Genomic DNA, 260,733 nt, shown 5'->3' on the forward strand with positions numbered 1-260,733 from the left:
GTCTTTGGGTCTAAAATGAGTCTCTTGCAGACAGCATATCGATGGGTCTTGTTTTTTAATCCAATCTGATAGCCTGTGTCTTTTGATTGGGGCATTTAGCCCATTTACATTCAGGGTAACTATTGAAAGATAGGAATTCAGTGCCATTGTACTGCCTGTAAAGTGACTGTTACTGTATATTGTTTGTGTTCCTTTCTGGTCTATGTTGCTTTTAGGCTCTCTCTTTGCTTAGAGGACCCCTTTCAATATTTGTTGTAGGGCTGGTTTCGTGTTTGCAAATTCCTTTAGTTTTTGTTTGTCCTGGAAGCTTTTTATCTCTCCTTCAATTTTCAATGACAGCCTAGCTGGATATAGTATTCTTGGCTGCATATTTTTCTCATTTAGTGCTCTGAATATGTCCTGCCAGTCCTTTCTGGCCTGCCAGGTCTCTGTGGATAAGTCTGTTGCCAATCTAATGTTTCTACCATTGTAGGTTACATATCTCTTCTCCCGAGCTGCTTTCAGGATTTTCTCTTTGTCTCTGAGACTCGTAAGTTTTACTATTAGATGTCGGGGTGTTGACCTATTTTTATTGATTTTGAGAGGGGTTCTCTGTGCTTCCTGGATTTTGATGCCTGTTTCCTTCCCCAAATTAGGGAAGTTCTCTGCTATAATTTGCTCCATTATACCTTCTGCCCCTCTCTCTCTTTCTTCTTCTTCTGGGATCCCAATTATTCTAATGTTGTTTCGTCTTATGGTATCGTTTATCTCTCGAATTCTGCCCTCGTGATCCAGTAGTTGTTTATCTCTCTTTTTCTCAGCTTCTTTATTTTCCATCATTTGGTCTTCTCACTGATTCTTTCTTCTGCCTCATTTATCCTAGCAGTTAGCGCCCCCATATTTGATTGCACCTCATTGATAGCCTTTTTGATTTCTACTTGGTTAGATTTTAGTTCTTTTACTTCTCCAGAAAGGGTTTCTCTAATAACTTCCATGTTTTTTTCAAGCCCAGCTAGTATCTTTAAAGTGATGATTCTGAACTCTAGATCTGACATCGTACTAATGTCCGTATTGAGTAGGTCCCTGGCAGTCGGTACTACCTCTTGTTCTTTTTGTTGAGGTGATTTTTTCCGTCTTGTCATTTTGTGCAGAGCAGAATAGATTAATGAGAGAACAAAATGCTAGCAGGGTAACAACGTCCCCAGAAAATATACTCTAAACAAATCAGAAAAGACCTGAAGCAGTGGGAAAAGAAAGGGAAAGAGAGAAAAAAGAAAAGGAAATAAAAAAAGAAAAAAGAAAAAGATAAAGATAAAAGCAAACAAAAGCAGAACAAAACAAAACAAAACAAAAACAGAATGTGATCAAATATGATCAGGCTGGATTATAGATCAGTGCCACACACTAGATTTTGGGTGTATTTTGGTCTGTTAAAAGAAAGTCCCTCCCAAAATTTTAAAGAAAGAAAAACTTGTATATGTACAAAAATAAGGGTTGATATGATGAAGGGATGGAATATGACTGTAAAGATGGAAATTATAAAAAATTTTTTTAAAAAAGGATTTGATAAGTTGTTTGAAAAAAAAAAGAAGAGGATTAAAAAAAAAAAAAAAAAAGAGAGAATGTGATCAGGCAGGGGAGTAGAAAAAAACCATACACTAGAGATTTAGATTATATTTTGATCTGTTAGAAGAAACTATCTCAAGATTTTAAAGAGAGAACAACTTATCTATATATGCCAAAAATATGGGTAACTACTATGAAGGGATAGAATATGACTTTAAAAATGAAAAATAAAAATGTTTTTTTTTTTTAAAAAAGGGATTGATAAGATGTTGGTTGAAAAAGGGAAAAAGAAAAACTCAAAAAAAAGAAAAAAGGAAAAAAGAAAAAAAGTTAAAAAAAAAATAATAATAATTAACTTTGAAAGACTAAAGAATCATGGTAAAAAAGCCATGAATTCTATGTGCAGTATTCCCCTAGCGCTGGAGTTCTGCCGTTCTCATTGATCGATAAACTTGGTCTTGGCTGGCTGTTCTCGCTGATCTTCTGGGGGAGGGGCCTGTTGCCTTGGTTCCCAAATGTCTTTGCCGGAGGCAAAATTGCCCCGCCCTTGCCGGTCCGGGCTAAGTAATCTGCTCGGGTTTGCTCTCCGGAGCTTTTGTTCCCTGCAAGCTTTCCGTACAGCTTTGGAGGCGGAGAGTGAAAATGGCGGCCTCCCAGTCTCCGCCCCGGCGGAGCCGAGAACTCGGGGTCCCGCTCCTCAGCGAGCCCCCAGAGAAAAGCGGTCAGTCACTCCCGTCTCCCCGGTCTCCGGCCACACTCCGCGCTCCCTCGGCCTGTGACCGCGCCTTTCTATCTGGCACCCGACCCCGGGTGGAGTCTCCGAACCCAGCAGATCCCCGCGGTGCGCTCCCACACCTCTCCTCCCGGGGGAAGAAGGTGAGTCTCCCCGGATCTGCCGCTTGTTGGGTCCCTGCTGGAGGAGCAGTGGCCTGACTGTGCCGCGGATCACGGTCTATGGCAACCCCGAGCTGAGAGCCCGCGCCTGGGCTCCGTCTCTGCAGCCGGCTTCCCTGCTCCGATACCTGGGAGCTCTGCCGCACTCAGGCACCCCCGGTCTTCCTGTGACCCCGAGGGTCCTGAGACCACACTGTCCCGCGAGGGTTCCACCCCCCACTTCGCCACCAGAGTGACGTCCCTCGGCAGAGCAGACTTCTAAAAGTTCCGATTTTGTGCTCTGCTGCTCTATCACTTGCCAGAAGCGGCCGACGGAGGCCCCTCCCCCGCCGTCTATCCTCCCGAATATCGCCTCGGATTCACTTCTCCGCACGTCCTACCTTCCAGAAAGTGGTCGCTTTTCTGTTCAGAGAGTTGTTGCTATTCTTTTCTTCGATCTCCTGTTGCGTTTGTAGGTGTTCAGAATGGTTTGATCCCTATCCAGCTGGATTCCTGAGAGGAGACGAAATCCAGGTCTCCTACTCCTCCGCCATCTTGCTCCGCCCCTATATATATTTTTTTATTGAACTATTTTATTGAGGATGACATTCAACATTATATTAGTTTCAGGTGTACAACGTAGTGATTTGACATTGACATACATTACAAAATGATCATGACAAGTCTAGTTACCATCTGTCATCACCCAAAGTTATTAAAGTATAACTGACTGTATTCCCTGTGCTGTTCTTTATATCCCCATGACTTATAACTGGAAGTTTGTACTTCTTAATCCTCTTCACCTGTTTTGCCCATGCCCCCACACTTCTGCTGTCTGGCAATAGTTCTTTCTTTTTATGAGTCTGCTTCTATTTTATTTTCTTTGTTCGTTTGTTTTGTTATTTAGATTCCACATGTAAGTGAGATCACACTATATTTGTCTCTTTGTCCTACTTAATTCATTTGGCATAATACTCTCTGGTCTATCCATGTCGTCACAAATGGCAAGATTTCATTCTTATGACTGAGTAATATTCCACTGTATGTATGTATATATCTATATATCTATATCTGTATCTATCTACACCCCCACACACACACACCCCGCATTTTCATCCATTCATCTGTCAATGGGCACTTTAGTTGCTTCCATAATTTGGTTATGGTAAATAATGCTGCAGTAAACATGGGTGTATATAGCTTTTGAAATTAGTATTTTTGTTTTCTTTAGGTAAATACCTAGCAGTGGAGTTATTGAATCATATGATAGCTCTGTTTTTAATTTTTTGAGGAAGCTTCATATAGTTCTTCCTGGTGGCTGCACCAGTTTATATTCCCACAAGCAGTGCATGAGGGTTCCCTTTACCTATATTTTTACTGACACTTGTTATTTCTGGCTTTTTGATAATAGCTGTTCTGGCAAATGTGAGATGATATCTCATTGTGGTTTAGATTTGCATTTCCTTGATGATTAGGGATGTTGAGCATCTTTTCATGTGTCTGTTGGCCATCTGTATGTCTTCTTTGGAGAAATATCTGTTCAGGTGCTCTGTGCATTTTTAAATCAGATTGGGGGTTTTTTGGTGTTGAGTTGTGTGAGTTCTTCATATATTTTGGATGTTAATCCCTTATCAGGTATGTCATTTGTAAATATCTTCTCCCATTCATCATGTTGCCTTTTTGTTTTGTTGATAGTTTCCTTTGCTGTGCAAAAGCTTTTTAGTTTGATATAGTCCCAATAGTTTATTTTTTCTTATGTTTCCGTTGCCTGAGGAGATATAACCAGAAAAATATTGTGGAGTCTGATGTCCACAAAATTACTGCATATGTTTTCTTTTAGTAGTTTTATGGTTTCAGGTCTTACATTTAGGCCTTTAACCCATTTTGAGTTAACCTTTGTATATGGTGTAAGAAAGTGGTCTAGTTATGTTCTTTTACATGTAGCTGACCAGTTTTCTCAACACCAGTTATTGAAGAGACTTTTTTCCCCATTGTATACTCTTGTCTCCTTTGTTGTAGATTGCCCATGTAAGCATGGGTTTATAACTTGCCCTCTATTCTGCTCATCTATGTGTCTGTATTTGTATGTGTGCGCATATGTGTGCCTGCACACCAGTACTGTACTGTATTGACTACTATAGCTTTGTAGTATAGTTTGAAATCAGGGAGCATGATACCTCCAGTTTTGCTCTTTCTCGAGAACACTTTGGCTGTTTGGGGTCTTTTGTGGTTCCATACAAATTTTAAGATCCTTTGTAATATTTCTGTGAAAAATGCCATTAATATTTTTGATAGAGATTATATTGAATCTATAGATTGTTTAGAGTATGCACATTTTAACAATATTAATTCTTCCAATCCATGAGCAGGGTATATCTTTCTATTTGTATGTGTCATCTTCAATTTCTTTCAGCATGTCTTATAGTTTTCACAGAGCAGGTCTTTCACCTCCTTGGTTAAATTTACTCTTAGATATTCTTTATGATGCAGTTGTAAATGGGATTATTTCCTTAATTTCTCTTTCTGCTAGTTCATTATTAGTGTATAGAAATACAACAGAGAGAGGAGTTAAGATGGCGGAGGAGTAGGGGACCTTAAGTTTGTCTTGTCCCTCCAATACAACTAGATAGTTATCAAATATTTCTGAACACCCAAGAAATCAATTAGAGATCTGAGAAAACAAATGCAGCAAGTTTGCAAGTAGAAAAGCGACCACCATTTGGAAGGTAGGAGGTATGGAGACTTGAATCCAGTGTGATATAGCTTAGGATACGTCAGCAGAGAAGGAGCCTGCTTAAGGAGGCTACTACAAAGTATTATAAACAGCAGAGTGCAAAATAAGTCTACTATACTGGGGCATGTGCCTGGCTTAAAGGTGTTTAGGTAATGAGTGAGGTGGAATCCCAGGTATGACAGCGTGGTCTCAGGATCCCTGGGGTCACAAGAAGAATAGGTGATGCCTGAGTTTGACAGAGTTCCCAGGCATAGGAGTGTGGAAGCTAGCTGAGAACAGCGTGTCTAGGTGCTGGCTTTCTGCTCTGTATTGCCATAAACTGCAAACTGCTGTGTGGTCGTAGGGCCGTTTTCTGGGAGGGGTCCAGCAAAGGGCAGGAGTGTGGAGAGGCTCCCCTCCCTCCCCCGGGGGGAACAATGCAGGTCCATTCTATGGGAGTCCCTAAAATTTGGAGTTTTGAAACTCAGTGGCATGCCTGAGATAAAAACACTGGATCACAGGCTGGGTAAGCAGAGTTCTGATGGCATCAGGGGAGGCAGAGTGACTGATTGCTTTTCTGCGAGGGCTTACTGAAGAGTGGGGGGGGGGCATGAATTTTCAGCTCTGGGGCTAGAGAGACAGCACAGCTGTATTCATCCTTCCCTTCAGTGCTGAAAGCCTTCAGGGAGCAAAACAGCACCACCTAGTAGAGTCTGGAGCTGCTTACAACAAGCCCGGCCTCCCTGTGCCCTGGAAAAGCATTTCCAGTAGGGCAAGTCCACCTGACAATCAGTGCAACAGACCCCTCCCCCAGAAAACCAGCACAAACAACTCGCCATCACCAATTTTACTGATCATAGAGGGCTGCAAACCTTCAGATCTTGGCATTCTTTGTATTTTTATTCTTTAGTCTTTCAGTATTATTTTTTCAGTTATCTTATTTTCTCAATTCTTTTTTATTCTTTTTAATTTTAATTTTTATATATGTTACATATTTTTAATTTTTTGTTTCCTTTCACTGTAATATATATATACATATTTATTCATATGTAATATATAATATATAATATATATAATATACATATATATTTCTTATTTTGGGATCTAGTTTCTTTTAACAAGCAGACCAGAACACACCCAGGAGCTACGTTTTTTTGTTATTGTTGTTGTTTTCTTTTTCTTTCTTCTTTTCTTTTCTGGGAAAAAATTAGATGGAGAAACTTACCCCAAAAGAAAGAACAGGAGATAGTACTCACTGGCAGGGACTTAATCAATATGAATATAAGTAAGATGTCTACACTAGAATTAATTAATTAATTTATTTATTTATTTTTAAAGATTTTACTTATTTGACACAGAGCACAAGCAGGGGGAGCAGGAGAGGACCCTGGGATTATGACCTGAGCCGAAGGCAGATGCTTAACTGACTGAGCCACCCAAGCGCCCCTCTGAACTAGAATTTAAAACAATGATTATAAAGATACTAGCTGGGCTTGAAAAAAGCATACGTGACACTAGAGAATCCCTTACTGTAGAGATAAAAGAACTAAAATCTGGTCAAGCCAAAATGAAAAATGCTATTACATAGAGGCAATCCCAAGTGGAGGCCATAAAAATGAGAGTGAATGGAACAGTGGAGCTAATCAGTGATATAGAACATAAAATGATGGAAAACAAGGAAGTTGAGAAGAAGAGGGAAAGAAGGGTGCCTGGGTGGCTCAGTCGTTAAGCATCTGCCTTGGGCTCAGGTCATGATCCCAGGGCACTGGGATCGAGCCCCACATCGGGCTCTCTGCTCAGCGGGAAGCCTGCTTCTCCCTCTCCCACTCCCCTTGTTTGTGTTCCCTCTCTCGCTGGGTCTCTCTCTGTCAAATAAATAAATAAAATCTTAAAAAAAAAAAAAAGAGGGAAAGAAAACTATTAGATCACGAAGGTAGACTTAGGGAACTAAGCGATTCCATAAAGCAAAATAATATCCATATTATAGGAGTCCCAGAAGATGAAGAGTGGAAAAAAAGAGTGGAAAGTTTATTTGAACAAATTATAGCTGAGAACTTCCCTAATCTGGGGAAGGAAACAGGCATTCAAGTCCAGGAGGCACAGAGAACCCCCCTCAAAATCAATAAAAATAGGTCAACACTTCAACATATAATAGTGAAGCTTGCAAATTTCAGAGACAAAGAGAAAATCCTGAAATCAGCTTGGGACAAGAGGTCCTTAACCTAAAGGGTAGACATATAAGGTTGGCAGCAGACTTATCCACAGGGACCTGGCAGGCCAGAAAGGATTGGCATGATATATTCAATGTGTAAATGGGGAAGATATGTAGCCAAAGGTACATCATCCAGCAAGGCTGTCATTCAGAATAGAGAGATAGAGATTTTCCAGGAAAGACAGAAACTAAAGGAATTTGTGAACACTAAACCAGCTCTGCAGGAAATATTAAAGGGTATCCTCTGAGTGAAGAGAGAGCCCAAAAGTAACAGACTAGAGAGGAAGAGAAATAATCTACAGAAACAGTGAATTTACAGGTGGTACTACAATTTACAATGGCACTAAATTCATATCTTTCAATAATTACTCTGAATGTAAATGGACTAAATGTATCAATCAAAAGACATCAGGTATCAGAATAGATTAAAAAACAAGACCCATTGATATGCTATTTACAAGAGACTCATTTTAGACCCAGAGACACTTCCAGATTGAAAGTGAGGGGGTGGAGAACCATTTATCATGCTAATGGATGTCTAAAGAAAAGGAGTAGAAATCCTTATATCAGACAAACTAGATTTTAAACCAAAGACTATAATAAGAGATGAAGAAGGACACTATATCATAAGAATGGGGTCTATCCAACAAGAAGATCTAACAATTTAAATATTTATGCTCCTAACTTGGAAGCAGCCAAATATACAAATCAATTAATAACAAACTTAAAGAAACTCATTGATGATAATACAATAATAGTAGGGGAATTTAACACCCCATTCACAGCAATGAACAGATCATCTAAGCAGATCAACAGGGAAAAAGGGGCTTTGAATGACACACTGGACCAGATGGATTTCGCCAATATATTCAGAACATTTCATCCTAAAGCAGCTTTCTTCTCAAGTGCATATGGAACATTCTCCAGAATTGAGCACATACTGGGTCACAAATCAGGTCTCAACTGGTACAAAAAGATTGAGATCATACGATGCATATTTTCAGACCACAATGCTATGAAACTTGAAGCCAACCACAAGAAAAAATTTGGAAGGACCCCAAATATTTGGAGGTTAAAGAACATCCTACTAAGGAATGAATGGGTCAACCAGGAAATTGAAGAAGAATTAAAAAAATACATGGAAACAAATGAAAATGAAAACACGACAGTTCAAAATCTTTGGGATGCACCAAAGGCAGTCCTAAGCGGGAAGTATATAGCAGTACAGGCTTTCCTCAAGAAGCAAGAAAAGTCTCAAATATATAACCTAACCTTACACCTGAGGGAGCTGGAAAAAGAACAGCAAATAAAGCCTAAATCCAGCAGGAGGAAGGAAATAATAGAGATTAGAACAGAAATCAATGATATAGATATAAAAAAACCAGTAGAACAGATCAACGAAACTAGGAGCTGGTTCTTTGAAAGATTTAATAAGATTGATAAACTAATAGCCAGACTTATCAAAAATAATAATAAATAAAATCATAAATGAAAGAGGAGAGATCACAACCAACACCAAAGGAATACAAACAATTAGAAGAGAGTATTATGAGTATTATGAGCAATTATATGCCAACATTAGGCAATCTGGAAGAAATGGATGCATTCCTAGAAACATAAACTACCAGCGGCACCTGGGTGGCTCAGTTGTTAGGCGTCTGCCTTCGGCTCAGGTCATGGTCCCAGGGTCCTGGGGTCGAGCCCCGCATCAGGCTCCCTGCTCGGCGGGAAGCCGGCTTCTCCCTCTCCCACTCCCCCTGCTTATTCTCCCTCTTTCACTGTGTCTCTGTCAAATAAATAAATAAAATCTTAAAAAAAAAAAAAAAAGAAAGAAACATGAACTACCAAAATGGAAACAGGAAGAAATAGAAAACCTGAACAGGCCCATAACCAGCAAAGAAATTGAAGCAGTAATAAAAAATCTCCCAACAAACAGGAGTCCAGGGCTGGATTGCTTCCTAAAGTTATTCTACCAAATATTTAAAGAAGTAATGCCTATTTTCTGAAACTGCTCCAAAAAATAGAAATGGAAGGAAAACTTCAAACTCATTTTATGTTGCCAGCTTTACCTTGATCCCCAAACCAGACAAAGACCCCACTAAAAAGGAGAATTACAGACCAATATCCTTGATGTACATGGATGCAAAAATTCTCACCAAGATACTAGCTAATAGGATCCAACAGTACATTTAAAGGATTATTTACGGTGATGGAGTAGGATTTATTCCTGGGCTGCAGTGGTGGTTCAACACCCAGAAATCATTCAGTGTGTTACTCCATGTTAATAAAAGAAAGGATAAGGACCTTACGATCCTCTCAGTAGATGCAGAAAAAGCATTTGACAAAATACAGCATTCTTTACTGATAAAAACCATCCACCATGTAGTGATAGTGGGAATATACCTCAGTATCATAAAAGCCATGACAGAAGACCCACAGTGAATATCATCTGCAATGGGGAAAAATTGAGAGCTTTCCCCCTAAGGTCAGGAACATGACAGGAATGTCCACTCTCACCACTGTTGTTCACCATAGTACTGGAAGTTCTACCTCAGCAATCAGAAAACAAAAGGGAATAAAAGGTATCCGAATCAGCAAAGAAGTCAAACTTTCACTCTTCACAGATACTCATTGTAGAAAACCCAAAAGATTCCACCCCAAAATTGCTAGAACTCATACAGGAATTTAGCAAAGTCACAGGGTATAAAATCAATGCACAGAAATCAGTTGCATTTCTATACACTAACAATGAGACAGAAGAAAGAGAAATCAAGAAATCAATCCCATTTACAATTGCACCAAAAATCATGAGATACCTAGGAATAAACCTAATCAAAGAGGTAAAGGATCTGTACTCTGAAAACTATAGAACGCTTATGAAAGAAATTGAGAAAGATACAAAGAAATGGAAAAACATTCCATGCTAATGGATTGGAAGAACAAATATTGTTAAAATGCCTATGCTATCCAAAAGCAGTCTGCACATTCAATGCAATCCCTATCAAAACACCATCAGCATTTTTCACAGAGCTGGAACAAACAATCCTAAAATGTGTATAGAACCAGAAGAGACCCCAAATAGCCAGAGGAATGTTGAAAAAGACTACCAAAGCTGGTGGCATCACAATTCCAGATTTCAAGCTGTGTTACAAAGCTGTAGTCATAAAAACAGCATGGTACTGGTACCAAAACAGGCACATAGATCAATGGAACAGATTAGAAAACCTGGAAATGGACCCACAACTTTGAGAAAGCAAGAAAGACTATCCAATGGGAAAAAAACAGTCTCTTCAACAAATGGTGTTGGGAAAATTGGACAACTACAGGCAGAAGAATGAAACTGGACCACTGTCTTACAGCATACACAAAAATAAACTCAAAATGGATGAAAGACCTAAATGTGAGACAGGAATCCCATCAAAATTCTCTAGGAGAACACAGGCAGTAACCTCTCTGACCTTGGCCACAGCAACTTCTTTCTAGACACATCTCCAAAGGCAAGAGAAACAAAAGTAAAAATGAACTATTGGGGCTTCATCAAGATAAAAAGCTTTTGCACAGCAAAGGAAACAGTTGACAAAACTAAAAGGCAACTTATGGGATAGGAGAAGATATTTGCAAATGTCTTAGAAAAAGGGCTGGTATTCAGAATCTATAAAGAACGTATCAATCTCAACACCCAAAAAAACAGAAAATCCAGTGAAGAAATGGGCAGAAAACATGAACAGACATTTCTCCAAAGAACACATACAAATGGCTAACAGACACATGAAAAATGCTCAACATCACTCAGCATCAGGGAAATACAGATCAAAACCCCAATGAGATACCACGTCACACCAGTCAGAATGGCTAAAATTAACAACTCAGGAAACAAATGTTGGTGAAGATGTGAAGAAAGGGGAACCCTCTTACACTGTTGGTGGGAATGCAAACTGGTGCAGCCACTCTGGAAAACAGTATGGAGGTTCCTCAAAAAGTTAAAAATAGAGCTACCCTAGGACCCAGCAATTGCACCACTAGGTATTTATTCAGAGTTTACAAACAGTGATTCAGCAGGGCACATGCATCCCAATGTTTATAGCAGTAATGTCCACAATAGGCAAACTATGGAAAGAACCCAGATATCCATTGAGAGATGAATGGAGAAAGAAGTGGTGTATATATATACACAATGGAATGTTACTCAGTCATCAAAAAGAATGAAATCTTGCCATTTGCAATGACATGGATGGAACTAGAGGATAGTATGCTAAGCAGAGTAAGTCAGTCAGAGAAAGACTGACTGAAAAGCAGATGATTTCACTCATATGTGACTTTTAAGAAACAAAACAGATGAACATAGGGGAACGGAAGGATAAATAAAATAAGACAAAATCAGAGATGGAGACAAACCATAAGAAACTCTTAACTATAGGAAACAAACTGAGGGTTGCTGGAAGGGAGGTGGGTGTGGGGTTGGGGTAACTGGGTGATGGGCATTAAGGAGGGCACTTGGTATAATGAGCACTGGGTGTTATATGCAACTGATGAATCACTAAATTCTGTCTCTGAATGTAATAATACACTATATGTTAATTTAAATTTAAATAAAAATTTTTTAAAAAGCTTACAAAGAAAAGCAAATATAGATTTATAGAGTTCTATATGTTAACCTGCTTATTTATCATTCCTTATTTTCTTTATTTTTATGGCATTCAGAGTATCAATTACCATGTTCTTACTCTTACCATGTACACTTATTTTATGTGAGTCATAAAACTACTCACACCCACATCCTTTGTGTTCTTATTGTCAAATATATTACAGTTCTATGTTATAGATCCAACAACACAGTTACATACATATTTATCCCATAGCTTTTCAAATCAGTTAAGGTGAGAAAGGAGAACAAATTTCCGTTTTGTAATTAAACATTTTAAATTTTAATTTTAATTAAAATTTGCTGAGATATCTGTTGTTAATCTTATTGAGATTCTCTTGCATATCATCATTTTTCTATTGCTTTTTAAAAATTTTTCTCTTCATCTTTGAGCACTCTTAGCAACATGTGACGTGTGCGTGGAACTCTCGAGTTTGTTGAGCTTTTTGGATTTTCATCACATTTGGTAAATTTCAGCCCTTTTTTCCTTGAGTATTTTTTCTACTACTACTCTTTTCTCTCCTTCTAGTAGTAACATTATGACTCTGTTGAAGTGTGTAATGGTGTCACCTTTCTCTAAGGTTCTGTTCATTTTTCTTTCTTTCTTTTTTTTTTAAGATTATTTATTTATTTATTTGACAGAGACCCAACGAGAGAGGGAACACAAGCAGGAGGAGTGGGAGAGGGAGAAGTGGGCCTCCCGCTGATCAGAGAGCCCAATGCAGGGCTCGATCGCAGAACCCTGGGATCATGACCTGAGCCAAAGGCAGACACTCAATGACTGAGCCACCCAGGCGCCCCTCTGTTCATTTTTTTTTTTTTCTTTTTTTCTCTTCAGAATGTATGATCTTTATCAATCTGTCTTCAAATTCACTGATTCTTCTGCCAGGAATATTGAAATGTGGTATTGATTTCTTTTTTCATTCTAGTTATTGTACTTTTCAACTCCAGAATTTCAGTTTGGGTTTTTTAGAAAAATCATTCCTTATATTCTCTATTTGATAAGTTGTTCCTTTACTTCTTTAAGCATAGTTTCTTTAGTTATTTGAACATATAAAGTTTTTTTTTTTTTTAAAGATTTTATTTATTTATTTGACAGAGAGAGCCACAAGCAGGGGGAGGGGAGAGGGAGAAGCAGGCTTCCCGCGGAGCAGGGAGCCCGATGTGGGGCTCGATCCCAGGACCCTGAGATCATGACCTGAGCCGAAGGCAGACGCTTAACGACTGAGCCACCCAGGTGCCCCACATATAAAGTTTTTATTTTAATTCCAGTTTGAATGTATTTTTAATGGATGATTTGAAATTTTTGTTAAGTCTAATGTCTAGGCCTTCTTGCAGGCAGTTTTTGTTGCCTGCACTTTCCCTGTGTGTATAATATGTGTGTGTGTGTATACATACATACATATAGGTCACATTTTTCTGGCTTTTTTGCATGTCTTGGTTTTGGGGTTTGTTTGTTTGTTTGTTTGCTTTTTTGATTCTTATTTTTATTACATGACAAGTCATCTCCCCAGCACTTTTTTTCTCTCAACTTTTACACCTAATACAATAGAAACCAACATCATTCAAGCAGTTAATTATAGTTTATCTTGTATTCTTTGCTTCTGTTTCATATGTAACAAAAGGAACAGGAGTATTTTTTCTATAATCATGACATCAATAAACAATAGCTTACTCATGAACATAAAATGTTCTTCATTCCCAACATGCAGAATAAGCAGAAAAACTTGCTTTGCTTCTTCCTGATACTATTTAACTCTTGAGAGACCTACGAGGAAAAAGATAAAGACAGACTATGAAGAACACACACAGAATCTCTGCAAAATGCTCCTTATAACCATCTTCTTTGTACATTTGAACACCAAAAAGAAATTTTGAAAGACACGATTTTCACATCAAGAAGCACAGCCTGCAGTGATTTGATTGGAGATGGGCCCTCATCCAGCAACTGCTCCTCCTGAAGTTGAATAGCACCTAAGTTATAAGAGACCCCAATGGTATAGGGCTCAAGGACCACTAAATGGCAATAGTATCAGTGTAAGATGGACTGCAGATAGTATGAAGGCTCCAGGCACTCCTGCCATGGGCATTCTGGTTTATGACCCAGGATGTTGGAAGCTCTTAAATCAGTCAGTTCATACCTCAAGATGATAGGGGCTTAACATTTTCAGGCCTCTTTTCCTCCAGCTATTTTTTTGTTGTGGTAAAATATGCATGCCATAAAATTTACTATTTTAACCATTTTTAATTGTACAACTCAGTAGTGTTAAGTATATTTATGTTGTGTTAAATGTCATCACTACCCATCTCTAGAACTTCTTCATAATCCCTTTATAAGACACTGTACCCATTTAACAATAACTCCCATTCCCACTCCCAGCCCCTGGTAATGACTGTTCTACATTCTATCTCTATGAATGTGATTACTCTATGTACCTCATGTACGTGCACTCATAAAATATTTGTCATATTTTGACTGGCTTATTTCACTTGGCATTATTGTCTCCCAGATTCATCTATGATACAGCATGTATCAGAATTTCATTCCTTTTTAAGGCTGAATAACCATTTTTCTTGTGCTGCTTACTGCTGTTTCATGTATAACAAAAAGCACCATGTCCATTTTATTTTGTCTATCCATTTGTCCATTCATCTATTGAAGGACACTTGGGTTGTTTCCACCTTTTGTCTATTGTGAATAAAGTTGGTATGAACATGGTGTACAAATAAATATATGTTCAAGTCCCTGCTTTCAGTTCTTTTGGATATATACCCAGAAGTGGAATTGCTGGACCATGTGGTGATCCTATATGTAACTCTTTGAGGAACCACCATTCTGTTTTCCACTGTGGCTGCACCATTTTCCATTCTTAACATCAATGCACAAGGTTTCCAATTTCTCCACATCCTCACCAACACTTGTTTTTTTTTGTTTTTTTTTTTTAGTAGTCACCTTAATGCGTGTGAAGTGAGAGGGATTTGATTTTTGTGTTTCCCTAATGATCAGTGATGTTGAGCATCTGTTCATGTGCTTATTAGCCATTTGTGTATCTTTTTTGGAGAAGTGTCTATTCAAGTCTTTTGGCCATTTTTGAATTGGGCTGTTTGTTTTGTTGTTGTTGTCTCATGAATTTTGTTGCTATCTGGGCATTTTAGGTAATATATGGTAACAACTCTGGAATCTGATTCCCCTCCCCCTCTCTGTGGATTATTGTTTGCTTGTTTTTTTGTTTAGTGACCTGGGTGGAGGATTTCGGTAAAGTCTATTTCCCTTGCAGTGTGAAGCCTGTAATGGCCCACCTCAGAGTTTATAGTCTTGACTATGTACATCTTTATTTGGGATGACTAGCAGGGCTATCTTTGACTGTTTCTGTCCCTGATTTTTCTCTTATCTGTCCATTGGGTATTACATCCAGCTGTTAGGCTCTACTAATTGCTGGATGATTAGTCTGTTACTTTGACAATGTTCTGGTGCATAAATTGCCTCACAGTCTTGTCCAGTTGACTCCAGGCAGGTATATTAGTTGAGACTAGTTATTGGGAATGGTTGGTAGCCTCTGATCTTGCTGGCTTCTCCAGGAATGAGACCTGTACTCTACCTTCAAGCTTGGAACAGGACGATCAGGGCCTGTCCTGCCAGGGGTAGAGCCTCTGGGTAGGGGCTGGGTTGGGGAAAGAAGCCCCCAAACTCTTGGATGCACTAACAAGATATTTAGCCTCTTCAACTTGGGGAGGGGGAGAAATGCTGAAGGACTGCTCTTCCTGGTGATGGAGAACTAAGGGGAGAGGGCACCCCATTTTCTTTGTCACCAGTCTGGAGTAGAGCTTCTGTGAAGCTGAATTGCAGTGGGGGAGAGAAGGAGCAGGTCTAATGTGCAAAGGACTCACACTTTTCTCACTGAGATTTAGTAGATTTTTCTTCAGTACATGTTTCTTCATTTGCTATATGCTCTTAGAACAATTTCAGAGACTTGAAAAATATTTTTAATATTTTATTCTCCAATTATTGTTGTTTCACTGGGCAACTGATCCACGGGGCTGCTCACATCAGCATTCTGGAAGTGGACTTTATGAACTTGCATCCTTCAACTTCTTCTTCTTCTTCTTTTTTTTTTTTTTTATTATGTTCAGTTAGCCACCAAGCCAGTCCTGCAAGAAATATTAATGAACTTGCATCCTTAAAATTCAGCATGCAGGGGTGCCTGCCCGGCTCAGTCGATAGAGCATGTGACTCTTGATCTCAAGGTCATATGTTCAAGCCCCACATTGGGTGTGGAGCCTACTTAAAATAAAAATTTTAAAAAAATTAAAAAAATTCAGCATGCATGTACCAGGAAATTCTCTTAAATAGACACAGTGTGATTAGCACATTCAGGAAATTCAACATGGATTCTGTACTAATAGCTGATAACTATTCTACAGTGTTTACTGGGAGGCGGCTTTCTTAGACTCAGATGTACTTTCCTACTTATAGGGCAACGTGGTCCACATTTGCCTCAGACACACTCAGAGGGACACAGGAAAGGAGTCCTAGTCAGTGTCATGCCCTTTCCTGCTGGAGGTTGGCAGCAGAGGCAGACCATGTCTCAGGGGCCTGGATGTAGAGCTGCAGCGGGCATTGCTACAGCAGCCGTGCCTTATGAGCCCTGTTAAAGTCACAGAGGCAGCACTCCCAAGCCCCGCCAGACATACTTGTTCCCAGAGATATTGCACTCAGGGGAGTCCAAGTGATAGGATCTCTACCAGGTGTTCACCAGGCTTCTAGTCAGGTGCCATTTGTCCATAAGAAGTCATTTCTAGGTGCTTTCCTCTGGCCACATAGCTATCAGCTTCCTAGAGCCAGAAAGTGAACCTTGAATCACAGTCTCCTGCAGAAAGAGAAGGGGTTTGGGAAGTGTTTTATTTAAAACAGACCAAATTCAGATTTTGCCAGTTGTGCCAATACTGTCCTTTATAGCAACCTTTTTTTTCCATTTAGCATCTTGTGTGTTGAGTCACCATGCCTTTTTAGTTTTCTTTTACCTGCAACAGTCCTTTAGCCTTTGTCTTTAGGACCTTGCCTTTTTGAAAGAGTGGAAGCCAGCAAATTCATAGCCTGTTTCAAGTTTCCTTATGATTAGATTCAAGTGATGCATTTTGGCAGGAATACCACAGAGGTGATGTTGTATCCTTCTCAGTGCATCTTCTCAGGAGGCATGGGAATGTTGGTTTGTCCCATTGCTGATGATTTTGACTTTGACCACTTGGTTAAGGTGATGTCAATCAGGTTCTACAGAGTACTGTAAAGATAAGTTTTTCTCTTCAAAATTAATGAGAGACTGGTAGAGGTGATTAATAGAGAGTATGTGGCAATACTATATTCCTCAACAAACTTTTATCTACTTGTTTTAGTATCCATTGATGATTCTTGCCTAAATTGGTTTTTATTGTGCTGTTGACAAATAGTAATACTCTAACTCGCCATTCTTCCTACTCTGTCATTACTTATTAGCCCAATTTTATTTTTGTTTAAGAACTTACTGTAATATCTATAGCTCTGTTCCTTCATGAAGCAGGCTGAATTCTTGTGTTTATTATACTAAATTACTAAGAATTAAAATGTCCAATTAGGTTTAGGTACTTGACTTTTAAAAAAATAATTTCCCTACAAAAGTAACTACTTTTTTTATTTGAGCATAGTTGACACAGAATGTTACATTTGTTTCAGGTATACAACTTGGTGATTTGACAAGTTTATACATTATGCTATGTACATCATAAGTATAGCTACCATCTGTCCCAGTTACATTGCTACTATAATATCATCAACTACTTAATGGGAGAACATATTTGCAAATGATATATCTGATAAGGGTTAATATCCAAAGTATATAAAGAGCGGGGTTCAGGAAAAGATTGCAGAGGAGTAGGGGACCCTGTTCCAACCAGTCCCTGGAATTGAGCTGGATATCTACCAGACTATTCTGAACACTCATGAAATCAGCCTGAGATGTAGGAAGATAGATCTGGATTTCTACAAAGACAATATCACAGGCGGTTGGTTTCAAGTCATGAAGTGGGAGCTGTGATTCCATGGGCACAAATCTGAAAATAAACAGAAGGGGGAGGGAGCTGCCATAAGTGCTGGCGCCGGGAAGGTGAAATAACACAGGAGCGCAAAAGTCTCCTGTGCTGGGGACTGGGCACAGACTCGCAGTGTGGTAGTGACGGGGAAAGGACTTTAGGGCAGCCCCCTGGACTGAAACCAGAGCGGCGGGGCCCCACGTGCGAACTGGGGGCAGCTGGCAGTTTTAGCACAAAGGGCAGAGATGTGCCCCAACCTGGAGGCGAGGACTGGGAGCGCTGCTGAGGGGCGCACAACCCAGGACGCTGCAGTTTATAGCAGCACAGACAGAAACGGAGATAGTGTGGCCTGGAGAGCTCATTGAAGAACAGACTGTGATCTCTCTGCTCTGAGGCAGAGGGTTGGACAGTCTCTTCTCCGACTCTCTGAAGAGACACAGAAAGCTGCCAGAGAACAAAAGCCCCCCAAAGACCGGTTTTCACTGAGCCCATCCCCCCCACAGGGGGCAGGACAACTCTGCCCAAAAAGGGTTGCCTGAGTAACAGTGTGGCAGGCCCCTCCCCCAGAAGGCAGGCTGGAAGAACAAGAAGCCGCCAACCCTAAGGTCCCTATAAAACAGGTGCATCTTGCTTGGGTTGTGGTCAATAATTTAGACTCGTACATTCCCTCAACCACCCCTCAACAGAATGACTAGGAGGAGGAACCCCCAAAATTGGAAAGACTCAGAGACCATGACTTCTACCAGATTTACAAATGGATACAGATAGAACCAAGGTGTCAGAAATGAAATTCAGGGTAGCAATTGTGAAGACAACAGCTAGAATGGAGAAATCAATTAATGGCAACATAGAGTCTCTAAGGGCAGAAATGAAAGCTGAATTGGCAGAACTTAAAAATGCTATCAGTGAGATCCCATCTAATCTAGATAATCTAACAGGTAAGGTAAGTGAGGCAGAAGAACAAATTAGTGACCTAGAAGACCAATTAATACACAAAAAGGGAAAAGAGGAGGCCAGGGAAAAACAACTCAAAATCCATGAAAATAGAATCAGAGAAATAAGTGACACCATGCAATGTTCCAATGTCAGAATTATTGGGATCCCTGAGGGGGGGTGGCGAGAGAGGACTAGAAGATATATTTGAGCAAATTATAGCTGAGAACTTCCCTAATCTGGGGAATGAAACAAACATTCGTGTCCTAAAGGCAGAGAGGACGCCTCCCAACATCAAGGAAGACAGACCAATGCCCCAGCATGTAATAGTAAAACTCGCAAAACTTAGAATCAAGTAAACCATTTTAAGGGCAGTTAGGGGGAAGAAATTCCTTACGTACAGAGAGAGGAACATCAGAATAATGTCAGACCTATCCACAGAGACCTGGCAAGTCAGAAAGGGCTGGCAAGACATGTTCAGGGTACTAAACAAGAAGAACATGCAGCCAAGAAACTTTATCCGGCAAGGCTGTCATTTAGAATGGATGCAGAGATGCAGAGCTTCCAAGACCGGCAGAAACTGAAAGAATATGTGACCCCTAAGCTGGCCCTGCAAGAAATATTAAGGGGGCTCTATAAAAGGAGAAAGACCCCAGGAGTGATATAGAACAGAAATTTACAGAGACAGTCTATAGAAACAAGGTCTTCACAGGCAACATGATGACTGCCTTCACAGGCAATATGATAAAATCATATCTTTCAATAATCACTCTCAACGTGAATGCCATAAATGCTCTCGTGAAATGGCACAGGGTTGCAGATTGGATAAAAAGACAGGACCCATCCATATGCTGTCTACAAGAGACTCATTTTGAACCTAAAGATACATCCAGACTGAAAGTGAAGGGATGGAGATCCATCTTCCATGCCAATGGACCTCAAGAGAAAGCTGGGGTAGCAATTCTTACATCAGATAAATTAGATTTTAAAGACTTTTTTTTTTTTTAAATTTGACAGAGACCCAGCAAGAGAGGGAACACGAGGGGTAGTGGGAGAGGGCGAAGCAGGCTTCCCGCCAAGCAGGGAGCCCAATGCGGGTCCCGATCCCAGGACCCCGGGATCATGACCCGTGCCGAGAGCAGACGCCCAACGACTGAGCCACCCAGGCACCCCAAGATTTTAAGCTAAAGACTGTAGTTAGAGACACAGAAGGACACTATATCATTCTTTTTTTTTTTTTTTTTGAAGGGGGAAGCTTGTTTATTGTGACACTATATCATTCTTAAAGGGTCTATCCAACAAGAAGATCTAACAATTGTAAATATCTATGCCCCCAACATGGGAGCAGCCATCTACATAAGCCAACTGTTAACCAAAATAAAGAGTCATATTGATAATAATACATTAATTGTAGGAGACCTCAATACTCTACTCTCAGCAACGGACAGATCATCTAAGCAGAAAATCAACAAAGAAACAAGAGCTTTGAATGACACACTGGACCAGATGGACCTCATAGATATATACAGAACATTCCACCCTAAAACAACAGAATACTCATTCTTCTTGAGTGCACATGGAACTTTCTCCAGAATAGACCACATACTGGGTCACAAATCAGGTCTCAACTGATACCAAAAGACTGAAATTATTCCCAGCATATTCTCAGACCACAATGCTTTAAAACAGGAACTCAATCACAAGAAAAAATTTGGAAGAAATTCAAACACTTGGAAGCTAACGACCACTCAGCTCAAGAATGTTTGGGTCAACCGAGAAATCAAAGAAGAACTTAAACAATTCATGGAAACCAATGAGAACGAAAACACATCGGTCCAAAACCTATGGGATACTGCAAAGGCGGTCCAAAAGGGGAAATACATAGCCATCCAAGCCTCACTCAAATAAATAGAAAAATCCCAAATTCACCAACTAACTTTACACCTTAAAGAACTAGAGTAAAATCAACAAACGATTCCTAAGCCACGCATTAGAAGAGAAATAATTAAGATTAGAGCAGAGATCAACGAATTAGAAACCAGAAACACAGTAGGTCAGATCAATGAAGAAACTAGAAGCTGTTCCTTTGAAAGAATAAGATCGATAAAGCACTGACCAGACTTATCCAAAAGAAAAGAGAAAGGACCCAAATTAATAAAATTATGAATGAAAGGGGAGAGATCATAACTAACACCAAGGAAATAGAAACAATTATTAGAGATTGTTATCAACAGCTGTATGCCAATAAATTAAGCAACCTGGAAGAAATAGATGCCGTCCTGGAAACCTATAAACTGCTAAGACTGAAACAGGAAGAAATTGACAACCTGAATAGACCAGTAACCAGTAACGAGATGGAAGCAGTGATCTAAAACCTCCCGTAAAACAAGAGTCCAGGGCCTGATGGATTCCCTGGGGAATTCTACCAAACATTCAGAGAAGAAATACCTATTCTCCTGAAGCTGTTTCAAAAAATAGAAAGAGAAGGAAAGCTTCCAGACTCATTCTATGAGGCCAGAATTATCTTAATCCCCAAACCAGGCAAAGACCCCATCAAAAAGGAGAATTTCAGACCGATATCCCTGATGAATATGGATTCCAGAATTCTCAACGAAATCCTAGCTAATAGGATCCAACAATACATTAAAAGGATCATCCACTTCCATGTGGGATTTATCCCCGGGATGCAAGGGTGGTTCAACATTCTCAAATCAATCAGTGTGATAGAACACATTAATAAGAGGAGAGGGAAGAACCATATGGTCTGCTCAATTGATGCAGAAAAAGCATTTGACAGAAACTCCTTTTCTGATTAAAACTCTTCAGAGTATAGAGATGAGGGAATTTTCCTCTATTTCATAAAATCCTTCTATGAAAAACCCACAGCGAATATCATCCTCAATGGGGAAAAGATAAGAGACTTTCTCTTAAGATCAGGAACACGTCAACGATGCCCACTTTCGCCACTATTATTCAACGTAGTACTAGATGTCCTAGCAACAGCAATCAGATAACAAAAATAAATAAGAGGTATCCGAATTGGCAAAGAAGAATTCAAACTCTCTTTCTTCGCAGATGACATGATACTTTATGTGGAAAACCCAAAAGACTCCACCCCCAAGTTAGTAGAACTCATACAGCAATTCAGTAATGTGGCAGGATACAAAATCAATGCACAGACATCAGTTGCTTTTTTTCTTTTTTTTTTTTTTTAAGATTTTTATTTATTTGAGAGAGCGAGAATGAGAGAGAGAGAGAGCATATGAGAGGGAGGAGAGTCAGAGGGAGAAGCAGACTCCCTGCTGAGCAGGAAGCCCCATGCGGGACTCAATCGCGGGACTCCAGGATCATGACCTGAGCCGAAGGCAGTCGCTTAACCAACTGAGCCACCCAGGCGCCCCCATCAGTTGCTTTCTTATACACTAACAATGCAACTGTAGAAGGAGAAATTAGAGAAACGATTCCATTTACAATAGCACCAAAAACCATAAGATACCTTGGAATAAACCTAACCAAAGAGGTAAAGGATCTATACTCTAGGAACTACAGAACACTTATGAAAGAAATTCAAGACCAAAAATTAAAAACATTGTATGCTCATGGATCAGAAGAATAAACATTGTTAAAATGTCTATGCTGCCCAGAGCAATCTATACTTTCAATGCCATCCTGAATCAAAATTCCAATGACATTTTTCAAAGTGCTGGAACAAACAATCCTAAAATTTGTATGGAATCAGAAAAGAACCCAAATTGCCAAGGAAATGTTGAAAAAGAAAAAGCTGGGGGCATCATGTTGCCCGATTTCAAGCTGTATTACAAAGCAGTGATCACCAAGACAGCAAGGTACTGGCACAAAAACAGATAGACCAATGGAACAGAATAGAGAACCCAGATATGGACCCTCAACTCTATGGCCAAATAATCTTTGACAAAGCAGGAAAGAATATGCAATGGAAAAAAGACAGTCTCTTCAATAAATGGTGCTGGGAAAATTGGACAGCTATATACAGAAGAATGAAACTCGACCATTCTCTTACCCCATACACAAAGATAAACTCAAAATGGATGAAAGACCTCAATGTGAGACAGGAATCCATCAGAATCCTAGAGGAGAACATAGGCAGTAACCTTTTCGACATTGGTCACACAACTTCTTTCAAGATACATCTCCAAAGGCAAGGGAAACAAAAGCAAACATGAACTTTTTGGACTTAATCAAGATAAAAAGCTTCTGCAGAACAAAGAACCAGTCAACAAAATAGGCAACCCACAGAATGGGAGAAGATATATGCAAATGACACTACAGGCAAAGCGCTGATTTCCAAGATATATAAAGAACTTCTCAAACTCAACACCCAAAAAACAAATAATCCAGTCAAAAAATGGGCAGAAGACAGAAACAGACACTTCTCCAAAGAAGACATACAAATGGCTAACAGACACATGAAAAAATGTTCATCATTAACCATCAGGGAAATTCAAATCAAAACCACATTGAGATAGCACCTTACACCAGTTAGAATGGCAAAAATCAACAAGGCTAGAAACAAGAAATGTTGGAGAGGTTGTGGAGAAAGGGGAACCCTCTTACACTGTTGGTGGGAATGCAAGTTGGTACAGCCACTTTAGAAAACAGTGTGGAGGTGCCTCAAAAAATTAAAAACAGAACTACCCTTTGACCCAGCAATTGCCCAACAGATGTAGTGAAAAGAAGGGCCATATGCACCCCAATGTTCATAGCAGCAATGTCCACAATAGCCAAACTGTGGAAAGAGCCGAGATGCCCTTCAACAGATGAATGGATAAAGAAGATGTGGTCCATATATACAATGGAATATTATTCAGCCATCGGAAAGGATGAATACCCAGCTTTTACATCAACATGGGGGTGCCTGGGTGGCTCAGTTGTTGATCGTCTGCCTTCGGCTCAGGTCATGATCCCAGGGTCCTGGGATCAAGCCCTGCATCGGGCTCTGCTCAGCGGGAAGCCTGCTTCTCCTTCTGTCACTCCCCCTGCTTGTGTTCCCTCTCTTGCTGTGTCTCTCTCTGTCAAATGACTACATAAAATCTTTAAAAAAAAAAAAAACTTTACATCAATATGGATGGGACTTGAGGAGATTATACTACGTGAAATAAGTCAAGCAGAGAAAGTCAATTATCATATGGTTTCACTTATTTGTGGAACATAAGGAATAGCATGGAGGTCATTGGGAGAGGGAACGGAAAAATGAAGTGGGGGAAATCGGAGGGCGAGACGAACCATGAGAGACTATGGACTCCGAGAAACAGACTGACGGTTTTGGAGCGGAGGGGGGCTGGGGGATGGGTTGGCCCGGTGGTGGGTATTAAGGAGGACTGCATGGGGCACTGGGTGTTATACAAAAACAATGAATTGTGGATCACTACATCAAAAACTAATGATGTATGGTGACTAACGTAACATAATAAAATAAAATTTAAAAAGAAGTATATAAAGAACTTACACAACTCAGCCCCCAAAATACCAAACAATATGGTTGAAAAATGGGTAGAGGACCTACATAGACATTTTTCAAAAGAAGACATAGTGGTGGCCAGCAGACACATGGAAAGATGCTCGACATCACTCATCATCAAGGAAATACAAATCAAAACTACAATAAGATATCACCTCACACCTGTTAGAATGGCTAAAATCTAGAATTTGGTACCTAAATCTGAAGTGAAGAAACCTGTCAGACTAGCATTTTGACATATCTGAATTAGTACAACTATGTGTCTGAAAGGTTGGGAGACTATCTTGCTGAAGGTTCCTGTCATACAGGCAGGAAGAGGGACCCATCTGATGGGGAGGCCTGGGCACCTGCTTATGTTTCTGTCTGGCTATGCATGGGGATATATGAGGGTAACCTAAGAGAATATAGGAGACTGTGTAAAATGTCAAATCCCTGAGTGAGTGAAAAAGTCTGCTGCCCAAATGGTTGAAAAAAGAGCCATATCATAAAGGTTCTAATTTATGAAAATTGTGTAACCTGCTTAAGCACCAAGTCATTGAACCCTGTGCTCATAAATTATCACATAAATGGGTTGCAGTAAATGCATGAGAGAACTGGACTTCAACGTAAAAGTTCATGCCAAAGAATATTTGTGTCTCTGGGTGGCATGATGAGCCAAAAATAGTTTTTTATAAAGGTTTCACTTGTTGTTTGGGTCAGCTTGATTCATTGCAAAAAATATCTGTATTTGCCACTTTTAGTGGTTTCTCATGCTGCTATTTATAGACTAAACGATTCTTTAAAGGGTGAATAAACCGTATGGCGTTCATTATTCTTCTCAATTTTATTTTCATTTAAAAACTCCTTTTTAAGTATATAGTTTGTAAACCTCTTGGTTTGTACTTTTCTCACATTTTTATCTCACTCTTTCATAGGTACCTCCTATTTAACAGACATTGTGTGGTGGGCAGGCACAATTGCAAGTAAGTACCCAGTGTGGTGAAAAGCTTGGTGTGCTTTCTTTCTTAAGATCAGTCATTCTTCTGGCAGGACTGGAGGAGGTGGAATGAGTGTGGCTCCGTTCTTTGGGATGAGGACCAGGGTGGGAGGCATTGGTGGGGGAGATAGAGGTTCCTACTGCCTGCAGTTAGCTCTGAATAGAGTCCAGCTCAGACTGTCCTGGGCCCAAAGAAATTAAAACAGCTCCTGCTTACTCATCTGTAGTCATGCTGTTGACATTTGGTGAAATTTCATGTTTTGTTGAACATAATTGGTTTTACAAAGGAGAGTTTCTTCACTTAGCCTTCAGTACAGGATCATGTGCTATTGTATAAAAGAGGTCATATGCAGAGGTTATGTGCTATCATGTAAAAATAAATAATAAAATTGGAGTTCAGAACCCTAAATATATAAAGAAAAATTGTATTAAATAATCCAGAAATATCATGAGGTTTACTTGTCACACATTGTCTTCGAGGTGAGACGTTGTCTAGCGGATGTTGTTTCCTTTCACTGAGGAGCTCATCGTTAAGCTCTGTCTTGGTCTAGCTCTGGGTGCAGTCCCATGCAGGCAGTAGTTTCTCCAGCTGGTGTATGAGCAGCATGTCACTGTGGCCCAGTAGTCTATACTGGAGTAGATTCCAGCCCATTGGGACAACAGGAAATTCTACGTGATCAGTCTTAAAAGGAGGATGTGTGAAGGAGAGAGTGGAAATATACTTTGTTGCACCCACTGTCAGTCACTGCCATTTAGTTTGGGAATTTCCACAGAGGGCTGAAACTACTCCTGACCCCTTGGGTTGTGATGCTCTGGGGCCTGCTGTCCTCTGCCTTCAGGACCCTTAATTATGCAAGCAATGCCCCATATTTACTTCCTCACCAGTAATGAAAAAAATTGCCCTTTCAGAGCAGAGCCTTGCCAAATTAAACTCTGTGATCATTGCTAAAAGAGAGCTGTAATTGCAAGTGGTATCCTTGTGATTCTCTTGACAGTGGCTGTTGGCCAGATTGGAAACTTCCTGGCTTACACTGCGGTCCCCACAGTCCTGGTGACTCCACTGGGTGCCCTTGGAGTGCCATTTGGGTGAGAACTGGGATTCTGTGTTTTGGTTTTTAATGTGTAGTTTAGATTTTTGAAAAAACTACATTTTAAATGTTTCTGTTCAAATAATAATAGCAAAATTATAACTGAAGGTAGGTCTTCAGTATTCTATTCTATGGTTTAATTTTATCCTTCAAATTATTTCTTTGAATTATTAATCCTTCTCTTAGAAATTTGCTTTAGTATATTTCAGACCCTAACTTATGCATGGACGTTAGTGAATGTGATTCTGTCTTTCTCCTGGTCTTTGCCCTGGAAGACTTCCTAGAAACTAGAGTCTTCCTGGTGCCTTGGCAAGTAATTCTGAGAAATCATTAAGCAAAACTAGTCAATTGGTGTTTTATTTGTGTGTCTAGCATCCCCTACCAGACACTGAACAATTCTCCCACTCCACCCTGGGAAATTTTGGAGGTGGGACAAATGACACATGGGCACCAATGGATATAAAATAGAATTTATAACTCATAATAGTTAGCAGCAGATGAATCTCCATGTGTAGGAGAAGGGCTTTTGTGTGGTCGGGAGGGATAGGAGGAAGGTGGGGCTTTGGGTTTTATTGTAGTTAGAAAGTGAGTTGGTGGAGGTACCCACACTCAGCAGGGTCTTGCGTGGTTTGAAATTTCTCCCATTGCCAAGGGCCTGAGGACGCTAGGGTCTGAGGGTATTAGCAGGCTTTCTTATCAGGGGCAAAGGGCAAAGTAGGATTGGGACTTGAATGCTGTCAGCCACCATGCATTACAAGTGGAGTCTTTGTATTACATTTGGCTTACCTACAAAAATGATTTTATGAGACGTTTATTGAATAGCTCAACACATGAACATATTTATCCTCCCATGAACATATTTATATTCTGTTTTACTTTGAAGAAATTAAGAAACATATAATAGAAGAGAAATAAAATCCAAGTTTCTAACTCATTTATATAGTGGTATTCTGCTATATTTTAGACAGATTCCCAGATCCTTTCAGAGAAGTGTGTCTATGATGGATATATTTAAATTGTACTTTAAAGTCAGTTAGGCTAGGGGCACCTGGGTGGCTCAGTCGGTTAAGCGGCTGCCTTTGGCTCAGGTCATGATCCCAGGGTCCCAGACTCCTTGCTCAGCGGGAAGTCTGCTTTTCCCTCTGCCTACTCTACCTGCTCTGCCTGCCACTCCCCCTGCTTGTGCTCTCTCTCTCTCTCTGACAAATAAATAAATAAAATCTTTAAAAAAAATAAAGTCAATTTGGCTTTAAGATCCTGTAGCCTAAAAAGCACAGATGTTTTCTACAGGCTAACGTTTGAAAATGTGTTTGTAGAATGTTGTTCTTATCCAAACAAAAGACTAATATCACATGTAGCTTGATGTTGCTTTGTGTTTGGATGGTTCTGAAGAGCTTGGATTGCATGAGGAGTACTCACTTCAGGGAATCACTCCTGTAGCTTCCCAAAGCCCAGCCTCACTCTTTGATCTGTTCTCCTGAAAAAACATCAGGCAAATAAATAATCTGACCCTGGGGTCTTTGCACATTGCACATTTAATATGCATATATTAAAATATTTTGCCTAGTTAAGTTCCAAAGAACTATTCTCACGGCTTTGACAATTAAGTCACCTCACCAGAAATGTTCACTGCTGCAAGTCTTCAGGAGACAGACTAGAAATAGAGAAGAGAAATACAATAGACTAAAAATAGATTAGGAAGCCCCAAAATAGGTCCACTTTTCTCTGTAATGATTCAGTGTATGATAAAGTAATCATCACAACATAGTACTTTTAAAAGAAGTTTAAAAACACTTTTTATTTGGAAGTAATTTCCAAATTACAGAAAAGTTACAAGATTAAGAATAATCAAAACGGGATGGGTTAAATGGGTGATGGAGATTAAGGAGTGCACATGTTGTGATGAGCACTGGCTGTAGTATGTAAGTGTTGAAAACTATATTGTACACCTGAAACTAATATTATACTATATATTAACTAGCTGGAGTTTAAATGAAAACTTAAAAAAAAAAAGAATAATCACAACAACACCCATATACCCCTCACCTATGCACACCTACTGTTAATATTTTATCCCACTTCCTCCATTATTTGCTTTCTCTGTATTAAGGTTTCTCAACCTCAACACTGTTGACATTTGAGGCCAGATCATTCTTTTTTGTGAGGGCTGATATTTGCATTGTGGGGTGTTAGCATCCCTGGACTCCACCAGCCAGATGCCAGGAGTACCCCCCCAAAAAATGTGTCCAGACATTACAAATGTCCTGGGAGGGGGCAAATCACCCCCAGTTGAGAACCATAAATGTGGTGTTTCCTTTGGTCTTTTTGTTCCTTTGTTTTTTATCCTTTGAGACTACATCTGTCATGACTCTTCACCCTTAAATATATTACTTTGTGTTTCCTAACACTACAAATACTTTTAATAACCACAGTACAATGAACAATTTCAATAAATTTAACATTGTAGTACATGTATCTAATATGCCTTCTGTATTCCAGTTTTGTTAATTGATCCATTATACGCCTATTTTATGCCATTATCCTTTATACCTTTATTTATACCACTTATGCCATTATTTTTCCTTTGTACCATCATTTTTCCTTCTAGTACAAGATCCAGTTTAGTATTGGGAGCTGCATTTAATTGTCATGTCTCTAGTCTAAAGAGATTTTTTTTTCTTTAAATAAATAGTGTTGGGAAAACTGGTACGTAATTTGTAGGATCGTCAAGTTAAATCATAGCACCGTCAAAATATGATCTAAGTGAATTAAGTATTATATACAGGATGGCCATCAAATGTGGAAATAGAGGCAAATACAACATTGAATGGTTTATTGATACTATTCCAGTGCGTGACTGAAGTGATATTTTGAAGTATGTTGTCCTGCTCAGTAATGGAGGGTTCAGTGTTCTGTGTAAAACTATGGAAAGCCCAATAAGTTAATGTGCCCAGTTATCTGTTGTGTATAGCTGTAGACAGTTTCTGTCTCTGATTTTCACTGAATAAGCCTGCATCTCTAACATAACCCAGGGTATGTACTATGGAGGTTTAATCTGTAAGAGGAGGAAAAAAAAGTTTAGCTATGTTTCCATGGTTTGTGGCCTATGTATAAGAAAAATATTTTTATTTTTACAACTTGAAACAATGAATGTCTTTTAGATCTTAAAAGGATAAGAAATTTCTGAAGTTTGAAGTAATAACAATGAAAAGTTTAACTTACTACAGTAAAAAAATAATTTGTGAAAAAGATTAAATCAAATATGACAGTAATTAAAGCTATGACATAAAGAATTTCTTAAATTAGTCAGAATAATATGAAAATCCCAGTAGATAAAATGACAAAAGTGTTCCCTCTCTGGCTGTCTTTCTCTCTGTCAAATAAATAAAATCTTTAAAAAAAAAAAGAAGAATAGGTAGTAATTCTTCTTGAAATGTTTGGTAGAATTCCCCTGGGAAGCCATCTGGCCCTGGGCTTTTGTTTGTTGGGAGATTTTTTTTTTTTTAAAGATTTTATTTATTTGACAGAGGAAGACACAGTGAGAGAGGGAACACAAGCAGGGGTAGTGGGAGAGGGAGAAGCAGGCTTCCCGCCGAGCAGGGAGCCCGATGCGGGGCTCGATCCCAGGACCCCAGGATCATGACCTGAGCCGAAGGCAGACGCTTAACGGCTGAGCCACCCAGGCGCCCCTGTTTGTGGGAGATTTTTGATGACTGCTTCAATTTCCTTAGTGGTTATAGATCTATTCAGGTTTTCTATTTCTTCCTGGTTCAGTTTTGGTAGTTGATACATCTCTAGGAATGCATCCATTTCTTCCAGATTATCTAATTTGCTGGCATATATTTGCTCATAATATGTTCTTATAATTGTTTGCATTTCTTTGGTGTTGGTTGTGAACTCTCCGCTTTCATTCATGATTTTATTTATTTGGTTCATTTCTCTTTTCTTTTTGATAAGTCTGGCCATGGGCTTATCAATCTTGTTAATTCTTTCAAAGAACCAGCTCCTAGTTTCGTCGATCTGTTCTACTGATCTTTTGGTTTCTATTTCATTGATTTCTGCTCTGATCTTTATTATTTCTCTTCTCCTGCTGGGTTTAGGCTTTATTTGCTGTTCTTTCTCCAGCTCCTTTAAGTGTAGGGTTAGGTTGTGTATTTGAGACCTTTCTTGTTTCTTGAGAAAGGCTTGTATTGCTGTATACTTTCCTCTTAGAACTGCCTTTGCTGCATCCAAAGATTTTGAACAGTTGTGTTTTCATTTTCACTGGTTTCCATGAATTTTTTTAATTCTTCTTTAATTTCCTGGTTGACCCATTCATTCTTTAGTAGGATGCTCTTTAGCCTCCATGTATTTGAGTTCTTTCTGACTTTCACCATTCTGGTCTGAAAATATGCAGAGAATGATCCCAATCTTTTGGTACTGGTTGAGACCTGTTTTGTGACCTAGGATGTGATCTATTCTGGAGAATGTTCCATGGGCACTAGAGAAGAATGTGTATTTTGTTGCTTTAGGATGGAATGTTCTGAATATATGTGTGAAGTCCATTTGGTCCAGTGTGTCATTTAAAGTCTTTATTTCCTTGTTGATCTTTTGCTTAGATGATTTGTCTTCAGTGAGGGGGGTGTTAAAGTCCCCCACTATTGCTGTATTGTTGTCAATGTGTTTCTTTGCTTTTGTTATTAATTGGCTTATATAATTGGCTGCTCCCATGTTAGGGGCATAGATATTTACAATTGTTAGATCTTGTTGGATAGACCCTTTAAGTAGGATATAGTGTCCTTCCTCTCTCTTATTACAGTCTTTGGTTTAAAATCTAATTTGTCTTATATAAGGATTGCCACCCAGCTTTCTTTTGGTGTCCATTAGCATGGTAAATGGTTTTCCACCCCCTCACTTTCAATATGGAGGTGTCTTTGGGTCTAAAATGAGTCTCTGGCAGACAGCATATCGATGGGTCTTGTTTTTTTATCCAATCTGATAGCCTGTGTCTTTTGATTGGGGCATTTAGCCCATTTACATTCAGGGTAACTATTGAAAGATAGGAATTTAGTGCCATTGTATTGCCTGTAAGGTGACTGTTACTGTATATTGTCTGTGTTCCTTTCTGGTCTATGTTGCTTTTAGGCTCTCTCTTTGCTTAAAGGACCCCTTTCAATATTTCTTGTAGGGGTGGTTTCGTGTTTGCAGATTCCTTTAGTTTTTGTTGGTCCTGGAAGCTTTTTATCTCTCCTTCTATTTTCAATGACAGCCTAGCTGGATATAGTATTTTTGGCTGCATATTTTTCTCATTTAGTGCTCTGAATATATCATGCCAGTCTTTTCTCACCTGCCACGTCTCTGTGGATAGGTCTGTTGCCAATCTAATGTTTCTACCATTGTAGGTTACAGATCTCGTCTCCCGAGCTGCTTTCAGGATTTTCTCTTTGTCTCTGAGATTCGTAAGTTTTACTATTAGATGTCGGGGTGTTGACCTATTTTTATTGATTTTGAGAGGGGTTCTCTGTGCCTCCTGAATTTTGATGCCTGTTTCCTTCCCCAAATTAGGGAAGTTCTCTGCTATAATTTGCTCCAGTATACCTTCTGCCTCTCTCTCTCTTTCTTCTTCTTCTGGAATCTCAATTATTCTAATGTTTCATCTTATGGTATCTCTTATCTCTCGAATTCTGCCCTCGTGATCCAGTAGTTGTTTATCTCTCTTTTTCTCCACTTCTCTATTTTCCATCATTTGGTCTTCTATATCACTAATTCTCTCTTCTGCCTCATTTATCCTAGCAGTTAGAGCCTCCATTTTTTATTGTACCTCATTAATAGCCTTTTTGATTTCAACTGGGTTAGATTTTAGTTCTTTTATTTCTCCAGAAAAGATTTCTCTAATATCGTCCCTGCTTTCTTCAAGCCCAGCTAGTATCTTTAAAATCGTCATTCTGAACCCTAGTTCTGTCATCTTACTAATGTCCGTATTGATTAGGTCCCTGGCAGTCGGTAGTGCCTCTTGTTCTTTTTTTTTGAGGTGATTTTTTTCCGTCTTGTCATTTTGTCCAGAGGTGAATAGATGAATGAGAGAACAGAATGCTTAACAGGGTAACAACGACCCCAGAAAAATATACACTAAACAAATCAGAAGAGACCTGAAACCAGGGGAAAAGGAAGGGAAAGAAAGAAAAAAGAAAAAGAAATAGATAAAAAACAAACAAAAAAAAACAGAATGTGATCAAATATGATCAGGCTGGTGCATAGATCAGTGCCACACACTAGATTTTGGGCATATTTTGGTCTGTTAGAAGAAAGTGCCTCCCAAAATTTTAAAGAAAAGTTTATATATGTACAAAAATAAGAGTAAATGAAGGGATGGACTGTGACTGTAAAGATGAAAATTATGAAAGATTTTATAAAGGGAATTGATAAGAAGTTGGTTGAAAAAAGAAAGAAGAAGATTTTTAAAAAAGGTGGGGGGAGAGAATGTGATCAGGCAGGAAACTAGAACAAAGCCATACACTAGAGATTTAGGGTATATTTTGGTCTGTTAGAAGAATTTGTATCCCAAAATTTAAAAAAGAGAACAACATATATATATATGTTATATATATATATATATATATATAACATATATATATATATCAAAAATAAGGTTAACTACTATGAAGGGATAGAATATGACTCTAAAAATGAAAAAAAAAAAGATTTTTTAAAAAGGGATTGATAAGATGTTGATTGAAAATGGGAAAAAGAAAAATTCAAAAAGAATAAAAGAAAATTAAAAAAATTAACTCTGAAAGACTAAAGGATCATGGGAAAACAGCCATGGATTCTATATGCAGTATTCCCCTAGTGCTGGAGTTCTGCCGTTCTCATTGATCGGTAAACTTGGTCTTGGCTGGCTGTTCTTGCTGATCTTCTGGGGGAGGGGCCTGTTGCCATGGTTCCCAAATGTCTTTGCTGAGGCTGAATTGCCCCACCCTTGCCCGGGCTGGGCTAAGTAATGTGCTCGGGTTTGCTCTCGGGAACTTTTGTTCCCTGCATGCTTTCCGTACAGCTTTGGAGGACGAGAGTGAAAATGGTGGCTTCCCAATCTCTGCCCTGGAGGAGCCGAGAACTCAGGGCCCCACTCCTCAGTGAGCCCCCAGGGAAAAGCAGTGAATGACTGCTGTCTCCCCCGTCTCCGGCCACATTCCGTGCTCACCCGGCCTGTGACCGAACATTTCTACCTCTGGCACGTGACCCCATGTGGAGTCTCCAAACCCAGCAGATCCCTGCGGTGCGCTCCCGCGCCGCTCCTTCCGTGGGAGGAAGGTAAGTCTTCTCGAATCTGCCACTTGTTGGGTCCCTGCTGGAGGAGCAGTGGCCCACCTGTGCTGCGGATCATGGTTTATGGCAACCCCGAGCTGAGGGCCCATGCCTGGGCTCCGTGTCCGCAGCCGGCTTCCCCGCTCCAATACCTGAGAGCTCTGCCGCACTCAGGCACCCCCGGTCTTTCTGTGACCCCAAGGGTTCTGAGACCACACTGTCCCAGCGAGGATTCCACCCCCTGCTTAGCCACTGGAGCAACGTCCCTCAATGGAACAGACTTCTAAAAGTTCCGATTTTGTGCTCCGCGGCTCTATCACTTGCCAGAAGCGGCTGACGGAGGCCCCCTCCCCCGCCATCTATCCTCCCGAATATCGCCTCGTATTCACTTCTCCACGCGTCCTACCTTTCAGAAAGTGGTCACTTTTCTGTTCAGAGAGTTGTTGCTATTCTTTTCTTCGATCTCCTGTTGAGTTTGTAGGTGTTCAGAATGGTTTGATCCCTATCTAGTTGAATTCCTGGGAGCAGACGAAATTTAGGTCTTCTACTCCTCTGCCATCTTGCTCCTCCCCAAACTCAATTCATCTTTAAGGACATACATAGTCTCAAAGCAAAGTGATGTTAAAAGCTATTCTAAGCAAGTAGAAACCAAAAGGGAGCAGGGATAGCTGTACTTAGACAAAATAGAATTTATGTGAAATATGGTAATAAAGGACAAAGGACAAAATAGACTTTAAGTGAAATATGCTAATAAAGGACAAAGACATAATGATAAGTCCATCAAGAAGATATAACAATCATAAGCATCAGAGCACCTAAATATATTAAGCAGATACTAACAGATATGGGGAAAAGACCGCAATACAGTAATGGTAGGGGTCTTCAATGTCGAACTTTCAGTAATGGATAGATCATTCAGGCAGAAAATGAAAAAGGAAACATGAGACTTGAAACATACTTTAGAGTAAATGGACCTAAGAGACATACACAGAACATTCTATCCAACAATAGCAGAATACGCATTCTTCTTGAGTGCACATGGAACATTCCCCAGGATAGATAAAATTATAGGTCACTGAAGAAGTCTTAGCAAATTTAAGAAGGTTGAGATCATACCAAGTATCTGACCATAATGGTATTGAATTCGAAATCAGTAACTGGAAAGAAGCAGGAAAATTTACAAATATGTGCATATGAAACAACATCTAAACAATCAAGGGTCAAAGAAGAAATCTAAAGGGAAACGATCTTGAAACAAATGAAAATGGAAATTCAACATATTAAAACTTATGGGATGCTGCAAAAGCAATTCTAAAAGGGAAGTTTATAGCGATAAATGCCTGTTTTAAGAAAAAAATAACTAAACCTAACTTTATACCTCAAGGAATGAAGAAGAAGAACAAACTAAATCCAGTCTAGACAAAAGGTAGGAAATGAGAAAGATCAGAAATAGAGACCAGAAAAACAATAGAAAAGATTAATGTAACTAGGAGCAGCTTTTTAAAAAGATAAGATGGACATGGCTTTAGTGAGATTGAGAAAAAGGAAAGAAGTCTCAAAACTAGGAATGAAAGAGGAGACATTACAACTCATTCCACAGAAATACAAAGGATCATAAAGCACTACTATGAAGAATTACATGGCAATAAATTGAACAGCCTAGAAGAAATGGATAAATTCCTAGAAATATACAACCTACCAAAGACTGAATCATGAAGAAATAGAAAATCAGGGCACCTGGGTGGCTCAGTCGTTAAGCGTCTGCCTTCAGCTCGGGTCATGATCCCAGGATCCTGGGATCAAGCCCCGTATCGGGCTCTCTGCTCAGCGGGAAGCCTGATTCTCCCTCTCCCACTTCCCCTGCTTGTGTTCCCTCTCTCGCTGTCTCTCTCTCTGTCAAATAAATAAATAAAAAATCTTAAAAAAAAAAAAAAAGAAAATCAGAATAAAACCAATAGTAAGGAGATGGAATCAATAATAAAAAAATCTCCCAATAAAGAGAAGCTCAGGACCAGATAGATGGCTTCATGGGTGAATTCTACCAAATGTTTAAAGAAGAATTAATGCCAATCCTTTTCAGACACTTCTAAAAAATTGAAAAGGAGAAAACACTCCAAAGCTCATTTTATGAACCAGCATTACCCTGATACCAAAGCCAGGTAAAGACACTACAAGAAAAGAAAACTAACTACCAATATCCCTGATGAATCTATCCTCAATTCATCAACAAAAATTCTCAACAAAATATTAGCAAGCCAAATTTAATAGTATATTAAAAGGATCATACATCATCATCAGGTTGGATTTATCTGTGGGATGCAAGCATGGTTCAATATAGGAATACTAATACATGTCATATACCACATTAATACAATGAAAGATCAAAATTAAATGGTCATCTCAGTAGATGCAAAAAATCTTGATCAAAGTCAACATCCTCTCATGATAAAATGCTCTTAACACACTGGGTATAGAGATCACATACCTCAACATAATAAGGGCCATAGATGACAAGCTCACAGCTAACATAATCAGCAGTGAGTGTTTGAAAACTTTTCTCCTAAGATCAGGAAAAGACAAGTGTGTCCACTCTCACCACTCCTATTAAACATAGTAGTAGAAGTCCTAGTCAGTGGACTTAAGCAAGAAAAAGAAAGAAAAGGCATCCGAATCAGAAAATAAGAATTAAAATTGTCTTTGTACACAACATGATCTTATATATAGAAAATCCTAAAGACTCCACCAAAACACTGTTAGAACAGATTTTTAAAAATCAGTAAAATTTCAGGATATAGAAATCAGTTGTGTTTCTCTACATTAACAATGAAATACCTGAGAAACAAAACAATTCTGTTCACAGTAACATCAATAAAATGCTGAGGAATCAATTTAATCAAGTAGGTGATCTGTACACTGAAAGCTACAAGAATTTTTTTTAAGATTATTTACTTATTTGTCAGAGAGAGAGAGAGCACAAGCAGGGGGAGCGGCAGGCAGAGGGAGAAGCAGGCTCCCCGTTGAACAAGGAGCCCAAAATGGGGCTCAATCCCAGGACCCTGGGATCACGACTTGAGCTGAAGGCAGGTGCTTAACCGACTGAGCCACCCAGGCATCCCAAGAATTTTTTTAAATTAAAATTGACCTGCAATGTTATATTAGTTTCAAGTATACAACATAAATGATTCAACATTTCTATAAATTACACAGTGCTTATCACAATAAATGTAGTTACCATCTGTCACCATACAGTTATTACAGCCTTATTGACCGTATTTTCTATGCTCTACTTTTCAACCCCATGGTTTATTTTATAACTGGAAGTTTATACTTCCTAATCCCCTTCACCTATTTCACCCATCTCCCCATACCTCTGCCCCTCTGGCAACCACCAGATTGTTCTCTGTATTTATGAGCCTTCAGGGTTTTGTGTGCTTGTTCATTTTGTGATTTAGATTCCACATATAAATGACATCATACAGTATTTGTCTTTCTTTGACTTTTTCACTCGGCATAGTACTCTCAGGTCCATCCATGTTGTCACAAATGGCAAGATTTTGTTCTTCTTATGACTGGGTAATATTCTATTGTGTGTGTGTGTGTGTGTGTGTGCGCGTGCACGGGTGCATGTGTACACACACACACCTACCATTCCTTCTTTATCCATTCATCTATCCATAAGGACTTAGTTTCCTGCTGTATCTTGACTGTTAAAAATAATTCTGCAGAAAACATTGAAGTTCACGTATCTTTTTGAATTAGTGTTTTCATTTTATTTGGGTGAGTGCCCAGCAGTGGAATTATTGGATCATATGATAGTTCTACTTCTGATTTTTTGAGGAACCTCCATACTGTTTTACGTAGTGGCTGCACCAATTTACAGATCACCAACAGTGCATGAGGGTTCCCCTTTCTCCTTACCAACATTTAGTATTTCTTGTCTTTTTAAAAAATTTAAAATCAATTAAATAACGTATAGTGTATTATTAGTTTCAGAGGTAGAGTTCAGTGATTCATCAGTTGCATATAACACCCAGTGCTCATTACGACCAGTGCCCTCCTTAATCCCCATCACCCAGTTACCCCATCCCTCTACCTGCCTCCCCTCCAGCAATTCTCAGTTTGTTTCCTATAGTTAAGAGTCTCTTATGGTACCTCTCTGATTTTCTCTTATTTTATTTTTCCTTTCCTTCCTCTATGTTCACCTGTTCTGTTTCTTATATTCCACATATGAGTGAAATCATCTGATATTTGTCTTTCTCTGACTTATTTCGCTTAGCATACCTTCTAGTTCCAACCACGTTATTGCAAATGGCAAGATTTCAGTGTATATATATAGATACACCACATCTTCTTTATCCAATCATCTATTGATGGACATCTGGGCTCTTCCCATATTTTGGCAATTGTGGACATTGTTGCTATAAACATTGGGGTGCATGTGCCCCGTCGAATCACTATGTTTGTATCCTTTGGATAAATATCTAGTAGTGCAATTGCTGGGTGGTAGGGTAGCTCTATTTTTAACTTTTTGAGAAACCTCCATACTGTTTTCCAGAATGGCTGCACCAGTTTGCATTCCCACCAACAGTGTAAGAGGGTTCCCCTTTCTCTACATCCTCTCCAACATTTGTTGTTTCCTGCCTTGTTAATTTTTGCCATTCTAACTGGTGTAAGGTGGTATCTCATTGTGGTTTTGATTTGAATTTCCCTGATGGCTAATGATGATGAACATTTTTTCATGTGTCTGTTAGCCATTTGTATGTCTTCTTTGGAGAAGTGTCTGTTCATGTTTTCTGCCCATTTTTGACTGGATTATTTGATTTTTGGGTGTTGAGTTTGAGAAGTTGTCCATTTCATAGGTTCCATTTTAGTTTTGTTGACTGAAGTTTCCTTTGCCGTGCAAAAGCTTTTTATCTTGATGGAGTCCCAATAGTTCATTTTTGCCCTTGCTTCCCTTGCCTTTGAAGATGTACCTAGCAAAACGATGCTGCTCTCTTCTAGGATTTTGATGGATGCTTGTCTCACATTTATTCTTTCATCCATTTTGAGTTTATTTTTGTGTATGCTGTAAGACAGTGGTCCAGTTTCATTCTCCTGTCTGTGGTTGTCTAATTTTCCCAGCACCATTTGTTGAAGAGACTGTCTTTTCTCCATTGGGTATTCTTTCTTGCTTTGTTGAAGATTAGTTGACCATAGAGTTGAGGGTCCATTTCTGGGTTTTCTATTCTGTTCCTTTGATCTGTGTGTCTGTTTTTGTGCCAGTACCATACTATTTTTATGATTATAGCTTTGTAATACAGCTTGAAGTCTGGATTTGTGATGCCTCCAGCTTTGATTTTCTTTTTCAACATTCTTGCCTCTCTTCTTTCACCCATGGCGGCCGCTTACACTTTGGCATAGCCTGCCCGTCATCCCAGGCTCACCTCTTGCTCTGAGAGCCTCCCAGTCCTGGTTTCCACCTGTTTGCAGCTATGTGTAACCCCTCAAATTAACACCCAATTGTGTATTCTAATATCTTTTGTTGTTTTGGTGATGTTGATTATTTCTCCAAGTACATTGCCAAGGTTTCCTTGAGGACCAGGCTGTCTAGAGATAAAGACACAAAGTGGTATAAGGGAAAAGATGGAGCTTGGCTTTTTGGTTTGTCATCACCATGATTTCACCTCTTCTTAGCTTTGTGGCTTTGGATTCAGTGCTTATCCTTTCTGAGGCTGTCTCTTTATCTATAAAATGAGGATTAAGAAGGAAATCCCGTATATCTAATGTGCCCTCCTGATGGATATTTGTGTTCCCTGAGTGCCTTTGGCATAGACAACAACAAAGTGACAGTTACTAGTCCCATGATTACTAAAAGCCTAGGTTTTCCAATTCAGATTGTATACTGATGTTACATAGGGAAATAAGAAACATATTAAGAACCTTAAGATTATAGAAGTTTTAAAAGGAATACTTTTTTTTTTTTTTTTGCATTGTAAAAGTAATGTGACCACATTTTAAAAGTTTGGGGTATTGGGGTGCCTCGGTGGCTCAGTCAGTTAAGTGTCCAACTCTTGGTTTTGGCTCAGGTCATGATCTCAGCATTGTGAGATCAAGCCCTGAGTTGGGCTCTGTACTGGGTGTAGAGCCTGCTTAAGATTCTCTCTCTCTCTCTCCCTCCCTCCCTCCCTCCCTCTCCCTCACCCTCTGTCCCTCCCCCTCATCCCTCTCTCTCCAAAAAAAGTTTGGGGGTATTATAGAAGAGAAAAATAATCAATGACCCATACTCCTACCATAATGCAATTACTATTAGCATTTTGGTTTTTCCCTCTTTGTGCATTTTCTCAATTTATTTTAACTTAAGTGTTTTCATCATGAATTACTTGTAATTATTTTAAGTTTTCATATCTACTTTCCCACTTAACATAGTTCGATTGTTTGCTTTTATTTATTTATTTTTAAAAAGATTTTATTTAAGAGAGAGAGAGCGAGAGCAGGGGGAGGAGCAGAGGGACAGAGAATCTCAACAAGACTCTGCACCGAATGGGGAGCCTGAAGCGGGGCTTGATCTCATGACCCTGAGATCATGACCTGAGTCAAAACCAAGAGTTGGACGCTCAACTGACTGAGCCACCCAGGCACCCCAGTTGTTTGCTTTTAAAAATAAGGAAGCAGTATTTTTATTTAATCATAAAACTTCATTTTTATGAATGATAAACTTATTTTTCTATTCTGGTGTATTTCATATCTATTGAAATAATATATAGCAGTATGAGTTAAGAGTCATTAACTATATACTGACTGCATGGAATTGGTATGAAAATCCTTTGTGTTTAAGTAACAATTTCAATAAATTCCTAATCTCTTCTCCTGTTAAAAACTAAATTAAAAACAAATATGGCTATCAAGAAAATACGACTTTTCCAAAACAAGTACAATTAGTAGAAACAGGTCAAATATATGGTTTAAATTCTAATGATTTCTCTCTCTTTTTTTTTTTAAACAAAGGTCCATTTTAGCTTCTTATCTTCTGAAGGAAAAGCTCAACATCTTGGGCAAGTTGGGGTGTCTGCTAAGCTGTGCAGGTTCTGTTGTGCTGATTATCCACTCCCCAAAATCTGAGAGTGTGACCACGCAAGCTGAGCTGGAAGAGAAGCTGACTAACCCAGGTAACTCCTTTCTAGCAAAGCTGCAAGACAGCTTGCCTGTCAGTATGATCCTTCCAGGTATAGGGTGGAGTTGGCTTACCCATGGTCTGTTCTCCTAGACCCTGTGTTTGACTTTGCCTATGAGTGGCCATCGCTGTGCCCTGCTGGCTATAGCATCCCTCACTCCTGCTGCCCCAGGTGTGGGAAGAGGCCTCGTGGTCCTTGCTTTCCAGACATTGCATTCCCCATCCCTGGGGTTCCAGACCTCTTCTGCTGTCTCCTGGACCTTAGGGACCTGGTGCATGGGTGCCTTCATCATCTGGCCCCCTCCACAACAGTCTCATCCGTTCCAGCCTCCCTTCCACACCCACCCAACCCCTGCTTACTGTGGCCTTCCTGTTCCCTGCCTCCCATGACCAGCCCCCCACATGTCTCCTCCCACAGCCTCTCACCTCTCCCCACCTCCCAGTATTCGTACCCCACCTCCTTCCCGCATTCCTGCTGTTACTGCTTCTTGGTGTTAGTCCTGCTGGGGTCTGGTCTGGGCCGTCCTCGCCTCAGGACCACTGTGTGTCCAAGCCTCTGCACTTCCGTCTGATGTGAAGCCAAGAGCTGAGATCCAGTTTGATTTATCTTTGGATCTCCCACAGAAATCTCTCTATATTTTTTCTACGTATTTTTGACATACTATATATTTTTTGACAAATGCTATAAAAAAAACAGTCTACATAATTATACCAGCCTAAAGTATAGATTCTTCTAAATTACTCCCAGTAGACCATCTTAATGTTGCTTACCAACAATTTTAGACAGGTACCAGCACAAAACTGCATCCACACGAATATCCCAAATACAGACATCTCTGGGCCACAAAAAAAATCTGACCATTCTTTTATAGCTCTCAATTGGCCATGACTGACATTGCAGCAGAAATATCTGTAAAATTTGAAAAGGGATTTATAATGAAATTAGCCAAGACTATTTCTCTGTAATTTTTTATCCCTAAATACTTAGTATTATTCTATTTACTTCATCCTGTAAAAGCCAAAATATTTCCAAAACTGTGAGAAATGAGGGTACAAACACATGAAAAAAAAAATCAGAAAACTGGATATGAATGTCCTGAAGGATTTACTTTATGTAATTTTCAGAACAATGTATCTTCCTTTTTTTTTTTTTTTGAGTGGGGGCTGCAAAGGGAGAAGGAGAAAGAGAGAATCTCAAGCAGATTCCCTACTGAGCATGGAGCCCTACTTGGGGCTCGATCTCACAACCCTGAGATCATGACCTGAGCTGAAATCGAGAGTCAGACGCTTAACCGACTGAGCCACCCAAGTGCCCCAACGCCTCTTATTTTTTGATAAATCTGGATGTTACCAGTATATTCAGGTCCTAACTTTTACAAAAAAATGTCTAATTTGAATTCTACCATAACAATTTGGCATGACGATATAATGCTAGCAAAAAGATTTTTGCTTTTAACATGAAAAACTTTGTTTTAATCTGGAATATAAATTGATATTATTCTATCCACTTAATGTATTAAGTTAAAGAGGTTTCTAGTTTTTAAAAATGTTTTTCTAAATGTAAAAAACCAGAATGAATTTTTTGTCAAATAATTGCCTCAGAAGAAATTTTATGGTCATCTTCCTGAATCCTCCCCCAGAACAGGGCTCCATAGTTCCTTTTTCTTACCTTTGGGGAACAGGGGATTCCCACAGCCTGCCTGGTGCATGGCCATGCCGTTCCTAGCCCCATCAGGCCCAGCTCCTAGCACCTCCTTTACAATCTCAGATTGAATTGGAAATTACAACTTCCTTGTACATGTAATTTCAAAGCAAATTTTCAATATGATGCCCTAACTGTAATATGAAGGACAAATAGCAGGTTGGTCCTTTATGATAAAATAGAATGCTCAGGTACGACTGTAGAAGACACTAAAGCCAGCGACCCCACTGCATGTGGAGTTGCTGAGACCCTGGCAGCTGCAAACACAAGGGGTGTCATGCTATTAACTGAAACACTCAGGGGATATTGCCATCAGCAGTGGGATCCTCTGAAATGGAGAATAACTCTTGATGAAGTTCTGAAAAATGCAGTGCTTCTTAAATATGTGCAAAAATTACTTTGTTTTATATATAAACTGGGTACTAAGCTGTGGTAATTATAAACATATTTTTCCCTTAGAAGCCCAAGGAGACATTCAGAAGTTGTGAGGAGAATGGGATGATTTTAATTGTGTGAAACTCTCTCCACATCCTAGGGCCCATGGCCTTTGCCTACTGTATGCAGCCCTTGATCCCCGCAACAGCCACGAATACCCCTACAGCGTTCTCACATGTTCCTTAAGAAACCTCCCACTCTGGCCACACACGCAAGAGCGCTGTCTGCCTAGGTTTTGTTAAATTGACTCTAAAAAAAGAAAATAATCTGTTTTCCAGTGTTTGTGGGCTATTTGTGCATCGTGCTCCTTATGCTGCTGCTGCTCATCTTTTGGATTGCACCGGCCCATGGGCCCACCAACATCATGGTCTACATCAGTATCTGCTCCTTGCTAGGGAGTTTCACCGTGCCTTCCACCAAGGGCATCGGGCTAGCAGCCCAAGACATCTTCCACAACAACCCATCCAGTCAGCGGGCCCTCTGCCTGTGCCTGGTGCTCCTGGCTGTGCTCGGTTGCAGCATCATCGTCCAGTTCAGGTACATCAACAAAGCGCTTGAGTGCTTCGACTCCTCTGTGTTCGGGGCCATCTACTACGTCGTGTTCACCACCCTTGTCCTGCTAGCCTCGGCCATCCTCTTTCGGGAATGGAGCAACGTGGGCCTGGTGGACTTCTTGGGTATGGCCTGTGGGTTCACCACCGTCTCTGTTGGGATTGTCCTTATACAGGTGTTCAAAGAGTTCAATTTCAACCTTGGGGAGATGAACAAATCTAATATGAAAACAGACTAGGATGCAACAGGGGGTTGGGTGGCTCAAGGAATGGGAAATGGATGTGGTTTCTGGCCCTAATTTGATGTGAAGTAGAAGAGACCCTAATCAATGGTATTAAAGTTGCTTGCATATTAATGGGTGGTCTGGTGGACAGTGGGGAGCATCACTCAGCACCAGGGTGAGGGCCCAGCCCTTTGCAGTCTGAAGTTGCTAAATCGTTGTCTGGGCATCATCTCTCTCTGATGAGAGGAATCTCATGTTCATTGCCATTAACCTGGAAGCTTTCATGAATACTCTTTCCTTTTAAAATATTTTAACATTATTTAATAGAAAATAAAGCTGGGCTCTTTCTGATTAGTCTTTGCAGGGGAGCAGATATTCTTACTTAGAAGATTACTTTGGAAATGGGAGAAATTGTTGACTTGAAGTCTGACTATACAGTAAATGTGTCTGCACTTGTGTTATTTTGCATTAAGCATGTATAACATTCAGGTACCTCATCCAAATAAGAAGTATATACATTTAATTGTTTTTAATCCTCTAATGAGCTGACTCTCCCACCCCCTACTCCAAGACATTTTAATTGAAAATAGAGAATAGGTGGACATGATGCAGAGTTCCATTTATAGGATGACTTTCAGTAGCTCAAATCAATTTCAGTGCCTTTATCACTTGAACTCTTCACTTAATTTGATGATTACTATGTGTATGTTCTCTTAGATTAGAATAACTCTTTGATTATACTTTAATATTTCACTATTCAAAATATAAATGTGTAAAGCATTTAGAAATAACAGTATATTCATTTGTTGGAAGAAAGTCAAGGCAAAAGACACATAAGAGCAAATTGACCCTTTTAGCATGCAGTTATTATCCAATTAAAGACAATTGACTTAAGTAGCATAAGGTATTTTATTTGCATTCAGTCCATGTACCTGGGACCCAGGATCAAATATATCCATGTTCTCTTTCAGTGAGCATTGTGGCCATTCAGAAGAAATAAATTATTTAATTTGATAATAACGCTGTTAGATGAGAGAGTAAATGTTTAATAGCACATATATCAAGTTCCCTATAATACAGGAACAGGTTAAAGGACACAGTCAAGCTCAGGCTAGTTTCTGCAAGTTGGAACACATATAGTAAGTTTTCAAAAGAATTTCTAGCAAAAGTGAAAACAATTAACATATCCATCTCCTTATTGTTTGAGATGGCAGAGCACCCTTACAATTCCTCACCCAACCTCTCATTAAGCTTTTGAAATGCAAAATAGCCACTAATTATGCCAGTAATTGGATCAAAGAGATCATTCGTCTGTTTATATAGTAACTTTCTATGTATATTAAATGGGAGCAAAGCACAAAGTGATACAATTATTTCATTAAGGTATCATGTACTTCATGTGCAGTGTTTTATCTAAATAGGGAACTGTGTCAAGTTGGAAGATGGGATTGGGTAAGGTAGATTTGGTGAACTAGAATATCAAATTTAATAATACCCAATTGAAGTTACTCACTAAGGGAAAAAAATATTTTTTTCAGGCAAAAAGAACATTTCTAAAGACCAAAGAAATTGTTCCCTAGAGTGTTGAACAAAGAAGCTAAATAAAATGAGGATAGTTTAACATAGAGTGAAGAACACCTGTATGATTTAAAAGTACATCTGATGATTGTGGGTTGTCAGGGATTAGTGAACTAAGAGCAGCAACAAAATTGTTTTAAAATTTTTTAAATCTTAATAATCACTGATAGTTAATAAATATTCAAAAAGTCCCTCACTCTTTTTATCAGCTCTTGAAAGTTTTGTGTTTTTTTTAAATCTGGTCTTTTTAGGACTGCAAGCCTTAATTTATTGAACTGAACTTTCGAAAATATCATGTAGTTGTATCAGTATACTTTTAGGCATAAAAATAGTTTCCTAGATGAGGAGTTTGAAATATTAAAAGAATACATGTGGTAACACAAGTATACTGAGAAAGTTCATGTGTCTTATGGAAATTATCTTGTTTATTTTGTTATAACTTACAGGTGAAGCTTCGTTTAAATTCATTTATTAGTGTTCCTCATTATATTTTAATTCACAATTATACCATGGATATTCAGAGGTGATATTTTCTGGATGATTACCCCTATGATTTTTTAGAGTAAAACAAAATCTGAAAGTAGTGATAGCTGGTCTCCTCTTCAGGGTGACTTGGTCTGGAACAGTTAGAATCTCCCAGGTTTAGCAGATTATTTTGGTAGGATGCACAGCTTTCCTTCCAGTAAATGAAGTTCTTACGATTTTGTTTCAAGTGTGTGACTCTAGCCTCAAAATAATTGACATGACCAGCAGTCTAATAACCTAATTTTCATGTTTGACATAGAGCATATAACTTGATTTAATAGTATTATTATTATTATTTTACAAATTCATGTTTTCATAATTTGTTTGGAATTGCAAAGGAAAAAGCCTCGAAGTGAGAGTTTTAGGGGAGGGCCTAGAATGGGAATGGGTCTCATTGGTCTCTCCAAAAGTAAATACATATGAAACATTTTCATTATTATACTATTCCTTGGGTTTTATCTCTGATGAATTAAGAAAAAAATACCTACTGTCTGTTTTCAAACCTCCTCTAAAATCTTATGTTTCTGATCACAATTTGCAAATTTACTCTGGATAGATACTTAAATAAGCCATTTGTCTCCTCTACTACTTGGTCAATGCTTCATTTTCTCATCTGAATCTTTACATTTAAAAAGATTGCTTTCTTGTTTTGCTCCTTGGGGCCTAGCACTGAGACCACCCTGGGCATTTTGCTGTTCTGGAGGACCATTCCATGTCTGTAGAGAAGGTTTTGGAGAGGAAGGACAGTCTGCTCCTTGCCACACCTGGAGCAAGAACTGCCCACAACTGGTTCTTCAGTCAAATGTCACTATGGTATTTTCACATTAGAATGTTAGTGAAATATACTTTGCTGCTCTTGGTTCAGCAATAAGAAATATTCTTTCAATTACTACTTTTCAAGCCAATTTGTTATACTCAGTTTTATTTCCAGAAGTTCATTCCAGCTGTAGTAGGTTAGTTTTTGTTCTTTTTCTTTGGGTTTCATGTCTGATAGAAGAGAACACTATTAACGTGTGCAGTCACCCCTCATATTCCTTCTTCCTTGACAGCTCCTCTCTTTGTAAATACTGTGCTTACTTCTAGAAGCTAGTTCCTAGACATTTGTAAAGCACTGAGATGCAGTGTCTCCCAGGTGTGGACAAGCACTTTGGTCCACAGAGACCAAGGTGTTGATGAGCTGCCTAGTTCTTGTTGGGAGATGATACCTCTCTTTTCCAAGCTGCTCAACTAATCTAGAAGAGCAGAGAAAGTGTTCCGATTGTCTACAGAGCCATGCCCATTGTCTTTTCTGATGCCTACTTCATCCTGATTTAGGCCTCTTGTACCCAGTAGGAAACCAGAAAGAGAAAAATGCTTTAGTTTAGATCTGTTCACAACTGTCTGATTGGTTCCAGTGGTCTGAAGGAGTTGTCCTTCTCACTGTGTTTGACACCAAGGAAGTAGTTCACCCATCAAGCAGGATTAGATGGAATCTTAGTGTTCCGCCTTCTCAGGGACCAAAAATGTAACATTAACAACTTAGCATCGACCTTCTTCCCAAGGACATGTCCGTGTTAGTTTTTCATATGTTTTACTCATATTCATAGCTAGAGGTCTGTTAACTTGAGTTGGAAAGAGAAAAGATCAAGTTGCACACCAGTCACACCATAAAACAGTTTATCATATAAAATACCTCAATTTTCTGTATTCCTCACTTCCACCTCATAGTTGTACTGGTGATGAATTTTAAGGCTCTGTCCTTTAGCTTTTAGGTGATTTTTCACATCTGGCCAGATTCTTATACCTCCGTCATATACTTGAAAAGATTAAGAATTATAGGAATGAGAACGAGAATTTGGCCCAGTATCACTACTTGTTTATTTTCATACACAATTCTCACATGCTATTAAATGCAACAAGAGAATTATATTTTAAGAAAATGTAACTTTATGTTACATCAAAAAATGTTGTCTAGTAAAAAGTTGATAATAGAACAATGATCATGTAAATAAATCTATTTCAAATGTACCCAATATGATAAAAAGCATAGTCTAGGGCCTAGAGCATGAGCCAGGGAGAAGGATTTATTTGTTCTTTTCTCTATTTTTCCTTGAATTGTGCAACTATAGGTGAGTCACTTAACCTTTCAGTGCCTCAGTTTCTCTACCTCTAAAGGGGTGAGATGGTTCTCCAAATCACCTGTTTTAGAGCGCTCACACTTTTAGCGTGTGCTGATAGCCTCAGACAAGAGTGTTCTGTGCAGGATTGCTCTGGAGTGATGCAGTAGAAGCTCAGCTTGCACTGGGCATCCTGTCTGCTCAGGACTGTGCTACTGACATGCAGCTTCAAGCACTGAGTAAGCAAAGGAAGTGCTGGGTGTAAAGTTTGCACGATTCCATGAAGCTTTAATTTTCCTTTTTTTGTTTTAAAAGGAAGGGTTTTATATATTCTATTATAAAATATGGAAATTAAACAGGGACTTTAAAAAGCTGCACTGAAAGATCACATTCTGATGGTGTGATGAGATTTTCTGAATTCTGCAGAAGATTCGATGACCTGTGAACCAGACTGATTCTGTTGTGTTAGATTTGTAATGAATGATGCTGAACTTCTTGCTTCCAAGCAGCTCAACCCTGACCATGACCTACCTGACACCAGGTAAATGTCAGGAGCTCCCAAACCACTAGTGCCAAAAGGTCACGTTGAAAAGTTCAGACTGTTCTTTTATTTGTCAGAATATAATAATTTGACCCCCACCCCCATGTCAGTGTTTTTGCACTTTGGAATAATTTAAGGGTACTGTTTTTCAGTAGCATTCCTGAGTGTGTTTGCCTTTTTAAATGATAAATGTTTCTTTCTTGTAAAATGGAATATAATCATGAAGGAGATGATGACTAGATAAAAAAATGTAACATGTTGATTGATTAAGTTTTTTCCTGTAAATGTATCAGGGGAGCTTCCAATTAGCATACATACACACATTTGTAATGGCTAAAACTTGCTTATATTTTGCTTTATAGAAGTAGTCATAGCATGTTGTAATTGCCTTATGTAAATATAAAAGGCTATTTATTAAGTTTTCCAATAATATTTATTAATCTGTATGTGTTTTAAAATAAAATAACTTATTTCTAGCTGAACACTCGTTGCTTTTTTTTTACCCACCACTTGAAATGTTCATGTAGTCTCAGGTTCCAGCTCATCCTAATGAATTCCTCAATTAAATGTTTCCCATTTTCTTTGTAGAAAGAAATAGCCCAGGTCCCCATCATGATATAGAAAATGTCTACCTGTGTATATCTTAGGGAGCAAATCCATGATATGTGAAGGCATTTATCATCTAGTGATTACTTTTCTGATACAATGAAATGAGGGTTATTAAAGAAAACGAGCTATATTTTAACAGGTTAATACCTTTTACATGTTTGGGGGGCTGTAGAACATAACATTTTATTATATTTTAAGCACATGGAAAATTACAAAATCATAACACATTTTAAATCTACAAGGGTCATCGGAAATCTTGTCATTAATCTTTATTAGTGTCCTATAAGTCACTTTATTAAATGAAGAAATACTGGACGCCTGGGTGGCTCAATCCATTAAGTGTCCAGCTCTTGATTTTGGCTCAGGTCATGATCTCAGGGTCATGAGATGGAGTCTCATGTCAGCTCCATGCTGGGCGTGGAGACTGCTTAATTCTCTCTTCTGCTCCTTTTGCCCTACCCACCTCGCCCCCGTCCCCCGCTCTCTCTCAAAATAAAAAAAAGAAAAAAAATATTTTATTTGAGCAAAAATATGTATTTTATTTAAAAATAAAAGGAATCCATTTTATAGACAGGCAACCATAGTTTGAATTCTCCTCCATCTTCTGTTCCTTTATCTCAGTTATTTTATATGGATTTGTTGTGTTACTTCATTGGCATCCCTCCTATCCTGCTTGCCATGGTGCAATTCCAATCCCAACTTGCAAATTTCCTCAGCAGAAATTAGTCCTTTCCAAATTAAATCCAAAAGGATTTAATTACTCACATTTTAAAAAACAGATTTTATTTTTAAGTAATCTCTATACCCAATATGGGGCTCCACCTTACAACCCCAAGAACAAGAGTTGCGTGCACCACCAGCTGAGCCAGCCAGGCACCCCTAATTACTTACATTTTGATCAAAGTATAACTATACAGAAATTGGGAACAAACATTTTTGAAAACCACCAAATGTTTCTATGGATACCCCTTTCCACACAGGTTTTTGGGGTTGTGAAGTTGTATAAGTGCCAAATTCTACAAAAACTTGCCCTGGTTGGTTACTAGCAAAGAACTGTTAGTTCTAGCTTAGTCTAGCCAAGCACAGTAGTAGCTAGTAGCTCTGCACCTAGTTCTGAGGGTTATATAAAATCAGGCATGCTCCCTGCCCTCCAAAGAGCTTATGCTCTAGTTTCTCTGTTGCTAAGTCATGTCCCTGCCTGATGACCCTGGGGCATGACATTTTTGGCATCTTTGTTGTAATGGTAATCACACTGGTACACCATATTTCCAACCTCACATGGTAGTTTCATAAAGGTTTTTTGTGTTGGAGAGCTGAGGCACAGTCAAGAAACAAAAAGATTCTTCTATCTGTATTAGCAGTTCAGAAGAGAAGGAAAGGACTAATTCCTGCTGAGGAAATTTGCAAGTTGGGATTGGAATTGCACCATGGCAAGCAGGATAGGAGGGATGCCAATGAAGTAACACAACAAATCCATATAAAATAACTGAGATAAAGGAACAGAAGATGGAGGAGAATTCAAACTATGGTTGCCTGTCTATAAAACGGATTCCTTTTATTTTTAATGATGATGTTTGGGGGATGTCAGTGTCCTTCTTACTCTAATTTGGTGTGCTTATTCACTGTGTTGGTTTTCTATTGCTTTCCCAACAAATTACCACCAACTTTTTGGCTTAAAACAACACAAATTTATTATCTTACAGTTCCAGAGGTCAGAAATCCAACACAAATTTAACTGGGCTAAAATCAGGGTGTGGGCAGGATTATATTCCTCCTGGAGGCTCTAGGTGAGAATCTGTTCTCTGCCTTTTTCAGTAGAGGCCTTGCACATTCTTTGGTTCATTCTCCTTTCTCCATCTTCAAAGCCAGCAATGTTGCATCTCTCTGACCCTTCTTCCGTTGTCCTATCTCATTCTCTGACTCTGACACTTCTGCTTCTTCTTACAAAGACCCTTGTGATTATTTTGGACCCACTTAGACATGAAGGACTATCTCCCCATCTCAAGACCCTTAATTTAATGACACCTGCAAAGTTCCTTTTGCCTGTAAGGTAACATAGTCACATGTTCTGAAGTTTAGGTCTGTGGACATCTTTGGGGGTGGGGCATTATTCTGCCTACCATATCCACTCACCATCTTATCAAATGAGGCAATTATTAAAAGCCATCTCCTGGCTTTTAATGAACATCCTGGTGTTCTACCTAAATTTGCTTCAAGTTATTACTGTCTTTTTCAGAGCACTCTCCTCTCCTTCTGACAAATGTTTTGGAAAATGCCCTACTACATTTGTAAGTCATCTGTGGTCTTGAGTAAACTTAATAATATTAATTGGAAAATATTTATATAATACTAACCTTTTAAAATGCTAGAGATACCAGAGGGGAAGTGGGTGGGGAGGGGGGGGATGGGTTAAATAGGTGATAGGGATTAAGGAGGGCCCATGGTGTGATCAGCACACAGTGATGTATAGAAGTGTTGAATCACTATATTGTACACCTGAAACTAATATTACACTGTATGTTAACTAACTGGAATTTGAATAAAAACTTTAAAAAAATAAATAAAATGCTGGAGAATGCCACTATTCACTTTGGAAGGACAAAAGGCAAATTTAGTGATAGGGAGCTGAGCTAAAGAAAAAATAATCATCTGTTTTGCTGTTCTCATGCTTCTGGCTGGCCTCTGTGGTAACAAAACAAAAACATAGACGAGCAACTAGAGAACAATTTATACATGAGAAACTATTTGATTTACTAATACATGATTTTTAAAAATACTGTTTATTGAAGTCTTGCTTATACTTCTATAACAAAGATTTTCACAGCTTTATTGAAGTATAATCAACATACTCTAAACTGCACATATATAAAATACACATTTGGTAGGTTTTGATGTATGTCGTATGATGTTATAGGATGAAAGCATCCCCATGAGTAAAACAGTGAACATATCCATCACCTCAAAGTTTCTTTATGCCCCATGGTAATCCCTCTGCCCTTATTGTCCCCTCTACTCCCAGCCAACCATCTACTTTCTGCTGCTATATATTACCTTCCATTTCCTAGAATTTTATATAAACATAATTATTATATACTTTTGGTCTGGCTTCTTTCACTTACCAAAATTATTTTGAGAATTAGCCATGTTATAGCAAGTATCAATAGTTCATTCCCTTTTATTGTTCAGTGATATTCTATTATATGGATATACCACAGTTTGCTTTTATCCACAGTTGCTTTGTTATTGGACATTTGAGTTGTTTCCGTTTTTTTGGACATTACAAATAAAGCTGCTATTGAATGTTCATTTATAAGTCTTTTAAGGGATATATGCTTTCCATTTCTCTTGGGTAAATATCTAGGAGTAGAAAAGCTGGGTCATATGGTTGATATATGTTTAACTTTTTAAGGAACTGCCAAACTGTTTTCCAAGGAAGTTGCACTGTTTTATAATCCCACCAGCAGTATATGAAAAGGAAATGGATTTTTAAAAATTTAAAAATATTTATGATCAATACGTTAACACATTATATAAGTTGTGCAACATCATGTGCTGGAGAAGTGGTCTGGACATTTAAGGAGCCTGCATAATGTTAGCAGGTATATTATACACACTTATAAAAACAATGCACTGTGTAATGTGGCTTTTAAGTGTCAGGTGGGAAGTCCAAATAAATGTGAGAGGAGTCTGTGAGCTACAACAAAGAGAGAAAGCTGATTAGATGAGGCAGGGCTTTGCTGGGATGATTAGAATACTAGCAGAAAAGACCTGCAAGCAAATTCCTTAGGTTAACATAATTTCTAAGCATTTTTTTTAAGATTCTATCTATTTGAGAGAGAGAGAGAGAGACAGGCAGAGGGAGAGGGAGAAGCAGGCTCCCTGACGAGCAGAAAGCCTGACATGGGGCTCGATCCCAGAACCCTGAGATCATGACCTGAGCCACAGGCAAATGTTTAGCCGACTCAGCCACCCAGGCACCCCATTTCTAAGCATTCTTTTTTTTTTTAAAGATTTTATTTTTTTGACAGAGAGAGATACAGAGAGAGAGGGAACACAAGCAGGGGGAGTAGGAGAGGGAGAAGAAGGCTTTCCGCGGAGCAGGGAGCCCAATGCGGCGCTCCATCCCAGGACCCTGGGATCATGACCTGAGCCAAAGGCAAATGCTTAATGACTGAGCCACCCAGGCACCCCAGCATTCTTGTTCATACAAACTAACCACTACTTTCATTATAATCATCTGCCTCCTACAGGTATCTGGTGGCATTTGTTAGTTATTGCTACATACCATCTCTATCAAAACTGGTGACTTAGAACAGCAATCATTTAGTCTTTTTCATATGTCTGTGGATCAACAGTGCACGTTTGTGGACCTCAACCAATCAAATCGGTCTGTTGTTGGCTCAATCTCTGGTGTCTGGACATAGTATGGTTCATCTGGGTAGCTTTCCAAGTGGTCTGTTCCATGTGGTCTCCTTCTCCAGCAAACTAGTCCAGGTTTCTTAGCATAATTTAGTCTGGGAACCACCATGTTTTCTTGGCCAAAAACAGTCCCAAGGCCAAGGCAGAATTGGGATGGAGTGGAGCTGCAAAGTCACTCTGCAAAATGTGTGGGCACGTGGATGGGTAGAGAATTGGAGCCATTTTTCATCAATCTACTATATCAGAGACCAACATGCCAACCATCTTTCAATATTTAATGTAAATTCCTTATTTGATTATGTAATCTAGAACTTGGCTGAGACCAAAGAATTAAGCAAAAAAAGTCCTCTGAGCCAGTTCTAAATGCAAGGTTGGCTAGTTACCAAGCCCACAGAAGATTAAAAGCTTTTAAATTAGTAGCTGCAATAAATAAATAAGTAGCTGCATAGTCACCTAAAATGAAACCAGAGGTTGGTAGCTAATCCAATTAGTTTGAAAAAAGCAAATTATATTTGGTATTTTCTGGTTCAACAAGCATTCACCTAAAAAATATTCCCACCCAACATGATTTACATTTCCAATACTAGTGTTTTTGTATCTATTCAGAAACTGAACAACATACCCAAAGGACCTTGGCACCTGTAACCAAGATATTATTAACAGGCCTCACCTGATCTGGCTTGTTCCTCGCCCCTACACATCCTCCTCTCCTCCCTCCCACCCACCTCCCACTTCCTAGAAATGAGCCCTCTTTGTCCATTTTATTATTTTTTTTAAGATTTATTTATTTTTAGAGAGAGCAAGTCAGCTGCAGGAGTGGTCTCTAGAGGGAGAGGGAGAGAATTCTCAAGCAGACTCCCAGCTGAGTGCGAAGGACCCCAGAACCCTGAGATCATGACTTGAGCTGAAATCAAGAGTCTGAAGCCTAACTGACTGAGCCTCCCAGGCACCCTGGTTTTCTCTAAAATGGGCAGTAAAAGGGGTGCCTGGGTGGCTCAGTTGGTTGAGCCTCCAACTCTTGATTTCCGCTCAGGTCATGATCTCAGGATCCTGAAACTAAGCCCCAAGACGGGCTCCTGGTTTAGTGGCAATAGGCTTGAGATTTTCTTTCCCTACCCCTCTTCCCGCCGGGCATGCTCGGGCGCTGTCTCTAAAATAAACAAATCTTTAGAGAAAATCATGATGGTGGGTGCTAGAGAAGTTCTCCATTGGAGAAGCCAAGCCGGGATAGCCTAACAGTAGGTTTCCCACGTATCTCATGAAAAATACGTCTCTGCTCCAAGTGTCTCCAGACGCGCTTTCACCAAACCACTAACTCGCCCAAAAAACGCATCTTCCCAGGTTTCGGTTTAAAAAGGGCTCTACACTGAGCCCCGCCCCTCCGTGTTCCCGACCCACCCCCAGCCTCCAGGCCCAGCTCTAGCCCACCGCTTGCACTCTCGGAGCACTTGTTCCCTAGGGGAGCGCTAGCGACACGGCTTAAAATGCAGCTTCACACGCTAACCGCACGTGGGAATTAGCATTTTAAGAAAGCGGCACACGGTACTTTGATTTTGATCACCCGGTCGGTGAACCTATTTTGTAAAATATCGCCTCCAGTTCTCCTTTGTCCCGCCCTCCACCCTCCTGTTCTTGCTCTCGGCTATCCAGGGCCAGTTAAAGAAACCGGAAATCCACAGGAACGCGCGCCGGGAGCGGGCCTTCGCTGCGCTGCACCGCGCGTGCGCGCGCCGTCTCTTGCGTCACTCGGCCGCGCCCAGCCTTTCGGCGACGGCCCTTGGTCCCGGCCGCGGCGGGGGTCGCAGGTCGTCCGGGGCAGGTTCTCCTCGGCGCTCCCCCATGGAGGAGGCGGCGCTCACGGCTGCAGACCCGGATGCTCTCACCTCCTTCTGTACGGCGACGAAGGCGCTGGCCGCGCGAGCTCAAGAGGCGGCGGCCCGTGCGGCCTGTGTGGGCGTGTAAGCGGAGGTGACCAGGGCCAGATAGTGGAGGGGAAGCCGCATGGCCGGCCTCCAACTGGGGTGAGGTCGCCACTCTTTCTTTTTCTTTTTCTTTTTCTTTCTTTCTTTCTTTTTCTTTCAGGCAAGCGCGAAGGGGCTAATTGTGGGCTACTCTGCTGGTCTTGGGTTCTTGGGTTGGTAGGGGCCCTTCAGGGGACACGTGTGTTCAGAAATGGAAGGGCTTTTCCTCATATTCTGCATCGAGGAATCCCACCGTGAATTGGATTGGTATTAAATGCCGTAGAAGCCTGGCTTGTCTGTGTCGGGCGCGTGTTCATTAAGCTCATTCAGATAGTTTCGTTTTGTTGTGGTGAGTTTTAGAAGATTGTTTCAACTACCGCGGAGATACTGACAATTGAACAAGCCTTAGGAGTCGGCCGTAACGTTTTGAACATGACTGTTTCAATTTCCTAACTTTTATAAAGTCCCTTAATCCTGTCTTCCTCTCCCTACAACTGTACAAAACTCTCAGTACGTTTAGTTTTGTATTTGTGTCTCTTCAGTTTCTTCACGAGGTTTTCCAGTTTAATACAGGACTATGTTTTAGTTCTGTTTCTAGAAGTTATATACCATGTGCCTAGTTAGTACTTTTTTATGAGAGAATAGAGGTCTTTGTTTCATTGCAGTAAGCTGTTGAAGCACTATGTTGTCCTTGGTTGAGTAGGTTTCATGTTGGTAAGTAAAACGGGTATGGAGGCCAGTAACCAAATTTTTGAAAGTATTTAGTAACTATGCAGTCCTTTTGCCTACTTCTGTATTTTCTTCTTTCCAGGCTGGAGCTACTCTGCCAGGGTTTAAAACTTTAAATGAGAGTAAAGAGTATTTACAAGGAAATGAAAGTGAGTAAGTCATCTCTAACTGCTTCCAGACTTTTTTTCATAAGAGAGACCATATTAAACTTACATGTAAGTTAAAATTTTAATTTATAACTAATGTTGCTAAATTAGGGTTGGAGATTTAGGTTCTGTAGTATTTATAAGTACTGCTTTTAAAAATAATTAGCTAAATAAGAGATTGGAAAAAATTAAAGGAGAAGTAAAGATTAAGAAATTAAAGATTAAGAGCTCTAAAGTTTTCATTCAGTGTGGGCAGCCCATAAAGAAATAGAGTCCAATGGACACTTAGGTTCCTTTTCAGGCTGTGTAACTTTCTCTTTGGTCCTCTGCATGCGGTTTAACCCCTTGGAGGTTTGGTTTCTTTGGTTGTAAGGTGGGGAGAATGATACCTTCTTCCCATTGGGTGTATTAGAAATAATGTGTATCAGTTACCTGGAACAGTGCTTCACAGGTGTGCAGTAAGTGGTAGCTGTTACTATTAGAAATAATAAAAAAGTTACATTTGTTTTTATGATATTTCTTTTATGTAAAAATACCCTGCAGTGGTATCCTCCCTACCCTTGTTCAGTGTCAGCCACAGTGGCCTTTCTTTTGCTAGAAAACTGCATACCAGTTCATACCTCTCTGCTTTTGCATTTTTTTCTCTGCTTTTTTCTTTTTCCTCTCTTTCAAGCCTTTGCTCAATACCTGCTCCACTAGGCCTCTTAACCAACCTAGTTAAAATAGAAGTCCCCTAACCCAACTCCCCAGTGCCCTTAACCATAGCATTTACCACCTTCCAATATAATGTTCTTATTTTTATTGTCTTGCCCTACCTCCAAACAAGGTAAACTCCATGAAGGCGGTGATTTGGTTTGTTTTATTCACTGCTGTATCCCCATTACTAGAGCATAGTATGTATTCATGTAGATGTTTGTTGGTTGAGTAAATGAGATAAGCACCTGTCCCCAGTGAAGGGGATATAAGTCGTATACATAAGTAACTGTAATACGGTCTAGAAAAGTGTCCAAAGAGAAGTGTAGGTTAAAGGCCAGGGAATTCAGAAAGATTGATTACTCTGGCTTATGGAATTCAAGCAGGGCTTCATTTTGGAGGTGCCTTTTGAATTGGCTCCTTAAAGATGAAAGGGATAATGTAAACAAAGATATGGAGGAAAAGGAGTAAGAAAGAATGCAGGAGTGTGTTGACTTCGGGTGGAACACAGGGTATGTGAAAGTATTGGGAAATAAGATTTAAAAGTTAGGTTTGGAGCAAATAGTGAAAGGTCTTAAGAAGATTACAAATTTGAGCTTCTTTAAACAATGGGTAGCAGGAGAATGAGATGGCACAAATGTGTTTTATAGAGCAATGTGACAGCATCGTATATTGAAGCTGGATTAGGATTGGGAGAGACATGGAGGTGCAAGGCTGTATTTCACAAAGGTAGACTCCATCTGGCACTCTTGGCCCTTGTATCCAGTTTGGGTAATGAGGATGGAGAAGCCACAGTCAGAATACAAGGAGGAGCAGATTGGGGAAGAAGATGATGACCTACACTGAGAGCCTGGTTGGAGCTGCCACTTGCTTGTGTTCCACCTCTGAGACTAAATGGAGACTCCAATGGGAAAGGCAAAAGGCTGAGAATAAGGAGACCTGGATTCTAGCCCTGTCCTGCTACCTACCAGCTGCTGGAGAAGTTGCTTAACATCTTTGTGCCTGTTTTCTCATCATGGGGCCCTCACCACGTATCTTTCAAGTTTTTGTGAAAATGAAATGTCAAAAATGCTGTGACAAGTTTAAAGCTGTAAATGTACTTTTGTTGGTATATTCTTTAAAATTATCTAACTTTGGTAATTGTGTAGCCTACTGTTAATCATTTTGCAAAGCTAATCTTAATTTCAGTATATCTTATAGTTGTTAGAATACTAGTCTAATTTTTCCTGTTCCTTAAATTATGTGTTCTCTGTGTTTTAGAAGAAAATGGGCCAATTTCAGAATTTTATTTTAAGATGTATTTATTTCATTTTCAACGTAACTTGTATTTAATGAAAGTTAACATAAATATTCATAAATATTAGTAAAATAAGCTGTGAGAATTAAAATTTAGAATAAGCTAGAAATTCTAAGAGCCTTTAAAAGTGTGTTTAAAATTAAAATGGGTCATTTTCAGAATTTTTAGTTCACTCAGCTGTGGAATCCTTGAGGACAGGGACTTGTGATCATCTTTATAACTCCAAAGTTTGGCACATTAGAGCTGCCCCGTATATGTTTATTGAACAGATGACCACATATAAGTAATAACAACAGCCTGGAGGGGAGGAGTGTGGGATGGGTCCTTCCACCTGTGTCCCCCTGAGAGGTAAGATGGGCAGGTTACCACCTGGAGCTTGTCCTTTAGGAAAATAGTTGAAGTGAAACTTAGCAAGTTTTCTTGTTTAGCTGGCCTTAAACCTGGCCCTACTTCATAGTTAATCCTTAAGAATAAAAGATAATCTGTTTCAGGCTCTCCCTGCTGTGATAGACCTTGATAGTTACAGAGTGGGAGCAGATCTGAGAATAGTGAAACAAACTCATTCCTTTTAGGACATTCACACTGATGTCCTATTTTCAAACAAATGAGAAAATTAATTTACTTAGTTTAGTGGTGAAGACTGCTTTATAACTTGAGGGTTTGCAAATTCTGTGTTGTTTGTCTCCCTTCCCCCCATCTGCCCACCACCACACTGGTGTAGTTCCATGAGTGAACAAATAACCTTAATTATATAAAGGCTTATAAATCAGATTTACCACTATAAATGAGTGCCTTTTGTGGGAAAACCAGCACAAAGAACCAAAGTCATTGTCTTTAAGTACCTTAAAGAGTTTATCTTCAAAGATAGGACAGTAATTGAGAGTTTAATTTTATAAGGCTGACTAAAAATAAGTGCAAAGGAAAGAAATGCCTTTGGGCTATTGAAGAAGTCTTTGTAGCACAGCTTGGAGTGTGACCTGGTCTTGAGTGAAGAGCAGGCTTTAAGTATTGGGTAGGAGGACGGGAGGGCTGTGGTCTATCTGGGCAGTGATGACACTTGTCTGAAGGGAGCCATGGTCCTGTGTTGGGAAATGAAGGGAGCAGGAGGGTTGCAGCTTTCCAAAACCATATGCATAATATTGACCAATCTGTCAAAAAAGGCTTTCTGTCTACTTTTGTGTGTTCAAAATTTTCTATAATAAATAGATAAAAAGAAGAAAATAAATTTTAAATAGCATCATGAAATTCTATGTAAAATAAATATGGAGAAGATTCATATATAGGCATAATAAAGTTAAGAACAATGAACTTTCAGTGACTTTAGGATAAAATGAATAAGATTCTATTATAATGTATTGTTTAATCACCTCTTCTTCACTTTGTTCATAGGGCTAGGATTCCCTCCCCTTGGCACGTGACGCTGGGTACATGAGAGTGATGGTGGTTTATTAATCACACTCAGCCCAGGCAGAAGGACACAGTACACTGCACAGGGCCACAAAGGGTGGGGGTGGGGGGCTGCAGAGTGAAGAAGGAGTTGCTGTGGAATGTAGGCTTTGAGTAACAAGTGGTTGAGGTGCGCCCCTTGATTCCTGCAGCAGAATGTGATTGGCTTGCTTTAATAATTCTATAGTCTGGCAGGGCAGTGAAGCCTACTACTCAGGGATAAGCAGGAATTGTGCCAGGTCTCCATGATAAGGATTATTTGACCTTTTTTTAAAGTAATCTCTACACCCAGAGTGGGGCTCGAACTCACAACCCCAAGAGCAAGTCATAGGCTCTACTGACTGAGCTAGCCAGGGTACCCCAGGGAAGGTTATTTGGCTTTGGAACCTTATCCCAGGAGCAGAGTGGGGAGGGGAACTTATGGTTAGGCCATTGAAAGCCCTCCCCGTTTTATCAGATTTCAAAGCAGCACATAATATTGGGTCTTTATTTTTTTAAAGGGAGTGATTTATTTATTTTTAAGTAGGTTCCACACCTAACGTGGGGCTTGAACTCCCAACCCTAAGATCAAGAGTGGCACGCTCTGCTGACTGGGCCCTCCAGGAGCTTGGGTCTTAATTTTAGACCTTATGCCACATGTACGTAATTTGCATTTAGTGAAAGTTACTATTAAGTGTTAATAAGTAAATATTACTAAATTAATAGTTACACATTTGGTATTTGAAAGTCAGGTTTCTGTTAAGTATAGTCTAAATTTGTCTTTGTGAGGCTATCATTATACTGGGATTGGAATTGTAGATAAACCTGACTTGTTTCTGGATATCATTTTTACAGCTAATAAAGTTATATTTTTTTGATAAGAGAATATTCAGACTAAACTTTAGCTTGTTTTCTTCAGACCTTCAAAAGGGGAGTTACAGACCAGGGAACTTTAAGTAGTCACTTCCTCAGTATAATTTGCATGATAATTAAGAACATTGCTTGATGGTGATAATGGTTAAAGGAGTTGATTTTACATTAAGGGGTGCTTTCAAGAATCTTAGGTGACCCATGGTCATTGGAATACAGAGTGGGCTGAAGTGTTTGGTAGCTGGGTTTCTTTACTCCCATTTTCCCAGACTTTATTACTATTACCTTTGCATTTTCACTTGTATATAGTGCTATCACTTCCTAGCATACTTTAACAACTTCTTACAGTTTTCAAGTTTTATAGGCTGTAAAACAGCTGTTATATTTTAGGATGCTGATCTAAATGATGCAACTTTATTTTTAGGGCCAGTTATAATTATTCCATTCATCTGTATTAACCCAGAAAACATATATTAAAATAAATTTTTGAGACTGCCAGATAGCTAGGTGCACAGGATTAAAAAGGTGACTCATGTAGGAGCCTAGGGGCTGGCAGTCTAGTGAGGGAGACTGGGTCATAAACACTGTTAAACCAGTCATTTAGAGTGAACACTGTAAACACACTTGTTGTCATAATCTTTTTATAGTCTATAGAAGTAATTCTTGCTGCTAACCATTTTGTTCCCAAATTCTCTGCCTCCCCCTTTCCCTGCATGTTTATTTCTCTGTACATACTGATTGTCATAGTCCAGAATTATTCCAAAGGTAAGCTGAAGTTGAGGCTTGAGGTTACCAATGTTTGGCACATAAAGAGACCATGGTTTATTTTATTTTAAATGTAAAAATCAGTAGTAACTTTATAGATGTTTAGCCTCTTTTGTTAGTGTATATGTTAAGGTTGTGATTCATCCAAGGTCGTGCACCCAGCTAGAGGCAGGACTGAGTCTCCAAATTCCCCACCTGGGACTTTCCTGAATGCATATTCTTGCCTTAGGATTGGCATTAAGAAGATTGGAGTTACTTTTCCAAATACCTGTTAAGAGAGATCAATTATAGGAAAGTGTCAAGTAGACAGTTAATCTCATCCATATTGTATGTGACTGATACAAAAACTCAAGAGCACCTCCCTGACTTGAGTGTCTTACTTTCTTTCCATGTTTCAGTATTATCTTGTTCTAGATTGTGAGGTGACTTTGCTTTTGGGATTGTTAGTGGTTTCTTTCTTTCTTTCCTCCCTCCCCCCTCCCTTCCTGTAGGCTCCACACCAACACAGGGCCTGAACTCATGACCCTAAGATCAGACCTGAGTCAAGACCAGGAGTTGGCCACCCAATGGACTGAGCCACCCAGGTGCCCCTTGTTAGTGGGTTCTGTCCTGACATCCCTGCAGTTCTTGGGCACTGCAGCATGTGTTTTAAAAACCTTAATATGGAAATGTCCAAACATACATAGTACATACAGTAGAAAGAATAATACAGTCAACCCTTGGGTGTGCCTACCACCCATCTTTACTAGTGATCCCCATTTCTGCAAACAAGTTTTGGTATTTCAAAAATCTGATGGGAATTTTACATTTACCCATAATAAGCCTGTTCAGGTATGTAAATTAGCTATCCCAGTGGCATGTAGCAATAAGCATTTATGATTGTGTTCACAGGTCTTTAGGTCAGCAGGGATGACTGTGTTTTGCTCTGCATGTGATGGAAGGGTGCCAAGGGGCAAGCAAAAATATAAAGATCCTCTTTAGATGTAGACTCAGAACTGGCCTTTTGGCACTCCTGTCACACCTACCTCCTGTTGGCCAAAGTAAGCCATGGGGCCATGCCCCAAATCAGTGGGGTGGCAAGGACTGTTCTTATGAAGTGTTCCAGGAACCATAACCGGACTCAACGGGCAAATCTAAACACTGGCCTCCTTGTCAATGTCATCTCGGTGTGAATACTTTTTCCATTATTACAGAACATTATCACCCATTATTTAACTGTCTTTTGTCTCCCCACTGAAGACTAAAATTTAGCTATCACTATTTTATCCATAGAGCTTAGCATAATGTTTAGTGCACACAGCATTTGTTTGGTAAATACTGTTTGAGTAAATGGATAAAGTAATTGAGGGGCTAGGTGAATAGGAAGTTGCTTTTGCTAAAGGCCAGAATCTAATAACCTGAAGAATAGAAAAACTTGGCTAGTCAGCACGGGTTAATGTGTGAGGATCCTACTGAATTGCAGATTAGTTCTGGAACTCAGTAGTTAAATTGTGGTACTGAAAATACCAGAAAGTTGGGCTGGCAGTTAGTTAAAACCAATCATAAACTTTGTTGCAGAGAAACCTCTGCTTTCTACACTTTGCAGTAGAGTTCATGAGTTGGCCATTTGAAAAAAAAAGTGCAGTCTTTGGTAAGCCTCTGCCTCCCTGTCTGGTCTTGTCGCTTGAGCCTTCTAGGTCAGTAGTCCTCTTGTTCTCTGAAAAGTGCACCGGTATCACACTTGTACCTTGGCAAACATCTGTCTGCTAGAATCATCATCCTCTGCTAACAAAATGATATGAGAGCTGTCTTCTCTCTGCACACCCCCAAATAGGCTAAATAAGAAATAAATTACCATCTGCTTATATCTACATAGATTTCTTTTTTTTAAATGAGTGAAACAGAATTTTTTATTTATTTTTATTATGTTTAGTTAGCCACTGTATAGTACATCATTAGTTTTTTATATAGTGTTCAGTGATTCATAAGTTGCGTATAACACCCAGTGCTCATCACGACCCATGCCCTTCTTAATACCTCTCACCCTGTTACCAGCCCCCACACGCCCTTCCCCTCTGAAACCCTCCGTTTGTTTCCCAGGGTCCATAGTCTCTCATGGTTTGTCTCCCTCTCTGATTTCTCCCCCTTTAGTTTTCCCTCCCTTCCCCTATGGTCCTCCATGCCATTCCTTATGTTCCACATATGAGTGAAACCATATGATAATTATCTTTCTCTGCTTGACTTATTTCACTTAGCATAATCCCCTCCAGTTCCATCCATGTCGATGCAAATGGTGGGTATTCATCCTTTCTGATGGCTGAATAATATTCCATTGTATATATGTACCACATCTTTTTTATCCATCTGTTGAAGGGCATCTTGGCTCCTTCCACAGTTTGGCTATTGTGGACATTGCTGCTATGAATATTGGGGTGCATGTGCCCCTTCTTTTCCCTACATCTGTATCTTTGGGGTAAAAACCTAGTAGTGCAATTGCTGGGTTGTAGGGTAGCTCTATTTTTAACATTTTGAGGAACCTCCATACTGTTTTCCAGAGTGGCTGTACCAACTTGCATTCCCACCAATAGTGTAAGAGGGTTCCCTTTCTCTACATCCTTGCCAACATTTTTTGTTTCCTGCCTTGTTAATTTTTGCCATTCTAACTGGTGTAAGGTGCTATCTCAATGTGGTTTTGATTTGAATTTCCCCAATGGCTAATGATGTTGGGCATTTTTTCATATGTCTGTTAGCCATTTGTATGTCTTCTTTGGAGAAGTGTCTGTTCATGTCTTCTGCTCATTTTTTGACTGGATTATTTGTTTCTTGAGTGTTGAGTTTGAGAAATTCTTTATCGATCTTGGATATCAACCCTTTATCTGTAATGTTGTTTGCAAATATCTTCTCCCATTCTTTGGGTTGCCTCTTAGTTTTGTTGACTGTTTCCTTTGCTGTGCAGAAGCTTTTTATCTTGATGAAGTCCCAAAAGTTCATTTTTGCTTTTGTTTCCCTTTGGAGACGTGTCTTGAAAGAAGTTCCTGTGGCCGATGTCAAAGAGGTTACTGCCTATGTTCTCCTCTAGGATTTTGATGGATACCTGTCTCACAATGAGGTCTTTCATCCATTTTGAGTTTATCTTTGTGTATGGTGTAAGAGAATGGTTCAGTTTCATTCTTCTGTATGTAGCTGTCCAGTTTTCCCAGCACCACTTATTGAAGAGACTGTCTTTTTTTCCATTGGATATTTTTTCCTGATTTTTCAAAGATTAGTTGACCATAGAGTTGAGGGTCCATTTCTGGGCTCTCTATTCTGTTCCATTGGTCTGTGTGTCTGTTTTTGTAGCAATACCATGCTGTCTTGGTGATCACAACTTTGTAATATAGCTTGAAGTCAGGCAGCGTGATGCCCCCAGCTTTGTTTTTCTTCTTCAACATTCCCTTGGCGATTCGAGGTCTTTTCTGATTCCATACAAATTTTAGGATTGTTTGTTCCAGCTTCTTGAAAAATGCCAATGGTATTTTAATAGGGATGGCATTGAAAGTGTAGATTGCTCTGGGTAGCATAGACATTTTAACAATGTTTATTCTTCCAATCTGTGAGCATGGAATGTTTTTCCATCTTTTTGTGTCTTCTTCAGTTTCTTTCGTGAGTGTTCTGTAGTTCCTAGAGTATAGATCTTTTACCTTTTGGTTAGGTTTATTCCTAGGTATCTTATGGTTTTTGGTGCTGTTGTAAATGGAATCGATTCCTTAATTTCTCTTTCTACAGTTACATTGTTAGTGTATAAGAAAGCGGCTGATTTCTGTGCATTGATTTTGTATTCTGCCACATTACTGAATTGCTGTATAAGTTCTACTAATTTGGGGGTGGAGTCTTTTGGGTTTTCCACATAAAGTATCATGTCATCTGGGAAGAGAGAGAGTTTGACTTCTTCTTTGCCAATTTGGATGCCTTTTATTTCTTTTTGTTGTCTGGTTGCTGATGCTAGGACTTCTAGTGCTATATTGAACAATAGTGGTGAAAGTGGGCATCCCTGTCATGTCCCTCACCTTAAGGGAAAAGCCTTCAGCTTTTCCCCATTGAGAATGATAGTTGCTGTGGGTTTTTCATAGATGGTTTTTATGATATTGAGAAATGTTCCCTCTATCCCTACACTCTGAAGAGATTTAATCAGGAAAGGATGTTGTATTTTGTCAAATGCTTTTTCTGCATCAATTGAGAGGATTGAATGGTTCTTTTCTTTTATTAATGTGCTCTATCACATTGATTGATTTGCAAATGTTGAACCACCCTTGCATCTCCCAGGAATAAATCCCACTGGGTGTGGTGAATGATCCTTTTAATGTACTGTTGGATCGATCCTATTGGCTAGGATCTTGTTGAGTATTTTGGCATCCATGTTCATCAGGGATATTGGTCTGTAATTCTCCTTTTTGATGGGGTCTTTGCCTGGCTTTGGGATCAGGGTAATGCTGGCTGATAGAAGGAGTTTGTCTACATAGATTTCTAAGAAGAAAGTTTATGCATGAGAAAACTCCAAGTTTCTCTGTATAGATTATTCAAAAAGGACACGTGAAATTAGTAAATGTATTAAACTAGATTTGTATATTTTCATGCCTGATTTTCATTCTGTAGAATTTTTTTTCTTAACAGCAAAGTTTTGTTGCTAGGGACTGTCAACTAAGACTCGGAACATTTAAAATATGAAGCTAGAGTTTACAAAACCAATTTAAATTTTAAATTTAGTATTGGCATATAAAAGTAGTTTTATTTTTATTCTTTCAGTTTTATTCAATTATTCTTGACATACAACTTTTTTTTAAAAGATTTTTTTATTAGTTTATTAGAGAGAGAGTGAGACAGCATGAGAGGGGGGAGGGTCAGAGGGAGAAGCAGACACCCTGCTGAGCAGGGAGCCTGATGCAGGACTTGATCCCTGGACTCCGGGATCATGACCTGAGCGGAAGGCAGTCGCTTAACTAACTGAGCCACCCAGATGCCCTTGACATATAACATTGTATTAGCTTAAGGAAAGCAACATAATGATTACATATTTATATATTTTAAAATGATCACCACAATAATTTCAGTTAACATCACACATTACAAATTTATTTTCTTGTGATGAGAACTTTTAAGATTTCTCTAAGCCACTTTCAAATATATAATACAGTACTGTTAACTATAGTCACCATGCTGTACATTACATCCCCAAACTTATTTTTAACTATATCTTTTGGCCACCTTCACCTATTTCTGTCACCTCTCTACCCCGTCACCCATTTTTGTCACCCCTCTACCCCTGCCTCTGATAGCCACCAGTCTGTTTTCTGATTCTGTGAATTTGGTTTTTAAGTATGGCTTTATATCATGATCCCATCTTTTCCCATAACTATAAGAAATATAATTTTATGGGGCGCCTGGGTGGCTCAGTCGTTAAGCGTCTGCCTTTGGCTCAGGTCATGATCCCAGGGTCCTGGGATTGAGTCCCACATCAGGCTCCCTGCTCTGCGGGAAGCCTGCTTCTCCCTCTCCCACTCCCCCTGCTTGTGTTCCTGCTCTCGCTATGTGTCTCTCTGTCAAATAAATAAATAAAATCTTAAAAAAAATATATATATATATATAATTTTACATCAGTGGTAAATTATAAATAGTAAATATATTATCAGTGGTAGTAATGAAAATATTCCTTTATAAGAAGAGAAGTAGAGTGAAATTTTGAATTGCATATGGACTATCATGATCATTCTGTTAAAAAATCTCATTTTGTTTTGTTTTGCATTGTTTAGATTTGAAGATTGCATAATCCTGCCTCCAGCACCAGTGGTTTCTCTGTTTTGTGATCAATGTGACTCACAAGAACTTCTTCAGTAACAAACGAAATGATCCAGGGGCGTGGAAAATATGACTTTTACATTGGTCTGGGATTGGCTATGAGCTCCAGCATTTTCATTGGCGGGAGTTTCATTTTGAAAAAAAAAGGCCTTCTGCGACTTGCCAGGAAAGGCTCCATGAGAGCAGGTAGGCTGTGCCCTATGTGACTGTAAAATGACATATGTGTGCGCTTGTGTACTTGGGTTCTTTGATGGTAGACAACCATATCTTTATTCCTAGTTAGTATATTCGATACTTAGAATTATGCAAGCCTTGTAAATGTTTATAGAGAATCAAACATCAGTTTTGTAATGAGAAAAATTAAAAGTGAGACAATGTCAAAATAAGCTATTAACTCCTGCAATTATTATCAAAGTGGAAATAGGGACCAAGGCCCAATTAGCATCCAGCCTTATCTTTAAATTTTGATATGTCTGCAGTGAAGGAAATAGGGTTTATGAATAGAATCAGAATGTTACTGAAGGCTAGGATTTTTTGTCGAGAATAATAGTTTTACTTTTACCTTAAGACATTTTTCCTGATGATCTCGAATTGGCAGGAAGGAAAGAGAAGGCTTACTGTGGTTAAAGAGTATTCTGTTTAGTGATTTTCTGAAGGGTGGTATAGATTATTTCCCCAGAAACTGCTGACAAGTCACGAGACCTTGGGGGATACTCAATATGATTAAACCCCACTCTGACTTCATTTGGTGCATTCATGACAGCATTATTTTGCATTCTGGTCATGTTCCATCATTCAGCCTCTGCTTTAGTTCTAGACCTGGTTCTGACCTCATAGGAAGACCTGCTTTGGCAGTAAAACAATAAATCACTTTCTCCCGCTTTCCTGTGCCATCTTTATGGCCAGAGCTAGTAGCCTCTGTTAGAGGTTAGTGGGCAGAGGAGAAAGTATTAGCATATGCTGCTTGAACAAGTATATTCCTCATTCTTGTCTTAAGGCAGGTACTCTCATTGTCCATGATAGATATGCTTGTCAAAGGGTTAATTTGCATTGGCTTTTTCTTTTGGACAATGGCTTAAGTACCAATTAATTCCTGATTTTATTAATTTTGGGGGGGAGGAAAGTCAAGTAGGAAGATGAGCATCTTGGCAGCTCGACTGATGAATGCTCAGTCTTTTTATGTATGGTCAATATAAAACCCCTTTCTCCAAGGTTACTGCCTCATAACTGGGACTAACCCACACCTATATGGCTTATCCACATTCAGACTAATTTATTTGAAGTTGGGTTACTTCTTACTGGTTCATTTTCTTTACTATTATTGAAGCTGAGTTCACAAAACAAAAGAATGAAGTATAGACCGAATATAAGGATTGATTTAATTCCTTCAGTATAGTGTACTGAACAGTATAGTGCAAACCTAAAAATTTTAACATTATCATGATGCTCATTCCTTTTTCTAAGATAATCATAAAAAGATTATTTTAGAAATTCCCTTATACAGTCATGATGGAACCTTTATTTAAAGTAATAATCAACAAATGAGATATTTCAAAATCTATCATTGCTAATAGTTGTCATAAATTTATAAGAGTCTGATAATCTTCCAAAAAAGTGAAATATTTTTTCATTCACAGGTCAAGGTGGCCATGCATATCTTAAAGAATGGTTGTGGTGGGCTGGATTGCTATCAAGTATGTATATAGAATATTTCAAGGAAATATTATATTGTATATTAAAGTATTTGCATATACTAATACAGCCTCATATTACTAGCACATTTTGTTACTTATTTAATTTTTTTTTTTTTTTTTTTGAGATTTATCTGTTCTAGAGAGAGAGAAAATGAGGGAGAGAGAGGGGCAGAGAATCCTGAAGCAAACTCCCCACTGAGCATGGAGCCTGATGCTGGGCTCAATCCCAGCACCCCAAGATCACACAACCTGCGCCAAAGTCAAGAGTTTGCTTAACCGACTGAGCCACCAAGGTGCCCCTAGCACTTTTTAAAATTTTAAATAAATCCTTTTTTAGTGAACAGTACTCAAAATATAAAATTTAAGCCAGTAAAAGTCATGTAGCAGTTTAATAGTTTATTTAATTTGAATGAGAAGACTTTCTTTTACCTGTCTGATTAAAATATGTCTGATATATGTGTTTTTTAAAATTCTCAGTTTAAGAAGGTAACTTTGAGGGGTGCCTACGTGGCTCAGTCAGCTAAGCATCTGCCTTCGGCTCAGGTCATGATCCTGGGGTCCTGGGATGGAGCCCCACGTCGGGCTCCCTGCTCAGTGGGGAGCCTGCTTCTCCCTCTGCCTCTCTCTCTCTCTCTCTCTGTCTCTCATGAATAAATAAATAAAATCTTTAAAAAAAAAAAAAAAGGTAACTTTGAAAGTAAAATATCCTGTTTTTAATTCCTCCCCCTTCATTGATTTTCATTCCAAATTGGAATTTTGGAATTTAGAATTTTGAGCCTGGGTGGCTCAGTTGGTTAAGCGTCTGCCTTTGGCTGGGGTTGTGATCCTGGGTTCCTGGGATCATGTGGACCCCACCCCCCCCCCCCTCCCCCCCCAGCATAGGACTCCCTGCTCAGTGGGGAGCCTGCTTCTCCCTCTCCCTCTGCCAACTCCCCCTACTTGTGCCCTTTCTCAAATAAAATCTTTTTTTTTTAAAGGAAAGGTATGCATTTGATAAGAGTCTATGCTTATTTTGATGATTACCTTTAAAAAGGTACATAGAAAAATGATTCTTAAGACACCAAACCTTCGAAGTATTCAGGATTAAATTATGTAAATGTTCTCTATAAGCTTAAGAGTGGTTGAAATAACGAAGAGACTGATTTGACTATTCATTCAACAAATATTTATTGATCATTTCTGGTATGCCAAGTGTTATTCTGGGTGCTGGAGATAAAACTATTCAAACAAACAGAAAAATCTTTATCCAGATGAGACTTAACATTCTAGATGGAAGCAAATAATAAACTAGATAAATACATTAAAATGTGTATGTTAGTGATAAATACCAACATTTGCTAGGAATAAAGTAGGGAAAGGATGTAACATGAAGGATAGTTAGGTTTACATTTTAGATGGGAGGCTAAGACAGTTCCCTTATATTTTAGAAGAGGGGACCAGAGCAGATCTTACTATTTGATTAAAAGATGTAAAGTGAGGGAGTTAGCCATATGGATATTTGGGGGAGGAACATTTTAAGCAGGAGGAAACAGTAAATGTGAAGACCATGAGGCAGACCATGCCTAGCCTGTTGAAATGTGACAGGCAACCTGCAAGATAGCCCACAAGGATTCTCATCCCCTGGTATTCACACCTTCTTATAATCCCCTCTCACATTGAATTAATGTTGGCCTGGTATGTATGATCTTAGAATGTAAAAGAAGTGATGATGGGTCACCTGGGTGGCTCAGTCAGTCGGTTTAGCAGCTGCCTTCAGCTCCATTCCTGATCCCAGAGTCCTGGGATCGGGGCTCCCTTCTCAACGGGGAGCCTGCTTCTTCCTCTCCCTGCTGCTCCCCCTGCTTGTGCTTGCTCCCCCCACCCTCATGTCAAATAAATAAATAAAATCTTTTAAAAAAACAAAGTGATGATGTGTGACTTTAAGGCCAAGTCACCAAAGGCATTGTGGCTTTACCTTGATTGCTTGGATGCCTACTCTGAGGGAAACCAGCTGTGGTGGTGTTAGGACATGCCCACAGCCTGAAGAAGGTTCCCAGGCCATAGCCAGTACCAACTTGTAAGTCATGTGACTAAGCCACCTTGGTTGTGTTCTTCAGTTCCAGTCCAACCTTCAGATGACTGCAGCCCCAACTTCTATCTTTGACTGTAGACCTCTTAAAAAACTCTGAGTGAGAAGAACTTAATGATCTCTTTTTTCTGAAGTCTTGACCAACAGAAACTATGAGAAACCATGAAGTCTTGACCAACAGAAAAAAGGCTTTTGTTTTAAGGTGCTAAATTTTGGAGTGCTTTATTTTAAATACTGCACTGGATTATTAAAGCCTGAAGGTTACGTTAAAGAGGAAAGAATAGCAAGGGAGTGAATGTGGGCGACGTAGCAGGGAGTGAATGTGGGCGAAGTAGCAGTAAGAATGTGGGGGAGTCTGCTTCAGGATTCTCTGCCCCCCCCCCGACTTTCTCTTTATTTATTTGACAGAGACAGCGAGAGAGGGAACACAAGTAGGGAGAGTGGGAGAGGGAGAGGCAGGCTTCCCGCAGAGCAGGGAGCCCGATGTGGGGCTCAATATCAGGACCTTGGGATCATGACCTGAGCTGAAGGCAGATGCTTAATGACTGAGCCACCCAGGCGCCCCAGATTAGCAAACTTTTAAATCTGACAGTATCAAGTGGGACAAAGGGAGCTCTCATACTCTGCTAAGTGAAATTTGGTATAACCATTTTGGAAAATACAGTAACCATAAGTGATCTTTCTATGAGATCACATCCCTCCCCTGCATAAGATTCCCTAGTGGCTTTTCAATTCAGATGAAATCTGTATCATGATTCACAGAGGTTGTGTAGCATGTGGCCCTGGCTACTTCTGACTCCAGGGCTGCTCTTCCCCTCGCTCATTCTGCTGGAACCATCCTTGTCTTCCTTGCTGTTCAGACATGCCAGACCTTGCGTGTCTTGTCAAAGGCTTGTACTTGCTGTTCTCCCTGATTGGGATATTCTTCCCCCAGATAGCTACAAGTAAATACTTCACTTCATACCAGACTGCTCAGTTTTCCATCGGAGTGCCCTTGCCTGGCACCATGAGCCTGCCTTCAGCAGCACTCTATTCCTTTCTACACTGCATGGTTAAACACTTGACGTGTGTATTTTGCCTATTTTCCCTCACTAAAATGTAAGTTTTTAGGAGAACGGTATTTTTTTTGTTTTTTTATTTTTTTAAAAGATTTTAATTTATTTGAGAGAGCATGAGAGAGAGAGTGAGGGGGGAGAGGCAGAGGGAGAGGGAGAAGCAGACTCTCGCTGAGCAGGGAGCCTGGATGCAGGACTCCATCCCAGGATACTGGGATCATGACCTGAGCACAAGGCAGACTTCTAACGGCTGAGCCACCCAGGTGCCCAGGAGAACAGTATTTTTGTTTTGCTTACTGCTGTATTTCCTGATCCTAGAATAGCATCTGGCACATTGTAGGTACCTAAGGATGTCTTTTGAATATAAGAGTTGGGTTTAAAAAGAAAAAACTAGTGAAAAAGACTTGGAAGAAGTGCTTTCATACAGTTTTAGCTGCTTCTAATTGATTTGTGTTTGTTGTGATAGGATTTATTAAAATTTTTTTTAAAGAATTTTTATTTTTTTGACAGAGAGATAGCGAGAGCAGGAACACAAGCGTGCGGGGAGTGGGAGAGGGAGAAGCAGACTCCCCACTGAGCAGGGAGCCCGATGTGGGCCTTGATCCCAGGACCCTAGGATCATGACCTGAGCCGAAGGCAGACGCTTAATGACTGAGCCACCCAGGTGCCCCTTTATTAAAATTTTTTAAAAAATATACATAAGCATAAATTGGACCTCTTCAATTAAAATTACAGATTTGTATTCTTTCTTTTTTTTTTTTTTTTCTAAAAAAATTTACAGATTTGTATTATTTCTAATTGGCTTGGATTCTGTTCTAATGTTGGTAATTTACAGGAGAACCCTTATGAGTAGATGGGAGAAAATAAAGAAATTACTAAATACAATTGAAGTAGCATATAAAAAATATATGTATACATTTGACCCTTCAACAACATGGGACTTATGGGCACTGACCCCCTGTGCAGTTGAAAATCTGCATATAACTCTTGACTCCCCAAAAACTTTACTATTAGCATACTATTGACCAGAAGCCTTAACCAATAACATAGTTGATTAACACATACTTTGTATGTCTTATGTATTATATACTGTATTCCAAACAATAAACTAGAGAAAAGAAAATCATACAAAATACATTTACAGTGCTGTTAAAAATCCACACATGAGTGGATGCTTCAGGTTTAAACTCCTGTTAAGTTCAAGGGTCAAGGGGTGCCTGGGTGGCTCAGTCATTAAGCGTCTGCCTTTGGCTCAGGTCACGATCCTAGGGTCCTGGGATCGAGCCCTGCGTTGGGCTCCCTGCTCCGCGGGAAGCCTGCTTCTCCCTTTCTCACTCCCCCTGCTTGTGTTTCCTCTCTCGCTGTTTCTCTCTCTGTCAAATAAATAAATAGAATATTTAAAAAAATAAGTTCAAGGGTCAACTGTACATGAGAATAAAATGTGCATTTCCATTTTGAGTAATTTGTTCTGAGAGTTTTCTTTTGTTGTCTATCTCCAAGTGGGAGCAGGTGAGGTGGCCAACTTTGCTGCATATGCCTTTGCACCAGCCACCCTAGTGACTCCATTAGGAGCTCTCAGCGTCCTAGTAAGGTAAGGATGCTATGCTTCGTGTGTAGGAACAGTAGTTAGTAGATTAGTCCATAAAGCATTCAGTGCCATCTAATTACACATGCTCAGCATAATTTACATTTAAACAATCTTGAGAACTTTTTTTTTTTTAAGCTGCTTAGTAATTTGCTTTTAAAGGGTTATCTTTTGTGCATAGGCGTGCTGTCAATTTGCAGGAGAAAATGCTTCTATGCTTTGTCTTGCTTGTATTCAGAGCCAGCAATAGTTCTACTTTTATTACAATTTTTTAAAATTTCAAGTTGGACTTGTCACAACACTTATCATTTGAGACATGTACACTTTGGTAGATGATGGTTGGTGATAAATCAGTTTCTATACCTACAGAAAATCAATGATTGGCACAAGGTTATGTGCCTCTGAAGACTGGTCTGGGGTACCCTTTTGGAAGGAGCAGTCCAAGACTTGTCCTTTTTCTGTTATTTTAATGATTAGCCCAAACAGCTAAGCCCATATTGAAGTTTGGGCTTTGGTTACTGTTCTCAAAGTTGATTGATTGATAGGTTTTTTTTAATCTTTATTTCCCCCCAAGATAGTGTGTGTGTGTTTAAATTGGTATTATATGTAAGTTACATAATTTTTCAAGATACTATATAATCTGTAGTATATAAAGATATATTGTGGTACATGTCTTTCACCCTTAATTTTCTGTATGCTATGTCATATTTATAGGTTTACATTATAAATTTTTTAGATTTGGTTAAAACTGGCTATAAAGTATTAAAACTTGATAATTTAATAGGCAAATTATATAGAATTACATGAACACATAGGAAGGATGCATCAACTGGTACGGATAAATTAAAGTTGAGCAAATTTTAAGCATTGGTTTGGACATGGATTCTTAGGTTATAAATTTGTACCGCAGCTCCATTTATTGTAAACTTCATACTGATTTTCTACGGTAGAAATATGGTAACTATAGTGGTGTATGAAGAAACCATTGTTTTGCTGGAAAGTTTAATTTTATGCTTGAGTGTGCCTTTTCTTTACCTTGTCTGAAAGCCAAAGTATCTTTACAAGTTCACAGTGTTAATAGTTTTTTAATAATTTAAATTCTTTGTTGTGTTGATATTTAAAAATGAGAAAAGTGGTTGATTATTTTAATGTTCTCCACCCCTTCCCCATTTTAGTGCCATTCTTTCTTCATACTTCCTAAATGAAAGACTTAATCTTCATGGGAAAATTGGATGTTTGCTAAGTATTCTAGGATCTACAGTTATGGTCATTCATGCTCCAAAAGAAGAGGAAATTGAGACTTTAAATGAAATGTCCCACAAGCTGGGAGATCCAGGTAAGAAACAAGAAAAGCTTTATCAGTCTTACTATTTCACTTTTTAATTTAGTTTTTATTTTAACCAAAATTTTATGTGCATGTAAAGAGGCGCATTGTTCTACATGGCTTATTATGAAAAATAATGGTCATTTTCCTCTCCCACCAGCCCCAAACGCCTTGTTTATTTTGTTCTTTAATTCTGTGTCTCTAAATAACATGCTTATACTGCTGCTATTCTCTTTGGCTTTAGGCATCATATATTATATTTGCAACCTACTGTGTCTATCTGGTTTTGTTTAAATGATTTAATTACATTATAATCACTATATAACTTTTATTCCCAGCTTAGACATATTGATACAACTACTTTTCCTTCCTTGTTTGATTTATGTTTTTTCTTAACTGATAGTGATCATGTTTGATCACTTTTCTGTGACTTTATCAATCCATCCTGAAACTCTTCTCCAGTGGTCTTAATTCTACCCTCAGTAATTTCAAACATATTAGGTATTCTGCAGTTTCATCTCTTCTGGAAATTTTCCCAGAGTCTTATGTGGCTTTAGTCCAGACTGGTATCTTGAGCTGCCAGCACATTTGTCATTGTGGACTTTCCTTCATCAGCATCCTGAAGGATCCCCTTCACTTTCTCTTTTTTCTTGGCTCTGAATCCTGGGTTTGCTCCTTCATTTTGGTTGGAGCCACTATTGTAGGAGACAAGAAAGGCATAGAAGAGATGAGACTTTTTAAGACCTTGTATATATAAAAATGTCTTTAATCCATGTGACCTCATTGTCTTCTCACTTCCAACACAGTTGATTCTTTATCTTTTATATGTGACCTATATTTTGTCTTTAGCAACCTTTAAGATGTCCTCTTTGCCCTCATCATCTGAAATTTACCACTAAGGAACCTAGATGTGGGCTAATTTTTATCCATTTTGCTAGGTACTTGATGGATTTTTTTAAATTTGGAAATGTGTATCTTATTCTAGGAAATCAAATTGGTTCTTTGATATTCTTGGTTTTCTCTTTCTGAAATTCTTCTTACTCTTCTGTTGATTGGACCTCTTGAAATATACAATGACTTTTCTTATATATATATTTTCCCCCGTTTTTACCGCTTTTTCCTTTTAGTTCTGCCTTTTGGGAGATTTCCTCAGTTTTGTTTTCACAGCCCTTCTTTTGAGTTTTTATTTCTGCTATTACATTTTTAATTTCCAAGAGCTTGCTTTTGCTTTTTGGTTGTGTGTTTGTGTGTCAAAAAAAAAGTGAAATTCATCCTCAACATTTTGCAGATGTACAGTACACTATTGTCAACCACATGTGTTGTGTTGTGCAGCAAGTCTCCAGAGTCTTGGTTATTTAAAAGTCTTTCTGCAAACTTCAATATCAGGATTATTTGTGGACTCTGTTTTTTCTTTTTAGTCATTTAGTCTTGTCTTTCAGCAGTTTCGATCAAATGCTGGACATAGAATATTAAAAAGTGTAAAGGCTCAGGGCGCCTGGGTGGGTCAGTCGTTAAGCGTCTGCCTTCGGCTCAGGTCATGATCCCAGGGTCCTGGGATGGAGCCCCTCATCGGGGTCCCTGCCCTGCGGGAAAGCTGCTCCTCCCTCTCCCACTCCCCCTGCTTATATTCTCTCTCTTGCTGTGTCTCTCTCTGTCAAATGGGTGGATAAACTCTTTAAAAAAAAAAAAAGTGTAAAGGCTCTAGGTGATGTTTTATTCTTTCAGAAAGAATCTAAATTTCTTCCGTTGGGCAGATACGAGTACAGCAGATCACCTTTAACTTGAAGTGTTGCTTCACTCTTTGTTGAGGCTGGTTTCTTTCCATTTTGCCTGTGTTCTTAATCATAGCCCTTCTTTCTCTCAACTGATAGCCTGGGATGTTTACCTGGACCCTCCACCTGGGTGAACTTTGAATGGCAGTGTCTGTGTCAGCATTCCAAGACTGCAGGTGTCTTCACTCAGGTCCCTGGCATTTTCACCAGGCTGTCTACTTGGTTTCTCAGACCTAGGCATGTACAGCTTCTGTGCCCACAAATACCTTAAGGGGAATTGCACACAGAAATTTGCACTTAACTTCTCTTCAATTCCTTCCTTTCTGGAATCTTGGCCCCTAATTCCCAGCTGCTTAGGCAGCCCAAAATTCCAAGTTTTTATTTTTACCTAGTCTACTGAAATTTCCGCAAGCTCCAGGTCACCACTTTCTGCTGGTCTTTATGCCCATCCTTATTCCCTGCTCTAGAACTGGTAGTCATCACAAGGGAGAAAGCAGAGCTGAGTGTTGACCTTTTCTCCAGATTTTCACCTTTCAAGGTCCAGCTCCTTTGCTCTGGTATGTCATCATTGTCTCTCTGAAGATTTATTAATAGTATTTTTATTGTTTTGGTTTTTTTTATTATGTTACGTTAATCACCATACATTACGTCATTAGTTTTTGACGTAGTGTTCCATGATTCATTGTTTGCGTATAACACCCAGTGCTCCATGCAGAACGTGCCCTCTTTAATACCCATCAGAGGCTAACCCATCCTCCCACACCCCTCCCCTCTAGAACCCTCAGGTTGTTTTCCAGAGTCCATCATCCCTCGTGGTTCATCTCCCCCTCCGATTTCCCCCCTTCATTCTTCCCCTCCTGCTATCTTCTTTTTTTTTTTTAACATATAATGTATTATTTGTTTCAGAGATACAGATCTGTGATTCAACAGTCTTCCACAATTCACAGCGCTCACTATAGCACATACCCTCCCCAATGTCTATCACCCAGCCACCCCATCCCTCCCACCCCCCACCACTCCAGCAACCCTCAGTTTGTTTCCTGAGATTAAGAATTCCTCAGATCAGTGAGGTCATATGATACATGTCTTTCTCTGATTGACTTAATTTCGCTCAGCATAACACCCTCCAGTGCCATCCACGTCGTTGCAAATGGCAAGATCTCATTCCTTTTGATGGCTGCATAATATTCCATTGTATATATGTATCACATCTTTATCTGTTCATCTGTCGATGGACATCTTGGCTCTTTCCACAGTTTGGCTATTGTGGACATTGCTGCTATAAACATCAGGGTGCACGTACCCCTTCGGATCCTTACATTTTATCTTTGGGGTAAATACCCAGTAGTGCAATTGCTGGGTCGTATGGTAGCTCCATTTTCAACTTTTCGAAGAACCACCATACTGTTTTCCAGAGTGGTTGCACCAGCTTGCATTCCCACCAACAGTGTAGGAGGGTTCCCCTTTCTCCGCATCCCCACCAACATCTGTCGTTTCCTGACTTGTTAATTTTAGCCATTCTGACTGGTGTGAGGTGATATCTCATTGAGGTTTTGATTTGGATTTCCCTGATGCCGAGCGATGTTGAGCACTTTTTCATGTGTCTTTTGGCCATTTGGATGTCTTCTTTGGAAAAATGTCTATTCATGTCTTCTGCCCATTTCTTGATTGGATCTTTTGTTCTTTGGGTGTTGAGTTTTAAGAAGTTCTTTATAGATTATGGATACTAGCCTGTTACCTGATATGTCATTTGCAAATATCTTCCCCCATTCTGTCGGTTGTCTTTTGGTTTTGTTGACTGTTTCTTTTGCTGTGCAAAAGATTTTTATCTTGATGAGGTCCCAATAGTTCATTTTTGCCCTTGCTTCCCTTGCCTTTGGCGATGTTTCTAGGAAGAAGTTGCTGCGGCTGAGGTCGAAGAGGTCGCTGCCTGTGTTCTCCTTTAGGATTTGGATGGACTCCTGTCTCCCATTTAGGTCTTTCAACCATTTTGAGTCTATTTTTGTGTGTGGTGTAAGGAAACGGTCCAGATTCATTCTTCTGCATGTGGCTGTCCAATGTTCCCAACACCATTTGTTGAAGAGACTTGTCTTTTTTCCATTGGACATTCTTTCCTGCTTTGTCGAAGATTAGTTGACCAGAGTTGAGGGTCCATTTCTGGGCTCTCTATTCTGTTCCATTGATCTATGTGTCTGTTTTTGTGCCAGTACCATACTGTCTTGATGATGACAGCTTTGTAATAGAGCTTGAAGTCTGGAATTGTGATGCCGCCAGCTTTACTTTTCTTTTTTTTTTTAACATTCCTCCGGCTATTCGAGGTCTTTTCTGGTTCCATACAAATTTTAGGATTATTTGTTCCATTTCTTTGAAAAAAGTTGATGGTATTTTGATAGGGATTGCATTGAATGTGTAGATTGCTCTAGGTAGCATTGACATCTTCACAATATTTGTTCTTCCAATCCATGAGCATGGAACGTTTTTCCATTTCTTTGTGTCTTCCTCAATTTCTTTCATGAGTATTTCATAGTTTTCTGAGTACAGATTCTTTGCCTCTTTGGTTAGATTTATTCCTAGGTATCTTATGGTTTTGGGTGCAATTGTAAATGGGATCGACTCCTTAATTCCTCTTTCTTCTGTCTTGTTGGTGTATAGGAATGCCACTGATTTCTGTGCATTGATTTTATATCCCGCCACTTTACTGAATTCCTGTATGAGTTCTAGTGGTTTTGGGGTGGAGTCTTTTGGGTTTTCTACATAAAGTATCATATCATCGGCAAAGAGTGAGAGTTTGGCTGCTTCTTTGCCAGTTCGGATGCCTTTGATTTCTTTTTGTTGTCTGATTGCTGTGGCTAGGTCGTCTAATACTATGTTGAATAGCAGTGGTGATAGTGGACATCCCTGCAGTTTTCCTGACCTTAGGGGGAAGCTCTCAGTTTTACCCCATTGAGAATAATGTTCGCTGTGGGTTTTTCATAGATGGCTTTTATGATATTGAGGTATGTACCCTCTATCCCTATACTCTGAAGAGTTTTGATCAAGAAAGGATGCTGTACTTTGTCAAATGCTTTTTCTGCATCTATTGAGAGGATCATATGGTTCTTGTCCTTTCTTTTATTAATGTATTGTATCACATTGATTGATTGGCGGATATTGAACCAACCTTGCAGCCCAGGGATAAATCCCACTTGGTCGTGGTGAATAATCCTTTTAATGTACTGTTGGATCCTACTGGCTAGTATTTTGGTGAGAATTTTTGCATCCATGTTCATCAAGGATATTGGTCTGTAATTCTCCTTTCTTATGGGGTCTTTGTCTGGTTTGGGGACCAAGGTAATGGTAGCCACATAAAAGGGAAAAGTTTGGAAGTTTTCCTTCCCTTTCTATTTTTTGGAACAGTTTCAGAAGAATAGGTATTAATTCTTATTAAAATGTTTGGTAGAATTCCCCTGGGAAGCCATCTGGCCCTGGGGTTTTGTTTGTTGGGAGATTTTTGATGACTGCTTCAATTTCCTTAGTGTTTATAGGTCTGTTCAGTTTTTCTGTTTCTTCCTGGTTCAGTTTTGGTAGTTCATACATCTCTAGGAATGCATCCATTTCTTCCAGATTATCTGATTTGCTGGCATAGAGTTGCTCATAATATGTTCTTATAATTGTTTGTATTTCTTGGTGTTGGTTGTGATCTCTCCTCTTTCATTCATGATTTTGTTGATTTGGGTCGTTTTTCTTTTTGATAAGTCTGGCCAGGGGTTTATCAATCTTGTTAATTCTTTCAGGGAACCAGCTCCTAGTTTTGTGGATCTGTTCTTTTGGTTTCTATTTCATTGATTTCTGCTCTGATCTTTATTATTTGTCTTCTCCTGCTGGGTTTAGGCTTCATTTGCTGTTCTTTCTCCAGCTCCTTTAGGTGTAGGGTTAGGTTGTGTATTTGAGACCTTTCTTGTTTCTTGAGAAAAGCTTGTATTGCTATATACTTTCCTCTTAGGACTGCCTTTGCTGCATCCCAAAAATTTTGAACAGTTGTGTTTTCATTTTCATTTGTTTCCATGAATTTTTTAAATTCTTCTTTAATTTTCTGGTTGACCCATTCATTCTTTAGTAGGATGCTCTTTAGCCTCCATGTATTTGAGTTCTTTCTGACTTTCCTCTTGTGATTGAGTTCCAGTTTCAAAGCATTGTGGTCTGAAAATAGGCAGGGAATGATCCCAATCTTTTGGTACCGGTTGAAACCTGATTTGTGACCTAGGATGTGATCTATTCTGGAGAATGTTCCATGGGCACTAGAGAAGAATGTGTACTCTGCTGCTTTGGGATGAAATGTTTTGAATATATCTGTGAAGTCCATTTGGTCCTTTGTGTCATTTAAAGTCTACTTCCTTGTTGATCTTTTCCTTAGATGATCTGTCCATTTCAGTGAGGGGGGTATTAAGGTCCCCCACTATTATTGTACTGTTGTCAGTGTGTTTCTTTGCTTTTGTTCTTAATTGCTTTATATAGTTGGCCACTCGCATGTTAGGGGCATGGATATTTACAATTGTTAGATCTTCTTGTTGGATAGACCCTTTAAGTAGGATATAGTGTCCTTGCTCATCTCTCATTACACTCTTTGGTTTAAAATCTAATTTTGTCTGATATAAGGATTGCCACTCCAGCTTTCTTTTGGTGTCCATTAGCATGGTAAATGATTTTCCACCCCTTCACTTTTAATCTGGGGGTGTCTTTGGGTCTAAAATGAGTCTCTTGCAGACAGCATATCGATGGGTCTTGTTTTTTTATCCATTCTGATAGCCTGTGCCTTTTGATTGGGGCGTTTAGCCCATTTACATTCAGGGTAATTATTGAAAGATATGAATTTAGTGCCATTGTATTGCCTGTAAGGTGACTGTTACTGTATATTGTCTCTGTTCCTTTCTGGTCTATGTTGCTTTTAGGCTCTCTCTTTGCTTAGAGGACCCCTTTCAATATTTCTTGTAGGGCTGGTTTAGTGTTTGCAAATTCCTTTAGTTTTTGTTTGCCCTGGAAGCTTTTTATCTCTCCTTCTATTTTCAATGACAGCCTAGCTGGATATAGTATTCTTGGGTGCACATTTTTCTCATTTAGTGCTCTGAATATATCATGCCGGTCCTTTCTGGCCTGCCAGGTGTCTGTGGATAGGTCTGTTGCCAGTCTAATGTTTCTGCTATTGAGGGTTACATATCTCTTCTCCCGAGCTGCTTTCAGGATTTTCTCTTTGTCTCTGAGACTCATAAGTTTTTCCATTAGATGTCGGGGTGTTGACCTATTTTTATTGATTTTGAGAGGGGTTCTCTGTGCTTCCTGGATTTTGAAACCTGTTTCCTTCCCCAAATTAGGGAAGTTCTCTGCTATAATTTGCTCCAGTATACCTTCTGCCCCTCTCTCTCTTCTTCTGGGATCCCAATTACTTAGTTGTTCAGTCTTATGGTATTGCTTATCTCTTGAATTCTGCCCTCGTGATCCAGTAGTTGTTTATCTCTGTTTTTCTCAGCTTCTGTATTTTTCATCATTTTGTCTTGTATATCACTAATTTTCTTTTCTGCCTCATTTATCCTAGCAGTTAGAGCCTCCATTTTTGATTGCACCACATTTATAGCCTCTTTGATTTCGACTTGGTTAGATTTTAGTTGTTTTATTTCCCCAGAAAGGGTTTTTCTAATGTTTTCCATGCTTTTTTCAAGCCCAGCTAGTATCTTTAAAATCATCATTCTGAACTCTAGTTCCGACATCTTACTAATGTCCGTATTGATTATGTCCCTGGCAGTTTGTACTGCCTCTTGTTCTTTTTTTTGAGGTGATTTTTTCCGTCTTGTCATTTTGTCTAGAGGAGAATAGATGAACGAGAGAACAAAATGCTAACAGGGTAACAATGTCCCCAGAAAATATACACTAAACATATCAGAAAAGACCAGAAACCGGGGGAAAAGAAAGAAAAAAGAAAAAGATAAAAACAAACAAAAACAGAACAAAACAAAAAAAACAGAATATGATCAAATATGATCATGCTGCTGTATAGATCAGTGCCACACACTAGATTTTGGGCGTATTTTGGTCTGTTAGAAGAAAGTGCCTCCGAAGATTTCAAAGAAAGAAATTCTTATATATGTATAAAAATAAAGGTGAATATGATGAGGAGATTGTAAAGATGAAAATTATAAAAGGTGTTATTTTTTTTTTTTTTTTTTTTAAGATTTTACTTATTTGACAGAGAGAGACACAGCGAGAGAGGGAACACAAGCAGAGGGAGGGGGAGAGGGAGAAGCCGGCTTCCCGCCGAGCAGGGAGCCTGATGCGGGGCTCAATCCCAGGACCCTGGGATCATGACCTGAGCCGACGGCAGACACTTAACGACTGAGCCACCCAGGCGCCCCTATAAAAGGTTTTATAAAAAATTGATAAGTTGGTTGAAAAAGAAAGAGGATTTAAAAAAAGGGAGAGAATGTGATCAGGCAGGACACTAGAACAAAGTCATACACTAGAGATTTAGGGTATGTTTTGATCTGTTAGAAGGAACTGTATCTCAAAATTTTAAAGAGATTTTTTATATATATATATATATATATATATATATATGCCAAAAATAAGGTTCACTACTATGAAGGGATAGAATTTGACTTTAAAAATGAAAAGTAAAAAATATTTACTAAAAAAGGGATTGATAAGTTGTTGGTTGAAAGAGGGAAAAAGAAAAATTCAAAAAAAAAAAAAGTTAAAAAAAAATAACTTTGAAAGACTAAGGAATCATGGTAAAAAAGCCATGAATTCTATGTGCAGTATTCCTCTAGCTCTGGAATTCTGCCGTTCTCATTGATGGGTAAACTTGGTCTTGGCTGGTTGTTCTTGCTGATCTTCTGGGGGAGGGGCCTGTTGCCATGGTTCCCAAATGTCTTTGCCGGAGGCGGAATTGCCCCGCCCTTCTCGGGTTCAGGGTAAGTAATCTGCTCGGGTTTGCTCTCGGGAGTTTTTGTTCCCTGAAAGCTTTCCGTACAGCTTTGGAGGCCGAGAGTGAAAATGGCGGCCTCCCAATCTCTGCCCCGGAGGAGCCGAGAACTCGGGGCACCGCTCCTCAGTGCACCCCCAGAGAAAAGCAGTCAATCACTCCCGTCTCTCTGGTTTCTGGCTGCACTCCGTGCTCACCTGCCCTGTGACCGAGGGTTTCTATCTCTGGCACCCAACCCGGTGTGGAGTCTTCAAACCGAGCAGATCCCTGTGGTGCACTCCCGGGCTGCACCTCCCGGGGGGAGGAAGGGGAGTCTCCCCGGATCTGCCACTTGTTGGGTCCCTGTTGGAGGAGCAGTGGCCCGAATGTGCCACGGATCATGGTTTATGGCAACTCCGTGCTGAGAAGCCCGCACCTTGGCTCTGTCTCTGCAGCTGGCTTCCCCGCTCTGATACCTTGAAGCTCTGCCACACTCAGGCATCCCCCGTCTTTCTGTGACCCCGAGGGTCCTGAGACCACAGTGTCCCAGCGAGGTTCCAGCCCCCGCTTAGCCACTGGAGCAACATCCCTCAGCGGAGCCGACTTCTAAAAGTTCCGATTTTGTGCTCCGCGGCTCTGTCACTTGCCAGAAGCGGCAGTCAGAGGCCCCCTCCCCCGCCATCTGTCCTCCCGAATATCGCCTCGGATTCACTTCTCTGCACGTCCTTCCAGAAAGCGGTCACTTTTCTGTTCAGAGAGTTGGTGCTAGTCCTTTCTTTGATCTCCTGTTAAGTTCGTAGGTGTTCGGAATGGTTTGATCCCTATCCAGCTGAATTCCTGGGACCAGACGAAATCCAGGTCTCCTACTCCTCTGCCATCTTGCTCCACCCCCAGTATTTTTATTGTTTTTGTGGGATGGTGATTTATCTGTTCTGAAGTTTTCCTCTGTCTACATTGAGAGCAAACAAAGGGTTTGTGTTTTTCTGTTTGTTTTGGTTCCTCTCCTGGTGATCCTTGGTTGCCTTCTGAAATCAGGCTTGTCTGATCCCCAGCAATGTCTCCTGCCTGAGTGCTGGGAGTTGAGTGGGAAAGGAGGAGTAAATGTCATAGACCTAGACCTTACCCCAAACTCCTATGTTACTGTGGCACCTACACACTCCACTGGCCAGAGTCCTCCAGTTTGCTGTGGCAGGAATTAACAGGGTTTCTGCGATCTTAATGCTTCTTTACAAGACATTCAGCCAGGTCTCCAGTTTTTGTCTCTCCTTTACCCCACCACTTCCAGAAGTACATTGTATCTTTGGAGTGTTCTGTGCTGCAAAGTGAGTTACTTTCCCATCTTTCATCATTGTTGATGTGGGATTCAGCTTTCTTGGATGTGTTGTAACAGTTACGAGTTTATTTTCTGCTTTCTGGCTTCCATAGTATTGTTGCTATCATCTCCTTTACCTGTTCTTGTTTTTGTATGTTTGCTTCTTTAAGAGTCCTATTACTAGGGCACCTGGGTGGCTCAGTCATTAAGCGTCTGCCTTCGGCTCAGGTCATGGTCCCAGGGTCCTGGGATCGAGCTCCACGTCTGGCTCCCTGCTCCGAGGGAAGCCTGCTTCTCCCTCTCCCACTCCCCGCTTGTGTTCCCTCTCTCGCTGTGTGTCTTTGTCAAATAAATAAATACAATCTTAAAAAAAAAAGTCCTATTACTATTTATTTTATTGGCAGAGTTTAAGGAGGGAACAGAATAAATTCATGTGACTTTTGTGGCTCAGTTTCCTCATCTTAAAATGCAGATGATAGTCTCTATATTATAGGGCGGATGTGAGGATTAAATGAGTTAATCACTGCAAATTGCTGAGAAAAGTGCCTGGGCCACGGTGCTACATAGTTTTTAGCTATTATTATTACTATGCTGGGTTCAGTTCTCTATATTTGGCAGAACCCTGACAGTATTTTTGATTCTCTTATTGATTTGCTATTTACTCCAGTGGTTGTCTCTAAATATTTTTAAAATGTACTCCTTTTAGGACAAACTTGATTTGTAATTGCCGTGTTTTTTTTTAAGCATCTATAAATTGTTGAATGTTCAAGGTCATCTCATGATTTCTCTCCACTAGTTCTTGATTGTTTGCATTCTTGGAGTTAGAGCATTCCAGTGGGTGGGAAGTAGCAAGATACTCTAGAGTAGGTGGCTGGAAATCAGGCTAATCTCCGTTTTCTATTATCTAATTACCATGAGGCCTAAGACACTATGTTAAAAATGTTAGTGATGTAACAGTTTATGAATATGAAGCATAGTGTAATCTCCCAGTATATACATCTAACTAAATTTTTATGAGTGTACCTTTGCTGGGGCAGCAAAAAAAGCTAGTATGTATTTTAAGGTCACACCTTTTCTCCTTCCTCTCAAGTTAATATTTGTTTTGGATTCTCGGGGTTTTTTTAGTACTTACTTACTCATTTGACTAAATACAACTTTTCTTTGCCTCCTCCAGGTTTTGTGGTCTTTGCAACACTTGTGGTCATTGTGTCATTGATACTAATCTTCGTGGTGGGACCTCGCCATGGACAGACAAACATTCTTGTGTACATAACAATCTGCTCTGTAATTGGAGCGTTTTCAGTCTCCTGTGTTAAGGGCCTGGGCATTGCTATCAAAGAGCTGTTTGCTGGAAAGCCTGTGCTGCGACATCCCCTGGCCTGGATTCTGCTGCTGAGCCTTATAGTCTGTGTGAGCACACAGATTAATTACCTGAACAGGGCCCTGGATATATTCAACACTTCCATTGTGACTCCAATATATTATGTATTCTTTACAACATCAGTTTTAACTTGTTCAGCTATTCTTTTTAAGGAGTGGCAAGATATGCCTGTTGATGATGTCATTGGTACTTTGAGTGGCTTCTTTACAATCATTGTGGGAATATTCTTGTTGCATGCCTTTAAAGACGTCAGCTTTAGTCTAGCAAGTCTCCCTGTGTCTTTTCGAAAAGACGAAAAAGCAATGAATGGCAATCTCTCTAACATGTATGAAGTTCTTAATAATAATGAAGAAAGCTTAACCTGTGGAATTGAACAACACAGTGGTGAAAATATCTCCCGAAGAAATGGAAATCTCACAGCTTTTTAAGAAAAATGTAATTAAAAGGTTAATCTATAATTGTGTTATAAAGTGAACTTGAATATCAGAATGTGTCTGAAAAAGCATTGTTCTCAAAAAAAATGTTCTCTGGAGACAATCTTTTTTAAAGTTTCACTGATTTGGACCAAGAAATTACTTCTTTTCTTATATTTACATGATGGTAGCTCACTAAAATGACCTCAGTACCTGGCCAATTTCTATTAACATTGTATTATAGAGGTATTTTAAATTTTTCCTTCACTGAAATCTAAATGCACTGAGTTTTAAGTCTATGAAAATCTTTATTTTTTCATTGGTGATGAAAATCTGAAATGTACATTTGTCATCCCCACTCCATCAATCCCTGACCATTTGAAGGCTTTTTGATTTAAAAAGGAACAAAATTTTCCTAATACATTATCCTGTGATTTACCTTACCTATAAAAATGACTCCTGTTTGATGAATTTTAATTTTGAGATGTTAGTTTAAGAGAATCCTGTTATTAAATGAAGAAAAACTCAATTAACAAAAAAGGGTAGGAAGCTGCCCGATGGGAGATGTTTCTCACACTGTGACTTATCACCACACATTTGATGGTCTTCGTATTCCTTGATGGCACCTTGCTAAACCAGCTCATCTGCGTCTGTCAGGCTGTAACCTGACTGGTTTCATTCTTCACTTACTCTAATCCCTTGATACCCGGAATCTTGATTTACCATTTTACATCAACTCTTGTACTTTTCAGTATATTTTCATAATGAGTTATATTGTCATTTAGATCTTCTAACAACTCTGGGAAATAAAGTCCAAAGACTAATTTCTTAAATTTAGCTCATGTTATAATAAAAAGACAAATTGGAACAGTTCTTTTCTAAGTCTGAATGTTTAGAACAAACACGGTGTTTGTAAAATATGGTTTCTTTGTACCCAGTATCTATCTATCTATCATCTTATTTTGCTTTAGAGTTTGTTCAGATCATGGTGTATTTTGGTCTAAAAATGTCCATGAAAAGATGTTTATGGAAAATTTCAAATGTATGCAAAAAAGGTAGACTAGTATAATGAACTCCATCCAGCTTCAGAACCAATCATCATAGCAATTAATTGGGCTTTAAAAAGTAGACCATTTCCACCTGGGCAGTAGGAAGTACATGGGCTTGTTCCCACTGTGCTGCTCCTGCCCAAGGTCACACAGCTTGACCCCTACTGTGTAACCAGTCACCACTGGTGCCTCACTGTCCTTGCCTGGGGGGTTGCCGGAGCCTCACTGGTGACGGCACCAATGTCCCACCACACAGCTCTCTCTTGGCTTTATCAGGGCAAAGTTTCATGACATAAATTCCCTTTCCCCAGCATTGTTTTTTTAATCCTCTAAGGAGGCTTTGTAGACTTTTTTTTTTTCTAATTGCCTCCCCCATGTAATCTTAATGTCACAGATGATACACTGTTTATGTATCTGCACACCTAATAGAGTAAGAACCAGTTTTCACTCCCATGGGTGTGATACAGCACTCAGAATGCATAGATTAATAAATTCTTAATTCAACATCTTATAGCACTTGAAATTGTACATAAATGTTGTTTACATGTTATTTGGTTTATAATGGAGACTTATAGAACTTAGTAATATGAATTACTTAAACTTAGCCATTAATCATTAATTCCTCATAGTCTATACTCCAGTATAGGGTGAGCAGATGATACTACCCTCAGTCTGTGGCAGAATGCTGGCCCCAGGGTTATTCACATTACCAAAAGCAATATTTTTAGGTAACTAACTTTTGGTAAACAACAGTTCTATTTCATATTAAGTCAAGGTTAAAGAGTACAACGGAATAGTTCACAGACTTTATTTTCAGTAGCATGTATGATGCTGCTGGATTTTAGTGTTGTTTCCAAAGCCATACGGCAATTACTCCATATCATGATCTTGTCCCTTTTTGGAAAGCTGCAGGTGGCCTAGACTCAGATCTCCTGGGCCAGGTCTGTGCAGATAAGTAAAGTACCTTGCCCAAACCGGGGCATAGGTCACAACACTGAATAAACACAAATAAGTTTTATTAGTTTTATTCTGTAACCTTTAAATCATACCTTACAAATTAGATTCTGTCACAACTGGATTTTGTAGAAGCAGAGGAATCAAGTTCACTATTTTCTGAAACGTTGACACAAAAAAGGGAAGGGAACAATGACTTAGAAAAGGTTACTCATAAAAGACCATCAGAAAAATCCCTAAACAAAAGCTAAATAATCATTAATTCTAATTGGTAGTGCATTTTATTACAATGAGCTGGTTATTAAGTTTCTTAAGTCCATAAATCTTTCCCCACATATTACTGATCCTTTGCTAAGGAATAAATGGATGAACTCAGCAGCACTTTGACATAGCTAGCTGTTGGAACATTCCATAGAAAAATGGAAAATAATTCTGTAAGAACATGATGGCAACAATAAGCAGCCAATATTCTCAGACTTTCTAATTACCAAAAGCATATACAATTTTAGTCTAGAAAAATAAGTCAATTTTATAAAATTAAGCTTTTAAATTGAAAAGTACCCCCTTTAACACGCACAGAGATACTGAAAAACAGTCCCTAAAAATCTCGCTAAATAGTTTATGGAAAGAAAAACATGCCCTTATAGTTATTAAATGCAGTCAGTACTGGGACTCTTCAAAAATATGATACACATGTCCTCAGCTGCTGGCCAGGGACTGGTGGATAGGAGGCTGAAAGCAGCGAACATGCTCCACGGGGGTGCTTTCTCCATCGCCAGACTTCAAGTACTTGTCCAAGATAGTAATTATCTCATCATTTAGAATCTGGAACTTGCGAATTCTCTCCACCATCTTCTTCAATGGCTGCAACAGTTAAAATTAGGATGTCTTACTATTAAAACATGTACATTTATTCATGTTTCAAAATGGCAGGATTTTCACATTTTCTCATAAAAATTACAGCAAACTACTAGCACACATATCTCTTTAATGTACCTATTGGAACAATGAATACATTTTGCATTTAAACACATCTCTCTATTGGTCTCATGCTACTGACTATAGGTTTACCTGTTATAGACCTACTATTCATTCAACACACAGGTATTAAGAAGCTGCTGTGTATTAAAAACTGTGAATGTAAAGATGAAAATAATATGGTCAGTGGGGAAAGACCAGTAATCCAAGTCTTAGATTCCAGTTCTTGTGGACAGCATACTTTGATAGACTGTGCTGGTACAACAGAACTGGATAAAGAACACACGCATGTGCACACACACATACACAGGAAGACACTTTAAAAAGCATTGCAGGTTTTGTCTATGCAGGAGGTAAAGCAGAAGCCAGGACTTCCTAAGGGACAGATGCCACCAGCAGCAGTGGGAAGAGATGTCCTGGGCTACAAACAAGCGGGACTAGATGTAGAAACTCCCAATAAAGCCAGGACCCTCTAAGGTGACCCCAATTTGGTAACAGTTCGTGGAGATGAGAAGCAAAAATCTTGGGAGAAAAGCAATCCATGGGGCGCCTGGGTGGTGAAGTTGGTGGAGCGTCTGACTCTTGGTTTCAGCTCAAGTCGTGATCTCAGGGTGATGAGATCGAGCCCCACATCAGGCTCCACACTTAGCGTGGAATCTCCCTGAGTTTCCCTCTCCCTCAAATAAATAAATCTTTAAAAAAGAAAAGAAAAGCAATCTAAATTAAGTTCAATTGGACAAGAGGTGGCAAATAAACCCAACACACAAAATATTTCAGAGTTTTAGATAACCTTTGAGGCTTCAGACACTAGAATTACAAGTTATACTCCTATCATTCAAAACTAAAAACAGTAGATTAGAGTTAAAGTATTCCGGGAACAGCCCAGAGAGACAAGAAAATGAAGACATGGGAGGTGGAGTGGCCCCTTGAAGACATCCATGCCCCAATCCCCAGAACCTATGAACATGTTACCTTCCATGGCAAAAGAGACTTTGAAAATGTAGTTAAGATTATAGATTTCAAAATAGGGAAAGTACCCTGGATTTTCCAGGTGAACCCAATCTAATCATATGCGAAAAGAACTTTCTCCAGGTGGAGGCAGGAGGTATGGCAGAAAGGAAAGTTAAAACACTGGATGCATGGGAGGGACTTGAGATGTGGGCTAATGGCCAGCAAGGAAATGGGGACCTTAGTCCTCCAACTGCAAGGGACTGTGTCCAGCAGATTCATCTCTAGAGGCTCCAGAAAGGAACATAGCCCTACAGATACACTAATTTTGGCCTTGAGATGATAGAGGACCCAACTGAGTCATGCTGAACCCAGATTTCTGACCGACAGAACTGAGAGAATGGGTATCGTTTTAAACCACTAAATGTCTGGCAATCTGTTGTGGATTAGGAAACTAATTAGAAAACTAACAGGATAAGGGATAAGGGAACCAGAAGAATGTCTAACAAGTATGTAATTGTAGTCCTAAAAGAGGAGAATAGAGAGAATGGAAGAAAAGACTAAAATATTTGAAAAGATAATGGCTGAGTATTTTCTAGAATTCAATTATAAAGAATCCATAAAATGACAAAGGGAAAAAGATCTTAAAGGTGCCAAAACAAGCAAACAAACCAACAAATCAAACAAAACAAACCACACACACTTTGGCCACAAAAAAAGAAGCCAGAAGACTGGAATAGTATGCCAATAATCTGAAAATGCAGATCCTATAAAGCTGTATAATATGAAGCAGATCTAAGTACCCTAAAAAGAGAAAGAACATGGAACAATTAGTACTTTAACTGCCTGACTGCTTTACTTATCAAGTATATTTAGATTCATTTTGGAAATGAAAAGAAAGCTTCAGCTGGTGTCAGTCACCTTATGTACTGGGATGAAAAGCATTCCCCAAAAAAGGACTTTTAGTAAGTACAAAGTATGATTATTTTGTGAAGCTTCCACATACCACATTTTTGATAATCTCATCTTTGCCATCATGTTTCTGGACTTTAAGTAGATGGTAGCAGAAATCCAGGACTGCGAAGCGCCGCTGTTGCCCAAGAAGTACAATGATCATACAGCCAGCCCAGTGGAGCCCGTCGCCAAAGCACTGCCTAAAAACAAGAAGCAGCAAGTACAATGGGCAATCAACAAAAATTATAAAGTCTTTTATAAGTCTGTGTCCAGACATCAATGACCAAGGAATCCACTTGAAACAAGCCAGGAAGGGAATGCTGAGCAGCAGATGATGTGTCCTTCTTTTTGGTAAACATCTCTTTTGGGTTCCTCTGGCACACTGCTTCTTAACCTTTTTTTTAGATCATGGACTCTTCAAGAAGGATGACTTTGGGAAGCTGTGGACACCCCACCCCCCCCCGAAAAACGCATACCGAACTTGCCTAAGTTTCCATGGGTTCAGAGAACACCTAGAAACTTCACCCTGAGTCACCGCCTGAGCATGAAGTAAGAACCTCCACTTAAATGGCTTTAAAGCAGCTCAGCAAACCTCTAGTCAACTTCCAGAGGAATGCAGTCTTCTCTGTTAGCCTGCTCCCACTTCCCCGTCCACTGAGCACATACTTACTCGACTGTAAACTCGTGTGTTCCCACAGGAATACAGTAGACAAATTGCATGGCACTCCACAGTCTGTGAAACTCAACACACTCATCCACATGCATGACTCCATTGCTGGGCAGAGGCCCACGCCAGATAGGGTCATCCAGAAAGGTCCGGATCCGAGTCAGGATAACTTCAAACATAGACAGGCCACAGCAGAGACGCTCCTTTGTCAGCAAGTCCCCCTCTCTTGCTATTGCAATTTGCTGCAGAAAGGATAGAACATTATGAGCCAGGGCAGGAGGGCAGTGGACTGCTGAAACCAAACTACCCAGATTTGTTTCTGACTTACTGGAAAACTATCTTGATTTGCAGAAGAGGATTTTTAGAAATAAGCATTAACAACGTAAGTATGTCAGCTATTACATACAGGTCTTCATAGATTAAAAATATATTCCAGTCAAGGAGAACTGTCTAGTACAGCTATTCTTAACTGGGAGTGATTTTGCCTCCAGAGGACACATGGCAATGTGTGGAGACATTTTTGGTTGTCAATGCTTGGTGTTAGGTGAGTGGCATCTAGTTGGTAGAGGCCAGGGGATACTGTGTTTTTTCAAAAATTTTTCTCAATTTTTTTTTTTAAGATTTTATTTATTTGACAGAGAGAGACACAGCGAGAGAGGGAACACAAGCAGGGGGAGTGGGAGAGGGAGAAGCAGGCTCCCCGCAGAGCAGGGTACCCGACGCGGGGTTTGATCCCAGGACCCTGGGATCATGACCTGAGCTGAAGGCAGCCGCTTAACGACTAAGCCACCCAGGCACCCCAATTTTTTCTTAAATTTTAATTCCAGTATAGTTAACATACAATGTTATATTAGTTTCAGGTGTACAATACAGTGATCCAAAAATTCCATATATTACTCAGTGCTCATCAAGAACAGTGTACTCTTAATACCTTTTTTTGAAATACTTTTTCACCTATTTCACCCATCACTCCATCCACCTCCCCTCTAGTAACCATCCATTTGTTCTCTGTAGTTAGAGTCTGTTTTTTGATTTATTTTTTTTTGTTCCTTTGTTCATTTGTTTTGTTTCTTAAATTCCACATGAGTGAAATCATATGGTATTTGTCTTTCTCTGACTGGCTTATTTTGCTTAGCATTATACTCTTTAGCTCCATCCATATTGTTGCAAATGGCAAGATTTCATTTTTTATGACTGAATAATATTCCATTATGTGTGTGTGTGTATGTGTGTGTGTGCATGTGTACACACACACATATATACACATTTTCTTTATCCATTCATCAGTGGACATGTGGGCTGTTTCCATAATCTACCTTTTATAAATAATGTTGCAATAAACACAGGGGTGCATATAACCTTTCAAATTAGTGTTTTGTATTCTTTGGGTAAATATCCGGTAGTACGATTACTGTAGCATATGATAATTCTATTTTTAACTTATTGAGGACCCTCCATACTGTTTTCCAGAGTGGATCCACCGGTATGCATCCCCACCAACAGTGCACAAGTGTTCCTTTCCCTCAATATCCTCAGGGACACTTGTTTCTTGTGTTTGGGCTTTTATTCTGGCAGGTGTGAGGTGATATCTGACTGTAGTTTTGATTTGCATTTCCCTGATGATGAATGATGTTGAACATTTTTCATGTGTCTATAGGCTATCTGGAGAAATGTCTGTTCATGTCTTCTGCCCATTTTTAATTGGATTGTTTTTTGGTGTTGAGTTGTGTAAGTTATATATGTTGGATACTAACCCTTTATCAGCTGTCACTTGCAAATATCTCCTCCAATTCAACAGGCTGTCTTTTGGTTTTGTTGGTTGTATCCTCTGTTATATGGAAGCTTTTACTTTGATTAAGTCCCAACAGATAATTTTGTTTTGTTTTCCTTGCTTCAAGAGACATATCTAGAAATATGTTGTTATGGCCAACATCAGAGAAATTACTGTGTTCTCTTCTAGGATTTTTATGGATTGAGGTCTCATGCTGAGCTCTCTACATTTGCATGTAGTTGTCAAGTTTTCCCAACACCATCTGTTGAAGAGACTTTTTCCCATTTCATATTCTTTCCTCCTTTGTCAAAGATTAATTAACCATATAATTGTGGGATTGCTTCTGGTCTTTCTATTCTGTTCCACTGACCACTATTTTTGTGCCAATACCATACTGTTTTGATTAGTACAGCTCTGCAGCATAACGTTAGTAATCTAGAACTGTGACACCTCCAACTTGGTTTTGCTTTCTCAACATTGCTTTGGCTACTCGGGGTTTTTTGTGGTTCCATACAAATTTTAGGACTGTCTGTTCTAGTTCTGTGAAAAATGCTCTTGGTACTCCGACAGGGATTGCATTAAATCTGTAGATTGCTTTGGGTAATATGGATATTTAACAATATTTATTCTCCTAATCCATGAGCATGAAATATCTATCCATTTGGTTGTATCATCTTCAATTTCTTTTAGCAATATTTTATAGTTTTCAGAGTACAGGTCTTTCACCTCCTCGGTTTACTACTAGACATCTTACTATTTTTTTTTTTTTTTTTTTTTTAAAGATTTTATTTATTTATTTAAGACAGAGAGAATGAGAGAGAGAGAGAGAGAGAGAGCACATGAGAGGGGGGAGGGTCAGAGGGTGAAGCAGGCTCCCTGCCGAGCAGGGAGCCCAATGCGGGACTCGATCCAGGGACTCCAGGATCATGACCTGAGCCGAAGGCAGTCGCTTAACCAACTGAGCCACCCAGGCGCCCTAGACATCTTACTATTTTTGGTACAACTGTAAATGGGATTGTTGTCTAAATTTCTCTTTCTGCCGCTTCATTAGTGTACAGAATGCAATGGATTTCTGTACATTGATTTTGTATCCTGGGACTATATTGAATTCATTTATCAGTTCTAGTAGTTTTTTGGTGGGGTCTTTAGGGTTTTGCATATATAGTTATCATGTTGTATATATAGTTATCATGTCATCTGCAAATAGTGAAAGTTTTACTTCTTCCTTACCAATCTGGATGCCCTTTATTTCTTTTTGCTGTCTGAGTGCTGTGGCTAGGACTGCCAGTAATTATGTTAATAAAAGTGATGAGTGGACATCCTGTCTTATTCCTGACCTTAGGGGAAAAGCTCTGTTTTTTTACCAATGAGTATGATGTTCACTGTGGGTTTTTCATATAATGTATTATGTTAAGGTATGTTCCCTCTAAACCTACCTTGTTGGTTTAGGTTTACAATATCCATATCATGAATGGATATTGTACTTTATCAAATCCTTTTCTGCATCTATTGAAAGAATCATGTTTTTTTCCTTTTTTTTTGAGAGGGAGAGAGGGGGGCAGGGAGGGGCAGAGGGAGAAGGAGAGAGAATCTTAAGCTGGGCATGGAGCCTGACACGGGGCTTGATCTCACAACCCTAAGATCATGACCTGATCCGAAATCAAGAGTTGGATGCTTAACGGACTAAGCCACCCAAGGTGCTCCAATGATCATATGGTTTTTATCCTTTCTCTTATCAATGTATCACAGTGATTATCTCTGGAGAGTGAACCACCCTTGCATCCCAAGAATGAATCCCACTTGATTGTGAATGACTTCTAATGTATTTGTTGGATTTGGTTTGCTAGTATTTTGTTGAGGACTTTTGCATCTATGTTCATCAGAGGTATTGGTCTGTAGTTCCCTTTTTTTGTGGTGTCTTTAGTTTTGGTATCAGGTTGATGCTAGCCTCATAGGATAAATTTGGAAGTTTTCTTTCTTTTTCTATTTCTTGAAATAGTTTCAGAAGAATAGATATTAACTCTTCTTTAAATGTTTCTTAAAATTTACCTGTGAAGCTGTCTGTTCCTGGACTTCCGTTTGTTGGGTTTTTTGATTACTGATTCAATTTCATTGCTGGTAATCGGTCTGTTCAAATTTTCTATTTCTTCCTGCTTCAGGTTTGGAAAGTCAAATGTTTCTAGGAATTTATCTATTTGGTTGTCCACTTTGTTGGCATATAATTTTTCATAATATTCTCTTATAATTGTTTGTATTTCTGTGGTGTTGGTTGTGATTTCTCCTCTCTCTTTTTTTTAATCTTTTTTTTATTTGACAGAGAGAGACACAGCGAGAGAGGGAACACAAGCAGGGGGGAGTGGGAGAGGAAGAAGTAGGCTTCCCACCGAGCAGGGAGCCCGATGCGGGACTCGATTCCAGGACCCTGTGATCATGACCCGAGCCGAAGGCAGACGCTTAACGACTGAGCCACCCAGGCGCCCCTCTCCTCTCTCATTTCTGCTTTTGAGTCTTCCCTCTCTTCTTTTTTAAAATGAGTCAGGCTAAAGGTTTATCAATTTTGTTGATTTTTTCCAAGAACCAGCTCCTGGTTTCACTGATCTATTCCATTATATATTTTTTAGGTTCTATCTCATTTATTTCTCCTCTCATATTCATTATTTCCTTCCTTCTGCTGGTTTTTGGGTTTTGTTAGCTGTTCTTCCTAGCTCCTTTAGATGTAAGGTTAGGTTGTTTGAGACTGTTTTTGCTTCTTGAGGTAAGCCTACATTGCTACAAACGTCCCTCTTATAACCACTTTTGTTGCGTCCCAAAGACTTTGAACAATTGTGTTTTCATTTTCATTTGTTACCATGTAATTTTTTATTTCCTTCTTGATTTCTTGGTTGACCCATTTATTGTTTAGTAGCATGTTATTTGTGGTCTTTCCAGATTTTCTCTTGTGGTTGACTTCTAGTTTCATAGTGTTGTGGTCAGAAAAGATGTATGGCATAACTTCCATATTATATAATTTGTTGAGACTTGTTTCATGGGCTAATATGTGATCTATTCTGGAGAATGTTCTGTGTGCACTTGAAAAGAAAGTGTATCCTGCTGTTTTAGGATGGATGTTCTGAATATATGTTGAATACATCTGATCTAGTGCGTTATTCAAAGCCACTGTTTCCTTGCTGATTTTCTGTTTGGATGATGTCCACTGATGTAAGTGGGGTGTTAAAGTTCCCTACTATTATTGTATTACTGCCACCTACTTTATGTTTGTTATTAACTGTTTTATGTATTTAGGTGCTTTTATGTTGGATCCATAATTATTTACAATTGTTTTATCTTCCTGTTGGATTGTTCTCTTTACGATTATACAGTGTCCTTCTTGTTATAGTCTTTGTTTTAAAGTCTGTTTTGTCCAATATAAGTAATGCTACCCTGGCTTACCTTCACATCCATTTGCATGATAAATGTTTCACCATCCCCTCACTTTCAATCTGCATGTGTCTTTAGGTCTGAAATGAGTCTCTTGTAGGTAGCATATAGATGGGTCTTGTTTTTATCTATTCTGTCACCCTATGTCTTTTGATGGGAGCATTTATACATTTACATTCAAAATAATTATTGATAGATATTTATTTATTGCCAATTTGTTACTTGTTTTGTGGTTGTTTTTGTAGTTTATCTCTGTACCTTTCTTCTCTTGCTCTCTTCCCTCAGAGTTTGCTGGCTTTCTTTCGTGATATACTTTGATTCATTTCTCTTTATTTTTTGCCTGTTACTGGTTTTTGATTTGTGGTTACCATCAGGCTTGTATTTAACATCTTCTGCATATAGCAGTCTATATTAAGTTGATGGTCGCTTAAGTCTGAACGCATTCTTTACTCCTCTCCCCCAACATTTTAGGTATATGGTGTCATACTTGACATCCTTTTATTTTGTAAGTTCCTTGACTTTTACAGATATGTTTATTTTTACTGCTTTTGTGCTTCCTATTTTTCTTAGTCTTACTTAAGGTTTTTCCTTTCCACTCAGAGTTCTCTTTAACATTTCTTGTAGGGCTGGTTTAGTGGTCATGAATTCCTTAAACTTGTGTTTGTGTGAGAAACTTTTTACCTCTCCTTCTATTCCGAATGATAGCCTTACTGGATAGGGTATTCTTGGCTGATTTTTTCCTTCCAGCATGTTGAATCTATAGATGCCACTCCTTTCTGGTCTGCATAGTTTCTGCTGAAGAATCTGATAGCTTAATTTGGTTTCCCTTGTACATAACAATTTTCTCTTTCTGCTTTTAAAATTCTCTATCACTACTTTTTGCCATTTAAATTACTATGTGTCTTGGTGTGGACCTCCTTGGGTTGATTTTGTTGGTGGCTCTCTGTGCCTCCTGGATCTGGACTTCTGTTTCCTTCCCCAGATTTGGGAAGTTTTCATCTATTATTTCCTCAAATAAATTTTCTGCCCCTTTTCTCTCCCTTCTTCTTTGGGATCCCTATAGTACAAATGTTGTTATACTTGATCATGTTGCTGAGTTCCCTACACCTATTCTCATTTTGCATAATTTTATTTTTCTCACCTGCTCAGCTTGACTACTTTCTATTACTCTGTCCTCCAGGTCACTGATTCGTTCTTCCGCTTCTTCTAGCCTACTATTTATTCCAGCTAGTGTATTTTTAATTTTATTTATTGTGCTCTTCATCTCTGATTGATTCTTTTTGTTGTTGTTGTTAAGGGCCTCACTGATGTCTTCTACTCTTTTTTTAAATCCAACGAGTATCTTTATAAGGTTACTCTAAATTTTCTATCAGGCATATTACTGATCTCCATTTGCTTAGGTCTCTTGTGGATTTTTTTTTTACTGTTCTTTCATTTGGGACATATTCCTCTCTCTCCTCATTTTGTTTAACTCTCTGTGTCTGTTTCTATGTGCTGGGAAATTCAGCTATGTCTCCTGCTCTTGAAAGTAGTGGCCTTATGAAGACCCTGCCATGCAGTGTCCCCTATTCACCAGAACCTGGCACTTCAGGAGTGTCTCCTATATGTGCTGTGCATGTCCTGCTGTTGTGGCTGAGCTGCTTTTTCCTTCAGTCTAGTTGTCTTCAGTGGCTCTCTTTGCCTGTTGTGGGGAGTGCTTGGTCCCTGTGGTGTTAGTGGGCCAGTCTCGTGCCACCTACAGCTTGAGTTGAGTCAGACTAGGCATTTGTCAGAGATGCAGTAGCACCAAACTAAAGTGTGCTTTCCCTGTGTTGTCCCCTGAGCTTTTGTTGGTGGGCAGGGCTTGCAGGCAGACCAGTTGTCTGCCCCCAGCCCACTGCTGGGCCCTCTGACTGGTGTGTGTGGTTATCTGTCCCTCTCTCTACAGTAAGAGTCACTTGGAAGTGGTGCTGGCCCCTGTCAAGGTGCTTGCACACTGCCAGGGTATGGCACTGCCCTAGATGAGCTCCGGCCAAGACTGTACTGGGGGGCAGAGCTGCAATGGTGAGGAGCGGGAGACCATGGTACGGTGGTGTTAGCAAGGTTCGGGAAGCACCTGTCCTCAGCAGGAGGGAGGCAGACCTGTCTGGAGGGTGAGATCTGCAGCAGCACAGCACAGGGGGGGTGGGGCAGCAGTGACAGCCAGTCAGGTAGTGAGTGTCAGCATGGTGCTGGTTACCGCAGGTGGCCACGTGTTTATGCTGGGGGTCAGGGGATGGAAATGGTACCTGTTCCTTTGTTCCTGGCGAAGTCTCTCAGGGATCTCCCTGTTTTGCCAGGACACCCTCTGAGGTGAGTAAACTACTGCCCCTTTTTTTGCCCCGGGTGTTTTTCCAACTGCTGCTTCTATGCTGTATCTCCACGAGGCTGCTGTACCAGAGACACTGCTAAACATCCTACAATTCACAGGACAATCTCCACAAGAAAAAATTATCCGGTCCAAACTGGGGACAGCGCTGCAACTGAGAAACCCTGATCTAGCTTAAGTTGATATAAAATCATGCAACTGTACCCTGACGCCTTGCCTCCTGTATGAGACTCCCACTTTCTTCTGTTATTAAAAAACTATGAAAAAAGTCTTCTTCATGAAGAGATAGACAAGAAAAACAAGTAACATTTACTGTGTATGTCTTATGTGCTAGGTAATGTCCTAAGCCCTTTGCACATGTTAACTCATTCAGACTTCCCAACCACCCTGTGACAAGGTCCTATTATGAACCCCACTGGAGACACTGAGGCTTGAGAAGGCCCATCCGACTTCATGATGCCTTCAGGGTGGGTTACCCAGAGCCTGTATTCTGAAGCCCCGGCCCCAGGCCTGATGTGGATACCAAGCTTGCAAGAGTGACAGCCGTCACATATGCATTACCTGAGGGGTCCCCAGTCTTTCAATCAGAGGGACAAGATGCAGCGGGGCGTACTTTGATTCTAGTCTTTTCATTTTGGCATCAAGTCTCTCGCCCTCTGCAGTGGAAAAAATATTTTAATTTCTGATCCTCTGCATGAAAAACGATTACTGAAGTTTAATTTTGTCAAAGAAACAAATGAAAGATTTCTTAGAGATTCTCTCTGAACATTACAGAACTGGCTTATTTGATATATTAATTCAAAATGACAGAATTGATTTTCTGTTCAATATTCATTTTTTAAAACACAAAATTCCAAATGTAATCAAAATCAGAGAATAGTACAAAACGCTCTGTACCCATCTGCTGCATGAGTATCAACTCATGATACTCTTGTTTCATAGACACTCAACATCTATGAACAATAGCATAGGAGCTATTTTGAAGCACATCCAATACGTATCATTTCAGCCTTTAATACTTCAATTATTCAATATTTATCTAACCATGTTACATTACCAATTACCTCCAGTTATGACTGAACAGGCACCAAACTCAAACAAAACTGGCACTAAGTTCTCTGGTCACAAGGACCAAGTGTCACCACTGCAAAGGGCAGTCTGGACTCCCTGGTAAGAGACACATAGACTCACCTTTCACGTGGACTCTCGGCAAGATGTTCTGAAATGGGGCTGCATGCAACAGGTCACACACTTCTTCTAAAGACTAGAGCAAAAGAAGAAGATTGCCTTAGGACATTTACCTCACCACAGAGACAGAGAAGTCGTGCTGAAAACAAGATGTATCTTTGCCATTTAGTGTAAAACAAATACTCTAAGCAGCACTGTGCAGTAGAACTCTCTGGGATGATGGAAATGTTCTCTGTGCTACACACTGACATAGTTACCAGCCACATACGGCTCGTACACCTGAATAACCAAATTTAAATTGTATTCACTTTCAATTAATTTAAATACAGAAATGAGTAAAAACCAGTATTGAATATTGAAAACAATGGCCTTTGTTTTCCAGGATTTTCCAGTTTGGCAGCCCGAATCTGCTAATTGCTACCAGCCTCTTAAGAAGTTTGTAACTTAGTTATAACACAGTTTATAACAAGACACTGCTACACAGACAGGAGGAAGGGTAATTCCTCTCTGAACAGCGCTAGATGCAGAAGGAAAGGCAGCGTCGCTCATACACAAACGAAGTTCTGAGCAGTCACTCTGAACCTGCTTTTGGATCACAACACCTCTAAAGAGGTAATAAAAACCCTACAGAAGACCCATTCTCCAGAATATTGCAGTGTAGAGGGAAAGTTTACCTCTGATACCACAGGGGTTGCAGAACTCCTAAAAACTTACCACAAACCCAAAGGTGGTCAAGAACAAGGCATTTTTCCAGACTCTGAGGGCTCTTAAACTATAGAGAAGGGCCCTGAAGATCAGTGTGTTCACCGTGGGGCAGGCAGAAGATGCCAATGAGCTCTCATGCCTCTGACTCTACACCCATCTTGAAATCTTATAATCCCCCAGTAATAAAACAAATTTCTAAACAAAAAAACTGTTTTCAGAAAGTCAAGACGTATATCAACTGATGATATTTTCCCTTCTGAGAATCTCCCCAGATAATGGCAAAGCGAAGACCAAGAAGAGGAAGAGAAGACTTTCTGTCCTTATCAAGTGAGGGTCCTACTGTCACGTAACACAAATCTAGTGCAGTAGCCAGTCAGCTGCCACCTGTTCCCACAGGACACTCCAGAGGGAGACTGACCCCTCCACACACCGTCTTCCATTGCTGAGGCCAGCAGCAAAGCATGAGCTCCTCATGCAGAATATATATAGTAGAAGCCACCTCTGGGCCAGGGTACCCAACACCTGTTACCCTGGGCCTTCTACTCTAGGTGAAGATGATGTTGGGGGAGGAGAGAGGAACAAACTAAAAGAAGGGACAGGGTCAGATGATGATTGTGTGCTATGCAAACACATAAAAGAGGGTGATGTCAATGGAATACTATGCAGCTACAAAAAGGATAAGAAACGTCCCCACTTCTGATGTAGAATGATCTCCAGCATATATTTACTGTTGAGTGAAAAAAGCAACATGGAGAGGAGTGAATGGCCGGCCTGCACCAACAGAGTGTAGGGGGGCAGCTGGAAGGTGACTGACTGCAAGAAAGTGGTCAGGCCGATGGATGGCGGATGGGAGACTTGGTTAAGGGATGACAGCTGCCAAGTAGGAATGCTGGGGGCAGAGCCACACACGCGAGCTCCGCAGGCAGTAAGGAGCCTGCAGGCCAGCAAAACCATCCAAGAGGGGTGGCTCATCTGGCTGTGCTGCTTCCAGGTGCTACTGCCAATGGCCTCAAATTTTTGCCCCCAAACCAAGCCAGAAAAACTGAGAACAGCTATAAAAACCAGCATTTAAAACAAACAAGCAATTGACACTATTCTAAAATAAAGAGTTTATTAAACACAAACAACCATAAACTAAAACAAAACAAACGAACAAACAAACAAAAAAAACCGCAACTACAGTATCAAACTTTCCAGGCTAGAATTTTTTGGGTTTTAAAAAATTTTTTATTTAAATCCAATTTAATTAGGGGCGCCTGGGTGGCTCAGTCGGTTAAGCATCTGCCTTCGGCTCAGGTCATGATCCCAGGGTCCTGGGACTGAGCCCCACATCAGGCTCCCTGCTCAGCTGGGAGTCTGCTTCTGTCTCTCTCCCCCTCTGCCCCTCCCCACCACTTGTTCTCTGTCAGATACATAAAATCTTAAAAATAAATAAATAAATAAATAAATCCAATTTAGTTAACATACAGTGTACTATTAGTTTCAGGGGTAGAGTTTAGTGATTCATCAGTTGCATATAACACCCAGTGCTCATTACATCACATGCCCTCCTTAATGCCCATCACCCAGTTACCCCATCCCCCCACCCACTTCCCCTCCAGCAACCTGTTTGTTTCCTAGAGTTAAGAGTCCCTTATGGTTTGCCTCCCTCTGTTTTTGCCTTATTTTATTTTTCCTTCCCTTCCCTTACGTTCATGTTTTGTTTCTTAAATTCCACATATGAGTGAAATCATCTGATATTTGTCTTTCTCTGACTTATTTCACTCAGCATAATACCCTCTAGTTCCATCTATGTCTGTTGCAAATGGCAAGATTTCATTCTTTTTTTTTTTTAAAAGATTTTATTTATTTATTTGACAGAGAGAGACACAGCGAGAGAGGGAACACAAGCAGGGGGAGTAGGAGAGGGAGAAGCAGGCTTCCTGCCGAGCAGAGAGCCCGACGTGGGGCTCTATCCCAGGACCCTGGGATCATGACCTGAGCCGAAGGCAGACGCTCAACGATTGAGCCACCCAGGCACCCCAGATTTCATTCTTTTTGATGGCTGAGTAATATTCCTGTGTGTGTGTGTGATCTTTTTTATACCAGGCTAGGTTTTTAGGGAGCAGAATTTGAAAAGCAAAATGAAACAAACTTCTTCAGAAAGTTAAATGTATCTACGCAATGCACAGATTCAGAATAAGTAAGGGCAACATTTTTGGCTACTGAATCCAATCCTGGTGCCCGCGGGGGCCACTACTGACTGCATGGCAGCATGGTCAGGCCCTTGGGGGTCCCACCCACATGCTTGCTGCCCTGGCAGCTGGGTCACAGTTACCCCACTTTTCTAATGTGACAATCTGATTTACCCTGAGTATCTCCATTTATAATAGTGGGAACCCACACAAATACCAAAACATATTACCACCTTCCTCAGAGAGTCCAAAATAAGCACCAAGAAGAGATCAGTGTCTGGAGTCTTCAAAACTATCCTTAGGTTTGGTGGGATTTGGGCATAATCATCTGAGACGGGAGTGAGAACAGCCATGTCGTCTTCGACCTTGGAGAGTTTCACATTGATGGACCTATAGGAAATAGCACCTCCTACTTCCAAAAGGACAAAAGCAACACCACAAAATTCCAGTCTGGGGCCTGATCTGGCAGCAGACCAGCCCAACACAGAAATTCTGGCTTCTCACCACTTGCACAAGGTGCACAGACAAGGGAATCCAGAGAAGGGAGAAGTGAAGGGGTGATAGTGAGCAGAGGGCGTGAGGAGGGGTGGTGACAGGCATTCCTACAGGGCAGGGCCGCTGTGTCTGTAAGAGAGCCAGGCATGTGCTCACTATGCCTCAGGCACAGGCCCCAGAATCTGCTGCACTCGACTAAGATGTAGATGATGCTCTTTTCATTCACTGTTGCAGAAATATTCATACATTCATAAGTCAAAGTTTGCTTTCAAATCAACTGACAACTCTTTATAACATTTTTCCTAGGTGCCCGGTACTGTGCTTGCCACTCAAAGGAGCTAAGCACAACAGTATATACCTAAGACACAAGCCTAGTCTTAGAAGGGAGAAGACGAGGGGGATCTGTGTCAACTGGGTGCTAGAGACCCCGCTCTCACCAGGCCCCGGAGGCCTAGAGGATCACTCCACTGTTGAGCCACCAATTCCTACTGGATTGTGGTGAGGTCTTTAAGAGTGCTGAACAACTCTCACAAGGGATTTACTTGTCTTGAGAGATATGCAACAGGCATAATTGAAGGAACTAGGCAGCAAGGATCACATTGGTTTCAGATCTCTCTTTTTCTAAGTTCCTTTTTTTTTTTTTTAAAGATTATTTATTTATTTGACAGAAAGCACATAAGTAGGCAGAGCTGCAGGTACAGGGACAGGGAGAAGCAGGCCCTCCGCTGAGCAAGGAGCCCAACGTGGGGCTCGATCCCAGGACCCTGGGATCATGACCTGAGCTGAAGGCAGACGCTTAACCACTGAGCCACCCAGGCGCCCCTTTTTCTAAGTTTCTAATACAGCATCACACTCCATCCAAAAGCCAGTAAGTGTCCAATTGCTGACCTGAAAATGGGTGTAGACTGTTCCTTTGAGCTGATGAGAGAGGAGTTCTGCTCTCCCAGCATCAAACCCCTATGGTTCTATAATTCTTTTATGTCCATACAAGGGTCTTTGACTTCTATTTCGTAGGTGAAGAAAAGCTTTTGATAGTTTATCTTACTTCCTAAAAGCACAGCTAAACCAGAGGAAAAACCAGCCTTCTAATGATTCCCTGCCACTAAGTAAGTCAATTCCATAAGGCAGTCCTCCCTCAGTAAAACTTGGGGCTCCCTGCCATAACCCAAAGCCAGGGACTAAAAGGCACGTTCAGACTTAGACACATGTGGACAAGAAGAATTGCACTTTATGTTGTGTGTTCAGGAAAAGTCAATACATGAAGGAAATCTTCCTATACTAAATATTTAAAATTCATGATAAGAGATTACGATTTAAAGTAATTCTTCCTGGGGCGCCTGGGTGGCTCAGTTGGTTGTGTCTGCCTTCAGTTCACATCATGATCCCGGAGTCCTGGGATCAAGCCCTGCGTTGGGCTCCCTGCTCAGCAGGGAATCTGCTTCTCCCTCCCCCTCTGCCCCTCCACCCTGCTCATGCTCTCTCTATTGCTCTCCCTCTAAAATAAATAAATAAAATCTTAAAAAAAATAATAAAGTAATTCTTCCTAACTTATCTGGTTGTTAAAAATTCACAAATAGGGGTACCTGGGTGGCTCAGTCAGTTAAGCGTCTGCCTTCGGCTCAGGTCATGATCCCAGGGTCCTGGGATCGAGCCCCGCATTGGGCTCCCTGCTCAGCAGAGAGCCTGCTTCTCCCTCTCTCTTTTTGCCCCTCCCCCGGTCGCACGTGCTCTCTCTAAACTATATAAACCTTTTTTAAAAAATTTCACAGATATTGCAGTAGAAGATTCAGTTCTCCCTAACGTTCCTAGAGCAAGGCTGCCCTGGATGTCAGCTGCTTGCCGGCCCCACGGCTAGCCTGCCTGCTCTTTGCAGGACTGCCCAGCGCAGCCTGTGATTCTGGTGGGTCCTCCACCTCACGCCGTCACTCCTGCTGTGGAGAGGGTAGCACATGAGGGGCTGCTCACTCAGAGTCCATGCTGACTTGCAGATGGCCTAGGGTTCCCTGACTTTGTCACTACGTGGAAAGGGTCTACCCAGGAACGTAGCAACAAAGGGGAAATCCAAAAGATGCAGGTCCGACGGGAGGCCATGAGCTCCCAGAGTATCCACATCCAACCGTGGACTACCTGACAAAGTATTTTTTTTTTACTTATTTTTATTTTTTTTACTTTTGTAATTGGATGTAAGGTGGCCAATCCAGTGGCTCGGCCCCTAGAAGCGTGGCAGTCTGAATCCCATGCCCTGAAGTGCATATGGGCACCATGGTCCCGGTCATGGCAAAACATGACCCTGCCCCTGCCAAGGTCCCAGGGCCCTGAAGAAAGGAGACTGCTTTAAGAAGCAACATAGCAAAAGATCTCTTCAAATAGGTCTAGAGACATAACCAATTAACACTGAAATGCCTGTTTGCTTTTTCAATACATTTGACAAGCTGATACTTTCAGAGCAGAGCAAAGATATATGAGGATGCTACATACCCTTGAAGAAGAATACAATAAGGGAACATGTCCTGTCAGGTAGCAAGACTTAAGTTAGAGCTATAATGAATAAGAATGTGTTGTTATGCCGTGGACAGACATATGACCAATGGGTCATGGCAGAAAGCCTGGATACTGACCAGTGCATCCACAGAAAGGAGGGGTCCTTCAGCCACTGGAGGAGGGATGGACAACCGATCAACCCCATAGAGGAAAAAAAGAAACGTCATCCACTCCTACATCACACACAAAAAAACAATTCCAGAAGGATTATGAACTTAAATATAGAAAGCAAAACTTAAAACCTTCAAATGAAAATATAAGAGAATATCTTCATGACCCCTAGGTAGGAAGGAACTTCTTTAAAAAGATACAAAAAGTGCTAACTATACCAAAAAAGAGACTACAGTCAAATTAAGAGTATCAGTTTATAAAAAAAATCACCACTATCAGAGTGAAAAGACAAACCACAAACAGGGAGAAGTATTTGCAATGTGCGTAACACACAAAGGTTATACAAAGAGCTTCTATAAACAAGCTGTAGAAGAATGGGTAAAAGACACAATGGTGGATTTAACAGAATAGGAAGAGCAAGCAACAAACAAAGATGCCCGCCTCCTTAGTCACAGAGAGAAAACCAGAAGAAGGCCACAAGAGATTCTGTTATAGTCACTAGGTTTTCCAATTCAGAATGCTCAGTTGTCATGAGGGGACTGAGAGAAGGCTAAATGACACCACAAGAAGGCTATCAGTGGAGAGAACCGGTGTCCCCTGGGGCAATTGCTCAGTAGTGGTAAGCTTTCAGCATTTGCTTTATTATGCTGTCTACTAGAGTAGTCATGGGACATATGTAGCTTTTTAAACATAAAATAATTAAAATTCTACAAAACTTAAAAATTGGTTCTTCAGTCACACTTTTTTGTTTTTTGCCCTGCAACCTTTTTATCTGAGGGAGCTGAGATCTTGGACACCACTGTGTCTTCAACAAGACCCTGCCCCAGCGTGCTCCAACACACTTCAAGTACTCAACAGCCTCAGGAACAGAACTTTCCATCATGCAAACAGCTCTCCTGAGCAGCCGTGCTTTATACCTTACATATATGTCACATATGTTTGTGCAGATACTGCATAATAAAATGCTCCACGGTGCTCACACAGTAGAACATTCTTAAATGATGAATTACATTGCATTTTTGTTTTTCAGTTACAGGAAACAAATACAAATTAAAGTCTAAATAGTCACACCCAAAAAAAGAATGGTGCTTTACCCCCATTAAATAACCCTAATAAATCAGGCCTCTAAAAAATGCCTTTTTCTGTAGGGAATGACTCTGCATGGCCTGGGGCTTGGCTGGGCTGAGCACTCACCAGGCTTTGCTCGATGAGTAGGCAGAAGAGGACAGCATTGCCCACTTCCCGCAGGTTCTGGAAGCACACGGTCTTCAGCTCTGCGTACTCAACAATGTCCTTCAGCTGGTGGTGGAAGAACTCTAGGATGCCTGTGGTAGCAGAGAGTGAGCAGGGGGATTGGGGAGGCTGGAGGCACAGCCTGGGGTCTACGGCTGGGCGCACTCGTGCTGGCCATGGAACATCCTCGGACACTGCCACTGGGCCTGCTACGGAGATGGCCACATGTCCCCTGACCCCAACACCTTTCTTGTTTGTCCATCCCCTGGGTCTTGGGCCTTGGCTCCAAAACCTCTTTCTCCACCAACCCTGTATCTTCTGAGGAGGCACCACATTACCAGAATAAAGGAGAAAGACCACACTGTCACCTCCAGCAGAAACAGAAAAGGTTTGGATAAAATTCAGTATCCCTTCACAGGCATAGAAGGGAACATACTTAATTTGATAAAGGACATCTATAAAACACCTGCAGCTAATGTCATACTCAGTGGTAAAACCTGCATACTTTCTCCCTGAGCTCCAGAGCAAGACAACACATTTCCATCACTGTCCTAGAGATCCTGCACATTGCAATAGGGCACAAAAAGACCAGGCATAAAAACTAGAAAGAAAGTTAAAATTCCCTAATTTGATCTATACATTCAAATGCTGACCCAGTCAAAAATCCACAAGCTGACTCCAGAATTTATGTGGTCATGAAGACCCAGAAGAGCCAAAACAACTCTAAGAAGAACAAAGTTAGAGACTTAACAGGTTTCAAACTCCTCAGCCCAGCAGGTCAGGTCCCAGCTGGACCTGGCAGGTGAGCTCCCTGTCCCTCCCTGGCTGGTTATCTTCAAGGTCCCTGTGCTGTCCAGGAGTCAAGGCCTCACAGGGTTCAGAGGCCCATCACCCATCGGTGACTAAAGGGTGCTGCCTCCCCCTGCCAGCTTCCTCACTCAAATGTGGTGATTCCAACATACCTTCCCACACACCTGCTCCCAGCTGGAAGGCTGGCTGGTTGGTTCTACTGGAAACAATCAGACTTTGATTGGATTCCCGGCCTCCTCCCACCTGGGGAAAGCAGATCCTATCCTTATCAGTAAATTCTGACTTGCTTTCCCAGGCTGCGGTCTGAACACCTGCAGCCCCGGGAGGCGCTGCACTCACCAGGAGAGCCATACTCATGCCGGGGCAGGCGGCAGATCTTGGGCATCACCTCCATCAACGTCTTCACGTACTGCAGGATTGTGCCTTGCAGCTGCAGGAGAGAGAGGCTGCATCAGCCACTGGCCGCCACTGTCCCAGAGGTTGTGAGTGCTGCATGGGGCTTCTAAAAAGGAGTCTGTTAGTAAAACACATGGCAATGAGCAGGACTGAAAATCACTTTGGCTGGGAAAGGAAATCCTATCCACAGAACGAAAACAACCCCCGCCAGGGTGACTTAAATGCATGTTCTAAAACACAATTCCTCTCTCAGGTGGCAAACGGTCTGAGATGTGACAACGGGAGGGTGAGGAGCTCAAGTTGCATCCAACTTTGGTGAGCACAGTGGCCCTGGGGAAGCAAACATCCTCACGGGGTGGTTTCTGTATTCCTCTGATGGACTCGGTGCAGCTCCAACACCAGACTCTGTCACCTCATGCACCTAACACCTTCCAAGTTACGTGTTTTGGGGCAGAGGCTTTAGCTGAAGGTCCTAACAGAGACCGAGTGGGTCATGTAGTCATGGCTGTGTCAAAAGACCCAACTTTTATATATTCTAATTGATTTCTGATCCAAAAAGAATTTTGTCAACTTCTTAGAATTCTGTCAGCTTTTGCTTTACATTGTTAATAATCATATCATCTCCTTGATGGATTGCCACTTTAACTATGTGGCCACAAATTCAGCTTTAAGGATGGAAAAGACCTAAAGAATCTTAAAGAAATAGGCTCAATCACAGAAAGACAATTAAAATAGGGGCACCTGGGTGGCTCAGTCTGTTAAGCGTTTGCCTTTGGCTCAGGTCATGATCCCGGAGTTCTGGAATTGAGCCCCACATCGGGCTCCCTGCTCAGCGAGGAGTGTGCTTCTCCCTTTGCCTCTGTCCCTCCCCCCGCTCATGCTCTCTTTCTCAAATAAACAAACAAAACCTTTTTTAAAAATGACTAAAATAATGGGAAAAGATTAAAGATTAAGATTTTATGAAGTTCTTTCTCAGTTAACAGAAATAACACATAGAAAACTAAATCTAGGGCGCCTGGGTGGCTCAGTTGGTTAAGCAACTGCCTTCGGCTCAGGTCACGATCCTGGAGTTCCAGGATCGAGTCCTGCATCGGGCTCCTTGCTCGGTGGGGAGCCTGCTTCTCCCTCTGACCCTCCCCCATCTCATGTGCTGTCTCTCTCTCATTCTCTCTCAAATAAATAAAATCTTAAAAAAAGAGAAAGAAAGAAAGAAAAAGAAAGAAAACTAAATCTAGGGATGCCTGGGTGGCTCAGTCAGTTAAGCATCTGCCTTCAGCTCAGGTCATGATCCCAGGGTCCTGGGATCGAGTCCCACATTGGGCTCCCTGCTCAGCGGGAAGCCTGCTTCTCCCTCTGCCTGCCGCTCCCCCTGCTTGTGTGCTCGCTCACTCTCTCTGGTATTTATTTTTTAAATAAAATCTTTTTTTTTTTTTTAAGATTTTATTTTTTGACGGAGAGAGAGGGAACACAGCAGGGGGAGTGGGAAAGGGAGAAGCAGGCTTCCTGCCGAGCAGGGAGCCCGATGTGGGGCTCGATCCTAGGACCCTGCGATCATGACCTGAGCTGAAGGCAGATGCTTAACAACTGAGCCACCCAGGCGCCCCTTATATAAAATCTTAAAAAAAAGAAAAGAAAACTTAATCTATGATAGCCTACAAACATCATTTTCTCACTTACTCTTTCCAAAAAGACTTAAATAAAAGACTTCTGCACATAACTTCTGACCTCAATCTGAAGTTACAGAGATGAGTGTCTGAATCCTTTATTCACAGTTTAACCCCTGGTACCCAGGAAAGGCACACACCATCAGCCCTATAAGGGGGTGGGGAAGACTACTTTTGCATATAAAGGCCACATTTTCTTAAAAGGAAATCTGTATTTTGGCACTTAACTTTTTCTGTGAATTAGTTAAAATAACATGGACCTGGCTTTTCCACCCCAGTGAATTCAAGGCTGCGTGTGATACTGTGATTTATAACAAAAAATACATATTTTTAGTATTTAGTCTTGTACCTGTTCCTGACACAGAGCCCCTGAAACCCTTCAAATTATCCTAAGAGAGCCTTCAAGGTGTCTCTGGTTATGTTAATGAGGTGACTTTTGGAAAGCACCCACCAATGGCAGCTGGTTGCCAGGAGAACCAACCCCATGGTAAGATTTGGGACTTTTAGACCCACCCCCAAGACTCCTGGGGACGGGGAAGGGGCTAGAGGTTCATTCAGTCACCAAAGGCCAATGATTTAATCAGTCCTGCTGATGTAGTGAAACCCCCATAAAAACCTAATAGGGTGGGGTTTGGGGAGCCTACAAGTTGGGGAACTGGAACAGTTCCACAGGTCCCCGTGAGGGAACCCAAACCGCATGAGGACAGAAGCTCCTTTCTTCGGGACCTCTAGCTATGTATCTCTTCATCTGGCTGTTGATTTGTATCCTTTGTAATAAACTGGTAATCTAGTGAGTAAGCTGGTTTCCTGAGTTTTGTGAGCTGTCCTAGCAGATAACTGAACCCAAGGAGGGGGCTGTAGAAACCTCTGATTTATAGCCAGTGGGTCAAAGGCACAGGTGACAAATTCACTTGAGACTGAGTGGGAGTGGGCGCGGGGCAGTCTTGTGGGTGAAAGCCCTTAAACTGTGGGATCTGATGCTACCTACCTCCAGGTAAACAGTGCTAGAATTGAGCTGAACTGAAGGACACCCAGCTGGTACCCAAGAAGTGCTCAGTGGAGTGTCTGAATCCTTTATGCCCCTCCCCACATTACAATTGGGTGCAGAACCCTTCACCATGTAAAGGAAGTCCATGGAGGGAAACCTACCAGGCTCTTCACGACCTTCAGCAGCTCCTCCATGACCACTGCAATGCCCTGGTAGCCGAGCAGCCGGCAGATGACCTGGAAGTGAGGAGGCCCCACGAAGTTCCGGTAGCTGCCATAAATGCTAGAGTACGCCAAGTTCAAAGCCTGGGGGATAAAGAATTTAAGTGCTTCATGAAATCTCCAGAGTTGTCAACGTGCTTACTGTGCACACAAGATGAAGAATTGCTGCACCAAAGATGCATTCAATATACAGTGCCCTTAAGGTGGAGAACACCAGAGAATTTGTGAGACTTGCCCTTACTGGTATTTATGTCTTCAACATGAAGACATGACAAGCAAGCTTATTAAAACAGAAAAAAGAAACAAATTTCAAAGATTTATCAAACTGCCAGTTCCACAGAAGCCATCTGAGGTCCTGGAATGAGAAACAAGCACATCCTCACTGCTGCATCCTCGAAGCTGCTCCCAGTCTCCAGGGGGAGACATCTGAGGACAGAGAGCAACAGAGCAGGGAAACTGTCTTCTCAGGGACATGAAGGGAGCTGGAGACAGCGGCCCCCAGAGGGGGAGTAGGTGACAAAGGTAATCAGGGTGGTTTCCTGCAGGAGGGGACCTCCAAGCTTGTCTAAGGACATGGCGCCCACTAGGCAGGAGGACCCCCTAATAAGCATTCAGTACTGTGTGTTTCCGTGTCAGCACTTCTTCAGCGGCATCCCACAAATTCGGATATATTTGCATTTCATTTAGTTAGGTGTCTTTTAAAAAAATTTCCCTTCAGACTTCCTCTTGACCCATGGATCATATAGAAATGTATTAATTTCAAGTCTTTGGAGATTTTCTTGTCATCTTTTTATTACTGATTTCTAGTTTGAGTCCACTATGGTCAGAGAACTCTTTTAATTTTCTTGAGGTTTGTTTTATGGCCCAGAATATGGTCTATCTGGGGGGGAACGCTCCATGGGCACTTGAAAACAATGTATGTTCTGATGTTGTTGGGTGGAGTGTTCTACACGTCAACAATATCCTTTTGGTTGACGCCGTTTAGTTCTTTATTGTTGCTGATTTTCTGTCTACTGACTTTATTGATGACTAAGAAGAATGTTGAATTCCCCAACTATAATTGTGGACTTGTTCATTTCTTTCACTTATGTCAGTATTTGCTTCAAGTATTTTGAAGTTCTGTTGTTTGGTACACAAACATTTAGGATTGCCATATTTTCTTGGTTGCTTGATCCTATTATATAATGTCTCTCTTGGTCTCTGATTAATAGTCTTTGCTTCAAAATCTACTTTATCTTATTTTTTAAAAATGTTTACTTTTTTTTTAGATTTCTTTTTTTTTTAAGATTTATTTATTTGTCAGAGAGAGAGAGAGCATAAGCAGGGGGAGCGGCACGCAGAGGGAGAAGCAGGCTTCCCGCTGAGCAGAGAGCCTGATTCGGGACTCGATCCCAGGACCCTGGGATCATGACCTGAGCCGAAGGTAGATGTTTAACCAACTGAGCCACCCAGGTGTCCTTACTTTATCTTATATTAATGTATAGTCACTCCTTTCTTCTGATTAATGTTTGCATAATATATCTTTATCTATCCTTTTACTTTCAACGTACCAATATCATTAATTTGAAGTACGCTTCTTGTTCAATCATGCTTTTTAAATCCACTCTGCCAAACCTCAGTATTTTCACTGTATTTAGACCACTTACATTTAGTACATTTACATTTAGTAATTATACATAATCTAATTATTGATATCTAAGTACGGTCTGTTTCATGCTTCCTGACTTCTTCTGGGTCACTTCAACATTTTCTAGAATTTCACTGTGATTGACCTATAGTAGTTTCAAGAGTATCTCTTCACACAGATGTGTTAGTGGTTGTTCTAGGTCTTATATTATACGTTATATGAGTTATCACAATCCACTGTTATCAACATTTTACCACTTCGATTGAAGTGTATCAACCTCACCTCCATTTAGGTTCCCCGAATCCTCCCCTTGCCCCCTTTATCATTGTCTTAAATATTTCCTCTATATACACCAAAAACCACATCAGAAAGGTGATTCAGAAGAATCAGCACAGCAGCTCTTGAGTATCTTCAGAAGGCCTGCTTGCAATTCCTGGGAATTCAGCCCTTGGAATGTTACCAACTGATAAAGGTTGTTTTCTACTACTGGGACATTTAACCATGCTATACAACTTGTCTAGGTAGGATGTACAAGTAGTGATTTATGGGGGCTCCTTTCCTTCTGGGGGTTCTGGAGTTTTAGTAACTGTGAATAGTCAAGACAGGAGGCATGTGCCTATGTACCCAGCCCTAGTGAAAGCCTTGGACATGAGCAATTGAGTGGGCTTCTGTTCTCTGGGCAGAAAAACTGCACGTCCCATGCAATCCCCATGAGGGACATCTTTGGTAGCCTGTGCCTGGTTCGATCACCACCTGATGCGTCTTTTTCCCTTACTGGTCCTGCTTTGTATCCTTCAGCAATAAGGAACTATAGCTGTGAGTACAACTGACTGAGTCTGTGAGTCCTTCTGGACAAGCAAAATGTGTGGGTGGTCCTAGAACCCAAAAACAGAAAGTCTGGGACTAAAAAATTACCAAACACAACACTGACCGGCTTGGAAGCCCTGCCAAGTGCCCATCCTGTGCCCAAGCCTACAACCCCTGCCTACAACCACAATCCCACTCGAAAGGGGCATATTTGGATCATCAGCTTAGATACACCTTCCTCTTCCTAACTCCTCCTTAAATCACCACAATGTGCATTTAAATGCTAGGATTCAGTGTGAGTTTTTTGCTTGATAATAAATTCTAATGTTTCAAAAGGAAACCATGAAAAACATCAGTGATATCTAATGGCCTCAGGAGCTTGGAGAATGCCGGAGGAGGACCCTCGGCTCACCCCCATCCCATCTCCAAGATATTATCCACCTCCAAGTCAATCGCTTCAGAGAGCGATCTGAAGACTGGAAGAACAAACTCCACGATGAAACATAGAGAAGAAGCTACATCTGAAATATTAGGAAGGTCAGAAAGGCAGAGGGAGGCTGACCACAAGAAGAGGGAGCTGCATGTCCAAAGAGGGCAGAGAAACAGGCACCAGGGAACTCACATGGGGAGGACTAATCCCCATAACTTTGGGCTTTAAAAACCAGAGGAGCTGCATCAAAATCAATAAAAGCAGGCCAAGTCATAATTAAATTTGCAAAATATAGTGATAAAGAAAAAAATCCTAAATGCAGCAAGACAAAGGAAGTCCCTAACTTACAAGGAAGACCCATAAGGTTAGCAGCAGACTCTTTGTAGAAACGTGGCAAGCCAGAAGGGACTGGCATGATAAATTCAATGTGATGAGTGTGAAAAATCTGCAGCCAAGAATACTCTATCCAGGAAGGCCAGCATTCACAATAGAAGGAGATAAAAGAGTTTCCCAGAAAACAAAAACTGAAGGAGTTCGTGACCACCAATCTAGCCCTGCAAGAAATATTAATTAATGAGACTCTTTGAGTGGGAAGGAGGGACAAAAAGCAACAAAGACTAGAAAGGAATGGAAAAAATCTCCAAAAACAATGACAAAACAAGTAAAAACTAGGTACTAAATACATATCTATCAATAATTACTCTGAATATAAATGGACTAAATGTTCCAATCGAAAGACATATGCTATTATAATGGATTAAAAAAACAAGACCCATCTCTATGCTGCCTATAAGATACTCATTTTATTTACTTATTTTTAAATATTTTCTTTCTTTTTCTTTCTTTCTTTTTTTTACAAGAGACTCATTTTAGACCTAAAGATACCTGCAGATTGAAATGAGGGGATGGAGAAATATTTATCATGCAAATGGACATATGGAACCATAAAAGACCCCAAATAGCCAAAGCAATCTTAAAAAAGAAAAGCAAAGCTGGAGGCATCACAATTCCGGACTTCAAGTTACAGTACAAAGCTTTATAATCTAGACATTATGGTACTGGCACAAAATAGAAATGTAGATCAATGGAACAGAATAGAAAATCCAGAAATGGACTGACGACTACATGGTCAACTAATCTTCGACAAAGCAGTAAAGAATATTCAATGGAAAAAAGACAGTCTCTTCAACAAATGGTGTTGGGAAAACTGGACGGCCACACGCAGAAGAATGAAACTGGACCACTGTCTTACAGCATACACAAAAGTAAACTCAAAATGGATGAAAGACCTCAATGTGAGACAGGAATTCATCAAAATCCTAGAGAACACAGGCAGAAACCTCTTTGACCTCAGTTGTAGCAAATTCTTACTAGATATGTCTCCTGAGGCAAGGGAAACAAAAGCAAAAATAAACTATTGGGACTTCATCAAGACAAAAAGCTTCTGCATAGCAAAGGAAACAATGAACAAAACTAAAAGGCACCTTTGGAATTGGAGAAGATATGTGCAAATAACACATCTGATAAAGGCTTAATATCCAAAATATATAAAGAACTTATAATACTCAACACCCAAAAAACAAATAATCCAGTTAAAAAATGGGCAGAAGACATGAACAGACAGTTTTCCAAAGAAGACATATAGATGGCTACAGACACATAAAAAGATGCTCAACGCTGTGAATTGTGCAAGACTGTTGAATCACAGATCTGTACCTCTGAAACAAATAATGCAATATATGTTAAGAAAAAAAAAAGGAAGAAGAAGATAGCAGGAAGGGAAGAATGAAGGGGGAGAAATTGGAGGGGGAGACGAACCATGAGAGACAATGGACTCTGAAAAACAAACTGAGGGTTCTAGAGGGGAGGTGGGTGGGGAGATGGGTTAGCCTGGTGATGGGTATTAAAGAGGGCACGTACGGCATGGAGCACTGGGTGTTATGCACAAGCAATGAATCATGGAACACTACATCAAAGACTAATGATGTAATGTATGGTCATTAACATAACAATTAAAAATTTTTAAAAAAAGAGAAAAAAGATGCTCAAAATTACTCATCATCAGGGAAATACAAATCAAAACTTCAATAAGATACCACCTCACACCAGTCAGAATGGCTAAAATCAACAACAAAGGAAACAAATGTTGGAGAGGAAGTGGAGAAAGGGGAACCCTCTTATACTGATGGTGGGAGTGCAAACTGGTGCAGGCACTCTGGAAACCAGTATGGAGGTTCCTCAAAAAGTTAAAAATCGAACTACCCTAGGACCTAGCAATTACATTACTAGATATTTATCCAAAGGATACAAACATAGTGATTTGATGGGGCACATGCACCCTGATGTTTATAGCAGCAATGTCCACAATAGCCAAACTAGGGAAAGGGCCCAAATGTCCATGATGAATGGATAAAGAAGATGTGGTGTGTGTGTATATACATATATATATACACACATACACACAATGGAATATCACTCAGCCATAAAAAAGAATGAAATCTTACCATTTGCAACAACTTGGATGGAGCTTAGAGAGTATTATGCTAAGCGAAAATATCAGTCAGAGAAAGACAAACACCATTTGGTTTCACTCATGTGTGGAATTTAAGAAATAAAACAGATGCGTGGAACTCTCGTTCATTTCCAGCTAAAATTTCACCTGCAGAACGAACGTGTATAATTAGATCCCATGATAATAGAGCCTGAGAAGTCCCAGGCTCTGTCCTCAACAGGCCTGAGACACAGGAAAGATGGTGGTGTAAATCATTCTGAGTCTGCTGGACTGAAAACCAGGGGATCCCTTGGTGTATTACTCAGTCCAAGAATAGGAGAAGAAAAGATGAGATGAACAGTTCAGGCAAAGACACAGAAATAAAAGGGGTGACTTCTTCCTTTAAAAAAAAAAAAAAAGAAAGAAAAGAGATGCACATAGGGGGCAAAAAATAGAGGCAAACCAGAAAACAGACTCTTAACTATAGAGAACAAACTGAGGGTTACTGGACGGGAAGTGGTGGGGGGGTGGGGGGGGTGGGATGGGTTAAATAGGTGATGGGGATTAAGCAGGGCCCCTGTTGTGATGAGCACACAGTGATGTATGAAGTGTTGAATCACTAAATTGTACACATGAAACTAATATTACACTGTATGTTAACTAACTAGAATTTAAATAAAAAGAGAAAGAATGAAATCTTGCCATTTGTAACAACATGGCTTAATCCCGGGACCCTGAGATAATGACCTGAACCTAAGTCAAACGCTTTACCGACTGAGCTACCCAGGTGCCCCTATTTAATCTAATTCTTTTAAAAATTATCCACCTTGGAGTGCCTGGGTGGTTCAGTCAGTTAAGCGTCCGACTCTTGATTTTGGATCAGGTCATGATCTCAGGGTGGTGAGCCTGAGCCCCACACTGGGCTTTGTGCTCAGCACAGAGTCTGCTTGAGATTCTCTCTCTCCCTCTGCCCCTCCCCCCACCCCCTCAAAAAGAAATTGTCCACCTCATGCCTTTTTGTAGGGTTGGAGGAGGTGGGCAGCCTGCACCCATATACCAGCCAGAATCACAGTGTATGCCCATTTTCCAAGGGCATGGTCCTAGCACGGTCAAGTTCAAGTTGCCATCTGTAGTGAGAGGAATGAAGGTGAACAAGACGACAGAAATGAAAGGTTCACACTCTAAAGAACAGAGGATTAGGGAAGTATGGGTTAGGAACATTAAAAGGTGTCCTCGTGTAGGCCATGTGGGGGTGGCAGCCCCCTGGCTCCTGATCTGTGTCCTGGCCTCGACTGCCCTGAGATTAAAAGGCAAGCTGGTATTATTAGGCAAGCTGGTCTACACTTGTGGCCAGCTTCACTCAACCAGCAGCTCACAGAACATGAGAACAGGTTTCTCTCGTGGTCCACAGAGTGTGGGTGTCACCTGGATGTGGGGATGAGGCAGAGTCTGTTAACTGCCTGGGCCTCATGTCCCACCATAAGCATCACCTGTCTGAGCTGAGGAGCTTCCCAGTGGCAGCACTGAGCCAGGTGCTTTCATCTCCCACTTCCCTTCTCTGAAGCAAGTGCCACTGGGGGTTCTCCTCTGCAGGTGAGAAATCTCTGGCCAAGTGGGAGGACGGAAGAGGGCAGGTGCCTGAGGCCACCTGCCTGTGCCTCAACAGCTTCAGCCTCCTCTCTATCCTCTGTGCCTCACTGGTCATACTCCCAAACCTGCGGGGGTGCCCTGTCCTTGCCCAGATCAGGCAATTCTGGCTCTTGGTGCCCGTCTGCACCCCAGTGCCCAGCCAACACCTTCAGGCCTCTCTGGAGCAAGGCCTACACTCACATCCTGCTGCACCAAGAACCTTCCTCCCTGACCGAGACCAGGCACAGCCCAGGTCACAGCGCATGCAAAGGAAACACTTGCTGAGTGACCCCTGAGACTATGACTGCAACTCATTATCTGTAGAAAAAAAAACATTACTTAATATTTTTAAAAATGGTAGTCTCAGAACACAGCAGACAGAATAATGATGCCTGGTCTTCTTCACTCCTGGTCATCATCACGAGGCTTAAAATACAGCAGCAAAAATCCTGACCCTAACCAATGGGGGGGGCAACGTGATCCTCCAACCCACCCCCCACCCCCTCTCAACTCCCACAACCCTTGCCTCCGCTGAGTGAACTGTGAAGCCAGCCTGGCTGCTGCCAGAACACTCAGCACGGCAGCATCCTCCCCCACTCACGGCAAGGTCTGTGACATGTGGCACAAACAGACCTGGGAAGAGGAGTGGACACACGCCCTAGGGATGAAGGCCTCTTCCCTTTAACCTCCCTAAATCTAGCCCTCCCTGACTTCAAAAACTGACACCTCCACTCACCAACTGCCAGAAACCTAGGAAAGATCTTTGGGTCCTCCTTTTCTCTCACCATCCATCTTCAGGTCATCAGCAAGTCCAGTCAAGTCCACTTCCAAAATATCCCCTGAATGCATCTACTTCTCTTCATCTCTGTCAGCGCTACTTAGTCCAAGGCACCACCTCCTGCTTGGACTAGGGTAACATCTCTCCACCAGCCACCATTCTCCGGCTGCTTCCTGACCGCCCCCTCACACCTTGGCCCTAAGCTGCCTGCCATACACCGCACCCACCCCTATCTCATGACAGAGCCTCGGCCCTCAGGGCCCTCTGCAGGGTTGGATCCTTCTCAGCATCCAGATCTTGTTAGAGCAAGGCCTCTCCAAAAACCAGCCAAAGCTCTGTTACAACATCCTAGGAGCACACCTTCTCACAGGGACATGCTCATCTCCCCTCCCAGGGACATGCAGAGCACATGGCGCCGCCCAAATGCAGAAAACAGAGATAGCATCAATTTCAGCTTGAAATTCCACATTTCCTTGCAAAACACAGGCAGCTTCTATTTCTGCCAACACTGGTTTCCCCTTCCTCCCAAGTGTATCCTCTACTTAACCCTCTGGCTTGTCCCACTAAGACATGTATCATTTTCTTCTTGGCTGACAGGCTGAAAATTTTAAATGGACACATTAGTTTGTAAAGTGTTGTGATGTTGTGATTAAGACAGAAGTGGGCGGCGGAAGGTAAGATGACATCACGAGCCTGGAGAAGTTGGAGGAGAGAAGGAGGGTGAGCCAAGGACCCGTCTCTTCAAAGACTAGTCATAAGGGAATACTGACATGCTGACACCATCCTGAGAGCCACCACTGGGACCCAGGTGGTCCTTTTATGTCATTATGTTAATAGGCTCATTTCTGCACCTGTGAGAAGAACATGCAGAAAATACAGAGAAGATACTGCCCAAACCTCAGCCCCTCAGAGCTTCACAGCAGAATGAAGCAGCAGCCGCTCAGTGCTAAAGGCTCTGAGACCACAGGGGCTAGTGTCCGTACCTGGGGAAGCGGGCCATGCCCCACTTCCCTACACAGCCCACAGGCTGGGCCGTGTGAAGACGGAGACTGACACCAACATCTGAGGGAGCAGCCTAAAACCCTAGTGAGAACAGTGCAAGCATACAATAGAGTTCAGAAAAGGAAAACGTTTCTGACTCAGCCCTCCTAACGACTGTACTGCATTCCACTGAACAATAACATATTGTAATATTCTTGATGGTCAGTTAGGCTGCTACCATATTTTTTATGACAATGTTGTATGACCACCCCCATAACAGACCTCACTTTATACTTGTCTGATTTACTCCTTAGCTGTCCAGCTTCCTACAAGTGAGAACATTTAAATATTTTTTCTTTTATTATTAACATATAAATGTATTATTTGTTTCAGGGGTACAGGTCTGTGATTCATTAATCTGATATAATACACAGTGCTCACCAAACACATACCCTCCCCAATGTCCATCACCCAGTTACCCCATCCTTCCCAGCCCCCTTCCACTCCAGCAACCCTCAGTTTGTTTCCTGAGATTAAGAGTCTCCTGGGGCGTCTGGGTGGTTCAGTCGTTAAGCGTCTGCCTTCTGCTCAGGTCATGATCCCAGGGTCCTGGGATCGAGCCCCACATCGGGCTCCCTGCTCAGCTGGAGGCCTGCTTCTCCTTCTCCCACTCCCCCTGCTTGTGTTTCCTCTCTCGCTGTGTCTCTGTCAAATAAATAAATAAAATCTTAATAAAAAAAAAAAGAAGAGTCTCTTATGGTTTGTCTCCCTCTCTGGTTTCTTCATGTTTCATTTTTTTCCTCTCTTTCCCTATGATCCTCTGTCTTGTTCCTCAAATTCCACATATCAGTGAGATCATAATTCTTTCTCTGATTGCCTTATTTCGCTTAGCATAATACCCTCTAGTTCCATCCGCATGTCATTGCAAATGGCAAGATTTCATTTTTTGATGGCTGCATACTATTCCACTGTAGGTATATGTGTATATATATATATATATATATATATATATATATCACCTCTTCTTTATCCATTCATCTGTCGATGGACATCTGGCCTCTTTCCATAGTTTGGATATTGTGGACATTGCTGCTATAAATATTGGGGTGCAGGGGCCCCTTCGGATCACTACAATTGTATCTTTGGGGTAAATACCCAGTAGTGCAATTGGTGGATCATAGGGTAGCTCTATTTTCAACTTTTTGAGGAACCTCCATACTGTTTTCCAGAATGGCTGCACCAGCTTGCATTCCAACCAACAGTGTAGGAGGGTTCCCCTTTTCTCTGCATCCTCACCAATATCTGTCTTTTCCTGAATTGTTAATTGTAGCCATTCTACCTGGTGTGAGGTGGTATCTCGTTGTGGTTTTGATTTGTACTTCCCTGATGCCGAATGAGGTTGAGCACTTTTTCATGTGTCTGTTGACCATTTGGATGTCTTCTTTGCAGAAATGTCTGTTCATGTCTTCTGCCCAATTCCTGATTAGATTATTTGTTCCTTGGGTGTTGAGTTTGATAAGTTCTTTATAGATTTTGGATACTAGCCCTTTATTTGATATGTCATTTGCAAATATCTTCTCCCATTCTGTCGGTTGTCTTTTGGTTTTGTTGACTGTCTCCTTTGCTCTGCAAAAGCTTTTTATCTTTTTTTTTTTTTTTTTTTTTTTTTTAAAAAAAGATTTATTTATTTATTTATTCATGAGAGACAGAGAGAGAGAGAGGCAGAGGGAGAAGCAGGCTCCCAAGGAGCAGAGAGCCCGATGCGGGACTCGACCCCAGGACTCTGGGATCATGACCTGAGCCGAAGGCAGACGCTTAACCATCTGAGCCACCCAGGCGCCCTGCAAAAGCTTTTTATCTTGATGAAGTCCCAATAGTTCATTTTTGCCCTTGCTTCCCTTGCCTTTGGTAATATGTCTAGCAAGAAGCTGCTGCAGCTGAGATCAAAGAGGTTGCTGCCTGTGTTCTCCTCAAGAATTGTGATGGACTCCTGTCTCACACTGAGGTCTTTCAACCATTTTGAGTCTATTCTTGTGTGTGGTGTAAGGAAATGGTCCCATTTCATTCTTCTGCATGTGGCTGTCGCATTTTCCCAACACCATTTGTTGAAGAGACTTTTTTCCATTGGACATTGTTTCCTGCTTTATCGAAGATTAGTTGACCATAGAGTTGAGAGTTCACTTCTGAGTTCTCTATTCTGTTCCACTGATCTATGCATCTGTTTTTGTGCCAGTACCATATTGTATTGATTATTACAGCTTTGTAATAGAGCTTGAAGTCCGGAATTGTGATGCCACCAGCTTTGCTTTTCTTTTTCAACATTCCTCTGGCTATTTGGGGTCTTTTCTGGTTCCATACAAATTTTAGGATTATTTGTTCCATTTCTGTGAACAAAGTTGATAGTATTTTGATGGGGATTGCATTGAATGTGTAGACTGCTCTAGGTAGCATAGACATTTTCACAATATTTGTTCTTCCAATCCATGAGCATGGAACATTTTTCCATTTCTTTGTGTCTTCCTCAATTTCTTTCATAAGTATTCTATTGTTTTTTGAGTACAGATCCTTTGCCTCTTTGGTTAGATTTATTCCTAGGTATCTTATGGTTTTGGGTGCAATTGTGAATGGGAGCGACTCCTTAATTTCTCTTTCTTCTGTCTTGTTGTTGGTGTATAGGAATGCCACTGATTTCTGTGCATTGATTTTATATCCTGCCACTTTACTGAATTCCTGTATGAGTTCTAGCAGTTTCGGGGTGGAGTCTTTTGGGTTTTCCACATAAAGTATCATATCATCTGCAGACAGTGAGAGTTTGACTCCTTCGTTGCTGATTCGGATGCCTTTTATTTCTTTTTGTTGTCTGATTGCTGTGGCTAGGACTTCTAATACTACGTTGAATAGCAGTGGTGATAATGGACATCCCTGCCGTGTTCCTGACCTTAGGGGGAAAGCTCTGTTTTTCCCCATTGAGAATGATATTCACTGTGGGTTTTTCATAGATGGCTTTTATGATATTGAGGTATGTACCCTCTATCCCTACACTGTGAAGAGTTTTAATCAAGAAAGGATGTTGTATGTTGTCAAATGCTTTTTCTGCATCTATTGAGAGGATCATATGGTTCTTGTCCTTTTATTAATGTACTGTATCACAGTGATTGATATGTGGATGTTGAACCAACCTTGCAGCCCAGGGATAAATCCCACTTGGTCGTGGTGAATAATCCTTTCAATGTACTGTTGGATCCTATTGGCTAGTATTTTGGTGAGAATTTTTGCATCCATGTTCATCAGGGATATTGGTCTCTAATTCTCCTTTTTGGTGGGGTCTTCGTCTGGTTTGGGGATCAAGGTAATGCTGGCCTCATAAAATGAGTTTGGAAGTTTTCCTTCCATTTCTATTTTTTGGAACAGTTTCAGAAGAATAGGTATTAATTCTTCTTGAACTGTTTGGCAGAATTCCGCTGGGAAGACTTCTGGCCCTGGGCTCTTGTTTGTTGAGAGATTTTTGATTACTGCTTCAATTTCCTTACTGGTTATGGGTCTGTTTAGGTTTTTTATTTCTTCCTGGTTCAGTTCTGGTAGTTTATATGTCTCTAGGAACGCATCCATTTCTTCCAGAGTGTCTCATCTGCTGGCATATAGCTGCTCATAATATGTTCTTATAATTGTTTGTATTTCTTTGGTATTGGTTGTGATCTCTCCTCTTTCATTCATGATTTTATTTATTTGGGTCATTTCTCTTTTCTTTTTGATAATTCTGGCCAGGGGTTTATCGATCTTATTAATTCTTTCAAAGAACCAGCTCCTAGTTTCGTCGATCTGTTCTAGTGTTCTTTTGGTTTCTATTTCATTGATTTCTGCTCTGATCTTTATTATTTCTCTTCTCCTGCTGGGTTTAGGCTTTATTTGCTGTTTTCCCTCCAGCTCCTTTAGGTGTAGGGTTAGGTTGTGTATTTGAGACCTTTCTTGTTTCTTGAGAAAGGCTTGTATTGCTATATACTTTCCTCTCCGGACGACTTTGCTGTATCCCAAAGATTTTGAACAGTTGTGTTTTCATTTTCATTTGTTTCCATGAATTTTTTTAATTCTTTAATTTCCTGGTTGACCCATTCATTCTTTAGTAGGATGCTCTTTAGCCTCCATGTATTTGAGTTCTTTCTGACTTTCCTCTTGTGATTGAGTTCCAGTTTCAAAGCATTGTGGTCTGAAAATAGGCAGGGAATGATCCCAACCTTCTGGTAGTGGGTGAGACCTGATTTATGACCCAGGATGTGATCTATTCTGGAGAATGTTCCATGGGCACTAGAGAATGTGTATTCTATAGCTTTGGGATGGAATGTTCTGAATATATCTCTGAAGTCCATCTGGTCCAGTGTGTCATTTAAAGTCTATTTCCTTGTTGATCTTTGCTTAGATGATCTGTCCATTTCAGTGAGGGGGGTGTTAAAGTCCCCTACTATTACTGTATTATTGTCAATGTATTTCTTTGATTTTGTTATTAAATAGCTTATCTAATTGGCTGCTCCCATGTTAGGGGCATAAATATTTACAATTGTTAGATCTTCTTGCTGGATAGACCCTTTCAGTATGATATAGTGTCCTTCCTCATCTCTTATTACAGTCTTTGGTTTAAAATCTAATTTGTCTGATATAAGGATTGCCACCCCAGCTTTCTTTTGATGTCCATTAGCATGGAAAATGGTTTTCCACCCCGTAACTTTCAATCTGGGGGTGTCTTTGGGTCTAAAATGAGTCTCTTGCAGACAGCATATCAATGGGCCTTGTTTTTTTATCCAATCTGATACCCTGTGTCTTTTGATTGGGGCATTTAGCCCATTTACATTCAGGGTAACTACTGAAAGATACGAATTTAGTGCCATTGTATTGCCTGTAAGGTGACTGTAACTGTGTATTGTCTGTGTTCCTTTCTGGTCTATGTTGCTTTTAGGCTCTCTTTGCTTAGAGGACCCCTTTCAATATTTCTTGTAAGGCTGGTTTCGTGTTTGCAAATTCTTTAGTTTCTGTTTGTCCTGGAAGCTTTTTATCTCTCCTTCTATTTTCAATGACAGCCTAGCTGGATAAAGTATTCTTGGCTGCATATTTTTCTCATTTAGTACCCTGAGAACATTTAAATATTGATAAACATTTCAGATGGTCCCCGAGAATCATACAGTCCCACGTGCACTCCTTTATTTTTCTTCAATTACTGGTGAGGCTAGATATCTATTTCTATTTTTTACTACATTTTTGGGAAATATCTGCCCATTACATCTGTCTCCTTTTTACTATAGAGTGCTATCTTTTTCTTATGAAACTATAAGAGTGCTTTAAATATTAACAATACTAGCCTTTAATAATACTCTTAACTTGTTGCAAATCCAGCCACCCTCAGCCTGGACACTTGTCTCACCTTACTAGACAGCAGGTGTTCTGTGACCTTTGCCTGCTTGCCTGTGGTTTCTGGATATCAACTCTCTTGCTCCTTCTCACCTTACCCCTCCTTTTGTGGCATCACCACTGGACAAGATATCCCGGCCCCTCTGCCATAGATGAGCCTCTGAGCCTATTCCACACACTTTCCTTGTTTGATATTTTTAAACCTTTAACTCTGCTGACAATCTCACTTATTTTAGGGCCAGGAATGAGGCCAGGCCTAGCCTGACACCCAACACATGGCCAGAGGGCTGTCCCAACACTACGTTCCTTTTCAGAAAGGTGCTAATGGAAGAAAACAATAACATTTCACACATGGCATGATACATTTAAATCATTGCCACTCACCTGATTTAAACTAAACTTGAAAATATGCTTCATTATAAATTTAAAAAGTCACAACACAAACACAAAAGAGCCTACCTTTGATCCATGCAAATACTGGGGCTGTGCATTAGGCTGTTTATCTCTTTGAAATTCTTGAGAAAATGGTAATACTGTCCGAACAAATCTAAACAAAAAAGGATAAAAAGAAAAAAGAAAACAAATTTAATGGTAGTTCTTTAAAATTCAGAACTTTTCCATTACCCATCAGTTACATCTTCCTTCCAGTTAACTGATGTAATCATCACATAGAAAAATTCTAAGAAATCAAATACCATGAGATATAAATGCTCCCAAGTATAATACATGTATCCAGAGTTCATCAACAGAGTGAGAACACCGGGTCCTTCCACCATGTAAGCAATCTCCAAACTCTGGGAGACAGTCTGGTTTATTGGCACCAGGACCATTTCATGACTAATTCAGTCCTTTGACAAGTGGTAACAACCAAGCACTCAGGCCTTGCTGGGCCTCTGGCCACAGCAGTGACCTTATGCACAGGAGTGGGAAGGCAGATACAGGCAGTCATGTCCAGTTATTCACATCACTAGTTACAAGCTAATGGGAAGAATGAGCAACCTGAGTGCTTATAGCCACACTCATAGAGCCACAAGACTGGCTTGATAATGGATTAAGAGACACTGAAAATCAAATGCTTGGCTTTTTTAAAGCAAACACGTCAAACTTGGCTAATACTTTCAAATCAGAAGCGTTCATCTAAACATATGAAACTTTTAAAAAAGATTTTATTTATTCATTTTACAGAGACAGAGCACAAGCAGGGAGGAGGGCAGAAGGAGAGGGAGAAGCAGGCTCCCTGCTGAGCCAGGAGCCCGATGTGGGGCTCGATCCCAGAACTGTGGAATCATGACCTAAGCGGAAGGCAGACACTAAACCGACTGAGCCACCCAGGTGCCCCTAAAATATAAAACTTTTATAAAGAAGCATCATTAAGAAAACTATATGGATTTTCTAATTATTAAATTCGAAGAACTTGGGGCGCCTGGGTGGCTCAGTCGTTAAGCGTCTGCCTTCGGCTCAGGTCATGATCCCAGGGTCCTGGGATCGAGCCCCACATCGGGCTCCCTGCTCCGCGGGCAGCCTGCTTCTCCCTCTCCCACTCCCCCTGCTTGTGTTCCCTCTCTCGGTGTCTCTCCCTGTCAAATAAATAAAATCTTTAAAAAATAAATAAATAAATAAATTCAAAGAACTTGACTGACACATATTACACTTTAATAAATAAGAAGGGATGTAATTGGGAAAATACCACCAGTGCATGAAATGAACATGCACATCTGAGGGGAGGTCAGTGGCCCGTAGCATCAAATGTCTGGATTTTGTTGTTATCCTTTAAAGTGCTGAGTTATTTTGGGCGGGCTGTTAAACTGCTTTCAAGTCAGCTGGAACCTTTCATAATTAGGGAGGCACAGCAGTCAGCACCTGAGGGCTAGTACTAAGGCAGGTCCTCTGGCAATTCTATCGAATGTGTGGGTATTCAAGTGAGCTTTCCCATTCTTGCTGGCAGGGCCTCCAACGGCTCCGAGCTCTGTGCCAGCTCTGGGAATTATTTGGCTCACAGCTCCCTTTGTCTATCCTTACGGAGTTCCACCCGATGCACACACAGTTTAATATTCAAGCAAAACTAAAGGGCCCCTAAGTTGGTCTCAGGAGCTATTTCACGATGTAGCTCCCTCTTCCATACTGCAAATCTGCCCTGCCAATTCCAACTGTGTCAGCTTCCTCGGTTTCCACCAAACAAGACTTCCAGGCTGTACTTGCGATGCCTCCCCTCCGCACTGAGGCCCAGAAAGTGCTTCCAGGCAGACAGCAGGGAAGTCAAAGGGCTCACCTCCCCGGTGTCCTTTCCCTTGTGGAAACATTATGTCTGAAAACAGTGCTTTCATAAATGTTGTCTAATTGTTACTCCATTATCCCAAACAACTTTTAAATACCATATATATATACATGTACACATATATTCTCAATGTAAAGACAAAAACAGTGGAAACAAATATTGAATTCCAGTTAGTAGGCTTGTGTTTCATGGTAGGAAGGATTAGTAATTTTGAAACTATTTTCTGCATTTTCTAGAACTGAGTGAGTAAATATACGAAAAATAATGAAACAGGATTCTCAGTGTAGAAGGGAGTTACAAAAATGGAAAGGGAGGGAGAAAATAAGAATAAGACCCCCCAGTGCTGAACTGGAACCGAAGATACCAGTATGAATTCATGGACAGAAAATGTAGACAACTACAGAGAAGCCGTGCATACACAAGCTTTATGGGATTGTATCCCCAGAAAGATAATTTGAAGTCTTAATTACCAGTACCTCAGAACGTGATCCTATTCAGAAACAGGGCCACTGCAGATGTAATTAGTTAAGATGAGGTCATACTGAACTACAGCGGGCCCTTAATGAGTCAATATGACTCATGTCCTTCTAAGAGGAGAGACACTCATGTCTAAAGAGGAGAGGCAGAGATTGGAACGATACAGCTGCACACTAAGGAAGGCCAAGAATCGCTGGCCACCACCAGAAGCTGGGAAGAGGCAAGAGAAGATTCTACCCAGAGGCTTAGAGGAACCAGCACAGCCCTGCTGACAACCTGATTTTGGACATCTAGCCTCCAGAACTGTGAGAAAAGAAATTTTTGTTGTTTGAAGCCCCATGGTTAGTGATAATTTGTTAGAGGAACCTAATACAGTACACAGTCAGGTACTTCTTAGCTCTGAACATCAAAAGGGTCTAGAAACAATGACATCCCAGTAACAATGAGCATATCTAACACCCAGACTTACTTTTTAAATATTAAGCCCAGTTCTAAAATATTCTCCAGTAAAAGGAATCCTGTGGAAACGACAAGTTGCAAGGATAGAGCCCGAGAAGTACAAGATGAACCTGGAACTTCCTGAGGTGCAGGAAGTGCTTCAAAATGATGGGGACAGCCAAGAGGACACAGAAATCAGGTAGAAGGGGCTCCCGCCAGCCAAAATGGAGCCACCTTGAGCCACAAAACCCAAATTATGACAGTAACAGATTTTAATGCTGAGTCAGAGTCCCCGAGTCCTTACTTATACTAAACAAATAAATAAATGTTAACCCATACAACAGAAGGCCAACTACTATGCATCCATGGAATGATGAAGTCTGAGAATCATCACTGTTCAGCCACCATAACGCTAACTGCTAACAGTAGAGAAACCTGGTAGCCACCATCCTAACAAAGGGGCAGAAGTTAACATCACCAGTGCCGGGACAAAGTAGTGCCCTTTGCTTCATGTACGCTGCACCGAGGACGCACTGCTCCCGCGTGGCCTTCCTCCCTCTGAGGCTTAACTCTGACCCCAGTTGTTGGCCTGTTTCCAGAGCTACAGCATTTTCATACAATGATTAGCTGTATAGGTTAAATTTAAGTCACAGGCCACCCTAAACCACTTCCCAGAGCCACCAGGCAAAATCCCGAATCAAAAATAAGCGGCAAAATCAGTAGATATGCCAAGCAACAAATGAAGTTCTGGTTTCCCTCAAGCAGCTCTTAGAAAACCCTCAAGTATGGAATTAAAATTCTGGGTGGCACAGTTTTGTCTGTCTTCTCAGGGTTCCAGGTCAGTTCTCCAGGAGCCTTGGTGGGCAGAACAGCCTCCTGCAACACAGGTGGGGCCCACTCCCAGCCTCCGTGGGCTGTGTGCTCACTCTGCAAACAGGGATGTTCACAGCACCTCCTGGGCCAATGGGAGAAATATGCCACAACAGACGAAGGCGCCCAGTGCTGTCCCTTCTGCTTGCTGTCATTTGCATTCGACACTGTGTTGTGTGTTCTCAGGAAATTGGGGCTAAGGTACCATTTGGCAGCTCTCCTCAGTTATATATTGGATGCCTCAATGTTCCTCATATAGACAGTTCCACCAGGGTCCTATAAAAGGCACATGTCTGAAGGTTTTCTACCCTTCGGCAGGTCACTGGGTTACACAGCACCAACGTCCTGACCTGAGCCCTGCCAACTTCGTCTTTGACAACCAGACTCCTGCCGCCTGCAGGCCAGGCAGCCTTGGATGGTGGGGTGTTCTCTGTCATCAGCCCCAAACAGGGAACCCACATGGGCCCCCTTGGCTAGCATGGACTCAGAATCTGGACCATTTCCCTAACTCCATACTCCTCACCCAACATTTGTTTGGATGTCTGAAGTCTTTCAGAAAACACAGCAATTCAACACAAGAGTTTATGGCAAATGCTGACATGTCATCATCATGTAATGCTGACCCTCCTCTGTAGCTCACGTCACTTCTGAGGGGTTGGCCCACCAAACCATCACCAAGACCAGGGCATGTGGGTGCTACATGGACTCCAGAGTTCCTCTACACACAAGTGCCGCAGGCATAAAGGAGGCTCCAGGAACACCTTTAATTATTCCTTTTGCAAGATCTCTGGGAAATCCCTTAAAGGGCGACAAAATGCTAGATAATTAAAAAAATTATAATGTAAAATAGTACAAAAAAAAAAAAATCACAACTCCCTGTGTTGCCCGATTCCGACCTCACCGTAACACCTTTTTTCAGCCCACTGATAGCGGGGTTCTGTTGTACGTCACCTTCCGAGACCCCAGACAAGGAAAAAACGATTTAAGGAAAGGTAACAAATTAATTCCAAAGGTTCCAAATGGACCAACCAAAACAACTCTTTGGTCCTGCAAGCATCAGCCATGACTTTTCTTCAGAGGCAGAAAAGCATATTTATACCCTAACACAGAATGACCCTTCTTGTTCTATATCACTTGGAATAAGAATATGCATATAACACTATTCCTAATAACACCCATTTTGGCAAAATAAAAAAATATATATGTATATCTGACTGGATGGCAAAAACTGCAGAAGAAAGACCCATTTTTTGATGAGACAAATCTCTAGGGACTTAATTATTTTCCTCCTCATATCTGTATATATGATTTCTAGTTTTTCTATAATTATGATGCATTATTATAATAAGTAAAAAAATATTTTTTCAGTTAATTCAAACTCTGTAACAACTTGAATGATATCTACTTCAGGAAACTGGGCATCTTAAAAGAATTAAACAGGGATGAACAGTCTGTAAAGTCTGGTTCTGGTGGACTGTGCCCAGCCAGGCCCAGAAGCCCCTTCACCGGAGGAGGTTGACCGGGGCTCCTCCACCCGTGGCTCTGGAAGCCATGGCCACGTCTCCACCACTGCTGGGACAGGCGTCAGCCACTCGGGGCCAGTCTGATGGCATAGCCCCATGCACCTGGGAACAGGCCTGCCTCCCCACAAGGAAATCTAACCTTGGGGTCCTGAACAGATAATGGCAACAGCAAGCCTGTCAGACTACAGGAGGGCCTCCCTTCTGTCCTCAGTTCTAGAGTTCATCACCCCCTTGAGACACAAAACTCTGGGCCTGAAAGTCAGTAACAATTCAGCCAATACACAATGGGATGCTCAGATCCAGCGGGAAAGCCAAAGACAATGATTTTTAAAAAGTGCTCATAACACACACAAGCACACACACACGTACACACACATCCCTGGCATGTGCTCACGGGGGAGCAGGAGCTGAGCTAAGGGCACATGGGACAAACCTCAGACAGGTGGCTGCCCAGGGCACAGAAGCCAAGGCAGGCCTGTCCCAGGATTTGGGCCATACCATGAGGCTGAACCACATGGAACTGCTGCTGTCAACCATGCCACTCAGCCAACTGGCCACTCTGTGCTGTTCAACATAGTAGCAAAGGTAGGTGGGTGAGAGGGTGGCTCACTGACGGATCTTTATACACCCCAACATCCCAGAATGGATGAAAAGTAGAGTCAGTGACTACATCCCAACATCAGGCAGACTTACAACTGTGTATGTGGTACAGACCCTGCAGCTGGTGTCCACACGCACCATGAGATCAAGCTCTGAGCTACAAGCAAGTGCCTCAGACAGGAACCCCAGCCTGCTGTGCAGTTTCCACATGCAAAGCTGTAAGACATGCCCAGGGGCTGGTCTAGGGCTACACTTGCAAAAAGAGGAGACCGGGAAGGCCTGAATACCTGGACATGAGAAATGATAGGGAACAGGGGAGGAGTCAGCAACCTAGTGGACAATGTGGAGACCCTGAGATCATCCCATTCAAGAATCCTTTGGCAAGGGCATCCAGAACCATCCATGAGGTGGCACGCTCACCGGTTGGTGGAGCCATTGTAGCAGTAGTTGGGCAGGAAGTCATAGTTGAGTTCCCAGAAGACATGGAGGGTGATTCTCCCATAGGGCGCTGACACATTGTGGTTGGCCTCCCGGAACATGGCATCAAAGCTGTCCAGTGTCAGGTACTTGCTTAGCAGCTTGTGGGTCATGCGGTTGATTTCCAAAAGGCCATCCAACTCCTACAGGACCACAAAGACAGGGGTGTGAGGACAGAAATGGGCCCAGCACAGTGGCCTTGATTCCCCACATGGGCAGTGCCATGGTTGGGGGCAGGGCAGAGTGGGCAGAAGACAGCAGGACACACAGAGGTGAGGCTGGTGTGCTAGGCCAAGAATACCCACAGTAGGGGTCTAGGAGGCCACAGGAGCTTGCTTCTTGCACCTAAATTCATTATGTCCTCTCCACTGCCTTTGAAATAGCCCTCCTTACTGTGGTCACCCCCACAGGGCCATCATTCTTTCTCCACTGAGGTCACCTCCGCATTGACCTCCCACTGGCCTCCAACCACCCACAGGGCCCAGCCCACCCCACCCTTGCTGGAGCACTGGGTCCTCAGGCATCAGCCTGAGTCAGCCTAACGTGCCTGGAATTATTTCAAAAGCACAGCTATGTAGCAGTCAGCAGATGGCCTTCCAAGCTTTCAGAGTTTGCTCATAAAGATGCCTAGGTCTGTGCTATCTACTGCAGCATCCAGTGGCCACATAAGGCAATGAGAATGTGGCTGGTCCAAACTGAGGTGCACTGTGCATGTGAGTTACACACCAGATTTAAAAAATCAAGTATGAAGACAAAGAATGTAAGATATCCATGTCAATCATACAATTCTGTGGAAGAATATGAGGAGCACTGCTCATCCTATGTGGAGATGCTCAAACCTGAGTTGTTCATGCCCACCACTCACTGAGGCTTCTCTTGTTCTACCCAAAGCTGCATCTCTAGGAATGAACAATCTTCCCTGAGTTCTTACATCTTCACTACCATTTGTCTGCAGACTTCACTCTTGGAAGATCTATTTGGCTTGGCACAAAATCCTTAATTCATACTTCCTTTCCTTGGCTTCTGGCATGAATTGCTATGGGCAAAGCTCTGAGGACAAATTTTCTTTCTCTGATCACTCTGCTCAGATATCCAGAGGATTTTTTCTTTTCCTTTAAAGTCTAATACATTTACTGCAATATTCCTTGGTATTGGCCACTTTGGGTCAGTTTTCCCAGGCACACGCCATAGGCTTTTAATATATATTTTATAGCATGTCTTAATTTTTTTAATATATAAATTCTTTTCATTTAAATTTTAGGTGGTTGGGGCACCTGGGTGGCTCAGTCGTTAAGCATCTGCCTTCAGCTCAGGTCATGATCCCAGGGTCCTGGGATCGAGCCCTGCATCGGGCTCTCTGATCGGCGGGAAGCCCACTTCTCCCTCTCCCACTCCTCCTGCTTGTGTTCCCTCTCTCACCATCTTTCTCTCTGTCAAATAAATAAATAAAATCTTAAAAAAAAAAAATTTTTTTTTAATAAATAAATAAATAAATTTTAGGTGGTTAACATATGGTGCAATATTGGCTTCTGGAGTAGAATTCAGTGATTCATCACCTACATACAACACCCAGTATTCATCCTAACAAGTACCCTCCTTAACGCCCATCACCCATCTAGCCCATCCCCCACCCATGTCCCTCCATTAACCCTCAGTTTGTTCTCTATTGTTGAGTCTCTCATGGTTTGTTTCCGTCTCTCCTTTTTTTCTTTTCCCCCTTCCTATATGTTCATCTATTTTCTGCCTTAAATTCCACATATGAGTGAGATCATATGGCATTTGTGTTTCTCTGACTTATTTCACTTAGTATAATATACTATAGCTCCATCCACATCACTGCAAATGACAAGATTTCATATTTTTTTGATGGCTGAGTAATATTCCATTGTGAATTCAGACCACATCTTCTTTATCCATTCATCAGTCAATGGACATTTGGGCTCTCTCCGTAGTTTGACTACTGTTCATAAAAGCATGTCTTAAATTCTATCAATGTTTTCTTGAAATACAACTTTTAATATTTGTTCCACCCTGTTGCTTTGGTTTTTCTCTATGATATTTGTATGTTCCCTACGTTTTTCTCTATGATATGTATGTTCGCTCTATGTTTGTTAGATCTTCATTGTCTATCTTCTGTATCATTTTCTTTCAAATACTTTTTCTGTGTTCTTTTTGATTTTTAAAATTTTCCTTCTTTTATTCTCTTGCCATAGTTAGGTGTAACTTATTCAAGGTTAGGAGTACTTCTTTGAAGCCAATTTAGAATTGTGACTACTAAGAGCAGACACTAAAAAAACGATAGGATAGACCATGTTTGATCAGTGCATACCTTTTGATTCCTATGCAAAAACTGAACCTACTACTGGTTCAATTTATCAGTAAGGACAAAATTAAAATTAGCTCCAATCCTTGTAATCAGTTTTCCACAAATCTGCTGAACCTGACAAAAGGTTCTTACACTTACAACTATTGATGTCAGGTCTTCACTTTCAAATCGTCCAATAGCCAGTTCCAGAGACTTATACATGGCTGCTGAGACACGCTGAGTAATCAGGCGATTAAGGTCTATGGATCTGCCTAGGAGCTGGAAGATGGAGAAAGGAAAAAAGAATGAACAATAAAAAACAAACAAGGGCGCCTGGGTGGCTCAGTCAGTTAAGCGTCTGCCTTCGGCTCAGGTCATGATCCCAGAGTCCTGGGATTGAGTCCCATGTTGGGCTCCCTGCTCAGTGGGGAGTCTGCTTCTCTGCCTCTCCCCTGGCTCGTGTTCTCTCTCTCTCTCTCAAATAAATAAAATCTTAAAAAAAAAAAAAAATTTTATATATATATATATATATAGAGAGAGAGAGAGAGAGAATATATATATTCTCCCAGAATCCAATTCCAAAAGATGAGGCAAACAAATAATACACAAAATGTAAACATTTTAGATCAAATAATATATATAGGTGTCATGATCAAATACCCTACTTTCCTGGAGCGGAAATTTCTACAAGTCAAAACCATAAAGGACTTTTGTATTATCATCCTTTGCATTGAACTTATACTTATGTCATGGACAGAAACCCCAAGTTTCACCAAACACCCTGGAGAATCTGGGTTTGTCACTGAGGATGCCCCTCATAAAGCTGTTCAGGACCATCTGCCACCACGGAGCAGGCTGTGCATGCCTAACCTCCACAGTGTTACAACAATGAGTAAGAGAAAATTATTCCCTATTTCAGTCCTAACAATATATGTGTCCCTCAATATCATTTCAGTAACAAAAATATGGACAAAATCCTGGTGGAAATGTCTCAAAATATGAATGGTGATTTTCTGAGAATTAAATGGAATTTTCCTTATAGTTTTCTGTATTTTCCTAATTTATGACATATATATAGTTTGTAAGGAAACAAAAAATAAGCACTGTACTTTTTATTCTTTGTGCTGGCCAAGAAAAAGCTCCTCTTTAACACTCAGCTGACAAATGTTTCTCACCTTCATTCTTTTAAAAAGTTCTAACTTTTGGGCTCTTGGAGAGGACCCAAGCCCTCTGGGGCCATGCCTTCCCCTGGGAGCCAGAGCAGGGTGGGGTGCAGAGTGCTGCAAGTCCTCCCTTGGGTTTCAGGGTATCCAAAAGAAATTGTTTTTAAAATATCAACACTTCGGGGCGCCTGGGTGGCTCAGTTGTTAAGCGTCTGCCTTCGGCTCAGGTCATGATCCCAGGGTCCTGGGATCGAGCCCCGCATTGGGCTCCCTGCTCCGCAGGAAGCCTGCTTCTCCCTCTCCACTCCCCCTGCTTGTGTTCCCTCTCTCGTTGTCTCTCTCTCTGATGAATAAATAAATAAAATCTTTAAAAAAAAAATTTCAACACTTTATAAGGATGTGGCCACAGTCACAGAACATACTGACACCTATTAAAACCCAGTGAACTCTAAGAAAACCTCACCATTCCAATGCCAGTTCCCTGCCTCACCATGCCCTGGAGAGGTCTGACTCACCTGCACATGCCTCTGCTTAAGCAGTGTCTCATAGCGGTTAGATGGCGGGAGATGAATCGTTGCCCCCTGATTCTTGCATTCTGATCGTAAACGTTTATCAAGAAGCAAACTAGTATGGAAGAAGAGAAGACATTTCTCATATTCTGTGAATTTTAATGGAAATGTGAGATCAAGTTAACCAAGATTTCATGTCCCAATCATAAACCGTATACTCACCTTCCTGCCATAACTTTATAATATGCAAATATCTGGTCTGCCAGCTTATAAACAAATTGGTCAAAGCATAGATTCACCTGAAGAAAAAGAAAGCATATATTAGATTTTTATTTCCTAAAGATCAAATAAGACAACTAAAAAAAAAAACAAAACACTTTTGATCCACCAAATTCCATTTCTAGGTATTTAACCAAAAAAACTGAAAATACTAACTTGAAAAGATATATGCATCCCCATGTTTACTGCAGCATTATTTACAAGAGCGAAGACATGGAAGCAACCTAAGCATCCACTGATGGATAAATATATACAGAACTGTGACACACACACACGAATATCATTCAGTCATAAAAAAGGAAATCCTGCCATTTGCAACTACATGGATGGACCCTGAGGGCATTATGCTCACTGAAATAAGTCAGACAAAGACAAATACTGTACAATCTCACTTATATGTGGAATCTTAAAAACAACAACAACAACAAAACAAATGCATAGAGAACAGACTGGTGGTTCCAGAGGCAGGGGTAGGTAGGGATGGGCAGAATGGGTGAAAGTGGTCAAAAGGTTCAAACTTCCAGTTATAAAATGAATACGTTCTGGGAATATAAAGTCAAAAGAAAATCTTTTGTTAAGGCAACTAACAAAGGCTCTCTTATTAGAAAAGAGAAACAAGAAACAACCTCATTGTCCAAAAACAACAGATTAAATATATCCTGGTGTGGCCAGGAGTGACTACTACACAGCCACTGAAAATTCTATCAGAACCTCTCTTACTGATGGAGAAAAATGCTCCCTGTCTCTTAAAGGCAAAGGAATATGAAAAAGTCTCTCTTCAACATGTGTTCCCAGTGGTTAATATGCACTGCATTTGGGTTCTGCTCCTGCCACGGGGCTGTGTATCCCAGGGGCTGCATGTGGCCTCCCCTGGAACATGGCCGGCTGCTCTGGCCACTGAGGTCGGGCAGGAGACATAGGATGGATACAGCCTTGTGACTCCACCCCCAAAACTGTATCTTCCCTTGCAAATGGGGTTAGCCTCCCCACCCAGAACTCTGATAAGGACACTATGTGCTCAAAGGGGAACCACCCCAGGACCTGCAGGTCTCTGCCACATGCCTACCCTACACGGCCCAAGAGCCTATGATACCTCCCTGAAGAAGCACTTTCTAGTGTCTCTGTGAGGAGGCAGAGAAGGACATCTAGATGCACAATGCAATTTGTTGAGGTTAAATGCTCTTAAATCTTAAGCTACAAAATAAGATTTATCTCCTTAGCTGCATGTACACAGATTTAATAGTTCCACTTGTAGGAATCTGTCCTCAAAAAATAATCAAACGCAGCTAAAAAATTAGGTGCAAGGAAGTTCATCAAAGCATCACTTCCAATACGCAAAAATAAAAAGCTAAAACGAAAGAAATAAAATAGGGGTTAGTTTAAATTGTGTTCATAGCGGAAGACAGGTGAGGACACAGAGGTGCTTATGACATGCAGTCAAATCTTCATGTTGTAAGACCCCAATCATCACATGTGTGGATGCAGATGGAAGGGTTCACTCCAAAATGTTTATTTCAAAACTTCATTCTATTGTTTAAACCTCCTTGTATTATAAAGAAAATTTGCTTCCTCTAATACTCAGAGAAAAAGGAGATTAAAGTTTGTTAAAGGTGCCTAGGCCCTCACCTCTGCCTCAATTTCATCGTAGAGAAACTGCTTGTTGAACCTGGTGAGGGCATAGTGTGCGCTGTCATTGTACAGGTCCAGGGAGTACAGGACGTACCTGCAGAGGGGGCAAATGGTCAGCCCAGCCTTCCCCACAGGGCTTCTTGGCTCTCACATCCCACGCTCCAGGCGAAATTTAACATTCATTGTTTTGTTTTGTTTTTTAAGATTTTATTTATTTATTTGACAGAGAGAGACACAGCGAGAGAGGGAACACAAGCAGGGGGAGTGGGAGAGGGAGAAGCAGGCTTCCCGCCGAGCAGGGAGCCCGATGCAGGGCTGGATCCCAGGACCCTGAGATCATGACCCGAGCCGAAAGCAGATGCCCAACGACTGAGCCACCCAGGCGCCCCTTAACATTCATTGTTGACCTCTCACATGAGGAAAAACAATCTCTTACTTCAGACACAAAATGGGGTTCCTGCCGAGGGCCCTAATGGACCAAGCCAGACGATCCCACAGATGGGACACACTTACTAAGGCCATGCCCAGGGCCCTGGGCGGGTCCACAAGGGCTTCCTGTAACAGCATCTTCTCACTTATTTATGTTTCAAAGTTTTCCACCACAGAATACAGTATTTTTTATAACCACAAAACAAGTTATTTTCTTATTTCTAAGAATGAACTGTCGGACTTAATAAGAAAAACATATGAAGATCCTGGGTCCCACAGCTGACCACGACCATGTCCAGCATGGCCAAAAGCCCCTCTCCCCTAGCCCCGTATTTGGACAAAAGGCAGCAGCCAGCAGTCTCCTCCAGTGGTAAGGTCCCTCTGAGGTACAAGGCCTCTTCCACCTCACAGGAGGAAGGCTGTGTAAGCCGTGGGGCCAAGCTCAATTCCAAAGACACAACACAGAGGCGCGCTAAGGCCTCTGCATTAGATGTCCATGCTCCTCATCCCCTCTCTGGTGCTGCAGAACAGAGGTTACGACCACTGCAGAGAAAGTGGAAGGCCATCCTCCTGACCACCACACAAGAACTGATGTGCACAGGCAAAGACAAGGTGCGATACATTTGCTCTGTGTGCCAAAGAACCTGCTGGGTCAGTCCCCAGTCTGTTCACAAGACATACCCCTTTCCTATTACTTCACCTGCAGGAACCTCCTATTTTGAAAGTCTCCCACCCCCTAGCCTGGCCTTGAGCTCTGACCTCAAAAGAAAGCTATTCAATTAATACTTCCTCTCCCAAATTCACCTGGTTCAGAGGCTGTGCCACGAGAGGCTAGGCCACCTCTCCTTTTGCTGACCCTAGCTGAGCCCCCACGGCCTCACTAGTACCTGACACGGTGGGACTTAGTGACTTCTGCTGCCTGAGTTCCTGATTTTAGTCTAAAGCCAAGAAACCCGTTACTTGTATTAATCTCTGAAGTCTTACCCCAAGTATGACAACTTCAAATGAAATGCTGAAAACAGCCCAACCCCTCCTCCATCTCCCAGCTCCCAAATGCCACCAAGGACCCTGGTCATCACAAAGAGCTGAGACACGGCCACAGGGTACTCACTCCATCATTGACGCCTCCTTGGTCTCCAGGATGTGGTCCGTCAGGATCCAGGGCATGGACATCTCGATAGGGAACTGGATCCTCCTGCCCATTGTCAGTTCCAGAAAGAACTCTCGGAACCACAACTGTGAAAGGTCACAGCACTGCTGGAGTGTTTCTTGAAGGATTCAAATGATATCATGTTAATCTTCTGCAAGCAGAAAAACTCAGCAGGACAATCTAGGACAAGGAGAGGCATATGCGAGGTGCCGGCTCCTTCAATCTCAGCCCGAGCCATGCGGGAGTGGACGTGAGCGGGGGGTGGGGGGGTGGGGGTGACACGGCACCTCACACTAGAGATGAGACATCCACGACGTGGCTGCAAGCAAAGCCACCCTAGACCGTGCAAGTTCTCTCTCACAAAAAGAGCAGAGTCAGCATCTTTCCCTGCTGGCCTGGCACAGACACCACCACCCGCCAATGGAACCTTGTCAATGCTGTGAGCTTCTCTGAGGGATTGGGAGGGGGAAAAAAATGTCCTTTTTAAAAGGAAAAATAAAAACCATGTTATTTTATTTTACTCAGGATAAAGATACAGCATTACATGCATATTCAGTACAAGTTTATCTAATGTAAAATAGAAACAAATGAAAAAAAAAATGTGTCCATCATTTGACAAGTGGAAAACAAAAGCCTTGCTATTTACTCCAAACCAGCAGCACCTGCAGCCAAGATAGAGGCTTCCTGCTCTGAGCAAGCTGCTGCAGCACCACAGTAAACATGGACTCCACAATGACAAGGGTATCCACCCAGCACCCTGGTCAAGGTGACTGCCACCCTCCACACGTCACTGCTCGTGGGGGCTGTTTCTGATACTTATCACTATCTTGTTCTCAAGCCACGTGACAGATTACATTCGTCTGTGTTTCTGACCTCATATGGGTTACAAAGATTGCATTCAAGTCATAGAGCCAGCCAGCCACAGGCCCACGGCCCTCATCCTAAGGGCCACGGCACATGGAGGGGGCCCCTGGCTGGCCGTGCATTTAAAGCGACAGGTGAGGGAATATCACGAAGGTTACAACACAGGCCACCGTCTGGGTGTGTGAGGGGACCACAGCAGGGGATGGTCAGCAGAAGCATTCTAGACGGTGTTAGCAGTGTTAGAACATGCTGGGCCAGACGCTGGTCCGCAGTATCTCTTACCACTGAAATTTATCAAGTGAGTGTAGAAGAATGACTCTCGATGAAATTTTTCTATGTCCAATATGGTGGGGCCCTCAAGGCTACTTCTCAAGGTTTTCTTGGAACCACTTTTGTCTGCAATGAGGGACTCTAGCATGGTTCTCACCATGTAAAGCTGCATTATCCAAGGAAACATTTGTGGGGGAGAAAATATACATGGTACATTAGTTACACCAAACTCAGATAAACCACAAGAGGAAGACTACTCCGCTATGCCCTGACCAGAGCCAGGCTGGAGCGGTAAGCCTAGCACTACACCAGCTCCTCAAAGTGGGTCTGGGCACCCATCTAAGTAGCCAAGTTGGTGCTGCTTGGGAGAAAGAATCTGTTACGGAGCAGTTCACCTCCGTGCCATAAACATCAACAAGAAAAACAAATGATGTCTTACCACCAAAGGTTAAAAGAGGCGGATAGGTGTAGGACTGCCTCAGAAACGCGTTTACCACATGCAAGAGTCTTTCCATGCCCAAAGACTTGAGCTGCCTCAGCAGCTCAGCAGAGCTCAAGGACTCCGCCATGGTGCGCACCAGGTAGAGCTAGACACGGACAGATGTGGGGGGAGAGGTGGGAGAGAGCCGTTAGTCACAGGACACACACATCATGGGGTGGGGAGACACACATGGGAATGGAGGGTGGGGAGGGTGCATGCACATTGGACAGACCCAGGACAAGTGTCCTCCTTAAGTGGGCCAAATGCCTTCCTCCCAGATATTTGAGAGGTTTCATAGAGAGCCAACAATGTGCTTTGCTGGTAGTTCTCTAAAACACTGGCAGAAGAGATTATAAAAAGCCCCCAAGAGAAGAACAATGAGTAAACAATACTAAGTCCCAAAATGGGAAGAGAAAAGCAGAAGGACATATTAAACCAGGTATGAGAGTCAGAAGAAAGCTGCTTTTGGGGGGCAGAGGGTTGAGCATGCCAGGAGAGAAAACAGCAGTGGTGGCTTAAGACCAGGGACACAAAAAAGCTACATTCTTAAATTTCTAAAAGTTTTATCTTCAGAAACGATCATTTTCAGTCCCAACATAAAAAGTATAACCATACATTTAAACACCCACCAGGAAACACAGCGTAAATACGGACACATAGACTTTCACCCACATTTTTGCAATGGAGTCGATGCAGTCAAATTAAATTCTGCATGCAAATGACCAAATCCGAGAATCACAAGGATGTCTTGGCAAAATGCTCCAGATTCACTTGGGCAGGAAACAGAGGAGCAGAAAAGGCACAGGCAATATTTGATCATCTTGAGCAGACAGTGGTTATGTCATTTTACTCCTGGCCTTGCTTACCAACCCTCAGCTCAGGGTTAGCCCACTCAGGGGAACAGGTGGAGCAGGGGAGCAGGGAGGATGAGAACCTGAGTGCTGGAGGGTCCTACAGCACGCCGGGGTACTTTGATGTCAAAGCCGCTCTTGGGGTCCTTCTCGCCCCGCAGGGCTGGGTCATTGAAGGGCTCATGCCCAGTCTCCCAGTCGCACACGGTCTTCCTGATGGCCTGCAGGACACTGAACAGCCCCACCAAGTCATCAGTGAGGCACAGAGTGCTGACACCCTCAGGACTTTTAAAAATCACAGCATCGCCTCACCTAACACATACCTCTCAGGACAGCCAACTCTCACACGTGATTTCCTTTGGGGGCAGTGGAGGACGTGGTAATGGACCAGTTGAAAGCGAAATTTTGAATAGATCATTTTCTGGGGGACATTACTAGCTCCAGAAGATCTGACTTAGCTGCAGTTTGCATCAATTAACCTGAAGTGATGTTTTATTTCCTGAACACTGAGTCATGCAAAAGGCGGAAGGGGACAGACCACAAATATCCACCCAGGGAGCTGAAACTCAACCTCCCTTGGCTGATTTCCTGATTTCTAACAGGAACATGTCACCAACACAACTGTAGGGACTGGGCCTATGTCTCAGACACATTTGGAACATGTTCCCATCCCCAACAGGGCTCCACCATATGGAGACTCCCCTCCCCCACCACAGGCAACCACTTGGTAGATATACCCATGTGCCTATCCTATTACCTCACGGGGAAAGTTCTGGCTAAAACCTGAGTTACTCTTAGACTATACTTCACATTGCCCATGTGGTGAGCCTCCCATTATAGCAAACGTGAGCAAAATGGGAAGACTCACAGTATCACATTTTATTAATGCTAAAAGTGAAACCAAGCCAGGTGTCAAACACATCAATTTATAATTTATAAGCAAAAAAATGAAATCAATATACTTGTGAGCCCCAGTAAACTTCATTTTACATAGATGTCTCCGAAAGACAACTTTAAAAGGCTAAATATTAAGAGAAAACTGCTCAAGATTGCTACAGGATCTCTGCAATATCTGTGTTAGTCTCTGACCAATTTGTAGGACAAGCCAAAAGGAACAGAAGCAAAAATACTGAAGACGACGCACTTTGAGATGGGAAATGTGATGCTGGGCTTCCTGTCCCCCCAAGCCTGGTGATCAGAATCATCAAAAAGATTTTGAGACACTCTCCTGCCCCAAGATAAACACACCCTTATCTCTGCGTCCCCACTGCTCAGACATTCTGTAGTCGATTTATTATACGTTGGTCAGGTGAGTAATTGGACCCATCGCATTATATTTAGAGGAAATTCACCAGAAGGGCATCTGGACGTTGAAGATAAATGCACTGAGCATATTTATGAAAATCTAACTATACAGTTGTTCAAACCTAAGCTAATTCTACAACTTCGGACTCTGAGCTCACAGGGAGGTATTACACTGAGGCTGACCTCTGGATGACGTTCTTCTTCTTCTTGATGGCCTGCCTGAGTGGCTCCCGGAGAGTAACCTGGGAAAAGTCCTGCAGTGCAGCATAGACGGTGTGCCGGATGGCATGGTTGAACACACTCTCCATCCTGCCCATCAGCACCTGCAGACCTTTGATCATGGCGATCACCTGCAGGGGGACACACGACTTTCAGTGTGGTGGACAGTGACAGGAGATGGCTCCTTCTTAGGTGACACCAAGTTGCACCTGGAAGCTGCCTCTTTCTAGTGCACAGCACCTCTCCCTGGCCTCCCATGTTTCTGCTCTAAAGCTGCTGCCCTGTAGTTCTTCCCAAGAGCAGTGAGCTCAGCTCTAATTCAGCAGCTGTGCCTGTGCCTGGGTCTGACTCCATTAGACCATGAGTGCCTTGAGGACAGGGATGGATTTGCTTGGCTTGGCATGAGCTAACAGGGGTGTTTGGTAACTCACTCAGAATACTCCCAAATGCATAAGGGCATACCCCCTGTGAAGGACTTTAAAGGATAAAGAATAAAACAGATTCATGAAAGCAAATATGTTATTAGCTGGAAAAGAAAAAAGAAGTTATAGCCCAAATCCCATCTGTTAAACACTAACAGCATGCTGAATTAATATGCATGAGAAGGTCTGGAAGGAAATACACTAAAATGCTTAAAGTTCATGTCTGTGACAGCATCACAGACACTATAATGCCCTCAAGGCACACTCGTGTGTTCTATTTGTCTGCTTTAGGGATTGGTTGGATGGTTCTCTAATGAGGGGAAGAAAAAGGAAATTTCTATGAAAAAAAAAGCAAATGCCCCGATTCAAATTCAAACCGAACGGAATTCAAATTCAAATCAACCTGAATGAAAATGAAAATACTATACATTCAAATTTATGGGATGTAGGAAAAGTTACGCTAAAAAGTAAATTTGGAGCTTTAGAGGCATATATCAGGAAACAAAAAGTCTGACAATAATAATCTAACATTCATCATAAATCTGTAAAAAGAATAGGAAAATACACGCCCCCCCAAACTAGAGGGAAATAAATACTGACAAGTAAAAATTAACAAAACAGAAAACAAGCAAATCATAGAAGGTGATCAACAAAGATAAAGCTGTTTAAAAAAATAAGTAAATAAATAACAGAATTGACAACTTTCCCGCAGGACTAATCAAGAAAAACACAGACAAGGCACGAACTACGAGCATTAAGAATGAAAAGGGGGGGCATTATCACACAGTTTACAGATATTAAGAGATTACGTGACTGTATCAGCATAGGACAAACATACAGATCAATGGAATAGAAACAGAGTTCAGAAATAAATCTTCACATTTACAGTCAATTGATTTTCAACAAGTGTGTGAAAACAATTCAACAGGGAAATATTATCTTTTCAACAAACAGTATCCACATGCAAAACAATGAAATTGGTCTCCTGTGCAGGAAAGGGTTAACTGGTGATGCCTGGGATGATCAAACCCTCCAGATTCCCAGGAAAGGCCTGTTTTCAGGACTGGCCCGTGGCCAACTCCTAGGAACTGAGCCCTGAGCCCTGGGAATAGTCTGCCTGAAAAGAATGTCTGTGTTCACCCAAGGCTCTGGGCCACTGCAGTACCAGCGTGACGAGACGGTCTACGCCACCAATGTCATGATGGTGAACACCTATGTCTGTACTGGGAGTCTGGAACCTGAGTAGCCAAGGTCAATCACGAAGGTATGTTGCATGCCGACACTACTGACCCCCCAAACAAACCTGGACGCTAAGATCTTGGGTAAGCTTCCCTAGTTGGCAATGCTTTCCACATGTTGTCACCCATCTCTGCCGGGAAAATGAAGCACATCCCGCACAAGTGCGCTAGTAGGGGGTACCCAGAAGTTCGTACCTGGTTTCTCCTGGACTTCACCCAGGTGCCTTTTGCTGATCTAAATCTGTCTCCTTTCACTGTAATAAATGATAACCTTGAGTAGAACAGCTACTCAGCCCTGAGTCCTTCTAGCAAACCAAGCCTGAGAGCAGTTTTAGGAATCTCTAACAGCCCCTACCTCACACCATACTAAAAAATTAACTCAGAATGTATCACACATTTAAATTTAAGAGGCAAAACTATAGAATTCTTAGAAGAAAACATAAGAGTAAATTTTCATGACTTGGGTTGGGAAATGGTTTCTTAGATATAATATGAAAAGCACAAGCAGCAAAAGAAAAAAAATAGGTAAACTGAACTTTATAAAAATTAAAGACTTTATGCTTCAAAGGACCCCTTAGGAAAGTAAAAAGACAATCATAGAATGGAAGAATATAAGTCATATGTCTGCTAAGGAACTCTTATCTAGAATATATAAAGAACTCAATAAGATAAATAATCCAATTAAAAAATGGACAGAGGATCTGAATAAACATTTCTCCAAAGAAGATATATAAATTGCCAAGAAGCACATGGAAATACGCTCAGCATCATTAGTTGTTACAAAAATGCAAATCAAAATCATAATGAGATACATTTCACATGTAGTAGGATGGCTAGAATCAAAAAGACGGAAAATAACAAGTGTTGACAAGGATTCAGAGAAAGTAGAAGCCTCATACACTGTTGGTAGGAATGTAAAATAGTGCTGCCACTTGGGAAAGCCCATCTGGTAGTTTCTCAAAATGTTAAACAGCGTTATCATATGACCCAGCAATTCTACTACTAGATGTATCCTGAAAAGAAATGAAACATGCATCCATACAAAAACTAGTACACAAAAGTTAATAGCAGCATTATTTGTAATCGTGAAAAGGTAGAAACAACCAAACTAAAAAATCAGCTAAAAAATAAATAAAATGTGATACATCCATACAATGGGATGGGATTCAGCAATGGAAAGAATAAAATACTGATACATGTATGAACCTTGAAAACATGATGTTCAGTGAAAGAAGCCAATCACAATCAGCCACATATTGTATGACTTCATTTATATGAGGTGTTCAGAATAAGCAAATCTACAGAGTCACAAAGCAGATTGGTGGCTGCCTAGGGCTGAAGGGAGGGGAGAATTGGGGGTGACTGCTAATGGGTGTGAAGTTTCTTTCTGACATAACAAAAATGTCCTAAATTTGATTGTGATTGTACAACTCTGTGACTATATATATATATATAAAAAAAAGCGCTGAATTTTTATACTTCAAACAGGTGAATTGTATACTGTGTAGAAAAAAAAAAAAAAACTGTTACCAAAATAAGATGAGAATTTATGAAAAACTTTATGACAAATATTAGAAAATTTTAAAAGATTCCTTGAAAATTCCCTGAAAATATAACTTACCATCCCTGAAAATACAACTTAACAAAACTGATACAAATAGAAATAGAAAATGTACATGGTAAAGAAACTGAATGTTTCAAAAACCATCCCACAAAGGGAAAGCTTCACCAGTAAATGCTAGCAAACACTGAAAGAAGTAACATGAACCTTACACAAACCACTCCAGACAATATAAAAAAGAAGGGAGACCCCTGAGTTGTTTTATGAAGCCGGCATCCAGAAAACTAGAATGGAAGGTTATAAAAAAGTACTGTTACACACTACACAGGTGTGGGCTGTGTGCAGTGACTTCCTTCTCTAAAGTACACTATGAAAAGGATAAAGCAGGGGTGAGGGGAAGGTGTAGGGTAACTTCCTAATAGAGAAACCTGACAGTACTTCCTTGGCCAGGTGAGCAAGGTCGACACCAACCGTGATGAGTTTGTTGACAGTATGTACCCTTGACGTGATGTGATGGAAATGATGCTTCACCTCTATGGTCCTCCTTCCCCAAACCTGTAACTCCAGTCTAATTATGAAAAAAAGTCACATAAATACCAACTGAGAAACATTCTACAAAATACCTGACCAGTGCTCCTGAAATCTATCAAGGTCATCCAACACAAGGGAAGTCTGAAAAACTCACAACCCAGAGGAGCCTAAGGAGATATGATGACTTAATGTAATGTGGGATCTTAGATCAGAACTAAGACATAATGGAAAGACTGACGAAATCTGAATGAAGTATGGACTTTAGTTAATAAAATGTACCAATATTGGTTTATTAATTATAACAATACTAATGTGAAATGTTAACAATAAAGAAAAATGGGTGTGGGGTATATAGGAACTCACTGTATCATCTTTGCAATTTTTCTGTCAACCTAAAAATATTTTACAATACAAGGTTTATTTAAAAAAGTGATAGCAAAGACACTCTCACTCATCAAGTTTGATATAAAAATCCTAAGCAAAATACTAGCAAACTATATCCAACAATATATAAAGAGGATAATCTGTCATGACTGAGTTGAGTTTATACCAGGAATGCAAGGCTACCTTAACATCAAACCTGATTTAAAAAAAAAAAAAAAGTGGGGGAAAAAAACCCTCACAATCAATGTAAATTCACCACATTAATGGAATAAAAGAGAAAAGTCACAGAAGTACCTCAGTGGATACAAAGTGTTTAATAGAATTAATATCAACTCATAATAAAATCTCTTAGTAAACAAGAATGGAAGGCAAGTTCCTTACTGATGAAGGTTGGCTATAAGAAACCTGCAGGAGGGGCGCCTGGATGGCTCAGTCAGTGACACGTCTGCCTTTGGCTCAGGTCATGGTCCCAGGGTCCTGGGATCGAGCCCGGCATCAAGCTGTCCCTGCTCAGTGGGGAGTCTACCTTTCCCTCTCCCTCTTCTGCCCCTCCCCCTGCTTGTGGTCTGTCTCTCTCTCAAATAAATAAATAAAATTAAAAAAAAAAAAAGAAACCTACAGCAAACACATTATATGGTGAAATATTGAAAGCTTTCCCTTTGAGATGAGGAATGAGACAAGGATGCCTATTTAACAAGTAGGGGTTCCATCCATTGTGATTAAAAAAATAAATAAAAATGGAAAGTTGGGATAAATAAAACTGCCATCATTTTCAGATGATTATTATATTGGTAGAAAATCCAATGGATAATTTGTTACAATTAACAAATGAGTTTAGACAGGTTGGCAGATATAAGAAAAAATACAAAAAATAATTTTAATTCTAAATATCAATGACAAACATTTAGAAAAAATTTAAAACCTATCATCTAGTATCAAATACCTAGAAATAAAGCTAACACAAGATGTGTAAGAGTTTTACAGATTATAAAAGAGAAATTAAAGAGAATCTAAATAAATGGAGGGACAGACCATGTTCATAAAAGGCTTACTATTCTAAATTTATCAATTCTCCTTAAAATGACCTATAGGTTTATTCATATCCCCATAAAAAATTTCAACAGGTTTCACTGTGAGATATGAAAAAAATGATTCTAAAATTGATATGAAAATACAAACAGCAAGAATAACCAATGAACTCTTGAAGACAGAGAAGCTTGCTTTACCAGACACAGACCAGCTACAGTAAACAAGACAGAGGGGCATGAGGGGCGCCTGGGTGGCTCAGATGATTAAGCATCTGCCTTCGGCTCAGGTCACGATCCCAGGGTCCTGGGGTTGAGCCCCGCATCAAGCCCTGTATCGGGCTCCCTGCTCTGCGGGGAGCCTGCTTCTCCCCCTCCCTCTGCTTCTCCCCCTGCTCATGTTCTCTCTCTCTCTCTGTATCTCTGTGTCTCAAATGAATAAATAAAAAAATTAAAAAAAAAAAAAAAAAAGAGGGGCATGAGAACAAGGACAGACCAACTGACCAATGGATTAGAACAGGGAGAAAAACACACTCATACAAGAATGGTCACTTGATCCACAACAAAAGTGAGATAGAGCAGAGCCAGAAGTGTTTTAAAAACTAACTTCGGGGGGCCACGTGGCTGGCTCAGTTAGAAGCGACAACATGAAACTGCATTGAATTTTACTCAAGTTTTTGCCTTTGCTGTGAATGGGAAGGCAGTCTGAGGCCAGAGCTGTGGAGGAAAAGAAAGCAAAGCGCACCTCCACCAGGGCAAACTTCTCCTCGCTGGTGTAGTTGTAGCGGGTGGCACGCTCATACTCCTCGGCATTGTCCGGGCAGTCCTTGTTGGAGTACTTGTCCGTTGGGTGCACAAGTTTCCATGAATACTGGTGTGGTCAGAAAGGGGGAGACATCCACACTGAATGCAAAATGCTTATGTTCTGGTCATACTGACATGACTATCCCCGAAGCGACCACAGGCCAGCCTTCTAATGTTAGCTGTATCTGAAATTCACACACATGCATGCATGCTCACACATACACTCACACACCAAGTCCATCCCCATAAAACTGCAAGACATTCTGGCCATGTAACTTCAGGTTTAAGAACTACATAAGGTAAAATGTCCTGGATCTATTGTGTTGAATATCTTAAGACTAGGTATTTACTTCATTAAAAAAAAAAAAATCAGCCTTTCAAATGATCACGTACTCATCCAACTTAACAATTTTTATCTGGTCAAAATAAGCAACAAAAAGAAAAATCTTCTATGACTTAACAGGTATCCAAATCTTCATATGGCATCAGAAACTATTTTACTAATGCTAAACAAAAGAAACCGATGGCTGGAACTCCACAGAGCAAACATTTTATAAAAATGAGAATTAAAAATCATCATAAAGGTATGTATGTTTTAAAAGATGAGGCCCTTTTTATTTGTAACACACATAAATGAAATGTACTTTGAGCCATCTAAGAAACATTTATAGTGATAGAGATTTTTATTTCTAGGATCAAAGATAAAAAGCCAATTCGTTCTTGATCCAAAGACCAAAGTTAATGCAGAAAAAATATCATTTAGTCAATTTCTTGGGTGATTTTGGGAAGAAAAGCACTTCTAACCAACCAGGGGTAGACGTTCTTTCAGATGTCGGCATTTGCAGACAAAAGCAAGTACAGAGTGCCTACCACTTCCATCACATGAGCACTCCACTGTGACAGCAGCTGCAGGCCCTGCAGGGCCAGGTCAAACAGCTTCCGGTACTCAGCGTCTGTCTTCTGAGCCTCCTGGCGGCCCGACCCTGTGACAACCTGGAGCACCACAGGAACAGCAAGAAGTCACCCCATTATCTAGAAAAACCAGTTAGGCATTTCCCCAGGACCTAGCAAATCCACTAGGAATCTACAGGAAAGGTGCATTTGCAAAATGATGAAATGATGGGGGCACAGGACCCTTTACCGCAGCAGAGCCCTGACAGTGGACATTCTGCAGCTCTCAAAGAAGAGAACACCTCTGCAGACGGTGCTGGCGGCATCTCTAGGACATGGTGTTAACAGAACCATGTGCACAGTTAGGCGTCTACTTAGCTAATAAAGAAAAACATGCACATCATGTGCATCTGCTTATATCAAAAAATGAAAACTTATATTTAAGAATGGTTACCTAAAGGGCAGGAAGGCATAGGGTGGGGAGGAAGGCAGACTTCTCTGAATATACCTCCTTTTGTACATCTGACTTTGGAACCACATAAACATGTAATGGAATTATGACAGAAAATTAAGTTATGGGACACAAGCAATCCCTAAAACTCAAAAGCAAGATGAAAGCATGAATTAAAGTGTGTACAGAATTGGGTTCATGACCGCACAGAGGAACAATGTAGTGCAGGTACGTGACAAGCTTTTTTGATTACAGTGTAAGTGCCTGGCATTAAGCTTTTGATTGCCACTGGATGCCAAATGGAGGCATCCATTTCAAGGACATCCATCTAAAATAAACACAGTGCCAGCTATACAAGTAGATAAAGAGCCAGGCAGCTCCATCTATGAAGCTCCCCCCTTAGAAAGCTCTGGGTGACCTAGTAACTTATCACTCGAGTGACCCCACTTTAGTGCCCTAATTCCTGCTCTTATGTTTGAAATTTGCCAATAAAGAGTAAACCCATGAAATCCTAGGTACCCCACCCTGGGCCCCAATAAAGGCAGAGTCTCAGATCCACACTCCTTCTCTACCTGTCACTTCACTTTGTGGCTCCAGGCATGCCATGTGCCTTCCAGAATGTGTAAGTAATAATCCTTCTTTTTCTCAAAATTCCCTGATGGTTATTGCTGAGGTGCATCTTGCAAGCATAGTAAGAACCACAGGGGCATGTGCAGCTACAGTATTGGCTCAACTTAGGGAAATGTCTACGGGGCTGCCAAAGATAGGGGAGTCCTTCAGGCATCACTATCACTATAGGCTGAGACCAACACAAAACAAACCACTTCAAGTGACTCTGAAAAACAATGATTTAAAGGAAGGGAAGAGGGAAGAGGGAAGGGAAGAGGGAAGGAGAAGGGGAAGGGGAAAGGGAAAGGGAGAAGGGAAGGGGGAAAGAAAGAGAAAGCAAGCCCAATGATTTGATCTCTATCCCTGGAGGGAGAAAATTTAAGGGCAAAATTAACTTAAAAAATAAATCTTAAAACAACTTTTAGTAATTATATTGTCATTATAATACTGTAATGTTATATATTACAATATATAATTATATTGTTTCTAATAATTATATTGTTATTAGCAGTGTTGGTATTGCTATTTTAAGACTGCTAAGTGTATACTAAGACATCAAGTCAAAATATCCTGTAGTCATTAAGAACCAGGATTCTCAGCTTGAAGGGGGAAAAAGATGGAAACTGAAGTAGATTAACTTCAAAACGGGACTCCAAAAAGCTTGCCACCTTAGATGATGCTAGAGGATCAATTATTTGAAAAACTGATACACGTAGCAACGGAATCCAGCTCTGACCTGTCTCTCCTGAAGGAATCATACTGCAGAGCAAGGCTCAGCTGTCAGGAGTTGAGAAGGAGTGAAAGGACTGGAAGACCATCATGTCACAGCCCTAATGAACTCATACATTTGGCAGTGGACAATGGCTGTCTACACTCTGGAGAGAGATGGCCAGACACTCTAGCAGTCTGCAGCACGGCCAGTGAAGGGCCAGCTGTACTGAGAGGATGGAAGCAGAGTTTGATCAGGCCTTCAGATCTAATCATCCACGTAGAGGAAGCACAGGGGACAGAGGTCACGCCATACGACCCCACAGGGAGCAAGAGAGATGGAGAAGGGACACATCTTCAAAGAGATATACCAACCAACTACAGTGTATAAAACTCATTTGGATCCTGAGGCAAATCAATTCAGAAAAATAAAACCATCTTTGAGTCAACAGAGAAAACTGAACAATGACTCTGACATTAGGAATACTTGATTTTTTTTAGGTGTGATAATGGGATTACAGTCATGTGTAAAAAGAGCCCTTATCTCTATAAGACACATGGGAAACCCAAAGGAGAGGGTGGTTGGAACCTCTAATCTATATAGGGATCAGAAGCACATGGGTACGGAGTTGCTTTTGGGGGTAATGAAAATGTTCCAATAATGGACTGTGGTGGTAGTTACAGAATTCAGTGAATAAACAAAAACCTCTGAATTGTACATTTTAAATGGGTGAATTGTATGGTATGTGGATTAAATCTCCATAAAGCTGTTTAAAAATAAGCTGAGCAGAGCATTCAAAGATAGATCTCTTTTTTCTTATTAAAAGGCACTCCAGCAGACATCAGAGGGAAAACAGACAGGAGCCACACATGCTGTCAGGTACACCTTTTTTAAGGGTAGAAATCAGCCCTACATGTCGTCTGAGAGCTTCCCAGAAATTCGGTTTACAGCCATTATCAGCCCCTGCCTCCGTCTCTACCCTGTGGGCTGTGCCGGCAGCTGGGGAGACACTGAGACAGCACCTCCTCCTGGGGGAGCTGGCCATCAGGGGTCTGCTTGGAGCTAGCATGTGCTCTGAGCCATCTGGGCTTGTCTTCCAGTCATTCCGGTTATATGATGGCTAGTGTTTGCTGGGTGGAGGACAGGGGAGCTCATCATCCTGCAACGCGTGGGGCCAACACACAGAGTTGTTCCTTCCAAATGTTAATGATCCTCCTGAAAACCCTGAGGGACCAGAGTCTCAAAGACCAGACCTGTGTATGTGGTCTCAAGTCCACAGGTCCCTCTAAGACTATGTGTAGCACGCATACCATGGACCATCGCTACGTCCCTGACCTCGCTGCCCTGCCTGCTCACATGTGAGACATGACATTCCCACTGCTCTCTGCACTCAGACCTCCCCACTCCTGTCCACCCCACACACTGGCGGGCTGGATGGAGCTGTGCCTGGCAGGTGGGGAGAGTGTGACCAGCCCGAACAAGGACACAGAAAACCCGGCTGCCAAGCGGGAACACAGCTGAGGGACAGTGCTTCCTCCTACCCCCAACTCCAGTCCCTCCTCTGGGCACCTAGGACATGTCCTCCCATCCAGCCAAAGATTCCCGCACACCTGGCGGGAGGTACCGGCACGGGCGGGCACCGAAGGCCCACCTACCTCGCTGTTGCTGTAGCGAGCCAGCTCCGAGATGAAGCGCATATGGTCCTCCCGGATCTGGATCATCTGCTCGCAGATGTTATACTGCGGGCTGCTGCTGGACGACGTGCACGTCCATCTGGCAGGGAAGGGGAAAGGTGTGTTACCTGAAGAGGTGCCTGCAGAAGATTTCTGCTTCACCACGGGGGGTGGCCGGGGACACACGCACAGCAGGCACACAGGGCGGCCCACTGGTCCTGCATGCTGGCGAGCACACAGAGGCTTGGAGAGAACATGAATTCTTAGCAAAGAAACAGCCGGGCCAGCCCCATCCCTCTGTGCCACGGTCACCGTCCTACCTTCTCATACCTGTTTTAGAAAAGGAATTGTAATTTCTCCTTCATCAGCCAACTACTTTCAGAAAAGCTGAGAGCTGTTGCTGGATTTAGGGCACTGCATCACCCTCGCAAGGGCCCCTTAACACACATCTTTATCACTCACATATGAAAATAGAAGCTACAGTAGGGAACAAGTCCGCCAAAGACTCAGAAACAAAAGTTATCCTTACTAGGAACTGAAAACTGACGTTACTTGGAAGTTAGAGAGTGCTGCCATAACTACCTATGTGCACAACACACCATTTCAGCAGCAAACAGGCAATTTAGTGGAAAAAAGTTTATTAACAAAGCTGCTGGAGCTCTCGGGCAGAAAGCATGGGCTTTGGGGGCTCCAACCACTGCTCCCTCACACTCAACACCTAACTGGATGGCATATCAAGTTCAATGGCAGATTTATTAAGAAATAAGCTAGCACAGAGGTCAGCAAACTACAGCACAGGCCAAATACAACCTGTGTTTGTATGGCCCTAGAGCCATACAAAATGGTACTTACGTTTTCATTGTTTAAAAAACAAAACCACAACAACAGCAAAGAAGAATATATGACAGATACCACATGTGGCCTGCAAAGGCTTAAAGTGTTTACAATTCAGCCTTTATTAAAAAAAAAAAAAAAGACTGCCGACACCTGAGCACGCAGACTGCGATGTAATTGCATTTTTCAAAATCATGACTGAATTGCAACTGTAGGTTGGCTACAGGTACACGTTTGGCAAGGGTCAACGAAAGCGTCCTGCAAGACTCAACTGGCTATGTGGACTCTACAAAAAAAAGTATGGTATGTTTTTTATCATCTGTAATTGTGAGCTACAGATCCTTTATGCCAGTGACTGGCCAACTCTCTCTCCACAGGGGCCAGAAAGTAAATACTTCAGAATTTGGGGACTACACTGTCTCTGTCACATAGCCATTGTCGTCTTCTTTTTTTAAAAAAGAAAAAAAAGCCTTTAAAAACATAAAAACCATTCAAAGCAACTGAGATCTTACAAAAACAGCCCTGGGCTAGATTTGGCCCTCAGGTGATAGTTTTAATAATCTCTGTGATATAAATGCAAACACCCCCCTGCCCAGCAGGGCTGGTTGTTAAGCATTTACCAGCACACCACTTGTTTGAGCTCATACATTCTCACCCCGTTCTATCCAAGAGAACTCTCTGAGATGATGGAAAAGCTCTGTATCTGCGCTGTCCAACACAGTAGCCTCTACTGAACATCTGAAATGTGGATGTTCTAACCAAGAAAATAGTTTTTTTTTTTTTTAATGAATTTAAATGTAAGCAGTGACAAGGCCTACCATATGGGGCATTTGGTTCCAGATGGTTAAAAATGTCAAAGGTGTTCTCTCTAGATAAATAAGTGTTATAAAACCACAATGAGAACATTGCAGAATGTTCCAACTGGACAGCTCACTCTCCTCCTACCGAGATTTATTTTCCTCATAGTGGGCGCTGGTCTTGATGTATCTTGCCAGTTCTATTTGCATGTCCCCAAACAGTGGAACCACCTGGAGCTGCTATATTCAAAGAACAAAAAAAAATAAGGTCATTATGTATGTTTAGTCACCAAATACAATCACAAGAATGAGTAATGCTGGTAATTACTATGGGCTGAAAACTAACTCTGTAAATCATTTACTAGGAAAAAAAAAACTGTAAGGAACTTACATATTCACTTTAAGAAGGACAAAATACAATTTAAGAACCAACATTCATAAAACCAATTCAAATATTAAAATTAACCTTCCTTGTTGCTAAATACACACACACACACACAAAATCAATTTGCATTTCTACATACTAGTAACAAACAGAAAATGAAAATCTAAAGAGAAACAATTTGGGGTACCTGGGTGGCTCAGTCAGTTAAGCAGCTGCCTTCGGCTCAGGTCATGATCCCAGAGTCCCAGGATCAAGCCCCAAGTCAGGCTCCCTGCTCAGTGGGGAGTCTGCTTCTCCCTCTGCCCCTTCTCTCTCGCTCACTCTTTCTCTCTCTCTCTCAAATAACTTGCAATAGCATCAAAAAAACCCTAAAAGATATATCTAACAAAATATGGTCAAGACCTCTAAATTGATCTATGGAACTGATCTATGGAATCCAAACAATATTCCAAGAAAAATGGCTTATGGGTAGTGTGTATATATGTGTGTGTATATGGAAATCAGCAAGCCAATTTATTTTGAACAGTAAAGGGATGACACCCAAGACAATCTCGAAGAACGTAACTTGAAGCCTTCCTGATAAGCAGATCTGTTCTATTGGAAAGCTACAGCAACTAACACAGTATGGCCCTGGAGCATGAATGGAGAGCAGTGGAGCAGGACAGAGAACTTAAGACAGAGTCACAGTCATACAGATACCTGCTTTATGACCCAGGCAACACTGCACAGTGATGGGAGAAAAGACAGCCTTTGCAATAAATGGACTAGGTCAACTGGATACCCATAATGGGGAAAAGAAAAATTCTAAAAATGTCAACCCCCCTTCCTCACATCATACATAGAGGCCAGGCAGAGGAGGACTATAGATCTAGATAGAAAAGGAAATGGTGCTGCTTCTGGAAGGTAAGAAGGAAATTCTCAAAAGCCTGCCCTATACAAAGATTTCTAAAAGTGGACATTAAAGGGGTGTCTGGGTGGTTCAGTCAGTTAAATGTCTGACTCTTGATTTTGGCTCAGGTCATGATCTTAGGGTCCTGGGGTCAAGCCCCACCTTGGGTTCCCCACTCGGCAGGGAGTCTGCTTGTCTCCCTTTCTCTATGTTCCTCCTCCTGCTCTCACGTGCTCTAAAATAAATAAATCTTTAAAAAAGTGGATATTAAAGATTGATATACTAGACTACAATAAAATTAAGAACTTTTGTTCACCTAATGACACCTTTAAGAAAGTGAAAAGGAGAGCCACATAGGGCAGAATGCATGTATTTTATTTTTTTAAAGATTTTATTTATTTATTTGACAGAGACACAGCGAGAGCAGGAACACAAGCAGGGGAAGTGAGAGAGGGAGAAGCAGGCTCTCCGCTAAGCAGGGAGCCCAATAAGTGACTCAATCCCAGAACCCTGGGATCATGACCTGAGCCGAAGGCAGACGCTTAACAACTGAGTCACCCAGGTGCCCCAGAATGCACGTATTTTAGAACACATGTATCCAACAAAGAACATGTACCCAGAATACATAAAGAACTATAAATCAACAGGGGGGAAAAAGGCAAGAAGCTTGAAATGACACTTCACAAGAGAACACACGAAAGACAGCGTGAAAAGTCATCAGGGAAAGATCAACTAAAACACAAGGTAATGCCAGCCAAAAATGTCACAATGATGTACCACCCTTCAGGATGCTCTTCCCCCAGAAAGTGACAGTGCTAAGAAAGTGACAGTGCTAAGTGTTGGTGAGGATGTGGATGAGGAAGAGGATGTAGAACAACAGGAAGGCTCACTCACAGCTGGTGGCTCTGCAAATCAGCAGAGCCGTGTGGGAAATCGTCAGGCTGTACCTAAATGTATATGCCTATGGCCCCTAATCCTAGCCCTGGATACACATATGTTCAACAGAAACATGCAGAGCTGTGCACTAAATCAAAGCAGCATTGTTCGTACCAGCCAAAACTCAGAAATGACCTCATGTTCATCACAACAGAATGGATACATAAGTTGAGGTATAATTATAAAATGGACACCACAATGAAAACCTAAGGACTATCTATAGCTGCGGGATCTCACAGGGATGAATCTAACAAATGAGTGAAAACAGCCAGATGCAAGAGTACACACAGCCATGATTCCCTTTACAAAAGGTTCAGACCCAGGCAAAACTGATGCAGAACAGGAGGGAGGGTAGCCGCCTTTGCAGATGGAAGCCAGTGACGTCCCCCATCCCCGCTGCCTATGCCCACATTTCCAGATGTGGGTCACAGAGGTTTACCTGCCAAAATTCAAACTGTATACACTTGATAAAAAGGCTTATCTAAAAAGGTGTAACTCACCTTGAAGTACTTATCGATTTTGGATAAATTTATTCTTTTCTTGGCATCAAGTTTATAAATGTTGCTGACACTCCCATCCATCAAGTATAGACCAAACCCCATGACCTGAAAATCACAAAATGGCACAAAAAACTCAGACCTGCAAGTTTAATTATCCATAAGCACTTCTAATGCTACAGTTCAAAAATTTAAATGATAGTTCACCCTTCTTTCAAAAAGCACTTTTAAAAGTTCCTTATAAGTAAATAGCTATCTCTTCATATGAAGTTTTTCTTCTATGTGTGTCATTTCTTGTGGCTATTTTAATGTCCTCCCCAGGCACAAATACCACCTCCACCTCTCATCAAGCAAATATGATACTAAATGTGGGTTTTCATAAACATTCATGGCCAGAGGCTCCTGCTCAGACGGCACGGACAGATTATTTCCACCGTCACAGAGTGCTCCACTAGACAGTGTCGTCCTGCACGGTGCTCTCCTGCGGGAAGAGCTCTTGGGGCTGGGCCCACTCTTACAGGGAAGGTTTTGGGCTGACAGGACACCTAGCACAAGGTCCTTCAGGGCTATGCTCCCCAAAGGTGGAAAGTAGAGCAAATGCAATGGCAGAACTGCCTTCTCCTCTTCCCAGTCAGAAATGTCACTGAAAACCTCCCCAGGGCGCCTGGGTGGTTCAGTTGGTTCAGTGTCTGCCTTCGGCTCAGGTCATGATCCCGGAGTCCTGGGATTGAGCCCCACATCGAGGTCCTGGCTCAGCGGGGAGTCTGCTTCTCCCGCTACCCCTTCCCCCTGCTCATGATCTCTCTCGCTCTCCCTCTCTCTCATTCAAATAAATAGGTAAAATCTTAAAAAAAAAAGAAAACAAAGCCTCCCATATGGTGAATGGCCATGTTCTTGACCAAAAAGTCTACTATAATCATGGAGACACAGTATTCTTAATTCCTAGGAATCATATCCTTAACAAGTAGAACCTGATATAACCTCTGCTATAAGAAGCTAATGCTGAGAGAAGCCCTCAACCCCAGACCTCCTCACCTACGTGCACATTCTCCAGGGGGTGGCATATGATCCCAACTGGCACTGGGGTCAAGCCTGGGACCCATTCATAGGAATGCGTTGAGAGCCTGCAGTGCATGGGCACAAAGAGGATACTGTGTACACACACACACACACACACACACACACACGGCAAGCATGAGAATAAGAAAAGGTTGGCAAAAGGATCATAGTCAAAGCACAGCCTCTTCTCACCACGGTTATGTAAGCGGTCATGCCCACACACGTACTTTGAGAAGCATGTGTTTCTCACTGGGTGTCAAGTACATCCTATTCTCGTAGTAATCCACACACAGATTCACGATATCGGCGAGGAGCTCTTCATAGCCAGAAATCACTTCAAGCTGCTGCTGCAAAGACTGAAATACAGAGCGCGAGATCCATGCCACGGACTGTTCTCGGGGCCCCAGGCCCCAGCAATGCGTCCCACCAGCCAGAGCAGCAAGAGTGTGAGCCTTACTTGCGTGATTTTGTTGTGGTTGGCCAGGAACATGGACAGATTTTGTGATTCCTGGATGGACTGTGGGTCCGCCATTTTCCGTAAAAACTGAGCAGCCCTTTGAAAGCAAAAAAAGAGTTAAACAACCAATATGCTTAATGATTAAAAAAAAAAAAAAAAAAAAAGAGCATAGAAAATCCAGATTACTTTATCTGGCGACAGTTATCTGTAAAAATTTGAGTCTTAGAAGCTAGTTATAATTTCAGCCTCCTCAAACTTGTCTACCCTGGACTCCAGGTCACTCTTTCGCCAGCCTGGACAGCTCACCACCCCACTGTCCACAGCTGACGGACTTCCTCAGAGATATGGCAGTACCAACCACAGGCCTTCCTGGAGGGTCCCTGCACGCTGGCCTCTCCCCCCGGCTATCTGTTCCCAACTCTGAGAAAGAGAGCCTCCCCCTCGGTGACTCCCACAATATGGTAATGAAGATGGTCAGCACTGTCCAGGTTCTCTGCCAAGAATCCCCTAGGCCCATGCCTCCCACAAGTCAGAGACCACACAGTTTTGGTGCCAAAGGTTAGAGACAGAATCCCACTTTCCTCCACCAATATGCTGCTCGATCTTGGATTAACCTCCTGAACTCTCTTGAACCTCACTTATCACATCTATAATAACAACTGTCCATCTGCCTTACTCACAGGGCAGATGTGAGGAGAGAGGGAATAGCACACACAGAATTACCTATACACTTAGGTCTGCAAGGTACACACTGAGTCTCTCTCTGGGTCTTGCAAAGTAATTCGAAGGTGGGTGTAAGCATTCTGCACATCTAGGGCAGACCCCCAAAAGTTTAGTGGAAATTGGCCACATAAGAACATGTCTGGCAACCTAAAAACTTGGGGGTTTTAATGAAGAAAAATTTTCATGGTAAAGACTGATAACTTATGCCAACAGTCATTTCCTCTGTGCCTCTTTAGAAATAAACCCCAAATCTCCATGCTACAGCAATGTGCCTCATATCCACGTGACCGATGGTTGAGCCATGAGATATAATGAAAAACACTGCAAGGCACTTAGAAGTTTACTTATAAAAGATACTATGACCCCTTCTAATCTCCTTCCTCCCTGTTGACTGGAATGCAGAAATGATAGCTGGAGCTCAAGCCACCATCCTGGACCATGAGACAACACATGAAGACAGCAGAAGCCCTGGTGTGAACACTGTGGAATCCCCTCATCAGTTGCAGATCACCTACCTCAGGACTTTCAGGTGAGAGAGCAGTGATCTGCAACCTTGTTTAAGCCACTGTTATTTCTGCAGGTTTTTGAAAAATTATATAGTTAAACTTAACATGAACCCTGATAATGATAACATTCTTTTTTAAAATGTTCACTTTACTGATTTGAGTAGTTGCTAAGATTAATGAAGGGATCAAAAATACTATTTTCTATTTTCCTCAAGCCTCACCATTACCATATGGGTTATCTCGGCATTTATACTCAGAAGAGGTTATACTATTAGCTATCACTGGGTGCAAGTAAAAAGTGTGAGTGTAAGTATGTAAAGGCTGAGAGAAGTGAGGATAAGATGATAGGGGGTCCCAAAGAGAGGTCACAGGAAGAAGCCACTGGAAAGCAAGAGGGGTGCTCCAGGCCCTCTCTATGCTCAGGAGAGCCCCGGTGGCTCCTGGAGGGGGGTACTGGCCCCCACACACATAAATTTCCAGAGAGTAGCCCCATCTTTAAACTATTTTATAGACTGGGCTTTCAGAATAAAGCTGCTGCTACTAAGGAAAAAAAAAGAAAAAGTTTTTTTGAAATTAAAAACCACTGATGCTGTCTACCACCCCTACTTTCCTAAGTCAGAAACGTTGAAACAGCTGCTCAAAATCATGTGGCAAGTGACTTGTGTAGCCAGGAGACGCTGCTGCTATCCTGGGCTGGGCCAGTTCCACCCTCTCCCCGCAGAAGCTCCCATGCTTCACCCAGAGTCAAGCTTACTTGCAATCCCACAAACAGATCAAATAAGGTCAACTCCAAGGATTCTCTAGTTCGAAGATCAAGTCTTCTGTGCAGAGTTAATTCTAGGTGATAAATACCTATACTTAACTTCATATGGATCGAGCTTAAACCCTGGGTGATCTAGCCCAACTCCCACTGCTACCTCATCCTTAAATCTCAGTTTGGCACCATATCCCATGTTGATTTTATTTTAAAGACATGGCAACAGTTGTATGATTTCGGATACAGCATAACTACAGCCTATTCCGATGCAAAGTAATATCTCATCAAATTTAATTTCATAGCCAAGATTCCTATCAAGCAGAAGAAACAGAAGTCAGCATCTCATTCTAGCTACTCAGGCCTTCAACAGTACCAAGCACAGACTTTCTAAAGGAAGTCTATTAGAAGACAGTTCGCTTTGCTCTGACCGACCACCCTCCATCTTCCTGCCACCATTTGTCCCTCACAATTTTCCAGAAGCACACTACCATGCCACACCCACCTTTTCCAATTCTCTTCTCCAGAAGGTCTCTCTAGCTCGGGAGGAGAGCTAGTCTCAGCGACCTGGAAGCTCAGTGTGACTCCACGGCAGTCCACAGGCCAGCTCTGCCCACTGCTGTGATGGTGTGTACCTTCCAGAATGTGTAACCAGGAAATGACATACACAGGTGGCGCCCTCAGGTTGTAGAACCTGCCTGTGCCCTCACCAAGATGCCTACTGAGCCAAAAGCCTTGCAGTGATCCTAAGCCTCTATAACAGGGACTCATGTACTTCTGTCTTCCCACACAGGCTGAGCACCCATAGGTCCTCAACAAACATTTGAGGATGACCAAATCCCACTCTAGCTTCAGGAAACCACAATGTACACATGCCTATGAGGGCACACCTCGATGCATTGCCATACACATAATCTGCCAGCTACCCTCACATACCTAGGAGTGTGTATTCAAACAGTCCTAAGGCTGCCAAATAACCGCTACCAACCAGCTGCATTATTTCAGCACATATGGGATGCACACCTACTATGTGCAGAGCATGCAACTAACCAGGAGCCACCCTGCCTGCCAAAGCACTCTCTGCAAGGACCTAGGGGAACAAGGTCAAAGCTCACCTTTTATATGCCGAGTGGTCGTTCTTCACACTGCACTTCATGTTCTTAAGCTCATCCAGCACAGCAAACATGTTAATGAACTTGCCCAGCGTAATCAAATAGGCTTCGGACACGAAGTCCTTCCTTCTCTCCGCGTGGCACAGACGCCTCACCTCCCCACAGAATCGCTCAATGGCATTTCTCTGAGCAGAGGAATGGAGGGCAAAAAGGCCGCTGTCAGTGATGGGCCAACTCCATGCCCAGCTTCAAGCACATTATCTGGATTCACTGTTACTCTTTGATGAAATACCCACCCAAAGGAGTGGACATTTACAGCTCAGGTAAAGAGACTTGTTTCTATAAAGTAATTTCCACAGGCCTTTGCTCTGTGACAATCATCATTAATTTTCCACTTTACCAACTACATCCCTAAAATAAAAGAATTTTGTTGATTATTCAAGCAAAGTTACTGAGAAAATGCTCCAATAGAAGGTCTACAAACAGATGTTTTAGCATTCAGAGGTGAAAAGGGGGGGGTAGGGAAATTGTTCCTCTTGACAACCTTGAAGATAAAACAAAAATTCATCTCCTAGTAAGTTCTATCTTCTCCCTTTGCTAAAGGAATCTATAATTAAAACCTTCATACATTTCTAAAATGTATCTTTAAAAAACCAGCAGGTCCCCTTCCTGTGGCTACTCTGCCTAACCAATGGGCCAAAAGAGCCAAGGCAGGACAAGGACCACTAAGTGGACAGTCAGGAGAGGTTGAGAGAAAGAAAAGACCTGAAAAACCAGATGAATCAAAAGTGCGAATTGGCAGAATGACAAACACATTTAGAACTGACAGCCATCTTCATGGAGGAAATACAAATTCACTCTCAAAGAGACAAGAGAAGTGAAACACAAAAGAGGTATTTATTCTGGAAGGGCCAGTAAAGCTTTAGACTGACAAAGGCTTTGTTCCTTTTTGTCTCAGAAGCTGTTATGGTTGCTTTAATTCCCATGCACTTTGTTTAGTAAGTCATGGTGATAGGTGAGAGTGGGCCAGATTCCTACTCCTCTACATTAAACTCCTAGGATTATTTCACTGTTTTACCTGGAAGTACATAAAATTCATCAGTTTTGTGACCTCAGGCTCCAGGACCTCTACGGTTTTCTCATAAATTTCCACTCTATTAGGCTGCTCGTTACATTTCACCTAGGAATAAACAAGTATGATATAAAGAGGCTTCAACTTAGCTAGAAGTGAGAGGGCAGGGCGTTGTTAGGGCAGAGCTGGTAGTCCCAGCCCGCTGTGGGGTAGGGTGGGGTGGGGTGGGGGAGGGGGGCAGGGCTGGTGGAGTGGGGGTGTGGTCTGGCTGAGATGTAGGGGAACCAGAAGGGTAGGAGTGTTGTCTGTTTGGGGGGGTGGGGGGGCAGAGCCGGCAGGGATGGAATGAGGCCTGGCTGGGATGGGGACACCTGTGGGATGGCCCGAGAGCAGCTCCTCCAGGTGTACAGCATGACCGCATACTCTTGGCCCTCCTCCAGCATTTCATTCTGCAAGGGTACACAGGGCAGATCAAAGGCACACAGGAAAACAATCATAAAAAAGGAGACGCCATGTCGCTAAAATCCAGAGGCATGACTATCCTGACTCTCACTTCGAGGGACAGACAAGTACCAAGACCTGTATGCCACGAGACAGCTGGTGACGCAGCACTGCGGCCATAACGACCGCCCGAAACACTGCCATGGCTTCTGCTGGCTGCACAGGAGCCAGCACGGCCCAGGGCACCTGCCACAGCCACTCACTGTGCCTCACTCCACTCACCCCTCAACAACCTGCTGGCAGTGCAGACCCGAAGCTGGGAACGGGGGCCAGTACAGGGCAGATGCACACAGGGTCTTCAAGGCCTTACCACCAAGCTACAGAGAGCCTCTGGGCTCATAAGACTGAGGCAGCTGTCGCTCCTAGCACAGGGGAGGAAAAGCTGGAAGTATTTCTGCAGTACTTAAAATCCAGAGAGAGTATCCATGCAAAGAGACTGCCATCATTTTTAAACTGCTTTAGTGCCTACTCCTTTCACATTGTTTTCTTTGGTAAAAATGGTAAAAAGTGCAGAGATGTTCTAAAAATGTCAACTACAATTTCATCATGTTCTTAAGATGCTTTAAAATGTTTGCAACTTTTGATCCAGTAACTTCACTTCTACAAATCTAGCCAATGGGAATAATGGTATGTTTGGAATGATAGTCATCACTGTATTTTTTATTACAAAGAAAAAAGGGAAACTAAGTAAACATGCAAAAATAATTAAATTGAGGGAAGTTTACAAAATGGAACTAGACAGCTATTAAAAATTACTTTCTCTGGCACATTTTAATGATATATGAAAAGTTTGTGAAATCATTAAAATATCTAATAATGATGCAATTCATTCACACAATCTGAATCACATTTGAGTGTATAACTGTGTGCATGAGTCCAGGTATAAATAATGAGAGAGAATGGACTCCCTCCAAATGCTGACAAAGGTTTTCTCTGGGCCATAGGTGCTCAATTTTCAGAAAGAATGTGTATTATTTTTATAATAAGAAAAACGAAGCCTTCTCTAAAAACATAAGGCATTTTCATCCACTTTCCTCTCTTTTTCCTTACTACATATCATATCAGGATAACACCAAAAAAGTGTACATTTGCCATCATAGGTACTAGTCCCCCAAGGAAAACAAAAACTTGCAGAAGGAATTACCATGCTAGAATGGACAGTCGCTTGTTCAATATATCTTGCAATACCGGTAACAAATGCATTTCTGTCTTCAAAGTTAGTGTTGAAATTTGGCTGAAAGGAAGAGAAAAACCATCATGTGGAGGTCAGCATTGTAGGCAGGGCACCCCACTGCCGCCCAGCACAAACCTGATAGAGCAGTGAGGATGGTGGGGGCTCAATGCAGGGCTGCTGGTCAGGCAGAGGCAGCTCTTCCAGGAGGTCCACATTGGACAGTGCATCCTCCAGCGTCACCTGGGCCGCCATCTTGGCCTAGAACAAAACAAAAGCCACCTGTGCTGTGAGGAAGGGTGGAGATACTCTGACAATCATTCCAAGGTGGGGAAATCAGACCCCCACTCGCCTGACCCCTCTCTTGAGGGCAATGGGGATGGCTGAGGTGATCATGGCCAATCCCTAGCATCTGGCATCTCTCCTAGGGCTTGCTGGCAAAGGAGTCATGATGTAGCCTCTCCTGGCCTCCAGGAGTGTCACAGTGTAGGGTACATGGACCACCACACACACTGTTGGCTTCCTGTCACCCTTCCCACCTTGGAGCCATCGTCCCTAGCAGGCTCTCTGGGAGGGTCCAACAACCCCCCTCATGGGACCAGAGGAGGGAATGTCCTCTTCAACACTATGTCTGCCCCAAAGAAGCCAGCACAGCCTCCAAGGGGACCACAGTACTTCCCTGCATACAGACACTTCCCAAATGGCTCCTCTAAGCAAGGTTACACACTAACGATAGAGATGGAAAAGGTCAGAGCCCTTCCTCCAGGGACAGCCTGTAGGGACTACTAACGTGAGGGCCAACGGCCAACATGAAACAGGGACTGAAAGCACAAACTCCGAGGCCAGCGCAGGGAAGCACAGAAATGGAGGTGGGTGTTACCTAAACACATCTGTGCCAGCTCCAGGGGAGAGGACGCAGCACACACCAGCCTCCTGCTGAATGCTGCTCTGACCCTGGATGGGATACACGGAGTACCAGCTCTGGACCCAGAGCAACATACCAAAAAGCTCTGACCCCAGACAGGACGGGGGGCAGCTCTCACCCAGACGGGACTCCAGGGGGCAGCTACACGTACTATGAGAAGGAAAGAGCAGCAGGCAGGCTGGCGAGAACACTAAATGGGAGAAGCACCCGGTTGCTCCTCCCAACACTGGGTGCCAGACAAGGTGTGGGTGTAGAAGTGCATGGTGGAGCAAGTTACTAAACCCCCAGCTACTGGCTGGAGAACCCAAAAGGGAACCCCAGGGCACCAGAAAGCCCCAGGGACAGTGTGGAGAGGACGAATCTCAGAAGAGCAAGCCCATAAAGTCGCTCATGAACTTTGAGCCCACCCCCAAGCTGTATGTGTATGAATCTGATCCTCTCACACCCCAATCCGAGACCACAGCCAGCTCCCAAATGGCCACAGGCGGCTCTCATGGGACAGATCCAAATGGCACTGTGGAGGCTCTGAGAACAGAAATGACACTGAATCATACCCCAGAGAAGGCAGGTCAGAACCACAGCCTAAATTGAACCAGGTGGTTTGCCTGCTAAAATAAAAAATCAGCATTCTCCTAGGACTTAAGACCCAGAGTCCCATTTCATAATATCCAAAATGTCCAGCTGCAGCCCAAACTACTCAGCACACAAAGAACCAGGAATGTCTTAACTCCTATAGGAAAGGATTAACAGATACTGACATTGAAAGAACACAGACATTACAATTATGTACCAGAGTTAAAGCAATGACTATGAAAATGCTCTAACAAACAATGATAACACTCCCAAACTGAAAGAAAAATATTGAAAGCCAGGGAAAAAAAAGGTACCATATAAGGAACCAAATAAAAATTCTAGAAATTTTAAAACTAAAAAATGCCATACTAAAATTTTTAAAACCCCCTACATGAGCTCGACAGCAAAGGAAAGATTCAGTGAACTTGAAGACAGAATGATAGAAATTATCTAATCTGAACAACAGAAAAAAGGTTGGAAAAAAATGAGGAGACTCACGGGATCTTTGGTACAAGAGAAATGGTCATGAGAGTGCAAGGGGTGCAGAAAGTGGGTGAAAAGAATGGCCAAAAACCTCCTACATTTGGCAGAACTCTCATGTATGAATTCAAGAAGCTTAATGGATTCCAAATAGGATAAACCTAAAGAAATCCATATGAGACACACCATAGTCAAACTGTTATAAACTAAAGCAAAGAAAAAAAAAAAAAACCAACATCTTGAATGAGTAAGTCACAGGAATACAAGGCACAGCATTAGGAATAGTCAATGATATTGTTAATAGTGATGTATCAAGACAGATGGTAGCTATACTTGCGGTGAACATAGCATAATGTAAAAACTTGTCAAATCACTAAGTTGTACACCTGAAACCAGTGTAACATTGTGTGTCAACTATACTCAAATTTTTTTAAAAAAATTAACTTGTAAAGAAAAAAAGAAAAATATCTTGGAAACGGAGAAAATATGCTTTATTACCTACAGAACAACAATTTGAATGCCTGTGGACTTCTCCTCAGAAACCAAGGAGACCTGAGAAAGTAGAATGACACTTTTTAAGTCTGAAAGAAGTGTCAACACAGAATTCCACATCAAGTGAAATATCCTTCAGGAATGATGGTGAATTAGGAATATTCTCAGATGAAGGAAAACAAAGAGTACTCATAGACAACAGGCTAATCAAAGTTCTTTTAGATAAAGGGAAGTAATAATCAGAAGGACTTGGGACACAGAACAAAGCAAAAGCAATCCAAAGGTTAAACAGGGAGCAAAGAGAATAGACTATTTCCTCCACAGCTCTTTAAACAATGTTTAGGGGTTGAAAGCAAAAATTAAAACACTGTTTAATAGGGTTTTGCTGACTATAAATGTAATATGTAAGAGAACCTTAGAGGGGAGGCAAAAGGACCTACACACTGTAAGATTTCTATATTCCACTTGAACTAGTGAAATACTGATTTGAAGTAAACTGAAAAGTTAAGCGTGTGCTTTATAACGCCTAGAGCAACCAATTAAAAAAACTATGAAAAGCAATATAACTTATGAAAAGATCATATATAATAAATTAAAATGGAATACTAAAAATGTTCAGGCAACCTAATAGAAGGCAGGAAAAGGAAGCAGAGCAATGAAAAAAATAGGGATCCTCTTTCTGCTATTTAAGGACATAATGAGAAGTTGGTGTCTACAACCTAGAAAAGGGTCCTCTGATTCTGTGACCAATTCCAATGTGTGGCTTTTTTCCCCACACCACCAAGTAATTCTTGAATGCCAACTGGGTGTCCTACAATTCAGCTTAATTCTGCCACTATCCACCTGCAGATAGCATCAGATCCCACAAGTTAAGGACTCAGTCCTACAAGGCTGCTGCCCCCTCCTCCACTTCAGATACCAATCAAAAGCCCAGGTCACCTGTGCTTCTGACCAACCAGCCATAAATCAGAGGTTCCCATGACCCCCTCCTTGGGTTCAATTAACTTGCCAGAGTGGCTCACAGAACTCAGGAAAATGTTCTACTTACTAGATTACCAGTTTATTATAAATGATATAACTCAGGAAAAGCCAGATGGAAGACAGGTGTAAGGCAAATTATGGGGAAAGGGTGATGAACTTCTATGCCCTCTCTGAGTGCTCTACACTCTTCCCAAATGTCCACATATTTCATCAATCCAGAAATTCTCTGAACCCTATCCTTGTGGGCTTCCTTACATGAGCATGAATGACTGATTAAATCACTGGCCATTGGCAAAGGATTTAACCTCCAAGGTCAGAAAGGTGGGATTGAAAGTTCCAACCCTCTAATCACATCCTGACAACCAGCCCCCTTCTTAAGGGGCTTTCCAAAAGCCACCTCATTAACCATAAACTCAGGTGTGGTTGAAAGGGGTTTGTTATGAGTATCAATATCCTCCTTACCACTTAAGAAACTGTAAGGGTTTTAGGAGCTCTGTCAGAAACAGATAAAGACCAGGGCACCTGGGTGGCTCAGTCGTTAAGCATCTGCCTTCGGCTCAGGTCGTGGTCCCAGGGTCCTGGGAATGAGCCCCGCATCGGGCTCCCTGCTCCGCGGGAAGCCTGCTTCTCCCTCTCCCACTCCCCCTGCTCATGTTCCCTCTCTCGCTGTGTCTCTCTGTCAAATAAATAAATCTTAAAAAAAAAAAAAAGAAACAGATAAAGACCAAATACATATTTCTTATTAAAAAGCAGAATATTACAGACCCTCACCAGACAAGACGATGCTGGGACCCTGACACCCTGATCTCAGACTTCTAAGCCTCCAGAACTGTGAGAAATAAATTTCTACTGTTTATAAGACAAAAAAAAAAAAGTGTGTGTGTGTGTGATATCCAAACATATCAGTAATTACATTGATCATAAACAGTCTAAACAGGGGCACCTGAGTGCCTCAGTGGGATCAGGCTCCATGCTCTGCAGGGAGTCTGCTTGAGATTCTCTCTCCTTCTCTCTATGCCCTTCCCCCTGCTCACTCTCTCTCTCTAAAGAGAGAAATAAATAAAACTTTTAAAAAAAGATAGTCCAAGATGGCAGAGGAGTAGGAGACCTTAGTTTTGCCTGGTCGCAGGAATTCAGCTAGATAGCTAACAAATCATTCTGAACACCTGTGAGCTCAACTGGAAGAAAAGAATTGCTGCAATTCTACAAATAGAAAAGCAAACACTTTTCTGCAAGAATGACAAGACGGAAAAACTCACTTCAAAAAAGAGAACAAGAGGTAAGGACTGCCAGGGACCTAATCAGTATGGACATAAGTATGACGTCGGAACTAGAGTTCAGAATGACGATTATAAAGACACTAGCTGGCATTAGAGGGGAGGCAAAAGGACCTACATGCTGTAAGATTTCTATATTCCACTTGAACTAGTCAAATACTGATTTGAAGTAAATTGAAAAGTTAAGCGTGTGCTTTATAATCCCTAGAGCAACCAATTAAAAAAATTGAAAAAAGCATAGAAGACACTATAGAATCCCTTTCTGGAGAAATAAAAGAACTAAAATCTAATCAAGTCGAAATCAGAAAGTCTATTAATGAGGTGCAATAAAAAATGGAGGCTCTAGCTGCTAGGATAAATGAGGCAGAAGAGAGAATTCGATATAGAATACAAAATGATGGAGAATAAAAAAGCTGAGAAAAAGAGGGATAAGCAACTACCTGGATCACGAGTGGAGAATTCAAGAGATAAGTGATACCATAAAGTGAAACCATATTAGAATAATTGGGATCCCAGAAGAAGAGGAAACTTAAAAAAAAAAAAAAAAAGTCTAAACACACTAAAAGCCAGAGATTGTCAGAAAGGATGAAAAAATCCTGACTCAACTATATGCCAGCAGCAAGAAACTCACCTCAAATATAATGACTTATGTTGAAAGTAAAAGGGGAAAAGATAAACCGTGCAAGCACAAGTTCAAAGGAAGCTGGAATGGCCATGTGAGTAGTAAACTTCAGAGCAAGAAAACTACCAGGGATAACGAGGTGGACTGCGTAATGACAGAAGGTCATTCACCAAGGAGACAGAACAATGCTCAATGGGGATGCATCTAATAAGAGGGAGCTTCAGACTACACCAAGCCAACATCAACAGGACTGAAAGGAGAAGTAAATCCTTAAGTGCACCAGCGACAGCAACAATTCTGTCCTTGACAGAAAATCAGCCAGAACACAGTGGAACTGAATACCGGGACCTAGGGGGCCTAACTGGCATTTACACAAAACTCTCAACAACAGATCTACTCTGTATGTTTCTAACTATACATTTAAAATGTAGCAGATAATTTTTCAAAATATCTGGTCCTTTTGTAGACAAGGAAAATGGCCTTTTAAAAACCATCATCAACTTCCTTCTATCATCAGGACTTCCTGTTCCGCGTACTTATGAAAGAAGACGCCCAGGATAGCAAAGCACTGAGTAGCAAGGGCTGGTCTTCGCCCTGGCCACTGCCCAGCAGATCCAGCGTGGGGAGTCCCAGTGATGGCTTCTGAAGCAGCAGGCTACCAAACGACATGCCTCCTGAATATATCCAGCCCTGAGTCCCGCTTCTGGCCCTTCGCATGGCCAGAAACCACGCTGTGCCAGGAGAGGCCTGGGGGCTCCTGCAGTCCTTCCATACCCTCACACCACCCGTGCAATTGGTCAATGAGAAAACGGGTCAGGCCAACCACCTGGGGCAGCCACACTGCCCATGTGACCAATCACCTCGGCCTCCTGCCCAACACCCATAGGACCCTTCCTCCTTCCCCTCCTCTGCCCACAAGAGGCCACCCTCAATGGGGGAAGAGGCAGTGCAGGAGGCTCACAGACAGGGTCAGTGACACACTTAAGTCACATCCAAGGAAAAACATAAATGCTCGACTTAATCCCAATCAGTATTTAAGGACACTTTTCTCATATAAAAATAGCAATATCTGTCTGGTACATACACAATGAGATATAATTAATAAGGAAGGAAATTTTCACGCAGGCTACAACATGGATGAACCTTGAGGACATCATGCCGAGTGAAATAAACCAGTCACAAAAGGACAAATAATGTATGATTCCACTTACGTTAGGTACCCAGAGTAGTCAAAATCACAGAGAGAAAGTAGAATGGTGGTTGCCGGGGGTTGGAAATGGGGAGTTAGTGTTTAATAGGTAGAAAGTTCCCGTTTGGGAAGATGAGAGAAATTCTGGAGAGGACAGTGGTGATGGTTGCACAACACTGTGAATGTACTCAATGCCACTGAACTGTACACTTAAAAATGGTCAAAATGGTGAATTTGATGTTACAATTTTAAAAAATCAAGAGCAAAAAAATAGCAATATTTATTGCACATAAATCAGAAAATATGGAAAAGGAAAAAAAAAAAAACCCATAATCTCCCCATCCCTCACAGAAAGAAGATAATATGACACAAACTGTTTTATAAGCTGCTTTTTTTCTTCCAACCTCCATAATAATGTTCAGGTTGTTGAACATTTTTCTGCAGCACCTTTTTAGCTTTCTGTGGACCACTGGCCAAGGCCCTGCTGTAGGTCACTGCTGTTCTTTCCCATTTGTCACATTTTCATATTTCATCTCTTTCAGTCATAAACATTCCCCAACAAACACTCTGCCATGTGGAGCCCTGCAGCTGCTATCAACACGCGCACACACACACACACACACACACACACACACACACACAATCCCAGGGCCCCACAAACACTCCCATGTCTCTCCATCCTGTGCATCTTCCACAAATGCGTTTCTGCATGGCCTCTGCCTCAACCACATGAAGGAAAGTTGGGAATAGTCAGCTCTGGGTCCAAGTCTCCAAAGTCTCTGTCCTGACTTGTTCTTTGACACCTCACAATTCTACCTCCAAGATTTCTTTTAAATCCATTTACTTTTCTCCATCTCTAACTTCCACCACCACTCTAGAAACGAAGTCCATACTCACTACAACCACTCTGGCCACACTTGCCACAGAAACTTACCCTTTCCTGCCTCGTCCCCTCAGGCCCACTGGGGTTTCCTCCCAGGATGACATCTCCCTCATGGCCGCTGGTCCCCTTTCCTGCTCACTGCCCATGCTGCTTCCAGCCCCCACAAAGCCTGTGTTGCATCCCCAAGACAAGGGCCCCTCGTCTGCCTCGCCACCGCATGACCCATGGGGCAGAGCCTCCACTGCACCTGAAAGAGTGACGAGACTTCCTAACCAGCTTCCATAATGCCAATGCCCAAAAGCATGATGAAATGACTTATTCGGAACGGTGCTCAACCCTGCCAGTGCTGCCAGGTGGGAATTCACAGTTTAACAACTCCATCACATTTCTGGCTTCACCAATTCAGCTCACATGAACATGTACAGAGACGTACACCAGTTGGGGCCTGGTCACGGCAGGATGGCTTGTGATCACAAGCACAAAGGGAAGAGCATGTGGGAACAGAGAGAGAAAGCAGCCATCCGCAAGCCTAGGAGAGAGACCTAGGAAGGCACCAACCCTGCCGACACTTTGATCTCAAACTTTCAGCTTCCATTAACTATGAGACAATACATTTCTGTTGCTTAAGCCACCTGGTCTGTGGTATTTGTTCTGGCAGCCCAAGCAAACCAACACAGAGCTAAGAATGAGTCGAGAATTGCCCTGACAGGGTCCCTAAGCCCTTGCACCGACTGGCTGCTAAAATCCACCATGTGCTGATATTTTTTGATCATGAAACAATACATGCTCAGTGCAGAAAAAGCAGATGGCTAGGAGTAAAACAAAGGCCAGTGGACTGCTTGAACCTCATTCTCAAAGAGCTAGCATAGGCACTTCTGGTGTGTGAGCCTCCACACCCCCTCGCAGTAAACTGACTGCAAATAAGGCACTCTCCTTGGTTTACATCATCAAACAATGTCAAGTCAGGCTTTTCCCCATTGACTCTCTATTGGTAGTAGTTCCCAGCCCTCAAGTTTGTCTCCAAGCTCTACAGCTTGTCAAATTATAAAACTGCCATTTTAACAAACCAATAACTAACTGATTTTGTAAATCTAACAACTTTTAAAATAAAAATTTCAAAGGACGTATTGAACGTACTTTGTTGTTCTTCCAGTGACCGTTCGAATCCCCTGAATCACTCACAGGGATCCCCTTGGCTCAGGCGATACCTATGCTCTGGATAGCTACTCAGCATTTTCATCACGGGTGGGTGAGAGCTGGTCAGTGGTCGGAACTAGGGAACCCTGCCCACTATGCTGTGTGCTCCACTTACCCAGCTTATTCTTTCACTCAGGCTGTGTCCATGGCATGACCCTAGCATGTGGACCACATGCCCATGAGCTTGAACTGGAGAGAAGGGGAGCAGGGGAGGGGAGGAAAGGCTGTGCTGTGACATGCTAGAACACTCTCAGCCCAGTGAGACCCCAGCTAGGCTACTTCCTCCTCCCATGCCCCATACTCCCTACCCTTAGGTGAGGCACTCCCAGGACACAGGGATGTCAGGTGGGAGTCAAGCAACCACAGGCTGCTCACTATCAGGAACAGACTCACGCAGAATGGAGGCTCAGGTCTGTGCAGGGCAGGGTCTTCAAAATCTTGCTGGCATTTGCCTCCATAAGAGGTATCTAACTGCAGCTCCCCTCTCCCACTGTGACACAGACCACCACCCTGGGATGCATAAGTCCCCCGCACACAGCGTCGACAATGCTGACAGTGCAGCTCCTGAGCAGAGCAAACCAGGGGCATCCCTTCCTTTCATCTCCCACCTGGAGCTAGAGCCCAAGGATAATGCCCCATGCACCTCAGGTGGCCACCACAGGTGACCATCAGGGGACCCTAGGTGGGGGTCAAGCAACCACATGTAGACAAGAGGCTGGGGTTCCCAACACAGGGCTGCAGGGCCTCACAGCTGCCCGCGGGAAAGGCAGTGCCCACCCAACATGCTGAAGGCCCCGCAGCTGCTGACCTCCTTTCTCCCTCACCTGGCAATGTCTGCCCCTTGGCTTCAGATTCACCCTGACATCTTCTCAACAAGTTGTCCCCTCAGCCGCCCTCAATGTGGGGCCGTCACACCTTGACAGATGAGCAGAGCAAGGCTCAGAGGCCCCACGACCAGGGCAGGGACAGAATCACCCACCCCATTGCCAGGCACCGTGTCCCCTTGGGTAACCAGAGGCAAACAAAGAGGTCAGTGAAGCGAGTTTTACAAGGGTGAGTGCAGGTGTTAGGAAGCAGCCACGGAGGGGGGCCTTATGTTTTAGGAGATGAGAGAATAAACTTCTATCACCATAGAGCTGTATTTCTGTTCTATCACCATTCCCCTAGCACTGTTCTGGAAACAAAAAACATTTGAAAACACTTTTGGGTGAAATCATTTGCATGTATTTGGAAGAAGGACATTCATCTACCAGGGTAAAAGAATAAAAATGAAGAGCAAAAGGGAATAAATGCCAATAAAGGTTGAACCTAGAGACGATGGACATCAGCTTGATGAGGTGACTCATTTAGAAGGATGGCTTAAAAACACTAAGAGAAACAGCTCAGAACATAAACAGTAAGCAAACTGATTCTGGTTACTTCTATTTCTAATACAGCCTCCTTAAATCCTTAGCAAATCAAACATTTCACTCCAGTAGGTCTCACATACTCACAGAGGAACTCAGCCCAAGTTCCACAGATCTGTAACTTTTACCAAGGCAAGGTCTTACCTAGATAAATTACTGTCCACAAAAACAAAAATGAGATTAAAACTGTTACACTAGGTACATGCCTATTAATAAATATTCAGTTTCCAAGGGCCAGGAACCAGACTGGGTTGGGTCTCACGACGGCAGCTAAACCAGTTCACAAACAGGACTAAAAATTGACCCCAAAGCCCTGAGGGGCAGGCCGTGGCATGTGTGGCAATAGTGAGCCCTGGATGCACCAAGGAAGGAACGAGGCACTGGGACACCACCTCAGAGGCCAGAAGCTGGGGACTCGGGGGTGAGCTGAGGTGGGGGCAGCACTAGCACCATGCACATATGGGGTCGGAGTCCAGCACAGACTGTGACCCAGAGCCTCCCTCTGGGGGCATCTGCAAGGAGTGTGGCCCAGCGTCAGACACAAGCCAAGTGAAGGTGCATCCTATCCAAGAGCCAACAAGTGGGAGCTCTGCACAGGCACTGAAACGAATAATCTTTGTTTAAAATAGAAACTGTCAGGGCAGCTCAACACCGAGATTACAAAACACGGTGAAACCACAGGCAGGAAAATGCAGAACTGATCACTCTGGTGCCCATTCAAGCATCCTGCCTGCGGCACCCACAGTGAGAGTGCTGTGCATGTGATTCCACCCTGAGTCAACATGACCAAGAGGAGTCTTCTCAGTATTTCTAAACTTTTATTTTAGAAATTGCAAAGTATTCTGCTCATCAAACTCCACAATATAACCAAACAAGAAACTATGAAATGATTCTGCTAACATGTGTAAGATGAACACTGATTTTCTTCCTCTTCTATATGCAAATAAAGGTACTTCCCAGAAAAGTAGAAATGTCCAACATTTTTGTGCAATCTGTTCACGTGTAAAATAAATCATGTGAGGAAGAGAAGCATACTTTATTGAACCTTGCCTTTCTCTCCCACATTTTAAAACAATGTGCCTTACTAGGTATTTACCCAAAGGATACAAAAATACTAATTTGAAGGGATATGTGCATCCCTGTTTATAGCAGCATCGTCTACAATAGCCAAATTATGGAAAGAGTCCAAATGTCCGCTGACTGATGAATGGATAAAGAAGTGTGTGTATACACGTGGGTGTGCACACGCACGCGCGCACACACACACACACACAGGAATATTATTCAGCCATGAAAAAGAATGAAATCTTGCCATTTGCAATGACATGTGGATGGAGCTAGAGAGTATTATGCTAAGTGAAATAAGTCAGTCAGAGAAAGACAAATACCATATGATTTCATGCATATGTGGAATTTAGGAAATGAAACAAACACACGTGGGGGGCAGGGTGAGGGGGAGAGAGGCAAACCAAGAAACAGTCTCTTAACTAAAAAGAACAAACTGAGGGTTGCTAGAAGGGAGGTGGGAGGGGGGATGGGTTAAATAGGTGATGGGGATTAAGGAGGGCACTTTTGATGAGCACCAGGTGACGTGTATAAGCGCTGAATCACTAAATTGTACACCTGAAATGAAATTTACACAGTATGTTAACTGGAATTTAAATAAAAACTTGGAAAGAAAAAAAATTAAAAATAAAACAATGTGCTTTTCTGTATCACCAACTAGCATGGACTCCAACTTATTTCTCCAGATTAAGGGGGGAGATGGAAAGGTGGGGACGGGGCTGCTGTGATCACCAGGCAAAAAGCTCCTAATTAAAAACCAAACAATTTTCTAGCCGAGCTTGAGTGCTGAAGAAACTCAACTGTTTTAAGGCACAAAAACTTCAAATTCATTCTCAAAAGCAGCACTAGTCTCCTTTACAATCACCTCAAAAGAACTGCTGCATTGACAAACAAAATCAAGCTTGCTTGAAAATCACAAATAAGGTGAAGTCTGAGATGGAGTCCGCTTGGGAATCTTGTATCTCTGGGCTCCTCCCTCCAGGACATGCTCTCCAGTGCCATGGGGTCTCCCCAAGACAAGAGCTGTCAGCCTCCCGAGCACCCTCGGCCCCTCGCCCCCTCTGCAATTCCCTGCTACTGTCCCACTCTGTTGGAGAAGCCCCTCTAGTCTGGAGCACTCCAAAGCTGCATGCATGTCTGCCACTCTCCTTTTTCACTTCTTTTAACTGTACAAAGTATGACTCTGCTCATGTTATTCTTCTGCTCACATTTGCACTAGCCAGTGCTACCTACAGCTGTGGCTTTCAAACCATGTTCTGTGAAACCAAAGGAAAGCACCCCTGCTTTCAGCTATTTTATATAATGGTACGCCTCCTAGGATTCGTATGAAGAAACTACTCTGATGCTAAAATAATCAATCAATAAAACGCAGAATGGGCCCAGTATTCCAGAGTAAAGTCTTAATCCCTGAGGTAAAGTCAAGGGCCCTCCTCACAGCCCGCAGCTGCCCCTCCTCAGTTCCCTAACACCCAGGCCCAGCCTGACACGCCTGTACCGTGCTCTCCCACTCTCATGGCCCCATGTGGGTCCCTTGGGAAAATGGAAATGCTAAAAATGGCCCCCTGGCCAAACGCAGGCACACAGGTAAGCACCAGAGGACCTGATATAGTGCCGTCTGACAGATATGCAGATTGGGCAGACTCTCCGTGGTGGGGTGCTTGTTTTCCTCCATGGTTTGGGATCCAGAGAGACAGCATGGTCTACCAATTAATTACTGGATGTTTCCTCATGTGAATGTGGGGGTCCTTCACCTTTCACAAAGAATCCAGTGCATGTTTAAGAGACACCAAAGGAAGACAAGAATATGTCCAGCTGAGTATACCTTTTCTAGTAGAATATACCCCACTGTGGCAGTCTCTGGTGCTCGGGGCGGGGGCCACATCCAGGACCCAAGCATCACAATGAACTCTGGGCACCGTGTTAAGCACTTGGTGAGGAATACCACTGTTCATCATTGTGGCTGGGTGTTCTCAGCCTTCTCAATTCCTGACTCACCCCCCTTATGATGTGACATGCTCTGAAGGGCCAGATCCTGTGGGCACCTCAGGAACATATCTCATGAGCATCAAACCCGTGAGGTCTGCTTCTCCCTGGCCTTACCTGCAAGTGCTAGGCCAGCTTCCTAAGTTCTCCTCCGAGGGCAGAGAAAGCCACAGGACTATGACCAAAAGGCACAGAAGTTGCAGGGTCAACCTTCACCAGGCACCCCACACCACTTGAATGTGCCGTTTCTTCTCTCCTTGTCCTTCCCCTGATCCCGCAAGGACCCTGGCCTCCCACATCCCCATCTAGGTGTCTGGGTGCAGCTGGGCACAGATTCTGAAAAGCTCCCCAGTGGTTCTGGAGTAGCCCAGTAGCAGCCCAACCTCCTCCCACTCCAGGAGCACACCTCTAGGGGTTTCAGACTGGCAGTGGCCCTGGGCCAGACTCCACCTGGTACCCTCTGAGCTCCTCAATGGCATCTAGCCTGAGGTCAAGACCCTGACCTTGGCTACCACCTTACCTACACTCCACTCCCCAATTTCTACCAAGGATATTGCTGTTCAAGCCACTCAGGCTGAAAGTATCCACATCATCCTGCTGTCTTTCTCCGTGCCCTGTGACCCCACTGTTACCATGGAGCAGTTATCCCAAGGGGTCCTGGGATAGGCAGGAGGCTTTCCCACAGAGATGCCAACTCTGTAAGCTGGGAGGGAACTCAGAGGAGGAGATCTAGCTTTTTGGAAACCAAAATCCTGATTCTTACAGCTGGCTACCTCCTAGCCCTCTCCAGAACTGCAGGAAATCTGTCCAGGCTAGTGAAGCCATCAACTGGCTCTGAGTCTCAATGAGACAAAAGCAGAGAGCAGTTCTTTCACCGAGTTCATGCATTTCTTCTCTACCATCACTGAAATGCCTGCACTGCCCAGAAACTGAAGAAACTTAGGAAGGAAACACACTAGCCTTTGGCCCCCAGGAGTGCACCAGAAGAGGCCTGTCCTCCTAGCCTGTCTCAAGCTCAGTCCCCGTAAATGTGGACCTAGATACTTCCTGCCCAGGTTGCATCACCAAGAACCCTCCATGCTGGATGGCAGTCTTATCCTCATGTACAGTACAGCCTCGTAAATGCTTGCCAAGGATTCGGACCCTTCATGTTAACCATTGTCTAGGCAGAAAAGTCAACATGTTTTCAGATTTTCCTGGCAGAGCATCCACATCCAATGCTGCAAGTGATGATCCAAGAATCCCACTTCTGAGTGGAAGGAAACAAAGGAAACAAAATCACTGACTCAAAAAGATATATGCAGCCCATCTTCACTGCAGCATCATTCATAACAGCCAAGACATAGAAGCCACGTTAGTGTCCACTGACAGATGAATGAAGATGTGGTACATATACACGATGGAATGTTATTCAGCCATAAAAAAGAAGGAAATCCTGTCATTTTCAACAACATGGATGGATCTTGAGGGCATTATGCTGAGCGAAATAAACCAGAGAAAGACAAATACCGTACAATCTCACTTATGTGTAGAATCTAAAAAAGCAAACAAAAAAACAAGTTCAAAGATATAGCACAACAGATTGGTAGTTGCCAGAAACAGGGACTGGGGGATGCATGACACAGGTAAAGGTGGTCAAAAGGTACAAACTTCCAGTTATAAAATAAATAAATCACCAGCATGGTGACTATAGTTAATAATGTATTGCATATTTGAAGGTTCCTAAGAGAGTAGAACTTAAAAGTTCTCATCACAGGAAAAAATTTTCTGTAACTATGTGAAGTGACGGATATTGCCTAGACTTATTGTGGTGATCATTTTGCAGTATATGTATGTAACAAATCATTACATTGTACATATAATGTTGCATGTCAACTATATCTCAATTACAAAAAAGCTGCAGGTAGATTCAGGTGAGATGCCCTCCCACAGGGTCCCACAGACAACAGACTGGAGCCTCAGCACAGCATCCAGAGATCACTTTCATTTTTACAATTTAGTAAGTGGAACCATATCTAAATGTTCTTTTAATATGCATATCTGTTATTGTTATTAAGGCTGAATACATTCCTATAGAGTAACCCGTTGGGTTTTTTCTTCCTCCTTGTGTGACTTGCCAGTTTGATTTGTTTTCCTCTTATTTCGTCCTCCAAAATGTTGGCATTTTCCTTATTAATGTATAAGGCGCTCACTATAGCACTGATTAAAGACTAAAGCAGTGTGAAAGTTGCTGCAAACATTTTTCCCAGATCAGGCTACTTGCCTTTCTTTCTATGCCACATTTTCCTTTGAAACTTCGTTTTAAATGTTTATCATATTGACCTTTCCCAGCCTTTTCCCATTGGAATTTCCTCTTTCACTTCTAAATTTACCCAGAACTCTGCCAGCCCTACCCAAAGAAAGTAGTTTCTAATCCATGGCCCCCATCTCAGCAAACTGCTGACCCACTACCATAAGTCAAACACTGCCCATCTGAGAAAAGTTTTGAGGCAATAGTTAATCCCCAATCACTAACTTGAAAGTAATGTTCAGATCCACAGAAAGTTCAGTAAACTTTTATTAATGGTAGCAGTTTTTTATTGGACCTCAGATACACAATAATTCTTTTTTTGTTATTTATTTACTATTTTTTTTTTAATTTTATTATGTTATGTTAGTCACCATACAATACATCATTAGTTTTTGATGTAGTGATCCACGATCCATTGTTTTCATATAACACCCAGTGCTCCATGCAGTACGTGCCCTCCTTAATACCCATCACCGGGCTCACCAGTCCCCCCTCCCCCCTCCCCTCTAAAACCCTGTTTGTCTTTCAGAGTCCATAGTATACACAATAATTCTTAGAGCCTGACCTGCTTTCAACTTAGTTATGTTAACAATGCCATGACCACAGGTGAACCACCAGCCACAACAAAAGCTGGGGACCTGCATGTGATTCATGCAGACACTATGGAGGAATCAATTCCCCACTTTCTTTTACACAAGTGGCATCTCATCTATACATATTCTTTTTTTTTTAAATTTTATTTATTTATTTGACAGAGACAGACACAGTGAGAGAGGGAACACAAGCAGGGGGAGCAGGAGAGGGAGAAGCAGGCTCTCTGCAGAGCAGGGAGGCCGACGTGGGACTCGATCCCAGGACCCAGGGACCATGACCTGAGCCAAAGGCAGACACTTAACGACTGAGCCACCCAGCCGCCCCTCATCTATATATATTCTTAAAAGGCACTTTTTAAATCTCATCATTATAGGGGTGCCTGGGTGGCTCAGTCAGTTAAGCCTCTGACTCTTGATTTCAGCTCAGGTTCATGAGATCAAGCCCTGTGTACCTAAGATTCTCTCTCTGCCCCTCCTCCTCCACACCTCTCTGTCTCTCTCAAATAAATAAATCTTTTAAAAATTACAAAAATAAATTTAATCATTATAAAAGGGATATCATGCTAAATATAACTGTCCGACTTTTTTCACTGCTATTATATCACTAAGATGCATCCACAATCGTTGCTCTGAAGTGTTTTGACAGGTGTATACTATTCCACTGAACAAACAGACCAGAGGCTATGCACACAGTCTCCTGAGGCTGGTTATAGGGCCTCTGTTATCATGAACTGTGAGAAATATTCTTGCACATTAATACACGTGTAATGAATTCTCTGGGGCAGGGGTCGGCAAACTTCCTATAAAAGGGGCAGAAGTTGGTAATTGTCCTGTGAGTATACAAGAGAATATCATTATGCTTAGGAAATATACACTGATGTGTTTCAGGGTAAAGGGCCTCAAATGGTGGAAAAAAGTTTTCTCTGGGGGCACCTGGGTGGCTCAGTTGATTAAGCGTCCGCCTTCACCTCAGGTCATGATCCCAGGGAGGGTCCTGGGACTGAGTCCCGCATCAGGCTCCCTGCTCAGCGGGGAGTCTATCCTCCCTCTCCCTCTGATCCTCCCCCCTGCTCATGCTCTTTCTCTCTCGCTTTCTCTCAAAAAAATAAAACCTTAAAAAAAAAAGTTTTCTCCGTGCATGTTCTTTGTAGTATTTTAATTTTTACAATGTTTTATACATTTTAAATTATTTAAAAAGGGTAAAAATGGAATACTCCTCCCAAAAACTTTTCATGAACATAAGGAAAAAGGAATTAAAAATGTCCAAAACAGATCTGTCATAAGTGCTTGAATGGAGGTGTGTTTCCATAGCTCCTCACTGCTATGACCTAACCCATAGCAGGTTTACACACCTGCATCCACTTCAGAGTAAAATGCATCTTTCCAACCACAGAACCTGTCTTGGAAATCCCTGTGTTTGCGAAGAGAAAGGTTTTGCCCAGGGTCCTACACTCCTAGAAGAAAGCTTCCGATAGACCCCAGGACAACTGGGCCTGGAAAGCCACACATCCTCAGGCAGAGCTTTTAAAAAGGCTCTTCCAGGGCGCCTGGGTGGCTCAGTCGGTTAAGTGTCTGCCTTTGGCTCAGGTCATGATCCTGGGGTCCTGGGATCGAGTCCTGCACCAGGCTCCCTGCTCAGTGGGGAGTCTGCTTCTCCTCAGTCTGCCCCTCCCCCCTGCTGGTGCACGCGCACGCGCGCGCGCTCTCTCTCTCTCTCTCTCACGCGTGCTCTCTCAAATAAATAAAATCTTTTTTTTTTTTTTTTTTAAAGGTCTCTTCCAGGCAAGTCAGTCCCCAGGACTGATCATTTTAGTACTTTAATCAAAATGCTTCAGACCACTGCAAAGTGCTGGGCTTTGTTTAAAAAATATATAGCACTCCAAATTTTGAGCTTCAATTACTTAATAATTTTATACTTCCCAGATATTTAGATCTGAAAGAAAAGAGCTTATAGAAAATAGTGAAAGATCTTGAAAGTGCAAAACCATTTCCACTTCTGACCCAGAAGTGAGCAAAACTCCAACACCATTTATGTGCTTAAAAAGAACTCTACCTCCTGGAATATGTACTGAAGCACTTGTGAATGAGAGGAAATGCCGCATCTGGGATTTGCTTCAGAACAGTACATGTGTGGGGGCGTCTGGGTGGCTCAGTCGTTAAGCCTCTGCCTTAGGCTCAGGTCATGATCCCAGGGTCCTGGGATCGAGCCCCACATCGGGCTCCCTGCTCAGTGGGAGGCCTGCTTCTCCCTCCCCCTCTGCCTGCCCTCTCTGCCTACTTGTGCTCTCTCTCTCTCTCTCTGTCAAATAAATAAATAATTAAAGAAAATCTTTACAAAAAAAAAAAGAATAGTACATGTGTGGAGGTGTCAGAGACAAATGGAGATTACTCTTGAGGGTTCATAACACTATTTTCTGTGTCTCTGTACATTTTGGAATTGCCAGCAATGAACAGTTTAATACACATATATATGAGATTTCAAATCCCTCGTCCCTGTGGGTGATAAGGCAGCAGCTAGGGGCTTTGCCTGCAGACCAGGCCAGGCAGATAGCCTGGCAATCACTCCCACCTATTTAAAACTTTTAAGTTCCTTCCAGCTTAGTTTTAATTGTCCACATCTTTTTTTTCCTGTGGTAATTTAAAAGTCTTTTAGAGGTAAGAGTTTTTGCAAACAGCCATTTTCAGGCTGCTAAAAAGCTCATAAGGTGAATACTTTGTTCAGAAAACCATAAAATCCTGAGTGGGCTCCTCCCACCCAATGCTCCAAGGGTCCCCAGGGAGCTGGGGTATGAGCTAGCCTTGACTAAACACTGCAGAAAATCACCAGGGAGCTGTGCACAAATGCCAAATCTCCAACCTCACTCCGATTCTTTAGAGGTACGGTGGCTCTGGACACCTGCGTTTCTAGAGCCCCGCCGCTAAGAGTCTCTGGCCCACACTTTGAGAAACTGTTTCAGGACACTGGTCTCCCATATGGGATGTACCATATAATCCTTTGAAATGATGTAAGAAAACAGTGAACAACTATTTTTACCTAACAAGGACAAGGAATTAAGCCTCTCTAAGAGCTACTCACCTGGCCCCAGCCCTCTCTCTTGCCCTGTGTCCTCAAGGAGCAGTGGGAGCCCACAGCTCTGAGGGCTCACAGGTGCCCCATCACTGAGGGCCTGGCCCAGGGAGTTGAGGAGTGTAACTGTTAACACTGAGTTTTAACTAAATGAACTGCTATGGGCTGAAATGTTCCCCCTACCCCAAATCCATATGTTGAAGCCCTAATCCCCAGTACCTTAGACCCTATGTAAAGTGGATCTTTACAGGACTAATTAAAGTAAAATGAGGTCATAGCGTGGCCCTAAGGCAATATGGCTAGTGTCCTTATAAAAGGAGATGAGGACACAGACAGAGGGAAAAGGCCATGTGAGGATAAAGGGAAGATGATCATCTACAAGCCAAGGAGAGGCTTTGTCAAGATAAACCACCCTTGCTGACACCTTGATCTTAGACTTCCAGTCTCCATAACTGTGAAGAAATAAATTTCTGTTGTTTATCACACCCAATCTGTAGTACTTTGTTACAAGAGCCCTAAAGGACTAACACACAAACCCTTTGGCAAGGTTTCATTCCTGCAAAGATACTCGAGATGGGAAGAAATCAGGTGTCCTGGGAAATCAGGCAGCCCCGCGCACCCTCTACAGTTAACAACTGGCCTCACTACAAGTTACAGGCATGGGAAGTTCTAAAACAGCCAGCAAAAGGCCACCACAACCAACAAGCACACACAACACTGTCTCCTACATCTTAGTCACATCCTTTACAAACTATTATCTATTATCAACTGCACACAGTTTATGCTTTACCCACCAAACTCGGACATAGACACCGCTTATATTTATAAACCACCAACTGGAGCTCATGCTCGGAGTCACTTTAGGGATGGAGCAAGCAAATGAAAATGACAGGGATGTGAAATGCTGTGCTTGCCAAAATCACCTTTTTTTTTTTTTTCAGGAGCTAATAAAGCAGATAAAAGATGAAAGGAGAAATACTGAGTAAGTGTGTATAATTTATTTAAACTCAGTTTTCAAGCAACATGAGGAACTTAGAAGCATCGACTTGGCCTATGGGTAGAATTATGGGATGAGAGGGCGCCTGGGTGGCTCAGTTGGTTGAGCGACTGCCTTCGGCTCAGGTCATGATCCTGGAGTCCCGGGATCGAGTCCCGCATCAGGCTCCCTGCTCGGCAGGGAGTCTGCTTCTCCCTCTGACCCTCCCCGCTCTCATGCTCTCTCTCTTTCTCTCTCTCAAATAAATAAATAAAATCTTCAAAAAAAAAAAAAAAAGAATTATGGGATGAGACAGCACTACCCCATCACTCCTTCATGGGAACTGCCAGCTGAATAGGCAGAGGCTGTGAACCAGCACGGGGTTACAATCATCGGGAACCAACCAGTTCTTAAGCTTGGAGAGCTATGCAAGAGTGTGAAGATGGACGGCCTGGACAGATCTCGGGTGAGCCGGCCAGCTAAGGAACTTGGAAGAGGTGACTTGGCTTTCAGGCATGCATGTGCCCTCCTATGGCTAATACGTGATAACAGGATCTTCTAGGAGAGCTGGCAGGGCTGCCTAGTGGGGCCATGCTCTCCAATTACTCTAAATGAAATCAAGCTCTTGAGGCACACAGACTTCTAAGCACACTCTCAAATACATCATCTTGGCTAACTATGAAGGAATGCACATGACCTATGTAAAAAGGGAGGATTGAGAGGGAACTTGAGACTTTCACACTTAAGAGTCTGCAGGAAGGGCATGCGTGGCCATAGGGCCCAGGGCCACCCCTACCCCCAGTCTGTGGGGGGCCCCGAGGCTGAGTCATACCTAGAGATCAGACAATACAGCACATCTCCCTTCCTGCCTTGACCTTGTGGCAGAATCAGGACAACAGAGAGATCCAAAAGCTTCTCAAAAGCCCTTCCAGAATCACAACTAATTCCACACAACCTATGGGGTAGGCCCAAAATGTGTGACTGCAATATAAATGATACATAGCAAACCCAGCACAGGGTCACACAGAAGTGCAAGGCAGGAAGTCACATCCCCTGTGGCAGCTGTCCCAGTCCTTGGCCATTCTGGCAGATGCATCCCCAAGTGGGCTCACCCCACTCTGTTCATTTCTGGTGTGGGGTGTGCTGTATGTGGACGTGGAGAAGGTTACAGCTTCCCATATCTCATGTGCATGGTCTGCCAGTGATATATGTGAAAGGATGTGTTCCCTTTTCCTGGTGGAGGGCAGTGGGCAAGTGTTGATTCTCCATTTACTCAGCTGGCAGTTTCAGAGGGCAAGGACCTCCCCACCCCACCATGTCCACCCTTTGCATGGGCTTACCTTGCAGTATGCACTCAGCCAATCTTATCTGGAAGAAGCAATTATCTAAGAGGCAAATTATTAAAACACAAAAGAAAAATTAAATGAAAATTAGTCTTTAAAAATTAAATTAAAAGTTAAATATAATTAATTAAATAAAAAATATGATAGTTAACTTTATGTGATAACTTGGCTATGCTATGGTATTACTCCGTTTTTGTCAAATGCCAGTCTAGATGTTGCTATATAGCTATTTTTTAAATATGATTAACATTTAAATCAGCAGACTTTGAGTAAAGCAGATTACCCACCATACTGTTGGTCAGCATCATCTAATCAGTTGATAGCCATAAAAGAAAACATAAGAAGACTGAGGTCCTCCAAAGAGGAAGGAATTCTGCCTCCAGCCTGCCTTTGGACTCAAGCTACCACATCAACTCTTCCCTGCATCTCCAGCCTGCCTACTGTAAAATCAGACTTGCGAGCCTCCACATCCTGTGAGACAACTCCTTAAGATAAATTTGTGTCTCCCTCTCTCTCTCTCTCTCTATATATACACACACACACACACACACACACATTCTATAGGTTCTGTCTCTCTGGAGAATCCTGACTAATCCCCATGTCCATCAAAACAAAGAAAAAAAATACAACTCATGTGTACAAAATTATCATCAGTGTGGTCTCCAGAGCAGCAGCAAGGCTGACTTTCCAGAGTGTGAAATTATCATGCTCATGCGTAAGTTTGCTTGATTTAACACACGTAAGTTATTCAGTGATCTCTGGGACAGCTTACCCCAAGGAATCAAGAGTCCAGGTGGTTTTAGAGCTCATTGGTTTTGTGAAGACTGGTCCTTCTAGGCAGGATTTGTGGGAAAAAAAGAAAATTATTTAAAATAAATACCTTGAGTAGGTCAGGGATTTAAAAACAATGCAGGGGGCGGAGCAAGATGGCGAAGGAGTAGGAGACCTGGATTTTGTCTGGTCCCAGGAATTCAGCTGGATGGGGATCAAACCATTCTGAACACCTACAAACTCAACAGGAGATCGAAGAAAAGAAAAGCAGCAACTCTCTGAACAGAAAAGTGACCACTTTCTGGAAGGTAGGACCTGCGGAGAAGTGAATCCGAGGCGATATTCAGAAGATAGACTGCGGAGGAGGGGCCTCCGTCTGCCGCTTCTGGCAAGTGATATAGCCGCGGAGCACAAAATCGGAAGTTTTAGAAGTCTGCTCCACTGAGGGACATCGCTCCAGTGGCTAAGCAGGGGTGGATCCCTCGCGGGACAGTGTGGTCTCAGGACCCTCGGGGTCACAGAAAGACCGGGGGTGCCTGAGTACGGCAGAGCTCCCAGGTATCGGAGCGGGGAGGCCAGCTGCAGAGGTGGAGCCGAGACACGGGCTTTCAGCTCGGGATTGTCATAAACCGTGATCCGCGGCACAGTCGGGCCACTGCTCCTCTAGCAGGGACCCAGCAAGCGGCAGATCCGGGGAGACTCCCCCTCCTCCCCGGGGAGGAGCGGCGCGGGAGCACACCACAGGGAACTGCTGGGTTTGGAAACTCCACATCGAGTGGGGTGCCAGAGAGAGAAACGCTCGGTCACAGGCCAGGTGAGCATGGAGTGCGGCCGGACACCGGGGAGACAAGAATGACTGACTGCTTTTCTCTGGGGGTGCACTGAGGAGCGGGGCCCCGAGTTCTCGGCTCCTCCGGGGCAGAGATTGGGAGGCCACCATTTTCACTCTCGGCCTCCAAAGCTGTAGGGAAAGCTCGCAGGGAACAAAAGCTCCCGAGAGCAAACCCGAGCAGATTACTTAGCCTGGACCGGCAAGGGCGGGGCAATTCCGCCTCCGGCAAAGACATTTGGGAACCACGGCAACAGGCCCCTCCCCTAGAAGATCAGTGAGAACAGACAGCCAAGACCGAGTTTACCCATCAAGGAGATGGCAGAACTCCCGCGCTAGGGGAATAATGCACATAGAATCCATGGCTTTTTTACCAGGATTCTTTAGTCTTTCAAAGTTGATTTTTTTTTTTAACTGTGTTTTTTTCTTTTCTTTTTTTTTTTTTTTAAAGATTTTATTTATTTATTTGAGACAGAGAGAATGAGAGAGAGAGAGCACGTGAGAGGGGGGAGGGTCAGAGGGAGAAGCAGGCTCCTTGCTGAGCAGGGAGCCCGATGTGGGACTCGATCCAGGGACTCCAGGATCATGACCTGAGCCGAAGGCAGTCGCTCAACCAACTGAGCCACCCAGGCGCCCTGTGTTTTTTTCTTTTTTTAATTTTTCTTTTTCCCTTTTTCAACCAACATCTTATCAATCCCTTTTTTAAAAAACATTTTTATTTTTCATTTTTAGAGTCATATTCTATCCCTTCATAGTAGTTACCCGTATTTTTGGCATATATGTAAGTTGTTCTCTCTTTAAAAAAAATTTTTTTTTAAAGATTTTATTTATTTATTTGACAGAGACAGACACAGTGAGAGAGGGAACACAAGCAGTGGGAGTGAGAGAGGGAGAAGCAGGCTTCCTGCGGAGCATGGAGCCCGATGTGGGGCTCGATCCCAGGACCCTGGGATCATGACCTGAGCTGAAGGCAGACGCTTAATGACTGAGCCACCCAGGCGCCCCTCTTTTTAAAATTTTGAGATAGTTTCTTCTAACAGATCAAAATATACCCTAAATCTCTAGTGTATGGCTTTCTTCTAGTCTCCTGCCTGATCACATTCTCTCCTTTTTTTCTTTAAATCCTCTTCTTTATTTTCTCAAACAACTTCTTATCAATTCCTTTTATAAAATTTTTTATAATTTTCATCTTTACAGTCATATTCCATCCCTTCATCCTATCAACCCTTATTTTTGTACATATATAAGTTTTTCTTTTTTAAAATTTTGGGAGGCACTTTCTTCAAACAGACCAAAATACACCCAAAATCTAGTGTGTGGCACTGGTCTATGCACCAGGCTGATCATATTTGATCATATTCTGTTTTTTTTTGTTTTGTTCTGTTTTTGTTTGTTTTTATCTTTTTCTTTTTTCTTTCTTTCCCTTTCTTTTCCCCCGGCTGCAGGTCTTTTCTGATTTGTTTAGAGTATATTTTCTGGGGACGTTGTTACCCTGTTAGCATTTTGTTCTCTCATTCACCTATTCTCCTCTGGCCAAAATCACAAGACGGAAAAAATCACCTCAACAAAAAGAACAAGAGGTACTACCGAATGCCAGGGACCTACTCAATACGGACATTAGTATGATGTCGGATCTAGAATTCAGAATCATGACTTTAAAGATACTAGCTGGGCTTGAAAAAAGCATGGAAGTTATTAGAGAAACCCTTTCTGGAGAAATAAAAGAACTAAAATCTAACCAAGTCGGAATCAAAAAGGCTATTAATGAGGTGCATTCAAAAATGGGGGCACTAACTGCTAGGATAAATGAGGCAGAAGAGAGAAATAGTGATACAGAAGACCAAATGATGGAAAATAAAGAAGCTGAGAAAAAGAGAGATAAACAACTACTGGATCACGAGGGCAGAATAAGAGACAAGCGATACCATAAGACGAAACAACATTAGAATAATTGGGATCCCAGAAGAAGAAGAAAGACAGAGGGGGGCAGAAGGTATACTGGAGCAAATTATAGCAAAGACCTTCCCTAATTTGGGGAAGGAAACAGGCATCAAAATCCAGGAGGCACAGAGAACCCCTCTCAAAATCAATAAAAATAGGTCAACACCCCGACATCTAACAGTAAAACTTACAAGTCTCAGAGACAAAGAGAAAATCCTGAAAGCAGCTAGGGAGAAGAGATATGTAACCTAAAATGGTAGAAACATTCGATTGGCAACAGACCTATCCACAGAGACCTGGCAGGCCAGAAAGGACTGGCATGATATATTCAGAGCACTAAATGAGAAAAATATGCAGCCAAGAATACTATATCCAGCTAGGCTGTCACTGAAAATAGAAGGAGAGATAAAAATCTTCCAGGACAAAGAAAAACTAAAGGAATTTGCAAACACGAAACCAGCCCTACAAGAAATATTGAAAGGGGTCCTCTAAGCAAAGAGAGAGCCTAAAAACAACATAGACCAGAAAGGAACACAGACAATATACAGTAACAGTCACCTTACAGGCAATACAATGGCACTAAATTCCTATCTTTCAATAGTTACCCTGAATGTAAATGGGCTAAATGCCCCAATCAAAAGACACAGGCTATCAGATTGGATAAAAAAAGAAGACCCATCCATATGCTGTCTGCAAGAGACTCATTTTAGACCCAAAGACACCTGCAGATTGAAAGTGAGGGGGTGGAAAACCATTTTCCATGCTAATGGACATCAAAATAAAGCTGGGGTGGCAATCCTTTTATCAGACAAATCAGATTTTAAACCAAAGACTGTAATAAGAGATGAGGAAGGACACTATATCCTACTTAAAGGGTCTATCCAACAAGAAGATCTAACAATTGTAAATATCTATGCTCCTAACATGGGAGTGGCCAATTATATAAGGCAATTAATAACAAAAGCAAAGAAACACATTGACAACAATACAATAATAGTGGGGGACTTTAACACCCCCCTAATTGAAATGGACAGATCATCTAAGCAAAAGATCAACAAGGAAATAAAGACTTTAAATGACACACTGGACCAAAAGGACTTCACAAACATACTCAGAACATTCCATCCCAAAGCAAAAGAATACTCATTCTTCTCTAGTGCCATGGAATATTCTCAGAATCGATCACATCCTAGGTCCCAAATCAGGTCTCAACCGGTACCAAAAGATTGGGATCATTCCCTGCCTATTTTCAGACCACAATGCTTTGAAACTAGAACTCAATCACAAGAGGGAAGTCGGAAAGAACTCAAATACATGGAGGCTGAAGACCATCCTACTAAAGAATGAATGGGTCAACCAGGAAATTAAAGAAGAATTTAAAAAATTCATGGAAACCAATGAAAATGAAAACACAGCTGTTCAAAATCTTTGGGATGCAGCAAAGGCAGTCCTAAGAGGAAAGTATATAGCAATACAAGCCTTTTTCAAGAAACAAAAAAGGTCTCAAATACACAACCTAACCCTACACCTAAAGGAGCTAGAGAAAAAACAACAAATAAAGCCTAAGCCCAGCAGGAGAAGACAAATAATAAAGATCAGAGCAGAAATCAATGAAATAGAAACCAAAAGAACAGTAGAACAGATCAACGAAACTAGGAGCTGGTTCTTTGAAAGAATTAACAAGATAGATAAACCGCTGGCCAGACTTATCAAAAAGAAAAGAGAAATGACCCAAATCAACAAAATCATGAATGAAAGAGGAGAGATCACACCAACACCAAAGAAATACAAACAATTATAAGAACATATTATGAGCAACTCTATGCCAGCAAATTAGATAACCTGGAAGATATGGATGCATTCCTAGAGATGTATCAACTACCAAAACTGAACCAGGAAGAAATAGAAAACCTGAACAGACCTATAACCATAAGGAAATTGAAGCAGTCATCAAAAATCTCCCAAAAAACAAAAGCCCAAGGCCAAATGGCTTCCCAGGGGAATTCTACCAAACATTTAAAGAAGAATTAATATCTATTCTTCTGAAACTGTTCCAAAAAATAGAAATGGAAGGAAAACTTCCAAACTTGTTTTATGAGGCCACCATTACCTCGATCCCCAAACCAAAGACCCCATCCAAAAGGAGAATTACAGACCGATATCCTTGATGAAGATGGATGCAAAAATTCTCACCAAAATACTAGCCAATAGGATCCAACAGTACATTAAAAGGATTATTCACCACGACCAAGTGGGATTTATCCCTGGGGTGCAAGGTTGGTTCAACATCCACAAATCAATCAACGTGATACAATACATTAACAAAAGAAAGAACAAGAATTATATGATCCTCTCAAGAGATGCAGAAAAAGCATTTGACAAAGTACAGCATCCTTTCTTGATTAAAACTCTTCACAGTGTAGGGATAGAGAGTACATACCTCAATATCATAAAAGCCATCTATGAAAAACCTACAGCAAATATCATTCTCAATGGGCAAAACTGAGAGCTTTCCCCCTAAGGTCAGGAATGCGGCAGGGGTGTCCACTATCACCGCTGCTATTCAACATAGTATTAGAAGTCCTAGCCACAGCAATCAGACAACAAAAAGAAATAAAAGGCATCCAAATAGGCAAAGAAGAAGTCAAACTCTCACTCTTTGCAGATGATATGATACTTTATGTGGAAAACCCAAAAAACTCCACCCCAAAACCACTAGAACTCATACAGGAATTCAGTAAAGTGGCAGGATATAAAATCAATGCACAGAAATCAGTGGCATTCCTATACACCAACAACAAGACAGAAGAAAGAGAAATTAAGGAGTCGATCCCATTTACAATTGCACCCAAAACCATAAGATACCTAGGAATAAATCTAACCAAAGAGGCAAAGGATCTGTACTCAGAAAACTATAAAATACTCATGAAAGAAATTGAGGAAGACAAAGAAATGGAAAAACGTTCCATGCTCATGGATTGGAAGGAAGAACAAATATTGTGAAGATGTCAATGCTACCTAGAGCTATCTACACATTCAATGCAATCCCCATCAAAATGCCATCCACTTTTTTCAAAGAAATGGAACAAATAATCCTAAAATTTGTATGGAACCAGAAAAGACCCCAAATAGCCAGAGGAATGTTGGAAAAGAAAACCAAAGCTGGCGGCATCACAATTCCAGACTTCCAGCTCTATTACAAATTGTCATCATCAAGACAGTATGGTACCGGCACAAAAACAGACACATAGATCAATGGAACAGAATAGAGAGCCCAGAAATGGACCCTCAACTCTATGATCAACTAATCTTCGACAAAGCAGGAAACAACGTCCAAAGGAAAAAAGTCTCTTCAATAAATGGTGTTGGGAAAATTGGACAGCCACATGCAGAAGAATGAAACGGGACCATTTCCTTACACCACACAGAAAAATAGACTCAAAATGGCTGAAAGACCTAAAGGTGAGACAGGAGTCCATCAAAATCCTAAAGGAGAACACACTCAGCAACCTCTTCAACCTCAGCCGCAGCAACTTCTTCCTAGAAACATTGCCAAAGGCAAGGGAAGCAAGGGTAAAAATGAACTACTGGGACTTTATCAAGATAAAAATCCTGGGGCGCCTGGGTGGCTCAGTTGGTTAAGCGACTGCCTTCGGCTCAGGTCATGATCCTGGAGTCCCGGGATCGAGTCCCGCATCGGGCTCCCTGCTCAGCAGGGAGTCTGCTTCTCCCTCTGACCCTCCTCCCTCTCATGCTCTCTGTCTCTCATTCTCTCTCTCTCAAATAAATAAATAAAATCTTTAAAAAAAAAAAAAAAAAAAAAGATAAAAAACCTTTGCACAGCAAAAGAAACAGTCAACAAAACCAAAAGACAGGGCGCCTGGGTGGCTCAGTCGTTGAGCGTCTGCCTTCGGCTCAGGTCATGATCCCAGGGTCCTGGGATCGAGTCCCACATCAGGCTCCCTGCTCTGCGGGAGGCCTGCTTGTCCCTCTCCCACTCCCCCTGCTTGTGTTCCCTCCGTCGCTATCTCTCTCTCTGTCAAATAAATAAATAAAATCTTTAAAAAAAAAAAAAAGACACCGACAGAATGGGAGAAGATATTTGCAAATGACACATCAGATAAAGGGCTAGTACCCAAAATCTATAAAGAACTTATCAAACTCAACACCCAAAGAACAAATAATCCAATCAAAAAATGGGCAGAAGACATGAACAGACATTTTTCCAAAGAAGACATCCAAATGGCCAACAGACACATGAAAAAGTGCTCAACATCGCTCGGCATCAGGGAAATCCAAATCAAAACCTCAGTGAGATACCACCTCACAGCAGTCAGAATGGCTAAAATTAACAAGTCAGGAAACGACAGATGTTGGCAGGGATGTGGAGAAAGGGGAACCCTCCTACACTGTTGGTGGGAATGCAAGCTGGTGCAACCACTCGGGAAAACAGTATGGAGGTTCCTCAAAAAGTTTAAAATAGAGCTACCATACGACCCAGCAATTGCACTACTGGGTATTTACCCCAAAGATACAAATGAAATCTTGCCATTTGCAAAGACGTGGATGGAACTGGAGGGTGTTATGCTGAGCGAAATAAGTCAAAGAGAGAAAGACATGTATCATATGACCTCACTGATATGAGGAATTCTTAATCTCAGGAAATAAACTGAGGGTTCCTGGAGTGGGGGGTGGGGTGGGAGGGATGGGGTGGCTGGGTGATAGACATTGGGGAGGGTATATGCTATGGTAAGCGCTGTGAATTGTGCAAGACTGTTGAATCACAGATCTGTACCTCTGAAACAAATAATGCAATATATGTTAAGAAAAAAAAAAAGGAAGAAGAGAACAGGAGGGAGGGGAAGAATGAAGGGGGGAATCAGAAGAGGAGACAAACCATGAGAGACGATGGACTCTGAAAAACAAACTGAGGGTTTAGAGGGGAGGGGGGTGGGAGGATGGGTTAGCCTGGTGATGGGTATTAAAGAGGGCACGTTCTGCATGGAGCACTGGGTGTTATGCACAAACAATGAATCATGGAACACTACATCGAAAACTAATGATGTAATGTATGGTGATTAACATAACAATAAAAAAATTAAATAAAAAAATAAAAATAAATACAATGCAAATCTTCATCAGTACTTCTGACTTGTGGCTACAAGGTTCTTCAGAGCAAAGTCTTCCTTCTTCTGAAGATTATCTTCTAGGATGAATAAACGCCCATCCCCACTGTCCTGGCCAAGACAACATGGGCACAAAGAATTATCATACTAGCTCTGGGCACAAAATTCTGGCTATAAAATCAGGATCTACAAGGGAACTCAGTACTCTCTAAGCATTGGTTCTTTTCCGCTGTGGAGTAAAACATACCCAAGGGAGAGCGAAAAACTGGATCTAACAAGTTTGGCTACTGGAGTATCTGAGATATAAATACAAATCACAAATATGCTGGTGTCTAGATCATAGTAGTTATCACTGTCCATCTGGTCTTATTCACAACTAAAAATTATGAAAGCCACGTTTAAGATCCATCATTTCTATCCCCACAGCCATGCACGGAGAGGAGGCAGTCACGATAAAGTTGGGTGCGGAGAGCAATCAGTTAAATGAATGCTTAATGAGCTTCTGCTGAACAGCACAAATGCACACCAGGCTCAAACCAACAGAGAGAAAAAACACATCCCTATTTCCTTGAGACCATGTAATAAGAGGCCTTCAATGCAGAAAATTTATACAAAGCAAATCTTATCCCTGGAATGTTCTGAAATCCTATTAGATAACCTAAAATTAGGCCAGAGCTGACATGTTTACACCCCACTAATGGCCCAGGTTCCCCACTAGCTCCTGCAGAGTTTCTGTGCTTAAGGCCCCCACTTGTGGCCAAAGGTTCTCCAGATATAAGATATAAGGAAGACAAATACCAAAATGACAGATATAAACATATTTATACTAAATGTAAATGGACTAGACAACCCAAAGGCAGACATTGACACCATGAATTTTTAAAAATGAACCAATTGTATGCTATGAGAGACCAAAGTTAAAAACAGGGTGAAGCTAAATGCATGGAAAAAGATACACCATGGAAGGAGAAACCAAAAGTGGGGCAAAAGTAGCTTTACTAATACTAGATAAAATGAGACAAAATAGACTTGATGACAAAAATCAATACTAAAAACATGATAAAAGGTCCAATCTCTCAGCAAGATTTAACAATTATAAACACATAGGCATCTAACAACGCAGCTGTATAATACATGAAACTGCAGAGAATATGATCTTATATGCACAACATCCTAGAGATTCCACAAAAAATAACGTTAGAGCTAATAAATGAATTCAGCAAAGTTGCAAGATACAAAAGCAACACATAAAAATCAGCTGAACAACCAAAAAATGTATTAAGAAAACATTCTAGGGGTGCCTGGGTGGCTCAGTTGGGCATCTGCCTTCGGCTCAGGTCATGATCCCAGGGTACTGGGATCAAACCCTGGGTTGGGCTCCCTGCTCAACAGGTAGTCTGCTTCTCCCTCTTCTCTGCCCCTCCCCCCTACTCCTGCTTGATCTCTCACACACATGCTCGCTCGCTCTCAGATAAATAAAACCTAAAGAAAGAAAAAGAGAAAGAAAGAGAGAGAGAGAAAGAAAGAAAGAAAGAGAAGAAAGAAAGAAAGAAAGAAAAAGAAAGAAAGAAAGAAAGAAAGAAAGAAAGAAAAGGAAAGAAGAAAGAAAACATTCCATTTACAATAGCAACAAAATTTTAAAAAGGGACTTCTGGGGAAGATGGTGGAGTAGGAGGATCCTAAGTTTACCTCATCCAGTGGATACAACTAGATAACATCCACATCAATGTGAATAACCCAGCAAATGACCTGAAGGCTGGGAGAACAGACTCTCCACAGCTAAATGTAGAGAAGAGGCCACAGAAAAGGTAGAAAGAGCAGAGAAATGGTCGAGAGCCAAATGGACCCATGGGACTGTCCTCCAGAGGGAGGTACACTATGAGCATAGAAAGGTGAAAGCAACAGACCCCCATACAATGTACCAGCACAGAGTAGACGAATCCCCATAACATTTAGCTTTGAAAACCAGAGGGGCCTAACTTCACAAGTTCTTACAATCAGTGGGGCTTAATACCAGGAACTTTAAAAACCAGGAAGCTCAGCTCTGAGAGCCTGAGGGCGATAGGAAACTGAGTCCTCAGCCTTCAAGAGACAGCACAACAAACAGTCCCACTGAGATACAGCATAGAAGCAACATTTTGCAATGCCTGGGGTATATAGGAAGGAGATTCGTTTACTAATTTGGAGCATATGCTGGAGGGACAGGGATCTTTGGGAGACTTCTCCAGGAACAAAAGAACTGGTAGGTGCCATTCCCTACACCCCCCAACTCCCCAGCACAGATATAAGGACACCTTCAGGAACCAGTGCAGCACCAACACTCTACACCTAGCTTGCTTACAGCACACCTCACCCCCATGCACACCCCCACCAAATTAGCCAGCCTAGGCAGTTTTCCCAGGCAGCAGCAGGTCCTGCAGTGAGCCAGCTCGGACTTTGCAGGCACCGTGGAGCCCCACGCCTGCATTCTCCTGGGGACTGCTCCATCCAATTCACCCTTGGCTCACCAAAGAGGTGCCACAAGCCTGGCAGTACACAAGCAGTCCCAATATAGACCAGCACCACTTCAAAATGACTCTGCCCAGGGAGAGGGTAAGATAACCACACACACCAGTCGGACAGCAGCCCCAGCAGTGAGCTAGGGGTAGACATTTGGTCTGACTGCAGGCCCCACCCACAATGAAAGATCCTCAGGGGACGACACAAGGAAAGCACCCTTCAGTTCAGTGCTTCTACAGTTTTGGCAAATGCCTGATCTGACTCATCTCAAGATCAAGACAGCCCCAGACTAACCCACTAACAACAAAAGGACCAAAACTTGACCACAACAGGCAAAGAGAGCCACCGCACATGACTGGACTAAAGGCAAATGCAGTTCAGCCACAACAGTAGGGCAAACACAATACACAGAGAAGACATTCCTGAAATGCCAGGTTCTGGTGAACAGGAGACATTGCACTGTAAGGCACTTCAAGACCTCTTTTTCATAAGGCCATTATTTTCAGGAGCAGGAAATATAGCTTTCCTAAGACATAGAAACAGACACAGAAAGTTCAACTAAATGACAAGACAAAGGAATATGTCCCAAATGAAGGAACAGAAAAATCATGGCAAGGGACCAAAACAAAACAGAGATAAGTAATATGCCTTACAGAGAATTTAAAGTAATGATCATAAAGATACTGGACTTAAAAAAATAATAATAAAAGAAAAGATACTCAGTGGACTTGAGAAAAACATGGAGGACTTCAAGGAGACCTGTAAAAAAGAGAAAACATAAAAAAGAACCAGAGATGAAGAACTCAATAAATGAAATTAAAAATACACTAGAGGAAACAAACAGTAGACTAGAGGAAACAGAACAATGGATCAGTGACCTGTAGGGCACAGTAACGAACTGCAATCAGGCTGAACCGGAGAGAGAGAAATAATAATAAAAAAATGAGAAGAGACTAAGGGAACTCAGCAACATCATCAAGCACAGTAACATTCTCATTATAGGGATCCAAGAAGGAAAAGAAAGAGAAAACAAAACAGAAAATTTATTTTAAGTAATAATACTGAAAACTTCCTAAATCTGGTGAAGAAAACAGAAATCTACATCCAGGAGGCACAGACAGCCACCAACAAAACCACTCAAGAAGATCCACAGGCAGACACAGTAATTAAAATGGCAAAAAGTAGTGATAAAGTAAAAAATTTAATGCAGCAAAAGAAAAGGAGACAGTTACATACAAGGAAAACCCCATAAGGCTATCAGTGGATTTTTTAGGAGAAACACTGCAGGCCAGAAGAGAGTAGCATGATGTTTTTAAATGCTGAAAGAAAAAACCTGCAACCAAGAACACTCTATCCTGTAAGACAGAAGACATAGTTTCCTAGACAAACAAAATATAAAGAAATTCATCACCACTAAACCAACCTTACAAGAAATGTTCAAGGGGACTCTCTCTTGAGTGGAAAGGAAAGACCATAAGTAGGAGTAAGAAAAGTAGGAAGCATAAAGGCAGTAAAATTAAATACATATATACAATGATACTGATGGCAAGGGATTCACAAAAGGATGTAAAGTATGATACCATATACATAAAAATGTTGGGGGGAGAGGAGTAAAGAATGGGTTCAAACTTAAGTAACCATCAACTTAACATAGCTATATGCCTAAGATGTCATATATAAACCTAATGATAACCACAAATCAAAAACAAGTGATATGTAAAAAATAAAGAGAAAGGAATCTAAGTATATGCTAAAGAAAGCCAGCAAACCATGAAAGAAGAGAGCAAGAGAAGAAAAGAACAGAGAACTACAAAAACAAGTGTAAAACAAGTAACAAAATGGCAATAAACACATACTTATCAATAATGACTTTGAATGTAAATGGACTAAGGCTTCAATCAAAAGATAAAGAGTGACAGAATGGATAAAAAAGCAACATCCATTTATATGGTTCCAACAAGAGACTCATTTCAAACCTAAAGACATATACAGACTGAAAGGGAAGAGATGGAAAAGCATTTATCATGCAAATGAAAGTGAAAAGAAAACCAGGTTATCAACACTTATATAGCACAAAATAGACTTTAAAACAAAGACTGTAACAAGAGACGAAGAAGGACACTATATAATAACAAAGGGGACAATCCAACAATTGTAATATTTATGCCCCCAACTTGGGAGCACCCAAATACATAAAACAATAACAAACATAAACTAATCAAGAGTAATACAACAATAGTAGGGGACTTTAATGCCCCACTTACATCAATGGACAGATCATCCACACAGAAAATCAACAAGGAAACAGTGGCTTTGACTGACACTCTGGACTAAATAGATTTAACAGATATATTCAGAATATTCCATCCTAAAACATATTCTTTTCAAGTACACACAGAACATTCTCCAGAACAGATCACATGACACCACAAAACAAATCTCAACAAATTCAAAAAGACTGAAGTCATACCATGCATCTTTTCTGACCACAATGCTATAAAATTAGAAATCAACCACAAGAAAAATCTGGAGAGCAAAAATATATGGAGGTTAAATAACATGCTACTAAACAACGAATGGGTCAACCAGGAAATCAAAGAGGAAATAAAAAAATACCTGCAGACAAATAAAAATGAAAATACAACAATCCGAAATCTTAGGGATGCTGCAAAAGCAGTTCTAAGAGGGAAGTATTTTATAGCAATGCAGGCCTGCCTCAAGAAGCAAGAAAAATCTCAAATAACCTGCCCTTACATCTAGAAGAGCTAGAAAAAGAACAATAAACAAAACCCCAAACCAGCAGAAAGAAGGAAATAGTAAGATTAGAATAAATATAAATGATAAACAAACAAAAAGAGCCACAATAGAACAATCAATGAAACCAGGAGCTGGTTCTTTGAAAAGATCAACAAAACTGATAAACTTCCAGCAAGACTCATTAAAAAAAAAAGGTGTGGGGGGTGGGGGAAGGCAGAGAGAGGACTCAAATAAACAAAATCACAAATTAAAGAGGAGAAATAAACTGACACCACAGAAATACAAATGATTTTAAGAGAATATTATGAAAAACTATGTTAACAAACTGGACAACCTAGAAGAAATGGATAAATTCCTAGAAACATATAACTTCCAAAACTGAAGCAGGAAAAACAGAAAATTTGAACAGACTGATTACCAGCAATGAAACTGAATCAGTAATCAAAAAACCAACAAAGAGAAGTCCAGGAACAGACAGCTTCACAGGTGAATTCTACCAAATATTTAAAGACTTAATACCTATTCTTCTCAAACTATTCCAAAATACAGAAGAGGAAGGAAAACTTCTAAATTCATTCCATGAGGCCAGCATTACCCTGATACCAAAAGCAGATAAAGACACCACTAAAAAAAAACCCTACAGGACAATTTCTCTGGAACACAGATGCAAAAATCCTCAACAGATCAAGAGTTAAGTGTTGGAGGAGTAGGGGGGCCCTAAGTGTGTCTTGTCCCTCGAACACAGGTAGATTGTTATCAAATCATTCTGAAAACCCAATAAATTATTCAGAGGTCTGAGAAAACAAAACTGCAAGTCTACATGTAGAAAAGCAACCACCTTGGGGTGCCTGGGTGGCTCAGTTGGTTAAGCATCTGCCTTTGGCTCAGGTCATGATCCCAGGATCCTGGGATCAAGCCCCCCAACCCTGCTCAGCAGGGAGCCTATTTCTCCCCCTCTCTTTGCCCCTCCCCTCACTTGTGCTCTGTTATGTGCACGCTCATTCTCTCTCAAATAAATAAAATCTTTTTTTTTTTTTTTTTTTTAAGATTTTATTTATTTATTTGAGACAGAGAGAATGAGAGAGAGAGAGAGAGCACATGAGATGGGGGAGGGTCAGAGGGAGAAGCAGGCTCCCTGCCGAGCAGGGAGCCCGATGCGGGACTCGATCCAGGGACTCCAGGATCATGACCTGAGCCGAAGGCAGTCGCTCAACCAACTGAGCCACCCAGGCGCCCTCAAATAAATAAAATCTTAAAAAAAAACTAAACAACAACAAACATAATAATATTCATATCATAGAGTCCCAGAAAATGAAGAGAAAGAAAAATAGCTGAAAACTTCCCTAATCTGGGGAAGGACACATACATCAAAATCCAAGAAGCACAGAGAACTCCCATTATATTCAACAAAAGCCAACCATCGCTAAGGTATATACTAGTCAAATTCACAAAATACACAGACAAGGAAAGAATCCTGGAAGAAACAAGGGGAAAAAAGTCCTTAACCTACAAGGGAAGACAGATCAGACTTACAGCATATCTGACCACAGAAACGTGGCAAGCCAGAGAAAAATAGCAGGAAATATTCAAAGTGCTGAATGGAAAAAATATGCAGCCAAGATTTCTTTATCCAAAAGGCTGTCATTCAGAATAGGAGAGATAAAGAGTCTCCCAGCAAAAACGACAGGAGTTCGTGACCACAAAATCAGCCCTGCAAGAAATTTTAAGAGGGACTCCTTGAGTGGAGAAAAACCCAAAAGCAACAAAGACTAGAAAGGACCAGAGAACATGAGCAGAAACACCAACTCTACAGGTAACACAATGGCACTAAATTCACATCTTTCAAAAATCACTCTGAATATAAATGGACGAAATGCTCCAATCAAAAGAGATAGGATATCAGAATGGATAAAAAAGATCCATCTACATGCTGCCTCAAGAGACTCATTTTAGACAGAAAGACACCTTCACATTGAAAGTGAAGGAATGGAGAAGCATCTTTCATGCTAATGGATGTCAAAAGAAAGCCAGAGTAGCCATACTTAAATGAGAAAAACTAGGTTTTAAACAAAAGACTGTAACGAGAGATGAAGGACATCATATCATAATTAAGGGGTCTATCCATCAAGAAGATCTAACAATTGTAAATATTTATACCCCCAACTTGGGAACACCCAAATATATAAATCAATTAATAACAAACATAAAGAAACTCATTGATGGGGCACCTGGGTGGTTCAGCTGGTTAAGCGACTGACTCTTTATTTCGACTCAAAGGGTCATCTCCTCAGAGTCCTGGGATCAAGCCACACATCTGGTTCTGCGCTCAGCAGGGATTCTGCTTGAGGATTTCTCTCCTTCTCCCTCTGCCCCTCTTCCTGCTCTCTTTCTCTCTCTCTAATAAGTAAATAAAACTTAAAAAAAAAACAAAAACACCTCATTGATAATATGATAGTAGGGGACTTTAACGTCCACTTAGAGCAATGGACAGATCACTTAAGCAGAAGATCAATAAGCAAATAAAGACTTTGAATGCTGCAATGGACCAGATGGACTTAACAGAAATATTCAGAACATTTCATCCTAAAGGAGCAGAATACACATTCTTTTCAAGTACACATGGAACACTCTCCAGAACTGATCACATACTGGGTCATAAATCAGGACTCGACCAGTACAAAAAGACAGATCATACAAGCATATTATCAGACCACAGTGCAATAAAACTTGAAGTCAACCACAAGGTTAAAGAACATCTCCTAAAGAATGAATGAGTTGGGGCGCCTGGGTGGCTCAGTCGTTAAGCGTCTGCCTTCGGCTCAGGTCGTGATCCCAGGGTCCTGGGATCGAGCCCCACATCCGGCTCCCTGCTCAGCGGGAAGCCTGCTTCTCCCTCTCCCACTCCCCCTGCTTGTGTTCCCTCTCTCGCTGTGTCTCTCTCTGTCAAATAAATAAATAAAATCTTAAAAAAAAAAAAAAAAAAGAATGAATGAGTTAACAGGAAATTTAAGAAGAAATTAAGAAGTCCATGGAAGCAAATGAAAATGAAAACATGACAGTCCAAAACCTTTGGGATGCAGCAAAGGCAATCTTAAGAGGGAAGTAGTTGCAATACAGGCCCACCTCAAGCAGCAAGATAAGTCTCAAACACAACCTTACCTTACACGTAACGGAGCTAGAACAAGAACATCAAATAAAGCCTAAGGCCAGGAGAAGAAAGGAAATAATAAAAATTAGAGCAGAAGTAAATGATGCAGGAACAACAAAAAAAAAACCCCAGTAGAACGGAGTAATGAAATTAAGAGGTGGTTCTTAAAAAGAATTAATAAAATTGATAAACCCCTGGCCAGACTTATCAAAAAGAAAAAAGACCTGAATAGATAAAATCATGAATGAAAGAAAAGAGGTCACAACCAACACCAAAGAAATACAAACAACTACAAGAGAATATGATGAAAAATTATATGCCAACAAACTAGGCAACCTGGAAGAAATGGACAAATTCCTAGAACCTTACAAACTACGAAAACCAAAACAGGAAGAAATAGAAAATTTGAACAGACCCATAACCAGCAAAGAAATTGAGTCAATAATAAAAAATCTCCCAACAAACAAAAGTCCTGGGCCAGATGGCTTCCTAGGGGAATTCTACCAGACATTGAAAGAAGAGTTAATACCCATTCTTCTCGAACAGTTCTAAAAAATAGAAATGGAAGGAAAACTTCCAAACTCATTCTATGAAGCCAGCATTACAATGATTCCAAAACAAGGCAAAGACCTCACTAAATAGGAGAATTACAGGTCAATATCCCTGATGAACATGGATGTAAAAATTCTCAATAAAATACTAGCAAATCGAATGCAACAGTACCTTAGAAGAATTATTCACCACACTCAGGTGGGACTTATTCTGGGCTGCAAGCCTGGTTCAATATTTGCAAATCAATCTATGTGATACACCACATTAATAGAAGAAAGGATAAGAACCATATGATCTTCTCAATAGATACAGAAAAAGTATTTGACAAAATACAGCAGCCTTTCTGGATCAGAACCCTCAACAAAGTAGGTATAGATGGAACATATCTCAACATCATAAAGGCCATTTATGAAAGATCCACACTCAACCAATTGAGCTACCCTGGCGCCCCTGCAAACAACATATCTGATAAAGGGTTAGTATCCAAAATCTATAAAAAACTTGCACCACCACGTACTTACCGAAAGGATATAAAAATACAGATTCAAAGGGGTACGTGCACCCAGATGTTTACAGCAACATTATCAACAATAACCAAACTATGGAGAGAGCCCAAATGTCCATCAACTGATGAATGGACAAAGAAGATGTGGTGTAATATATATGCAATGGAATATTACTAAGCCATCAAGAAAAATGAAATCTTGCCATTTGCAACAATGTGGATGGAGCTAGATTATATTATGCTAAGTGAAATAAGTCAGAGAAAGACAAATACCATATGATCTCACTCATATGTGGAATTTAAGGCAGAAAACAGATGAACATATGGGAAGGGGAAAAGAAAAAAGGAGAAAGGGAAACAAACCATAAGAGACTCTTAACAATAGAGAACAAACTGAGGGTTGATGGAGGGAGGAGGGTGTGGGGTAGGCTAGATGGGTGATGGGTATTAAAGAGGGCACTTGTTGTGATGAGCAATGGGTGTTGTATGTAAGTGATGAATCACTGAATTCTACTCCAGAAACCAAAATAATAAATAAAAATAAAAATCGTCAACAAAATACTAGCAAATCAACCAACTATGCATTAAAAATAATCATTCACCACGATCACGTAGGATTATTGCCAGGAGGCAAGGGTGGCTCAATATTTGCAAATCAATCAATGTGATATATCATATCAATAAGAGAAAGGATAAAAGCCATATAATGCTTTCAACAAATGCAGAAAAAGCATTTGACAAAATACAACATCCATTCATGATAAAAACTCAACAAACCTAGAGTTAGAGGGAACATATCTCAACTTAATAAAGGCCTTATGTGAAAAACCCACAGTGAACATCATACTCAATGGGAAAAAACAGCTTTTCCCAGATCAGGAAAAAGGCAAAGATGTCCACTCTCACCACTTTTTTCCAACATAATACTAGAAGTCCTAGTCACAGCAATCAGACAACAAAATGAAATAAAAGGCATCCAAATTGGTAAGGAAGCAGTAAAACTTCCACCATTTGCAGATGATATGATACTATATATAGAGAATTGGAAGACTCCATCAAAAAACTACTAGAACTCATAAACAAATTCAGTAAAATCCCAGGATACAAAAATCAATGAGCAGAAATATGTTTCATTTCTATACAACTAATAATGAAACAGCAGAAAGAGAAATTTTTAAAAATCCCATTTACACTTACACCAAAATTAATAAGCTATCTGAGAATTAACCTAACCCAGGAGGTGAAAGACCTGTACTCTGAAAACTATAAAACACTGATGAAAGAAATGAAGATGACACAAAGAAATGGAAAGACAGTCCATGCTCATGGATTAGAAGAATAAATGTTGTTACAATGTCTATACTACCCAAAACAATGGACAGATTTAATGCAATCCCTACCCACACACCAACAGCATTTTTCACAGAACTAGAACAACCTTAAATTTACACAGGACCACAAAAGTCACCAAATAGCCAAAGCAATTTTGAAAAAGAAAAGCAAAACTGGAAGTATTATTCCAGACTTCACATTATATTACAAAGCTGTAGTAACCAAAACAGTATGGTACTGGCACAAAAACAGACACACAGATCAGTGGAACAGAATAGACAACCTAGAAGTAAACTCACAACTATATGGTCAACTAATCTTCGACAAAGCAGGAAAGAATACGCAATGGAAAAAAGACAGTCTCTTCAACAAATAGTATGGGGAAAACTGGTTAGCTACATGCAAAAGAATGAAACTGGACTACTTTCTTGTACCATACACAAAAACAAACTCAAAATGGATTAAAGACCGGGACGCCTGGGTGGCTCAGTCAGTTAAGCATCTGCCTTCGGCTCAGGTCATGATCCCAGAGTCTTGGGACCGAGTCCTGCATTAGGCTCCTTGCTCAGTGGGGAGTCTGCTTCTCCCTCTGCCTGCCACTCCCCCTGTTCATGCTCTCTCTCCCTCTCTCTCTCTCTGACAAATCAATCAATCAATCTTTAAAAAAAAAAAGTGGATTAAAGACCCAAATGTGAGACATGAAACCATCAAAATCCTAGATGAGAGCACAGGCAGTAATTTCTCTGACATTGGACACAGCAATAAAAGCAAAAATAAACTATTGGAACTACATTAAAATAAAAAGCTTCTGCATAGCAAAGGTAACAATCAACAAAACTAAAAGGCAACCTATGGAATGGGAGAAGTTATTTGCAAAAGACATATCTGATAAAAGGTTAGTATCCCAAATATGTAAAGAACCAATACAACTCAACACCCAAAAAACAAATGATCCAATTAAGAGGTGATCAGAAGATATGAACAGACATTTCTCTAGAGAAGACGTACAGATGGCCAACAGACGCATCACTCAACATCTGGGAAAATCAAATGCAAATCAAAACTACAATGAGATATCACCTCACACCTGTCAGAATGGCTAAAATCAAAAACACAAGAAACAAGTGTTGTTAAGAATGTGGAGAAAAAAGAACCCTTGTGCACTGTTGCCGGGCATGGAAACTGGGGCAGCCAATCTGGAAAGCAATAAAGAGGCTCCTCAACAAGTTAAAAATAGAATTACCCTATGATCCAGTAATCCCACTACTGGGTATTTACCCAAAGAATAGTAAAACACTACTTTGAAAAGATATACACACCTACCCCTACATTTATTGCAGCATTATTTTCAATAGTCAAATTATGGAAGTGACTCAAGCGTTCATCAATAGATGAATAAAGAAGATGTGATATATATATATATATATATATACATAATGCAGTATTATTCAGCCATAAAAAAAAAAGAATGAAATCTTGCCATTTACAACAACATGGATGGATCTATAATGCTAAGTAAAATATGTCAGCCAGAGAAAGACAAATAGCATATGATTTCACTCATGTGTGGAATTTAAGGAACAAAATAAATGAAGAAAGAAAAAATGAGACAAACCAAAAAACAAACTCTTAACTATAGACAACAAACTGATGGTTACCAGAGGAGAGGTGGGTGGAGGGATGGGTGAAACAGATGAAGGGGATTAAGAGTACACTTACCTTGATGAGCAGTGAGTAATGTATAGAATTGTTGAATCACTATATTGTACACCTAAAACTAATATAACACTGTATGCTAACTACGCTGGATGCCAACTATACCAGAATTAAAATAAAATTTAAAACAGGAAAGAAAAATATATTTAAGAACAGATTTAACCAAGAGGTGAAAGATTTGTACACTAAAAATACAAAACACTGCTGAAAGTAATTGAAGACACAAATAAATATATTTCATGTCCCTGGACTGGAAGACCTAATATTGCTAAGATGACAACATAGCCCAAAGCCATCTACAGATTTGATGTAATGTCTTTCAAAATTCCAACAGTATTTTTTGCAAAAATAGAAAATCATGCCCCAAAATTAATATGGAACTGCAAAGTACCCAGAATAGCCAAAAGAATCTTGAAAAATATCAACAAAGTTGGAGGTACTTACTGAATTCAAATGTGGTACTGGCATAAAGACTGACACACTGACTGATGACAGAATAGACAGCCCAGAAATAAACCCTTGCATATATAGTCAGTGATTTTCAACAAGGGTGTCAAGACCATTGCATGGGAAAACGACAGTCTTTTTAACAAATGGTGCTGGGAAACTGGATATTTGCATGCAAAAGAATTAAACTGGGCCATTACCTTACACTATCTACAAAAGTTAACTCAAATAAACAAGCTAAACAAAAGAGCTAAAACTGTAAAACTCTTGGAAGGAAATATGTAGGAAAAGCTTCATAACACTGGATTTGGCAACAATTTCTTAGATATGTCACCAAAACACTGGCAACAAAGAAAAAAATAAATAAACTAGACATGAAAATTAAAAACTAGCACACCTACCCAAGGATGGTGTCAATGAGTGAAAAGACAACTTGCAGAATGGGAGAAAATATCCACAAATCATATATTTGATGAGAAACTGATATTTAAAATATATAAAGAATTCCTAGGACTCAACAGCAAAAAGACAAACAACATGATTAAAAAATGTACAAAGGACTTGAACAGACCTTTCTCCAAAGATATATGAATGGCAAATAAGTACAGGAAAAGATGCTCAACATTTCTAATCATTAGGAAAATGCAAATCAAAACCAGAATGAGATACCATTTCACACCCATTAGGATGGCTATTATCAAAACCAAAAAACCAGAAAAAAGTGTTGGTAAGGACGTGAAGAAATTGGAACCCCCGTACACTGCTGGGAATGCTGGTGCAGCTGCTGTGGAAAACAGTATGGCAATTCCTAAAAAAAAACCCAAAAACTAAACATTGAATTACCATATGATCCAGCAATTCCACTTCCGGGTATATACCCAAAAGAATTGAAAACAGGATCTGAAAGAGGTATCTGTACACCCATGTTCATAGTAGCATTCTACAATAATAAAAGGTGGGAACAACCCAAATGTCCATCAACAGATGAATGGACAAAGAAAATATGGTATATACATACAATTGAATATTATTCAACCTTAAAAGGAATTAAGTTTTGATACATGATACAAATGGATGACCTTGCAGACATACTAAATGAAATAAGCCAGAAACAAAAGGACATATATTGTACAACTGTACTTATATAGGTATCTGAAATAGTCAAGTTCATAGAAAGTAGAATGGTGGTTGCCAGGTGCTGGGGAAATATACGAATGTGGACATTTTGTTTAATGGGCACAGAATTTCAGTTTGGGATGATGAAAAAGTTCCGGAGATGAATAGTGGTGATGGTTGCACAACAATTTAATGTATTTCATTCTCCTAAACTGTACACTTGAAATGGTTAATATGGTAAATGTTAGGTTATTTAACCTTTTCCTTAGTAAAATAAAATCAGGTAGGGTGATTCCTCCAATTTATTTTTGTTTTTAAACATTTTTTAAAGCTATTATAGTTTATTTCCCCCTTCATATAAAGTTTAAAATCAGTTTGTCTTTTATTTATTTATACATCCTGTGGAGGTTTCTTTAAAAAAATTAAACACAGGGGTACCTGGGTGGCTCAGTCGGTTGAGCGTCCAACTCTTGATTTCAGCTCAGGTCATGATCTCATGGGTCATGAGATCGAGCCCAGCATCGGTCTCCACACTCAGCGAGGGGTCTGCTTGAGATTCTCTCTCTCCCTCTGCCCCTCCCCCCACTCGTGTGCTCCCTCTTTCTCTGAAGTAAATACATAAATCTTAAAAAAATTTGTTTTTAATTAAACATAAATTTTCTTACGACACAGCAATAACACTGTTAGGTTTCTACCTAAAAGAAAATAAAACATATACCCATATAAAGACTTGCACATGAGTCTTTACAGCAGCATTATTCATAACAGGCAAAAAATGAAAACAACCAATAGTTCATCATCTGGCAAATGGATAAACAAAAGGTGATATATCCATACAATGGAATACAATATACCAAAAAGAAATGAAATACTGATACATGCTACAACAGAAATGAACTCCAAAAACGGCATTTTAAGTGAAAGAAGCCACACATAAAAGACTACAAATTGTATACTTTCCTTTATGTTAAATTGTCAGAAAAGGCAACTCTACCGAAGACAGAAAATAAATAAATAAATTAGTGATTAGCTAGAGTAGGCTTAGAAATGGGGATTACCTATTCAGTCATATGGAATCTTACTGTTCTAAAACTGGATTATGGTGATGGCTGTACAACCCTGTAAATCTACTATAAATCACTGCATGATTAAAGTAGGTTAATTATGTACATTATACCTCAATAAAGTTGTTTAAAATATTTTTTTGCTGAGATATTTGACTGGAATTGTGTTAAATATATAGATCAACTTGGAGAGAACTGACACCGTTACTATGTTGAGTGTTCCAACCCCAGACCATAGCATGCTTCTCCATTTATTTACATTTTTTTCACTCATTTGTTTTCATTCATCAGCATTTTGTCGTTTTCAGGACATAGATCCTGTGTTTTTAGATTTATATCTAAGTATTTGATTTTTTTGAAGCTACTGAAAATGATATTTTAAAACCTCACTCTCTAATCATACATTGCTAGTATACAGAGTGACTGACATGTGTTGACTTTGTATTTTGTGACCTTGCTAATCTCACTTACTAGTCCTAATAGCATTTTCATAGATGCCTTGAATTTTCTATATAGATTATCACATCTGCAAATAAGAGACAGTTTCATTTTCCCTGCCAACTTGCATGCCTTTTATTTCTTTTTCTGTCCTTATTGAACTGGCTAAAATAAAGTTCTTAAATTATGTAGATGTAATTAATCCATATTATCCCATGACTGCTAAGAGCTGGCTAAATTTTAGTAGCAAAAACAATAAAAGTAGCTTAAACAGGTTAGTTACTTAAAACTTCACCTTTATAAAATACATTTTTCTAATATAAAAACTTCAGAAAACATAGCACTAATGGTAACTGTCCCTTCTACAGTATTTTCCTATATTCTCATTTGCTCTTCATGAAAATCTAAGAGGTACGTTTCCCATGTCACCAAAGAAGGAAAATGAGTCAAGGCAGGCCAAGCAATGTGCCCACTTGGCCTCAGATAATCATGTTGGAGCAAACAGACATCAACAATCAAAGCAGCAGACTTACCAAGACCCAACTTGATCTCACCTGCTTAAGTCTCTGTCATCCAGGCACTGAGCTGACCTCTCTATAAGGTGGTGCTAGTGAAACAAATCAAAAGCCTGAACACATCACAGAGTGAGAAGGACAACTGGGGAGTGGGGAGCCAAGTGCTCCTGGAGTGGTGCATGAGCAAGCACGTTCCGTAAAAGAATCACAGGTGATTCAGTAAGTGTGTGAGGGTCAGGTCCTAGGATCTAACATTTGGGGCAAGGTATTTTCGGCAGATTCTTTCTAATTTTTAACCTGAAGTATGTGAGTAAGATGACTGGATTCAAAGTCTGGCTCTACCATTTACCAGGCATATAATCTTGGATACATACTTCATTTCTCTTTGTCAATTTCCTCATCCAATAACTGCACCTACCTTTGACAGTTGTGAGAATAATTAGTATGTAAAGAACTCAGAATAAGAGTTAGCAACACTGCCTATTTCTGTAACTAAAGTTTTATTAAAACACAGCCACACTCTCATCACATATTGTCTATGCTGTTTTGATGTTACAACAGTAGAATGATGTAGTTGTGATAAAGACCATATGGCCCCAAAAGGCATAAATATTCTCTATCTGGACCTTTACAGGAGAAATAACCCTGGCTTAGAACAATGCTGGAGCACAGGTATTCAAGAAATGTTAGCTATTATTTTAACCCAAACTCAGTTCCAGAATGGTAAGCTTGAGTATGTGCACAAAGATATAAACAAAAGCACTGACTATGATGGTGACAAATGTGAAAGAACAGTATCAATTAACAAGAGGCTGATTAAACAAATTATAATCCACCCATACCATGGAACACTATACAGCCATTAAAAAGAATGAAGGAGGGGCGCCTGGGTGGCTCAGTCGGTTAAGCATCTGCCTTTGGCTCAGGTCATGATCTTGGGGTCCTGGGACCCCTGCTCAGCAGGGAATCTGCTTCTCCCTCTCCCTGTGCCCCTCCCCCTGTTCGTGCATACGCAAACTCTCTCACTCACTCTCTCTCAAATAAATAAATAAAATGTTAAAAAAAAAGAATGAAGGAAAATCTGTGTTTATATACTGTATATGCCAACATGTAAGGATCTCCAAGATCTTTAAATGAACCAAAGTCATTAAGTGGAAAGGTATGATGATATATGCAATATATAATCTCATTATGTTACCAAAAGAACACAAAAAAACAGAAACTACGTGTATGCACAGAAAAGGCTATATAGTACCACAGAAGCACTGAAGGAATTTCACTTTTAATGTACATAGTTCTGTACTTTTCAATTTTTAAATAAGTGGGCATTTTATAATTTTTCTCATGACTTAAAAATATTATTTGAGGGGCACCTGGGTGGTTCAGTTGGTTTCCCCTCTGGTGGTGATCTCCGGTGGTGGGATCCAGCCAACCAGGGGCTCAGGGTTGGGTGGGGAGTAGGCTTGAGATTCTTTCCCTCTGCCCCTCACCCCCCACTCATACACTGCTCTCTCATGTGCTCTCTCTCAAGTAAATGGATAAATCTTTAAAGAAATGTATTATTTTAATCTCTCAGGTTGTATCCTACATGTGTACTTTTCAAAACTTTATGTCTTTACCCCTCAGGGACAAACCAGGAAATAGATTAATCTCAAATGCATTACGCTAAGTGAACTAAGCCACACTCAAAGGCCACATATTCTGGAAAAAGCAAAATGTAGGAATGGAGAACTCAGGTGTTGCCAAGAGTTGTGAATGGGGGGAGGGGTTGCCTACAAAGAGCTGAAGGAATCTGGTGGGTGACAGAACTGTTCTGTATCTTGATTGTGATGGGAGTCCTATGACCATGCATTTGTCAAAACTCATAACCATACACCAAAAAGCAAACTTTACTATATGTAAGTTTAAAAATAAATCCAAATAAACACATACAAAAAAATAAAACAACAGAAAATTTTTCTTTGAGCGACCTATCAGCACACAAACATATGTGTTAACACAGGAAATGTTTTCCACCACAATTCTGTTTGCCTCTGTCACGGAGATGATGCTGCGGAGGAAGAAGGCAGCAGGGAATCAAACATTAGCACCACATTCCTACTGAATTCCTACAAATGCAGACTTGCCGTGGTCCACATTTAAATAATAGTGATTTCTTTTCAGCTCTGTGCCTGCACATCTACACTTCACACGGAAAACCACTACGACATTCAGGGATAAGGGACAGCAGAGGTGGGACCCTTTAATGGTCCAGGCACAGAAACTGCAGCCTCTGGCTACTGAACTGGAGAGGATTTTCTGGCACAATCACCAAGCTACTCCGAGTTGGTGATGGAGTGTCAAGCACACCAATCTGATATACAGCACCAGGTATCACTGCCGCTTCAATCACGAATCATTTAAGGAATAATATTAGAAAAAGGCCAAGAAATTCCCCTGGGCTCACGAAGCGGCAAAAACTGTCCAGTGTGGCACACAGTACCCTCTCTACTACTAGAAAAGAAGCACTCCAAAGTCTCAGTTGCCCACAGAAGCGCAGATCATCTAACACTGGGTTTAATAAGCAATTGCTATCTGTACTCTTCGGACATAACACTAGAGTGGACATGGTCTGGACGCCTCTCCCAGCTTAAAAAACACTCCTTAAACCCCATTTCCAAATTACTCTCACCATTTTTCTCGCACCCACAACATGCTGCAAACTAAACGCACGCATTTCAGGCTTAAAATACACATTCAGTATGGCTGTGCGGAACAGCGCTGCCCACTTAATCCGGAGCCTTAACAAAGCCCAAAACTCCTGTCCAAGAATCTGCAAAATGGTTTCGCTTGGCCAGAGTCTCCCTCCTTCCTCAGAGAGGGGCACAAAGCAAGCAAAAACTGGTTCGGGTCTAGTCGCACGGTACTAGTCCAGGCTGCCTGCGCCTTACTTTCCAACAATAACTACAAAACACCAATATACCCTCCCCACTGGAGCTCTGCCACGTGCCGGGGGCTAGGGATCCGAGACGCCGGCGCAGGGGCCCGGGGCGCGGGGTCGGGGTCAGGGGCCGGAGGGCTTTGGGGCAGGGAATGTGAGGGTGTCCAAGGGCGCACAGACCGGGATGCGCTGGTGCTGAGGGTTCGGAGGCACGGAAACTGGCGTGCGGGGGCCGGGGCGATCCCGGGAGGCCGCGCCGCCGGGGAGGCCGCGCCGCGGAGAACCAAGTCCTAGCCGCCCGCGAGGCCAGGGTGCGGCCCCGCTGCCGCAATGCCCGACTCGGTTCCGAGGGCCGCCCGGACCCCACAGGGGTTGCAGGGCTGGCCGGGGGCAGCAGCCTTCCTCACCTGGGTCGACGGCGGCGGCGGCTCCGGGGGTCCCACGCGGGCCCTGGGAGTTTCCTGGCTGAGTGAGTCACTCGGGCGGGCCGGGAATGCGCCAGGAAACACCCGGCCTCCTCCCCTTCCTCCCGGGGCGGGGGCTCTCCCGGCTCGGCCTCTTCCTCCCGGCGCTCCTCCCTCCGCGCTCGGGCCGCGGCCCTGGCTGCTCCCTCCTTTGCGCCGGGCACCCTCCACCGCCCCGCGGATCCTGCCAGGCAGCGCACGCCTTATGCCTATCCGCTGTAAGGAGGCAACAGAGAGGCCCTGTCCGCGCTCTCCTCTGGCCGCCTAAGGTGCTTCCTAAGGGAGATCTCCGAAGGCCACCTGCCGGCTCCGGTGACCTCAGCTCTGCGTGGGACCGCTGGGGAACACTGCTCTGGGACTCCGCCGGTGGGAGCCGCCCGGCCCGTGGAGGAAAAGGGGCGGCGATCCGCACACTGCTCCGGGGATACATGGGATCAGGGCTGTGGGTGGATGGGCTGCCGAAGAGGCTTGGGGTGGGGTGGGGGGAGGCACCCAGCGCGCGCCGACCGGGCTCCGCTGCCAGGTAGGAGGTGCGCACACCTGCGCTGCGCATGCCAGGGCGTGGCGGGCGGTGGGGTACTGCGTGCGGCAGCTACACACTTCGACGGGCCCCTGCAGTGATCACATCTGTACAACCTCTTCGCCCTCTGAGCCGGGGCAAACCCGCGTGCGGACTTGTGGGAATGGCTAACAGAAGAAAACTTAATTTGAACAAGTCCCCGAAAACAATCTTGAGAGAGGCCAATTAAGTGACAAATTACATGAAAACAGTGAATGGAGTGAGCTTGTCACAAGCATGCTTAGGAGAAAAATTGCCCTAAACTCCGCACCGACCCCCACCTACCCACTTCCCCTTAACCCATTTTGGTTCTAATGGAGAACAATAATGATGGGCATCAAGTATTCTAATCTGGCCACTAGACTATGAAAACCACAAGAGGTTTGCTTACTCCCATCTGTCCTCTGGATAATGCAAAAAGTCACAGCAAATGGATCCTGACCAGAATAGAATCTACCAGTTGTCTAAATATTCAGAGAACATTTTTTTTAGAAGTTCCTGCAAGTCCCTGACATTCCTACAGAACATGCGTTTTGAGTGACTTTCTGGTTCCCAGTCCACACATTTTCACTCAGATTACTGTTTCTCTCTGCCCAGGACTGAGTCTCAAAGTTAGATTCCAAAGGGTTTTGTTTTGTTTTGTTTTGTTTTACACTGTAGGTGAAGTGATAGAATACAAATTCAAGGTGTATTGTGATATTTTAAAAATACTGTAATTCCTAAAACAAAAAATAAGAGCCATAGCTAAAAATCCACGAGAGGAAATAAAATAGAATGCTGAGATATACTCAATCCAAAGAAGGCAGCAAAGAAACAAAAAGCACATAGGATAAGCAGTAACAAATAGCAAGCTGTTAGGCTTAAATCCAACCATATTAGCAATTACATTAAATGTAAATGTAACACTCCAATTAAAGATAAATTGTCACATTGAATAAAACAAATCCCAAATATATGCTATTTTAAAGAGGCATACTTTAGGGGCACCTGGGTGGTTCAGTCGGTTAAGCGGTTAAGCGTCTGCCTCCAGCTCAGGTGGTGATCCCCAGGTCCTGGGATGGAGCCTCAGTCGGACTCCCTGCTCAGCAGGGGTCTGCTTCTCCCTCTCCATCTCCATCTGCCCCTGCCCCTGCTTGTCATGCTCTTATTCTCTCATATAAATAAATAAAATCTTTAAAAAAATAAAAGTGATGCTTTATAAGGACACAAAGAGATTGACATTAAAAAGATGGAAAACAATATACCATTTACATAATAATCATAAGAAAGTTGGAGTGACTATATTTTTTTTTTAAAGATTTTTTATTTATTTATTTGAGAGAGAGAGAATGAGAGAGAGCAAGCACATGAGAGGGGGGAGGGTCAGAGGGAGAAGCAGACTCCCCACCGAGCAGGGAGCCCGATGCGGGACTCGATCCAGGGACTCCAGGATCATGACCTGAGCCGAAGGCAGTCGCTTAACCAACTGAGCCACCCAGGCGCCCTGGAGTGACTATATTAATATCAAATACTTCAAGACAAAGTGTCACCAGAAATAAAAAGGGACAGGGGCACCTGGGTGGTGCAGTAGGTTAAGCGTTGCACTCTTGGTTTCAGCTAAGGTCCTGTTCTCAGGGTTGTGAGATTGAGCCCCCCACCCAGGGCTCCCCCTCCAGTCCCCCCACCTTGGCTTGGCGGTAGCCCTGCATTGGGCTCTGCACTCAGTGAGCAGCTTGCTTAAAAGACTCTCTCCCTCTGCACCTCCCCACCTGCACTCTCTCTCTCTCTCTCAAATAAATCAATCTTAAAAAAAAAGAAAAGAAAGAAAAAGGGACATTTGATAAAGATAAGCAGATCAATTCACTAAGAAAAAAAATTTTTAACTATGTATACACCAAATAAGCTGTGGAATACTTGGGAAAAAGAGAAAAGAAGAAGTACACAGTCATAATTAGAGATCCTAATCTTAGTAATTGATAGAACAGGCAGACACAAAAATAAGTAATGATACAGAAAAACTTAAAAAGCAATTAACTGGAGTGCCAGCTGGCTCAGTTGAAAGAACATGGGACTCTTGATCTTGGGGTCATGAGTTTGAGCCCCACATTTGGGGTAGAGATTACTTAAATAAATATTTTAAAAAATAAATAAAATAAAAAGCACTTAATCTATTTGACCTAAATAGTACCCTCACAAAACAAAATACAGAATACATTGTATCTGATAAAAGATGTTCAAAACCTTTATACTGAACCCTCAAGGTATTACTGGGAAGAATTAAAGTTTTCAGATACGTACATAACATTCACAAAACATACCATATGCTAGGAAGTAAAACAGATCTCAACAGATTTCAAAGGGTTGAAATCATATAGTACCTTCTCTGACCACCATGGAATTAAACTAGAAAGCAATAATAAAAGCATAACTTTGTAAATGATCAAATATTAGAAAATAAAATATGCACCTGTAAATAACCCTTTGATCAAAGAAGAAATCACAATGGAAAAGTTTAAATATGTTGAATTAATAATTAAAAAAATCAAAATTTGCAAGATGCAGCTAAATGAATGCTCAGAGGGAAAGTTTATATATGAAATGCATATATTATAAAACAAGAAAGGTTGAAAATCAATTATCTAAACTTCTACCTCAAAAACGTTAGGAAAAAAAAAGCAAGTGAAATCCAAAGAAAATAAGAGTGAAAGAAATAATAAAGTTAAGGGCAGAGATCAATGAAGTAGAAAACAGATGACCTAACAAAAAAGCTGCCTTTTAAAAAAAGTTATAGAGGGGAGCTTGGCTACCTCAGTCAGTGGAGTGTGCAACTCTTAATCGTGGGGTCACAGGTTCAAGCCCCACATTGGGCATAGAGCTTACTTTAAAAAAAAATTAATAGAGTTGTTATAGCCTAGCAAAATTGATTTTAGAAAAACATAAATTACCAACTTAAAAAATAAAAAGGGAGACACCAATGGTTTCTTATCAAATAAAAGGATGTTAAAGAATTGTATGAAAAACTTCATGGCAATAAATTTAACAATTCAGAAGAAACATAAATTTCTTGGAAACATGACTTTCCAAAACTGACAAAAGGAAAAAAAGAAAGAAAATCTGAATAGTTCCATATTGGTAGAAGAAAATAACTGAATCTGTAATATAAAACCTTCCCTCAAAGAAAATTTCCAAGTCTATTTAGCTTCACTGGTGAATTCTACAAAACATTCAAGGAAGAAATAATACCAGTTCTATAAAACCACAGTAATTAAAAGTGTGGTCTGGCATAAGGATGTACAAATAGATTAGTGAAAAAGAGTAGTGAGAAATAAGCCCTGCTATAGACTGAATATTGTGTCCCCCCAAATTCATATTTTTTAAAATTTTTAAGTAACTTCTACACCCAATGTGGGGTTTGAACTCAAAATGCTGAGATCAAGAGTTGCATGTTCTACCAACTGAGCCAGCCAGATGCCCCTCAAAATTCATATGCTGAAACTTATGTTGGTTTTGGAGGTGGGGCCTTTGAAAAGTGATTAGGTCATGAGGGTGGAGCCTTCATGAATGGGATTCATGTCCTTAGAAAAGAGATCCCAAAGAGTTCCTTCATCTCTTCCACTATGTGGGGTTACAGGTCTATGAGCCAGGAAGTAGGCTATTACCAGACACCATATCTGCCAGCACCTTGATCTTGGGCTTCCCAGGCTTCAGAACTTTGTGAAATAAAATTCTGTTGTTTATAAGCCACCCAGTCTACGTATTCTGTTATAGCAGCCCAAATGGACTAAGACAAGCCCTCCTGCATGGTCAGTTGATATTCCATAAAGGTGCCAAAGTAATTCAATGAAAGGAGAAATAGAAAGGAGTCTTTTTAAAAAATGGTGCTAAATAACTGCATAACCATGTGGAAAAAACCTGACGCTTCTCCTTGCCCACACCATCTATAAAAATTAACTCAATATGGATCATGACCTAAATGTGAAACCCCAAGATACAAAGCTTCCAGAAGAAAACATAAAAGAATAATTTCATAATCTTAGAGTAGATGTAGCAAAAACTTCTTAAAACAGAAAAAGTACTAACCTCTTCAGTCAATATTTTTTTATTTTATTTTTTTTAAAGATTATATTTATTTATTTATTTGAGAGAAAGAGAGAGAGACAGAGAAACAGCATGAGAGGGGAGAGGGTCAGAGGGAGAAGCAGACTCCCCGCTGAGCCGGGAGCCTGATGTGGGACACGATCCCAGGACTCCAGGATCATGACCTGAGCCAAAGGCAGTCGCTTAACCAACTGAGCCACCCAGGCGCCCATTATTTATTTTTTTTTAAAATGATAAATTGATTTGATCAAAATTGTAAAACTTCTCATCAAAAGACAGTGTTAGTCAAGAAATGGGCAGAAGACATGAACAGACACTTCTCCAAAGAAGACATACAAATGGCTAACAGACACATGAAAAACTGTTCATCATCATTAGCCATCAGGGAAATTCAAATCAAAACCACATTGAGATATCACCTTATACCAGTTAGAATGGTAAAAATTGACAAGACAGGAAACAACAAATGTTGGAGAGATTGTGGAGAAAGGGGAACCCTCTTACACTGTTGGTGGGAATGCAAGTTGGTACAGCCATTTTGGAAAACAGTGTGGTGGTTTCACAAAAAATTAAAAATAGAGCTACCCTATGACCCAGCAATTGCACTCCTGGGTATTTACCCCGAAGACACAGATGTAGTGAAAAGAAGGGCCATATGCACCCCAATGTTCATGGCAGCAATGTCCACAATAGCCAAACTGTGGAAAGAGCCGAGATGCCCTTCAACAGATGAGTGGATAAAGAAGATGCGGTCCATATATACAATGGAATTTTACTCAGCCATCAGAAAGGATGAATACCCAACTTTTGCATCAACATAGATGGGACTGGAGGAGATTATGCTAAGTGAAATAAGTCAAGCAGAGAAAGTCAATTATCATATGGTTTCACTTATTTGTGGAACATAAGGAATAGCATGGGGGACATTAGGAGAAGGAAGGGAAAAATGAAGGGGGGGGAAATCGGAGCGGGAGACAAACCATGAGAGACTATGGACCCTGAGAAATAAACAGGGTTTTAGAGGGGATGGGGGTGGGGGGATGGGTTAGCCCGGTGATGGGTATTAAGGAGGGCACGTATTGCATGGAGCACTGGGTGTTATATGCAAACAATGAGTCATGGAACACTACATCAACAACTAATGATGTACTGTATGGTGATTAACATAACATAATAAAATAAAATTTTTTTAAAAAGCTCTAATACAAAGCTGTAATCATCAAGACAATATGGTACTGGTGCAAAAAAAAACACATAGATCAATGGAACAGAATAGAGAACCCAGAAATGGACCCTCAACTCTATGGTCAACTAATCTTCAACAAAGCAGGAAAGAATATCCAATGGAAAAAAGACAGTCTTTTCAACAAATGGTGTTGGGAAAATAGGACAGCCACATGCGGAAGAATGAAACTGGACCATTTTCTTCCACCATACACAATAATAGACTCAAAAGATGAAAAACCTAAATGTGAGACAGGAATCCATCAAAATCCTAGAAGAGAACACAGGCAGCAACCTCTTTGACCTCAGCTGCAGCAACTTCTTGCTAGACAGGTCTCTAAAATTTACCACTACACAAAGACTTGTACATGAACATTCTTATGACCTTTATTCATAATAGCAAAAACTAGATACAACTCAAAGTGCATAACTAGGAAAAATGGATAAACAAATTGTGCTATATTCAGACAATGGAGTATTTCTAATTAATAAAAAGGAAAGGATGACTGATCCAAGTTTTATCACAAAATGGATGAATCTCAAAATTATTACATAATTTACCATGTAGAAAAGATAATATATTGGTTGGTGAGAGCAAGGTGGCAGAGTAGGAAACCTTAGGCCCTTGTTCTCCCACAGAAACACCAAGTAAACACCATATTGACCAAAGTAGCTTTGCAAGTATTCTATAAACCAGTTAAGAACCCACAGCAACTGGGGCACCTGGGTGGCTCCACAGGTTAAGTGTCTGACTCTTGATCTCAGTTCAGGCCTTGATCTCAGGGTCGTGAGTGAATTCAAGTCCCTTTTGGGCTCCACGCTGAATATGGAGCCTACTTAAAAAAGGGGTGGGTCGCCTGGGTGGCCCAGTCAGTTAAGCATCTGAATCTTGATTTCTGCCCAGGTAATGATCTCAGGGTCATGAGATCCAGCCCCACCTTGGGCTCTACACTGGGCTCAGAGTCTGCTTAACATTCTCTCTCTCTCCCTCTCCTGCCCCTCCCCCCACTATCTCTCTGCACTCTCTCTCTCTCTAAAAAAAAAAAAAAGAATCTGTAGCAACAAACAAATACACAATCAAGAAAAAGTTGCACTCAAAACATTCCAAACAAAAATTTCATGGCATTTTTGATCACCCTTGCCTACTCCCTCCCTGGCATAGATTTAGGAGGAAGCTGCTCAATTTCTGGTCCCTCCCTTTGGGTGAAAGGAAAAAAGTGGGAGTTGTCTGCAACTAGTTCTGACTTGTCTGGGGGTTTTAGGGGGGACTGGTTTTTGTCTTGCCTGGTTCAGAGTGGTGACAGGAAAGGTGGATTAGTTTGGATATCAGGTTGGAGGCTGATGAAAGCAGTGGTGGATGCCAGAGCATGGTGGAGAGCTGCAGGGGATTTCAGACTTATGGGTACCTGGGGACACGAGATTAATTATGCGCAGAGGAATACAACAGAACATCTAGGGCCCTGAGAAGAAGCAGGATGAGACTTTTAGGGAAATAAGACTTTTAAAAAGCAACTATGTAATGGTGAGCACTGTGAATTGTGCAAGACTGTTGAATCACAGATCTGTACCTCCGAAACAAATAATGCAATATATGTTAAGAAAATAAAAGAAGAAGAAGATAGTAGGAGGGGAAGAATGAAGGGGGGGAAATTGGAGGGGGAGATGAACCATGAGAGACGATGGACTCTGAAAAACAAACTGAGGGTTCTAGAGGGGAGGGGGTGGGAGCATGGGTTAGCCTGGGTGATGGGTATTAAAGAGGGCACATTCTGCACGGAGCACTGGGTGTTATGCACAAACAATGAATCATGGAACACTACATCAAAAACTAATGATGTAATGTATGGTGATTAACATAACAATAAAAAAGTTAAAAAAAAAAAGTAGCTATGTATACAGGGAATTAGAAAAAAAAAAAAGCATACACACAGGCCCAAGAACAATACATGACCAAAAAAAAAAAAGACCTTAAGCATTCACTCTGCAATGATTAGTGAATGTCTTCCCCTGCATGGAATCAGTCTGCAAAGACTGGAAGAGGTACCTGTTTTTTTCAAATGTCCAGTTTTCAACAGAATATCACAAGGCATACAAAGAAGCAGGGAAAACATGACCCATTCAAAGGAACAAAATAGATCTCCAGAAACTCACCCTAAAGAAACAGATTTCAGACTTACTTGACAAAGACTTTGAAACAACTGCCTTAAATATATTCAATTAGCTAAATTAGAACACATATAGAGAAATAAAGGAAATCAGGAAAACAAAATATGAACATATTTTGATATGTTGATATATGAACAAAATGAGAATATCGACAAAGATAGAAATTCTAGAAATCCAGTTTCTGGTCTAGCATATCTGGAGCATGAAAGTTGTCACTCTGTCCTAACAAGTAAAAAGCTAAAGGAACTGAAAATCAACAACTCTGCTGAGATCCACTAAAGAAGTAAGGTCACAGGGCAAACTGCTAACTTATAAATCAGAGAGATAAGACAAGTGGATACAAAGAATCAGAACTTACCATAGAGAAACCCATAAGCAGAAGCCTCTGGAGGAACCAGTATCAGGGTAGGAAACCTAAGCTGAAACCTGTGAATTGCTGGAGGCTCAGTGTAAACAAGCCTAAGATGGAAAAACCCCAGGAGGGACCCTGTCTTAGAGGGTGTGTCCACTATTTTGTGATTTTTATCTCCCGAAGCCTTACCAGGTTCTCACAGTAAAGAATGGAGAAAAATCGCCTTGTGCTTCCAGCAGGGAGAGGGAAAAAAGAACCATTTTGAAATATGCCAGAGCATCATGTTCTTAACAAAGTCTGCCCTTAGAACTATTTCAACAAACCCTAACTCATCTGGGTTTTATCAAAGCATAACCAACCTGCATGAAGGGAAATACTCAATGCCAGCCTCTCTAGCCATCCTGTCCTGCCTAAAGGAGGGGGAAAACTGAGAAACACTTGTGAAGTTCACAGCCCAAGGGCACTGCCTCACTAGAAAACTGAGAACTAATCATAATTTTATGAACTATGGAATGTTTACCCTCCCCCTACATCTTAATGCCGTATCGATAAAGGTCTATTTACCACAGATCCTCTTACCCAGTAAGATAGAGAAACTGAAGGGCTCCATAAAAGTCTGCTTTTTCTCCTTTTCCTGCTTCAATTCTTGCTAGGACCTGTAGCTCCACCCAACTTGACATATGCCTTGTAATGCAAATAGCATATGTCCTCCTTGTAAGGGACAAGGAGTTAATGATTTCTCTAGAACAGATAACATCTAAGGAAGGACCAGATGAGAATGACCGGATAAAGCGATCATATGTGTATTCCAGATCACCAGAGCTCGACATCTCATCGCCAAGACCCCTGGCTCCAAAGAATAACACCTGGGCCCTCATCTTTGTTCTAACCGGTTCCTGGGTGCCTGAGAGGACATGGACACCAGACCACTGTCCTCAGTAAAAACCCCTAGACTCCAAAGACGAGACTCTCTCCTTTCCTTTCTGAGTCTCCCAGACACTCTGTCTGTATCTGCACTCCCTCTACATCTTCAATAAACTCTGCTTTCACCTCCTGCTGGCTCTGTTTGATTTCCATAAGCACAGCCCTCCTGGCTGGTCCTGCAAGACTCCCTCTGGGTCCCTGGAGCCAGCCTGCCAGCAACACCAGTAGCATCATATATGTTTCAACAAAAATTACAAGCATACTCACAGGCAAAAAACACAGTTTAAAGAGATAGAGCAAGCAAAAGAACCAGACTCAGATATGGCAGGAATGTTGGAATTATCAGAATAGGATTTTTAAAAACGATTATTAATATGTTAAGGACATATTGCTCAAGTATTCTCTTTCCTTATTTGGTCAAAAATCATTTGACCATTTATGTGAGGGTTTCTTTATGAGCTTTCTATTCTATTTCATTGGTCTATATGTCTGTCTTTATGCCAGTACTACATTGTTATGATACTGTATATTATGATCTCTATAGCTTTGTAGTAAGTTTTTTTTATGAATCCGACCTAAAAGACATATACAGAACACTAATCAACAAGAGCAGAATACACATTTTTCTTAAGTGCATAGGGAACATTCTCCAGAATAGACCATATGTTAGGCTACAAAACAAGTCTTCAGAAATTTTTAAAAATTGCAATCATACAAAACATCTTTTTTGATTATGATGAAACTAGAAATCAACAGCAGAAGGAGCTCTCTGCTCCTCCCTGTTCAACACATAGTGGCATCTTCTGATGCAGTGCCAGCCATGTCCCTGACACATTATGGTGAAGGTTGGAGTAAACTGATCTGGCCGTATTGGACATCTGTTCACCAGGGCTGCTTTTAAGTCTGGCAAAGTGGATATATTGTCACCATTGATGATCCCTTCATTGACCTCAACTACATGGTCTTCATGTTCCAGTATGACTCCACCCACTGCAAATTCAATAGCATGGTCAAGACTGAGAATAGGAAACTTATTGTCAAGGAAAGCCCATCTCCATCTTCCAGGAGTGAGATCCTGCCAATGTCAGATGGGGTGATGCTGGTGCTGACTATGTTGTGGAGTCCACTGGGGTCTTCATCACCATGGAGAAGGCTGGGGCTCACTTGAAGGGTAGGGCCAAAAGGGTCGTCATCTCTGCCCCTTCTGCTGGTGTCCCCATGTTTGTGATGGGTGTGAACCATAAGTATGACAACTTCCTCAAGATTGTCCACAATGCCTCCTGCACCACCAACTATTTGGCCCTTCTGGCCAAGGTCATCCATGACAACTTTGGTATCATGGAGGCACTCATGACCACAGTCCATGCCATCACTACCACCCAGAAGACCATGGATGGACCCTCTGGGAAGCTGTGGCATGATGTCTGAGGGCCTGTACAGAAAATCATCCCTGCTTCTACTGTCACTGCCAAGGCTATAGGCAAGGTCATTCCTGAACTGAATGGGAAGCTTAATGGCATGGCCTTCTGTGTCCCCACTCCCAATGTGTCAGTCATGGATCTGACCTGCTGCCTGGAGAAAGCTGTCAAATATGACATCAAGAAGGTGGTGAAGCAAGCATCAAGAGCATCCTGGGCTGTGCTGTAGACCAGGGTGTCTCCTGCGACTTCAACAGTGACATCCACTCTTCCACTTTCACTGCCTGGGCTGGCATTGCTCTCAGTGACCACTGTGTCAAGCTCATTTCCTGGTATGACAATGAATTTGGCTACAGCAAATGGGTGGTAGGCCTTATGGTCCACATGGCCTCTAAGGAGTAAGAGCCCCCTGGACCACCTGCCCTACCGAGAGCAAGAGGAAGAGAGAGACCCTCAGCTGCTGGGAGTCCTGGCCCAAACTCATCCCCCAACACACTGAGAATCTCCCGAGCCCTACACAGTTTCCATCCCAGACCCCCTGAAGAAGGGGAGGGGTTTGGGGAGCCCTACCTTGTCATGTACCATCAATATAAAGTATACTGTACCAAGCCCTCCCCCTGAAAAAAAATAGCAGAAAGAAAATGGAAAAATCCACAAATACATGAAAATAAAAAATACACTCAAATGCCAATGAGTTAAAGAAGAAATCAGAAGAGAAATTAGAAGGGCACTTGGGTGGTACAGTTGGTTGGGCATCCAACTCTTGGTTTCAGCTCAGGTCATGAAATCAGTCTGTTTGAGATTCTCTCTCCCTCTCCCTCTGCCCCTCCCACTCGTACTCTCTCTCTCTCTAAAATAAATAAATGGATCTTCTTAAAAAAGAGAAATTAGAAAATATCTTGAAACAAATGAAAATGAAAACACATCATACCAAAACTTATAAGATGCAGTTCCCATTTCAGGAGTAGAATCTAGCGATCCATCACCCACATATAACACCCAGTGCTCACCCCAAAATATGCCCTCCTTAAAACCCAGCACCCATTTAGCCCATTCCCCCACCCACCTCCCTTCCAGCAACCCACAGTTTGTCCTCTTAAACAAGAGTCTCCTATGATTTGCCTCCTTCTGTTTTTATCTTATTTTACTTTTCCTTCCCTTCCCCTATGTTCATCTGTTTTCTTTCTTAAATTCCACATATGAGTGAAATCATCTGATATCAGTCTTTCTCTGACTGATGTATTTCACTTAGCATAATACGCTCTAGTTCCATCCACATTATTTCAACTGGCAAGATTTCATTCTTTTGATGGCTAAGTAATATTCAGTTTATATATATACCACATCTAGTCATCTGTCAATGGACATTTGGGCTCTTTCCGTATTTTGGCTATTGTGGACATTGCGGCTGTAAACATTGGGGTGCATGTGCCCCTTTGAATCACTATATTTGTACCCTTTGGATAAATACCTAGTAGTGCAATTGCTGGGTCATAGGGTAGCTCAATTTTTAATGTTATGAGGAACCTCCATACTGTTTTCCAGAGTGGCTGCACCAGTTTCATCCCACCAACAGTATAAGGGGATTTCCCTTTCTCCACGTTCTCGCCAATGTCTGTTCTTTCCTGAGTTGTTGATTTTAGCCATTCTGACTGGTGTGAGGTGGTATCTCATTGTGGTTTTGATTTGTATTTCCCTGATGCTGACTGATGTTGAACATTCTTCATGTGTCTGTTAGCCATTTGTATGTCTTCTTTGGAGAAATGTGTTTTCATATCTTCTGCCCATTTCTTGACTGGATTTTTTTGGTTTTTTTTTTGTTTTTGTTGAGGTTGATAAGTTCTTTATATATTTTGGATACTAGCCCTTTTTCTGACAAGACATTTGCAAATATATTCTCACATTCCGTAGGTTGCCTTTTAGTTTTGTTGGCTGTTTCCTTTGCTGTGCAAAAGCTTTTTTTTTTTTTAAAGATTTTATTTATTTATTTGACAGAGACAGCGAGAGCAGGAACACAAGCACGGGGAGTGGGAGAGGGAGAAGCAGGCTTCCCACCGAGCGGGGAGCCCGATGTGGGACTCGATCCCAGGACTCTGGGATCATAACCTGAGCTGAAGGCAGACGCTTAACGACTGAGCCACCCAGGCGCCCCAAAAGCTTTTTATTTTGATGAAGTCCCATTCATTTTTGCTTTTGTTTCTCCTGCCTTTGGAGATATGTCTAGAAAGAAGTTGCTGTAGCCAAGGTCAGAGAGGTTACTGCCTGTGTTCTCCTCAAGAATTTTGATGGATTCCTGTCTCACATTTAGGTTTTTCATCTTTTGAGTCTATTTTTTTGTGTGGTATAAGAAAGTGGTCCAGTTTCATTCTTCTGCCTGTGGCTGTCCAATTTTCCCAACACCATTTGTTTAAGAAACTCTTTTTTTTCCATTGGATATTCTTTCTTGCTTTGTCAAAGATTAGTTGACCATATAGTTGAGCTTCGATTTCTGGGTTCTCTATTCTGTTCCATTGATCTATGTGTCAGTTTTTATGCCAGTATTAGACAGTCTTGACGACTACAGCTTTGTAATACAGCTTGAAGTCCAGAATTGTGATGCCTCCAGCTTTGGTTTTCTTTTTCAACATTCCTTTGGCTATTTGGAGTCTTTTCTGGTTCCATACAAATTTTAGGATTGTTTGTTCCAGCTCTGTGAAAAATGCTGGTGGTATTTTGATAGGGATTGCATTAAATGTGTAGATTGCTTTGGGTAGTATAGACATTTTCACAATATTTGTTCTTCCAATCCATGATCATGGAATGTTTTTTTTACCATTTATTTGTGTATTCCTCCATTTCTTTCATAAGTGTTCTATAGTTTTCAGAGTATGGATCCTTTACCTCTTTAGTTAGGTTTATTCCTAGATATCATTGTTTTTGGTGTAATTTCAAATGGGATCGATTCCTTGATTTCTCTTTCTGATGCTTCATTGTTGGTGTATAGAAATGCAACAGACTTCTGTGTGTTAATTTTATATCCTGCCACTTTGCTGAATTCCTGTATTGGTTCTAGCAATTTTGGGGTGGAGTCTTCTGGGTTTTCTACATAGAGTATCATGTCATCTGCCAAGAGTGAAAGTCTGACTTCTTTGCTGATTGGATGCCTTTTATTTCTTTTTGTTGTCTGATTGCTGAGGCTAGGACTTCCAGTACTATGTTGAACACCAGTGGTGAGAGTAGACATACCTGTCGTGTTCCTTACCTTAGGGGAAAAGCTCTCAGTTTTTCCCCCTTGAGGATGATATTCATTGTGGGTTTTTTTATATGGCTTTTATGGTATTGAGGTATGTTCCTTCTATCCCTACACAACAGAGGGTTTTTATCAAGAACAGATGCTGTATTTTGTCAAATGTTTTTTCTGCATGTTTCTTGTCCTTTCCTTTATTAATGTGGTGTATCACATTGATTTGTGAATGTTGAACCTCCCTTGCAGCATAGGAATAAATCCCACTTGGTCGTGGAGAATAATCTTTTTAATGTACTGTTGGATGTTATTAGCTAGTATCTTGGTGAGAATTTTTGTATCCATCTTCATCAGAGATTTGGTCTATAATTCTTGTTTTTGGTGAGGCTCTTTGTCTGGTTTGGGGATCAAGGTAATGCTGGCTTCATAGAATGAGTTTGGAAGTTTTCCTTCCATTTCTATTTTTTGAAACAGTTTCACAAGAATAGGTATTAATTCTTCTTTAAATGTTTGTTATAATTCTGCTGGGAGGCCATCTGTCCCTGGATTCTTGTTTGTTGGGAGATTTTTGAGTACTTATTCAATTTCTTTGTTTATTATGGGTCTGTTCAGGTTTTCTATTTCTTCCTGTGTCAGTTTTGGTAATTTATATGTTTCTAGGAATGCATCCATTTCTTCCAGATTACCTAATTTGTTGCCAATATAATTGCTCATAGTATTCTCTTATAATTGTTTGTGTTTCTTTGGTTTTGGCTCTGATCTCTCGTTTTTCATTCATGATTTTATTGATTTGGGTACTTTCTCTTTTCTTTTTGATAAGTCTGGCTAGGGGTTTATCAGTCTCATTAATTCTTTCAAAAAATGATCTCCTAGTTTCAGTGATCTGTCCCATTGTTGTTGTTGTTGTTTTTATTTCCATGTCATTGGTTTCTGGTCTAATCTTTATTATTTCCCTTCTCCTGCTGGATTTTGGCTTTATTTGTTATTCTTTTTCCACCTCCTTTAGATGTAAGGTTAGACTGTGTATTTGAGATATTTCTTGTTTTTTGGGAAAGGCCTATATTGTTATGTACTTCCCTCTTATGGACCACCATTGCTGCACCCCAAATGTTCTGAACTGTCGTGTTTTCATTTTCATTTATTTTTTAAATTCTTCTTTAATTTCCTGGTTGACCCATTCATTTCTTAGTAGGATGCTCTTTAACCTCCATGTATTTGTGTTCCTTCCAAATTTTCTCTTGTAATTGAGTTCAAGTTCTAAAGTGTTGTAGTTTGAATATGCATGGAATAATTGCAATCTTTTGGTACTGGCGAAGACCTGATTTGTGGCCCAATATGTTATCTATTCTGGAGGATATTCCATGTGCACTTGAGAAGAATGTGTATTCTGTTGCTTTAGGATGAAATGCTCTAAATATGACTGTTACATCCATCTGGTCCATTGTGTTATTCAAAGCCCTTCTTTCCTTGTTGATCTTCTGCTTAGATGATCTGTCCATTGCTGTGAGTGAGCTGTTAAATTTCCCTATGATTGTATTATTATCAATGTGTTTCTTTAATTTGGTTATTAATTGGTTTATATAATTGGCTGCTCCCAATTTAGGAACATAAATATTTACAATTGTTAGATCTTCTTGTTGGATAGACCCCTTTATTATGATATAGTGCCCTTCTTCATCTCTTATTACAGTCTTTGGTTTAAAATCTAATTTATATGAGATAAGGATTGCTATTCCAGCTTCTTTTGATGTCCATTAGCATGATAAATAGTTCTCCACCCCCTCTCTTTCAATCTGGAGGTGTCTTTGGGTCTAAAATAAGTCTCTTGTAGACAGCATATTTATGGGCCTTTTTAAAAATCCATTCTGATACCTTTATCTTTTGATTGGAGCATTTAGCCCATTTACATTCAGAGTAATTACTGAAAGATATGAATTTAGTGCTGTTGTATTTCCTGTAAAGTCACTGTTCCTGTAGATTGTCTCTGTTCCTTTCTGGTGTATGTTTCTTTTGGGCTCTCTCTTCACTCAAAGGACTCCCTTTACTATTTCTTGCAGGGCTGGTTTAGTGTTCACAAATTCCTTTGGTTTTTGTTTTTCCTGGAAACTCTTTATCTCTGCTTCTATTCTGAATGGTAGCCTTGCTGGGTAAAGTATTCTTGGCAGCATATTTTTCTCATTTAGCACATTGAATATATCATTCCAGTCCTTTCTGGCCTGCCAGGTCTCTGTGGACAGGTCTGCCACCAGCCCTATGTGTCTATCCTTGTAGGTTAAGGACCTCTTGACCCCAGCTTCTTTCAGGATTTTCTCTTTATCTCTGAAACTTGCAAGCTTCACTATTATATGTCGAGGGGTTGACCTATTTTTATTGATTTTGAGGGGTGGGTGTTCTCTGTGCTTCCTGGATTTGAACGCTTGTTTCCTTCCCCAGATTAGGGAAGTTCTCATCTATAATTTGTTCAAAGAAACCTTCTGCCCCCATCTCTCTTCATTTTCTGGGACTCCTATTATCTGGATATTATTTTGCTTTATGGAATCACTGATTTCTTGAAGTCTCCCTTTGTGATCCAGTAGTTGTTTTTCTCTCTTCTTTTCAGTTTTTTATTTTCCATCATTTTATCTTCTATATCACTGACTCTCTCTACTGTATCTCAGTAATATCAGTTTTAATTTCAGCCTGATTAGATTTTAGTTCTTTTATTTCTATAGTAAGGGATTCTCTAGTGTCTTCTATGCTTTTTTCAAGCCCAGTTAGTATCTTTATAATCATTGTTTTAAATTTCAGTTCAGACATCTTACTTATATCCATTTGATTAAATCCCTGGCAGAGAGTACTACCTCCTATTCTTTCTTTTTCAGTGATCATATGTGGAATATAGGAAAGAAAATAGATAAACACAGGGAAAGGGAAGGAAAAATAAAATAAGATGAAACAGAGAGGGTAACAATCCATAATAGACTCTTAACTATAGGGAACATACTGAGGGTTGCTGGAGGGGAGATGGGTGTGGGGATGGAGTAACTGGGTGATGGGCATTAAGGTGGGCACTTGAAGTAATGAGCACTGGGTGTTATATGCACCTGATGAATCACTAAATTATACCTCTGAAACTAATAATACAGTGTATGTTAATTAAATTAAATGAATTTAAATAAAAAAACTAAAAACAAGCTGAATTGAAGAATGGGCAAAGGACTTGAATAAATATTCTCCAAAGAAGATATGCAAATACCTAATAAGCACAGGAAAAGATGCTCAACATCACTAATCATTAGGGAAATGCAAATCAAAACAACAATGAAATTATACCTCAGCCCCATTAGGATGTCTACTAGGAACAAAATAACCACCCTCCCTCCCCCCAGGGGAAAAAAAAAAAAAAAAAAAAACAGAAAATAACCAGTGTTGTTGGGATGTGGAAAAATTTGAATCCTTGTGCATCACAGGTGGGAATGTAAAATGGTGCAGATGCTATAAAAACAGTATGCTGGCTCCTCAAAAAATAAAACTTAGAATCACCATATGATCTAGCAATTTCACTTCTGGGTATATATGCAAATCAATTGAAAACAGGGTCTCAAAGGGATATTTGTACAACCATGTTTGTATTAGCTTTATTCACTATAGTCAAAAGGTGGAAATAACCCAACTATCCATTGACAGATGAATGGATAAACAAAATGTGGTATATACATACCATCAAATAATATTCAGTCTTAAAAAGAAATGAAATTCTGACACATACTATGTGGATGAACGCTGATCATAATTTTTTTTTAAAAAGGTTTTTTTTTTTTTAATTTTATTATGTTATGTTAGTCACCATACAATACATCATTAGTTTTTGATGTAGTGATCCACAATCCATTGTTTTCATATAACACCCAGTGCTCCATGCAGTACGTGCCCTCCTTAATACCCATCACCGGGCTAACCAATCCCCCTTCCCCCCTCCCCTCTAAAACCCTGTTTGTTTCTCAGGTCCATAGTCTCTCATGGTTCATCTCTCCCTCCAATTCCCCTCCCCCATTTTTCTCTTCCTTCTCCTAATGTCCTCCATGTTATTCCTTATGTTCCACAAATAAGTGAAACCATATGATAATTGACTTTCTCTGCTTGACTTATTTCACTTAGCATAATCTCCTCCAGTCCATCCATGTTGATGTAAAAGTTGGGTATTCATCCTTTCTGATGGCTGAGTAAAATTCCATTGTATATATGGACCACATCTTCTTTATCCATTCGTCTGTTGAAGGGCATCTCAGCTCTTTCCACAGTTTGGCTATTGTGGACATTGCTGCTATGAACATTGGGGTGCATATGGCCCTTCTTTTCACTACATCTGTGTCTTTGGGGTAAATACCCAGGAGTGCAATTGCTGGGTCATAGGGTAGCTCTATTTTTAAATTTTTGAGGCACCTCCACACTGTTTTCCAAAGTGGCTGTACCAACTTGCATTCCCACCAACAGTGTAAGAGGGTTCCCCTTTCTCCACAACCTCTCCAACATTTGTTGTTTCTTTCCCTGTCCATTTTTGCCATTCTAACTGGTGTAAGGTGCTATCTCAGTGTGGTTTTGATTTGGATTTCCCTGATGGCTAATGATGATGAACATTTTTTCATGTGTTTGTTAGCCATTTGTATGTCTTCTTCAGAGAAGTGTCTTTTCATATCTTCTGCCCACTTTTTGACTTGATTATTTGTTTTTTGGGTGTTGAGTGTGAGAAGTTCTTTATAGATTTTGGATACCAGCCTTTTATCTGTAGTGTCATTTGCAAATATCTTCTCCCATTCTGTGGGTTGCTTCTTTGTTTTGTTGACTGTTTCCTTTGCTGTGCAGAAGCTTTTTACCTTGATGAAGTCCCAAAAGTTCATGTTTGCTTTTGTTTCACTAGCTTTTGGAGATGTATCTTGAAAGAAGTTGCTGTGGGCGATTTCACAGAGGTTACTGCCTATGTTCTCTCCAATTTTCCCAGCACCATTTATTGAAGAGACTGTCTTTTTTTCCATTGCATGTTTTTTCCTGCTTTGTCAAAGATTATTTGACCATAGAGTTGAGGGTCCATATCTGGGTTCTCTATTCTGTTCCGTTGGTCTATATGTCTGTTTTTGTGCAGTACCATGCTGTCTTGGTGATCACAGCTTTGTAATATAGCTTGAAATTGGGCAACATGATGCCCCCAGCTTTGTTTTTCTTTTTCAACATTTCCTTGGCGAATCAGGGTCTTTTCTGATTCCATACAAATTTTAGGATTGTTTGTTCCAGCACTTTGAGGGAAAAATGTCATTGGAATTTTGATCGGGATGGCATTGAAGGTATAGATTGCTCTGGGTAGCATAGACATTTTAACAATGTTTATTCTTCCGATCCATGAGCATGGAATATTTTTCCATCTTTTTCTGTCTTCTTCAATTTCTTTCATGAGTGTTCTGTAGTTCCTAGAGTATAGATCCTTTACCTCTTTGGTTAGGTTTATTCCAAGGTATCTTATGGTTTTTGGTGCTATTGTGAATGGAATCGTTTCTCTAATTTCTCTTTCTACAGTTGTGTTGTTAGTGTATAAGAAAGCAACTGATTTCTGTGTATTGATTTTGTATCCTGCCACATTACTGAATTGCTGTATGAGTTCTAGTGATTTGGGGGTGGAGTCTTTTGGGTTTTCCACATAAAGTATCATGTCATCTGCGAAAAGCGAGAGTTTGACTACTTCTTTGCCAATTTGAATACCATTTATTTCTTTTTGTTGTCTGATTGCTGTTGCTAGGACTTCTAGTACTATGTTGAACAACAGTGGTGATAGTGGACACCCTTGATGTGTTCCTGATCTTAAGGGAAAGGCTCTCAGCTTTTCCCCATTGAGGATGATATTTGCTGTGGGTTTTTCATAGATGGATTTTATGAACTTGAGGAATGTTCCCTCTATCCCTATACTCTGGAGAGTTTTAATCGGGAAAGGATGTTGTATTTTGTCAAATGCTTTTTCTGCATCCATTGAGAGGACCATATGGTTCTTCTCCCTCCTCTTATTAATGTGTTCTCTCACACTGATTGATTTGCGAATGTTGAACCACCTTGCTTCCCGGGGATAAATGCCACTTGGTTGTGGTGGATGATCCTTTTAATGTATTGTTGGATCCTATTAGCTAGGATTTTGTTGAGGACTTTGCAATCCATATTCATCAGGGATATCGGTCTGAAATTCTCCTTTTTGATGGGGTCTTTGCCTGGTTTGGGGATTAAGGTAATGCTGGCCTCATAGAATGAGTTTGGAAGTTATCCTTCTTTTTCTATTTTTTGAAAGAGCTTCAGGGGCGCCTGGGTGGCTCAGTCGTTAAGCGTCTGCCTTCGGCTCAGGTCATGATCCCAGGGTCCTGGGATCGAGCCCCGCATCAGGCTCCCTGCTCCGCGGGAGGTCTGCTTCTCCCTCTCCCACTCCCACTGCTTGCGTTCCCTCTCTCGCTGTGCCTCTCTCTGTCAAATAAATAAATAAAATCTTTAAAAAAAAAATATTTAAAGAAAGAGCTTCAGTGGAATAGGTATTATTTCTTCTTTGAATGTTTGGTAGAATTCCCCAGGGAATCCATCAGGCCCTGGACTCTTGTTTTTTGGGAGGTTTTTGATCATTGCTTCAATCTCGTTACTGGTTATTGGCCTATTCAGGTTGTCAATTTCTTCCTGTTTCAGTCTTGGCAGCTTATAGGTTTCCAGGAAGGCCTCCATTTCATCCAGATGCTCAGTTTATTGGCATATAGTTGTTGATAATAATTTCTAATAATTGTTTCTATTTCCTTGGTGTTAGTCGTGATCTCTCCCCTTTCATTCATAATTTATTTCTCTTTTCTTTTGGATAAGTCTGGCCAGTGGTTTATCAATCTTATTAATTCTTTCAAAGAACCAACTTCTAGTTTCATTGATCTGATCTACTGTGTTTCTGGTTTCTAATTCATTGATTTCTGCTCTAATTTTAATTATTTCTCTTCTAATGCATGGCTTAGGCGTCGCTTGTTGCTTTTTCTCTAGTTCTTTAAGGTGTAGAGTTAGTTGGTGAACTCGGGATTTTTCTATTTTTTTGAGTCAGGCTTGGATGGCTATGTATTTCCCCCTTAGGACTGCCTTTGCAGTATCCCATAGGTTTTGGACCAATGTGTTTTCGTTCTCATTGATTTCCATGACTTGTTTAAGTTCTTCTTTGATTTCCTGGTTGACCCAAACATTCTTGAGCAGGGTGGTCTTTAGCTTCCAAGTGTTTGAATTTCTGCCAATTTTTTTTCTTGTGATTGAGTTCCAGTTTTAGAGCATTGTGGTCTGAGAATATGCAGGGAATAATCTCAATCTTTTGGTATCAGTTGAGACCTGATTTGTGACCCAGTATATGGTCTATTCTGGAGAAAGTTCCGTGTGCACTTGAAAAGAATGAGTATTCTGTTGTTTTAGGGTGGAATGTTCTGTAAATTTCTATGAGGTCCATCTGGGCCAATGTATCATTCAAAGCTCTTGTTTCGTTGTTGATTTTCTGCTTAGATGATCTGTCCATTGCTGAGAGTGGAGTATTGAGGTCTCCTACAATTAACGTATCGTTATCAATATGACTCTTTATTTTGGTTAACAGTTGGCTTATATAGATGGCTGCTCCCATGTTGGGGGCATAGATATTTACAATTGTTAGATCTTCTTGTTGGATAGACCCTTTAAGAATGATATAGTGTCCTTCTGTGTCTCTAACTACAGACTTTAGTTTAAAATCTAATTTGTCTGCTATAAGAATCGCCACCCCAGCTTTCTTTTGAGGTCCGCTGGCATGGAAGATGGATCTCCATCCCTTCACTTTCAGTCTGGATGTATCTTTAGGTTCAAAATGAGTCTCTTGTAGACAGCGTATGGATGGGTCCCTTCTTTTTATCCAATCTGCAACCCTGTGCCGTTTTATGGGAGCATTTAGGCCATTCACATTGAGAGTGATTATTGAAAGATAGGCATTAATTGTCATCATGTTGCCTGTGAAGACCTTGTTTTTATAGATTGTCCCTGTAAACTTCTGTTGTAGATCACCCTTGGGGTCTTTCTCCTTTTATAGAACGCCCCTTAATATTTCTTGCAGGGCCGGCTTAGTGGTCACATATTCTTTCAGCTTCTGCCAGTCGTGGAAGCTCTGAATCTCTCCATTCATTCTAAATGAAAGCCTTGCTGGATAAAGTATTCTTGGCTGCATATTCTTCTCATTTAGTACCCTGAATATGTCTTGCCAGCCCTTTCTAGCTTGCCAGGTCTCTGTGGATAGGTCTGACGTTATTCTGATGTTCCTCCCTCTGTACGTAAGGAATTTCTTCCCTCTAACTGCCCTTAAGATGGTTTCCTTGGTTCTAAGATTTGCAAGTTTTACTATTACATGCCAGAGTGTTGGCCTGTTTTCCTTGATCTTGGGAGGGGTCCTCTCTGCCTCTAGGATGTGAATGTTTGTTTCATTCCCCAGATTAGGGAAGTTCTCAGGTACGATTTGCTCAAATACATCTTCTAGTCCTCTCTCCCTCCACTCCCTCCAGGATTCCAATTATTCTGACATTAACCCTTCATGGTGTCACTTATTTCTCTGATTCTATTTTCATGGATTCTGAGTTGTTTTTCCCTGGCCTCCTCTTTTCCCTTTTTATCTATTATACTGTCTTCCAGATCGCTTATTCTCTCTTCTGCCTCAGTTACCCTAGCTGTTAGATTATCTAGATTGGATTGGATCTCACTGATAGCATTTTTAAGTTCTGCCAATTCAGCTTTCATTTCTGCCTTTAGAGACTCTATGTTGCCATTAATTGATTTCTTCATTCTAGCCATTGTCCTCACAATTGCTAGCCTGAATTCCATCTCTGACATCTTGGTTATATCTGCATCCATTTGTAAATCTGCAGCATAAGTCATAATCTCTGAGTCTTTTCTATTTTGGGGTTCCTCCTCCTAGTCATTCTGTTGATGGGTGTTTGAGGGAATGTATAGAGTCCAAATTATTGACCAGAACCCAAGCAAGATGCACATGTTTTCTTGGGACCTAAGGGTTGCTGGCCTCTTGTTTTCCCAGCCTGTCTTCTGGGAGAGGGGCCTGCCCTGCTGTTACTCAGGCAACCCTGTTTGGGCGGAGTTGCCCTGCACCCCTGTGGCGGGGATGGGCTCAGTGGGAATCAGTTTTTGGGGGTTTGTTCTCTGGCACCTTTCCCTGGCGGCTTTCTGCGTCTCTTCCGCAAGTCAGAGCAGAAGAGACCATTTCCAACCCTCTGCCTCAGAGCAGAGAGATTGTAGTCTGTTCTTCAGTGAGCTCTCCAGGCCACACTGTCTCCGTTTCTGTCCGTGCTGCTATAAACGGCAGCGTCCTGGGTTGTGCGCCCCTCCACAGCGCTCCAAGTTCTGCCTCCAGGTCAGGCATGTCTCTGCCCTTTGTGCTTCTAAAACCGCCAGCCGCTCCGAGTTCGCATGCACACGACCCCACCGCTCTGGGTTTCCATCCAGGGGGCTGCAGTTCGCAGGCGCAACCCTGCCGCTCTGGGTTTCCACCCCGGGGGCTGCCCTAAAGTCCTTTCCCCGCCGCTACCGGTCTGCGAGTCTGTGCCTGTCTGCAGCGTGCGAGGCTGTCACTCAGCGGTGGTGTAGGATCCCCACGTCTAAGCACCCTCCCGCTGCCATTTATCCTCTGATATCTGCCCGCAGAATCACGGCTCTCTGCTTCGTACCTCAAAACCAACCGCCTGCGATATTCTGTTTGTAGAGATCCAGATCTTCTTACATCTAAGGTGGTTTCATGGGTGCTCAGAGTGGTCTGGTAGATATCCAGCTCAATTCCGGGGACCACTTGAAATAGGGTCCCCTACTCCTCCGCCATCTTTTCCCCCCTCTAAAAAGGTTTTATTTATTTATTCATCAGAGAGAGAAAGAGAGCACAAGCAGGGGAAATGGCAGGGAGAGGGAAAAGCAGGCTCCCTGCTGAGCAAGGAGCCCGATGAGGGACTCAATCACAGGACCTCGGGATCATGACATGAGCTGAAGGCAGATGCACAACCAACTGAGCCACCCAGGCATCCCCTTGATCATAATTTTTAAAAATCACATAAACATCCTCAACAAAATACTAGCAAATGGAATCCAACAAAATACAAAAAAAATTGTACACCATAATGTGTACATACGTGTACCATATGTACAATGGAATTTATCCTAGGAATGCAGTTATTTAAACATACAAAAATCAATTAACATCATTATCAATAAATTAATAAGAAAAATCACACAATCAACTCAATGATACAGAAAAAGTATTTGATCAAACCCAATAACATTTCATGATAAAAACATTTAATAAACTATGAATAGAAGTGAACTTCCTCAATATGATGAAAGGCATCTATGGACATCCCACACACCGACTGGATACTTTCCCTGTAAGATCACTTCTACTCAACATTGTACTTAAACTCTACCTAGGGCAATTAGAAAAAAAATGAAGAGTATCTGTATCAGAAAGGAAAAAGTAAAAACTATCTCTATAATTCTGTGTGTAGAAAATCTTAAAGAGTCCACTAAAAAAACTAAGAGAACTAGTAAATGAGTTTAGCAAGGTTGCAAGATACAAGATCAGTATCTAAAAATTAATTGCAATTGTATATACTTGCAATGAACAATCTGGGAAGGAAATGAAGAAAACAATTCCATTCAGAATAGCATCAAGAAAAATAAAATTCATAGGAGTAAATGTAACCAAGGAGGTTAAAGACTTGTATACTGAAAACTATAAAATGTTGATGAAAGGAATTAAAAATAATCTAAGCAAATTCTATCAAGGCAGCTGCTCCAGGATGATGATAGAACGAGTTAAACACATGAGCATGGGCTCATTGGTACATTTTATTTGTTCTTTTTTAAAAAATATTTTATTTATTTATTTGACAGAGAGAGACACAGCAAGAGACGGAACACAAGCAGGGGAAATGGGAGAGGGAGAAGCAGGCTTCACGCGGAGCAGGGAGCCCGATGCGGGGTTTGATCCCAACACCCTGGGATCATGACCTGAGCCGAAGGCAGACGCTTAACGACTGAGCCACCCAGGCGCCCCCATTTTATTTGTTCTTAAGTGAGTTCCTTGATCAGAAAGAATGCTATGTGTAAGACCATAATGGCAGATAAGGTGTGTTTATTGTGGAAAACTTTGGAAAAAGACAATCTCTATCCAGAAAACATTTTCCTTGTTGCAATGTTTCTATGACAAATTTCTGCATCCTTTCCTTCTATTTCCCTTGGCCAGACCCCTGTCAAACTGACTCTTGTATGTTTCTGTCTTGCAGGCACTCAACTCAAACATTCTTCAAAACTGTTTTCACCTCTGCCTCCCAAGCTCCATATCTGCTCAACCACCTTTATCACAATCTCATGGAAGGGTGCCACTCTTCATCCAGTTGCTGAAGCCATAAAATGAGGACTCATTCTTCTTTTTCTTCTTCTGTTTTATATTATTTTATTTTATTTATGATATGTTAGTCACCATACATCATTAGTTCTTCATGTAGTGATCCACGATTCATTGTATTCATATAACACCCAGTGCTCCATGCATTACGTGACCTCCTTAATACCCATCACCAGGCTAAACCATCCCTCCACCCCCTTCCCCTCTAAAACCCTCAGTTTGTTTCTCAGAGTCCATAGTCTCTCATGGTTCCTCTCTCCCTCTGATTTTCTCCCCCTTCATTTTTCCCTTCCTGCTATCTTCTTCTTCTTCTTTTTTAAAATATATAATGTATTATTTGTTTCAGAGGTACAGGTCTGAGATTCAACAGTCTTACACAATTCACAGCGCTCACCATAGCACATACCCACCCCAATGTCTATCACCCAGCCACCCCATCCCTCCCACCCCCCACCACTCCAGCAACCCTCAGTTTGTTTCCTGAGATTAAGAATTCCTCATATCAGTGAGCTCATAGGATACATGTCTTTCTCTGATTGACTTATTTCACTCAGCATAATACCCTCCAGTTCCATCCACCTCATTGCAAATGGCAAGATTTTATTCCTTTTGATGGCTGAATAATATTCCATTGTATATATATACCACACCATTCATCTGCTGATGGACATCTTGCCTCTTTCCATAGTTTGGCTATTGTGGACAATGCTGCTAAAAACATTGGGGTGCACATACCCCTTCGGATCCCTACATTTGTATCTTTGGGGTAAATATCCAGTAGTGCAATTGCTGGGTCGTATGGTAGCTCTATTTTCAACTTTTTGAGGAACCTCCATACTGTTTTCCAGAGTGGCTGCACCAGCTTGCATTCCCACCAACAGTGTAGGAGGGTTCCCCTTTCTCCACATCCCCGCCAACATCTGTCGTTTCCTGACTTGTTAATTTTAGCCATTCTGACTGTTGCGAGATGGTATCTCATTGAGGTTTTGATTTGGATTTCCCTGATGCCAAGCGATGTTGAGCACTTTTTCATGTGTCTGTTGGCCATTTGGATGTCTTCTTTGGAAAAATGTCTGTTCATGTCTTCTGCCCATTTCTTGATTGGATCATTTGTTCTTTGGGTGTTGAGTTTAAGAAGTTCTTTATAGATTTTGGATACTAGCTCTTTATCTGATATGTCATTTGCAAATATCTTCTCCCATTCTGTCAGTTGTCTTTTGGTTTTGTTGACTGTTTCTTTTGCTGTGCAAAGGATTTTTATCTTGATGAAGTCCCAATAGTTCATTTTTGCCCTTGCTTCCCTTGCCTTTGGCGATGTTTCTATGAAGAAGTTGTTGCGGCTGAGGTCGAAGAGGTTGCTGCCTGTGTTCTCCTTTAGGATTTTGATGGACTCCTGTATCACATTTAGGTCTTTCAACCATTTTGAGTCTATTTTTCTGTGTGATGTAAGGAAATGGTCCCGTTTCATTCTTCTGCATGTGGCTATCCAATTTTTCCAACACCATTTGTTGAAGAGACTGTCTTTTTTCCATTGGATATTCTTTCCTGCTCTGTTGAAGATAAGTTGACCTTAGAGTTGAGGGTCCATTTCTGGGTTCTATTCTGTTCCATTGATCTATGTGTCTGTTTTTGTGCCAGTACCATACTGTCTTGATGATGACAGCTTTGTAATAGAGCTTGAAGTCCGGAATTGTGATGCCACCAGCTTTGCTTTTCTTTTCCAACATTCCTCTGGCTATTTGGGGTCTTTTCTGGTTCCATAGAAATTTTAAGATTATTTGTTCCATTTCTTTGAAAAAAGTTGATGGTGTTTTGATAGGGATTGCATTAAATGTGTAGATTGCTCTAGGTAGCATTGACATCTTCACAATATTTGTTCTTCCCATCCATGAGCATGGAACGTTTTCCCATTTCTTTGTTTCTTCCTCAATTTCTTTCATGAGTATTTTATAGATTTCTGAGTACATATTCTTTGCTTCTTTGGCTAGATTTATTCCTAGGTATCTAATGGCTTTGGGTGCAATTGTAAATAGGATTGACTCCTTAATTTCTCTTTCTTCTGACTTGTTTTTGGTGTATAGGAATGCCACTGATTTCTGTGCATTGATTTTATATCCTGCCACTTTACTGAATTCCTGTATGAGTTCTAGCAGTTTCGGGGTGGAGTCTTTTGGGTTTTCCACATGCAGTATCATATCATCTGCAAAGAGTGAGAGTTTGCCTTCTTTGCTGATTCGGATGCCTCTTATTTCTTTTTGTTGTCTGATTGCTGTAGCTAGGACTTCTAGTACTATGTTGAATAGCAGTCGTGATAGTGGACATCCCTGCCGTGTTCCTGACCTTAGGGGAAAAGCTCTCAGTTTTTCCCCATTGAGAATGATATTCGCTGTGGGTTTTTCATAGATGGCTTTTATGATATTGAGGTATGTACCCTCTATCCCTATACTCTGAAGAGTTTTGATCAAGAAAGGATGCTGTACTTTGTCAAATGCTTTTTCTGCATCCATTGAGAAGATCATATGATTCTTGTCCTTTCTTTTATTAATGTATTGTATCACATTGATTGATTTGTGGATGTTGAACCAAACATGCAGCCCAGGGATAAATCCCACTTGGTCGTGGTGAATAATCCTTTTAATGTACTGTTAGATCCTATTGGCTAGTATTTTGGTAAGAATTTTTGCATCCTTATTCATCAGTGATATTTGTCTGTAATTCTGCTTTTTGATGGGGTCTTTGGTTTCAGGATGAAGGTAATGGTGGCCTCATAAAACGAGTTTGGAAGTTTTCCTTCCATTTCTATGTTTTGGAACATTTTCAGAGGAATAGGTATTAATTCTTCTGGAAATGTTTGGTAGAATTCCCCTGGGAAGCCATCTGGCCCTGGGCTTTTGTTTGTTGGGAGATTTTTTATTATTGCTTCAATTTCCTTAGTGGTTATAGGTCTGTTCAGTTTTTCTATTTCTTCCTGGTTCAGTTTTGGTCGTTTATACGTCTCTAGGAATGCATCCATTTCTTCCAGGATATCTAATTTGCTGGCATATAGTTGCTCATAATATAGTCTTAAAATTGTTTGCATTTCTTTGGTGTTGGTTGTGATCTCTCCTCTTTCATTCAAGATTTTATTTATTTGGGTCATTTCTCTTTTCTTTTTAATAAGTCTGGTCAGGGGTTTATCAATCTTATTAATTCTTTCAAAGAACCAGCTCCTAGGTTCATTGATCTGTTGTACTGTTCTTTTGGTTTCTATTTCATTGATTTCTGCTCTGATCTTTATTATTTCTCTTCTCCTGCTGGGTTTAGGCTTTATTTGCTGTTCTTTCTCCAGCTCCTTTAGGTGTAGGTTTAGGTTGTGTATTTGAGACCTTTCTTGTTTCTTGGGAAAGGCTTGTATTGCTATACACTTTCCTCTTAGGACTGCCTTTGCTGCATCTCAAAGATTTGGAACAGTTGGTTTTCATTTTCATTTGTTTCCATTAATTTTTTAAAATTCTTCTTTTATTTCCTGGTTGACCCATTTTTCATTAGTAGGATGCTCTTTAGCCTCCATGTATTTGAGTTCTTTCCGACTCTCCTCTTGTGATTGAGTTTTAGTTTCAAAGCATTGTGGTTTGAAAATATGCAGGGAATGATCCCAATCTTTTGGTACTGGTTTAGACCTGATTTGTGACCCAGGATGTGATCTATTCTGGAGAATGTTCCATGGGCACTAGAGAAGAATATGTATTCTGGTGCTTTGGGATGAATGTTCTGAATGTATCTGTGACGTACATTTGGCCCAGTGTGTCATTTAAAGTCTTTACTTCCTTGTTGATCTTTTTCTTAGATGATCTGTCCATTTCAGTGAGGGGGGTGTTAAAGTCCCCTACAATTATAGTATTGTTGTCAATGTGTTCCTTTGCTTTGTTATTAATTGGCTTATATGATTGGCTATTCCCATGTTAGGGGCATAGATATTTACAATTGTTAGATCTTCTTGTTGGATAGACCCTTTAAGTAGGATATAGTGTCCTTCCTCATCTCTTATTATAGTCTTTGGTTTAAAATCGAATTTGTCTGATATAAGGATTGCCACCCCAGCTTTCTTTTGATGTCCATTAGCATGGTAAATGGTTTTCCACCCCTTCACTTTCAATCTGGGGGTGTCTTTGGGTCTAAAATGAGTCTCTTGCAGACAGTATATGGATGGGTCTTGTTTTTTAATCCAATCTGATAGCCTGTGTCTTTTGATTGGAGCATTTAGCCCATTTACATTCAGGGTAACTATTGAAAGATATGAATTTAGTGCCATTGTATTGCCTGTAAGGTGACTGTTACTGTATATACTCTGTATTCCTTTCTGGTCTATGTTACTTTTAGGCTCTCTCTTTGCTTAGAGGACCCCTTTCAATATTTCTTGTAGGACTCGTTTCGTGTTTGCAAATTACTTTAGTTTTTGTTTGTCCTGGAAGCTTTTTATCTCTCTTTCTATTTTCAATGACAGCCTAGCTGGATATAGTATTTTTGGCTGCATATTTTTCTCATTTAGTGCTCTGAATATATCATGCCAGTCCTTCCTGGTCTGTCACGGCTGTGTGGATAGGTCTGTTGCCAGTCTAATATTTCTACCATTGTAGTTTATAAATCTCTTGTCCTGAGCTGCTTCCAGGATTTTCTCTTTTTCTCTGAGACTCGTAAGTTTTACTATTAGATGTCGGGGTGTTGACCTATTTTTATTGATTTTGGGGGGTCTCTGTGCCTCCTGAATTTTTTTTAAAGATTTATTTCTTTATTTATATGACAGAGAGAGAGAGAGAGAGTAAGAGAGGGAACACAAGCAGGGGAAGTGGGAGAAGGAGAAGCAATGTGGGGCTCGATTCCAGGACCCTGGGATCATGACCTGAGCCGAAGGCAGACGTTTAATGAATGAGCCACTCAGGTGCCCCGCCTCCTGGATATTGATGCCCATTTCCTTCCCCAAATTAGGGAAGTTCTCTGTTATAATTTGCTCCAATATACTTTCTGACCCTCTTTTTCTTTCTTCTTCTTCTGGGATCCCAATTATTCTAATATTATTTCGTCTTACGTTACCATTTAGCTCTCAAATCCTGCCTCGTGATCCGGTAGTTTTTTATCTCAATTTTTCTCAGCTTCTTTATTTTCCATCATTTTGTCTTCTATATCACTAATTCTCTCTTCTGCCTCATTTATCCTAGCAGTTAGATCAGCTTCATCATTTTCTATACTTTTATCTTCTATATCACCTATTCTGTCATCTGCTTCTTCTGTCCTTTTTTTTTTACCATCATATTCAGTCGGCATTATATCTCAGTTACAGCATTTTTTATTTCAGCCCGACTAGTTTTGAGGTCCTTTATCTCTGCCGTAAGGGTTTCTCTGGTGTTTCTATGCTTTTTTGAAGCCCAGCTAGTAGTCTTATGAGTGTGGTTCTAAATTCTTGTTCAGATATATTGCTTATATCTGTTTTCAGCAAGTCCCTGGCTGTGATTTCTTCTTGATCTTTCTTTTGGGGAGTTTCTACATCTTGTCATTTTGGCTAAGTTTCTGTCTTTTGTGTGTTATGAAAGTCTGTTGTTATGTTTCCTGCATCTGAGAATTAATGGTATATTAAAAAGGTGTTGAGGCGCCTGGGTGACTCAGTCTGTTAGGTGTCTGACTCTTGATTTTGGCTCAGGTCATGATCTCAGGATCATGGGAATGAGACCCACATTGGGCTCCATGCTCAGCGGGGAGTTTGCTAGAGATTCTCCCTTTCCCTCTGTCCCTCCCTCCACTTTCTCTCTCTATAAGATAAATAAATAAATCTTTTTAAAAAGAGGGAGTTATACACTGTCCAGAGCCTGGCCCTTCAGAATCTGGTGTATGCTCTCTGCACTCTGCTGTTGTATTTTGGCTGCTCTTTACCACTGGTCAGTTCTCTGAAGAGTTCCTCCATGCTGCACTGTGGAGTTTTGGGACCTTTAACGAGGTGTGCTTTGTTTGTTGAAATAAGCCTGGAAAAGAAATGAAAAAGGAAGAAAAATAAAAGAAGAAAAAACGCTTGATTTAAAAAAAAAAAGGGAAAGGGAAAAAGAATAGGAAACACCCTGACAATCAAAGACTGTAAGCCTGAATCCAAAGACATAAAGGCTTTAAATGACACACTGGACCAGATGGACTTCACAGATATATTCAGAACATTCCAACCCAAAGCAACAGAATACACATTCTTCTCTAGTGCACATGGAACATTCTCCAGAATAGATCACATCCTGGGTCCCAAATCAGGTCTCAACTGGTACCAAAAGATTGGGATCATTCCCTGCATATTTTCAGACCACAATGCTTTGAAACTAGAACTCAATCACAAGAGGGAAGTCAGAAAGAACTCAAATACATGGAGGCTAAAGAGCATCCTACTAAAGAATGAATGGGTCAACCAGGAAATTAAAGAATTTAAAAAATTTATGGAAACAAATGAAAATGAAAACACAACTGTTCAAAATCTTTGGGATGCAGACAAGGCAGTACTAAGAGGAAAGTATATAGCATTACAAGGCTTTCTTGAGAAACGAGAAAGGTCTCAAATGCACAACCTAAACCTACACCTAAAGGAGCTGGAGAAAGAACAGCAAATAAAGCCTAAACCCAGCAGGAGAAGACAAATAATAAAGATCAGAGCAGAAATCAATGAAATAGAAACCAAAAGATCTGATTCATTCCAGATCAATGAAACTAGGAACTGGTTCTTTGAAAGAATTAATAAGATTGATAAACGTCTGGCCAGACTTATTAAAAAGAAAAGAGAAAGGACCCAAATAAATAAAATCTTGAATGAAAGAGGAGAGATCACAACTAACACCAAAGAAGTACAAACAATTATAAGAACATATTATTAGCAACGATATGCCAGCAAATTTGACAATCTGGAAGAATGGATGCATTCCTAGAGATGTATAAACTACGAAAACTGAACCAGGAAGAAAAAGAAAACCTAAACAGACCCATAACCAGTAAGGAAATTAAAGCAGAAATCAAAAATCTCCAATAAACAGGAGCCCAGGGCCAGATGGCTTCCCAGGGGAATTCTACCAAACATTTCCAGAAGAATTAATACCTATTCTTCTGAAACTGTTCCAAAAAATAGAAATGGAAGGAAAACTTCCAAACTCATTTTATGAGGCCAGCATTACCTTGACCCCCAAACCAGACAATGATCCCACCAAAAAGGAGAATTACAGACCGATATCCCTGATGAACATGGATGCAAAAATTCTCACCAAAATACCAGCCAATAGGATCCAACAGTACATTAAAAGGATTATTCACCATGACCAAGTGGGATATATCCCTGGGCTGTAAGCTTGGTTCAATATCCACAAATCAATCAATGTGATACACTACATTAATAAAAGAAAGGACAAGAACCATATGATCCTCTCAATAGATGCAGAAAAAGCATTTGACAAAGTACAGCATCATTTCTTGATCAAAAGTCTCCAGAGTGTAGGGATAGAGGGTACATACCTCAATATCATAAAAGCCATCTATGAAAAACCCACAGCGAATATCATTCTCAATGGGGAAAAACTGAGAGCTTTCCCCCTAAGGTCAGGAACATGGCAAGGATGTCCACTATCACCACTGCTATTCAACATAGTATTAGAAGTTCTAGCCACAGCAATCAGACAACAAAAAGAAATCAAAGGCATCTGAATCAGCAAAGAAGAAGTCAAAGTCTCACTCTTTGCAGATGATATGATACTGCATGTGGAAAACCCAAAAGACTCCACCCCAAAACTGCTAGAACTCACACAGGAATTCAGAAAAGTGGCAGGATATAAAATCAATGCACAGAAATCAGTGGCATTTATATACAGCAACAACAAGACAGAAGAAAGAGAAATTAAGGAATCGATTCCATTTACAATTGTACTCAAAACCATAAGATACCTAGGAATAAATCTAAACAAAGAGGCAAAGGATCTGTACTCAGAAAACTATAGAATACTCATGAAAGAAATTGAGGAAGACACAAAGAAATGGAAAAACGTTCCATGCTCATGGGTTGGAAGAACAAATATTAAAAATGTCTGTGCTACCTAGAGCTATCTACACATTCAATGCAATCCCTATCAAAATACCATCAACTTTGTTCACATAAATGGATCAAATAACCCTAAAATTTGTATAGGACCAGAAAAGACCCCAAATTACCAGTGGATTGTTGAAAAAGAAAATCAAAGCCAGGGGCATAACAATTCCAGACTTCAAGCTCTATTACAAAGCATCAAGAATGTATTGTACTGGCACAAAAACAGACACATATATCAATGGAACAGAATAGAGAGCCCAGAAATGGACCTTCAACTCTATGGTCAACTAATCTTTGACAAGGCAGGAAAGAATATTCAATGGAAAAAAGACAGTCTCTTCAATAAATGGTGTTGGGAAAATTGGACAGCCACATGCAGAAGAATGAAACTGGACAATTTTCCTTACACCACACACTAAAATAGACTCAAAATGGATGAAGACCTAAATGTGAGACAGAAGTCCATCAAAATCCTTGAGAACACAGGCAGCAACCTCTTCGACCTCAGCCACAGGAACTTCTTCCTAGAAACATCGCCAAAGGCAAGGGAAGCAAGAGCAAAAATGAAGTACTGGGACTTCATTAAGATAAAAAGCTTTTGCACAGCAAAGGAAACAGTCCACAAAACCAAAAGACAGCCAACAGAATGGGAGAAGATATTTGCAAATGACACATCAGATAAAGGGCTAGGATCCAAAATCTATAAAGAACTGATCAAACTTAACACCCAAAGAACAAATGATCCAATCAAGAAATGGGCAGAAGACATGAACAGACATTTTTCCAAAGAAGACATCCAAATGGTCACCCCCCTTTCCTCCAAAACCCTCAGTATGTTTCTTGGAGTCCATAGTCCATAGTCTCTCATGGTTCATCTCCCCCTCCAATTCCCCCCTTTCATTTTTCCATTGCCTCTCCCAATGACCTCCATGCTATTCTTTATCTTCCACAAATAATTGAAACCATATGATAATTGACTTTCTCTGCTTGACTTATTTCACTTAGCATAATCTCCTCCAGTCCTATCCATGTGGATGTAAAAGTTAGGTATTCATCCTTTCTGATGGCTGAGTAATATTCCATTGTAGATATGGACCACCTCTTCTTTATCCATTCAGGTTTTGAAGGGCATCTCGGCTCTTTCCACAGTTTGGCTATTGCGGACATTGCCGCTATGAACATGGGGGTGCATATCGCCCTTCTTATCACTATATCTGTGTCTTTGGGGTAAATACCCAGGAGTGCAATTGCTGTGTCATGGGGTAGCTGTATTTTTCATTTTTTGAGGAACCTCCACACTTTTCCAAAGTGGCTGTACCAACTTGCATTCCCACCAACAGTGTAAGAGGGTTCCCCTTTCTCCACAACCTCTCCAACATTTGTTGTTTCTTGCTTTGTCCATTTTTGCCATTCTAACTGGTGTAAGGTGGTATCTCAGTGTGGTTTTGATTTGAATTTCCCCGTGACTAATGATGAATATTTTTTCATGTGTCTGTTAGTCATTTGTATGTCTTCTTTGGAGAAGTGCCCATGTCTTCTGCCCATTTTTTGACTTGATTATTTGTTTTTTGGGTGTTGAGTGTGAGAAGTTCTTTATAGATCTTGCATACCAGCCCTTTATCTGTAGTGTCATTTGCAAATATTTTCTCCCATTCTGTGGGTTGCCTCTTTGTTTTGTTGTCTGTTTCCTTTGCTGTGCAGGAGCTTTTTATCTTGATGAAGTCCCAAATTTCATGTTTGCTTTTGTTTCCCTTGCCTTTGGAGATGTATATTAAAAGAAGTTGCTGTGGCTGGTGTTGAAGCGGTGACTGCCTATATTCTCCACTGGGATTTCGATGGATTCCTGTCTCACACTGAGGTCTTTCATCCATTTTGAGTTTATCTTTGTGTATGGTGTTAGAGAATGGTCGAGTCTCATTCTTCTGTATATAACTGTCCAATTTTCCCAGCACCAATTATTGAAGAGACATTCTTTTTTCCATTGCATATTTTTTCCTGCTTTGTCGACCATTATTTGATCATAGAGTTGAGGGTCCATATCTGGGCTATCTATTCTGTTTCGTTGGTGGATATGTCTGTTTTTGTGCCAGTACCATGCTGTCTTAGTGATCACTGCTTTGTAATACAGCTTGAAATCAGGCAACATGATGCCCCCAGCTTTATTTTTCTTTTTCAACATTTCCTTGGTGATTCGGGGTCTTTTCTGATTCCATACAAATTTTAGGATTGTTTGTTCCAGCACTTTGAAAAATGTCATTGGAACTCTGATCGGGATGACATTGAAGGCATAGATTGCTCTGGGTAGCATAGACATTTTAACAATGTTTATTCTTCCGATCCATGAGCATGGAATGTTTTCCCATCTTTTTGTTTCTTCTTCAATTTCTTTCATGAGTGTTCTGTAGTTCCTAGAGTATAGATCCTTTACCTCTTTGGTTAGGTTTATTCCGAGGTATCTTATGGTTTTTGGTGCTATTGTAAATGGAATTTTTTCTCTAATTTCTCTTTCTACAGGTGTGTTGTTAATGTATAAGAAAGCAACTGATTTCTGTGCATTGATTTTGTATCCTGCCATATTATTGAATTGCTCTATGAGTTCTAGTAATTTTGGGGTGGAGTCTTCTGGGTTTTCCACATAAAGTATCATGTCATCTGCGAAGAGAGAGAGTTTGACTTCTTCTTTGCCAATTTGAATATCTTTTATTTCTTTTTGTTGTCTGATTGCTGTTGCTAGGACTCCTAGTACTATTTGAACAATAGTGGCAAGAGTGGGCATCCTTGACGTGTTTCTGATCTTAAGGGAAAGGCTCTCAGCTTTTCCCCATTGAGCATGGTATTTGCTGTGCGTTTTTCATAGATGGATTTTATGATCTTGAGGAATGTTCCCTCTATCCCTATACTCTGAAGAGTTTTAATCAGGAAAGGATGCTGTATTTTGTCAAATGCTTTTTCTGCATCAATTGAGAGGACCATATGGTTCTTGTCTCTCCTCTTAATGTGTTCTATGACATTGATTGATTGGCAAATGTTTAACCACTCTCGCATCCCGGCGATAAATCCCACTTGGTTGTGGTGGATGATCCTCTTAATATATTGTTGGATCCTATTAGCTAGGATTTTGTTGAGGATTTTGGAATCCATATTCATCAGGGATATCGGTCTGAAATTCTCCTTTTTGATGGGGTCTTTGCCTGGTTTAGGGATTAAGGTAATGCTGGCCTCATAGAATCAGTCTGGAAGCTTTTCTTCTGTTTCTATTTTTTGAAACAGCTTCAGTAGAATAGGTATTCTTTCTTCTTTGAATGTTTGGTAGAATTCCCCAGGGAATCCATCAGGCCCTGGACTCGTTTTTTGGGAGGTGTTTGATCACTGCTTCAATCTCGTTACTGGTTATTGGCTTATTCAGGTCATCAGTTTCTTCCTCTTTCAGTCTTGGGAGTTTATAGCTTTCCAGGAAGGCACCCATTTCATCCAGGTTGCTCAGTTTATTGGCATATAGTTTTTGATAATAATTTCTAATAATTGTTTCTATTTCCTTGGTGTTAGTCATCATCTCCCCCCTTTATTCATAATTTTATTAATTTGGGTCCTTTCTCTTTTCTTTTGGATAAGTCTGGCCAGTGGTTTATCGATCTTATTAATTCTTTCAAAGAATCAGCTTCTAGTTTTGTTGATCTGATCTACTGTGTTTCTGGTTTCTAATTCATTGATCTCTGCTCTAATCTTAATTATTTCTCTTCTAATGCATGGCTTAGGCATCTTTTTTTTTTTTTTTAAAGATTTATTTATTTGACAGAGAAAGACACAGTGAGAGAGGGACAAGTAGGGGGAGTGGGAGAAGAAGCAGGCTTCCCGTGAAGCAGGGAGCCTGATGTGGGACTTGAACCCAGGACCCTGGGATCATGACCTGAGCCGAAGGTAGACGCTTAACGACTGAGCCACCCAGGCGCCCCAGGTATCGTTTGTTTTTTTACTCCAGTTCATTAAGGTGTAAAGTTAGTTGGTAAATTCGGGATTTTTCTATTTTTTTGAGTGAGGCTTGGATGGCTATGTGTTTCCCCCTTAGGACAGCCTTTGTAGTATCCCATAGATTTTGGACCGATATGTTTTCATTCTCATTGCTTTCCATGAATTGTTTAAGTTCTTCTTTGATTTCCTGGTTGACCCAAACATTCTTGAGCAGAGTGGTCTTTAGTTTCCAAGTGTTTGAATTTCTTCCAAATTTTTTCTTGTGATTGAGTTCCAGTTTCAAAGCATTATGATCTGAGAATATGCAGGCAATAATTTCAATCTTTTGGTATCGGTTGAGACCTGATTTGTGACCCAGTATGTGGTCTATTCTGGAGAAAGTTCCGTGTGCACTCGAGAAGAATGAGTTATTCTGTTGTTTTAGGGTGGAATGTTCTGTAAATATCTATGAGGTCCATCTGGTCCAGTGTGTCATTCAAAGCTCATTTCTTTATTGAGTTTCTGCTTAAATGATCTGTCTATTGCTGAGAGTGGAGTATTGAGATCTCCTACAATTAACATATTGTTATCAATATGACTCTTTATTTTGGTTAACAGTTGGCTTATGTAGATGGCTGCTCCCATGTTGGGGGCGTAGATATTTACAATTGTTAAATCTTCTTTTGGATAGTCCCTTTAAGAATGATATAGTGTCCTTCTGTGTCTCTTATTACAGTCTTTAGTTTAAAATCTAGTTTTCTGATATAAGAATTGCTACCCCAGCTTTCTTTTGAGGTCTGTTGGCATGGAAGATGGATCTCCATCCCTTCACTTTCAGTCTGGATGTATCTCTAGGTTCAAAATGAGTCTCTTGTAGACAGCATATGGATGGGTCCTGTCTTTTTATCCAATCTGCAACCCTGTGCCATTTTATGGGAGAATTTAGGCTATTCACATTGAGAATGATTATTGAAAGATATGAATTAATTGTCATCATGTTGCCTGTGAAGACGTTTTTATAGATTGTCCGTTTCTATATCACTCTTGGGTCTTTCTCCTTTTATAGAACACCCCCCTTAATATTTCTTGTAGGGTTAGCTTAGTGGTCATATATTCTTTCAGTTTCTGCCAGTCATGGAAGCTCTGCATCTCTCCATCCATTCTAAATGAAAGCCTTGCTGGATAAAGTATTCTTGGCTGCATGTTCTTCTCATTTAGTACCCTGAATATGTCTTGCCAGCCATTTCTGGCTTGCCAGGTCTCTGTGGATAGGTCTGACATTATTCTGATGTTCCTCCCTCTGTACGTAAGGAGTCTCTTCCCCCTAACTGCCCTTAAGATGGTTTCCTTGGTTCTAAGATTTGCGAGTTTTACTATTACATGCCAGGGTGTTGGCCGGTTTTCCTTGATCTTGGGAGGGGGAAGTCCTCTCTGCCTCTAGGACACGAATGTTTGTTTCATTCCCCAGATTAGGGAAGTTCTCAGCTTTGATTTGCTCAAATATATCTTCTACTCCTCTCTCTCCACCCCCTCAGTGATTCCAATAATTCTGACATTGGAACGTTTCATGGTGTCACTTATTTCTCTGATTCTATTTTCATGGATTCTGAGCTGTTTTTCCCTGGCCTCTTTTCCCTTTTTGCGTATTAATTGGTGTTCTAGGTCACTAATTCATTCTTCTGCCTCACTTATCCTAGGTGTTAGATTATCTAGATTAGATTGGATCTCACTGATAGCATTCTTAAATTCTGTCAATTCAGCTTTCATTTCTGCCCTTAGAGACTCTATGTTGCCATTAATTGATTTCTCCATTCTAGCTATTGTCTTCACAATTGCTAGCCTGAATTCCATCTCTGATCTTGGTTATATCTGAATCCATTCGTAAATCTGTAGCATAAGTCATAGTCTCTAAGTCTTTCCTATTTTGGGGGTTCCTCCTCATAGTCATTCTGTTGAGGGGTGGTTAAGGGAATGTAGAGTCCAAATTATTGACCACAACCCAAGCAAGATGCACCTGTTTTATAGGGGCCTTAGGGTTGCTGGCTTCTTGTTTTCCCAGCCTGTATTCTGGGTGAGGGGCCTGCCACTCTGTTACTCAGGCAATCCTATTTAGGTAGAGTTGTCCTGCCTTCCGTGGGGGGCGGGGGGGATGGGCTCAGTGAAAACCGGTTTTTTGGGGCTTTTGTTCTCTGGCGGCTTTCCCTGGTGGCTTTCTGTGTCTCATCTGAGAGTCAGAGCAGAAGAGACCATTTCTAACCCTCTGTCCCAGAGCAGAGAGATCGCAGTCTGTTCTTCAGTGAGCTCTCCAGGACACACTATCTCCGTTTCTGTCTGTGCTGCTATAAACTGCAGCATCGTGGGTTGTGTGCCCCTCAGCAGCGCTCCCAGTCCTCGCCTCCAGGTCGGGGCACATCTCTGCACTTTGTGCTTCTAAAACCATCAGCTGCCCTAAGTTCGCACATGCAGTCTGCCGCTCTGGGTTTCTGTCCAGCGGTGTAGGATCCCAACGGCCAGGCTCCCACCCCCTTCCATTTATCCTCTGATATCTGCCCGTGGAATCATGGCTCCCCGCTTTGTACCTTGAAACCAACTGCCTGTGATAGTCTCTTTGTAGAGATCCAGATCTATCTTCTTACATCTCAGGCTGATTTTGTCAGTGTTCAGAGTGGTCTGGTAGATATCCAGCTCAATTCCGGGGACCGGTTGGAATAGGGTCCCCTACTCGTCTGTCATCTCCCCCCCCCAACTCTTAATCTCAGGGTTGTGAGTTCAAGCTCCACACTGGGTGTAAAGATTACTAAAAAATATTTAAAAAATTCGGCCCAATTGCATACCATTTACATACCTATTAATGTGGCAAAACAAGAAACTTATTATATCAAGATCTGACATGGATGTAGAACAACTGGAATTTTCATACATTGCTGGTGGGAATATAGAATGGTATAACCACTTTGGTGAAAGTTTTTCTATAATATTAAACATATACTTATCATGTTCTAGCAATCCCAGCCCCAGGCATTTACCCAAGAGGAATAAAATTATGTTCACACAAAAACCTGTACACAAATGTTTATAGCAGCTCCATTCATAAGGATCAAAGCAAGAGACCATCCACATGTCCATCATTTGGTCTATGAATAAATGGTGTCAATTCATACAACAAACTACTATTCAGCAATGAGAAGACATAAACTTGTTAACAATGTGGATGAATCTCAAAAACAGTGTTAGGTTAATATATCCTCAAATGGCTACATAATATATGACTTCTTTTTTATGATATTCTGGAAAAGACAACATCATAGGACAGAGAACAGATTAAGTTGTTGCCAGGGGCTGGGGCTCAAGGGAGGAGACTGACACAAAGGGGCATGTGACACTTCTGGAGATGATAAAACTGTTCTCTATTTTGACTGGAGTAGTGGTTACATTAGGATTCATAGAACTGCATATCTAAAAAGATTAACTTTTACTCCAAGCGTTACCTCAATAAACTTGACTTTAAAAATAGAAAGTAGAGATAGCTGTCTGGCTCAGTTGGTAGAGCATGTGACTCTTGATCTTGGGGTTGTTAAGTCTGAGCCCCATGTTGGGTGTAGAGATTACTTAAAAATAAAAGTTTAAAAAATAAAAAAATAAAAAGAGAAAGTCAATTTACAATCCAGTAAATGGAAAACTTAATTCAAACTGAAATTCAATGCAAAGAATCTGACCTGATTTGTAAAAGCAAACAAACAAAAATAAGAGCATAATTGCATTTCTTTTCATATGCTAGAATACAACATGTAGCTCTGATTCCGGTTTATATGAGGATGTACAGGTTCATGACACAGATAACACATTTTTCATTGTGCTAGGTATTCACTCATTCAACAAACACTGCGCACTTCCTGTACACCTTCACCCATGACAGATGCTGACCATAACATGGTCAGATACAGGCCTGTTCCCAAGCATCTCATAGTGCAGTGAAGAGGACAAATAAGAAACAAATACATCATAAACAAGAAGGGCATATTTATCTTCAATAAATTAATTATATCTTGTCATTTTCACCATCAGACACAGGAATGTCCATGTTCATTATAATACATCCTAAATGGCAATTGATTATCTGAAGCCCTATCCTTTGTATATTTCCTTTATTTTAGCCAGATGTCAAATTAAAAGAAAAGTCAATTTAAAAACCCCTTTGCAGAGAGGAGTTAAGATGGTGGAGGAGTGGGGTGGCCCCTAAGCTTGCCTCATCCCTTGAACACAACTAGATAAGTATCAAATCATTTTGAACACCTAAGAAATTGATCTGAGGATTGAGAGAGCAAAACTGCACAAGAGGAAGCAAAACCGACCACATCATGGAAGGTAGGAGCTGTGGAGAGTTGATTTGGGGGAGAAAAGAACTGAGGCTGCTTTAATGGGGAGGGAGCCCTGATCATGGAGAGCGGAGAGAGAGACACACACACACAGTGAATCAGCCTGCAGGATATTGCACAAGAAAAACTCTTCCCAAAACCATTGCCTGGGAAAAGGAAAGGGGCTGACTACCGCAAGCATTGATAAGCAGTGGAGGACAAAGTCTGAAGTTTTGGAGGTCCGTGCCATCACCAGGGTTGTTCCTGGTGGGCTTGGCGGTGTTCTGGTGGGAAAGGAGGGTGGAAGCATAGGAGCAGGCAGTGTGGTCTCAGGATCCCCTTGGTCACATAGGGAGAAACAATTCCCCTGCTTGGAGCGCATTTGGGAGAGGGGGCACAACGGCTCCAGGGACAAAAGACCTCATGGGCACCACTGAGCTGCCCTGTTCCCTTGCATAGGAACAAAGACACCAGCTAAGGACAGCAAGCCATAGTGCTGTCTTTTGGCTGATCTTTACCATAAACTCCAAACTGCTGAGCTATCATTCAACTGATTTCTGGGACAAACCAGCAAATGGCAAAAGCGTGGGGAGACCCTCCCCCAGAGGATCAGCATGGGTCTGCCCCTCAGGGATGTCTAAAATTTGGAGTTTTGAAACCCAGCCCCATGTCTGAGATAAAACACAGGAGTACTGTACCACCTAGCAGGCGGACAGCTTGGATGCAGGCAGGGTGAAGGCAGGGATCTGACAGAAGCTGGGGACACGAGAGGTGACTGTTTGATCTTTTGTGAGAGCTTTCTGAAGAGTGGCAAGTGCGAACTCACTGCTCAGGGGTCGAGAGAGCGGGGCCACACCATTCCCCCCACCGCCCCCCCTCCCACCCCTGCCCATCAGCACTGAAGTCGTATCTTTCAATAATCACTCCGAATGTAAAATGGGCTAAATGCTCGAAACAAAAGATATAGGGTATCAGAATGAATAAAAAACAAGACCCATCTATATGCTGCCTATAAGAGATTCATTTTAGACCTAAAGACACCTGCAGATTGAAAGTGAGGGGTTGGAGAACTATTTATCATGCTAATGGCCATCAAAAGAAAGCCAGAGTAGCCATACTTATAACAGACAGACTACATTTTAAACCAAAGACTGTAATAAGAGATGAAGAAGGGCACTATAGTATAATTAAGGGGTCTATCCAACAAGAAGATCTAATAATTATAAATATTTATGCTCCAACTTGGGTGCTCCCAAATATATAAATCAATTAATAAAAAACATAAAGAAACTCATTGATAATAATACAGAAATAGTAGAGGATTTTAACACCCCACTCATAGCAATAGACATATCATCTAGAAAATCAACAAGGAAACAATGGCTTTCAGTGACACACTGGACCAGATGGACTTAATAGATATATTCAGAACATTTCATCCTAAAGCAGAGGAAAACACATTCTTTTCAAGTGCACATGGAACATTCTCCAGAATAGATCACATACTGGGTCACAAATCAGGACTCCAAGTATAAAAAGATCAAGATTATACCATGCATATTTTCAGTTCACAACATTATGAAACTTGAAGTCAACCACAAGAAAAAATTTGGAAAGACCACAAATGTATGAAGATTAAAGAACTTACTAATGAATGAATGGGTAAACCAGGAAATTAAGAAATAAAAAAATACATGGAAGCAAATGAGAATGAAAACATGACAGTCCAAAACTTCTGGGGTGCAGCAAAGGTGGCCCTAAGAGGTAAGTATATTGTAATACATGCCCATCTCAAGAAACAAGAACAGTCTCAAACACTACCTAACCTTACACCTTCAGGAGCTAGAAAAGGAACAGCAAATAAAGCCTAAAGCCAGGAGAAGGAAAATAATATAGAGCAGAAATAAATTATATATAAGTGCACCTGGGTGGCACAGTTAAGCGACTGACTCTTGGTTTAAGTTAAGGTCGTGATCTCAGGATCTTGAGGTTGAGCCCTGCATTGGGCTTTGTGCTCAGTGAGGAGTCTGCTTAAGACTCTCTCTCCCTCTCTCTCTGCCCCTCCCCACTGTGCTCTCTCAAATAAATATATAAATAAATGTTAAAAAAAATAAAATAAAATCTTTAAAAAAAAGGCTCAGTCATTAAGCATCTGCCTTTGGCTCAGATCATGATCTCAGGGTCCTGGGATCGAGCCCCACATTGGGCTCCCTGCTCCGCAGGAAGCCTGCTTCTCCCTCTCCCACTCCCCCTGCTTGTGTTCCCTCTCTCGCTGTGTCTGTCAAATAAATAGTCTTTAAAAAATATATATATACACAACAACAAAAACCAGTAGAACAGATCAATGAAACTAAGAGCTGGTTAGAATGGCTAAAATCACAACTCAGGAAAGAACAGATGTTGGCAAGGATGTGGAGAAGGGAACACTCTTACATTGTTGGTGGGAGTGCAGACCGGTGCAGACACTCTGGAAAACAGTATGGAGGTTCCTCAAAAAGTTAAAATAGAGCTACCCTATGACCCAGCAATTGCACCACTATGTATTTATCCAAAGGGTACAAACATAGTGATTCGAAGGGGCACATGCACCCCAATGTTTCTGGCAGCAATGTCCACAATAGCCAAAATATGTAAATAGCCCAGATGGCCAATGACATGAATGAGTAAAGAAGATGTGGTGTATGTATGTATGTGTATACACACACACACACACACACACACACACACACACACACACACACACA

At 41.2% G+C, this 260,733-nt stretch overlaps 3 protein-coding genes and 1 pseudogene across 7 annotated transcripts in view; 3 read left to right on the forward strand and 1 right to left on the reverse strand.

Moving 5' to 3' along the window:
• The window catches only part of NIPA1 (NIPA magnesium transporter 1), an 81,430-nt gene extending 32,009 nt beyond the window's left edge, over positions 1–49,421 (forward strand). The window contains exons 2-5 of the mRNA XM_032395390.1: positions 25,393–25,440; positions 26,450–26,540; positions 40,811–40,971; positions 43,392–49,421. Of these exons, the coding sequence (XP_032251281.1) occupies positions 25,393–25,440; positions 26,450–26,540; positions 40,811–40,971; positions 43,392–43,903 (812 nt within the window). The 3' untranslated portion in view covers positions 43,904–49,421. The remainder of the gene's footprint in view (positions 1–25,392; positions 25,441–26,449; positions 26,541–40,810; positions 40,972–43,391) is intronic.
• Positions 49,422–55,396: 5,975 nt separating this feature from the next.
• NIPA2 (NIPA magnesium transporter 2) lies at positions 55,397–87,767 on the forward strand. 2 transcript variants are annotated; one of them, XM_032395433.1, is made up of 7 exons: positions 55,397–55,677; positions 56,429–56,561; positions 67,308–67,539; positions 68,991–69,047; positions 73,671–73,761; positions 74,931–75,091; positions 86,269–87,767. In XM_032395433.1, exons 3-7 carry the CDS (start codon positions 67,401–67,403, stop codon positions 86,901–86,903), a joined length of 1,083 nt encoding a protein of 360 aa, XP_032251324.1. In that variant the 5' UTR covers positions 55,397–55,677; positions 56,429–56,561; positions 67,308–67,400; the 3' UTR covers positions 86,904–87,767. The 2 variants fall into 2 exon arrangements, with proteins under 2 accessions (XP_032251324.1, XP_032251325.1); XM_032395434.1 differs by lacking the exon at positions 56,429–56,561.
• Positions 87,768–88,603: 836 nt separating this feature from the next.
• On the reverse strand, positions 88,604–216,629 carry CYFIP1 (cytoplasmic FMR1 interacting protein 1). Of its 4 annotated transcripts, none has more exons than XM_032395429.1 (33): positions 216,170–216,629; positions 188,859–188,919; positions 188,084–188,128; positions 166,883–167,005; positions 166,718–166,807; positions 165,444–165,521; positions 165,079–165,180; positions 164,004–164,185; positions 160,906–161,002; positions 160,676–160,804; positions 159,393–159,497; positions 156,831–156,919; positions 155,034–155,151; positions 151,589–151,711; positions 150,660–150,785; positions 144,718–144,884; positions 143,313–143,460; positions 141,910–142,063; positions 140,725–140,881; positions 139,182–139,278; positions 137,499–137,575; positions 137,283–137,391; positions 135,764–135,883; positions 133,243–133,442; positions 127,099–127,186; positions 112,440–112,583; positions 109,570–109,660; positions 108,382–108,512; positions 101,165–101,237; positions 100,535–100,629; positions 92,442–92,680; positions 91,824–91,971; positions 88,604–89,755 (listed from the first exon to the last, which is right to left on the reverse strand). In XM_032395429.1, exons 4-33 carry the CDS (start codon positions 166,997–166,999, stop codon positions 89,591–89,593), a joined length of 3,759 nt encoding a protein of 1,252 aa, XP_032251320.1. In that variant the 5' UTR covers positions 167,000–167,005; positions 188,084–188,128; positions 188,859–188,919; positions 216,170–216,629; the 3' UTR covers positions 88,604–89,590. The 4 variants fall into 4 exon arrangements, with proteins under 4 accessions (XP_032251320.1, XP_032251318.1, XP_032251321.1 ...); XM_032395427.1 differs by having other exon boundaries at positions 156,831–156,922; positions 216,170–216,628; XM_032395430.1 differs by lacking the exons at positions 165,079–165,180; positions 165,444–165,521 and having other exon boundaries at positions 156,831–156,922.
• Positions 216,630–226,364: 9,735 nt separating this feature from the next.
• On the forward strand, positions 226,365–227,348 carry LOC116626173 (annotated as a pseudogene).
• The last annotated feature ends 33,385 nt before the right edge of the window (positions 227,349–260,733 follow it).

The sequence above is a fragment of the Phoca vitulina genome, unplaced genomic scaffold, assembly GCF_004348235.1.
Source record: "Phoca vitulina isolate PV1807 unplaced genomic scaffold, GSC_HSeal_1.0 scaffold84, whole genome shotgun sequence".
Lineage (NCBI taxonomy): Eukaryota > Metazoa > Chordata > Mammalia > Carnivora > Phocidae > Phoca > Phoca vitulina.

Bases quoted from the DNA above. Each gene is read 5' to 3' on its own strand.
- NIPA2 (XM_032395433.1), top strand. From the start codon at position 67,401: ATGATCCAGGGGCGTGGAAAATATGACTTTTACATTGGTCTGGGATTG. The intron at 69,048-73,670 runs GTATGTATATAG...TCTATCTCCAAG, and splicing joins GTGGGCTGGATTGCTATCAA to TGGGAGCAGGTGAGGTGGCC. The intron at 75,092-86,268 runs GTAAGAAACAAG...TGCCTCCTCCAG, and splicing joins CCACAAGCTGGGAGATCCAG to GTTTTGTGGTCTTTGCAACA.
- CYFIP1 (XM_032395428.1), bottom strand. From the start codon at position 166,999: ATGGCGGCCCAGGTGACGCTGGAGGATGCACTGTCCAATGTGGACCTC. The intron at 156,923-159,392 runs GTGAGTTACACC...CTTTGAATATAG, and splicing joins AAATCGATAAGTACTTCAAG to CAGCTCCAGGTGGTTCCACT. The intron at 140,882-141,909 runs GTAAGAGATACT...GAATCCTTCAAG, and splicing joins TCACTTGATAAATTTCAGTG to AAACACTCCAGCAGTGCTGT.